We start from the raw sequence: 252,331 nt of genomic DNA, 5'->3' as shown, positions 1-252,331 counted from the left end.
AAGATGAAAAGAAAAGGGTCAAGTTCATGCATGGTGGACGGAGAGGACGTGCCACCTGCACCCTAGAAGAGGACACGAACCCTTGTCTTCCGGCCATAGAAAAGCTTGGCGTTCCCAAGCAAGTCCATCGTCTAGCTCCGGACGCCGCGCATAGAGAAGTGAGCAAAAAACACCCTAAAAACCTCGCATAGGATCCTCTCCCTCCAGGACGAATTGTTAACAAGAGCTCTCTCTCTCTCTCTCTCTCTCTCTCTCTCTCTCTCTCTCACAGACGCCAGGCCAGTACAGAAAAACTAATGCTTTTTTCCCTCTCTCTTTATGGGGGAAGGAGAAGTAGAGGTTAAGATAGGGCGCGTGTGTTTTTATCTTGGTAATTGCACCGCTTGCCTCCCTTCCCCCCGCCTAAAACTTTGACCGTCAAAGCTAGCGAGCTCTCGCTGGAGGCGGGTTCAAACTGGCGAGGATCTTTAGTTACCGGCCTATTCATACTACTTACCGGGTGAAGGCTGGTTAATTACTGACTGATGTGTGCGGCTTTTTAACTGGAGAGTTCAGTTAATTAACCTTGATCTATCTTTCGATAGTATGAGAATGTCGATCTGTATTTACAGGTTGGGACTTGGGACTACTTTTGATGATTTTTATTTGTTTCTAAAATAGACTAGCTTGCATTGATGAAATACTGATACATATAATGTTGCTAGTTCAGATAAAATGTAATTCATGTATTCTAGGTGGTAGTGAAGATATTTGTTCCATTGTTTCTAGTGGTGGTAGAGGGTTTTGAATTTTAGTCTAGATTCCAAAGGGGTCGGGTTCTAGTCTTATACAATTTTGAGGTAAAAATATATTAGGATCAAATTGGATTGTGAAAAGAGCATTAGAGCCATGATCCGTTTCCAGCCTATTTGTTCCATTGTGCTAGTAGTCTCGATTCCATTACGTGGTTTAATTTTGTAACAGGTTTGACTATTTTGTTTTTTTAAAACGACAGGTTTGACTATTTTGCAGTCCTAGCCAGTACCTTGCAAATTAACCACAGGCTAGCTAGGGCCGAAAATTTATATTTTGAATTTGCCGTAGGTAGTAGTATTCGAGTTTATTTCAACTATATATGCATGTGAGACACGCCGTATATAGTGGGCACGTTGATGTACGTACATCGTATAGATGGGTATATGTACTTGTAAGCATATACCTATGTATGTACGTATATAAATACGATGACAGTGTCTCGATCGTGTGTGATTCGTTGTTCAGTTTTTTGCAAACCGGCCGGCCGGCCTAACACACAACACATGACATGGTACTCTATATAGAAGTCGAGATTTTATCGCTTCTCACGTGCACACACTGATCACAGTCCACCTTCGCTGTCCAATCTTCTCTTGGAACGATAAAGCGCATGTGCGCGTCCACTGGCATGTGCGTGCATGCTTTGCTTCTACTCAAGTCGATCCATGTCGATCGATCGCTGGCTAGCTAGTATGGACACTCACACGTGTGGGTCTCCTTGGTTGCAACGCAGCAGATGGTAGATGAGTCTCTCTTCCATGAGTCCTCGCACAGCCCACGTGATCACCACTTTGCTGGATCTCTCCGATCCTCTACTTGCTTGGCTTGCTGCTAGTGTGCCATATGAACGTAACTTCCACGTACTAGAAACCAACACAAAAGGTGAACAATAAAATGGAGGGATGAGAGTTTTAAAAAGTTCTTGTGCCCATATATCCAACAAGAATCTTCTTCAGGTGGAGTATACATGGCTGTGAACTGCAGTTCGATCTCACTCTTGATGGGGCAGGGGTAAAGGGAATCAGCGTTTCACAGTCACTACTAGCTAGAAGAACTGAACAAAACTGAAGAATGCACGCAATTAGTATTCCTTCATCACAAGACTTTTTTTATATATAAAAAAAAAGATGGTGTGTTGCTACATTCATTCAAGAACCAAGAACATGTGTACTCCAGCTTGGCAGCTTATACGACCGTATCGTAGACTCAAGTAATGGACAGGTGCAAGGGTTACGTGCATACTACTACATGCTACTTGGAGTGTTGAAGCATCCACAAACAAAATGCCTTCATTGGACCCTGAGTTAACAATGCAAAGTAGTACCACTTCCAAGTTGGCTTGGATAGTTTGAGATGCAAACCAAAGTTTAGTTAGTAACTACTGTCTAGCGGAGGCCGATCGACCTGCATGGATGGCGGAGGTGATTAAGATTAACAATTGGTAAAGGCCTGCGTGCATGCATGGCGTGGTCGCGTGGATCGCCGTTCAAACCCTAGCCGCTAGCGAGCACCACGCACTGGCCTAGGAGAAATCAACGGGGAGAGCATGCAGCGCCCGTGCGGGCCTCCTCGTAAACACTGTAAAGATAACCGGCCGTGTGTTACAATACTAGCCCTCCATAATTACTCTAGCTTTGCATTGCTCAGCACGAGAGGGAGAGGGAGAGAGAGAGACTGTGTGGGGGGCAATCCCACTGAAAACACTTGCATTGATTTGGGCAGCTTTTCTGGGAGTAGGGCTCCGTCCGTTTGAAGAAGAGACTAGGTCCGATCGACTGGATCACATACAATACTGTGCCTCTCAGGCTAGTTCCTCGGTGTAGTCTGTATGCAGCAGCTAGCAGAGCAGGAGTAGCTTCAGTTCGTAGCTAGCTCTGTCACAGTCCAAGTCTACGCATTGCCTATATTGGGGGCTACGGCCGCATTTCCTGATGAGTGACCGTACGCGTGCTACTCGACCTCTCCTTTCTGACACAGCCCCTGGTTAGTTGCATGCAAGCGCAATGCAGGCAGGCAGGCAGGCATGGAATCGTATCTGAGCATGCAGAGAGCTCTAGCATGCCATGTCTTGTGCAGATCCGAGTTCTATATGTTTCTCTCTACAATTAAGTTGTTGTATAGCATGCATGCTTTGTTAAAGATCGAATAAGAGCGGGTATTATGACAAGGTAAAACGCCCGAACAAGTCAGCTTCATCTGACGTGGACTTTCCATGGAGGCAGAGAGAGAACGGAGCCGGCGACCGAACAAGCGCCTGCCTGTATCATTTTCTTCGAGGAGAAAAAGCCCGCTCCCAGCCAGCTGCGGGCGCGAGACCGGCGCCTCTTCTTCCTCCCTGATCCCGTACTCCATCACTGATTCCCACCCAAATCAGCCCTTCTCCTCCCGCCAAATCGATTCCCCGCGCACCAAATCGGCTCCTCGCGTGCCAAATCGAAGCATAATGGCCCCAATCGTGCTAAATCGTCCCCAATCCCCACCCTCCCAAACCCTAGCACGCAGCAATCAGAAGATCTTCGTGAGATGAACCGGCAGTCCAAGAGGACCTCGGCGCCACCACCTCCGGCCGTTCCTCCTGTCGGAGGTCAGGCAGGTCAGCCCCCTGCCATCCCTTCCATGGTTAGTCCAGGAGCTTGGTGCCCGCCATGTCCACTACCACAGCCCATGGTATTTTCCGTTGGGTTAAACTTGCACAACGGATTGCAACAACCAGGCATGGTAGGCTCAACAACGACTCAAAGCCCTTGGTGGGCACCTACCGGTGTTGGAGCCCCAGTTGCCGAGGATCTAAACGTGCAATCATGGTATATAACCTGCCCCTACCTTCTGTATTTCATTGTTGTTATCCTTGAATTAGTAGATCAATTGAACGGCAATATCTTATAAGGGGGGTGGATTCGCATCCACCAGGTGGTTTTGTTAATTTTTTGAAGCAAAATGCATCAAGCACTGCACAATACATGAGCAAGGCAAGTTCATCACAGCCAATCGATGTCGTTGATGACACAAATTGCGGTAGTAGGACTGAGAAGCGCTTGAGATGGACAAAAGAGGAAGATCTTGTACTGGTAATGTATTTTTGCTTGTGTAATAAATTTCATGTTTAACATATATAGCACTATTCTTATCCCTGTATTGGTACTTATTTAGATTGGTGCATGGTTCAATAATTCAAAAGATCCAATCCAGTCAAATTACAAGAAGAATGATCAATATTGGAAGAGTGTTACCGCTGCATACAACAGTGCAGGTCCTAAAAGCAGGGCAAGGCAACTCAAGCAAGTCAAGGATCGTTTTGGGAGAATTAAGAAAAGAGTTGCATAGTTTTGTGCTAGCTGGAAGGAAGCTAATGCCATGTGGACTAGTGGTGAATTTAATGTGAACTTAATGGACAGGGCAGTAAAACTCTATGAAGATGAACGCAAAAATGATGGTCCATTTATGTTTAAACACTGCTGGGAGGTTCTGTGCAAGGAGCCGAAATGAGATGCCTATATAGAACGTCTTGAAGATTTAGAGCTAGATAAGAGAAAATTTCAGGAGGACTTTCAAGAGCATTTCTCTCTGAATAATGTTGTTGATGAACGGCCAATTGGTGGCAAGAAAGCTAAGGAGCAGCAGAAACGAAAAAGAAAGGATCAAGCTTGTATAATAGATATTGAAGATGAACTTCATGCTTTTGTAGAGGCACAGAATAAAGCAAATGAAGACCGTAAAGAGATGTTAGAGGCACAAAAACGTGTGTCCAGTGACAACCTTGAAGCTAGAAAGCTCGCATATCTTGCTGCAAAGGAGAATACGGAGTCGGGCATGCTAGAAACATAACGAGAGTTGCTGAAACAAGATGCAACTGGGATGCCTGAAGATGTGAGAGCTGAACATGTTTTAGCATTGAAGTGTCTACGGGAGAAGCTATTTGGAAACTAAGATACTGCACTGCTCAAATAGAATTTTATTGGAAAATTCTACAGTGCAATTAATTTAGTCTTTGCTAAAATTGTGCGTTGCAAAATTCTGTGTTGCAGTTAATTTAGTCTTTGCCAAAATTGATCATTGGGAAATTCTATGGTGCAATTAATTTAGTCTTTGCTGAAATTATTCATTGGAAAATTCTATGGTGCAATTAATTTAGTCTTTACTGAAATTGTGCATTGCAAAATTCTGTGCTAGTGTTTGCTGATTTTGTGAATTGTTAATTTAGTCTATGCTGATTCAGTCAAGTTATTACATTTATCTAGAATAATAATTGACTTACGTCTCATCTATAAAACATCTTCCTTCTCATCTTCCTACTTAAACCAAAACACTCTTTCTCCTTCCCAGCAATCTCATCTTCCTTCTCAACTTGTCAACCATGTCGAATTCATCCACATACTCATATGAATCCGATGAACCAGCCCCTTCCAAGATCCTTGAACAGTATGCTACTGAGTAGCGCTGCTTAGACTCCTTTGCTAGTAGGTTGTCAATGAAGATCAAGAGTTCCCTCTCAGCCCAGACGTCGAAGCGACATTTTGGTCCAAGAAAGAGCATCCGAAGGGATCATGCTGCTGCTCATCAGCGCCTTGTGGAGGACTAATTCGCTGAAGAGCCACTCTACCCTGAGAGTATGTTCCGTACGAGATTTCGTATGAACAAAAGGCTCTTCAATCGTATTGTTGATGCTCTTGGTCAGTGGTCTTCTTTTTTCACTCTTAGGGAAGATTGTGTTGGTCGAATAGGTCTTTCACCACTTCAAAAGTGTACAGCAGCCATGCGCATGTTAGCATATGGCACCCCTGCAGATGCCCTTGATGAGTACTTGAAGATTGGGAAGAGTACTACATTGGAGTGTTTGGACAAGTTTGCACAAGGGATTATTGAGGTGTTTGGGGGGAAGTACATGCGACGCCCCACACGAGAGGATCTTGAGTATATACTTCAAGTCAATGAGGCGCGTGGCTTCCCTGGAATGCTTGGGTCAATCGATTGTATGTATTAGCGATTGGAGAAGTACCCCTTATTATGGAGGGGGCAGTTCACTAGAGGTGACTATGGAGTACCAACTACGATCTTAGAAGGTGTTGCTTCCAAGGATCTCCATATTTGGCATGCTTTCTTTGGAATTGCTGGGTCAAACAATGACCTCAACGTGCTGAACCAGTCCCCACTTTTTTTTTGATGCTTTGAAAGGGGAAGCTCCTCAAGTTCAGTTTTCTATCAATAGGAATTGGTATAGCGCATGTTACTACCTTGCTGATGGTGTATACCCAAAATGGGCTGCATTCATGAAGACTATACCACTTCCACAATCAGATAAGCACAAGTTGTTTGCCAAGTTCTAAGAAGGAGTAAGGAAAGATGTGGAACGTGCTTTTGGGGTATTGCAGTCCCTTTTTCCATTGTTCGTCGTCCTGCGTGTCTATGGAAGCGAAAGAGTATCGCTAGGATCATGCTAGCATGTGTGATTCTCCATAATATGATAGTTGAAGATGAGAAGGATGATGACACCATTCATATTAACCTGAATCAAATTCGAGGGACAATATCTATTCTACCTCCTGAAGTTAATGTCAGTGGTCTTCTTTTTTCACTCTTAGAGAAGATTGTGTTGGTCGAATAGGTCTTTCACCACTTCAAAAGTGTACAGCAGTCATACGCATGTTAGCATATGGCACCCCTGCAGATGCCCTTGATGAGTACTTGAAGATTGGGAAGAGTACTACATTGGAGTGTTTGGACAAGTTTGCACAAGGGATTATTGAGGTGTTTGGGGGGAAGTACATGCGACGCCCCACACGAGAGGATCTTGAGTATATACTTCAAGTCAACGAGGCGCGTGGCTTCCCTGGAATGCTTGGGTCAATTGATTGTATGTATTAGCGATTGGAGAAGTGCCCCTTATTATGGAGGAGGCAGTTCACTAGAGGTGACTATGGAGTACCAACTACGATCTTAGAAGGTGTTGCTTCCAAGGATCTCCATATTTGGCATGCTTTCTTTGGAATTGCTGGGTCAAACAATGACCTCAACGTGCTGAACCAGTCCCCACTTTTTTTTTGATGCTTTGAAAGGGAAAGCTCCTCAGGTTCAGTTTTCTATCAATAGGAATTGGTATAGCGCATGTTACTACCTTGCTGATGGTGTATACCCAGAATGGGCTGTATTCATGAAGACTATACCACTTCCATAATCAGATAAGCACAAGTTGTTTGCCAAGTTCTAAGAAGGAGCAAGGAAAGATGTGGAACGTGCTTTTGAGGTATTGCAGTCCCTTTTTCCATTGTTCGTCGTCCTGCGTGTCTATGGAAGCGAAAGAGTATCGCTAGGATCATGCTAGCATGTGTGATTCTCCATAATATGATAGTTGAAGATGAGAAGGATGATGACACCGTTCATATTAACCTGAATCAAATTTCAGGGACAATATTTATTCTACCTCCTGAAGTTAATGTTGGTGGTAATGTATGTTTTGCTGATGTGCTGCGCAGAAAAGCTGCTATCCGTGCTCGTCCACAACATACCCAGCTCAAAAATGATTTGATTGAACATATTTATGATAAGTTTAAACATATCCTTCGAAATTAACCATGGTATACTACTACTGCATGTGTGTTTCTATTCTTTTTTTTATCAACGTGATATCTAATACATGTATTTTTATTTCAGGTCCTTTCCATGATGTGGACTCTGCTAGTGGTACTTCTTGCTGAAGATCAGAAGCTACATATTTAGAGTGCACCTCTTGTCATTTAGATCATTATGTAGTAACTTATTTGCTTGAGAACCGATTTGGCAGTACCTAATCCAATTTCTATTTCATAAAACTTATGTAGTGCTTAGTTGTGTGTCATGGTACGTGTCATTTGGTTATGTGAGCAATATTGCTTCAACATAACCTGCTACCTAGTACTCTATAAAATAATTATGCTGCAGAATTTCATCTATTTTGGTTGTATTTTAGAAGTTGGATGAGTATGTGTCTTTCATACTACTATGTTTGTTTGATGGATGGCCACAAGGATATGCTGCGCAATGGATCTAAATACAATACAAATATTAAGTTCTTGTTTATTTAATTTATAGTCTTTTGATAGTCAGTCCATTGTATGAGAAGGTTTAACTGCTGGCTGGAAGTGATATGGAAGGAACTTGCAGCCAGCAGCCGGCTGCATCATAGTACTTGCTCTAACAATGCTCCATTGAGCCGGAGAGAGAGGGAGAGAGAACCGAACCTTTTCTTAGCTTCTCTCTGCCTAAAAGAGAGTGATTAGGGTCTTAGTACGTATGTGCCGATGCAGCGTTTGACCATGGGCGTCGCGTGGTGCAGCTTTGCCGGAGCTTGCTAGCGCCTCTCTCAAAGTGAAACCAGTGACCTCACGTGACCTTGGCCTCTTGCTCCTGCGTGCTTCCTCCTCCGATTGTTTGTTTCCCTTGACACGGATGGGATGAGGACAAAATGGGGGTGGTCACTTCGTGGTCAAATGAGATAGGGATAAAGCTCAGATTCGCCGCTCATGTGGTCCTACACACCTACTCCTTTTCTGTCACTTACCAGTGTGAGAGACTCGTTTGGGCTTTGTCCATGCGCGGAATACGCGGTGCACTACTGTCTGCCTCCTCGTGGTCCCAGGTGGGCTGGAATACGCTCAGGCCCAAAGAGTCGTGGGGAGCGGTGATGTACAGCCCAGGGACCGACTCCGCGAGACCCCTTAATTGGGCCATCTGGCGCGCCGGGCTTGTACATCACCACGTCAAACACGACGTCTCCCTTAGTTGGGCCACGACTCTTGGGCCAACTCGGCAAATTAAGCCAGGGACCGGCGCCGGCCTCAAAAAAAAAAACCTTGTTGCCAAGCCCGCAACCATTTAAAGCCCCCCTTGTAATCTCAAAAAAAAAAGCCCCTTTGTCAGAGGGAGAACCTTTCAAAACACGACAAAGAAAAATATTCCAATTAACAAAAAAGCTATTTTATTTCGACACAAAGCAAGTTTCCCAACATAGCGCACTTGATCCCACCAGGATTTGAAGTCTTGTTTTGGAGCTTACACCATGTGACCGATCTCCGAATAAATGGAGAAATTTGCAGCAAATCGCAGCTGGACTGCATCATCACAATGCAATCTCTAGAAGACACAGAGGCCTGGCGACTTCAGCAAACAAGATCACATGATCACAACCAAGCATGTTGCCAGCTGCAGGGAACACAATCAATCATCTCAGGAGGTGCTCTGACGGGGGATGGGTTAGTGGAAGCCGCCATTGGCCGCTAGCAGGCCGGTCTGCAGTGGTAGAACACTTGCGAACAGTTGAACGTTAGCAAGAGGGGAAGAGACAGGTCCCTTCACATGGATCAGTGTCCTCTCAAATCGTACTGTGCACGGGTGTCGATCGGCTAGGCCATGCTTTCAAACTGCTTGCTACATTGTCCATTTTTTTTCTAGCTTGCCGTCAAATAAAGGTACTGAGCTGTCAACTCGAGATCTGTGTCTGCGATACGATGTTAAGCTAGCTACTTATACATCCGCTTAGGTATAGTTAATTTCAAATGGTTAACCTGATGAGGATAAGTGAACCATATGTACTTCGACACAGGGTATGAAATTAGAGGAGAATCATCATTATATTAAACATGCTTGAAGAGTAGTAATGAAAAGTCATATGTACTATAGTGAACCGTAAGAGGTCGGTCCTGGTTATAAATAGGTAGTGCCAGGAAGGCCTCTTTCTCATCACCAGCTCGTAAGCATTTCATCTCACTCTCTGTTGCATCCCTTAGCCAGCTGCAGTCTGCAGATATTGAGCGGGTGCCTATGGAGCATTTCAGAGGAGGAGTGGAGTTTGGAATGGCCTCCTTTCAGATACGCCGCCATTCCCTGTCGTCATACCAAACGGTGACGACGCCATCCTCTATATATTTGCCTCAATTCAACATACTTTATATATACCATATGCAGCTTCATAAAAAAAATAAACTAAGTTGCCACAATGTCAGCTAGGATTCTGTAGTATAAGTTTCACCACTTTTTAATATTTCACACATTTTTTTTGTTGTTTTCGCACAATTAATTGCTTTCTATTTGCACCATGCCACTTTTTTACAATTTTACCTTCAGATTTGCTGCTTTACTTTTCCCCCTTATTTCACAGAAGAACATGCAGGAGAGCTAGCTACCTAATGTTAAGATGAATGTTTAAACAGGAACAGATCAGGCCGATAGATGCGCAGAAGGCGGCTAGACGTTGCAGAGAGAAATCACGGCGGCGTTCTACTACCAGCATCTGCCACCCGGCCGCGGAGATGGCGGCCATGCCTGAGCAGGCCATGGAGTTCCTTTCTCGCACGTGGAACCCCGCCTCCTCGGATACTCTCGCCGGCCTGCAGCGTATGTTTGGCATACACGGCTTTTTCCAACGGATATTTCATTATTATTAGCTTCAATTTACAATGAAAGTTAAGATCGTTCTGGCTTGCTTTGCTTCTAACATCTGCCACAAATATTTTTTCTGCTGACGACAAGACCCAGCTGGGATCATCAGCTCCTGAAGACCGTCTTCAGCCAGCAGATCACGAGGTGACCGAAGGTGAGCCAGAAGACGAGCATCTCGACGCCGCCCGTCCCATGGCTGGAATTGGCCAATTGTTTGATGACGAGACATGGGATGGAACTGTGGTGGCCCGAGGGACGCCTCGCTCCACCGTGCGGCGCAGGAACAAGCTGCTACCCCAGCAACCTGCCTGGGTACGCATGCACGCTCTCTGATGATAAGAAACAGTAGAGAAAACATCATGGCATACTGTGACAAGTGGCATGCATGCTACGAAACAAAAAAAAATTAAAGAAAAAATTAAACACACAGTAACTTGAAAACAAGGCACATTAATTAGTAGCTGTCACTTACAAACAGTATTATATTAGAACACGCTGTGCATATATCTATAACTGCAGTAACACAACAGCACCACTGGGCACTGGCTGCTTACAGTGAGTGTCTTGTCGTAACCGATCGGTACAGTGTGATCGTTTCTTTGTTGTTTTTCAATCCGGATGGACAAAAAACTCAGCGGCTCAACGCCGGGCACATGAGGGCGGTCCTGCGAGGGTTCCTCTTGAGCGCCGTGTCGCTCACCGGGAGCCAGCGGAGGAGGAAGGACGAGCTGCGGCTGCACTCGGCGCAGGCCCACGCGGCCGTGTCCGTCGCGCAGCTCGCCGCGGCGGTCGCGGGCATGGTGTCAGTGTGCGAGCTGAGCCAGCCGGCAGCGAGGGACGGCGGCGGCGACAGAAGGATCGATGGGCGCGGTGCTCGCGTCCGCCGCCGCGCTGGTGGCCACCGTCTGCGCCGAGGCCGCGGAGACCGGCGGCGCCAACCGGGCACGCGTCGCGTCCGCCGTGAGAGCCGGCCGCGAGAGCCGCTCCCCGGCGGAGCTGCTCGCACTCACTGACACCGCTGCCACATGTATGTAACCATAGCGCTATACGTAGCATATTAACGAAAACAACTTGATAGAATAATTCACCGGTGTTAATTATATTGATCATCATCATCCACCAGTTCTTGTTTGTTTGGCCTTTTCTCTCAGCTCTGAGGGGTGCTGCGGCGTTGAGGATCAGGGCAGCCGACGTCAGAGGAATCGGCGGCGATGGCAACTCCATCAGCATCCGAGCTAGCATCCAGAAAGGCACAACTCTCAGGGTCTGCCTGCCTTGTGGTAATATAAGACATCAACGACTCAGTATTGCATGCTGTGTTGCTCGCGTTTGCTCTCTGCACGACCAGAGATCTCAGAAACTAAGATGGCTGATCCCTAAGATTTCTGCATGGGGGGAGGGAGAGTGTATCGATCAATGTCCAATGGTGTTTGGGTGTTACATACGCAGGAAGGGTGCGGGTGAGGACGGCCGCCATCTTCCTGCAGGGCGGCACGGTGGTGCTGAGGCCGGGAAAGAAGCTCCTGCGGGGCATATTTGCCACCCACAAGGACTGTACGTAAGAGATCCAAGCAATTACGTACTACTCTTAATTACATTGGAGCATCTAGGTCTAGACTCTAGAGTGGAGGAAACATGCATCTACGTACAGTCTGAACTGTGCTCATCGATCACTTCATCAGCATCATGGCACCGTGGGATACACGGCAGATAATTAGCCCCGTCAGGTTTTGCTGTGGTCTGCGCTAAGCACCAAAATCATGGGGCGCTATCAGATCGACCTTGCAGCTATTCATCATGTGCAATATACCATGCGTGAATCAGATGAGGTCTTGGTGGTTTCGAGCGGCGGCGGCGGCGAGGCAGTGGTGGACGGCCGGCGGCTCTTCCCGCTGGCGCTGAGCACGCCGGGAGGGGCGACGGTGCAGCTGCTGTTCGAGCACCAGGCGCACGGCAAGGCATGGACGGCTTCCGTCGAGGGGATGCTGCCCCAACAAAAGCTCAAGCACCCCACAAACTGATGATAAAAATCGCACGAATACACTACACATGCATGTACCGGTCGTCCTCCTACTTGGAGTACATCCATGTACGTGTGGAGTAGAGGGTTTTAAGTTCATCGATCGTACATGTGTGTACGGTCTTTTTTTTTTGGGGGGGGGGGGCTAAAAAATCTCAAAGTATGTACGGGTTTAGACGCACGCACGCATGTTTGTAAGATAATACTCCATTAAATAAGATTTTTGACAAAGGTTTGTATGGCTTAAGCTTACGTTTGACCTCGTCAAGGTTTAATTTAGCACAAACGGGAACCGGAGGACGGGAAAAGAAAAAGGCGCACTTGGGCCGGACGCACATTATAGCGCCCGGATTGAGCCCAAACATAGACATACGTATTATGGGCCTCGGTGAACATCAAGCAGCGTACCAGGCCTGGGCCTGTGTTTATATGCAACCAGGCGGGCGGGATTAAGAATTTTCTTAGAAAAAGATTAAAAAAATTAAATTCGAAAAGAGGTGCCGATTGGCAAAATTTCAGAAAATGGTACCTTCCGACCGAGCAACGGGCGGGAGGCGTGGGGCCGGGGACCTCCCGCCCATCCAACGGGCGGGAGGTTCCAAAACTATTTCCAGACCCCTCCCGAAGGCCTCTTCGCGAATAAGAAACTTTTCTTATTTGCGAAGAGACCCCTGACGCGGCCGCGAAGGCCTCCCGCCCGCCCAACGGGCGGGAGGTAGAAGGGCATCCCGCCCGTTGGGCGGGCGGGAGGTACCCCCCTTATATAAGCACCCCACCTGCCCCTAAATTCCTATTTTATTCAGCAAAACTAGGAAAAAAGAAAGGGAGGAGAGGAAGTGAGAAGAGGAAGCGGCGAAGCCCTGTTCATACGTCGGTTTGGAGGTATATTCTCATTCTAGTCGTATAATTACTTGAAAATAACTATAATCTAGGAAATATTTCTTAGGGTAGTTATATTTTGAGTAGTTTTTAGTATTTTCAATTATTTTTACTATAATTTATATTCTGAATAGTTTAGAATCTGGAAAATATAATCTAGGAATCGCTGAAACTTAGGGTCGTTGTGTATTAATATGTAGTATAACTAGTTTATTAATGATTGACAGATATATCTTTCGAGAAGGGTATTTTCAGTATATATTACAGAGAAAGAAATGTGATTTATGGGCCGAATGGGGTAGATTTAAATGAATTGAAATGTGCGGTCAGAGGAATTACCAGACCGCATGAGAGGACATTTGAATCCCTGTGAAACTGGTTAATGAGCGGATTAAGGATTAATCAGGAGACACACACTGTGAGTGTTCAGTGCGTCATGAATCGTACCACTCACGCTTTGATCTGGGAGCTGATGCCACTTGCAAGCAACGAGGACTGGTTAACTTATCGGCAAAATGCAAGTCATTGGCAATGGCCACTGGTACTCCTTGTCAGTGTGCACCAGAATCCTCTGATGAACTGATCGAGAAGAAAAGAAGTGAGGGCAGCTTTGTGTCCTTTGCCAACAGATACTGCACGTACTCGCAGAAGGTCTGGGTCAGCGGTGAAAATATTTTCTGAATGGATTGAGAATGAACCGAAAGAGAAGTGTTGCTTTACGATACCGATGGTGCAAGGTAGGGCATAATGACCACCAACTTTGCCGAGGTTTACAATTGGATGATACGAGGTGTTTGTGGGCTTCCATTGATTGCAATTGTGGAATTCATCGTCCACGGGTATACCGATTACTTCGGTTCACTAAAAATCAAGCATATATGGAAGATCCTGACAGATATTTTGGGAGAATGATGATAGATTATATGACCAAGAAGGCAGCTAGCGCCCAGCTACACCACTTACGGCAATGTGGTACACTGGAACTCAAATTTGAGGTAGCTCCCAAAGAAAGAGCACGACGTGGCATGAGACGTCAAACTCCTGTAAAGGAGTGCATTCTCAGGTTTGATGGAACTTGTTGTTGCTCATGCATGAGGCCAAAGTTGCTGCACATACCTTGTTCTCATGTAATGGCTGCTTGTGCGGATATTGGACATCCTGTCGATATATATGTTTCCCATTACTTCATAAAGGAGATAATTACCAGCACCTAGCAGTATGAGATCTATGGGTTCCGTATGGTTGGATCGTTTACTGAGGCAGCGAATCCTGTGATATATATTCCAGACCCAAGAACAGCTCGGGTTAAGAGAGGGCGCCGTCAGACACGGCGTATTCGTAATGATATGGATGAGTCAGAACTCCGTACGAGAATACAGCGCTGCAGTGCATGTAACTAGAGTGGACAGACGTATAAACGTTGTCCGAACAATGATGCTGGGCATAGTTCTGCTGAAGCTAGCCCTACAGGTGATGCTACAGATGGAAGACCTCTAGTTGCATCAAGGAGTGGGAGACGTCGCGCGATCGAGTGCTACTACGACATCAGGCATTGTTTAGTTATAATTTTATTTGAACGTTGTTTGCTCATGTGTAATATTTGCCGCGTTGAGTTTGTATCATACCTGGATGTGTATTTGTAATTTTAACAGACCATTATATGTATTTGTATCGTACTATCGTAATATTTGGATTCTACGTTGCAAAACGTTATCGTTTAACCATCTTCATACGAATTTTAGATAAAGTAATCTTCTTCGTAAAATTGAACTAAATTTATACAAAAGAGTATGGTGAATAAATTTTGTATTTGAAAAAAGTATGAATTTTAAATAGTTCGTAAAATATAAATTTCAACAAAAAATAATAAAAAATAAGTAGGTGGGGACCTCCCGCCCGTTGGTAGGCGGGATGCCTCGGGGGCCTCTTCGCGAATAAGAGAAGTTTATTATTCGCGAAGAGGCTCTCGGGAGGGGTCTGGAAATAGGTTTGGAACCTCCTGCCCGTTGGATGGGCGGGAGGTCCCCGGCCCCACGCCTCCCGCCCGTTGATCGGATGTGTGGTACCCATTTTTCGAAGTTTTGCCAATCGGCACCCCTTTATCGTATTTATTTTTTTAACCTTTTTCAAAAAAAATTCGTGGGATTAACAGGTGACAGCTGTCGGCTGTGTTCGCCAAGTGGGAGTGGACCCTCCGCGTTGACCACGGCGACCTTCCGCGATGACCCGATTTAAAAACCTCGTTCTAGAAATGAACCACGTCATCATCATTAAAAAAAGTAGCTACGCGACAACCACTAACTCCAACCGAAATACCCGGGCCCACACATAAAGGCATCCAGATGACGTGTGGGGCCCGGGGCGGACCAGTCCCGTTCTGGCCCACACAGGTCGCACCGGATTCCAGCGAACTTTCTTCTAACCTGGAAAGGAGACGCAGCGATGAGTGCAGACCAAGGCTTTCGTGCGACTGTTGCCATCAGTAGCTGACCAGTGGGCCAAACAATTATCTGGATCCATCCCGGGCCCACCGGTCAGTGATGTAGCACGAGAATCGCGTCGAAGCAATTTGCTTTCGTCTTCGTACGCGGGCCAGCTTCTCCGTAAGAAAGCGCGCAGCAAAACCGAGCAGCTCAACTACCGACCAAATGGCGGTACAGCCCGCGCTGTCACTGACGCCGGGCCCAGCCTCTCCCCACTCATAAGAAACCCAGGCAGTGTCCATGCCCAGCCAGTGCTGGCCTCGTGCGCCTCCACTCCACCTCGTCGCCTCCGCCGCCGCCGCCGCCGAGCCGAGGCGGAACCCGCATGGCCGCCGGCGTGCTGTCCACAGTCCGGTGGGCCACCGCCTGCGCGGCGCTGCTCAACGCCGCCGCCGCCTCCGCGGGCGCCGCCGTCGCGGCCGTCGCGCTGCGCCGCTGCGGCGGGGGTGGCGCCCTCGGCCCGGCCGCCGCCGTCGCGTCCGCGGCGTCGGCGGCGAGGCTCCTCGCTTCTGCGGTCGCGGGGTTCGCGCAGGGCGCCGCCGCCTCAGCTATTGCCGCCGGTGCCATCGGGGCCCATGTCGACAGCGAGCGCGACCTCCGCCAACTCTCAAGGGTATGCTCCAAGCTCATAGCTTAATGCAGCCTAGTGTTCTATTTAATCCGCTGTAAATTGCAGGTTAATACTAGTAATTCCTAAAATGCAATGAAATTAATCGTTCAAAAAGCATGTGGTGTGGTAGTTCAAGCTGCTAATGGTCTATGACCCGAACCAAAACCGCACCAAACCAATTATCAGTATGCTCATCGATCGAACCGCACCATACTAACCTGCTTGCTTCAGAAACCGAACCATGTGGTGTGGTAGTGTTCTATTTAATCCACCGTAAATTGCAGATTTATACTAGTTCCTAAAATGCAATGTAATTAATCGTTCAAAAAGCATGTGGTGTGGTAATGTTATCTGAACTGAACCCTTGCCGAATATGAGCAAGTCCGTGCTCCAAAGAGCAACCTTTTATTCCCATGTAGACAAGACAAGTTATCGACCTTGTAAATTGGGTTTCCAGGCCTGGTGGGAGGCAGTGATCATGTGGTGCGCTTGGTGGTTTCAGACATCGGGCCCCGAGATATTCGTGGAGATGACATTGTGAGACTTGAACCTTTACTTCATTCGGTAGACTGGTGGGGGAGCCCTGACCCCAGAGCATGCTGGCTGCTCATTCATGTGCACTTCCTCTGCACCTTGCAGCATTAACATAGCTGAAACTTTGACATCTCTGTCTCCATCATGGTTCACGAGAGAAGATCATTATTTGTTGAGAAATGAGAGATATGTGTTAACTGAATTATTCCTTTTTGGTTTTTGAATGCAAGTGTTCTGAACTTGCCATAAAACCACGCTGATGATTTTCCTCCGGTTCTTTTTCTCTTTTTTTGGGTAATTTTCCCTTCGACACCATGGGATGGTCACAATTACTTCATCCAAGAGAGAGCTTGATTAGCAATAGTTTGTCCTTGTATTGTTATTTTTCTAAACTAATTTCATTGTAGCGTTTTAAGTGTTAACAGAATGCATATCTGACTTAGAATTAGATTCCCTGTAGTAGTATCTGAAGTTTATTCTTTTTGTGAACAGCTACGGTACAAGAGATGGCTTTGGTGGACACGATTTGGAATGGTCATCACGATGCTGCAATTTGTGTCGGCAATTTATTTGATGTGTATCATCATGAAGGATATCTTAGCTGGAGGGTCTTTAAAACAGTGCTTTTCAGGTTCATGCACAATGTCATAATTAAGATTCTTTTTGTTGAAACAAATTCTGATATATATTCCTTTAGATCCTGCAATTATTTTTGACATAGCGTGTATGACTTGAAGACTCTATGTGCCATATAAGGATCGGCAGCTTTTAATGCTAATTACTGAGTAATGTTATCTGAATTTTGTCAGGACAAAATCAGGGAAACAATGACTGGAAGCGTATCTTGATAATAACTTTTCTTGTCAGTATGTGGGTGGCAATTATAGTTCAATGCGCTACTGGTTCTGATGTACTAAGGTGGAGATCATTTTATGCATCCCATGATATTGCGTGGAGGGCACACTACCGGGAGGTGTTTGATCATGGAATCCGTGAAGTTTTGTGCTGTCTAGGGCGGGTTAAGTATTCGTATGTTCCCCTCTGGTCCACGTTCTTATGTCCTAATATCATTAATGTTTGAACAATCTCGGTGACTTTGCTCTTAACCTTGCTAGGAGTGTGTTGGAAGATGATGATATATGTGTCGTGGCAAAGTTATTGGGTGATCTTATGGCTTATCGTGCATCTGGAACTGGTCATCTTGAGCTCGTAGCAGGTTAGTTGTTTACGTTGCAATCCAAAACTCACTTCTGTTCAGTCTTGGTGATATATACATGATTTATCTTTGCCTAATGGATAAAATCACAAGCATCGGTCCTCTCAAAAAAAAATCACAAGCATCACTGTTACTAAGATCGAGCTACATTAGACAAGTAGTCGGCTAAAATGATCTAGAAGCTGTTGTTTCTGCATCATGAACCTTTTAAAGGCCAAAAGTAGTTTAAGGAACTATATTGGGACTTTGATTATTTGCCTTCGCTAATAAAATAAGGTGAAATTTCTTTTAAAACGAAGCCTGATGATGTGGTTTCATGATATTACTGTTCACCACAGTCATCTGTATCCCAAATGATTTTCCTTCAGGGCTTTCGCTACTGCAGAAATCTAAGTTGTCCACAGTTATTTCGAAAGAACTAGTGGAGGCTCCTCAAGATCTCATCCAAGAGGCTGTTCTCTTTCATCCATTTGCTGAAGCTGCCTATACAGTTATTCCCTACATCCTTGCTCTGTCTCCTTTCCAGTTCTTGCCAGACACATTGAAGGTATTCTCTTTTCAGGGTCCACTGCTTGATTTTGGAAGGAATCCAGTTATGTTTCCCTGTGTGTGGCTAAATCGGCAAGGTGTTTTAACTCCATGGACTCGTCTTAGGTAAATATTGTGTGCCTTTTCAAAATACTTTTCTGGCATCGATTAGATTATGTTGTGTCAACTGTAGAGATCGGTATGTTTTCTTGTTGCCTGATAATCTCTGCAAAATTTGATAATACATGCTTTTGCAGTGCTGTGAACTTATGATTGGCAATGGCATAGGAGCTGTCCTTACCTTTCCATTGCATTCAAAAGTAAAATGGATTCTTTACACAAGAAAGAAAGAAAATTTGCATCCAAGCCAACAAGTTGTGGCTCCAAAAGATGTTTCATTTGTTGAATGCTGCGTAATCATGCCTGTAGAACTTTATTTCTGCAGACGACCAATACTTGAAGGTGATAACTGCTGGAGAGGGCATGCAGCTGCTTTCCTAAAATATGCCAATGTGGCCCCCGAAGTCCTTCGAAAAGGTCGTGTTAGCCAGGTAAATCAGAACTTCCTGTACATCAAATTATAGTTACATTTTTGTTGTGATCAGTTTCTTTTCCTTTCTTTAGATGAGCTCTCTTCTTTTCTGCTTGCAGACAAAACGCGAGGCTGCCTATTTTGTGGTTGTCTTGCATGATTTGAGTACAGTAGTCATTGCTATCCGTGGAACTGAGACACCAGAAGATGTTATAACCGATGGCTTGTGTAAGGAATGTAACCTTACAATGGATGACTTGGATGGGTTGATCAAGTACTCACTGTAACTTTGCCTGATTTGTTGTACTGTAACTTATTTAGGTTAACTCTGGATTTCGATTTTTGCAAAAAATGTATAAAGAGGAATGAGTAAATGACCTTTGCATTTATGTTCTGAAAGGAGGGTGACCGAACATATATATAGGTTGACGATTTTTTAGACCGTATTATCCCTACTAGTTTGCTGAATGAACCTGCCAAAATGTTCTAGAAAATTGATCTAAGTCGCTATGTCCTTGATGTTACCTCTGAACTCAGTTATGAATTCAACTCTTCTTTTGCCTGATGAGATGATTTGTTCTATTGCAGTTCTGATCAATTGTCCCCTCAACTGAAGAATACCGTCCTGTCATCTTTTCCACACTATGGACATGCAGGAATTGTTGAATCAGCTCGAGAGCTGTACGCAGTACTTGAGGGACAGCCCATACACCAAGGTCAACAAGACAGCATGCATTATTTATCTTTTACGTGCAGAGCATGTTAGATTATCTTTATATGCTTCGTTTCCCTTTTTTCCCTTCTTAATTAAAAGTATTATTAGGTCAGGACCTAGTATTGCATTAACTACAAGCAAGAACTCCTCATTTGCTACAATGGATAATTTTTTAACAGTATATTTTTACTCTATCGCCTTATTCTTTGAGGTGCCGTATCATTAACAGCTGCTATGGAACTGCCTGCAGATAAGTCAGACACAGTGACGGCTGGATTCTTATCTTCTCTTCTTGGGGATGGTTGTGAGTGCAATGGGTACAATATTGAAATTGTTGGACATTCTTTAGGAGGTTCTGTAGCTGCCCTTCTTGGTATCAAGGTAAGTTGTTAGAATCCTAGTCCTTCTCCTGTACAGATCACATCTAGGAAGTTAAACTCATTATATTAGCCAAATAAACTTTCGTAAACTCATTATATTAGCCGAGCGAACCACCCTCTAGCTGACTTGGTTAGAGGGCTCAAGTAGCACCTCCTCAGATCCTGAGTTCGACTCCCCGTGGGAGCGGATTTCAGCCTGGGGTTAAAAAAATCCCCTCGCCTGCCACCATACCAAAGCACGAAAGGAAGGTCCCGGCCCGCCCTCACATGGGTAACGGCGCCCCCGTGTAAGGGTGGGGAGGGGGTTCGGGGTTTTTCTCGGTCTGCGTGAGAGACCTTCTCTTATACAATGTTCGGGGGGCAGCTTGCCCCTCGCAGATCGAGTTTTATTATATTAGCCAAAATAAACTTTCTTATCTGAACAGACAATCCCTTGCTTTGCAATGCGAGTTAAAAATATGCAAAAATGCTCGGTAATTGGGTGATAAATGAAGCAAGAAATGCTTAAGGTTTTTCTAGAATGCAAAGCTTAGTTATTGTATTGTTTAATGTAATGTTTATTTTCATGCAATTGAGGTATTTTTGTATCACAAAACACAGCTATACAGGCGATTCCCGAAATTACATGTGTATGCATATGGAGCCGCACCATGTGTGGATTATGTGATAGCAGATGCCTGCTCACAATTTGTTACAAGGTGAAACTTAAAATCTTTTACAAGCGGACTTTACCAGATAGTTATTTATTTGCCAATGTTGGCAGCAACATATGATTTCTGATATACTGTCCATCACTCACAGCATAGTCCACAATGATGAATTCTCTGCACGATTATCCATGAACTCGGTGATTAGATTGCGCAGTTTGGCTGTGAAGGCTCTCTCAAAGACTTCGCCCAATTCTGCTAAAGTGGGTAAACTAGTTGGTGGAATCATGAATGCCAGAACAGATGAGGAAAATGCAATAGAGCACTGTGCTTCAATTGGTGCTCTGCAGACAGCCAGTGAGCCTAAGCTAAGTAATGATCAAATGCGAGGAAGGAATCCAATGCATACAATCAGAGGTGGCTTATTTCTCTTTGGCAAAGCAATATCTTGCTTGGTAAATACCCCAAAATATCGAATTAGCTCCACAGCAGCAATTAATTATGAGTTGGGCAGATCTAGAATGACTACTGCCAGTGATGGAGGGAAATGCATTGTTGTTTCCCGTGGTTTTTCGGATGTTTCACACTGTGGAGAAGCTAGTAGTGCACACAGAGAGAATGGGATTCGAGAAGGTGACTTTTATGAACGCGGTGAAGGGTACAGACTGCCTCGTTTCAATAATGGTACTGAACTCACATCTGCTTCAAATGACCACATCAGTACAATAAGCTCATCTGAAGGACAGTCGCCAGAGGTTTATCTTCCTGGCCTTGTTGTTCATGTTGTTCCAGTAAAGGAGAGTACCTCTCCATTGCAGAAGACAACTGTGACTCGTCGCAAGAACAAGAGCTACAAAGCATTTATCGCTAATCGGAAAGATTTTATCGACCTTGTTGTGACGCCTCGCATGTTCCTTGATCACCTCCCTTGGAGGTATGTCCTCAAAAACCCTTCTCATGGAAGTTCTATTTGTGTAAGGGATATATTTCTGTGCTATTCCAAATGAAAAATTAGTATGAATTTCAGACCATCCTATATTAGCAGTGTTGAAATTACACCGTTTCAGTTAGCCCTTCAATCAATCTAAGTAACATAAATTGTGCATATTTTGATGGAGCAGCATATGGGCACTTATTTGGACCTTGGATTACATATTGCAGGGTTTGGCAAGAATAATTGTACAACTTAGCTAGCTAGTGAATAGCAATGATGTGCATTCACGTATCCTTATATATGCGAAATCAATTATTTAACTGTACAGAAAAAGTGCAAAGAATGTCTGATTTATTTTCCGAACTAACAGAAAATGACCTTTATGGTTTGTAGGTGTCAGTATGCCATGCAAAAGGTTATAGAAACACGGAAACGGGAGCAGCTCACGCATGATATGTCAGCTGCAGAGGATGCTGTATAAATCTATTGGCTGGCGCTTGCCTTCTTTGTTGTACATACTTTAGGATCACATGCATGCTCTATGTGCAATATTGGTTGCTGGTTACATTGTTGTCTGCAAGTAGAAGAGTTTAGGGCCGAAACATGCCATCTGCATACCATTCTGGTGAGGATTACTTGGAAGATCTCAGCATTGTTGTACACAGCCTGCTCTGAGATCAAACGAGACCCGCTTTGTTATTTATGAAACCAGTGTAGTAGATTATAACCACCGGCGTAGTAGATTAGATTAGAATTAGAACCTATTCATAGCATCAAAATTTGTTATTACACAGCCTTGGATAGGCTTGCTCTGAGATCAACCAGTATAGTAGATTATAAGCATCAGTGCAGTAGATTCTAGCCTATTAGCATCAAAATTCTGCTTCAAACGGTGGTGTAACTTTGATACCTTTGTATGGTCATGTATGTAGCTATGATCAAATGTACAATATGAAAGCATCACCAGGCTGTACAACATCTGCTTACTGAATTAAAAAAATATGGCTGCTGGATGAAGTTTCCTCCACATTACGTTTTACTTTGTGCTGGCCGGAAGTCTGAAAGAATTCCAGCCTTCCTGTTCCGTCCGACCAAAGGTCATGTAACTAGAGCATTTGCATTAAGTTACGAGGAGCATTTTTGACTCGGTTGCCGCAGGCATGACTTGTGAAGCTGCAGGTCTACATGATTGAAGGTGAGTTTTACTCGCAAGTGCAAAAGGACAACTCCTCCCATTCGGTCAAAAAGGTAACTTGGAAGTTACAAGCGCAAGACTTCCATGCCATTGACTTGCTGTCAGGATCACTTTTAAATCACACCGGTTATTAATCTCGCAAAAACAAAGTATTCGTTCTAAGATTCAGAGATCTCCCGTACGTAGAGACAATGAGGTACACTTGCATTGCCCAAAAAAAAAGAAGAAGCAAGGTATGTTGTATTGTATGCACCGCTGGTGTGTGCCAACCAGGAGGTGATGAGGATACAGACAGCCACCGTACCCTCCATATCGTTGTGACTTGAATGGAGATGGACGAGAGAGGAGGATTACAACTGCGTGTATCCGGATCGCCTCAGCGACCTCATCTCCCATGCGGCGAGCACGACGCTGAAGCGCTGCGTGCAAATGCCAGCAGCCGGAAAGCGCGCGAGCGGGTGAACGAAGCTGCCGTGGCCCTTTCCTTCCGCGCCAGGGACCCACGCCACGGGATGCCCTGACAAACCTGTCGAGATCGCTCGCTCGCTCGCCGTCGTCATCTGATCATCTCCTGGGGAAAAGGGTGCGGAGATGAGAGATGATTCGGCCCTGCAGAAAGGTTGTGCGTGGCATCATCTCCGTCAGATTGGATTGGATTGGAGAGAACCCTAGGAGGAATATCATCGTGGTACGTGATGACGCCCGCCGCCAAGGAGGGTGATGATCAGGCCGGTCCAGGCATCCATGCATCCCTGGATAAAATTAAACAGTTTTTTCTCTGAACTCAACTACTACTTGTTCGCTAGGAGTATGCTTCTTGGATGAGCACAAACCAAAAGGCAAGTGCGTCGACCGGTAGAGATGATAAATTCGATGCGGTCGATCGATCGATCACCATGACATGTCATTTGCGAGTGCTCATCCAAATTGCTGATCGAACTGATAGTATGCAGCTAGCTAGCGATTGCTTGCTCATTTAGTAAGGCCGGAATCTGATGTGCCAATGCGATCCAGCCATTTTCTTTCTCCCTTTCCCCCCCCCCCCCCCCCCCTTTTTCCAATCGATCTGACGTAGCAAAGTGAGACACCTGCACGTCTGTACGCACGCATTGCTCGTTCCTTCTCTCGTCTCCGCGGGTACGGTCAGGCCCCGTCCCGTCCCGTTCCGTTCAAAATTTCTGCACCGCCGGGGCGCCACGAAGCTTCAGAGGTTAGCTCCCCGTACCCAACACCGCCGCCGCGTGCATCCCGGAATCGAAACGAAATCCACCGCCACGGTCACGGTTCCGCACCTTTCTTTCCCCTGAGAGGAGAAAAATCTTGGCGTCAGGTTTTCCTCGGGCTTTCTTTCCGGCTGGCAATGTGTTGTGGTCTCACTGACCGGGGAGGCAAGTAAGGAAAGGCGGGGACGATGGAGCACCGCCACACCGGCCGGAGACGCGCGGTGGACGTTTGATCGCCTCGTCGCCGCCGGTGGATCGGATACAAATAAATGTGACATGATGCATCAGTGGTGGATCTTCCTCGGCCGGCCGGCCGACGGAGCCGGAAATTCCACGCCAGGCGCGCCGGAGGACGGCGGTGCTGCTGGCGTGCCGCACTCGCACCGCACGCTGGCGTGCGAGCAGCAGCTGGGCCGTACCCAGGTAGGTAGGCGGACAGCGGCCAGGTGTCAGGAGGAGGCGCGAAGTCAGCATGCGTGCCGGTCAGAGCGGAGAGAGAGGGGTCGCGCACGCCGTCGCCGTTCAGACACGCATCGTCAACCGGCCGGGCGCCGCCCAGGACAGGACAGTCCTGCTACTGCCAGTAGTAGCAACAAGATCGCGTGCGCGTAAACGCGAGGCGGCGGCCGCGGCCGGCGAACGTGCCACAAGTACTCCATGACCACGACGGCGAGGTTGGAGGGCAATCATCTGTGCACAAATTCACACGTACAGGACAAGCAAGAGAAGTAGCACGCGGTGTACACCAATGCCCTTATTGTCGTGCTGGCATTATTGGGTACATGTATACTGCCAATAACATTCGAACTATATCTAGGCGGAGTAGTGTAGTAGTGGTTCGCCGCCCTGACCCGGCCGGCCCGACTGACCAAAGTCTCTGCGGTGGCCCCCGAGTCCTTCACCGCATTCTTCCGAATTTCCGATGCGGTGCATGCATCCACTCCAAAGTCCAAACCCAACCCAAGACGGAGTGGTAGAGTAGCTTGCAGCTGCTTCTCGCTCGCTCGCTCGCTCGCTGGCTCGAGAAGATGACTTGCTTGTGCAGCTGCCGCGGGAACGCACGCAGGCAGGCATTGAGGCACCCCGAACTGGATCGCCAAGTGTCACCGGCGACGGTTTCGTGTACGGAACGTGCACACTTGGCGTGTACATGTAGCCCGGCCGTCGACCAGACAGAGGATCTCGGTCGTCCCGTGGGCTTTAACGGCTGGCTAGCCAGCTACGCTTACGTACGGGCGTATCAGACATCAGTGTCCAGCATAGCATGCATGCATGGCGATAAGGCAATCGACCAAACAATAATGGTGCGGCCATGCCACGTACGCATCCGTACGCACGCACGTAAAGAAGGCCGCCACGTACGCCTGCCTTCCAAGTTCCCAGGATGCGGCGCGCGCGCCCATGTACGGGCCCGCCTCGCGCACCGCCGCGAAGCACACACAAAGCGACCGAGGCGTGCGCGCACCGAGCTGGCTCGTGCGCGCGCCACTTGTGCGGCGGCGGCGTCCGGCCGCCGCGCTGACTCGTGCCGCAGGACCACCAGCCGGCCGGCCGCCCGGGCTACACGACGACACCGGTCGCCGGCTGCGGTTAGCGGCCGAGTCCAAAAGCGCGCGTCAAGTTGCATGATCCGGACGCATGCCGCTCACCACGCCACAAGGAGGCATGCGCACAGGACCGGACGATGGATGGTGCATGCATTTGCATGGATGGAGCATTGCTTAGCTTTACCAGGGGACGCCTGGCCACGTTACATTGAACCCGGTCCCGTCAACCGGCCGGGTCCAAAGGCGGTCGTCGTCGTCCAACGCCACGGAATCCATCCATGACCGGCCGGACATGCACAGCATGAGTGCACATCTCATTGGTGCCGCCAATGAACGAAGAATGTTCGTTCGCACAGCTGCACGCGTGTGCGTTGCGCCAACCTTCGACCGGCCGGAGACCATCGTCGTCGTCGCCGTCGACGACGACCTCGATCGTTCGATCTGCCGGCCGGGGGCGCGCGCCCGCCGCCGGTGGTCAATGAAACGCCTCTGTCCGCCGCGCCTAATTATATGCTTTCGAAGAAAAAAAATTAACCGCGCACGCACGCACGCACACGCACGCACGTCGCCGTCGATGATGGTAACCGCCGCGCCGGAGCACCGAAATTATTCCGGTCTGCCTTAGCGCAGCGGCGGTCTGTGTACGGCGGACAATGCAATACAGCGGTCTGTTGAGGACGGCGGTCGAGAAGGATGGATCGGCCGCCGGCGGTCGCTGTCGGTTGACGCCGCCGGGGAGTTAATGAGAGCGAGCGAGCGAGCGCGAGAGACGCAGAGCTCTCCTCCTGCTGGGCTTTTATATATATATATATATAATTCCTGCTGGGCTCGATCAGTGGCTGGTCAGCAGCACGCCATGTCGACGGGTCTGTAGAGCTGCGCGTCAGCCTCGTTCCGCGGAGTCAGCCATGTTCACTCTCACACCCCTCCTTAATGTCCTGCCCCTGCACGCTGAGCACGACGTCCCGACCTCGCTCATCATCCCAGCATTGCCCGTCGACCTCGCTCATTAATCCCAGCATCCCCGGTCTTCACACATGCAACGCGAGCTCCGGTGGCGATCGCGTAAAGCATAGCTGCAGCTAGGCAGGTAGGAGGAGTACCAACTATGATAGCAAGGACATGCAGTACAGCAGTAAGATAGCAACGGTCTACAAGGTTCTGCCACGTCACCTGGAGACTACAATAGAGATACCTAGTTGGCATTGACTTTGTGACGCTGTGGACAGTTAGCTGCTATCGTTAACATATTTATCTCACAGCGTAGTACGTTGCAGTAACTTGCAAGCATGCTGCCTGTAGTAAAGTATGCCTGTGGTGCATGTACATTCAACGAGCAGTACCACAGTGGTCAAGCAAGCATACATAATCTCTGATTAGTTACTTACTTTTCAGTTAATTAAGGTGCGTGCTACAGCCAGTTTCTTGCTAGAACGAATGTGTCTCCTTTTCTTGCTGGTTTGGCGAGTCAAGCAACCGGCAGGAAAGTGAAGGAATAATCCGGATCCTCCAAGAAGAAGCTGGCCGCCGGAGACAAGAGGACCGACTGGACAAGCAAAGGGCCGCAGAGGTAGCTAGCACAGTGGGCAACAGATGACGCTTGCTCAATTAGTGATGTTCCCATGGCAACAGACGAGGGCCACAGAAGTGGCTTCCTCCTAAACGGAGCTCCACGTCACCCTGCTCGTGCTCCTCCCCCAGGTCAACACTTGAGCTGCATGCCTCCGCTTCTTTATTACTCCCTGTCGCGAGCCCGGTCAACCGTCTCAGTCGACCGGTTACCGCTAATTATCCGCGGGATTGCCTCTGATAAAAACACACACACACACACACACACACATCAGTGTATCGCTCTATGTAGGTTTCAAATTCATCCAAATTTTCAAACATTAGAAATTCGTGTCCTGATTTGTCTTTCAATTTTTGCTAGATTTTTTGCTAGATTTCTAAGTTATTTATAATTAGAATATCTATTTAGAAGGCATTTTACCGGCTCCCAATTCACCTGGGAATCTTCACTGCCCTGATGGCATTGGCTTGTTGGATCCAGGCACCGCCCAATTTAATGGCCGAAAAACAAAAACACTGTGCCCAGCGACAGACGGGCCGTTGACCCTCCCTCCCTCCCCGGATTGTAAAGCGACGGCGGCATCAATGGCGCTAAACGTCTCCGTGTCCGTCCGACCCCGCGGCGCCATCGCTCATAATTGCGGGCGCCTGGGCCTGAGCTTTTCCCACGTCACCCTCTGAGACCAGCCACCCCCCCTCGTGATGAAGTCCCCAAAAGGGAGGGCTCGCGCGCGGCGTGGGGCGGCCACGTCGCCTCCCGGCGGCCGCGTCGTGGGCGGCGCGGCCCGGGTTCGGCCACGTCGGCGCCGGCGGGGGGATGGACGGACGGCCGAGGCCGGCCTGCTTCCCCAACCAGCCCCCTTAATTGCCCGCTGATCGACGTCAGATTGGCTCAACTTTTCGGCATAAGTATCTATCTGCTCCTAACGAGTAGTAGCGGTATTGATGCTGTACGTATGGGCCGATGTTGTACGTATGGGCCGATGGTACACTACCCTTCTTCTGAAGGTACCAATCTCTTTCAAGGCGTCCATACTGTGCCGGCCTGCCAGGAACCAATGCTATAGAGCAGGCAGTTCTTCTTCTTCTGCAGATTAAAAAAAAAAACAGCTCTTTCTTTCTCGATAATGAGGTGCTGAAAGTCCGTGGTATACTGACCTTTTGGCATCTGGGATCCAATCTGAACGAAGTACTGCCATGGTTCTATTCTATTCTTGATGGTGAGTGGCGGTTGTGGTCTTTTTCAGCTGAGTGCGTTGGGACAACCCGTCTGTGTTACTGTCAAGCTCTCTGAAACCGAGGGGTTGCTGTTATTTCTCACTTGTAAACCCGACCGATCTTTGTCTGACCGCGTCCAAACTCCAACCTGCAGTAGTCTTTTATCAGGACCTGCCGCTACAGACCCGGCAGGCAGGCAGGTCGTAGCACTGGCGAATCCCATACAGTTTCAGAATGCTCATCCAAACGAAGCATCACCTGTTCATTGTACGGCCATGATCCAGAACAGAACAAAAATAAAGGGCTGCCTTTTGGCATTGGAAATTGATCTGTCTTCTTGCAGAATTCCTTTTATTTCCTCGGAGCTGTAATGCTGCAGGAAGGGGAACGAATCGGTGGCTCAGCTCAGTCAGAGTAGCAGTCTAGCAGACAGCAGAGGTCTGCAGAGCTATCCCTGCTCTGCTCCCCTTCCGGTTATCAGCAGGACAGGATCCAGCAATCCTGAGATTCCATCCCCCCTGGTCTGACCCTAGTCGTGACCTCTGACTCTGACCATCCCCGGCCACGACGAAGAATCCAGCACAATCTCGCCTCACGACCAAATCCAACCAAACCCCCCAAAAAGAGCTCAGGAATTCAGGCCGCGCAATTCATCCATCCATGCATCCGTCTCCCGGTCAATCACTTGCCAAACCTGTTTCTTCACCCTGCTTTTCTTCCCCCCCCCCCCCAACCTTTTCCGCACTTTCCGGCCTCTCCAGCAATCGAAATCCCAGTGGATTACTCCTCCTAATCACGGATCACCGGTCCTTGTTTTGCATATCCAGTCGCCATTATGTCAGAGGGGGGCAGCTTGGCGAGGGCAGGTCGCCGTGCTGCCGCTGCCCCCCAGCACCAGCAGCGGCAAGTTATTGCCAAAAGCGCGCGCGCGGGGGCGGCCGGCCGCAGCTTCCATCCAGGTCCGCAGCTCGGCTCGGCTCACCTTCCCCTGTAGCAGCGACACTCTGGCGGGAGGCGGATTGGGACATGCGTGCAAGCCACCGCAAGTGAAATTCGCGCGCTCTTTATAAGCCCCGCCCCCGCGCGCCACCATGCAGCACTCCTCCATCATTTTCTCCTCATCGCCGTCCATCTATGGTCTTCGCGTTCCCACCGCCTGCTCACAGCGCGTAGGTTGCTAGCTCATGGCCTTGGCAGCAGCCGCGACCACCACCAGAGCAGCAGCAATGGCGGCGGCGGCGGTCCATCGGCAATGCGGCGGCGCGACGGTCACGCGCGCGCAGCAGCGGGTGGTCCGGTGCCGCGCGGCGGGTGGCAGCGTCGCCGCGGCGACGGCGCCGGCGTGCGCGCCGGTGGAGGCAGGGGCGCGGCGGGGCCCGGCGCGGAGGAGCGCGGCGACCGTGGCGGGCATGTGGCGGCAGGTGCAGGGGTGCGACGACTGGGAAGGCCTGCTGGAGCCCGGCGTGCACCCGGTGCTGCGGGCCGAGTTGGCGCGCTACAGCGAGCTGGTGGACGCGTGCTACAAGGCGTTCGACCTCGACCCGGCGTCGCGGCGGTACCTCAACTGCAAGTACGGCCGGGAGCGGATGCTGGAGGAGGTGGGCATGCCCGGCGCCGGGTACGAGATCACGCGCTACGTCTACGCGGCGCCCGACGTCACCGTGCCGACCATGGAGCCGTCCACCAGCGGCCGCGGCCGGTGGATAGGGTACGTCGCCGTGTCCACAGACGAGATGACCCGGCGGCTGGGGCGGCGGGACGTGCTGGTCTCGTTCCGCGGCACGGTCACCCCCGCCGAGTGGATGGCCAACCTCATGAGCTCGCTGGAGCCAGCGCGCCTCGACCCCTGCGACCCGCGCCCGGACGTGAAGGTCGAGTCGGGCTTCCTCAGCCTCTACACCTCGGCGGACAAGACGTGCCGCTTCGGCGGAGCGGGGAGCTGCCGGGAGCAGCTCCTCCGCGAGGTGTCCCGCCTCATCGACTCGTGCGCCAAGGACCGGCCCGGCGAGGACGTCAGCGTCACCCTGGCGGGCCACAGCATGGGCAGCGCGCTGGCGCTGCTCTTCGCGTATGACCTCGCCGAGCTGGGCCTCAACCGCGGCGCCCCCGTTACGGTGTTCTCCTTCGGCGGGCCGAGGGTCGGGAACGCCGCCTTCAAGGCCCGGTGCGACGAGCTGGGCGTCAAGGCGCTGCGCGTGGCGAACGTCCACGACCCCATCACCAAGCTCCCGGGCATCTTCCTGAACGAGGCCACCACGGGGGTGCTCCGCCCGTGGCGCGCCTCCTGCTACACCCACGTCGGCGTGGAGCTCCCGCTCAACTTCGTCAAGGTCGGCGACCTCGCCAGCGTCCACGACCTCAGCACCTACGTCGCATTGCTCAAGAGCGGCGGCGACAAGCAGGCCGCCGCGCCCAGGTCGGCACCCGACGGCGGCGTGCTGGCCAGGGTGATGGAGTTCGTGGGGCGGCAGCGCGCGGGCGCCGTGCCGTGGCAGGACGCCGCCCTGCAGATGGGCGGCCTGGTGCAGACCCTGGGGCTGATCTGAGGTGACGGACCGGCCGGCCGGCCGTCAGGATTAACCAACCGGCCAGCGATACTCTTAATAGACAATTTAATTTCTGGAGGATTTCAGGTGCTTTTTTAGCCGATTTCTTCTGTATAGATCGATCGATTAACGTAACCCGATCGTCGTAGAAGCACGATCAAAAGGCAATTCTTTGTTCATTTCGTTTTTTGTTGGCACAGACACCGTGTACAGCTAGGCAGCTAGTGACCATGTATGTAAAGCAAGGCTTGCTCAAAACAGAGTGGACAACCACACAACAGAACCCATCTGATCTGTTCAATTACTCATCCAGGAGAGCAAGCCTCTCCTCATGCTTCTTGCTCTGTCGTCGCTGGTCGATCTCCAGCTTGTTCATCACACAGGCATCTCAAGAGAGAAAAAAAGAACTTTGTTGGATCTGAATCGGGCAGCCGCCGTCGATCCGGCGATTGGCCGATCACCACCACCCAAGTGTCCTGGGCTCTCCTTAGCTCGGGAGAGGGAGACGTTCGGTTGCGATGCTAAAAGTAGGATGCTGTGACATGTCCCAAGTGCGTCACCGTATATTTTGTTGCTTGGGAACGTAGGACTTCGAGGATCCGGCACGGCTCATGGAGCTCTTGCTTCTTTTCGTTCTTCATTTTTTATGGTTTCTTTTCCAGGAAAAGGACACCCAACCCGCAACGAAAAATGCTCCCAGTGCATTACTGTTCCGTCCGGAAAATCGATTCAAAATACCAGAAAATCTGATGTCAGACCTAATGCAAAGATCGGACCCGGCCGGGCCCCTCGAGATCGAAGCTGTGCTTTTCAGGATCCTTGGCATGCTTAGCTGCAACCTCGATCAGGAACCACCTATCGTTTCCACTTGCAGTTTACTTCAAATATTCTATTTAATCTTCATCAGTTGCTTGCTCAATGATCTGAGAGAGAGAGATTCCTGCCGATCCAATCCCGGAGTTCCCAGTTGCTTTCCACCGGGATTTGTTCGTCCTGCTCTCGCAAACTGCCTGGCCTTTTCCGTTTCTTTAGATGCATTCGTTGGGAATAAAATCATAGGAAATGCAGCTCATGAGTCTGCATGGGCAGCCAAAACATACGCGGATCTCGCGGCTTATTTGGTCAATCGCTCGATCTCATCTGCCTTCACCAAACATGCACGCGGCCGCATTCCGGCTTGTATTCCCATTTCATAGGAGGATCTCTGCCCCGCGTCAGTACGCTTCCAGGTCCAAACTTCTGTGACTTCAGAAATGGTAGCCCAAGTCGTCGAAAAAAGATAACGTAGCTCGTGCAACTTCTCATGTTACAAGGTGTGGTTCTATGTAAACAGTTGGAGGAGCTTTGGTGGAAAGTATTGGTCTTCTACTATTCTCTAATTCATACGAAAATCATATGAAATATAACCCAATACATAGGATCTTAAGTATCTTTATAAGAAATGCGGAATTTTATTTGTTTCTTAAGAATACAAGCACCACTGTAAACCTATAGTGTTACATTAATATTTCAACTATTTTCTTCGGTTATGAATGGCAGAGCTCTGCACCGTTTCTGTAAAAAAAAATGCACACTAGCATTTATGTAGGATATTCGTTGCCCTGCTTCAGAGGAGTCCACCAGTTGAGTACCCTCTCCTTCCTAAAAAAGAAGAGACTGAGTCTTAGCTCTTAATATTTACCATAAAATCAGTGGTAAAATATATCTGCAAAAACAGATAGAAGACGCATTTATTCCAAGTAATTTTCTTAACAATGTGCTATGGTTAATGTGATAGATTAATGAAAAAATCAATTCGAATAGCATTAGCAACAGAGTACCCTGCATTAACATCAGCCCCTGGCAGCCACTTAGGTTCCTTTCTGTCGTGAATCGTGATCGACGTGGTATTGACATGACAAATAGCTATGTGACACAAGAACGAACGACCTGTCCGCTCCAAACCGAGCTCAACATATTTACTAGCAAAGGACAAACAAAGGTGTCAGTATTTAACTGGGCACCTATCAACAGATCCTAGTGTCATGTCAGACTATTTCGACATTTCGTTTTAACCTGATATATCTTGCATAAATATCACAACTACTCTCCTTTTATAGGAGTAGAAACACCATAACTTACGAACGTATGACCCCGTAAAAATCATGATATTTTTTTTCTGTGTTCCGCCAAAAGTCTTCAAAATACAACTTCGAGAGGCCATTTAGCTCCATAACCGCAAGAGTGACATTTATCTTGGACTGTGATCCTGAGTCCTGACGGCTTTCATCTTAACGATGCCACTGGAGTTCTAGCAGTTAGCAGCGTGAGGAAGAAGATCATTCCAATCCGGACCGACAGTTCATACACGCAGGCGTGGACAGGACGTTAGCGTATCCAACTGAACACAAAATCCGACCTGAACCGGATCACGCGACCAGCGGAAACCGCATCCCCTTCGATGCTCGGGATCTCGGAGTCGGAGGCATCCGCGCCACGCTCCTGGCGTGGCATGCTTGATTGAGCAGGGCAAAAATCTTGCGATCCCAGCTAGCTCTGCAGGAAAAGCCTAGTAAACAATGCGATAATCTGATCTCCTCTGCTCATCACACCACCCGGGATTCAGTTCAGCAACTTTGCGGTACCCCCCGTCGATCAGCACTCTCCATAACCTTTGTGCTATCCAAGTCACATCGCCATGGCAAATCTTTTTAAAAATCTGAGATAATTTTGGAGTTGATATCAATATCAGCAAAGTCTTCACCGATTCCCGATGCGTTTCTGAACTACTACTATTAGCTAGCAGGGGACAGCTCGGGGCATGGGGCATTCTTTGTTTTGCTATGTTGCAGGTGAGCTTTTCAGCTTGCAATGCAATCCAGCTGCACATACAGTTGTCCGCAGTGGGCGCTGCTCCCGCATTCAAGTTCAACAACCACTACTCGATCGGGCTACAAGCTGATGAAAAGAAAAAGGGCCGCCCATAATTCCATACGCAGCAATGGCAGTCAAGGGATGGACGATGCGGAAGAGAGGGGGAAAAAAAAGAGCCAGGCATTCAGCTGGACAACACCACGGTGTGTATTTTGGTGTTCCGGACACTGGACTGGTCATGGCAGCGTCGGTTCCAGTTCGATCTCTGCCAGCCGGGATCAACGACGCACGCCGGACGAACAAACCGCGGTGGACCGCGAACACCAGCGCGCGCCAGCCAGGCGGCGATGCGCGGATCGCCGTCGCCGGTGGCAATTGGCATGTCCCTGTTGCGAAAGGTTACGGCGGCCGCGGTCGGTTTTCGGCGAGCCAAGCCAACCAAAGCTAGCCCCTGCGTATGATTGCGCCGGTCGGCGTCGTCGTCGTCATCATCAGCCAATCAGTCCCGGCCCACACACGGAGATCGGATTCGAGGCCGACGGATGCTCGTCAATCAATGGAGGGGGGGGGGGGGGGGATCCTTTTCGGGGCGCGCCTGTCGCCGGGACAGGACGCGACGGGGTCTCGGCGATCTGGACGGCCAATAGCAGGCCAGGTCGGCCCGGGAGCCGTCAGCTGCGTAGGTAGCTCCGTCGACGGGGACGGGCCCTGACAGCTCGGTGCGGCAACTGTTCACTCTCGCTCTCACTCGATCGACTCATCCTGCCGTCTCCCTCAGGTCTCAGGCCTCGGCGCCCCCCCGCGGTCGCCACTGGCCACTCCAATTAGGGCGGGAGGGCGAGGTACAGGGACCCGGCTGGCCGTTCCTTTCGCCTCAGGTCGTCCACGGAGAGCTGGTAGCTCTGTAGCTCCGATCCATCGGCCGGCGATGGCAGATTGATTTCTGGCCTCTCCATTGAGATGCCAAATTATTATCGTTGTGTTACTGTGTGTGATGCGGCCAAACTCGATCGTTTGAGCCAGCCAAATAGGCAATGCTAGCCCGCAGCTTCTGGAATACACATGCAGAGACTGTTGCCCAACCAGGCCGAGATCGATCGAGCATGACTGGTTTCTAATTTTACTGTTGCCAGTAGCAGTAATGGTGATCAGGAACCAGCGAGCCATGTTTACCACGGAATGCTCGCGAGGACGAGCAGCGCATGCATTGGCAGTTCGTCATGCGTGTTCGCCGCTTATTTGGATGTGAGAGGTGAAGTCGTACGTGGCGGCCTGCGCCGCGCCGAAAGGAAAAACAGCGGCTGAAGCTGCAAGATCCAATGCGTGCGGAGGGATGAATGTACGTAGGTAGTATGGCCCGGTGTCCTTTTCGCTCCACTTTTCGCGAGCAAATGAAGCTCCCATCGATCATCAGCAACCAACCCCCCAACCCAATCATCAAAGCCCAAAAGCTCAAAAGGAAGAGCCCAAGGCCACGTACCTACGTAAGACGACGGTGGCCGCACCATATATCCGCATCAACAAATACATCGAGCATCTCAAAAATAAAAATAAATACATCGTCGACTCGTCGTTATGGGCCGTGTAACCCGGCCGGGGTCGTGGCCGCTGTTCGTGCACGTAGGTAGAGGACAAGCAGCAGCAGGGTCATGGGCTCGACGGGATCGTTCATCCATCGTCTTTGAAGACGATGCCGTGCCGTGGATTGATTGATTGCCCCGTTGGCGCGCGTAGGAAACCATCTCCATCGGCTACTTGAATACGCTTGCTTCACTTCAATTCCGTCGTCGTGCGTGTGCTCCTCAAACTTTTCACACTAAGAGCCCGGGCGGCAGGCCCATGCACAGGGCCCATTGATTTAGTACGCCCTCCTTTTTGCGTCGACAGGTGGGCCCGAGATCTTCTTCTTCTTCTTGGGACGAAAAGGCGATTCGGAGCAGAGTGTGTTTCCATCATACTCTTTCTTCTTTCAAAAAGGAAAGGTTACAATAATACGTACGGTGGCACAAAAATAGGACTTGGATATTTGGCCTGAAACAACTTGTATAGTATAGCACATACGCCTGAAAGACGTTTGATTTTTGCGCCGCAGTAGGAACACGTGGATGCATATAGATGTGCAAAGTTTCAGACACCCCCCCCCCCCAAAAAAAATAAAAAAAATCTATGTACGTATTATTTTGATAAATTTGTAGAATTTTGAATATTTATGGTGTTTCCACCATACCCAGTATGCACCCGAGGGGAGGTGCATGGAAAAGGAGAAAGAAAGGAGCGCGTTGAGGATGACCAAGGGAGTCCACGGCGCGCAATCACAACTGTTGTTGTGGCCTCGATGTCCAACATCCTGCCTCATGCCCTATTCCTCATTTTCCTCTCTGTATTCTTTCAACTCCCACTGTCATTCTCCATCTCATTCTCAATGAGTTAATGCCAAATGCCCAAATTTTCAAGCTTGAAGGTTAAACCGTCCCCTGCATATGCTGTACCTTGGACCCTTTACTGTAGGCATCCTCTGTTGTAGCGCCTCCACTAGCCTACAACCACTACTAACATATTTTAAGGTGTGCTTTGTTGGGTTGATATAAAGCCGTCCAATATTACCCTCAAGCTATATGCATCCTTAGCACGCCTTAATTTCTATGTTGACACGTAGGCTCAAGATCCATTTCACAGAGAGAGAAAAATTCATATAATATTTAAATGTGATTTAACAATAATTTTCTTTGTGCGTGCAAATTATACATTATGTGAGATACCAATAAAAGTCTAATTTTAAAGACTTGGATACAATGAAATAAGCCTTGTATCTTGAGTATATTAGTGTAATGTAAAGGAGAGCTAGATACATTAAGACGGCATGGCCTGTTTGTTTGTAGAGAAGTTGAACTAAATATCTAAATCCCATTTACAGGAGATGCTAGCCAACTAAATAATTTTGCCTCTTTTGAGGTTTGGCTTTAGTATAGTTTAAAATTTTAATTTAGACATGTGCTAGACGTACCTACAAGGGCACACAAGTGTGCTTGTGTACGTCCAGCTTGTACTCGAAAAATGGATGCTACTATGATAGAGGTGCACGCGCACTACCTTCTTATCATAAGATTAGTTTTATTTGTTACACATGGCTAAATTTGGAAGTAAAATGTGAATAATGTACCATGGATGATTGAAGGTGAGAGGGATGATGTATATAAACGTGGCAGTGGATTTGCTCGTGTTAATTAAATTATACCATTATTTTATTTTATATTTTTTTTAAAATCCACTAATAAATTTCTAATTGTGGAAAATTTGTGTCGTCCAGATAAACATTAATAAGTTTCTAGTTGCGGAAATTTTGTCAAAATTCTTAGCGGAAAGTTTGCGAATCCGATTATTGAGTTGAAATTAAAGTTGAAGGTTAAATCCTTTCAAGTTTACAAAAGTCGTTGTTTATTATACTATATTGAAAAAGAACTACATTGGTTCCTGTTGCTGTCCACGATCTTTTCTAGATCTATATTGCTCTCCATAGTTTGGCAACGAAATGAGGTATGCTGGGACGTCATCCACCTGCGCAGGCGCGTACCAGCCAGCTCTGGCCCCTCTCAACTGTCATGGTTGGTTGCTGCCATTCTTCCTCTCGACGTGGCTCAACGAGGAGAAGGCACACATGCCCATGCTCAATTCAAAACGGCTATAAATATGTGCGCGCCCGAACTCCCGGTCCAGTGCCAATCCCGTGCAGGAACAAATGGCCTCCACCTCCACGATCCAGCCGCGATGCAGCCTTCACCACGCCACGAGCTCACGGCGTCCCAAACCGTGCCGCGCGCGCGTCGCGGTCGTGGCTGCCGCCACGGTTAGGGCGGCGGCGACGGCGGTGGCGACGGCCGCCGCCGAGAGGGCGTGCGCGCCGGCCGCCTCGGTGGCGAGAGCGAGCACGGGGAGGACGGCGTCGATCGCAAGCATGTGGAGGCAGGTCCAGGGTTCGCACGACTGGGACGGCCTTCTCCAGCCGCTGCACCCCGTGGTGCGCGACGAGGTGGCGCGGTACGGCGAGCTCGTCGGCGCCTGCTACAAGGTGCTGGACATGGACCCGTCGTCGGCGCGGCACATGTGCTGCAAGTACGGCAAGGAGAGCGTGCTCGAGGAGGCCGGCGTGGCCGGGGCGGGGTACGAGGTGACGCGGTACATCTACGCCACGCCCGACGTGGCCGGGCCGCCGTCCACCAGCGGCCGCTCCAGCTGGGTCGGGTACGTCGCCGTGTCCACCGACGAGATGACCCGGCGGCTCGGCCGGCGCGACGTGCTCGTCTCCCTGCGCGGCACGGTGACGCAGGCGGAGTGGGCGGCCAACCTCATGAGCGCGCTCGAGCCGGCGCGCCTCGACGCGCGCGGCGCGCACCCGGACGTCAAGGTCGAGTCGGGCTTCCTGAACCTCTACACCTCCTCCGCCGAATCCGCCGGCGGCATGGGGAGCTGCCGGCACCAGCTCCTCCGCGAGGTGTCCCGCCTCGTCACGTCTCTCTCCAGGGACCACCCCCGCGAGGACATGAGCGTCACGCTGGCCGGGCACAGCATGGGCAGCGCCCTCGCTACGCTGCTCGGCTACGACCTCGCGGAGCTCGGCCTCAACCGCGACGCGTCCGGGCGCCGCGTGCCCGTCACCGTGTTCTCCTTCGGCGGGCCGAGGGTCGGCAACGCGGCCTTCAAGGACCGCTGCGACGAGCTCGGCGTGAAGGTGCTGCGTGTGGCCAACGTCCGCGACCCGGTCACCATGCTCCCGGGCGCCCTCCTCAACGAGGGCACGAGGGGGCTCCTCGCCGCCTGGGGGGGCGACCGGTACACGCACGTCGGCGTGGAGCTGGCCCTCGACTTCCTCAGGCTCCGCGACCCGGGGAGCGTGCATGACCTCGGCACGTACGTGTCGTCGATCAAGGCCGAAACCTGCGGCAAGGCGCCGAATGCGGCGGCGGACGGCCGCGGCGGCGTTCTCGCCAAGGCGGTGGAGTTCGTCGAGGGCCAGCGCGCCGCCGCGTCCGCGTGGAAGGAGGCAGCCCTGCAGATGGGCGGCCTGGTGCAGACTCTCGGCTTGATCTGACGGCTAGGAGCTTCTCGTTTTGCTGGCCAATGATTGCTGACCCTCTTCTCAATCGTTTTTGGAGGGCTAACCATCAGTTAGTCACGGTCACGTCCCTTTTTGCTGTTTTGTCTAGGCTGTAGTATTGGTGAGAACCAGAGTGTCTCCCTTTTTGTTGGAAAAGACATGCTTCTCCCATGTAAATACTACACAAGAGGCAAGACGGATTCGCATGTCCGATTCATACAGTGGCGGAGCTAGCCGATAAAATCTTGAAAATCCAGTGGAAATCTAATGGAGAAGACCCCGACGGTTAGCTGGGCTGGCTTCGCCCCTGGATTCATAGATCATCGAGTGTGTTCTCTTTTTTCCGGAAAAAGCTATCTTTTTTTTTAAAAAGAAAAGGAAATAAGCGAGATGACCATTGGATCCCTGTCTAACGGCCACCAAATTCGCATTGGACGCCCAAACATAGCTAGGCTCGCTGCAGTTGCCATATCCTGCTTCAGTTGCTTCAATTACACGCAACTTGTTTGGGATTGAGTTGAGTTGGCGTGGTACAACGCGTTGATGTTCCAATCTAACCGGCCGGTGTTGTTTTCTCGTTGTTTGCCAATCTGGGCTTATTCTTCTTTTTAATATAATTGACAGCTCTCCTACATGGTTCGTTTCAAATTACACCACAACTGCGACCAAACAGTGTCCACAAACTGATCGAGCATGCGTGTTTCATATTCAGGGCATTCTGAATCTAATCAAGTTCTTCGTCCATCTACATAGATAGTGGTAGCATTGTGCTCTTATAAAATCTGTGCACCTCATTAGCCGTAGTATGAAACAATCGTTTTAACTGTCAAATTCAGTTCAAAAATTGATTGATTGTTATAACTTCGGCTATATTCAACCAAGGTCAAACAAAAGATCCTATCAGTAACAAATTCGGTGGAAAAAAAAACAAATTTGCATGGCACTCTTACCGGTGATTTGAAAACATACAGTGTTACATAAATATCCTCAGGCCTGGTACATGAAAATGACATAGAGCAACCAAAATCATTTCAACATAGCCAAACAGCCCAAACATAGAGCATCCAGATCTTTTTCCCCAGTTGCAAGACCTACATTTCCCAGCCAACTTCCCATTGTATGTGGCCTTCTTAGCTTATCTGGGATGAAGGGTAATCCAGGTTGGCAGCTTTCGGCTAACTGCAAAACCATAGCAAGTGAGCACCGGATCCACGCGCCCAGCCCACATCACACCGATCAACATCACCTGCCCCGAACCTGCCACCGATATTTATCGGCCATGGAACGGGCTGCTGATGGCGGCGTTGTTTCAGGGTTCAGTTAGGCCCGGAGGAACCCGTGATGAAATCAGCCGTCCGGCAATGCACCCGCCATGCCGGTTTCGCTTGCCGTCAGTGGGAAAGAGTGTGTGGTTTTGAGCTTCCTGTTGCGTAAGATCAAGTTCGTTATTCAGTGGAGTGCTCAGAGCAGGTCCCAGCAGGTGCTCCCGTTGCTCAGTGATGTGCTGTTCGTCAGTGTCAGTCTCGCACCATCTGCGCTTTCGCATGGCCACAAGACAGAGCCCCCCAAAATCGGCCTGCCTGATGGAGATGCCAGGTCGTTGGAGGAGCCTTCTTGTAGACGCACACGTCATGCGGCGTCCTCGGCAGGAATAGTTTCAGCCACTAATCAGCGCGCGGGGCAGTACTGACTCCCTCCATTACAAAATATAGGTCGAGTAATCGGCCTCTGATCTTGCCCGGAACGCGGTACGACACGGCGTCATCCGCTGAGAGGCCCCGGTTTGGGTACCCTTAGCTGGAGATGCCAGGAACGCTTTTGCCAGGAACGGCAACCCGCAACGGAAAGGGTGGACGGGCGCGGTTCAGGTTCAGCAGCGCGCGGCGTCGCTGTCGGGAGCTGCGTGGCCGCCGGAGGCCGTGTCTGTTTCAGGTGCGCGTCTAGCCCGATCGGCCGAGGATGACCGGCGACGTGCGTGCTCCGATCCATCCTCGCGCCGTGGCGGTGTTCGCTGTATGCCTGTATGCTCCGAACTGAACTGAACTGGAGCTCCAAGAAGGTTACGTGTTACAATGACTCGCCGCGACAGGGAAACGGCGAAAGGCGGCGGTTCACTTGCCGCCGCCGCTGGTGGTGCTCGCCGCCGAACATCTGGCACTGGCAGGCAGGAACGGCAGGCGAGCCCTGCTTCGGTCATAGTACTCTGTTTCTACTGCCTACATGTACATTGCACACAGTGTGGTTGGCACGTACCCTTGGGCTAACCAGCCGGCCGAGCCCAACCCAGGCAAGATTTTTGAGCTCCATGGCCGGCCGAAACTACGGCCCAGTGTGGAGTAGAAAGATTTTTGCCTGCAGCTAACAACAGCGAAGACTTCATGGGCCTCCATGGCCTAGAGTCTTGGGCTTTGAATCTTTATCGGGCACAGCCCAAAGTAAAAGAAAAGATCAACTCCACCAAGTCGGCACGGAAGTGTACTCCACCAGATTGATCACGACCTAGCTGAGGCTCAGCTGACTTTCTTTCTTTCTATTAGCAAAAGAAAAGAGAAACTGAGCTGACTTTCAGGTCTGAACAAAAGGCAATCAATTGTCAACTTGGGGAGCCGACCACCGCATAAAAACGACTGGGAACTACAGTACCTACGTCCTTTGATCTCGAGCAAGATAGTTGACTTTGAACAGCAAACACTTTCCTTTTCTAATGCAAGGAGAAGACGACTTTTGAGCGAAGTAAACGCCTCTGCAAACTTTTGCGAGCTTTGATTTGAACTCGATAAACCCCATGCTGCAGCCGGCCATCTATCTATCTATCAACCTAAACCTAAGCCCGGCCGTACACCTTTTCGTGGCCCTGGTGTCGCCTACGTGGCCGGCGGCGCGCCATGATCAGCCTGACCAGCTAAACTCTGAACCGCCACCGATAATTGCTTGGCGCCACGCCACTTGCTCGCGCACCCCGCGCCCCGTGGCGCAGGTGCCAGGGTGCCGATGCGCCGAGCTCCCCGGCCGCCGGATTCGATGCCGCCCGCCGCGCCACATGCGCCGCGCCCGCCCGCCCGCCCGCCCGGCCATCCAGGCAGGCAGGCAGCGCTCGAGCAACTTGGCCGCGCAAAGCCGAGAGAGCGACCACCGCGCCGGGCGCCTCGAAGGTTGAGGACGGAGGAGGAGCTCAACTGACCGATCAACTTGCCTGTCTATTAGCGTAGCAGCCTAGCCCTGCGTGCACGTCGTACAGATCGATCTGGCGAGCTCATTTTTAAGACTGCAAAAGGGGCCCTCCCATGCATCTGCAGCTGGTCTCCGTGCCAATTTGGGGGCATCTGAGCCAGTTTTAAACGCGGCGAGCATCACGATCAAGGGCTTTGTTTAGTGTTACGATGCCGGTTTAATCCAGTTCCATCTCCACCACTTGGCTGCCGCTCGCAGCGCAAGTTGCGAAAGGATGGCGCCCGGCAGCCGCGCACCAGTTTGGCGGCAGCTTCACTCGCCTCGACCCACGTATAGAAACTTGGGCAGCCACGTGCGTGCACACCGCAGCTAGCTCTCTCCCCCCGAGCCGTCACGTTCACGTACCCTTTGAAGACAATGGCATGGCTACTTTGACTGTTCGCTAGGCCCTTTGGCACAGATTTATGGAGTACAAATTAGTGATCCTTTGATGCATCTTCAATCCTCCTTAGTTTAAATATTTATGCTAATTTTGTAAATAAGAAGTAGTATAAAATTTTGAACTAAAAGAGTTGGAGGTGCACATAAAGAGCCACCAATTTACACCTCTAGATGGCTTCACGGAGAGCTTCACTTGAAGCTGTGCCAGTTTTATCCACGAAGCACCAGGTAAAACTATTTCCAGCTTCTGGGAGGAGAATCTAGAAATCGTGACTCCAACCAGCTTTGATTAGAATAAGCAATTTCGTCAAAGGATTTTCAAAACAGCTTCACCAGACTATAAAAATTAGACTATCACTGGTTTTGCTAATTTTTGTGGGTGCATTGGCACCCCTTAAAACTAATGTAGCTTCACCTCTACCACCCACAAATCAAAATTTGTGCTGGCGGGTGCATGACCATCGACACAAATAAAATGAAAAAAATATTTTAGTAGGCATATGCACCCAACTATCTATCATTTGGCACAAGTTTCATATTTTTTCGATATTTTCCGAGCATATGCGCGGTGGACGTGCTTCAAACCGGAGACCTCTTGTTTCGTGCCTTCCCTCCTTACCATCTCATCTACATATTAATTCTTTTCTTTCCAAGGTATATTATTTCTTTTAATATCACTTTTTCTAATCTTATATTATATCTTTGACATTCTAAATGATTCTAAATAAAAAATTTGCCAACTATAAATATTTAGGTCTCGTGGAGCACTACAACTTTGGTATAAAGTTCATCTTCATTATTTAAAAAATTAGAAAATTCAAATTTTTGTTTTTAAAATTAGATTTTAGAAATGGTAATGAATATTTGACCTAGTAAATATAATATTGATTGAAAATTTTATCAACTACAATGTGTTAGATCTCGTCGAACTCTATAATTTGAATATAAGATTTTTTTCATCTTATATTGTCTATGATTTGGATATAAGGTTTATAGTTTGATTTTAAAAACGGTAATCAATATTTGCCGAGTAAATGGTTTTGTACGGAAATGTTGTCAAGTATAAAATTTTAGACCTCGTCGAGCTCTATAACTTTCATATAAAATTTATCTTCATCCGACTTCATATCGAATAATTATTTAATTATTTTTAAGGAAAAATGGTTTGTACTGTCGGTCGACATAAGCATCTGCCAGCACAAATGTCCTATATTTATGCTGGTGGTCGCTTAAGCTAACCACCCGTATAAATTGATTTATAGAGTATTTATGGTGACAGACGGTAATAATGACCGCTAGCACAAAAAATTTAAAGTGCCATCACAAATGCTTTCTTTCCCAGCGACGAATGCACACTTTTCGTGACGCTGTGAGCAGACCCGGGGGGGAGGGGGGTGTTGTCGTCAAATGAAGGATTCGACATTGTAGTCTGTCGCCAGTTCAGCAGGCACTAGAAAAGCTATTTTCTAGAAAAAGGAATAGTTCACTGTAGTAGTATATTATCTGATCCACATGAGATGAGCCGACAGCAGCTCGCCATTCCGGCCATTACCTAACCGGCTAACCCTATCCCTATCGCGCGTGATGCCATGGGCGGCGGACGCACGAGAACTAAACAACTGGTAAACCGTTGCCTGTGCTGAAAGATGACCGGTACATGCATGCATCTAATATCCTGTCGTCACCGACCGTCAGCATTCTTCTCCGTTCCGAGGTGAAGGTCTCCCGCCTGTAGCTAGCTAGTCGCCTAGTCCTCCACTCTTCTAGCCTAGATCGTCCCGACCGATGAAGGAACGTTGGCCCGACGGTGTTCTTCCATGACCGCAGCGGCAGAAAGTTCGCATCGCCCGTGGCCTGGGTGTAAACCCGTGATCGCATCTGCTTCCGGCGGCCATGAATCCTGGGAGGCATGCCGTCTCAACAGCGACCGGGAAGAAGAATCCGGTCTGATCCTTTTCCCTCGAAGAAAAAAAACAGAGTCCGGTCTGATCCTATCCGAGCGCCCCGACCCACGGGCCACGGCGGAGGAGGGGAAAGGCGAGAAAGGGACAGGGCGGACGGGCCTTGACCCAGGCCCGGAGGCCCAACAGAGTGGGTAGGCTGGTCGCGGGCCGGCCAGTCAGCGTTTGTGAACGCGCACATGTCGGCTCGCGCCGACGCGCACATGGCCCCCGCCCTGACTTGGCGCCCCGGTCTCGGTCCACCTGTACAGCCCCCTCCTTCCTGTCGTCCTTCCCCCGGGTGGTCCCACCCACCCCCGCCGCGGTGCGTGCACCCGCCCACCATCGATCCCCCCTGGCACCGAAGCCCCGCCCCCAGCCGGCTCAAAAGCAGCAGCGGCCACCGCGCCCGCACCTCCTCGCACCTGGCACCACCACCAGCAAGCAAATTCACGCGCTCCGCCGACCGCGCGCGCGCACAAGCGGTAGCAGCAGCTCGAGAGCGGCGATGAACCGCCTGACGCCGGCGCACCACGGGGCGATGCCGCCGCCGGGCCCGGGGCAGCTGGCGCGGTACGGCTCCGCGCCGGGCTCGCTCCTGGCGTCTATCGCGGAATCCGTCACCCGCGGCGGGGACCACGCCCCGCCGCCCGTCAGCCGGTTCTACTCCGCCGAGTCCTCCGGCCTCACCTCCTGCGAGTCCAGCTGCCGCACGGACGGCGGCGGCGGCCGGCCGCGCGCGCTCGAGCGGGCCTACGGCGGCTCCGGCGAGATCCGCGTGCCACCGCCGCCGCAGCCGCAGCAGCACCAGTCGCTCGCGCCCCCGGGGCCGCCGCACGGGCTGCTCCGCCACAGCAGCTCCCCCGCCGGGCTGCTCTCCCGCCTCATGGCCGACCCGCACGGTACGTCTCGCCCTCCCCTGCCCTGCCCTGCCTCGCCGTCCGCCTCGATCGCCGTCCTCGCGTGAACCCGACCAGCGGCGTGGTTGCGTCGCCGCCCCGGTTCGCCGGTTCCCCCGCGCGTGGTCCACGGACGGCACGCGGGAGCATGACTCCCGTGCTCCAGCTTGTGCTTCCTGGCGCACGTCTGGCTCATCGTTTTCTGCTTAATCACCCCACACCTACTGGTACAACTAGTACTCCACTTTACTACAGCTGAATCCGAGGTAGCAGTAATAACTGGTTTGAGCGAGCTAATTAATGATGCTTATCGGGTGGTTGCCATGTTGGCATGATGTGCCAGGGGAGGGGTACTTCTCTTATCCCAATTCCTAATCTTTTCCCCCCAAGTTAGTTACTCCTGTACGTTGAGCCCCGAGCACATCGACCTGCCACTGCCCATTGACTCATTATTCTACGCGCGCCTCCCCCGGCACACGTGCGCGGCAGCATGCTCCAAACACACGGTATATATAATGTCTTTACTGTTACTAATCCCAGCTTTAACGATGGTGCCTCGCTAGTGACAGTGCAATGCACCTGCGCTGTTCCCGCTCCGAACAAATACCCGGGCCCCACCCCCATCCCCACCACAATGCATGGGCGTACGTGTGGTGCCCACGCATCCTTGACGCCGCCGCCCCCAATCATCGTGCGCGCCTCATGCGCGTCGCCCTTCTCACGTCATTGGAGGAATAAATCTTTTTACCGCCCGGAGCATATTTTTTTTAAAAAAAAGATCAGGTGTGGAAAAAGTTACTGTAGTGAAGTGATGGATAAAAACTGTCACGAACCGCTGCGCAAAAAGAAAGTTAATCTTAGGTTGAATTTGCACCCAATAAGATCCGAACGGCCGTTCAGCGTCGATCAAGCTCCCTCTTTCGAAGACGACAAGTCCGCGACATGGGTGAAAGCGAGGCCGGCGGGAAACGCCACGAATTAACGGTCACCGGAATGTGGGCGCGAGTCGGCTACACCGGCCTGTCGTGTTGGTTAAGCACTCATGCGTGAACCGTAGGTTCCTGGTCCGGTCGTCGGAACCAACGGTTTCCACATGCAGAACTGATGCGTGCTGTACTGCTGTGTATGCACGCAGGCATGGCTCCGGCGAGAGGGATGGGCAGCTACTCGCAGGCGGGCACCGACGCCGCGATGGCCCACGGCCACAGGCAGCTCAGCTCCCAGTGGAGCTTCTCCAGGCAGGACCTGCCGCAGATCTCGGAGATGGGGATGATCCCCGACATCGGGGAGAGCATCGTCGCCGGCGGGTGCAACAGCTCCAGCGACGGCGGAGGCGCCGCGCAGTCCTCCTCCTACCTCTCCAGGAACTTCTCCGTCAGCTCCTGGGACGACACCAACTCCATCATGTTCTCGTCCCCGACCAAGAAGCACAAGCTCGACGCGGCGGACGACATGGTCACCAGCTTCAGCAACATCGACTCCCAGGTCGGGACACATCCTTTGGCTCCTTGCTGCGCCCCGGTTCAGTTTTTGTGCTCATCTTTTTTTTTGAAAGACCAGTTTTGGTGCTGATTGAAGCCTTCTATTGTTCTCGATGTACAGTTTGGGTTGTCAAAGTCGTCGTTGGAGATGCCCGGCATGGATGACTACCTGCAGCTGCAGCAGGACTCCATCGCTTGCAGAGTTCGTGCAAAGAGAGGCTGCGCGACCCACCCGCGAAGCATCGCTGAGAGGGTTAGTTCGGTTCCCACCTCACCTGCTGAATCTCCAGTACGATGCTGATATTCTTGCGCGGTGTGCCATCTTGATGCTGGGTACTGATAAGCAGAGCAACTGCCTTGTTGACGTTTAATTAGGAAAGAAGAACAAGGATCAGCAAGAGGCTGAAGAAGCTGCAGGATCTTGTGCCCAACATGGACAAGGTAAATTAAGCTGAACCTTTTTCGCTTCTATCAGTACATTTTGGAGAGGAATTACTGAAAATCAGGATTCACTAAACAACTGAACCTAGCAGCTACCCTTAGGGGCAATCCATTCCATCAGTAATTCAGTGTGCATTGTTCGCTATGTGCGCAGCGTTTGGGCGATAATTTCCTGAATCATCCCATGGCTATTCTTCCATTTCATTACAAAATGCAAATGAAGTCTGTGTAACAACAATAAGATCCTGCTATGCTGAATTGGCTTTGTACAACTGTTCCTACATAAAAGTGATGTGGTATGCTTATTAGTTTTTTCTCCTGAATATGCAGCAAACAAATACGTCAGACATGTTGGATCTTGCTGTAGAGTACATCAAAGAGCTGAAGGGCCAAGTTGAGGTATGCATCACTTGCTGCAATGCCATGCGCATGTCAGAAGTCTTTGTCTGAATAAATTAAGACGCAGTTTTAGATTTCCACATGTGCACACAGCCAGACCCCAATTGGTTTGGACATTTGTACCTTAGGCAGTTACTATAATAATTTTGGAACTAACTATTTGTGATTAGCGTTTTTGTCTCAACGTACTACGAACAAAACATATCTCTTACTATGCTAAAAATGGATCCTTGCAGAAGCTAAAACACGACCAAGCAAACTGCTTTTGCTCAGGCACTCAGAACAGCTGACAGTGGAGAAGCAGATGGACAAGGTCTTATGTGGCACCGATACGATTGTTGAGCCCCAGTTTTTTGCTTCAGAATAACTGGCTGCAGCAATGCTTAACATGTCAAGTCGCTTCCATGACTCAGCTTTCCCTTTCATGGTTGTACCACGGATACCGTCAATGCCTTCAAGACTAGAAGATGACACTTAGGTTATCATAATTTACCTCCTGTGAAGCGGTGTCTTATGTGTAAAAAATCCTCCATTTCAGCACGAATGGGATTGCTGTTGGCAAAATTATTGTAGGAATATCTCGTGTGCTCTTTTGTCATTGAGCTCAATTTTGCACATTACTAACTTGGCACTAATATTAATGAGTACTAGGCATGCATACCAAGGAGAATTCCAAAAGAAAACTTGAGAATTCAGCTTTTCTATGCAGGCTTCGCCGAGAAAATTTATGTCAAACGAACAAGAGAATATTCTACTCGTACTCGTATATCAACTCTCTAGAGGCATTCTGTTGTGTAAAATGATGGAATAATTTCTACTTAAGCACTGTAAGCTAAAAATGGTATAAGGCCATTCCATTAATTTTCTTACTGCGTCTGAAGTTTATTTATACATCAATCCTTGAAGAAAAGGAAAGGCCAGAGCAGCCAATCGAGGCTGAATTTCATATGTGCGCTACTGCATATGTTTGTCAATCCGGGCAAAACCACGTCGGTGAATCTTGAGCTGCTGCCACTTATGCAGCTGTCCTATAGAAGAAGCTCAGATAACGCAATCTCCGGTTATCTACACACCTCTCCTGAAAGAATTTCACAGGGGAGAATTGGTTCCTCAGAGAGATAAGAGTAAGATACTGAAGCCAAAATAGAAACGAAGTTGTGCAAGGTCTGCTTATTGTCGGATTTTGAACAGAACTCTACTTACTGTCTTGATTGTGTTCTTACAAGAGATGGCTGAAGAGCGTCGTAGTGCCCATAGCCGTCATAGAGAACGCGGACTGGATTGTCCTTGCCATATTCCTGGCCATATTCCGCTATGATCCTGGGGCTATCGGAGCTGCTTGTATACATGTAAACCGTGATGGGCATCCTGCAACGCAGCTTTTCTCACTAACAATAGGAGGCCAAACTTACCATGTGAGGTGGCGGCCTACCTGAGAACATGGGAGCACATGAGCAGTTCAGGTTCTCCTCCCCAAGCATGCGGTTTTCTCATCTTTCGCACGTAGCTCTCGAAATCTCCTTCAAGGAACCTGACATTGAAAAAGTTAACACGACAGCGATCATCTTTGTACATTTGAAACAGAAATATAATGGTTAACATAGAATTTTATGGATGGGACTATTTTGGAAGGTAAACTTGTTACATTTATGATTTATCATAAAAGGTGTAAAACTGTAAACTTGCTGCACCAGAATAGTTTGTACGCAGAAACTGATAACTACACTAGTCTGTCCATTTTAACCATATTATTTTCCTGTTTACTCCTATTGCAGAAAAATTGTAGACGGACTTTAACGTATCATCATCAGAATAGTAATAACGGGAAAAGGATGAAACCATTCAGTGTCTCCTCTTCTCTTGACAAACTCATCAGCCACCTGGAACAGGCCAACAGCAGGTTAACAATCACACGTATACGAGAAATATTACAGAATTCTGTCGAAAATACATCAAACAGAACTGAATGAACAGAAGCTCTGTTGATGATGGACACTCACTTTCGCTCGAAGCTCGTCAGCCAGTTCCTTCTGCGCGCTGTCGCTGGGTGACTGCTTTCCTCTCCTCAAGCATGCGCCGTAAGCAACGGACCTGAACAGGCATCGGCCGTCCCCTGTGATTCCTGAAATGTGAAGGCGGCATCACTGTAATCCATACAGAAATACAGAACGTTCTGCAGTCCAGAGCACCAATCGGTGATTGAAACTCAATCGGAGTCAGCAGATGGAATCGCCCGCACATAAACCAAACAAGTAGTATTGCTTTAGGATTTAGATTAGCGAGAGGTATTTTCAGAAGTAGGTTATCTGTGATTCTGTTCCATCAATCCGTTTTCTGATTTCTGAATTTGCCAAAGGGAATACCCACTTCTCAGAAGATGCATCTGAAACCTCTATCATACACAAGCATAAAGATAGTGGAAAAGAGAATACAGGAATAGAAGAAAAAAAAGGAAGCATCTGACTGCTAGCCTACTACCACTACAATTCCATTGATTGTGATGATTACAGTTTTTGTATTCTTAATCAACAATGATCTAGCCACTTTATTCTTCGACCGCGTCCAGAACCTAAGATCTCCGATAAACAAGCATGAAGAAACTGCTGCCAAAAGGAGTAAAGAATCCGTCCTTTCTTGAACACCGATCCCCAACAAAAGAAAGAAGCCTTTTTTTTAGTGCTTAAAACTATAGGCCAAGAAACACGATAGGCCGATAGAAAGAAGAGGAGGAATCAGCAATCATTATGAATGAATGAACCAACGAAATGGGGCGCGCGGGGACATACTGATCGCGCGCAGCGGGCGGAGCTCCCGATCCGACATCCGCCGGGCGGCGATGTAGGGCGGTCCTCCGATCCCCTGCCCGGCCTTCTCGGTCGGCTCGGCTCCTCCCGCCGCTGCCGGGCCCGGAGGGGAAGCAGGCGGGCGGAAGGAACGCGCGAGGAGCTGGAAATGGGATGGGATGGAGGAATGGAACAAAGGGAGCCGGGGGGAGAGGGTGACGGGGGTGTTGGAATTGGAATTGGATTCTCGCGCGCACGCCTTTTTCGCTGGCCTTTCGCTATTCCAGCCTCTTTCTACCGCTCGCGGGGTGGAGTGGAGGCCTCGCCTGCCGCGGAGCCGTTGCCGATGCGCTGCCCTGCCCCGCGCTCTCCTTTGATTTCCCGCCACAAATCGTTGCCGAGCCGTGGCTTTCGAATTAACCTCGCTGGTGGACGGAGATTAAAGCAGAGAGCAGCTGATGGGTGCGGGTCCCACAAAGTAGCATTGTTTGGATCTCACGAAGAAGCAAAATGGAAAAGGCTGTTGCCTGATGGGCTGAATGATGATTACAGGAACAGAACAGGTAACCAGTCCAATGGCTGAGAGGCCAGCAAAATTCACGGATCGCATTTCGCGTCCGTGCCAAATGCACATCTCGGGTAGGAACCCGTGATGTCGGGCCGAAACGTCAACAGAAGAAACATGGAGTCAAGTCAATTCCATGCGAGCCGAGTCACTAGGCTCATCATCCTCTGTCGGCAGGATGCGTCAATGCCATCATCCACCACCAGGTGTCATTATCTCTCACCAGGCTTATTTGCTGTCAGTCTTACCCTACTTACCGACGCTGTAGTAGCGTCTAGCGAAGAGCCTTTTGGCGCATCAGCTGTCAACAACAGTGTCTCTTGGCCTCAGGAAACGAGCTATGCATCTTCGGTTGCTTGCAAAGGATGCTGGAATGACAGAGAAGCAGCATCTGATCTTATAGAGAAGAAACAACTGTACACATCTCTTGACATAGGTAGAACTGTAGACGTGGAAAATGCCCTACATCACCCCACCGAGCAGGGGGGGAAGAACATCAAGGTCTTTGCTTTACCCGTAGAAAACGGCACCGCCAAAAAAAAAGAGAGGAAATGATCAGGAGGGAAACAGGGCAGAAAGGAGATGTACATATCCACTGATCAACCCAACCCTACTCTAGCATCCTAGCACTGGTAGAGCGAGAAGCCCCTGTTCTTCCACAGCGAGCTCAGCGTCCGCCCCAGCTTCCGCGATTTGGACTTGCACAGTGGCTTCGACTCCCGGTGGCACACGATGGCACCACCATTCCCGGCCTCTGTTAACTGGCTCTGCTGCTGCTGGGGCTGCTGGGGCGGTGGTGCGTCCCGCTGCCTCTGCTCCCGGAACAGCTTCAGGAGCTTCTGGGCCTTCTCCCTGCCCCTCCCAGTACCAGCCGCCGAGATGGAGACCAGGGACGGGACCACTCCTTCCTGGAGCACTGGCGCTATGCACTTGTCATCGGCCGTGCACATCACCAGGAGGCACGACACGGCCTGCTCCTGCTCCGTCGGCTCACCCGTGTCGAGCAGCGTTGCTAATGTGCTGACCAAACCCGGGGTGGACATGATGTCCTTCCTGCCAGCCTGGGTTGCTGCGAGGCTGATGAGCACAGCGAGCGCCTTCTCTGTCCAACCGAGGCCCTCCGTTGCTGGAGACTCGGTGAGGAGACAGTGGAGAGCATCCACAATGCCTGCAGTAAGGAGCGCTGGGACGCTGGCCTGGTGGTTCGAGAGGTTGTACAACGTGTACAGGGCGTCATGCTTGCAGGAGCTGCTTTTCGTGTCGCCGGCCTCTTGGCTGTACAGACGGTCGACTAGGAATGACACAGCCTGGCTCGAACCGATGACGGCCTTCGCATCAGGTAGGCAGGAAAGGTTAAGGTACAGTGCCGTGGCTGGACCAAATAGGCGTGGATTTGATATCATCTGCTCGAGTAGGTCGACAACTCCAGCAGATAACAGGAGTCCCTTGTTTCTGAAATAAAAAAAAGGTATTGATAAGCAAAGATGCTAGGAAAAAAACAGTTTCACTAATTTTGAGTTAATATACACCCTAGATATTTTCAACTGGCAATAATTGGTGAGGATGACTAGGAAGTAGTACCTGTTATTGTTCACTGCGAGGTTGAAAAGAGCCATGGCACCAACTTCCTGTGCCTTCTCATTTCCATCACTCACAGCATTTCTCAAGAACTCAACCAGCGCCTCAGCAAACCCGTTTGAGCCCAGCTGGATCCTTGCTTCCTTGTCGTCTTTCAAAAGAAACCTTATCTGCTCCACCAACCTACACTGCTTGTTCATGTTGCTTCTTTCATGAAGTAAGAGCAGCAAGTTCCCATAGCCCTCATTCAAATCAAAATCGTTACAAGAGCTGTCATCCAGCGTTCCTGATTCACTGTTTGCCGGCTCCTCCTTTCTCATATTCTCCATCGGGACAACCTTGTCACTCTTCACATTGGTAGAATCAAAACTTTCAACAGGCACACAACCTGTAGCCTCAGTGTCTGAGAAAGCAAGTCTCCAATTTACATCAAAAGATCCTGGTGGACCATCAGGAACTGGAAAATCATTCTGCTCACACCAGCTGGCGATCAGGGCCTTCACACAATAGTTTGGAGTCAATGACAGGTGGGCAAGTTGCTGCTGAGTTTTAGGACATGTGCTGTGACCATCGTTGAACCACTTCTCAATGCAAACACGCTCATAAGTCTGTCCAGATGAAATGATGACTGGGTCATACATGAGCTGTAAGGAAATAGGGCACCTAAGTTCTTCAGGAGGCATTGACATATTTTCAGACCTTGGACCACCACCACGCCTGCAATTGAATGATCCGAGCCTAGAATTGAAAGATCCAAACCTCGAATTGAACGATTGAATGCTCGAAAGCTGTCTACTGAATGCTCGGCCATTGCCGTAGGGTCCGTACATGTCATCCATGCCTAATACTGTAGGCGAGCAGGGAGATGATCCTTGAGAATCTGTATCATCACCAGCCTCACTTCTGAAGAATTTTGAGTATTTCCTCATGAGATTGTACAAGTACGACACAACAAGCTCCTTCCTCTTGTCATCATCAGAACGAGCCTTCTCGATTAGCTTCTTGAGGGCTCTTCTCTCAGTAAGTGCTGCCCTAGAAGATGTAATTCCCAATTTCAGAGCAGCCATGTGGAAGACCTCAAGCTCCCCACTATCACTGGAACCATTTGTTTTATTGTTCCTCTGGAGCAAATTGATCACATCGTCACCAGCTTCCTTCTCTGATCGATCCAATGTAAAGACAATCTCCTCCAACTCGCTAACAATCTCTGTAATCTGTACAGAAACAAGTTCAGGGTGTCAGTAAGTACTGCACATTCAAATATACTGCAAAACCATAAAGTGACAAAGGCAAAAGGTCAGAGAACCGTGATCCAAAGATATTGACTAGATGTGTTTCTTTGCACAATATACCTTACAGCTGATATCTTCTGTTACTATGCTTTCAACACGCCTTAGACTTTCCTGAAGCTGGCTTCTAGATTTTTCAAACTTCAAAAGCACAGTTTCCGAGGTGATGGCCTAGAAGTAAAATAAAATCACTGTTAAGAAAACTGTTCCAATTGCACAACTGTCCAAAAGAAATTGTGGTTCTATCCAGTGTGTTGTACTAGGGCAGAGGGAAGCATGAAATTACCAAGTAGAGCCTGCTGCTGTCAGCACAATGTTGAAGAAGCCCTTTGGCTTTATCTAGAGCGACATGTAGTGAACACAATGCCTGTATACCAGACTTGCTTCTTGGTCTTGATGCTTCGATGAAAGGGAAAATGGTGGAAAGCTTAGATACAGCAGGAAGAAATGCTCTACAAATTCCTGCATGCAACTGCATAAACAAAGTAAAAAAATTATTCAGATTTTGTAGTGAGATTAAGCAAATCCCAAAGAGAGATGGTATATGTTCCAGTAACTTATTGTAAGTCTATTATTTGCTCCATATCGTACAAAGACCCCTGTTGAGTAGCAGTTTTTTTTAAGAAAAAAGAACCTTTTAGAAATCAAAGCATTGTGATTGTACTAACCATTGAAAATGTTACTCCTTAAAAGAGTATGGAAAAGAAAAGTAACCCTCATTGATCCAACAAACATAGAAAGCTTTTAGGATGTACTTACAAAAGATAGACAGCACAAGATTAACAGGAAGTGATGATACCTTGGCATCGTTAGCCAGAAAAGGACCTTCTTCGGCCTCTATCGCATCCATTGTTGACTGCTACCTGAGCTCCAACATCTGATTACAGGACTCACAAGAACAACGAATAACATTAGCATTTCACTCTAAACATTCTCAAGTTTCTGATAAAATTAGATAGGCTTTTCCTTAGGACAAAAGGAGATAACAGGTTTGGACATTGGAGAATGGGACGAAGCAAATATCCAGCCATTACGAGTAGAAATGGAAGAGATAGGAATGGCTGAAATCTACTGGCAAGCCCACAGTCCACTGTCCTCCAAGAATCAACTATGGCTTTCAGAAACAGACCACTGAAAAGGACGTTACTTCTATAAAATTTGTGATTTCCAGTTCCTGGAGCCCAAGACATTTTTTTATCTACCAAATTCGCCTGTTTTGAAAAAAATCTAAAGCTCCAATATAACCAGCGTTCCGCATTTGACTCTTCTCATCATGTCAAAAAATAAAGGAAGAAGGAAAAAGAAAACAGATGTCGGCAGCTTCAGCCTTCAGGGGTGGAGAGAGAGAGCGTTGGGGCATCAGATGAAACGACATTTTCATTTTCCAAAATATAAAGATCAATCTTGCGCGCTGAGGAAGAGCGTGGCGCCACGCAGAACGCAAATCCACACCTCAACGGTGGATTTGATTGGTCATGCCTACAGGCTACAGTTAAGGAATGGAACTCTCGGAGCATCCATCCAAACAAGCTAGGATTACTCACCAAGGAAAGAAGGAATTACTCCTCGGCAGGACGGATCTCCACCCCCCGCCACTCCACCGGACCGAGGGAGGAGTTCCGCGCCGGCGGTGGCAGTGGACCGAGGATCCGGCTGAGGGAGGGAGTGACAGTGCAGCGGCGGCACAAAAGGCTGGCGGTGGCGAGCTGGGAGCCTAGGCTGGGCCTCCAGAGCCAGCCTTGCAGGAAGGCTGCGGGCGCTCGTGGATGAGGAGCAGGAGGCCGAATGCAGCCACGCCTTGGCGGGCACACTCACCACGCTCAAGCTTTGATCTCTACCTGCGCTGACGGCAAACGAATCTCACCGGAGAGGTCTCCACGTGGCTCCGGAGGTCGCCGGCGACGGCGGCGGCCGAGGAGGAGGAGCGTGGGGCGGTGGGGAAGGAGAGAGAGAGGAGAGAGGAAGGGAGGAATAATGGAGAGTGGGGGGGACGTTAGAGTTGAGAGTGGATTTTATTCAGATTTCAGGGCCTGGGCCCGGGAAAGTGAAATAAATGCCTTTTCTTTTTTTCCCTGTGGGGTTTTAGTTTCTTTAAAAGGTTTCTTAAGAATGGTTCATGCTCCCTTCTCTGTTTCTTTTTATTTATTCTTTGTTGCATCATTGCTTGTGGTGGAGTTTGGATAAGCTTTTTAGTTTCTTGGAAATGATTTGTCAGTTGGACAATGTGAGATGTGGGCTTGCAGCATGGTTGGTTTGTAAGCATGTGTGTTTGAATGAAATTCTACAAAATTCACACTCAAACATAGGACGTATGGTTTTGGGTTTTGTTTATCTGTTCAGTTTTCTATTTTCTTTGCTTCAACCATGTATTTCCTCTACTAGTTCTTATTTAGTAATGGAAGAAACATTATAGATAGCGAGTTGTGGCTGTCTTTTAGAAACATTATAGATAGCGATACAAGGATTGACTGTTGAAAATTCTAGACACCATAGAGTGGTCTGGTGTGCATCATACTCGACATTTATGTGGAGAAAAAACGTTTTAGGCTTTCTTAGAAATTGTTTAGATTATAGTTGTGGATAAGTACTAGCTAGGAAATTTGGTAAGCCGCCGTTTGTCTTTCGTTTGAGTAAAAGTAGGAGAAATGTCACTGTTCATGAAGGGTTCATTCGATCCGTGTATGAGTTCTCATAGTTACATACTTACATACATCCAAGGAGGCATGTCAAATACAAGTGTAGGAAGGGATCCCAATCAAAGCAAGATAACCTAGATGGCAAGTCGTGATGTTCCGTTCTGTTCCTCTCACAGTCTCACTCCCTCTCCACGATGATATTGATGTCCAAACTACTTGGTCAAAATTTTCAAAATGTCTATGTCTTCTTGTTTTTCAATTCACTTTGCAACGAAGAAAAGCATCTCATCAGCGTATCTGAACTAGTGATATGTATACGAAATAACTCATCAAACGGAAAGTTACCTTTTTTTCCTAAAATAATCATGGGGAAAATGAATACAATTGATTTTTTTGGGTGTCTCTCTCACACAAGTCACAAGTACCTTGTAGTACTTAGCCGAGAACAGTGCTGTGATGTCACGCAAATCGCTGCATCTTCTGCAGCCAGCAAATGATTGATGTTTCTGCCACACACTTCTCCAAACTAAAGCCAACTTGCATAAGCCTGTGGCCAAACATTGCCACTCCCAAGCACACTCTTTCTTTCTCTAAACACTGAACCCACCGATGAATGTGCAAATGGCACCAAAATCAGATCCCAAACTTAACAACTGGATCGAAGCTCTAGTGCTAGCAGCCCCCCTCCATCCAAGTGGGGGGCTTTTCTATTCCCTTTGCTGCAAGGGATCTCTGATTCCATCCATCCATCAGATGCCGCAACCAAACCACAGCCCTGAGACAGGAGGCGGTATAAACAAACAAATCTTGACATCCCAACAAGATTGTTTATGCGCCAGTACTACCCAGCCGATTAGTTAAGAGAAAAGTACGCATAAATATGTCTGAATGGCCCCTCCACTGGCAGATGATTCCATGCGTCTCCCTTTTTTTTTACGATTTAAAACTTGTCAGAGTTAGATCAAGCCTTGCTTTCCAGTGGATCCTCAGAGAGACCAAATCATGCGTCACCGGGTAGGTTTAGGTGTATTCTAATCCGGTCGTCAGAGAGCTAGCTAGTTTAAGAGGAGACGGCAAGTGCTGGCTAGCTTTGAGGCGATGCCATGGGGCTTTAGGCGACAGGCACACTTGGGACGGAGCCATGGATGATAGGGCAGGCCTGTACGTGTCAAGGAATTATTAGCAGCGTCTTTAGGGGCAGGGAATAAGGGAAAAGATCTTGCTGTTGGGTGGACGAGTTCGCCAAGCTTGGTGACGGATTAAAGAAAGGGGAGGGGGAGAATTGACCACTAATTCTTCCACGGTCTGGGATTATTGCGAGCTCGCTCCTTTTGAAGCGCTCGTCTTTCTTTTGGCGCCCTTTCTAACCTTTTCAGAGTGCTGGATGCATGTTTCTGCACCAACAATCCTGAACGAGCAATGCTGACCACTAGTTATTTACTAGTTAATAATCCTTGTTTTTAGAATGGAGAAATAAAGTGTGCAAGCATCCTCATCTCCGAAACAAAAGCAACTTAACTAATGGAGAGAAGAATGCAGCCTAATAATCCTGAAAAAGATGCAAATCGTTCAGTAAAGAGCACTCACTCATTTTGAGAAAAAGAGAATCCCAGGGAGCCATGGGCGGTCCTCTCTAAGCGAGTATGGTGGTCAGTTGGCAAGCTCGCGGTTATGGGAGGCTGCAGGTACAAGCAGGCAGCCCTACACCGAATTAACGCTCCTCGCACGGAGACCAGAAGTTAGTAGCAGTAGTACGCTACACATCAAGACCAGAGCGGATCGGAACCTCCAAGATCCAAATCATTTGTGAACGAAGAGAGCTAGCTACCAGAGGGTCATGTGAATGTGTGGCCAAAAGATTGGAGGATACCAAAAGGAAGGTTTATTTAGGCTTAATCAATTTACACGGTATTCTGCAGTTGTAGGCAGCATTTGTATCCTCCAATCTCCACACGAATCCATAATCGGCTGGATTCTTAATTCTAGAAGCCATCTAATTTTTGTATTTTTCAAAATCGAGCATTTAAAATCGGCGGAGGCCGGAACAAACAAACGGAGCCGAATACTGCCGCTACTGCTGCTACGTGCACAGTAGCCCACGGGAGCAATTCACCATCCACGGCAACAGTGGCACGTAGCACACTGCAAAAACGACCCGTCACCCATCACTGTACTGTTGGCCCTGTACAGAACTCTGACTTCGTCCATCAACCACACCCTCCATCCACGCATGTTACTGCATCTCGGACGGCGAATCAGGGCGCCGCTAAGCCGGTGTCGCCGGCGGTGTAATCTTGGTTAAGCTTCTTCGTCAACCACGTGGCGGCATTGATCGCCGGGCAGGCCATCGGTTTATATTAACCTAGGATGCACAAATGCCCAAGTGACCTGGCGTCAACCACAATTTTGTACTAATTGCAAGCATGTAGAGTGTACTACTGCGCACGTACCGTACGCACAGCTGTAGATGGGCGGCTGTGTTTGCATCTGTCTGGTGATGAATCGGAGGGAAAAGAAAAATCTCGCGATGATTGGAGATTCGGAGGCGCCACGGACAGGTGGGGGGTGGGGGAGAGGAGAGAATGGGATGGGAGACGGGCGGCCGCCGGAGCCGGAAAGGCCAGCGGCACATGCGGCCGGCCGGCCGGCCAGGCAGCGGTAGTAATTGGGCGGCTCGGCGATAGCTCGCCTGCCCTGTCCCGGCTCGCCGCCGGCCGGGCGGCCGCGACGACGACCCAGAGCCCGGAGACCAGAGAGAGGACGGGGGGGTGCCGCGCGCGGCAGGCGGCACGGCCGCTGTACCGGGGGCCCCACACATTGAAGCCGGGATCGAACGGCCGCTGTTGCCGTCGCACACGTGGACGGACGGCGGCGCCCTGGGCCAGCGGGATCGTGCGTACGATACGAGCCAGCCGATGACGGGGGTCGGGGCGATGCCGCCGCGCGTCCCGACGCCGGCGGCGGGGCCCGGCTGACGGTGCGGGGGGCACCACGGTGGCAGCCGGCAGCCCTGCCGTGGCCGGCTGTCACGTCGGCGCTGTGTGCTGGCAGGGCTGCAGCCACCGATGGCCCGGCTTTCCACGCGGCGCGGCCTCCTCGTGCTTTGGAGCCGACGTGGTCCGTACCACGTGCCACCGTGCGCGTACAGCTAGCTAGCTGTATGTACACGTGCCAAGTGAGATCTCCGATTTATTTACTTCTACGAGCAGTAATAACATAACAAAATTAGCAGTGCATGGGAGAGGTACGGTGATTTAATACTAAAAAAACGAGCATTTTGCAGCTGAAATTCCTGTGGAGCAGAAGCCAAGCTGCACACACGGAGAGAGGACCGGAGCACGTTACGGCACGTGCATCCGCAGCTACGATCCCGTCGAGATGCATCGCCCATGCACGCAGGCAGGCATTGTTTGGTGAGCTCCATCCATCCAACCAACCAAAGCCCGGAAGCCCCGCGGGCACGCACCGCCAGTCCGCCACCGCCGTGCCCTGCCCTGCATCTGCTTGGATCCGTGTTGGATGCGATGCGACTGGCCGTCTCCGATCCCTTCAGGTTCACTTCAGAACACGTACCTGAGGGCCGGCGGCTGACGCACACCAGCCATCAAGGCTTGTCCCGGCGTGCACGCATGGGCATCGCTCGATCGGCCCGTCCGTTCGTACGAGTCCCTGGTCGACACTGATTTTGGGCATGCACAGGGCGTTGGATCATGCACCGTCCACTTGGCAAAGTTTTAATTAAGCTACTGCTTACTGCTCTAGTAGCTAGTTCTGTTTCTGAATCTCTGAAAATCTGAATGGGTGGGTTTTCGTAGGATCTGCTAGCCGCTCGTCGTTCCTAATTGGAATGAACCGAATAGGAAAGGTTGCTTTTTGTCGCACTACTTCTACTTACGCCGGAGCGCGCGCGTTAATTTCGATTTGATTCGTGGTCGGCATCGACCACATGCCAGATTCCTGCTGGGCTTCTGCAGGTGGCCTGGCCGCCTCGAGCTCGCTCTCTCCTCTAGCCCTCCACCCAAGTGATCGATCGGGCAGAGTTCAAGGGCATCCCATCGTCGCCAGTGATCGCAGGGGCACCCCCCATCTGCATCCATGGGCCCGGCCGGTCACCGACACCCATTTCTGGGGCTAATTCGTCGGCAGCTGCTTGTTTTTTTTTCTTCTTCTAATTAAGAGAGATGCGTGCGTGTATTTTTCACAGTATCACCAGGGGGAAAAGGTGTACATGGAAAACTGCTTCCAGATTGATCTGCTGGTAGACTCTGCATGCGCGCCATACGGCAGCAGAGGCGCCCAAGAGAAAGAGAAGGGCTCGAGGGCAGAAGGTTGTTGCTCGATCGCATCAGGAGCCGCGAGCCGCGAGCTCCCTCTCGATCCGTGCCCCAGCAGCAAGCATGATGATGCATGCCAACCCAAGGCAGCTCTTGGGAGACAAGGCTATGGGGATGACACCACACGCCAATGGATGGTCGGCGCAGGTCATCACACGAGAGAGAAAATGCAATAACAATGCTAGCTGTTGCTGGGTTAGCAACGCAAGCTCGAGCCGTCGCCCCTGCCGGCGGCACCAATGATTGGGCGCGGCCGGCGCCTGCCCTCCCTGCAACCTCTGCGATCGTCCCGGCTCCATCCTCTTGCTCATCGGTCGAGTTGTTCGTCGTCGCTCTCCCCAGGCCAAGTGAATGAACGAAGCCGCCGGCGGCAGCATGCAAAAATACCACAAAAACTGAACAGTACTAGTGCCGGTACACTCAGATCACGTCACACTAACCCTATCATATCATATTCATGTCGAGTGGCCCAGCCCAGCCCAAACACAAAGCTTCAGAGCTTGGAGAAATTAATATAATGGCGTGGTTGCATGCATGCTGTGCCGCCTACTAGCTGCAGATATATACAGCTCTCCGCCGGCAGCTCGCCGTGGGCTCACTCATCAACCCGCCGCCAGCGGGCACCGGCCGGCTCAATGCAACTTCCTCGTACGATCGACAGTGCCGTCCCTATCCATCTCCTGGCATGCTGTCTACGCCGCGTACGTGCTGCTCGCGTTGTCACTATGATCCGGTCGCTGCGTTGCTCTGCTCTTCGACTCATCCGACAACTCGGTGTAATTTTCTTGCTAGCTAACTGAAACTGCTTGCATCTGCCTTTGGCGCCGCTACTGAACTTGCATTGCAGCCACGTACATCTTGTGGCTCCGATCGATCGATCTTGTCATCACATGGATAGCTCTTAGCAGCACACTAAGGGTTTATTTGGAGGAGGTAAAGTTAAGCGCTAAACTTTAGCACATATTAGCAATCATACACATGCTAAAATTTTTAAGTTTTAATTAACTTCTGTTTGGATACACTAGTACTAAAATTTAACGCTTTCACCGTTTAGCACCTGCATCCAGAACTGTTTGGCCCCGACAGAGTTAGCTGGAGGATGGACGGGGACACGCTGAAAGGGTCGTGCTCATAAACACCCCCCAAAAGGCGCCTTCATCACGAGTAGAAGTTTAGTGTGTGGACGATAGGTAGGGGCTAGAGACCGGTCGTCGTCCCGTCACCCATTTGCAAATTCATAGTAGTCGGCACTAGCTAGCTCATCATTAGTCCGATCAAAATCAGATCAAGTGGCAGCCGAGCTAGCTGCGAGCGTGTATATATGTGGATGTGGGTAGCTTTGCTAGTCAAGCGGCCCGATTCCCGGCCGGTCTTAATACCGAAAGGCGACCTGCAAGAGGAGACTGGCCAATCATGAATTCCTAGTCCGTGCGTGTATCAGCATTTTTATCTTGCCTTTGGTCATGGACCGGCACAAGTTTTGCTTAATGAGTTACTATAAAATGGTATGGCACGTAACTAATATGGAAAAGAGAAATAAAGTAAAATACCACGCAATTAGTATGTGAGTAATAAATAGGACCAAAAAACTAATGGTTGCATATGGAATTGATGTTTATCCTTTTCTCGAAATAGATAAATACTAGTTTTTTTCCCTTAATTTATTTGGCCAATTTTAGGTATATGGGCCCAGGGATGACTATCGAGGTCAAGGTTCCTGCTAACGCGGAGGGAGCATATGATATGATGCCTTTCTTCCCAGGAGTCAGCAAACAGCTGAATTATCGGCACATACACTGCACCGGCCGAATTTTTGCGGTTGTTTTTCTCTCTACTTTCCTTTTGGTCTGACACCGCAGCAAGATGTTTTCTTTTCCCTCCAGTAAATTCTTCACCCCTCTCGGTCTCAATGCATGATGCTGAATGGAATGGAGATGGCTGGCTCATAGTGAAAGCAGTTCTCACCTGAAAATTGGTCAGTGCCACCGCTTAACTACCTCAACAACGGCAGGCACCAACCGTCACTAATAGAAACGGTCATGATCAATGCGCCAGTGATGGCCACGTTGGTACGCCCGCCCGATCGATGCTATGTACACAGTAGCAGTATCAACAGAAAGCGCCGAGCGATGAATTCACATGTGCACGCATATGCCCTACTAGATCGGCCTACCAGACTCTCGCTCCTTTCTTTCTTCCTCCTTTGCCACCACCAACAGAAGCAGCAAGCCTACCTGTTAGCTACAGCCTGAATGCCCTTGCAGATATAATTGCAAACTTTGGCCTCTCTAGTACATTACAATTTAGCGATGGTAGTATGCACACGCACGCACCCCAAAGCAAGCAAGAAAACCTAACGAGGTGCAGGATAGAACTCGTCGAGATGGCGTCATCATCGTATGGCATGGTTCGTTCCCTCTGGTCAAGAGACCTTCTCTGGCCTCTAACGAGCATGTGAGCCGCACATGACGGTGTTCCCCCTACCTCCCTCGCTCTCCGGCCTCGCGTCGCAGGATCGACCGGGCTCGGCCACACGGCCACTTCACTTCTTAATGGGAGGCGACGGACACGGACGGCTCCCGGGTGCAGCGCATGTGGCGCAACGGACAGCGGCCGCCGGGGCAGCAGCGCCGTCGGATTGCGTCGGGTCGCCGCTCCCCCCACCTCCCGGCGTCGCGTTTGAGGCGGGGAGGGTGGGGGGTGAGCGGGCGGGGGGCGGCTACGGAGCACAAGGGCCAGCCAGGTATATGAACGAACAGCCACGGCGACGCCGACGTGAGCTTCGTACTTGCCGTGTCCGTGCGCTGCTGTGTGCCCTTGCCGCCACGCGTCGAGGCTGCGTTGACGAGCCCTCACCGATTTCTCACTTTCTCACTATGGTAAAACTTTAAAAAGTACTTGCGTTGCGTGTGGTTAGTTCTTGTTTTCCTTTCCTCCTCTCTTCTAGAGTGTCGCTTAAAGAGGAATGGAGCGTTCCATACTCCACGGATCACGATTTTTTGCCTCTTGACGAAAGGATCCGATAAGCTAAGCCTAAGATGGCTTCCCTTAGGTAGCGTTTGGTTCCAGAGCCAGGTGGGACGGAGCGGCTCCATCCCAGATTCTGGAACGGAGCCGCTCCGTCCCGTGTTTGGTAAACTGGAACCGAGCCGCTCCGTTTTTTGTTTGGTTGCAGAGTAACTGGAATGGAGCCGTTCCGTTTTTTGTTTGGTTGCAGAGTGACTGAAATGGAGCGGCTCCATCCAGTGTTTGGTTCAGGAGTCAAGTCAAGTAAAAAATAGTAACGTTTTTATGTCTTAGCTCAATAATTCATACAAAAATAATAAGAACCATCACATGAAACAAATATTACAACTATTGGAGATCCATCATCCAAATTTATGACAACGTACATAGAGAATAACCATGAGAATAATCCAAGTTCATGACAACATACATAGAGAATAACCATGAGATTCATCCAAGTTCATCACGACATACATAAGAATAAACATAAAGATTCATCTAGGTTCATGGCATATATACGACCATGACATACAAGTTCATGTCACATAAAACAAGCATAGAGAATAATCCATAGTGCCTTGTTCATGGATACAACCAAAAGCCAAGTGCGATTGCTAACTAGCAAGCCTACATATTAGAATTAACAAACTTGGTAACCATAGAGAGCTTGTACAACAGCGGCGCATCCATGAAGCCATGTGCAATATTAGGATTGTTCAACAAATAAGAGTAGTACTCCGCCTTGTGCTCAAGCTCAAAACCAGGAAGGCTATCCACAGCTTCAAACAAACCCGGTGGCAAAGCTTTCTTTGATGCTGCATCACGTATGGCATTAGCTATGGTTTCAGTACCACGATCAAGGGCTTCAATCAAAGGATCAGCTCCATTGTCATCCCTTTTGGTTCTCTTGGATGGCCTATTTCCTGAAGCCGCTGTGTCTTCTTGGGCAAGAGTACCATTAGAGGTTGTCCCAACATTCATCTCCTCTTTGTTTGCTTCCTCATCAGCATCTACCCCAAGAGGTTCACTTGACATCTTTGCAAATTGTCCCGTTGCAACACTGTCACCAAATATGGTAGCTAGATTGGCATAGTACGGGAGCGGCTTGTTTATGTACTCGTCATCACCCTTGTTTCTATCCTTTCCCTCTTCATCCTAATATTGAACAAGACAATTAGTATACATAAGGCAACACGAATAACAAAATAAGTTATAAAGCGCAACAATGTAGTTACCTTGAAATGACTAGTATACATCTCATGATCCCAACGAATGATAAAATTTTCATCATCCCAACAAGAAGCACTCTTGTTCTTAAGTATGTTGATCCTAGCATACTTTTTCTTCAATGTTTTCAAATGATTGGCAATCTGTTCACCGCTTCTATTAATCTTGAAATGCTCATTCAACGCCTTAGCACAAGCGTTGAGATGAACTTTCTTATAACCCGTAGAGGTTTTGGTTCCATCAACAACAAGGTTAGCAAGAAAAGTTTGAACAAAACTGGATTGACTTGCTGTCCAAACAGTGCCACCCTTGACCTCTCCCTCCAATAGCATGAAGAACTTTGTTGAAGTACCGGCTAACGGTTTCTCCAGACCTACCAAAATTAGTAGCAACTACCCTATTCCGTTGATTGTGTCCAATGGTGTGCAAAAACATCGCTAATTGCTGCTCAATACACATGTGTATAGTGTCTTCTAATAGCCCACGATCTCTAAAGAGTTTACAAAAGCGGAAGAATGATGCTCTGTTAAGCCTAAGCATATTGACACACGTCGTATCATTCTTCCAAATTTTATCATTGAGATAATCTAATCTTTTCTTATCTCTTTCATCAATTGGACCATAGCTAATTTGTCCTACGGGAGCATGATTATGACGTTTTCTCTTCCTAGTTTTAATTATCATTGCCATCATCGAAAGCCACATATAAGCAACAGCGGCATACATAAGAATCTGATCCTCCTCATCCATCTATAGACAACGTAAATGAAATTACTATTTGCATAGGATCGAAATAATATTACCAATTATCAATGTAAAGCGGCGTTTGATCAATATACCTTGAGCTGCAGTGCACTTTGTTGTAAAATTTCGTGCTGCCGGAAAGTTCACGGGCTCCTGCAAAATGGAAAGAGATACGTTGGTCACTGTAAAATTTACACAAGACAGAGAGGGTGAGACAGGAGGCGGCGGAGGCAGGGGGCCGGGGGCGCGCGTGGGCAGGGCATGGCCGTGGACGCGCGGCGCGGGGGGCGGGCGCGGCCGTGGGCAGCGCACGGCCATGGGCAGGGGGCAGAGGCAGGGGCGCGCTCGGCCGTGGGACGGAGCGGAGGCAGGGGCAGGGGCACGCGCGCGGCCACGGGCAGGGCGCGCTCGGCCGTGGGCAGGGGCGCGCGCGCGGCCAGGGACGGGGCGCGCTCGGCCGTAGCGGAGGCAGGGGCAGGGGCGTGCGCGCGGCCAGGGGCGCGCGGGGCCGGGCGCGGCCGCCGGGCGCGGAGGGCGGCGGGTCCGGGCGCGGCGGCCGGGGGCGGGGGCGGCCGCAGCCGCCGGGGGGGGGGGCGGGGGGCGGCGGGGCCGGGCGCGGCGGCCGGGGGCGGGGGCGGCCGCGGCCGCCGGGGGGGCGGGGGGCGGCGGGGCCGGGCGCGGCGGCCGGGGGCGGGGGCGGGGGCGCCAGCGCCGGGGGGCGCGCGGCCGGGGGCGGGGCCGGCGGCGCCGGGCGCGGCCGCCGTGGGCGGGGGGCGGGGGCGACGGGAGGACCGCCGGGGGCGGGGGCGGCGGCGGGGAGCAGGGGACGGGGGCGGGGATGGGGGAGGCGTACCTGATCCGTTCGAACGAGAGCGGGGGTGGGGAGCGCGTGGCTCGCGAGCGGCTCCGTCCGCCAGAAAAATTGGAGCCTCCCCATCCCGAATCTGAGGGGAATATTCCCTAGGTGGGATGGCTCCGTTCCACTGATTCGCGAACCAAACACCCCCAAAACGTGAATGGAATGGCTCCGTTCCACTTCGCTCTTGAACCAAACGCTACCTTAAAGGAGATATTTATTTAGGTCTTCCGGAATGAAGTGGCGAGTGGCAGTTAAGAGCTCTAGTTGCGCAGTTGGATAATGCACATGGCGCCCAACAGAAAGCATTGTCACTGTCACCTTAACGAAGGGCACTCCCATCCCATACAAATTATTGCTGTTGACTTGCCCAAGAGTACGTCCGGCAGACAGCTACTCGCCGAAAGATCTATAACCATCGCTTGAGGCAGTACCTCCTCTTTTGACCTTCGGATTGGATAAAATGGTAAAGGCGGGAAAGAAACAAACAGTACTGCAGGAAAGAAATCATTTCGTGCATCAATCGGCACCTGAAAGGATGCAACTTTCCTGATCTCGGGAAAAGGAAAAGGAAAAGGAAAAGGATGCCACTTTCCTTATTTCGGATGAACATGTCATGGCTAATACCATTCGTCCATGAAAATATGCCTGTAGAAAGTGTCCCAATTGGACACTACGGTAATAGGCATGTCAATGAATCAGATCAACGAACAATGATCAGCCCAGGTCACGCCGGGTCTTCCAGCAACAGGCAAGAAGATACACCTCAGGCTTTGTATTCCCATAGGCATCATCCAAAAACTAGCTAGTCAAAAACAAAAAGACACCAGGCAAGCACGAGCGGAGGAAGCCCAATACAAATTCTAGCAGCACTCGATTAAGAATGCTTCTGAATTAGACCTCAAGGTATGCAGCATATATACACGACTACATCACTACATCTCACCGGTCCTCACCATTCACCAATGTTTAAATAGCCACAGTACCTCGCCCTCACACCCTGGCACCCACCTTGACAACCTTCCTCTGGCACCAGCTAGCTTAGCATGATTTCACAGAGTGAATTCTCTTCAAGTTACACTATACTGCAAGCACAGTAGCAACTGAAGGCTGTTGTAATGAGATCATCATGGCGCTGCATGCTGGTGGCTTCATGACCCAAAATATTGTTTAAGTGGAACAATTGCTTCATAAGTTATGTTCCAACTTGCCAGTAGATCAGATAACTAGTTAAGCTTCTACTACAGCTGCTAGATCCTCTTCTGACAATGTTTCAGGTGCGACAATCTCTTCAGAAAAATCACTCAGGGAACCGTCTTCAGCCTCCTGCTCTTTAGGTGCTTCAGTTTCCAACAATTTCCTTAGTTTCATCTCAAGATCTTTAGCAACACACTCGTTTTCAGTAAGGTAAGACTTAAGGTTATCTTTACCACGGAAACTCATATCGTTATAAGTATACATTGCACCAGCCTTTTGGACAAGCTTGCGCTTCAATCCGAGTTCAACAAGCTCAGAACTGCGGCATATCCCCTTTCCAAATTCAATCTCAAAGTGTGCAGTCTTGAATGGTGGGGCATGCTTGTTTTTCACAATCTTCACAGCAACTTGACTACCTATTGTCTGCAAATAGAAGAAATCATCATTCAGAAGCAACATAAAGTCAGGGAGCACTAAATCTCACTACATGCAACAAAACTAATATATAGTCAGTTATTCTGATTCACTAAAACAAAACAGCTTACATTTATGCTTGTAGAGTGACAGCACATGTATGTGCCTATAAGTTGCCTATTCTATGTGTCTAGTAGTGGTTCAGATAAATAGGCCTCATGCAGACATGGACATCTCTGTTTCGACAGTCATGCTGTGAATATATTGTCTTTTACATGTTAAAGTATTGGTTAATAATAGAAGACAGGCAAAATGAAATGCTAAAGATATGGCTTAGTTAAATACCTCTTCGCCTTTCTTTACCAAACCAATACGCTTGATGTTCAAGCGAACAGAAGCATAAAACTTCAAGGCGTTGCCACCAGAAGTGACCTCAGTTGGCCCCCCAAATCCAAATGTGGCTACCTTGGCCCTGGTCTACAATGGGGATGAAGAGACTAAGTTGGTATTAAAACTACAGAGGTCATTTTAAGGAAAAGAATGTATACAACTTCATTAAAAAAAGATTAATTGCATGTAGAAATGTTAAGATTGCACAAGAAGAATCTGTGACCCCTCAAAAAATGGACAGAACTGTTAGCTAATGTTTCCTGATCAACAGCGTGGCATTCCTTTTTAGCTTTTACGAGCATGTAATTATGGAACTTGAAAGAAAAAATGTACAATTATATTACACCCTTAATTATAAAGTGAACATGTTCTGACTTGTTTATGTGTTGCTTCGCTTCAATGAGGCACATAAAGAAATCAATGCTACATAAATTACTTTAACCAAAGCCGAGAAAATTATGTATGCCTAATACCTGATTAATAAATAACAGAATTGTCTGGGAAAGTGAAAGGGAGTGGCTCAGCTTGCGAAGAGCTTGGCTCATCAATCTAGCCTGAAGAGCAACATGTGCGTCACCCATCTCCCCATCAAGCTCAGTCTTTGGGACAAGAGCTGCTACCTGCATCATAAAATAAGATAATATGAACTGTACAGCTAAAGCTGAAAGAAAGGGATTCTTCCAGGTTATTAAGATTGAGCTGCATGCTTGAACTGCTAATTGGAAAATGATTTCCAAAACTAAAATGGAACTGCATCATTGCACAAATAGAAAGCAACTCCGCTCAAAAAGAGAGAACCAGACTGGTCAAGCAGCAAGATGGAGAAAAATCTTACACTGTCTACTACTACAACATCAACAGATCCACTTCGAATCAATGTGTCCACAAGACTGAGTGCCTGCTCAGCACAGTCTGGCTGAGAAAGGAGTAAATTGTTAGTGTCAACGCCAATTGACTCCGCAAGAGCTGGATCCAAAGCGTGCTCTGCATCTACAAAGGCACAATAACCTAGAAAATGGCAAAAATATAAATTCATTAAGAATGTTTTAATAAAAGCTGAAAACCACAAGCTTAAGCATAGAAATTCTTTTGCTCTTAAACTAAGATTTAAACTACTCAAATGATCAAGACAGGGAAAGATGATAAAGGATTAGTAGACAAAGTAAGTTCAAACTAGAGAAATGTGGCGTTCACAGCCAACATCTTTTCATGTTTAAGGTAAGACAGCTTTTCATTTGCACTTCAGGTATTGTAACTCCAATTCTTCAAACAGCTTCTGTTCAATAGGCAGGCTAGTAATATTTTAAGGAAACCGGCATCTGTGAATGGAACTGAAAAACTACATATGTTCATGACTTAATTAAAGAAGAACACTTAAAGAATTCTGATTTCAAGGTAGAGGGAGCGCTGGGGGGCTCAATAGGACAGCACATCCTTTAGTGGTGAATGCGAAGAAAAAACAGCTGAACATTAAATTCACAACATCATGCGCATGCTATAAAATCCCAAACTTCATAGTTTTGGTTATCCTAGTTATTAATGCACTTTCCTCTTTTTCTATATCCTAAGTAACAACTTGCTTGAGCAAGGAAATCATATTATTCCAAGAGGGGTGGAAAGTTCTGAGCTTACCCCCATTCTTTTGTGCTTGTGCAATGACATGTAGAGCAAGAGTTGTCTTGCCTGAAGCCTCTGGGCCGTAAACCTCTATGACACGCCCCTACAAAATAAAATACATCAATGAAGAACACCAGAAACTGGACAAACTTGATTTTCCAATCTGAAAATAATATAATGCAATGATAAACTGAAAAGAAGCTCTACTTAAATCATTTATACGCAATCCATACCTTTGGAAGCCCACCAGTTCCTAGAGCCATATCCAAAGCGAAAGACCCAGTAGATACTACAGGTACATCTCTATGGCCTTGTGAACGGCCAAGCCACATTATTGCCCCCTTCCCAAATGCAGATGTTATTTGATCGATAGCCTGGTGTAATGCCAAGTCTTTCTTCGACATATTCTCCTCACCAGAGTCAGTTCCACTTGACTTCGACTTCTTTTTGGCTACATAGGCGAAAGAAACAGTAACTGATCCAGTAGGTAGTAGCAGATAAGTATAACAGAAAGAAAGGAAGAAATCATACAGTAGTATAATCAAGTTACTATGAAGGTAACAATACGATTAAGACAACAAAACTATATGGATAGTATGAGCGGAACTACAGATGCCAATACTCAGTATATATAATATAAAAGCAGGTGCAAAGAGCATATGGGGATTAGTCTACAACCTTTAGATGAGAACTCTCTGTAATGAAACGTGGAGCCACATATCCCTTGAGTATAGCTCTGCGCAAGTATTAAAGCATCAGAAACATAGTAAATCACTAGGAAGAGTCTTTTCTAATTCTAGTGCATGTATCATATTGCATCCAATATTATTACTATTTTTAATTCTAGCCATCTAGAGCTGCAGCGCATACTACAGACAAATATTGAGTCAGTCAATTGGATTACCATTGGCCATCCAGTTAGCATAGCATGAGACTGATTGTAACCTCGGTTAAGGCAGTGGTGCCTATCTACTAATCTGACACAGACGATTTAAGAATGCCATCAGAGTCAAAGCAATAAAATATTAATAGCAATCGGGAATGCTTATGACTACGTATCATGATAAGGTTAACAAATTTACCACCCAGTATGAGGAAACGGCATTTCCCACGGAAGCGTGATATTTGGGCGGCGCTCCATAAAGCAGGGAGAAGTAAGCAAGTGGTCAACGTGTATCAATTTAGTGAGATAAAGTAAGTCAGACACGGAACTAACGGGTTTGCTCAGTCGCCAACTGAGATTGGAATGGAGGAATCAGCCCCAAAAAACCGCATACGAACGATCAGACCCCGCGACCGAACTAGGGTCCTCACTCCCAATCAGCGGTAGAAACACTACACGAAACATATCGATCATTCCATCGGGAACCCACCACTCGCCAACCTATCCCAGCCCAAAATTACAAAACCGATTAAATACAGCGGAGAGAACGGAGGGTTGGACCTCAGGGTGAGAAGAGGAGGCCGCGGCGGCGGCGAAGGCGCGCCGCAGCGACACGCGCTTGAGGAGGGTCGCCATGGCCGCGTCTTCGTCTCCAACCGCTGGAAGCCGCGGCGGCGAGAAGGGCGGTGGGCGGAGGAAGGGGGCTAGGGTTTAGGGGTTTTGCGGTGCTCGGGGTTTGGCTTCCGGCTCCGTCCCCTTTTGAGTCCTGACTCCACCTCTCCGGGCTCCCACTCCGGATGTCGGGAAGAGCGCCCCACTGGCCGGCGGTCGCGGGACACCGCAATGGACCGCCCGTGGACCCAACTCAGCGCGGAGCCCGCTTGTCAGAATCACCGGATGACTCAACCGTGGACGTGGTCCACAGTGGTTTCTTCGTGTTGACTGAAAGTGGTGGGTCCACTGAAAATCGTCTGATGGGCTCACACAGAGGCCTCACTTGGCCCATCAATGGACGAATACGGCTAGGCCCATCTGGCACCGTCGTCTTCTTTCCCCTGCACAACTTGCTTTGCAGTTCGCGTGAGGTCGTCGTCTTCCTCCGGATGACTGGAATCTCGCCCAAAACCCAAACAAAGCTACTGCTTGGGGGGCTTCCCTTGGGTGAGATTAAATCCTTTGGGGCGCCATTTCCGCCTGCCGCCTGCGTTCTCTGCTAGGAGAGGTGCGTTCTTTCCATAGCCATTTCCGCTCTTCTCGTCAGGCTCACTCCGTCGCTGGCTTCTCCTGATCCCGCGACGTTGCTGCTTCGGGGGCTGGCCACTTCATCTCCATCGTGTATTGCCCCCTCCGCTCCTCGGATGCGGCGACCCAGGGTCAGGCAAATCGTGCAGAGAAAGCGGCACAGCGGGGCGTCGTTGTGGTAGTGTGGTGGCGCTGCTAGCGACCTTGGGGGAATTTCGTACCGCGTAACGGCCCCTGCCGCCGGTTGCCGTACAGCGGCCTCCGCCGAAGCATCCGCCGCTCCCGCGGGTGCCCACCGACGGCAGCCTCGAGCCGACAAGATCGCCGTCCACAACAGTAACCTGCCGACACTTTTTGCAAATCAGCCCTTCATTTGCATCCGAATATTTTCACAATGCCCCCTTATTTGGATCGCGATTAATAATCGCGATCCTAATATTTGTACAAACACCCCCGATTTGGATCGCGATTAGTAATCGCGATCCCACTATTTTCAGAAAACCCCCTTATTATTTTCACAGAACCCCCTGCTTTGGTAAATCAGTCCCTCGTGTTCGCCGGCTGCGGCGGCATGGATTTGCCGGCAAGCCGCGGCCCATGCGGAGCGCTCGTTCAGACCTCCCGCTCCTCGTGGTCATCGTGGTGCTTCTCCTCCCGGCCTCCCTTCTCGTCTTCCCGCCGCTTCTCCACGTGATATTCGCGTGAATTCATCGTCTTCTCCGGCCTCAATCTCGCAACAAAATCATCAAATCCAGCTGCTGGTTTGGGGGAGGGCCTCCTTTGAGTGAGATCCAATCTCTAGGCGCCATTTTCTTCCAGCGTTCCCTACAGGAAAAGTCAGGGTTCTCCCCATGCCCGTCTTTACTCTTCTTGCCCCGCTCGCTCCGGCACCGGTTGTTGTTGCTCCCGCGGCATCACGTGTAGGGATGGCAATGGGTCGGGTTCGGGTCGGGTGGAGCTAAAACCCGACCCATGAGAAAATGATATCGGGTCGAAAACTAAACCCACACCCGCACCCATGGGTGGAATTTTGCACCCACGCCCGAACCCGTCGGGTTTCGGGTCGGGTGCGGGTGCCCGTCGGGTTTTGCAATTAAATATGTGATGAAGCAAAAATCAAAGACTATTCCATAACATAAATCCACAACAAGCACTATTCCAACATAAATCCATACAGCCACATAAATCCATAACATAAATAACTATTCCAACAAGCACTTGACCATAAATCATTAAATCCATAACATAAATGTTGTAACGAATCAGAAATAACAGGATTACAGGAACAAACAAATATAAGTGCTAGTTACAAAACGTGGTCCAGCACTCCATCAGAATTCAGAACCAACAAGGCATGAAGGCAACCGGCAACCACCAAATCAACAGCCACCGATCAGATTCAATGTCACTCAATCATACATGAATCAGGACCATCCTTGCAATAGAAAGGGTGAAAGTAGATCAGATTCAATGTCACTCAATAATATACAGCAAAAGATTACTATAAATTTATATGTAAATATTTATATGTGAATACTAAAAGAGTGAGTTCTTACCATTTCTTCCTCCCTATCATCTAGATCAGTCAATAACTCTTTGATGAAACCGGACTGCTCGCCTAACATATCAGCTCGAGCCCAAGCTTGCATGCACATCAAACTTTCAACAGTTTTCGGAGCAAGCCTACTACGGTGTGGACTAATTATCCTTCCCCCAGTACTAAAGACTGACTCAGATGCTACCGTTGTAACAGGGATAGCCATAATATCCCGAGCAATCCTTCTCAAAGTTGGATATTGAACCCCTGCATATTGCCACCAATGAATAATGTCAATCTCTTGAGTTCTTGGCAATGTTGGCTCCTCCAAATATAAATCCAACTCAGTACGCAGATAAGTGGGGCATTGTTCTGGTTCCTCTGACAAGAACTTGTCAAATATGTCAAAGACAAGATCATCTCCTTCGTTGTTGACAATATTCTTATTGGCTGTCCTTACACCATCAGTTGTAGCCATCCCTTCCATAGATCCTTGATATTCCAACACAAGTTCATACAACAAATTTTTGACTCTACAAACTTCATTATCTGCATATGAGCTTTGTTCACCATAAATAGTTCTATAAAAGGCCCCCATGAATTTCAGTTTGTACCTTGGATCTAAAACAGTAGCTACTTCCATAAGACCATGCACATCTTTCCAATACTTCTTAAATTTCTCTTTCATCAAGTTTGACATCTCTTCTACCTTAGGAATAGAACTAGTTCTCCATTTCTCAATAGCCAAATAAATGCCACAAATTTTGGGGAAGAAAAGGTTTGCTGTGACATAATTAGTGCCCGACAATAGCTCAGTTGCATCATAAAATATCTTTAACCTAGCACAAAGCTCCCTAGCAAAGTCCCAATCATCTTTACTTGGTTGAAAAGGAGCACAAAGCTTTTCTTTGCTAGCAAGCCGATCAAAAACAGCTTCATACTCTAATGCAGTGCTAAGCATGAGATAAGTTGAATTCCATCTTGTCTTACAATCTAAAGCTATTCTTTTCTCATATTTGATATTCATTTGTGCTGCTGTCCGTTCAAAACGTTCATGTCTCTTTGGTGTGGCACTCCAAAAACCAACACTATCACGTACCCTTTCAATACCCTTCTCCATAACAGCTATTCCATCTTTCACAATTAAATTTATGATATGTGCAGCACAACGCATATGTAACAATTTACCATGTAGCATGAGAAAGGTGAGGGGAAGCTTATCTTGCATGGCACCCATCAAGCTGTCATTGGTTGTGCAATTGTCAAGGGTCACTGTGGACACTTTCTTATCGATCTGCCAATCTTGTAGTACTTCATGAAGGACATCACTAATAACTTCACCTGTATGTGGAGCTGGCACATAAATAAACCTGTAGAGAAAACACACTTGTTACCTTAAAAGAAAACAAACTTATCACATGAACAAAAAGAAAATGAGTTCAGTTATTCAATTACTACCTCAAAAGAAAGCTTTTCAGTTTCCAATCACCATCAATAAAATGTACTGTAACAGACATGTATCCTTTTCTTTGATGATTTGCTGTCCACATATCCGTAGTTACTGCAATTCTAGATTCACATTGCTGCAAATAATTCACCAATGATTTCCTTTGCATCTCATACATATCCAATATATCCTTTTTCATGGTATTTCTGGATATTACTTTAAAGAGAGGTTGCAGTGCTGCACAAAATCTCCTAAATCCAATATGATCAACCATAGATAATGGGTACTCATGAATACATATCATCAATGAAAGTTCTTTCCTAGCTACTTGCTGATCAAAAGCATACTTCTCCACTACAACAGAGCCATGCTCATTTTTGCCCAACTTTAAAGTTGTTTGCTGCAGACCTTTTCTAACTTGACGAGATGCACAAATATTAAGATGGCCACGCAAATGAGTAGTACCAGATTTACCATCAGCAACAAGATATTTTTTACACCAATGACATTGTGCTTTTTGTCTGCCCCCTATTGTAACTTCATCAAAATCTAACCAAACATCGGATTTACGCTTTCTCTTGCACCCTACCACCTGATCATCTTCACATATAACCACATATTCCGTACCTCCCGAAGGTTGAGCGTTTGATGAAGGAGTACTTGAGGAGGGAGCACCATTGGTCGGCGTTGGGGATGGAGACGGAGTAGCAGAATCTGTACGAGCAGCAGCAGCACTTGAAGCAGTTTGCGGCCTTGATTGATTCGATTGTGTCCTCGAAGCAGGATGTGGTGGACGACTTCGGTCTGTGGCTGCTGATTCACCCTGCCGGACCATGGGGCGCGTCGGGGTCGGGGCCGGAGCACGGATTGCCTGCAGCTGCAGGAAAGATTTCCATCAGCACTGACATCGACATCTAAGAAATTCTGGCTAGCTCGCTAGCTGGGCTTGCTTGATTTGCGTTGCCCAAGTGCGCGCGACTCACCGCGTCAAGGGGGCCGGACACAGGGGCGCACGGGGCCGGAGCAGGGCTGCAGGGGGCGCAGCCGCGCAGGGGGCCGGTCGGCCGGAGCAGGGGGCGCAGGGGGCCGGACGCAGCGGGCGCAGGGGGCCGGAGCAGGGCTGCAGGGGGCGCAGCCGCGCAGGGGGCCGGTCGGCCGGAGCAGGGGGCGCAGGGGGCCGGACGCAGGGGGCGCAGGGGGCCGGAGCAGGGGGCCGGACGCCGGGCGCCGGAGCAGGAGGCCGGACGCAGGGGGCCAGACGTCGGGCGCCGGCCGCCGGAGCAAGGGCCTGACGCGGGGGGCCGGACGGAGGGGGCCGGAGCAGGGGGCCGGACGCCGGGCGCCGGCCGCCGGAGCAGGGGCCTGACGCGGGGGGCCGGACGGAGGGGGCCGGAGCCGGGGGCGGACGCAGGGGGCCGGCCGGCCGGAGACGCAGGGGGCCGGACGCAGGGGGCACAGCCGCGCAGGGGGCCGGAGCAGGGCGCCGAACGCCGGGCGCCGGAGCTGGTGCGCGCGGCGCGCCTGGGCGGTGGCCGCGTGACTGCGTGAGGGACTGAGGCCGGGAGAGGGATGCTGGCTGGGGCTGGCGGCTGCTGCCTGTGCCTGCTGGTGCTGGGATGGGGAAATTGGGGGAAGGGGCGAAGGGCAGAACCGCAGAAGGGGGTAGGGTTTCTTGTTGGGCTGGGCTAAAATTGCTAAAAGGCTTCTTTTCGGGCGCCCGATGGGCATCCACGGGTCCATTTTAAAACCCGAACCCACGCCCGAAATTAGACGGGTCGGGTTCGGGCGGACCCATGGGTGCAAAACAGCACCCAAACCCACCCCCGTCGGGTCTGAAACCCGACGGGCGCCCGAACCCGCGGACCCGATTGCCATCCCTAATCACGTGCTCGCCAAAACGGAACCACACGGCGGCATTTCGTCGGTACGCCGGCTTTGTTTCTCATTGGTTATGTGATCTTTCTGTGCTTTTGGTTATGGGACAGAATGGCCTTTGCGGCTCATGGCTGTGGTCTGAGAATTCTCATGGATCACCTATTGGGCATTTTGTAGATATAAACTGGTGGTGCAAAACGTGGAATTATTTGTGTGCCCGGAATTTAGCATTCTTTTGAGGGCTGAGGCTTTGGATTGGTACTGATCCAAATTTTAACCTGTTAATGGAGTGTCTTGATTTGATTTCTGGGGCTTTAAACTGTATTAGTACCTGTATTCATCACATCTCTATTTGGCTTTGCAAGTTTGATCCATGTGAAAAATCGGGCATTGGCTTAAGTGAAGTTAGTTCACAGTGCAGCCTCATGTTGGATACAGTGTCATTAATAAAAATTATGAAAATTTTAAATACAATCGCATATACTGCAGGAATGACTAATGCATGTATGTTTTGCTATTGCTTTCAGTTAAAACAAAACTAGTCATGGATGGCAAGAATTTCGGCCTTAGTTGTTCCTTGGGTATGGAGGATGACAGTCTAAACTTGTCACGGTTTCTGGACAAACTTTTCAGAGAGGTCTGTAGTTTTGACACCCAAAACCTGAGGCACTTCACTTTTGCATTTTGATGATGATTTGAGTTGCAGTGGGAGGATCGCAAGGCAAGGGGATTGTTTCACCATGACATCAGCTGCTGTGAGACTAAGGTTTTCATTTCATTTCCATTCTCTCTGAATAACTGCCCAAGTTTGTTCTGGAGATTTTAGTTTTCTATCTTTTTTACAATCATGTGATGATAGGTATTACCTGGAGAACGCAACTTTGTGGCAACATTAATAGAAGGGCGTGATCAAAAGAAAAGGCCAACTGAGTTTGGAATGAACCAAGTCCTCCAGCCATTTGATAGTGGGAAGTTCAATTTCACAAAAGTTAGGCCAGAGGAAGTGATCTTCAGATTCTGTGAAACTGATAAAGACTCTGCCCAGTATTTTGGTGGTGCTCCTGATACTATTTCAGCTTCTTCTAGCGCCATTTTGATTAATGTCAGTGTGTTCCCCTCTCAAAAATTTACTTACACTTTAGAGATAGAATCAAGATGTGATTGATTGTTTGTCATTTCCACATCACAGGTGAGTCCAATCGGTTACTGTCACGTGCTTTTGACCCCCAAAATCCAAGATTGTTTGCCACAAAGGATTGATGAAGAGAGCTTCTTAATAGCCATGTATATTGCAAGGGAGACAAGAAATCCCTTCTTCAGAGTTGGTTATAACAGTCTGGGTGGATTTGCAACCATCAACCACCTTCACTTCCAGGTTAGTCGGCATCATATATTTGTAAATTAATCTACGGAAATTGTCCTTATTTTACAGTACCTCTCAACAAGTCCTGTACTGATATTTTGTTCATTAGGCTTACTACTTAAAAGTACCATATCCAGTTGAAAAGGCAACCACGGAGAAGCTCACAACCCTAGTCAATGGTGTGAGCATTTCTCAGCTGGTGGATTATCCAGTAAGTGGTTTTGTGTTCGAAGGTGGGGCAAGTCTCGAGGATTTGTCAGATGTGGTTGCGAAAGTCTGCATCTTCTTGCAAGAGAACAACAGACCTTTCAATGTCCTTATCTCTGAATCCGGCAACAGTGTTTTCCTCCTACCACAGGTATTGGCATGTAACCTCAGTTGTTAAAGTCCTGAATTTTGAAACAATGTTCTTAGTTCATACTTAAGCATCGTGTTGACGTTTATCTCCTGCCAAATCGGTCGACCAGTGCTACGCGGAGAAGCAGCGCCTCGGAAAGGCGAGCCAGGAGTTCCTCGACATGAGAATCAATCCGGCAATCTGGGAGCTCAGTGGCCATTTGGTACTGAAGCGGAAGAAGGACTACGACGAAGCCTCTGAGCCAAACATATGCAGATTTTTGGTTGAAGCAGCTCTTTCTGAAACAGAATTCCAAGAGCTGAAGCGTTGTGTGCTGGACTTCCTGACTGTCTCTGATGCTTGTAATTTAGATATAGATTCCTAAAGAGTGATGACTGTTTTGAGTACTGCATTCGTAACTGTTATGATGGTGTATCATGCGTTTGTGATTTTATTGTTCATCTTTGCAATGAGAATCACCTGTCTTCTCCCATAATTTCACAACAAAACCACCGGATAGTGGTGCTCAGTGGCGAATCGCAGCAAAGTGAAGAGGGGGTTTATCTCCCTTCTCTTCTTCTTCCTCCCCTCTTTTCCTCATTCTTTGTTCCTAAAAATGGAGAGTCGCTCAGGGGGGTATCCATTGATCTTAGAGCTTTAGGAAGGTAGGGGGGCTCGATCCCTCCTAGCCCCCCTTAGATCCGCCCCCGGTGGTGCCTAGAAAGTGATTTTGTATTTGAAAGTAGCGTGAGGCTCTGAGATTCAGCTTCCTTATATCTGATTCTGGCAAGAGAGTTTTCCTCCTATAACATTACTTATTGTCATGAGACATCAGCTGTAAAAGTTCTGAAATTTGAACTTAGTCGTTCTTCAAATTCTAGGAGTGGGTTAATAACATTTGCTTCCCTCAGTCGATCAGTGCTATGAGATGAAGGAACACCTTGGTCCGGCGAGCCAAGAGTTCCTCGACACAAATCCAGCGACCGAGGAGTTTAGTGGCCATTTTGGTACCGATCGACAGGGAGGAAGGATTAGATTACAGATTATTAGAGTGAAGCCAGTGAGAGAAACATGCTGATTTCTGACTGAACTCCAGGAATCCTGACCGAGGCTGCTGGATGCAGCTCTGTCATAAGTTTGTTGAGAATGCTGACTAAACTAAACGAATTTGTGTTAGTACCAGTTGAATAATTATATAGCTGTAGTTGGACTAAATTGTACTAAAACTGTTCCTATGAGATATTTATGATGTGATTTAGTCATTGATCATGTCAATGAGAATGTCCATTGCCAGTTTTATAGGCTCGACAAATTTGATATTTTACACGCCAATGGCAGACGGCCTATTAGCTCAGCTGGTTAGAGCGTCGTGCTAATAACGCGAAGGTCGCAGGTTCGAGACCTGCATGGGCCATTGTTTTTATTTTTTCTACTCTTTTTTTTCTTCTTTGGGCCCGCAACCCTGTTCCTCTTTTTTTAATTTATACTTATACTAGTATTTATTTTTAGTGTATTCACGTGGACGGTGACATGGTTGCAGACGGCGTGCTCCACGAGCGTAGATATATCGTCAGATCCAATCCAAGGTATCTCTGTACGGGTCGATCGCTGCATCTGCAAGTTGATGATCGTATGTTAACCGTGCAACTATTTTGATTTATCTGCTGCCGACGTGAGCGCATTTGACACTGACACCGACAGCGATAGTGACGTGAAAGTTGAACCCATCCAGAGTCTACCACGCCGAAACCTCCGCGTCACCGCAGCACCGATAACTTAAATACACATAGAACCGGCACTTATTCTGAACCACTACTAATCAGAAGGTTTGCAATGGGCTGCAGGCAGGCACGCACGCACGCACGCACGCGCTCGCACGAGCCCATTGACTCGAGACTATTCCGTGCTGCTCGCCTGCGCCCATGAGCTGATCAAGATCAAGATCGATCCTCGACGGATGCTCCCCAAGTGGCACCAAGTACCTAACCGCGCGTGACGATTAGCGAATAGCCATTCTACGTGGAGTGAATGCACGTGGCATTTCAGTTTTTGTTTCTGACCTGTTAAAAAAAAAACTACCTGTTCTAGAAATCACAAAAAGCCGCCCTTGGGTCTGCGTTGGATTACTATTCCATTATTAGAATAGAAAAAATAATAAAATATGTAAGGCCCATCTGGGCTAACGGGCGAGGACACAGATTTAGCCCAGGCAGCCAGGCCGGCCCCACCGCATCTACTGCGACCTGTGGCGAGCGTCTCCCGGGTCAGGACTGTACTCGGCCACGTCTCCTACCTCCGTCCGTCCAGCCCACGACTCCCAACTCACCCCTTCCCTTCCCCGGCCGCTACCAACTGCCCAGCGCTGCGCCTGCGCAAATCCTCAGCGCCTCTCTCGCGTCCGCCGCGCCCCACTCCGCGATGCCCGAGCAGCGCCCGCCCGCGGGGACCGACCCGCGCAGCGGCTTCTGCGCCGCGACGCGGACCTTCCACAGCCTGCGCTCGTCCGCCACGCTCCCGCCGGACTCGCTCCCGGCCACCGCCGCCGCCTACGCCTTCTCCCTCCTCTCCTCGCCGCTCCCCGGCCGCCCCGCGCTCGTCGACGCCGCCACCGGCATTGCCGTCTCCTACCCCTCCTTCCTCGCCGCCGTCCGCTCCCTCGCGGGGGGGCTCTGGTCCGCCCTCGGCGTCCGCCCGGGCGACGTCGCGCTCGTCGTCTCCCCGTCCCGCCTCGAGGTCCCCGTGCTGGACTTCGCGCTCATGTCCATCGGCGCCGCCGTCTCGCCCGCGAACCCGGCGTCCACCGCCGACGAGTTCGCGCACATGGTCGCGCTCTCCAGGCCGGCCGTCGCGTTCGCGGTCCCCGAGGTGGCTGCTAAGCTGCCGAGGAGCCTCAGGTGCGTTGTCATCGGGTCGGACGAGTATACGAGGCTGTCGTCCGCCGGCGGTGCGTCGCCGCCGCCGCCGGTGGCGGTGAAGCAGTCCGACACGGCGGCCGTGCTGTACTCGTCGGGCACCACGGGGCGGGTGAAAGCCGTCGCGGTCGCGCACCGCAACCTCATCGCGCTGATCTGCGCGCATAGGGAAAACCGGGAGAAGATGGCGAAGGAGGCTGCCGAGGCCGGCGAGCAGCCGCTCCCACCCACGGTGACGCTGTTCCCCCTTCCGCTCTTCCACGTGTTCGGGTTCATGATGCTGCTCCGGTCCGTGGCCATGGGGGAGACCGCCGTCCTCATGGAGCGCTTCGACTTCGGCGCCGCGCTGCGCGCCATCGAGCGGTACCGTGTCACGCTGCTGCCCGCGGCGCCCCCGGTGCTGGTGGCCATGATCAAGTCCGAGGAGGCGCGCCGCCGTGACCTCTCCTCCCTCCTCGTCATCGGCATCGGCGGCGCTCCACTCGGTCGCGAAGTCGCCGAGCGCTTCGCCGCCGTCTTCCCCAACATAGAACTCGTTCAGGTTCCATGCACCCTGGAGTACAGGGCTCTTGAACGCACTGCAGGTTCCATTCTGAATCTACGCTTCTGAATCCAGGGCTACGGTCTGACGGAGTCGTCTGGCTCGGTGGCTTCGACGGTGGGGCCGGAGGAGACAAAGGCGTACGGTTCGGTCGGGAAGTTGGCATCGCACATGGAGGCGAAGATCGTCGACCCCGCCACCGGCGAGGCGCTCGGGCCGGGGCAGCGCGGGGAGCTCTGGGTCCGTGGACCAGTCATCATGAAAGGCAAGTAGAATAACTACTTCTTTGGACTATGCAGTGGTTTGACGGTCATTGTTACTGCAGATGATAGCTTTTTTTTTATTGGCAGAACGATCCAAGACTTTCAGTAATATAATCACACAGTTGAAATGTATGGTTTGTTTTTTGTCTGAGCCAGGAAGCTATGCACTCCTGTCATCAGGCCAGCTCTTCTAATTTGCAAGCAGCATGGTTTGCCTGCATGTGTTTCGTTGGGAGATTTTATTTGTCATGTTGCTTAAATATCTGTCCATCCAAATACAGGTGGTCAGTGCAGTACCTTTAGGGATCAGTTATAACTACAGATCTGAATCACTGGCAATGCGTTGCTGCCTGTTATGCTACTTTATTTCTAATGAATTACTAATGCCATCCTGACACTGATATGCAGTTTTGTGTCCATCGAAATTGAATATTACCAGAGAACCATGCGGGACCGCATGGTGTTTTATATCTGATGAAACCAGAATATTGCACTTTTTACGCTTTCATGCTTGATTCTAGCAACTGTTTTAGTATGTTAGCTTGTCTGGAACGTCAATGAACAGACTTTATCAGATTATTTCAAGGTTTACTATAGTACTGTAGCAGGATGCAGCTCTAAAACATCTGGTTACTACCTGTGTAATCTTTCTTGTTCACACTTCACAGATTATAATGAATTGTCATGTTTTATTTTTTTAAAGGCAATACATTCCCAGGGAATTTTGGTGTTTTATATATTTCCCTTGAATCTTGGAAAATGTTCTTTTGTGGGCTACTACACGAGTCATATGATGATTTTTTTTCAGGCTATGTGGGAGATGACGAGGCGACTGCAGCAACAATGGATTCAGAAGGCTGGTTGAAAACTGGTGACCTATGCTACTTCAATGAAGATGGTTTCCTCTACATTGTTGACCGATTAAAGGAGCTGATAAAATACAAGGGATATCAGGTGCTGCACATTATCGCAGCTAGTTCAAAACTGCATTAACATTACCATTTGAGAATTTTTATCTCACAAATTTCGTTTGTGTTTTCGTGGTACTGATATAAATCTTGCTCCAGGTACCTCCAGCTGAACTTGAGCATATCCTGAATTCTCATCCTGATATCTTGGATGCTGCTGTTATCCCGTAAGTACCCTGCGATGAACCTGGGAAAATTCTGAAGGACCGTAGATCAAACTAATGCTGCTGTAAGATTTCTTCATCATGTGACAATATGTGAGATGTCCCTTCTGTATGAACTATGCAGATATCCAGATGAAGATGTCGGGCAACTACCAATGGCGTTCATAGTGAGGAAACCAGGTTCAAAGCTCACCGAGCAACAAGTCAAGGATCACGTGGCTAAACTAGTATGCGTCTCCTTTGGGTTACATTATGCTCCATGTAGTTTCATATTGAACTATAGGTGTCCGGTCATAATCAAACTCTGTTCTACCTTTTTCTTTTCCTAAACATATTGGGCAAGTCGCCACGTTGAGTAGAAATTCCTGCTATTTTAGTATTGTTAGTTCACACTTTTGTCTGCTGTTAAGGATAACATTTTTTGCCCTGATGCAAAAGGCAACACCAAAATGGCATACTGTTGCATATAGCTGTGGATAGTAACCTAACTTTCCAGTAGCCACTCCAGAAAGGGATCACGCTGCCACTGATCCTTTCTTTATGCAAGATATTCTGAGAACCTTTGCTGGGATAACTTGATAATCTCTTACGCTTCAGGCAGTAGGATAGAATGACTCCGACCTAATTTTTTTTCCTTTTATGGCAGGTGGCACCGTACAAGAAAGTCCGCCGAGTGGCCTTTGTCTCTGCAATACCAAAATCACCTGCTGGGAAGATCTTGCGGCGGGAGCTTATACAGCAGGCCGTGTCCATGGGTGCCTCCAAGCTTTGAGGTTTATGCTGACTTGGAAATATAGGAGGAAAGTTCTTTGCGTAGTACCAGACTCAGGATTTGTACATGCTGCTACGGTTTTCAGGCTGACTCGGGTATTCTTAGCCGAACGGTAGTACCTCTGAATTTTGCTCATGCTTCTTTCATGCTACAAACGGAATGTCGCGGAAGAAATTTGTGGGGGATCGGCTGTCCACTTTCTTCTGTTCGTTGCCTGGTTCTCTAAAAAACCTTATTCTTCGTCTGAACTACTGTCTTGTTGTCCCCAGACCCATCGAAGTCTGGGCGTCCATCGTGTCAGAGTTTCATATAAATCTTGCTCAGTGCGTCTATGGATTCACGGAACAGTCGAACTTGTATTCGATCCAGCTCTTTGTTTTAGAAAATGACCTAGCATAATCCAAGCGAAGCTTTTCTACACGAGCGACTCTGTTTACACATTTTTTTTCCTAAACTAGAAGAATGTTCTGACTCAGGAAAAGGTTGTACCGACTGAAATTGAAGCTATCAGGGAAAAATTGTGCCGACTGAAATTCAAGCTGCATCAGGAAAAAAACCCATCGAAAAAAAGAAAAAAAAAGCTGCTGATCTTAGCTCCGTGTCTGTCAAGTGTCATTTGCGATCAGATCAAAGGACATCTTTTGAAGTTTGTTCACGGGTGCCGCCCTACTGTGCAGTCGTGTCCACCTTCTAAACCCATAATTCCATAAACCCCTCTAGCAGGTAAGTAGTCAAGTAGCCCATTCACCCGCCGCGGCGCCAGTGCGCCACCGACGCCGAAGGCCCAACCGACCGCTTCGATGCCGTCAATCGCCGGCGGCGGGCGCGGGCGCCTCTTCGCCGCGCACCGGGGCGCGATCTGGTGGCTCCGCCGCCGTCAGCACCGACCCTTCTCGTCCCTCGCCGGCGGGGGACGCCGAGGCGACGCGCCGCATCTGCCGGTCCTCATCGTCGGAGCTGGGCCCGTCGGGCTCTACCTCTCGTTCCTCCTCACCAAATTCGGTAAGAGCCTCGTGCCCCTCGCGCATCACCGGTTCCGAATCGTGCTTCTAAAGTAGTAGGCGGCAGCGTTGAGCTGTGCTTGCTTGGATGACTGCTTAGTGGTTCAATGAGCTTAGCTGCTTAGGTTATGGGAGGAGTCGTGGAAATTCTTGTGAAGACCGGCAGCCTTTGATGCAGTTACTCGTTTTATTCAAATCCTGCAGGGATCAAATGCGCGGTGATAGAGAAGAATGTGGAGTTCACTCGGCACCCCCGAGCGCACTTCATCAACAACCGCACAATGGAGGTGTGTATGCTTACTAACGCACCCCAACGTTGCTACTTAAGCTTTATGTGTGTTGTTTTGGGTGGTGATTTCACGGGTGGCTGTCATTTTCAGATCTTCCGCAAGTTGGATGGCTTGGCTGGGGACATCGAGAGGTCCCAGCCACCAGTTGATTTGTGGAGGAAGTTCGTCTACTGTACTTCACTCTCCGGTTCCGTTCTCGGATCGGTTGATCACATGAAGCAGGAAGGCCAGTTCAGTTCTTCTGATGTCGAGCATTTGATGTCTTGCACCTCTCTGCATATGTCGTCTGACGACTACTTTTGGCAGATTTTGACAAGGTCATTAGTCCTATATCGGTTGCACACTTCTCGCAGTACAAATTAGTTGATTTGTTACTCAAGAAGCTGGAAGGTATTGGTTTCCAGACATGCTTTCCCAGTGAGATTGGTAATTCAACACAGGATGTGGGGCTGGAAAGCAAGATATTGATGGGGCATGAGTGCACATCCCTTCAGCAGACTGATGAGGGCATTTTGATTGGAACATCAGTTAACAATGGGGGGAGGATACTAGAGAGAAAGCTACACTGTGGTATGCTACTAGGGACAGATGGTGCAAGAAGCACAGTGCGTGAATTGGCAGGCATTTCTATGGAGGGTGAAAGGGACTTGCAGAAACTGGTCAGTGTACATTTTCTTAGCAGAGATCTAGGTAGATATTTATCCAGTCAGAGGCCTGGGATGCTATTCTTTGTTTTCAATCCGGGCGCAATTGGTGTGCTGGTTGCACATGACCTGGAGCATGGGGAATTTGTATTGCAGGTATGTGAACCTTTATCGTGTTGGAATTAAGACGATCCACGTGCAATTTATATAATCCTCATATGTGCACTAATTCTACCCTATATTTTGTTCTCAGATTCCATTTTATCCTCCTCAGCAGATGTTTGAAGAATTCAGCGCTAAGGTGATCTCATTCTATCCTTGATTCTAGTACTCGTGCTGTAGTGTTCTTGAAACAACTTATTCCTACACTTGAACACTTGAATATGCTATGCATAGATGAATTTACAGAGTAAATTTGATGGGTATACATGCATCCCGGCTTCATTTTATCATTTAATGTTTACTTGTCCTTCTAGGTATGTGAGCAAATTATTGTCAAATTAGTTGGATGGGAGCCAGCAGATGTTCAGGTTTTAGATATAAAGCCATGGGCGATGCATGCTGAAGTTGCAGAAAAGTACATCAGCTGCAACAATCGTGTAGTCCTTGTTGGTGATGCTGCTCACCGTTTTCCTCCTGCCGGTGGTTTTGGTTAGTGGGATACTTTGAACTTTGATACTGAAATATTTGCCATGTTAATTTGCCTTACTATGCATATGAAGTCCAACATTCAGAAACGTGCATATGCTGATTTCTTTATAGGAATGAACACTGGTGTTCAGGATGCACATAATTTGGCATGGAAATTGGGCTTAATGCTGAACGGTGTTGCTTCACCATCAATACTGCAAACTTATGAATCGGAGCGTCGACCTGTTAGACCCTTCTCACAGGCTTTCTATTCATTCCATGTCAGTGTCTCCAATATAGCATTAATTTAGTGACATATACTTCCATGCTTATTGCAGGTTGCAATTTTCAATACTGAACTAAGTGTGGATAACTTCAAAGCAGCAATGTCTATTCCTGCAAGCCTTGGTCTTGATCCAACTGTTGCAAACTCAGGTACAATGTCCTGTGCCTGAATGACAGCAGTGGCCATTTTATCTTTATTTATTTATTTTCAAACACAAATATTGACAGCATATGCAACTATTTATGTACATTGCTATCTGCCCCTTCTCATCTCATATATGTATTCTCTGCACGCATTTGTCAGTGCATCAAGTTATCAACAGAAGCCTAGGATCAATCATTCCGAGAAATGTACAGAAGGCAGTGTTGGAAGGGTTGTTTTCCATTGGTCGGGCACAAGTATCAGATTATATTCTGAATGAGAAAAATCCCCTTGGGTCCTTGAGATTAGCAAGACTGAGAAGTATTCTTGATGAAGGAAAAAGTCTGCAGCTGCAGTTCCCTGCAGAGGATCTTGGCTTCTGGTTAGTCCCGTTACAACCGATCACTTCAAAAGGATCTGTTTTTCTTTTCTTTCACTTTAGTTACTGGGACAACAAAGCAGGGCAGGAATATTCTCAGATCATGGAGATATGCAAATTTTCTTGAGATGATCTTATTTGTGTGCCTTCAGCTATGAAGAAGGAGCACTAGTTGCTGAACATTGCAGTCAGAAGACTCGGAAAGGAGTAAAACTAAAGCATTCTAAGAGGGCATCAAGAGAGTACATCCCATCCGCTAAGGTTGGTTCGCGGCTACCCCACATGCTTGTAAGAGCACTGCCTGCTTCGAGTGAGGTCTGTGAGTTTGTCCCTCGCACCTAACAGATACACCCATACACTTCTTTTTTTTGGCTGTTCCTCTACTGTTTTTTACATTCTCAAGTCTCGACTGTGATCGGTTCTTGCAGGGTGTGCTCTCAACACTGGACCTGGTAAGTATGGATAAACTTGAGTTTGTTCTCATCATCGCACCACTGAAAGAGTCATATGAGGTCGCCCGTGCTACCCTCAAGGTAGCAGATGAGTTCAAGCTGTCAGTCAAAGTATGTGTCATGTGGCCTCAAGGCTCTGCTGATGTGGAAGTGGAGGAGAGCAGATCTGAGCTAGCTCCCTGGACGACCTATGTCAATGTCGAGGAATTGCCTAGGGTATCTGGTAATTCATGGTGGGAGATGTGTCGGATTAGCAGGAAAAATATCATTCTGGTTAGGCCTGATGAGCACATAGCATGGAGAACGGAATGGGACATGGTGAGAGACGCTGATTCAGAGGTTAGGGGAGTCTTTTCTCAAATTCTGTGCCTAAATTGTCACCAGGTGTAGGGACTTTCATTCACTGTCTGACTTGAGTTTTACGGTGTCACTTAATTAGTATAGCAAAGAACCTGTTGTTGTGATTATAACCAATAGGGAATTGCATTCAAGTAATTGTTGGCATGCACCTGGGACTGGGATGATGGTGAACACATTTGATCCCTATGCAGGTTGTTTTTGGTGGAGTTAACATATCTGTGCTTTTTTTTTTCTTTGAGCTTTTGAGAACTTGAGCTCAAGTTCTCAAACTCAGCTTTTGGGATTACGAGGCGGAGAGGCCTCGGAAGTCTATTTGCTCGCAGGCTCGCCTGGAGAGACGGCAGCTACCTTCACGCGGGGCACCTTCCTCTGAGAACAGGTACGAATACGACATTGGGTCCTCACGTCCTACCCTACCCGTACCCGGACGGAGAAGAGGACCAGATCGAGAAGAAGTTCATCTGCCCCATCGCGGCGTGCCGGGGCAAGTTCTACTTCAACGCTAGGGCAACCGAGCTGCGGGTGCTCGACTTCAGCAGCCATGACGGTTGACGACGCGGTGGCGGCCGACGGCAGCTACGGGTACGACGAGGAGCGCGCCTTGATTTTCCTTGTCGAATCCGGCGGCGAGCTCTACATGGTCCGTCTGCTCTTCGTCTCGGCGTACGAGGGCGGGGATGAGATCGGTAAGGTAGGCGTTCACCGGATGGATTTCGCAACGTGCGTGACCTTGGCGGCCGTGCGTTTCCTCTGCCCCGGTTCTATTTCGGCGCGTCGTGCTCGGGTGACGACCATGGGCTGCTTCTGGATCGCGTCTACTTCGTCTGTCCTCGGACCAACACCCTGCAGGTGTTTGATGTGCACAAACTCTACGAAGCTCCCGTGGTAGACAAAGCATTCTGGCTGCTTGCTAGCGATCCAAATGGGGATTAGTATTTAGCTAGGGGCGTGCTGTTATCTGTTACTACAATTTTTTTTTTGACCAATTGACGTTCCGATTCATGCTGATGAGTGAAGAGTGTGTTTTTGGTTGCTCTGGTAATGGCCATCCTGTACTAGTAGATACGAAGAAGAGTTTTTAGTTACCTTCGTGGGCGGAGACGGTGGTCAAGTGGATATGCCCAAAATTAATCAACTTCCCCACTCATGCAGGCCCCACATCTGCTACGGGCCCAATCAGTAGTCTCAACTGGCAAGTGGCAAGGTCCATGCATACGCTCTAGATCGTAAATCCTAAATCAAACACCTTTATAGAAATAAATAATAAATAAAAAGAACTCAAAGGAGAAAAAGAATAATAGAAAGAACTCAAAAGAGAGAGAATCGATGGCTTCTCAGCTACGATCTCATCTGACCTATTTAGTAGAATACTGTAGATCCCAAACCCAAGCCCAGGCAATTGAGAGATCCAAATCTTCCTAGCACATAGAAGCAGCTGCTGACGCCGAGGCTGGACCTGCCCTGCATTGTCTTCCACGACTACGACAGCCGCTCCACGATGCTGTTCAGCCTGTCCGAGCATAAGCGCGTCGCCGGCGGCGACACGGATGAGGTTCTGCGGAACAAGATCGTCACTCCGACCGCACGAGGCCTGCTGCTAGTTGACACCATGGCCACCTTCCTCTACAACCCTGCGAGCAGCGACATTGGGTCACGCGTCCTACCCTACCCGGACGTACGGGGAAGAAGACCAGATCGAGAAGGACGTCATCTGCTCCATCGCAGCTATCCGCGGCAAGTTCTACTTCGGCTGCAGCGCGAAAGAGAAGCGCGTCATCGACTTCAGCAGCCATGATTATCCGGTGCTCACTGCCATCACCATTGACGACACGGTCACGCCCGACGGCAGCTACGGGTACAGCGAGCAGCATCCGTGCCGGATATTCCTTGTGGAATCCGACGGCGAGCTCTACATGGTTCGCCTGCTCTTCGTCTCGCCCTACGAGGGCGGGGACGAGATGGATAGAGTTGGCGTTCACAAGATGGATTTCTCGAGACGGCGGTGGTGCAGGCGTCTCCGATCTTGGCGGCCGTGCGTTTCTTCTGTCCCAGTTCTACTTCGGTGCATCATGTTCTGCCAGCGAGTGTGGGCTGCTGCCGAACCGGGTGTACTTCATGTTCGATCGCAACAATTCCCTGCAAGTGTTTGATGTGAAGGATGGGAGTTATGAACTGCAAAAACTTGATGAAGCTCCAAAGGGGGACAAAGCATTCTGGTTACTTCCGAGTTCCAACTAATCCATAGGGGGTTGCCTAGTTATTAGAGTACAAAGAACTTATCATACCCTTAATGACGTCTTCCTGCTGTAATTGTCTCCCTGTGAACTCTTATTGTTTATCCCTTTTCTCACCTTAACATAAATCGTGATCTCAAGGGAAAAACAGAGAAAGATCCCATCTTATATTGTGACTATGCTACTGGCAATCTGGCATGATCACATCGTTTGATCAAATGCTTGCATGGTCCCGGAGTACAGGTGATTCCAAATTCAAATACTGAAGAACAAATTAGCTCCCTGTGGGAGCCGATGAATTGATGAAACAGAAAATTAGTGGTCACAAATCATCGCCGAAATAATCACATTTAGATTTCACAATAACCATGAAGTTATCGAACAAGTGTTCTGTACAACAACCCTGCGAACATCACCTTGGCATACAATCATGTGCCACCAAAGCTTCAACCTTCAACAACACTAAAGCACGGATTTGCAAATCTTACCAATACCTAAAGTAGCAGAGCACTAGAGAAACTTCTTCTCAAGTCCCTGCAAATGCTACAACAGTTCTGCTGCACCTTCAAAATTCAAATGAATAATTGTCCTGCTGTGGCTATTGCACACCCAAGCAACGCGCCAGCAACCACCTGGGAGCAATTTAACACTCAAGAAGTCAGCAACATATTAAAAAAAAAGGTAGTTCATGAATGCATGCCACAAGAACATAGTGGTGCTGACGAAGCTGCATGATGTTGCTAGCAGATTGCCAAGTAAAATGGGGGTATCGTGACGTGGGAACGGCCACTTTGAGGTTCACTTGGCATCCACGTAAACACAGTGCCAATAAGCCATCACTTTCATTTTGCCGAAGAACAATAAGATGCACAAGAAAAGGACATCTGAACAAACCTGGGTCGGTGTATGGCCTAAAAGTTCTCGCAGTGGTCTTGTTTCAGACAAGGGATGTTCAGAAGGAAGTTCACAAACTATTTGATTCAATACCTGACAATTTGAGAAAACAGAAGTCCAACATAAGCACAGAGCTTAACACTAATCTTATCATAATACATACAGATCTAGCACAGGGTTGTAACGATGTATGTTAATAATATAGAAAAGCTACTGAACCAACAGTAGAGATGACTCGCAAAGAGTTATTGCATACCTCTGCTTGCTTTCCAGCATGCAATCTGATACCAGAAGCATCATACATCACCTGCCAAGTCACAGAATGGAAATTTCTGAGACCCCAACATTTGGAATGAACTGAAAGGAAGTCAGCATAAATTTGTGCGCAATGCCCGCACTCAACACCATAACATCTGACTCAAAAATGGAAATCGCTTCCAAGCAACAACAATATAAATGCTCATTTTCTTCTATCGTGAAGGAAGCAAAACATCTACAGAAGAAAAGGGGTTGGGATGGATAACTGATAACCTACCACACTTGCAAATATAGCTGCTGTTGCAAAGAGGGAGCAACTAAAACCATCTTGGAATCCAATCGCTACTGCTAGTGCTGTAACCGTGGCAGAATGTGATGATGGCATACCGCCGGAGCCAATAAGCTGCTTAGGATCCCATCTGTTTTCCTTGTACCTTTGTTCAAAACAAGGATAAATAAAACTTACTGCAGCATGGGAGACTGTATAAACACATTCAGACTTGAAACGGCAAGATTCATTGCTGATCTTACACAAGGCTTATCTATCAATATAAAAAAACTATGGGGCAAATATGAGAAGAAAAGAAATGGCCCTTTATACAAAAGCATTCTTTTGCCAAACTAAACGTTAAAATAGGTCATGCCACACATCTCTAAGACAAACCAAATAGGACATTCTTGTGTGCAAGCATAAAAAGAACTCTGTGTGACTGTCCCTGCTGTGGCTGTACCGTTGAAAGAACATCACTCAGGACTCAGGAGCTCCTTGACCATGTAATTGGAAATCAGAGATCAGAATCAAGGTCCAGAGCCAATGTGGAGAATTTAAATTTCTTTTTTTTGAAAAAAAATTGTCGCCCTGCTTCGTCCTGTTATCCTGTATATATTTCTGGTGAAATGATCAAGGATCTCTGAATTAAACATGCCATTCAAAATGCGACAGTACCATATGTGAATTCCACAACGGCAGGTCCTACTTCTACCAGTACAGACTCAAATGTACAAGGGTGTACACAGACAGCAGACTGCACTCTATCGATGCATTCTAAACGAACAATCCAAAGGGCACCCCGGAATAAACAGAGACCCACCAATTCTCCTTGATTTTTATTTTTTTCAAATGCAATTTTCCCTGATTTTGACCAGATCAAGGCGAATTCCTCTTGCTTCCAGCTTACTTCACCAAAACCATCCAAAATTCAAGGAAATCCATCATGTAGGAGGCCATTACATTTCCAATCTACCATTCCTCTAGCTCTAGGCAGAGATTTTTTTTTTTTGGAGGAATGGAACGGTTACGCTCGGCTCTCCAGTAAACGGAACATGCGAACAATGCCAAGAGGCGGCAGCTTTGACCATCGGAACTGCTCGCGGATCCGATGACGCCAGCGCCCGATTCCGCGGCCAGACACCCGCCGGGCGTTCCAAGGTAAGGCAAGGAGGAGAAGAGACGCCATGGGACGTACCACGTGACGAAGAACTTGATGGACTGCGCGATGGCGAATCCGAGCAGGGCGGCGACGAGGGGGTAGTTGTGGAAGACGGCGAGGTAGGAGAATCCCGCGGCCGCCGGCGGGGAGGAGCCGTCGTCGGCAGCACCCCCGTCCCCCATGGCCGAAGTCCCTGGCTCCTGGATGGACGGCGCGGCCCTGCCTAATCCTGCCCAGGCCCCCCTCCCTGCGGCGCGTTACCGGACCGGAGCGCGCGCCCCTTTCGCTATATATACAGCCCGTCCCCGCGCTCCTCGCTCGCTAAAAATTCCTCCTTGCGTCGCACGGCCGTGCACCGCACCAATGGCGACGGCGATCCGCCGCTGCTCTGCTCCTATTGCTGGATTTGCGCTTGCTTGCTGCTCTGCTCGGCGGAAGACTGGAGGGAGCGAACACCCCTCCGATAGACGGACGAACTCCCTCTCTTTATTGGACGTGGGCTCTGAAATTTTCTCTCTGATTGGAGAAGGGAGGAGGCATCAAACGGGAAGCCTCCGGCTCCGGGCGAATATGCCAATGAGCAAGGTGCTGTAGCTAGCAAGCTCCGGCTGCTGGTCCAGAATTTTATTTGGCGACCCGGTGGATCCGGCCGGGCGTATTAGGCTGTCACGTCCCTCCCCTTGCGTGATCGCGAAAGCAACAAGAAACAACGGCAGGTTACGGTGCCAAGGCTACAAAATATAGCAAGTTTCACCGTCCCAGTCTGGGCGTTGCAGCGATGATGGCTCGGCTGCAAGAACAAGCCCAAGATGCTCTGCTGGACCACAGCAAGGATGGTGAATCATGCACTGGATCAGCTCATCAGCAACACAACTGTCAATCTAACATGCTGATGGGTACAGTCGCTGCAACTGGGAGGGAAAGAAAGGGTCGTGGTGCTTGCGGCCAATCTTTGCTGCAAAACATTTGCAGCCACGCAACGGTCGTAACACTTGCACGAAAGCTTCACGCATAAACCAGACGGTTTGATTATCCTAATCGCGACGTGGGAACGCAGAGCTGCTCGTCCGCTGCTGATCAAGTCGCCCAACCACAACCAGAGTGGGGATCATCAGCTCGAGCGCATGGTCAGGTCAACAAAGAGAATGCTAGACGTGGTTATGGTCTCTGTATTCAACACGCGCCGATAGATTCAGTCCAACCAACCATCAGGTTATTTAGTCCTAAACATAACTCAAGTTGGAAACCATCCCGAAATCATTCAGCTAGGTTTCTTTGCACTTAGACAAGTTGACTGAAACCTTGCTTTAAATTTCTACCAGTGGAGATTGTCATTAATCAGAAGAAGATGGCCAAAAAAATTGTCAATTCACAACTTCAACCGTTGACCAGGCAAACAAGCATGATCTCCAGCTTCTACTATTATTAGAGTGCTATAGCTGCAGCCAGGGCTGAGCCAAGGAAGCCTGCAGCCTAATTTCTTACTATTTCAAAGCAGGCACAAAGCTATATCAAATATTCACATCTCTTGCACTAAATCTAAGCTGTGGCACGCCTAACCTTTCATTTCGTGATGTAAAACCGGTTATGCGGGGCGCGAGGATCGGTCATCTTCTTCAAGTCCAGGTCCATCCCGTCGTCGTACTCCTCTTCCTCCTCTTGTGGCTCCGATGCTTTTCTCTGCCTTTCCCTTGCTTCAGCTGCTTCCAACCACAGCTTCTTGCGGATGTAGTCATCGTACGACATCTCGCACCATTTCTTTGCGTCTCCAACAACCTGTTGGTTGTGACGCTCCACGTCCCGCTCCAGCCTGGTCTTCTCGGTGTTCTTGGGCTCTCCCCAGTAGTCATAGCGGTACATTGGCTTCTCTGGGTCATAGTAATCCTTCCCATAGACCTCTGCCTCGTCTACATCATATCGCCCAGGTTCCTCAATAGGAAGACCAAGGGCTTTCCGACTGCCAATTTAGGAGTTAGCACCAATGCACTAGGTGTGATCAAACTTGTACAGGTAGTAGTAGACTTACCAACAGATGTCTCTGATAAGGGCTTCCCTTTCTTCAAATGAACGCCGCCATTGCATCAGATCATACTCATCCATTTCTCTGTTGCGTCGGAGCTTCCCAACTTTGTACTGCTCTCCTCTTTCCTCTGCTTCCTTTTTAAGTCTTTTTATCAGCTGCACTGATCAAGGTCAGCGTTGAAATTAACGAGTGGTGAATCATTAAAGAAATTTGGTTGGGTTATGGAAAAAGAGGTACCTGGCGCTCAGCACGAGCAGCATCAAGATCAAGTTCTTTGATGTTTACATTCTAACATAAGAGGTCAGAACAGGATGTCATTCGGGGATCATTTTACTTACAGCTAAATAATCATGCAACTGCAATGATCCAAAGATGGTAACTGGGAGCTACACATGATTACATACCACAACTTTCTTTTTTAGCCGTGTTTCTTTAAAATATCCTTCAGTGTATTCAACTCTGTTTTCTTCATCGAATGAGGATGCATCAACTGTGGACTCATATGTTGTATCCTTGAATTTATCTGGATTTTGCTCCTCGTAGTCTAAAATCATCTGCTCTGCATTATGCCATTCCCAAAGCTGAAAAAAAGGAAGAATGTGATGAAACTATTTGATGGCAATAAAAGAAAACAAGCCAGGAACGCTATAAAATGGTGTAAAACACTAGCCATGCAGTCAGAGGCATATGGTTGGGATTCTTGTAAATTACCGTATCAACAAAAGGATGATCTGATACCAAAGGTTCCTTTTCCATATCCTTTAAAGGTTTTTTCCTAGGAATGGGTGGCCGTCCACCTTCACGCTGTCAGTAAATAAAAAGGTTAGATGCACACACATTATTAAACCTAACAAAATAGCAGAAAACTGAATAACAAAAGTAGAAGTTAATTCTCACCCACAACTGCTCTGGGTTAGTATCCTCCTTGCGGTGAAATATTGGTGGAAAGTCAAATCTATTGAATCTGTAGCCAGAAAGAAAATAGGACAATAGGAATCAGTCAAGTGGAAATAAACTGAAGCATGAGTAACGGCGAATGGCATAAAAAATTCATACTGCCAGGACCAAATAAGCGATGCCCAAAACAATTGGGATTGTAGTGGTACTCACATTAGGTGATCAATGTTGGGATATACAAATCGCATTTCAAGTGGAAAGCGGAAACGGTAGGGATCTCGTTTGGCCTGCACAGTAATAGGTAGGTGTTACCAAGAGGCATAAACTTCCAGAACATAAGTGGCACAGATTGCTCTAAGCAGGAAAGAGAATAAAAAAGAAAATAGAAAACAAAATATAACTTTTTGGGGGAAGAAAGGACAATGCCAAAACGCTCTTTGGTAGATGAAAAGGTGCAACTGAGATATCCTCTCTTTTTTTGGCAACAAGACTAGAGTATCCCTATTCCTTTACCCTAAACAGTGCAAGCAGGTATCTTTGAAATATTACTCGAAGCACGAAGATCATTTACCAGAATCTCCACATATACTTTCATGCCAGGCTTGATGTGATGCCGAATCCAATACCAGTCATTTCCTTTTATCGACACCCACCTGAACACATTATGAGTTGTAAATGCCACACATGATAAGAAAACCAGATTATACGGTTTACCAGTGGCTCTAAAAAGAAAGAAATCTAGGCTTTGAAACAGAAGACTGTTTCAAAAAAGTAAAGAGAAGCATGTGGCTGTGTGGCTGTGTGTGTGTGTGGGGGGGGGGGGGGGGTTCACTCATCAGTCATCACTGATCAGTGGAGAGTGCTGATATCATGTATTGATGTTTTGATGCAGTTCACAGATCACAACTACAGGCATGATAGCAAGAAAACATGACAACAAATTTTTTGAACACATGAATGAGCAGGTAGCCATCTCATGCTACACCAAAAGTATAGTGGTTTTGCATTAGCATAGAAGAAAGGATAATCCCTTACATTCTGTTTTTCATTAAAGCAGGTACACCAAGTTAATAGTTATACAGGACTCAAAGTACATACCCATCATGGACACAGCCGATGTCCACAAAGGCTCCCTGATAGAGGTGAACGGTCGTCACTTGCCCATAACAAATCTGCAGGAGGTGCATCAAGCCATTCATAAAATGGTTAGAACGAGTCTAAACCTGCTGAAAAGAAAAACTACAGTAGAAATGATCGAACATAACCTGTCCAGGATAGTAGAATGGAAGTTCATGCTGCATGAGGGCAAACAATAAATCAACAACATAACTAAACAAATTGAGAAATGTATGCACAGAACATTCAAGAGCTAATGAACATACCATATCTTCTCTGTAGTCCTTACCTCTTTTTCTTCTGCCAGGGTAGTAATCCTGGTCGTACTGGCACAATGGAAATAAACAAGGTATAAGGTTATGAGGTGACATGACATGTTCAACTTAATTCTAATCCAATTGCGTACACAAATAACAACCAAAACTAGCTTAATGGTTTGAAGGATCATTATAAAAAGCAAGTCCTAGGTAGAACGAAGCACAAGATTCTGCAATGTCATCAATGAAACTGCACGATTATACCTGGTAGGATTCCTGCTCCAACCTATCCCGGTTTGCCTCCACCCATTCCTTATACTGCTTCAGAAACATTTTGTATCTATCTAGCGCCAGATCCTTCGGCGCGTCCTCCAGCTTCTCCACGTTCGTCACCCCGGCCGCGGCCGCCGCCTCCATGTCCAGCCTCTCCGACGCCTCCCTGTGCGCTTCCCTTATAAACTCCAGCTCGTCCGGGTCCACCTCCCAGCCGGGCGGAGGCCAGTCCCGCGGCGGCACGAGCCGCAGCGGGAGCCTGCCGGCCCACGTCGTCTCAAGGGGCTCGGGCGTGTCGCGTGTCGCGAAGAGGCGCTCGATGTACCCCGCCTCAGCCTCCACCTTCTTCCGGTAGGCCGGCGTAAGCATGCGGAAGGCCTCGAGGGACTCCGGCGACTGGAGCGGCACCTCCTCGCCCTCGTTGAGGCTGTGGCGCGCGAAGGCGACCTCCGGGGTCATGACCTCCTCCCAGGGCGCCCAGCCGTGCTCAACCCAGCTGCGGCGGCGGGCAACCTCTTCGGGTTCGGTGTTTTCAATGCTGATCGATGGGATGACCGGCGGGTCGGCGGCGGGGGTCTCATCGGGAGGCGAGGGGCTGATGGATGCGGCGAGGCGGCGGAGGCGGGTTCTGAGCAGGGTCTTGGGGCGGAGGCTGGGAAGGGGAAGGTGGTGGTGGAGGAAGGTAGCGGCGGCCGGCGGGGTGGTCGCCATTTTTGGTTGGGTTTTGGGAGCACGGAACGGTCGCCGTGTCGTCACGGGGTTTAAGGGAGACGAGGGCGAGGGGAGGATAAGGTGCGGATGGTGACCCACATGTCGGTGCCGTGCGTAAATCTTGTCGTTGGAATTGTTAAAATTCTCCGGAACGAAAATTCGTGAAATCGATTGAATTGGATCGAGAGTGCGTGATAAAAGACTATAGTAGTCCTGGGTTCTTCACACATGCACCTCTGCCAATCCAATTCAATTCATCGTCGAAATGAAGGAATGTGTACACTCCAATTTAGTAATTTTAATGCCCTAAAAAAAGTAGTAATGCTGAGCTCAGGTCCATTGATAGGAGCAAAGTACTCGGTGGCAAGCATTGTAGTACAGTGGAACAAAATCTAGATCCAAGGCAAGAAAAGTGGAACAAAATGATGTAGGATTGTAGGAAGTTAATCCAAAACTATCCTTTTATATCCCTACAAATAACTACTATGAGTAACTTTTCATTTAAAGGTTGGACGATATAAATATGGATTAACTCAACTTTGTTATGGTGCTTAAAAAAATTATAACCTATTTGATACAGTAATCATCGTATTTGTATTGATACACTATTCAAAACTGTTTGTACTGAGAAAAAATATTGCTTAAAGAAAATAATACTGCCTACGTGATACTTCCTCAATCCCAGAACTACTTTTAAACTTTTTAAGTGAAACCTCTTAAACTTTAACTATAGATGGTATTGATAACACAAAAATAATATTAGTTTATTAATAACGAAACCAACTATCATAACGTGTGATATTTTGTATTTAAAAATAACTATTTTCAGATATTATAAATCAAAGATGAAAATACTTGACTTTGACTAAATCTAAAAGTTGCTCTATTTTAAGAGAGGGTAGCAGTTAGAAGCACCCTACTTACCTCTTCCCGATTAGTTCATTCAACATTAATATTGTTATTTTCGGTTATTTTTTTAGTGATGCTTTGAATTAAGAAGGAAGGAGGATTCAAATCCGGGTCTTCTAGCTAAGAGAGAACTTCTCGAGCCAGCAGCCCGCGAAAGCACCTCTTGCGTGACTTTATAATTTTGTAAATTTTAAGAACTGCCAATCCAGTCTCTTGAGTTTTGAAGGCAGATTCACGAGGTGAATGCGCTGCATATGAAAGCTGCCAAAAGTTCCCTCCAAATCCAGCCGTCCACGCGGAAACCACCGGCCAGATCTTGCATATCTTCGTGACCTCCGCTCGCTGGCTCAGCCGCTGCTACCGTTTGCTTGTCTCCCTCGCCGCCCAGCCACTCCGCCGCACGAAAACCTCTTTCCCCCTCTCCTCTTCGTCGCCTGCCCCTTTTCTGGAACCTTCTAGAAGCCCTCAGGGCTCCGCCATGGAGCCCAGGAGGCGGGAGCGCAAGTTCATCGCCGTCGCAGGCGCGGCGGCGCTAGTCGCCGTCGGCCTAAACATCGCCTTCTCCGCCGTAGCCGCCCACCGCCGGAGGAAGCGACAAGGTGAGCACCCGCAAAACCCCCGGCCCCACCCTTCGCTTGTGAACTCAAAGCCCATTCGATGCTCTGGAATTGAGCAACCTGCACAGGTCTTTACTGCTTTGCTTCAATATCGTACCAATGTAGCACATGTTGATGGTTTTTTGCCTTAACACGACACGATTACTTTGCCCTTTGATTATAGAATTGCCTCGTGAAATGTAGAACAGTATAAGTATGCGGTTAATGTTACAATTGAAGCGAAACTTTAACTCTTAGGCGAACCTTAAAAAAATATTGATCTGTTTTTCAATTGAGTGGTTAATGTTCTGATTGGTTGCAGAGCTTCCAGGGTTTACTGCTCAACTCAACTTGTCAGCAGCTGAGATTAAAAGATTAGCTGACCGCATCATCGCTAAGGCGAAGGAAACATATGATTCAGTGGCTGCAGTGCCCCTAGATAAAGTATGTTTGCAACTTGTTATGCCACTGCATTTTACTCACGGCGCTGTTTTGTGGAATGTAGCTTTTATATGGAAGCTTATTTGTGGCATTGGGCTTGTGATTTGACCAGTATAAAAATATAGTTCTAATGTTCAGACAACCATATAGTGGTAGGGAAGTATATATTTATTTATTTATATATATATATATGTTTATGTTTGTAGCTTGCTGTCCTTAGAAAAAATACAATGTCCAATGAGCACATACAGCCCTCAAATCTTGAGAATTATCTAACAGTTACACGTTGTATTTGCAGGTCAGTTTTGCAAATGTTGTTGCACCACTGGCAGAGTTAGATGCGCTGCAATTTCCTCTGGTTCAAGCTTGTGTTCTCCCAAGGATGGTATCAACATCTGAGGATGTTCGGAAAGCCAGTGCTGAGGCAGAGAAACGATTGGATTCTCACTTTGTGCTGTGCAGGTGCAATGTTATTACTTACTATTTCCTATTCATTCACTTGGATGTAAATGTGGCGTAGGGACGCATGTTCCCTAACTGACATTAGTGTAACATTAGGTACCATTGTCAAATAACATCAAGTAGTAACACAAATTCATGCGCATAGCTTGTAACTTGGTAGCTGTGCTACTCATACTACTTGCTCGGTCTAGTGAGCATCTGTGGCATAGTTTCAGTGACCCAGCAGATTGGGTTTGTTTCGTAAAGTTTATGAAGTAATGCATGTTTATGAAGTTTAAGAAGTAATGCAGCATATATTTTCTCGAGTGTAATGCAGCATATATTAAGACTAACAATACTAATAGGGTGTGAAGTTCCCTTCTACCTGAGCCAATGCACTGGTAATATAAGAGTCTTGCTATTTCCTGCAAGGTGATCAGGCAGCGTGAGGATGTTTATCGTGTAATAAAAGCATTCGCAGTGAAAGGTGAAAGAATAGGTCCTGAAGCAACAAGATTTCTCCAGTGCTTGGTACATAATTTTTTTGCTACATGTAAAATTGATATCATGTTCTGACTGACAACTGATTGTTTGTACATGAACTGGTGTCAATACCTTAACCCTGAATATCATTTTGCTATAATTGTCGTGTCCTTATTTATATTGCTTATGAACATAGATCATGTAGGTATAATCTAGCTAGTGACTGCTCTCGTTAGAACATGCTTATTTGTTGCATATTCTCTTGCCCTCACGTGTCTTTGCATCTACAGTACCCTTTCTTCTTGAATTTGAATTTCTGAAATGATTTATTATCATAAAATGTTAATGTCTTTTTTTATTAAAAAAGGTGTATCAAAGCTGTAAGCAAACCATAGAATTAGTGAATTATAAATTTACTGAAGGATATGTGATGTGTCTTGCTATTATACTATTTGCAATTCACACAAAGAAGATTTTCCAAATTGCTTTGACTAATTAGTATCATTTTGCTGGTTCTTATATTTATGGTTGACAGGTGAAAGAGTTTGAGCGCAACGGAGTAAAACTATCACCGAGCAAGAGAAAAGAAATGGAGAAATTGAAATGCCATATAGATGAATTAAACTTAAACTATCTCCAAAATCTGAATGATTTCACCAAATTCCTCCTTTTAAACGAGGATGAGCTAGCTGGAATGCCCTTTGAGTTCCTAAAGGTAAGCTAGAGAATAAGCTTGAATCAAGCATACCTTCAAAAAGTACAATAAGCAATCCTTGGAAGGTTCAAATAATCTTTGCTTATTGTATGCTTGAACTGAAGTTTGAATGAATGAATGAAAAAGATGATGATATTATACTTTCCTATCCTGGTTTACTCAAACTCTTCAACTCAGGATCTGGAAAAGGCTGAAGGGAAGCTGAAGGTTCCGTTAACTAGTTACCATGTTACTCCAATTCTCGAGCACTGCAAGGTCAGTTCCCTCTCTTGTGCTTTATCACACAACTGGACATTCCTTACATATGGTTAATGATCAGTTGGCTGTTTTATAAGCTATGACCATTGATTTGACTTAAAGGGTAGAACTAGTAATATTTTATGCTGTGGAGGTTTTTGTTTATGCTAGGAAGTGTACTGTTCGCCAGTTGTTCAATTCATATTTTTGCAATCAATTTATATATGACTGGGTGCTAACTAGGCGCATCCTTTTCAAGGTTGGCTCTACCAGGAAGCAGATTGCTGTTGCTTATGGACAGAAAGGTGGGAAGGATAATCTAGGCATCCTAGAAAATTTGGTAACCACAAGTGCCCATCTGCATCTGTAACTTCATAGTACATGGCCATTTAATCGCTGATTTCACCTTATCTTATAGCATCTATGGCATTTTGTTATTTTCATTAGTTTCAGTGCAGACAGAGCACTGGAACTGACATGTTGCAGTTTCATTTTCTGTGTATATTCAGGTTCAGCTAAGACACAAGTTTGCTAGATTGCTGGGGTATGCCAACTATGCTGATTTTGCTATTGAGCCCAGAATGCCAAGGACATCAAGGAAGGTTTGTGCTTGTCTGCAAGGGAAATCTGCTTGATTCTTTCTTTTTAGCTAAATCTGACTGGTTAAACACATCCTCCAATATCAAACTCGGTATAATTTTTTAATCCTGATCTAGTCAGCTTGCTGATGAATATTGTTTCATGCTCAGTTTCACATGACACTAGGAAAACGACAGATGTCAAAGTGTTTGCTTTTGCAGGTCTTAGAGTTTTTGGAAGAGATATCAGAACAGTTAAGTGATGTAGCTAATAGAGAGCTCAGCATACTCAAAGACCTTAAGGTTTTAAGAAGCGCCTTTTCTATCTTCTAATTTCTCTATCGACCAAACTCTTTTCATTAATAAATCGAATGGTGGCTACTGATTTTCTGATTTCAGATGAAGGAGGAAGGAAATGCTCAGGTCGGCATGGAAGATTTGTTGTACTACATCAAAAGAGCTGAAGAATTCAAGGTTGATCTTGACATTGGTGAAATTAAACAATACTTTCCTGTTAGCCTGGTCATATCTGGAATGTTGAAGATGTTTCAGGATCTATTCGGTAAAATGCTAGCCATTAACTAATTCACTACCAACCTCTATTTTTCATAGGAATGAGCACATATATATTTTTCTCTAATTTTTTTCTCTCTCTCATGAAGCACTACGATTTGATGAAAGTAAGGATGCTGAGGTTTGGCATGATACAGTTCGTGTGTTTTCTGTCTGGGATGCAAGTTCAAGTGATCTCTTGGGTTATTTTTTTCTCGACATCTTTGCCAGGTTTGTTCGAATGCATGCTAGCGAAGCTTTAATGATTTTCAAGGTTTCATGACAATATGACATGACATGCATATTTGATTAGATATAAATGCTGAAAGTATATCCATTTTTATACAAGAAATGCAGTGCAAGTTGCTGTAGCTTCTTTCTCTTTTGCCCTGTTCATCATAACTGACGAAACGTATATTAGGGAATCCAATACTCCTGGGGCTCACACTAACATTTTCGATGGAGAAAATAGCCTCACTGAATGCAGATGCAAAAGCCATTAAGGAACACAACATAAGACACAAATACATAAAGAGGGTAATTCTAATCAGCTACCCTCTTTTGCTTCACAGGGAAGGAAAGTATGCCCACACTTGTGTTGTGACACTTCAAAATGGATGCTTGTGTTCTGATGGTACACGTAAGGTAACTCGGAAAATCTCATGTATATTATAGTGCATCCAGAGTATGAATTTCTTGCTATAATCACTGTTTTTTTTGCTAGAATCACTGTCATCCGAAGGATTTTCTTATTAACTTCTCTTGTAACCTTTAAGGTTTCATATTAAAGCAAATTTAACATAAGATCTAATACAGTCAAATTGTTAACAGCTCAAAAGTAATTGTTCTATCACAAACTCAAAATATCTATAATCTGTGGGAAGTACTTCTGTAGCTACTCATGTGGTTAATTATTTCATACTTGTTATTATTGGGCTGTTGGTGACAGGTTCCGGCTGCTGTGCTATTATCTCAATGTCCAAAAGAGTTTGATGGGAATTCAGCATTGCTGCGGTTCCCTGAAGTTGTCAGGCTATTCCATGAATTTAGCCATGTGGTATTGATATCAACTTTCTCAAATGTATTTTGTTTCAAAAATGTTATAGAACTTTGACGCATTAGTTGCCTATTGAGTTTTAAGGTTTTTAACAAAATATTCTCCCTCAAAGCTAAAGTTTTTGACCAAAATATTGCCACACTGGAAAGTTCTTGTAATAATTTTTCACAGTGAAATGACTTCTTTTGGTGGGTTTCCTCAGAGAAGGAATAGGATTCTGTTATAAATATCTTGACATCTGTTGACACTAAATGAATAGACACACTGATCTCAATATCCCACAGGTCCATCACATATCCAACAGAGCCACCTTTTCAAGATTTTCAGCTCTCCGACTGGAGGGTGACTTCGCTGAAATTCCAAGCCTGCTACTCGAGAACTGGTAGGCATAGCTCTTTTTCTTCGGTTACATGCAAAAACTTGTGTTTAATCTATTTGAGTCTGATATTTTTTATATGTAATGCGACCTTTTCATCTCAGGTGCTATGAGAGCATTTCTCTGAAAATGATGTCCGGCTTCCATCAGGTTGTGCAATTAAATTAGCATACGTTGTTAATGTGTTGGAATTATTATCATGCCTTGCATATTTTCAAAAAAAAAAATAAAGATGTAAGAACACTGGTAAATAATATCCGGTCATTTCAGAAGATTGAAACAACTCCATGGATAAAAGCAATATTTCCGACCTTGCATGCGTGAAGAATTCTTAGTTATACTAAGTAAGCATTATATGATAATGCTGCATTGTGATAGTTATTTGATCCTTTGATAAGTCCTTGCGAATCTGTCAGGACTTGTCTAAATTAGCACTAAAAATTATTCTCTGTTTTTATCATTGTAGGACATTACGAAATCCATAACTAGTGAAGCTTGCCAATCTCTGAAAAGGAGGCGTGATTTATTTGCTGGCCTGAAAATGAAACAGGAGATCCTTTTGTGTGAGTCATTTAGCTATCTACCAAATCAAATGGAGTGATTGTATTGTGTCTTAAATGTTGTCTAGCTCTAAGCAATGAGGTTGAGGTCCTAAAACAGTCTGACTGACACATCCCACCTTAATTTGGCTGGCTTTTCATGTCAACATCAGTCCGTTCTCTTACTTCAGTTAACAGCATGGACCATTAATTATCTGCCCACTCACCATTCTGCTACACAGATTACTTTCCTTTTGTTCCCACCTATGCTCTGAAATAAGTTCTAGCTGATAAGTTGTTAACTTGTCCGGCAAAAAAAAAACCTAATTAATACTTCTTGTCAATTATAGACAGTTTGATTTGTATCCTATTGTTAGCTCATGTTTGTTAATTAGTAAGAAATTTGTATTCAACGAAGTAGCTTACATATTGTTTTCACTTTACTAGGCCTTGTTGATCAGATAATACATTCAAGTGAGAATGTGGATATTGATGACTTAATCAAGGAGCTTCATCCCAAGGTACGTAAAATGATTTCTTCACTGTTTATAGTCCTAATTATGATCAATTATGGCAAATGCTACTTTCCAGGTAATGTTGGGTATACCTTTATTGGAAGGGACCAGTCCAGCTTCATGCTTTCCTCGTATTGCTATTGGCTATGATGCTGTGTGCTACAGTTACATATGGAGTGAGGTTCGTGCAATACAAATCCTAAGGCATAATGCTTCTGTCATATTTGGAAATCTTAGATAAACACATCTATCTGAACTATGCAGGTTTTTGCTGCTGACCTCTTTGTATCAAAATTTAAAGATGACTTGCTCAATCAGCATGCAGGATTGCGATTCAGAAATAAGGTAATGACTAATGCCCTCCTATTCGTTCTGTACTGAATTCATTGCATGCGCATGTGAGTTGTTATAAACCGCTCACATCACTGCAGGTGTTGGCTCCAGGAGGCTCAAAAGATTCACTGGAGATAATAACCGACTACCTAGGAAGAGAACCATCACTCCAACCTTTTATTCGGAGCAGAACAAGGAACAGTTTGTGAGAGATCATGTATATGTAACCATTAGAGTTTTTTTTATTACTGTAACCATTGAAGATCAGATGACTGATGAGTTCTTTTTTGCGTGACAGACTGACAATTATGATCTGTGTGCAATTCTGATACCCGACATCATTCATTGACCCTTTAGTTATGCAGGAATACAAAAATGCTGTGCCTAGATTCTGCTTAGACCATCATTTCCTAACCTTAACATACTTTCAAGCATTCATCTCAAGTCTGTTGATTTAAGCACGAAGCATGCCTTTTTAACAGGTCTTGCTTCAAAGCTTTACAAAATCAAAGCTGATAACTGGATAACTTGGCATGCACATAAAATTTCACTTGAACGTTTCTGAAGCTTGCAAAAGAAAGTCTTCAAATAATATCAGAATTGCGTGCACACTGGTACATAAATAATACAGAAGCCTCACAGAAATGCAAAATATTACATTTAACAAAAGGCTGCAGTTTGATGTATGCTACACGGAACAATATGATGATTGGAGTACGCGTGTCATTGTGTGGAGCTGAATGCTTCACAACTAGACAACTTAGAATGATATATCTTTTCTCAAGAAATGGTAACTTTAAGAACCAGTAGTTCCATAATACACGAAGGGTACAAAAGCAATGAAAGAATTGAGCTCTACAAGGGGAAGAGCATCGTTTTGAGTACAGCCTACAACTTTGCACACTACATTCTTTCACAAAAATCACCAAAGGACTCGGTACTCACAATAAGCTAACTGGTTACTTGACTATAATCCAGCATCCTTCTCACCACCAGTTGAAAAAGAACAAATTGATGCTTCCCCGTAAAAAAGTCTATTTCACAATGCGTGATCTTTGCTACAACTAATACGAGAACTCATGCCCTCGGAGGGATATGTATTTCTTCATCCATATGGCAATGTCCTCAGCACAGGCCTGGGCTTGTGGAGTCTTTAGGAAAACATCCAGGGTTGCAAACTCGTGAACTGTATCCTTGTAGTCGAGAACCGGTGAGTCGACATTAACCTTGCGGAGTTCCTCAGAGTAAGCAATCGCTCGATCTCTCATCCAGTCATGCTCAGCAATGACTGTCAAGGTCGGAGGCATGCACTTCAGTGGGGGGCCTCCTCTGCCAGGAGCCAGAGGATTGGCCGCAGGGTGGTCTAGGTTGAATTCTTTCTCTGACAAAAATAATCTCCAAGCAAGTATACATGTGGACTTGTCATAGAAGTACGAGTTAGCAAGCCTTATTTCTGAGTGAGTCGGAACACTCCCTATGAAGAAGGGGTACATCAGAACTTGTGCGACAACCTTAATCGGGTCGAATGGCTTGCTACCTTCGACCACCTTCCGAGTTACATAATCTGCAATATTGGCACCACAACTTGCACCAAGTAGAACACATCTGCACCAAGAATAAGATACACTATCAGGTGAAAACTTCAGTAGTAGCAACAAACACACAATTAGCACAAAAGGAACTACAACAGCTGACTAGACAAAATAGCTAGCATGACATAAAAGTAATCAGGCCTGTGCAATGAATTTGTCCAGGGTCTACTCTCAGGTATGTGAGATGAAGACTGTACATTAACATGAACAACCATTTACGAGATGACAGGCAAACAGTAGAAACTGAAAAACCGAATTCTAACTCAGTGAACAGAGGGAGCAAACGGGGATATGCTTGAGTCAAGCAAAGCTCCCTATAGATAGGGTGTAATGGAAACAGATCTATCATATTAGAGCCAGAAATACATCTTAACTACAGTAATTCAGTGGACTCCTATTCCATGATGAACCCTAAACATGATGTGAATGTTCTTTTACCAATCCTGATTACTTAACTAGCGTTCAAAGTTTCCAAGATCATGTTACTACCATTAGCAGTCATGCACTCAATATGTAACTTTAAAACAAATGTAACTTTTCCCAACAGATGCTCACAAGACAACTTTATAAGAGAAGGCCTTCTCACATGCCAAGTAAGACGTAAAATGGCATTAACCTCAATACCTCATACATGCTATGTCAGTGCTGTGCTAAAAAGATGGCACGGTTATCTGATATTTGCAAATTCTGGAGGTGCCTACTTTTTTTTTATTGTGAGGAACTCCATTCTCATGATCTTGTCCGAACCTACCCCCATCAGCACACACAAACAGCTAAAGATCATGCAGATGGTATGATATAAAAAACTAACTAGATACAACACTTGGTCAAGCTTAACTGTCAACTAACAGACATTAAATTTTTCTCAAGGAAGAGACTTCCCTTGTAGCATGTTTGTTGAACTGGTAAATGAGGTAGATTACACAGAAACTACATAACGTTCAAGTAATCAAATTTAAAAAGTCTTACACAAATTTCTTGGACTCTCCCACTTATAGTCAATTTGGCATTGCAATTTCATGTTCACTTTGCTTACCCTATGTAGATGGAGAGTGTAGCACAGCTTTAAACATAGGTATTAGTAAGTTTTACCTTGCTGGATCACCATGTGCAGCAATCCACGGCTCAACAGTGGACGCACCGAACGTGTCCACACCACCCCCAACCTTGCTCATCATTGCCAGATTGGCCTGCTTGGCGATCCACTTAAGAACCTTGACCCCGTCCTCAAACGCGGCAGGGTACCGGCTCTCCGGTGCGAGCCTGTATCCCACCGCCACGACGATGGCGTCGCAGAGCTTGGCCACCCTCCTGCAGAAGGCGTCGTTGGCGGTGGCGCTGCTGCTCCCGGTGGCGAACCCGCCGCCGTGGAACTGCACGACGATGGGCAGCCTCCGGCGCGCCGACGCCGGCGCGCGCGGCGAGGAGACGGCGTGCGGGAGGTACCCGCGGTACGGCGCGGCGCCGTTGGACGCGGGGGCCGGGGTGGGGTCGCTGGCGCGGCGCGAGTGGGCGAGGAGGTGCGCGTGGGGCGGCGGCGTGGGGAGGAAGATGCGGACGGAGAGCGAGGAGTTGGGGTCGATGTGGAGGTCCTTGGAGGCGACCCCGTCGGCGGCGGAGAAGGCCGGGTTGGCGGGCGCGGTGGCCTCGTCGGGGCGGCAGGAGACCCCGAAGGCGGCCGCGGCGGGGTCGGGGCCGCCCCCGGCGGCGGCAAGCGACTGGAGGCGGTGGCGGAGCCAGAGCTTGAAGAAGACGCTGTAGATCTTCACGCCGACGCTCGGCATGGCTCGCCGTCAGCCGGATCCGCGCATCACACGGGCCGATCCTCGGGTGGGATCCGGAGCGAGCCCTCCCTGCCGCGGGCGCCGCCGCCCGATTCCGTCGGTTTGCGGGGGATAGGATCGGATTGGGTCGGGTGACGCGGGGCGGGGTGAGTTGTTGGGGATGGAAAAGCGAAGCAGGCTAAGCGGAATGGGGATTGGCGGGGTGACCGCCCCGGATGACGGTGGCGGGCGGCAGCGTGGGGGCGGAGAGGGAGGAGGGAAGAGGCTGGCGAGGCAAGCAAGGAAGGAACTAACGAACAATCGAGACGAAGCGGTGGTGGTGGTGGGTGGGGAGGATGGGTTGTTGATGTTCGCTTTGGATGATGGAACCTACCTGGAGGCTGGAGGCTGGAGGCCGCGTCCCTCCCTCCCAAGGTGAGCCGTGACGGTGCCGCGTACTCGCGCTGAACAATTCAAACCCCCCGCTCCGCTCCCTGATTTTCAGTCTTTTAACTGCAGTATTGTTCTTTCTGTTTTGGGTCTCGTGATTCAAAATGAATGGATATGGCCCCACTTGCTTCAGCTTCTGGATGATTTTGGAGGTTCCATTTTGAAAAATTCAAAAGTTCAGATGACTTCCTATTCTCGATTCTAGAGTCATCTGATTTTTAGATTTTCCAATCGAACCTTTAAAATCGGCCATAAGCTAAACAGAGCCTATGTATTTAAAGATTGTGAGAACTGAGGATACGTGAGGATACGTGAGAACGCCTTCTCGTGAATGGCTCTGTTTTCACCATTTTACCTTGCTGTTGGAAGTTTTGAATGTTTTGTAAGGAGATCTTTCCGGGTATTCATTATTTTCATGATTGTATTTCCTCTTATTCTCGTTATGGACATGATTATGTCACGGGCTGAGTCCTCGCCACTCCATGCACCATAGGTCCTAATTTTATCGATATGCAAGGGGACAAGGATGTCACAAGTTGATAGGAATCATTGTGATGAGGACTAACATGGGTAATATTTGAAGTTTAAAGTGTTTGGAATTTTTACTAGTGTAATAAGGATTTCTCTTAAAAAGTTTTGAAACGAAAGGGAAAAAATGGAACAAGAGTGAATTGTCAGCTTCAAACTCATAATAATCTGCACCAAATATCTCGGCGGAAAGGTTGAAAGCTCCGCGGAGAGCGATGGCCAAGACAAGATTCCATCGCCGAGACCAAATTTGCTGACTGTATCCTTTTTCTAGAACAAACAATTAGCTTTATTTTGCAGCTCGCAAGCAACAACGTGGCTGACCAATAAGCAGAACGGTCGTCTCTCAATATCTCATGTGCAAGCTGTTGGGCTCAGTCTCCGGTTTCCGTTCCCAAAACACGCTGCTGGATCCTTGCCCCCATCCAGCCAGTTGAAAAGCGTTTTCTGCAGCGACCTCCCCGGAAAGCAGCCGTCAAAAGGCTGTACCCGTCACGCAAAGGAGGCTCACCCTTTACCGCCCGAGGACGCCGAAATCGACCGAGACGATCTCGTTCGTTCGTGTAGCTGGTAGAACGGGGCTGGACATGCTGGATACCATAGGTTATAGATTGTTTGATCCAAGTGCTAATATTCTAAAGTGCTAAATTTTAGTATTAGCCTATCTAAATATAAGCGCTAATGGTGTGGGTTAAATTTTTGTCAAGACTTAATATTTTTAGCAAGTATATGAGTGAGTGCTAATAGATGCTAAAATTTAATACTCAACTTTAATCGATCCAAATAGGATCATGTGCAAATGGTGGGCGGCCGTTGGGCATGGGCATATTATCCGAGGGCGAATATGCAGGAGAGCTGCACATTGGGACACCCCTCCAATGTGCAACATAGACCAGAGAGTGTGGAAGAGGCATTTAGTCCATTGACATTATATTTTCCAATTGAATCAACTATGCAAGACCATCCACGGGAAAAGGGCATTGGTGACACAAAGTACCAGTGATACTGATCGATCGACCACATTGTACAAAGCCCATTTCTTGAACCGTGAAAAGCTTGTTCGAAAACAAATTTGAACAGCATGCAGATACATATCGCGAATACGTCTATAGGCCGGCCGGGAGGAGCAAACACAGATGAAACCCAGTGGAAAAGGAGGTTCAATATTATATACTGTACGAGTGTCAGAAACAAGACAACTGCCAAGCTTGGCCCGACGAAACACTCCAAAGACTGCCACAGAAACATTCTTTCGTTCCCAGATTAGATTACACAGTCCACAATGCAAGCCGTGCATCGGGCGTCTCTGCCGGTCATAGTATGGGGGATTAACAAGGGGCCCAAGCAATGTAAGTGCCCACAGCGTATTATGAGATATCAGCAGGCATCTAGGCAATGTAAGTATGTACAGGGATTGTATGCGAGATCAACAGGCATCCTGGCAATGCAAGTACATGCACAGGCACAGTACCATAGCTAGGCCAACAAGTACCCAAGTCTTTGAGCCAAGTACTGCTACCAGAAGCGCGTGATCCATCGAAGTGAACTGTCTCATGTACCAAGCACCCGAACCCCTTCGATCAACCAACGTGAAGGAGCACAGCAACAATAATAGACAATAGCCGGGCAAAGGTAGTCACGTCGTCACTGAGTGTGATAGGCTCAAAGTCTTCTGGACCTTCTCTTATGGCACGACAGTGCGTTCTCCAGCTGTGGAGCCTTTTTGAGAACTCCAACACGATCTGTGTATCTATCCGTTAATTTCATCACAAACACTAAGAAGCACCGTAACTTTTGGGAACCGGATGGCTTCTGGAAACACCACGCACACCTTGGAAAGCGCCTCCTGGAGTTCATCAACGCCACCGGGGTTATCTGGGTACGCACCCAAAACCTTGTAGATTCCTGGGATAGCGTGTCTTTGCCTTGGTGGGTGGTGGAGCTATAGCACGGTGTGCTGGCCTCTTGGGTCGGGGACGAGCTGCCGTAATGTTGTGATCCCAACGGAGGAAGAAGACTACATTGCAAAGGAAGGTCCTCGTGGCTACTGGATAGTCCGGTACCCGGCCGGCCAGCCCATGGCAAACGACGCGAATGCCATGGCGTGCCCTCGAGGGCCTGGCCGCGGCGCCGTTGCCCGCGTGTGTGTCCACCGAGAGGCGAGAGCGCCTGGCTCCACGAGAACCCAAGCCCCGTTTTCCTGGCGGTGTTCATGGTCTCTGCCCGTTGTATCAGGCTGGACCTCGAACACATGGTGGACGACACGGGAAGCTGGTCCGGTGATGATGACATAGTCTTGTATGCATAGTGACGACCAGCCGGCGGTGGCGACAGGGCACATAAAGCACGAACGGCACGCCGGAACGCATGGGCACCGCCGCCCCGAGAGAGCAAGTGCGGAAGAGGTTCGCGCCGGCGCGCATGGGCACCGCCGTCTCGAGAGAGTAGACGCGGAAGAGGTTTGGATGGGGAAGCATGCATTGTTTTGTTCCAAATGTGATCGCCAGATTGATGAGAGAGGGAGAGTAGAAGTGCACCTACCTCGTCGGTAACGCCATACCACCAGAGCTGCGGCGTCTCAGATTGGAATCATCTGTACGCCGACGTCGATGTGGGGAGGTGCCCGCAGCGTGTTTTTGCTGAGTCCGGCGAGAGAACGAAAGGGATGGCCGTGGCCAGTGGGAGGGTTTCGTCGTGTTCCTTGGATGGTTTTCCATTAAAACCCTCGGATTTTTGTATATTATTATTGTGTCTCCGTTGCTCCGTTATCTTTTCTTTCCTATGCTTTCTTTGGTTTGGTTTTCACCTTTACATAACAATGTTGCACACAACACCTAGCTGATATATGTTGCTCGCATTCGTACCTCTTTATCAAGAACAGGCTTTAATGCTGGCAAACTATTGCCAAAACATTGTCCTGTGCCTGGACAATGATGATCCAACATGACAAAAATCACTTTGTGCTACCAACCTCAGGGTGTGATTTGCATACATTTGATAACTGTGGTGGTATTGTAATGGGTTCTTAGTATAAGAATAACAATTAGACCGCAGGGGCAAGCGCAAGCGTCTAGATCCTAAGTTGCCATCCCTATGCGGGCGAAGGCAGTTTCTATTAGTTTGGATAATTTGTTTGTTCATTGGAAAGTAGGTTTGGATATTATATGGTTCTAACTTACAAGAACAGAAATGATCAGCCGATTCTAGGCCTATACATCTTCACAGATGAAACTTAATTTGCATCTCAATTGAAAATGGGGTTGGAACGATAACATAGCTATCAACTTAGAATACATCAATAAATATCAACTTAGAATGCAGAGATCTGAACAAACATACTATCGGTACTAATAGCAGCACAGAAAATACATAGGAAAGACCATGGATATTCTGATATCAAGCATATAAATATGTGAATTTGTAGAATCATCCTCGTTTCAATAACAACGTCGACCAAGTAACTTTGATTTGCAGCTTGTAGACACCACAAGTGATCTCCAGCTTGTCTGAGCCTTTCATTAATGGAGTGAAGTCACAGATGTAATGGTTGATATTAGCATTCTGGTCACTGTTGCGGGCATAGATATGGAATATCAACATCTGATCTACTGAGATTGCTACCACACGACGCGATAGTTGAATAGCCCTAAAGGAACAGTTAATGACAGTTTCCCACCTAGTCTAATTTTCACCAAGAGTATCTGAATTACCCACAAAATAACCAAGTGCTAACCTAGCGATCCGATCGCATTTGAGATTTGGGTCTTCGTATATGAATGAAGTTCAGGAATAGAGGGATTACTCTCTTCATCAATGTCAAGTCGACAAACCAAACTCGAGTGTAGTAGCCCGATCTCATCTCGGGGTCGTACTCGTAAAGCTTTTTCACCATGGCCAAATTCAGCTCTCTCGTCGCCTTTTCCTCCGGCGTCTCGTCCTCCCACGGCAGCTTCGCCCGCAGTTTCTGGCTCTGCTGCCGGCGCTTCTGCTTCTCCGCAGCTGCCTCCTCCTCGTCATCCTCGATGTACATGGGCAGCCCGTCGCAGTCGTCAGCCTCCATGGGTCCTGAATGGGAGGGCGAAAGCGCGAAAGCCGTCGCGGCCTCCAAACCCTAGACCATGAAACAATAGGGAGGCAAGACGAGTACTAAGGAAACGTGAAACGAATCACCTGCCAGACCACGAGTGATTGAGGAGAAGGAAGCACTAACCTCACCTGTAGCCGCCGCCGCCGCCGCCGCCCGTACGGTTTAGGGGTTCGACGGCGAGGGTGGGGGCGCTACCGCTACGACAAGACACGCGGCCGGACCGGACCAGCCTAATCGCCCACGTCCGGGACTAGGCCTCAAATAGCCACGGCCCATAGAAGAAGGAAAGCACCATGATGCTTGACGCGCGAGGCCCATCATTCCACGAGGACGACGGCTCTATGTTGAGTTTTTTTTCCCTTTTTTTTGAAAAAATGTGTTTTTCGTTTTTGGTTTTTTAAGTTTCTTTAAGAAATGGCAGATAGGAATTTATAGGGTGCATCGGTTGCAAACAGCATCATGGTTTAAACCTTTTCAAACTTGCATATGGTTTGGGAAAATTTTTTTTCCTTTCAGCATTGTTGAAGCAAAGCGCATGATGCAAACATCCAAAAAAATATTTGAAAAACGCAAACATTTCAAATTGCTATAGAAGGGAGCGCTGCATAAAATCCAGTCCAGTCATTGGTTCGAAATAAGCCATGCGTGCTAGCAGCAAAAGATGTCTAGCCGACGGTGGATAGTTTTCCCGGAAGAAAATTCTCTGCAGTTTTTCTTCCAAAAAAAAGAAAATTCTCCCAGTTTCCCCTTCCCAGTTCGGCAGTTCCCATGCACCAAGACTGATGAAGGAAACTAGGATGTCCACGGCCACCCTGAAAACCCTGAAATTCCGTGAACCCAACGCATGACAGCGCACTGGCACGGCCACCCCTCGACCACTCGTTGGCCGGCAGTCGCCGCCCTCGAAGTGCGACGACCACCGTACCGGTCCATCGAACCCCGCAGAACTGCCGGTGAGCCGAGCGCACGGAGCACCGCGCGGAACGCCATGGACTGCGAGTACAGTGTGAGGTCCGCCACCCGCCCATCCGGCCGCGGGGACGACCGGACGAGGCTGGGTTTGGCAGATCTTCCGCAGCTGATGTGTTGCTGAATTCATTAGAAGCTCCGCCAAATAATTTTTTAGATAGAAATAATTTTCTCTGATTCTGTGAAGTAATTGTTGAAACAAATTAAGAGATTGGGAGTTGAAAAAAATATTTTTTCTGTAATTTCCATTCTAATTTTAAAAATTTATACTAGAGAATAAAATAAAATTATTTTCAACCACAAAATCACTTCTCTCGTAAAAGAATCAGTTTTGAGAGAATCAGAGTCCGGTAAAGCTTTACGAAACACGCCCTAAAGAGCCAGTCAGCCATAGAACTCGTAATGCAGCGTCAGTGAGACGTCCCGGCGGTGGCGGTGGCAGAAGGCGAGGCGAGCCTGGATGAGCCGATGAGTGATGAGCACGTAGGCCAGAGCAATTTCCCATCTATAAAATCCAGGCGACAAGCTCGAGCCCGTCGTCCACCATCACTCGCCGCCATTGACGACGGAGGGTAGAGATTCACGAGTCAAAGGACATCTGTGGTGAATCAAATATATATCTTACCAATGAACATATGAAAACTAATCACCACAAGCCAGTATGAGATGTAAATATGCACATTCATTCATTCAATGAATTTGGATTGGTCGCCACAGCACAGCAACACCGAACAAACATGTGGCCTTGTTCAATACAATCTGGAACAAAACTGAAAGGCAATGAAGAAAACGGAACCATCTATCATGTTGATCCACCTATGAGTTGTTGAGTTGCAAGGGGACAGACTGACTATATGTACATTATATGTATGGACACTAAAACAAATGTCAGGTTGCCTATGTGAGCTCCCGTCGGTAATTCCCTCAATGACAGTAATTAGTCATACATCAGGCCATGCTCATAGGCCGCGACAATTGTAGAAGTTCAGCATACTGGCCTTGTCTTTCTTCTGCCAATGCCAGGAAAACCAGCGGAACAAATAATTCCGATAAAGCCGCCTCACCAGCAGCACAAGGTCACCACTTTATTTACCTCGCAGTTCCATCCATCAGCGATGGCCAACCGCAGTTTATTGCACTTTCATCAACAAAATTTTACTGGTTAAGGAGGGGAAAACATCCAATACAGTGTATACAAGAAGCCGGCTTCTGATCCACTGGCCTGCTACAACACAGGACCAGCAAGCTTCACCTTCTCAGCCACATATGCTTTTATATCCCTACAAGGATTACAAAACATTTGCGGGTAAGCTAATGGGTGAAAGTGGGATCTATCGAGCAATGCAGATGCATTTCAAGAGAGAGGAGCTGAATAATTCAGAGGACCCATGGCTTTACCTGCATCTGGGAACCTTACAGTCTTCGTCATTGCAATGTTTTGAGTGGTATAGCAGAAGTTTCCACATGAAGACACACTTATTGCAACCTCCCTGATTGCGGGCGCGGATATCACATCGTACACCATGGAAGAACAATTTCTTCAAGGTTAAACAAACTTGAAGAGTGCAGTTACAAGGATCGAAGCATCTCGATGCATGCACGAGGCATTTGATGTAGTCCTGCTTTGGAAATATGCACAAGGTTCATAAAAACAGAAGAGCAACTATCATGTACAAATCTGAAAGCCAAGCAACTGAGGAACAGATAGCAATTAACGCAAGTAATGGATGCAGCTTAACACCTTAACACTCTAAAATACGCGACAGCAAATTTCACATGAAAACTTTTTAAGTTACAGTCTAAGAAATAAAGGACTAATCCACCTGAGATCTGCCACATATGCCCAAGATCATCTTGTAAGAACACCAAAAGAAAAGAACGCCAGATAAGGTTGCAAAGCTTTAAACTTTGTTGACTCGGGAACACAACATAAGATACCTAGAAGTTCTGGTTACTAATGTAAGAGGGATACCTGTATAGTATTCTTCTGCATTGTTTTGCTAGTGTCAATCTGTCTTAATTCATGAATATGCAAATTTTCACCATTTTGTTTGTAGCATGGATCACAAAAGGTGCAGCCTAGGCACTCTAGGCACCGCCACACCAAGCATTGATCCACAGCACGATGGCAAGCAGAACAAGTTGAATTATGTAGATAATAAAGAATCATCATTGTAGAATGTTTTGCCCGCCGGAGGGTATCAAATTGGAATTGATTATCTTGACAGTGCTTCAAGAAATCTATTCTGCTGTCAAAATACTTGCTTTCCATTGTTGGATCTCCATCGTCAGTCTCCGGAAGAGGTTCTACCTCTATCTGTGGGAAAGTAATCTATGGTAGTTAGTATACAAAATCCACCATGCATCTATTAAATAAAAGCATGTTGCTGTCTTAATTGATTGAAAAGATTGAGCCCAGAAATGAAGTTTGCATACGTACCCTTTGAAACGCATGCTTCTGTTTTGTTGTGGCTGGATGCCTGTCCTTCTGTGCTGTATTCTGCTCCTCTGCATGACACCTAAGAAAACCAACACATCATCAATAACAAAAAAAAAATCCAATGCTCGTGCAAGACCCAACTTCTACCAGATGCTTACTTGTCACAAAGATGGAAATTTTTACAGCTGGTGCAAACCCAACTTCTGCCAGATACAATAGGTTGGTGACAGTGTTTGCAAAACTGCTGCAGACAAAGCATAATGAAGTCTTCTTTCATGGTGCGCATCCTTTCTCCAAGCTAGCAACAATGAAAATTAAGATGTTAGGTACCCACAGGCCACAAAATGCTGGAAGGGCAAGAAGATCATAAATAAAATAAAATAAAATAACCTTGTGCACAAGTAATATATCCTCAAGGTTTCCTTTTCTTTCGTCACGTTTGGCAACACGTAAGAGCCTTCCTACTTGTGTCTCTTTCTTCTGTGAGGTTTTATCATTTTTCTTCTCAAGGAGCCTCTCTGCTTCTCCAGGCCAGAAGTCATTCTCACAGTATGGCAAGCATGCTGCTGAGATATTGGCCTTGCATTCATTGGTAGGCTGAAGGAAAAAGTCAGAGAGTGTATTGCGCTCCACAACTACACCCTCCTTAACAGCCTTCTTGATCAAGTTTTGATACCTAAAATTATCAATAATATAGACGAATGAGGAGTCATAAAATATATTAGATCTAATTCATTGATATCATGTTTGGAGGACAAACCAGCTTCGAAGCTTGTCCGACTTGGGCATCTTTTGTACTGTTGGATGACAATATAAAACATAATCATCACGCTTCGTAGATGGGCAAGTCCATATGGAACAACTTACGAATCCTCGTTTCTTACAGTAGTCCAGATAACCAATCTACGATAAACAGTAGAATGATCAGACTGTAGAAACATAATATAATTGCAAGAAGAGAAATATTTGTCCGGTGATATGCAATTCTCATACCAAAATTTCATGATACACAAAGGTACGGAGAGCTTCCCCACTTGCAGATTTGATTTCAGGCCTGAAGTACTTGACAGAATCAATATATGCAAGATAAACATGCCTTTGATTTGGTGATGGGCAATCTGAACCGTACTCCTGTACATACATGGCGAACAGGCAAACATCCACACCTTCAATCTTTTGAAACAAGAGAATTGCCTATACAGAAGACATAAGTCAGTCAAGATAGCTACAATTATCCGTTAGACAGATAAAAAAATCTATACTGGTCAAGTAATCAACAATCCTGTACCTTTGATTTGTATGGAAATTCCCCAGGATACTCTTCTTGTTTAAAAAATTCATGAAAACGTGGTTGGACTTGCAGTACTCTGTCAGCTGAAGATACTACTCTAACTGTAAGACCTTCAACTCGTGGTACCTAATAGCACAAAGGACAAAAGTTAAATAAACCTTACGCACAGCTGACATCATTTTGCTATACAATTCCTAGAGGCTAAAGCAAATAAAAATACAGCCAACATAGATGGTCTGATTATTCTAAGAAAGCATGTGTAGTCCGATGTGAATAAGCATCAATGATCACAATCTTCTCCAAAATTCTAAAACCTCCGAAGTTTCAGATAGGATTGTATTATGACCTGGATAGCATCAAACTAACGGGTGAGAAAAAACATATGTTGTGAACTCTTATGTGTGCTGACCATCTTTCATGGTCAATGAAATGCAAACACAACAGTCTCAATAATACTGATAGTAAAAAAGAAAAAAAATGAAAAGAAGCCTATTAGTTGTATATATTATAAAAATTCAATACAGTTATCATGCTTCATCAAACCAATTAAGTGTGCATTGCCAATGAAATACAAGGATGAGGACTAACAACAAACAGTGTGATTATAATAGGAACAAAAACATAAATGCATTACAAGTGCAGACAAATTTTCAGTGCTGAATTACGTAAACGTTGAAAATTATAGAAGGACTAACACTTGTATCTCAACAAGGACAAGAAAGACCCAGAACACAAACATATACCGAGAATTGAACTAGAAATAAGATTTAAACAGGGGTTTAATATAACTAGAAGTGAAATCCATAAGTATACACTCAATAATAGCGAGTATGAACCAGCCCTAGTTTCTTATGTCATTGGAAGTTTCAGATATTTACCTCTTCAGCACCTTTTCCTGAGGCCCTTGCCCTCTGTTGCCTGTCCTGCTCAAGTCTCTCAGAAAGCCTTTGCTCAATATGATCACTTAGTTTAGTCCTTGGTAACTCCCGTGCTCCGAGAACAGTAGATGACTCCAGTGCATGAATGTCTCCACTATCTTTTTCCTTCAAAAAACATTTTGCACAAGTATATTCATCCTTCGCCCCTTCACATTTTCTGTTAAAAAGAGCACAGATTTCATGCTGCCAAGCTTTGCACTTGTCACACTGGACCCACTGAAATGACACAGGTGAACAAAAAATGAGTAATTAATTAATACATAAGGATAACTTGAGAGATGAAAAGCACAGTACCCATTCAGCCTCAGCATCTGTTTCAGCATAATTGTATTTCTTCACATATTTAGCTCTGGAACTGCTTAGATGGTGGCATTTGCTACAAATAGAAGTTTTATCCTTTTCATTTTCAACTTCAGCATAATAGCACCCTGTAGAATTTATTATTTTGAAACAGAGAGCGCAAAATCTTGGAGGTGGTTCAAAAAGAAGCCTCTCCATCCCACACAAACTGCATGTATTCTGATCAGGCAAGCCTTCAATTACTTGGATTTCTTGAGATGTCACCTTGCTCTGAAAAAAGCAAGGAAAATCATGATCAGGGATGTGAACTACAGTTCTAAATAAATAGAAAAAAAATCCTGAATGATAGAATAGACCCCATCTGAATGAAAAAAAAAACTATTTATTTACATCACGTGCAGGATTCTTGTTTTATCATGTAGCATCAACATACTATGTCGCCAAGCAATCAGATAGTTATATCATTATGCGCAAGATAATATATAACTATGATTGCTTGGTGACATCATATGTTGATACAACAGGATTAAACAAGAATCAAGTCTAATCGCAGTTGCAGAAAACACAGGAGATCGATATAGTTATTCACTCACCAGACAAGTATGCTGGTTTATTAGACTACTCATGTGATCTCTAAGCTCCTCAGCAGTTAATGCATAAAGTATAGAAGCCCCTCGTTTTCTCCTCGAAGTTACATTGACCCCACTCACTGTCTGATCCAATGCAACAGTCTTAGATTCTTTCATCTCAATGTCACCCTTTACACAGTACAATCCTTCTTCTGCAACAATCTCCATGTTATGTACATCTTCACTAACCTGCTCTAGCGTATTATCAGTGTCGGTATTAATGTCACCCAAGGAACTGTGAGGTGACTTGTTTGGTAATTCAGTGATTTCTGATTGTACTGTTTCACCACATCCATGATTCTCCTTCACAACAGGCTTTTGCTCCTTTGCGGTCTCTGCTTGATTCTCATTGGCAAGACTGGGGACATCAGCCTTCAGGCGTTTTGCTGGACGCTTGCCATAAGATTCATCTGAAACAGTAGAAGTTGGCTTTGATATTGTGCTATTTGATGTCTGCTCAGATCTCTCAACTCTTTCTCTCTCAGGGTCACAAGGATCACATTCTGTCATGAAACACTGGTGCTGGGCACAGGGGCTGCTTAAATTTGAGTATTTGTCCCTGCACAAATCCTCACAGTCCGACGCGCGCCAATATTTTTCTTCCATTTCCATGCATCTGTCAAGATGGCATTCTTCTTTGAGATATATTTCATGTCTTTCGGTTGTGTTATTTGATGGGATTGACTGCTCTACTGGCAGGCTCCATGCACCATCTAACTCTTTCTCATATTCTCTGTATTGTTGAAATGATTGTCCTTCATTGGTGGAATATACATCAGAACCTGCAGAAAGTTTTTGTCCGGTTGATTTAGAGACAGAGTCAACTGACGGTCTTATCATTGCACTGGAACTTGTGGTTGGATCAAACACGGCTGATAAAGGGCTGGAACTCCCAGACATAGATGATATTGGACTATCATCAGGATGAGCATCACCTGGCAAAATTCGCTCATATCATTTATGATGTGATGGCCAAACCAAATATGGGAAGTGCAAATGGTCATTTACAATCGAATCAAATATGTAAGACAACAGATGCAAACAATTTACCTGGACAATGGTCCTTTACATGGCCATTTGGCAATCCAGCACTGGCAATCTCACCAAGGCCTGAACTACATTTTGGAAGTGCTGGCACACATGGAGCAACTATGGTGCTCCTAAAGCTTTCAAGCTGAGGAAAATTAGCAGCTGCCACATTGCAATTATGTGGTACATATCCTGCCAAAATATAATCAATAATGAATTGAAGATTTAAAGGCATGTTGTGAGATAAAATAGAACCCATCATCCCAACTTACTCTGAGAAGTAAATATAGTATGTGTAGGCACATCTCTTGCACATGCAGGCAAATTAGCAAATGCAGGGGCAACTATATCATGATATACACTAGAGTCTGCCATCTGTATTCCAGGCAGCTGCTGTAAATTCTTTGTCGATGAAGCTGCTGAAGATATCCCCGAACCTCTGCGGTTTCTATTCGATACAGAACTGAGCAAAGAATTCACCCTAACTTCTAGAGTGTTGAGATCCATGTAATTAACCTATAATAGAAAAGGGCTAGGTGTTAGCAAGAGCAAGAATCAGTTGGCCTCAGTCAAACATGTAGCTGTTTTATACGAGGATGTAATTGAAGAGCAAGAATCAGACCTATATCTTTAGCATGCTATATAATTTACTGTAGTTGCTGGCAGCATTAAGGAACACTAACCTTTGGAGCACTTCTGTAGAGTACTTCGTCAATATTTCTTGAAACTTTCAGAAGGTAATCTGGACTGACTTTAGCAAATTGTTCCCTCTTTTTCAGGCTAGTTGCACTGGATAGATGAAAAGAAGCATCAGAAGATACTGCGTGAAAAAAGAGATATGCCGGCAAAAGGAAAGGGATGGAAAAAAAATGAACCCAGTATATCTTTTCAAACCATTCTCTAGAATTCCTGAAGAAATTTTAAAGTACTGAATTATGCAGGAAAAGATGTACACCAAAATAGATAAAAATGAACCAAAGTATCTCTGTTGCAACCAACTTCTAGTACTATGCCAAAGTACTAATTGAAAAGTACTAATTGAAGAAAATTTAGACTACTGAATTATGCAGGAAAAGATGTACACCGAAGAAGATAAAAATGAACCAAAGCATCTCTGTTTCAACCACCCTCCTCTAGTACTACCAATGGGAATTAACTAAAACAATTGTTTATCTCTACTGGAGTATTCCGAAGTATAAGTGTAACAGTAATATAGCGAAGTATAAGATTAACCATGCTATATCAGAAAAATTCCTCAGCCTTGTATCAATTCAATATGAAAGCATGATAGACTGGAAACAGTATCAGTTGCCACTATCAAACATTTGCACACAAAAATTCCACTAAAAATTGACAGCTTATAATGCTTTTTATAATCATCTGGAGCTACCGAAAGAATGGATGATTCTGAAGTACCAAATTTCAAGCATATGGCCAACATACTTTGGATGTCAAGAAATGAACTCACTGCATTTATGTCCACAGAACCACAGAAACATGCGTGCTCACATAGACAAATATGAACATATATCATGTTCGAGAAAAAAATATGAATATATCATGTTTGAATTGCTAGAATGTACCAGTATTGACATGATCACTTGTTCACAACAAACACAAGCATTTAGTAATTTACAAGTCAAAACTACTATGGATGTTGGTGGTTTCCAAACTTACATTTTTTGAATGATAATGCTGCGAATCGGAGAGGTAGACTGATCCATGTTATCCGGCTGAAGCATTTCAAAATCACTCGGTGACATCTGTTGCCGAATAGAAAAGCTGCCCGGCATATTGGAGGCCATAACTTTCCCTTGCAGGGTCTGAGTCATCATGCTGGTAGTGTTCACCTGAAGTGCAGAAATTCATCATATCATCAAAGAGATCAATCAGCAGCTGCAAGCACCCACATAGTGAGGACAAGCGACAGATCAATAACGCAAAGCAAAGCAGCACACAATAAGTCATACTAGAAACAAAATATGCAGTCATTGGTCTGAAGCAAATTGCCTAAAAGAAAAGGTAAAGAATTTACACATAAGAGCACAAGGACCATACTCTGACCATATACTGATGCGCACATTGAGTCTCCTACACCACAGGTACTACACATTGCCACAAACTGGCTGACAAGGAAGCCGCAGCAAGCTTTACTGCATGAAAACTAAAGCTACAACGTAAGGATTTCAGCATGCATCGACAGCTCAACAACTATCGGCATCATTTTTTATTTTCTTTTTTCTGATCATCAAACGATATTATAAATAATTAATTATAAAAGACTCTAATACAAGATCAGACAAACCACATATGGCAAGGGCACAAGGCAGACATCGCAAGCTGACGCCAAACAAAAATAAACAAGAACCCAAGAAAAGCCTAACTTGAGCCAAGCACCGCCAGGACTCCTGCACATAGTCACAGAATTCGGGGTCGATGCCTCGTCCCACGACCCGGGAATGCCATCCTGATTCGAGGGTCGGGGTCGAACGGGTCAGTGTCCCGTTCAAGGTTGGGTCGCGTCCCGGCTTGAGAGGGGTCGTAGCCCTATAGCTAGCGGATTCAATTGGGATAAGGAGGTTAAGGACAGTGGATTGGTGTGACTTTTGTTAGATAATGGGCTGAGTACGTGTGGCATGGTCTAAATGTACTCTTTTATACTTTTCTTATATGTTTGTACAGATTAGTTTTTTCATTAATAGCACATATATATAGTTTTTGCCTTTATAAAGACGCATCGACCCGAAGACATCGACCTGGATGAATCAGGATCGTAATAATTTATCGTTCCAAAGAGGTATACCCCTTTCGTACCACAATTTTATGAAGTGTCGCCCCTCGACCCTCGACCCCGTTCCTCAACCCGGTCAACCCAGGAACTTTGTGACTATGCTCTGCAGCGAGAGGTGTCGGATCAGACTGGAGCAAGCTTGGCATGGGGGGCAGGGGGCGGGCCATAGCTACCAAGTTCCTGGATCAATGGGATCGACGAAATGTGGACCAAGGAACGTGGTACATACTTATGGAAGGTTTTTACACTGCAGGAACGTAATTGTTCCCAGGATGAAGAATATGGCATCGTTCCACGTTCCCAGCTGCTTAGGGCCAGGAGCGGGGGCATTACCTAGCTTTCCCCTGCAATGATATGGCAGTGCGGATGGCAGGCAGGATCCTAGCACTCCAGCCTCACCAGTGGCGGAGCTAGGGTTAGGTTGAGGAGATGGCATAGGTGGAGAGGAGGTGGTCAAAGTCAGGCAGGGGCGACGAGGAGGGAGAAAACAGAAATAAGTCAAGGTGGACTCGAGACCGATACCAGACTCGGACCTCAAGTAGTTGCTTTGTTGGGCTAGGGAGGTTTTCGGCTTGTTTGGCATTGTGTTTTTTTAAGAGTAACGAGTAGTTGGTTTGTTTGGGATACATTTTAGGCGGGTGGGGTGACGAACTGGATTGGGGCGGATTATTTCCTCTCTTTTTTCTAGAGCTGGGGGAGGATAATATTTGGCTGGGTGGAGGAGATGGCCGAGATGGTGAGCTGTGTAGCGGCAGGATACAGGCCAGTGCAAAAGGCTGTGACCCGAGAGCGGATTGATCAGAGCTCAAGATTATCCTGACGAACTTGAGACGATAGGCACCGTCAGAGTGCTTTCGGCTTCAACGGGCCGGGTGGCTCAAGTAGTCAGATGTGCTGACATCCTGGATTTGGGCCTGGGAATGATTACCTTTTGGCGCACCAATCCGACCAAACATATCTTGCGCAGGCATAACAGAAGACACTCACTACCTAACAACCAGCTAATTTTCTATTAATGAATCAGTTAGTTTTTTCTCCAATCAAAATGCCACACGTCACAAGGAATAAGATATACCATACCAAATCAATGATGGCACAGCTTACACAAACAGCCCAGGCAAAATTCACAATTCTGAATAGCATAAGGAATAAGACATACCAAATCAATGATGGCACAACTTACATAAATATCCCAGGCAAAATAGTATGGAAAGTTTTTGTTCAATAGTAACAATGACAGAAATTAAAACCTTAAGAGGCATCATTTTGATTTTACAATCATTACCTTTAAATCACTTCCTCGAAAGAGTATGTTCTCATATATCTTGCCACTGAGAGGAATCTGTTGGCCATCCTTCTTACGACCTTCAGTTCCAAATGAGCGAACTGTAACAAAAAAAGTGACCTGTTAATACAATCAGAATTGACCAGAAGAAAGAGAAAGAACGAAGAAAACTTTTCTGAGCTAAAAGAACATACAACTTAGCTCCACGTAAATTATTTTAATGAAAGCTGCAGGAGAAAAATATTAAAAGGTTTCAGACTTGGGGAAATATGAAAGTCAATAAGTGTCTCATACAAGAAAATTTTTTGGTGTCTTCAAGGTAATAACAAAACAAATGTAAGTTGATGTACACTCTTTTGAAATGCCTAGGCTCGGGAATCGAGACATATATCATGTTTAAAACCTAATTGGGTTCAGGCAGCCATCTAGGCAGGCCAGACAGCAACATTGTATAAATTGAAAAGGTTAAGGTTAAAAAAGGATATTACTCAAATATGCTAAATTAGATAAGGATATTACTCATATTTAAAAAGGCTTGGATAGATTGGTACTAAATAAATATAGGACCCAAACTTAGTACCTGTCCAAATGCTATTAACAGCATTAAGTTTATTATTTGCTCTCCAGAAAACAATGAAGGTATACTGCGTGCGGCTTTGTAATTCCCATGGATTTGACTATACTTAAGACTGGTAAAATACACATATCCCAAATATATTAAGTATCTGGAAGACAACTCATGCCTAGAAGACAACTTTGCTCGCTTGCCAATACCAAAAAAGCAAGTCGGTTGACAGCTTGCCACAGACGGTTAGCTGTGCGACAAAACATGCAATCCCACCGTTGCAAATACAACAAATAAGCACACAAGGCACATGACATTAAGTGGAAGCAACATCTCCAACAAAGAATATAATTTGGAACTGAAGTGTGTGGGCCTAAAAATAAAACATCTGCCTATTTTGTCAACACTTAAATAGGTGCATGGCAAATCACAGTTTGGCAACTAAATATAATGGGACTCTGGAACGCATATCATTCTCGATTTTGGTGTAACAGACATTTCCAAAGATGGCAGAAGTTCCTAGACCTTTCAGCTTACAGTTTGAAGCACACATGAGTTCGAAGACAAGGTGTGTAATGCCAATGTAATACTTCAGCAAGTGGAGCAGGATTACTCCGAATGGGCAAAACCAAAAGGCTTCCCATTATAACTAGCTAATGTTTAACCTAGCTCCTAAAGTCATTAGGACATGTATAACCTGCTCAACTACTGCGATGTTCACTGTGATAAAGGCATATGGCCTAGCTCATCGTGCTATTATACTGTGCAAGGTAACAGGATGTGAACAAGTCAAAACCCCGTAGACCGTAGTAGAAGCTCTAGCCAACAACGAAACTTAACTCGTACATTCCTGCAACATTCAGTACACATAAGCATTAAGTACTCGTACAGCCTAGTTTACAAAAGAATAGAAATTACAAGGGAATGGAAAGACTGAAACCCTAACAGAAATCGAGCTCGCGCAAAGGAAAATTCCAAAAACCTAACACGAACGAAAAAAACGGGGGTGAATCCGTAACCCTGACTCGTCGTCGCACACCTGTCCGGCTGCCCCAACAGAGTACCCCCAGCCCATCTAGGAAGAGGAGGGAGGGAGAGCGGAGAGGGACGCGGGCATCCTACCGTTGGTTCCTGAGACCGATGCTGGACTCCTCGCTGTTGATGGTGCAGAGGGCGCCCTCTCACCGGATCTCGCTCTCAGACATGAGGCAGGCTCCCGATGTACGGACTCCGGCGCCGCCGACGACCGCGCCTAGGGTTTCGATCCCGAGCTCCCTCTTCGCTGTTTTTTTTCCTCTCACACCCTAACTATTTTCCCCTTTTTGCAAAATAGCCCTTCTCTCTAGTCGCTCCTCGGCGTCGTCTCCCACAAGTCCAGAACGCCGCGCCGCGGTGGGACGGCGCCCTCCTCCGTATCGGATCAGCCTGGAGTACGTAGAAATCGCACGGCCCAAAACTTCGAAACATCACATGTATAGCCCATGATAGATGGATTGCTCCACGTGAGGGCCCATCATCTGCGCCAGCCCTGCGGCCCAGAACGGTTCTGATTGCGCACCCTGCATCCATCCATCCAGTCACAGGCCCGAAATAGGCCGTGCGTACCAGCAGGAACAGGATGACTAGAGTAGCGAGACCAGCAGGTAGGGGAAAAGCCGACGCACCCTCGAGTTTTTTTGTCTGGATCCCTCTCACCGGCGGCCGGCGGGCACGACATGACGCGTTCCCGAAAGCCCAAATTATTGCTCGCCGTCTCTCCCAATTCCAATGCACCATGATTGATCCCCATGAAAGAAAAACTAGGATATCCACGGCCGTCGACGTCCCATCTCGGCCTGCAGCTGCAGCACCCCTGGAATTCCGTGAACCCAACGCATGGTCTCGCCGGCGATCGCACGCGAACATCCACCGGCCTTCGGGCTCCAGGCAGGCAGCGAGGTGACTCCTTGACCACCGCGCACGTGGTTCGCGCGGCCGCGGAACCACAGTTTTGTGCGGTAGCGGGCACCTGATCACGGCTGGCTCACCACCTCCTTCCTCTTCCTGTCCCCGCAGCGCTCAGAGCCTGTACGGCGGACGGTGGCGCCGTCCGGCCGCCGGTGGCCCGGCGCAAGCTCACTTTTTTCCGGCGGACACGGTGCGTCGTCCCTGGTGAAATTGGAACGTAGTAGAGCGAGAATCTAGTCGGCACATTGTTCGGAGAGGAAGAAGGAGAAGAAGAAAGAATCTCGTGGGCACCCAAGGCAAGGATTACACGACAGCAGTCTAGTAGCATCAGATAACGAGCACTCGTCAACGTCGCCTGTCGCCAGAGCTTGGGCACGAGCCCATCCAAAGCCTGCAGAGCAGTGGCCGTGGCCGAACCTAAATCCAGACCAGTGGATGGATCACGCATTTGGCCTGACTAAAAATACGGGAGCATCGCTCTCACGTGGGCCTCCGCGTCTGGCGACTCCCAAGAACGCGCACGAGCAGCATAGAGCATTTCCGAATTCAATTCGTCGAGTTGTCGCTGCACATCCTGCTACCATCGTTCGTGCCGGTGCCGGCCGTGTCTGTCTGATCGGCTCGCAGTCACTCACCACTGAAGGCACGGCGTTCTCTGACGCTGAAGTGGAAGCAATCAGATCACGCACTGGCTGGCTGCACGTATCAGCTAGCCTTTTTCCAACAGGTTACGGTGCCAGCCGACTGCCATTATAACCCTGCTAGTCCTCTCTGTTCTGCAGCCCGTGTTCCAGTCACCATTGCACTTGCACCAGTCTCGGTCTCACTCTCAAGTTGCTTCGCGCCTCCAGCCACCAGTCATTTCTTCGTCGCCTGCGGAGCCAAAAAAGAAATTCTGGATAAGAACCGCGAGGCTGAAATATCAAGAACGTAGGGTGAGGCTGGAGACAGGCGCATTCTCGATCACCCCGACGCACAGGTCTGTTTTCTGAACCGTTGACGTCAGGTTCTACGTGCGTGCGTGCGTGCGTGCGTGTGTAATCGACAGCAAAAGTCTCTGTGGTTTTTATTTTTATGCGATTGATTGATAAAAAAAAGTTTAATTTGGAGCATATTCATTGATTCCTAGGCTCTTCAACTTTTGATGTTGCTGTTTCTGAATTTCCTTCCTGAAATGGTTTGGTTTTCTGAATTTGCACCAGTGGGAAGATCTACTGAGCTGCTGAAACCATGGAGATGGAGGCCGTGGAATCCAACACCTTGCCCGGCGCCGCCGGTCGCCGGACATCCAAGAGGGATCGCCGGGTTTTCTTGGCCTGCGTCTTCATCCTCGGTAACATTTGTGCACCTGATCTTTCTGTTTTTTCCCCCTCCTGGCATGCATCTGTTTATTTCTCAACCTTTTGGCGTTGTTGAACTATGTGATCATGGTTGATCACCAGCGAATAACTGCTTCCAGTACACCGCCTTCTTCGCGGTGTCGACGAACCTGGTGAACTACCTCAAGGACCAGCTGCACGTGGGCAGCAAGGCCGCCGCCAACGGCGTCACCAACTGGCTCGGCACCAGCTCCATCACGCCGCTCGTCGCCGCCTTCCTCGCCGACGCCTTCCTCGGCCGATACTGGACCATCGCGCTCTTCCTGCTCATCTCCGTCGTGGTACGCCCACCATCACGATATACAAAACGCACTCGATCGACGGCGCTAGAGCTCACCTTTCTTGTCTCGCCGTCTCTTGCACGTTTTCCTCCGCGCGCAGGCCTACGTGGTGCTCACGGTGAGCGCGGCGGCGGCGCTGGAGAGCGCGGCGTTCTACGCGGGGCTGTACCTGCTGGCGCTGGGCGGCGCGCTGCAGCCGGTGCTCATATCGTTCGGGGCGGACCAGTTCGACGAGGCCGACGAGGCGGAGCGCGGCCGGCAGAGCTCCTTCTTCAACTGGTTCTACCTGTCCATCAACGTGGGCTCGCTGATCGGCGGCACCGTGCTGGTGTGGGTGCAGTCCAGCGTCAGCTGGGGGCTCGGGTACGGCATCCCGGCGCTGCTCAGCGTGGTCACCGTCGCGGTGTTCCTCGCCGGCACCGCCGCGTACCAGCGCCACCAGCCTCCGGGCGGCAGCCCGCTCACCAGGGTCGCGCAGGTGGTCGTCGCCGCGGCCAGGAAGTGCCGCGTGGAGGCGCCGGAGGACGCGTCGGAGCTGCACGAGTGCGAGGCCGACGACGGCATGTCGGCGATACAGGGGAGCCGCCGGCTCGCGCACACCGACCAGTTCAGGTCAGTCGTTGTTGCACTAGCACGTCGTAGGCTTGCATGTTGGGAACGTTACCAACTGAATTTCTTGTGATTGTGATATTATACAAATTTTGATTTGCCAACTCTAGATCTTCATGCGAAACATGAACAAATAAGAATCAATATCCAGCTAGCGCAGTTTGTATTCTTTATTTATCGTACAATATCCAGCAAGGGATTTTTTTTAAAAAAAAGTCCGATCTGCAATATTTTGCTTAAACTAAATCTGACTTAGTTCGGACAAACAAACTCAGATCCCAAACTTTGATTGCACCATATTTACTCACAAATTTTAAAAGTGACTGTAATTCCTACGTAAAGTACGTAAAGTAATTGGGAAATTTGAATTTGCTCACTAGTAGGAGTTGGCGTCACTCGCTTACCTTCATCGAAAGCTTGATGGTCTACGCCTAACTTGACACTGTACTTTGTGACATCAGCCACAGTACGTGCTAGCCGTGTGCGACATCAGAGTAAATGTTATTACATCAGATCAGAGTAACGGTATGGCGCGTCTTAGTTTTCTGACACTAAAAAGATACTCTAGCTCGTCGGCGGCAGATACTTTGTGCACCGGTCATGTTCCAGCACGGCCTTCCGGTCAAGGTGCAGCTCGATCGTTCGGACCCAATTGTTTATCGTTGCAGCACGGCAGATTTGTCGTGTGCATGCCAAGCTGACGCGCAGTCCACGCAAGATATGATGTCCGTTTCATATCGCTTTCTTGCCCATACTTATTTCTCTTTTTTTTTTCAGTGCTTTGTATAGTAAGTAGAGCAGCAGCGCTGGTCATTATCAGACCGACCCGAGACGCTGGCCAATGATACGTCCGCACGTCGGCAGCCGGCTACAGAAATTAGAGTCTAGTGTTTTGAACGCTAGCTTGCATTAGTCGTGGCATCTTTTACTGAGATCAAGGGTCAAATGATGTGGCTAGATAATCTGTGAATCCATCGCGATCATGCAACTATAACTAACTAACTAACTGTTCTGGGTTACTAATTAGGTTCCTGGACAAGGCGGCGGTGGAGACAGCGGCGGACAAGGCGCGGCCGAGCCCGTGGCGGCTGTGCACGGTGACGCAGGTGGAGGAGCTCAAGTGCGTGCTCCGCCTGCTGCCGGTGTGGGCAAGCGGCATCATCTTCGCGGCGGCCTACACGCAGATGACCACCACCTTCATCCTCCAGGGCGACACGCTGGACCCCTACGTCGGCGGCTTCCGCGTGCCGGCCGCCGTGCTCTCCGTCTTCGACACCCTCAGCGTCATGCTCTGGGTGCCCCTCTACGACCGCGTCATCGTCCCGCTCGCGCGCCGCGCCACGGGCCGCGACCGCGGGTTCTCGCAGCTGGCGCGCATGGGCGTCGGCCTCATCGTGCTCACCGCCGCGATGCTCGCCGCGGGGACGCTCGAGGTGCAGCGCCGCCGCGTCGTCGCGCGGCACGGCATGTACGACACCAACACGGGCGCGGACGGGAGGTACCTGCCCATGTCCATCTTCTGGCAGGTGCCGCAGTACGTGGTGGTGGGCGCGTCGGAGGTGTTCACGTTCATCGGCCAGATGGAGTTCTTCTACGACCAGGCGCCCGACGCGATGCGCAGCCTCTGCTCGGGCCTCTCCATGACGTCGTTCGCGCTGGGGAACTACGTGAGCTCGGCGCTCGTGACGGTGGTGGCGCGCGCGACGGCGCGGGGCGGGCGGGACGGGTGGATCCCCGACGACATCAACCGGGGGCACCTCGACAACTTCTTCTGGCTGCTCGCCATGCTCTGCATCGGCAACTTCGGCGTCTACCTGCTCATCGCGAGGTGGTACACCTACAAGAAGACCGTGGATTAGAGATCGCCGCCAATGAATCTTACGATGTATGTCCGCATGGATTATTATGGAATAAAGTCTATTTCAAAAGGTATTTAGGGTCCATCTACTTAATCCCTCAGAGGCCGGAACATCTCCCTTTTCTAAAAAAAAAATACTTAATCCCAAACGTATAAAATCAGGCATTCAGCTCCTCACAGTACTGTAGGTACAAAATGGACTCTGAAACCTTAGAATAACATCTTCCATGCAACTCAGCCTCATATTTTTTCCTATCCCTCTTGTGTTCTTCATATATATGTAGCGTGGATCACTCATTGACTCACTTGGCATCTTGGTCCTCTGGACCCGAGCCTCCCAACTCGGCCTTGACCTCTCATGATTGACTATCATATTGACGTACACATACAGAGACAACAGACAAGAGGCATGTTATGAATTCTCCACTCTAACTCAACACCTTCGTCACCTACAACTAGTCTCAATTTATAAAAAAAAACAAGTACGTGAACACATGCTCCTTGCAATCTTGAAATCGCACAAACTAATTCGATCATAATTTGTCAATCAATCACCACACAAACGCAAGGACGGGGGTGGGTCGCTGACCCGAGCTTTTGCCGAGCGTTTCCTTGAGGTGGGTGACCGTGATTACATCGTTAGTTCGTTACTAATTTGTTTAAGAGAAATTGATGTTCTTGCTTCTACTTTGTAGCGCAATTATAATTTCACCCTCGTTTTCTTTGACTTTGTGATCCTGCTTTTACAATTCACAAGTCAACACAATTTTGCCCTTGTGAATACTGAATAGTAAGGGCAAAATCACACGATTAAACAAATGAGGGCAAAACCGCAATCGCGCTACGGAGTAGAGACAAGGATACAAATATCCCACTATGTTGAACCGCAAATCTTGTAGTGAAAGGCCTTCACTGCTTCAAGAAAAGGGTCCAAACACACTAGAAAACAGCGTCCCGCGGGTCTGGCCCTAGCCAGAATCTTTGGCGAACAGTGTAGATCAGGCACCCATGCGATTCTTCAGGGTCTCAACAATCGTTATGACTAAATTTTCCGGGAGCAGCAAATACATGATATCAGGGTAACTGTAAACGCACTCTCTCCGAGTCACCGTACACGTCACTTGTGCCGGCTCTTTTCTGTCACTGGTGAAGGCGTCATTCACAAATTACACCAAAGTGGAACGTACCTACTATAGATATACTACACCAGGGCTGTCGTTAGTCCCGGCCGTTCATCAGTCAGCAGTCTCTCAAGTTGCTTCATACAGTAAGCAGGAGAGACCAAAGAGGCGCGATTTTCGATCAGACCGAGGCAGAAGGTCAGTTCTCTCGAACTGTTTACGCCATGTTTTTCTTAATATGATCGACAATCAAAGTTTGGACATGCGCATCGATTCAATTTCTCTGTCATTCTCACCTTGCCTAAATGGTTTCAGAATTCCCAACGGTCGGAGTCATCTCCTGAACCGCGAAAATCATGGAGGTGGAGGCCGTGGAATCAAACGCCTCGCGCGGCGGCGCCGATCACCGGCCGTCGTCCAAGAAGGATCGCCGGGTTTTCTGGGCCTGCGTCTTCATCTTCGGTAGCAAAGCATACTAGCTCTTGATGATTGACCCAGCGTTTTGGCTTATATACCAATGCACGCGTGGCGATGCAGTGAACAGCTGCTTCCAGTGCACCGCCTACTTCGGCGTCTCGACGAACCTGGTGAACTACCTCAAGGACCGGCTGCACCAGGACAGCAAGGCCGCCGCCAACAGCGTCACCAACTGGCAGGGCACCAGCTCCATCATGGCGCTCGTCGCCGCCTTCCTCGCCGACGCCTTCCTCGGCAGATACTGGACCATCGCGATCTTCATGCTCATCTCCGTCGTGGTGCGTATCTCATTAGCTACTTCGTACACGCCGGACGTCGTCGTGCATCGGCGGAGCTTGCTCACCCTGCCTCGCCGTGCCTTGTTTTGCGAAATTCATGCTTCACCCAGGCCTACGCCGTGCTGACGGTGAGCGCGGCGGCGGCGCTGCCGGGAGCGGCATTGTTCTACGCGGGGCTGTACCTGCTGGCGCTGGGCGGCGCGCTGCAGCCGGTGCTGACGTCGTTCGGGGCGGACCAGTTCGACGAGTCCGACGAGGAGGAGCGCCGCCGGCAGAGCTCCTTCTTCAACTGGTTCTACCAGACCCTCAACGTGGGCTCGCTCGTCGGCGGCACCGTGCTGGTGTGGGTGCAGTCCAGCGTAGGCTGGGGGCTCGGGTACGGCATCCCGGCGCTGTTCAGCGTGCTGGCCGTCGCGGTGTTCCTCGCCGGAACCGGCGCGTACCGGCGGCACCAGCCGCCGGGCGGCAGCCCGCTCACCAGGGTCGCGCAGGTGGTCGTCGCCGCAGTCAGGAAGTACGGCGTCGAGGTGCCGGCAGACGCGTCGGTGCTGTACGAGTGCGAGACCGACGACGGCATGTCCGCGATACAGGGGAGCCGTCGGCTCGCGCACACCGACCAGTTCAGGTAAGTACTAGCATGCAGCACGTTCAGTCGCGTTTGCATGTAGTCTGATCTGATGGAGAAATGAAATTTCTCCTCTGCGTTCAGTGAACAACGAAATGCGAAGTCCTTTATGTGCGTTTTTGCCGATAGGGAGGAGCACGGGAATTAGTGGTTGGATCGGAGTTGGTGGAGGAAATTCTCCTGTCAGTTTGAGGATTTTTAGTCCCATTTCTTTATTCAGCTTTTGAAGAGAATTAAGGTGTTTTGTGTGTGGGTTTAAAAGTGAAAAATTGTATCTAAGCCATGATGAACGGTGCTTATGCATCCATCTCTCACTCAAGGCCCAATTATCACCGCTCCCTACAAAGTGATCGGTAGAAGTTGGCCGTTAAAACTCTTGTTCCTTATTCTACCAAAACTTCTATTTCCACTTAACAAACAAGAGCTTTTCAACCTCCAACCAAATATACTGTCAGTGGTTGAGAGTCTTGTCAGCTGCCATGGCTCGCTAGGTTTGTAATGTTATGAACCTAAATTCATGTCCCGGGCTTAGGGTGGATACTTGTAGTTTCATGAATTTAGTAAAAAGGAGATTGTAGATATAGTACATGTGAATGTGCTCAGTAGTCACCTTAGGTTATGTTTCCAGTCTTTGTCAGATGCCTACCAAACCCACGTAGATGTATCCAGGCGTAGGTACGTATGGTCGTATGGTATGCTTACGAGTTACGAGAGCGTGTATACGTCTGCATTGTATAAAATAAGTTGTCCGTTTACCTTACTAGTAGCCAACTAGGATATATGGTATATAGACTACGTTTTCGTGAGATCAGCCACAGTGACGTGTTTTCTTGGAACAGCATGATCGTACGTCTTTGTTTTCTGACATTCATAAGAATGCTCATCTACCCAAGTCGGCGACAAGTATTATTCATCCAAACTATCCACCATGTCTTGCCATCCCATTGACCTCGTTAAGTCGGAGCCGTTTACGTATTGTTTGGTATTGTAAATGTTAATATATATATATAAATTTATCAAAGATAAAAAAATTAATTTAAGATGAAATTAAAAACAAACTACAATTTTTTTGGAACAAAACAAACTACTACCTCTGTCCTAGAATATAACTATTTTTAAATTTTTTTCAAAGTCAAACCTTTTAAATTTTGACCGTAAATTGCAAAAAAAATATAAAGATTGGCAACATAAAAATGATATTAGTTTATTTATAATGAAACCAACTGTCATAGTATTACCATAGTATGTAACTCTATTTAAGAGTAATTATTTTTGGAGATATTATTGAGCAAAGATGAAAATATTTTACTTTGGTCAAGTTAAAAAGTTATTATATTTTGGGACGGAGGTAGTAAGGAATTATATAGTCACGATATGTTTTTACTGAAATCAAGGTTCATGTACGGAGTATAGCCCAGAAAATTAAGCAGAACGTGTAACGCGTCAAATGTTTTCGAAAAAATTCTTGCCGGCCCATTGTTACCACTGGATAGTTGAGTGTAACGTAGCTAGTTTATTTGCAAATGGTGGCTTAGGTTCTTGGACAAGGCAGCGGTGGAGACAGCGGGCGACAAGACGCGGCCGAGCCCGTGGCGACTGTGCACGGTGACGCAGGTGGAGGAGCTCAAGTGCGTGCTCCGGCTGCTGCCAGTGTTGGCGAGCGGCATCGTCTTCGCGGCTGCGTACGCGCAGATGTCCAGCACGTTCATCCTCCAGGGCGACACGCTGGACCCCTACGTCGGCGGCTTCCGCGTGCCGGCCGCCGTGCTCTCCGTCTCTGAAACCCTCAGCGTCATGCTCTGGGTGCCCCTCTACGACCGCGTCATCGTCCCTCTCGCGCGCCGCGCCACGGGCCGCGACCGCGGGTTCTCGCAGCTGGCGCGCATGGGCGTCGGCCTCGTCGTGCTGACCGCCGCGATGCTCGCCGCGGGGACGCTCGAGGTGCAGCGCCGCCGCGTCGTCGCGCGGCACGGCATGTACGACACCAACACGGGCGCGGACGGGAGGTACCTGCCCATGTCCATCTTCTGGCAGGTGCCGCAGTACGTGGTGGTGGGCGCGTCGGAGGTGTTCACGTTCATCGGCCAGATGGAGTTCTTCTACGACCAGGCGCCCGACGCTATGCGCAGCCTCTGCTCGGGCCTCTCCATGACGTCGTTCGCGCTGGGGAACTACGTGAGCTCGGCGCTCGTGACGGTGGTGGCGCGCGCGACGGCGCGGGGCGGGCGGGACGGGTGGATCCCCGACGACATCAACCGGGGGCACCTCGACAACTTCTTCTGGCTGCTCGCCATGCTCTGCATCGGCAACTTCGGCGTCTACCTGCTCATCGCGAGGTGGTACACCTACAAGAAGACCGTGGATTAGAGATCGCCGCCAGATCATCTCTGTTGGGTTCATATGGAAGTATGGATTAGCGCGACCTGCTAGTGCTCCAACGGTTTGAATCAATTGAAGAGGTTTCCCACTGGAAATGGTGATGAAGCCGACCATTTGTGCAGTTGTGCCATGGTTGGGCCTGGCCCAGGATAATAAAAGCTTCTTCACTGACTGGGCCCATGGTATCGAACATTTCCTTTTTGTCAGGAAGAACGCGGGAAGGTCAGGTTGCCGCTGGCCTCCGCCTCAGCAGATCGTATCGTAGATCGAAGTGCTCGCGACCCTCGCATCGTGCCGTATCGAACTTCGGGCATCGGTGGCGACGGCAGGCCAGGCCAGGGGTTGCCGGTCGACGGATTGCCAACCGATGGCTCGATCCTTTCGCCCCGCGGAACGCCGACAGTGCACCGGGCGTCACTGGTGACGCCCTCGAACCTGTTTCTACTCCACTTCGTATACCATGCATATCGATCAGTCGCGATCGCAGCATCGCCACAACACAATGCGCGGAGTTTTTTGTTTGTTTCCGAATTCTCTGCCGCGAGAGCGACTGACTGCGACGGCGACGGCGACGTGCGTGTTTGCTTCCGCGGATGCCACACAGAACAAGGGCAGAGAAATAGATTATTTATATACAGGAAACCCTAACGCCATTTTCGATATGGCTAGGGCGAAAGGGGAGTCGGGAGAAGGCAAGATGTGTAGGATATCGACGAGGCGTGTGCCGATTGCGCGTGCTGACAGCAATACTGTACGGCGTCGACAGTTTTGGAAAAGGATTGTGAATATTATCCTGCTAGGTCCTCCATCACGTCCCTTTCGGAAAACGTCAATGTCCTGATTTGCTTTTCTTTATCCCCTCTGCAACTGAAAGGTAAATTAGTCCCGGACATATACGGGTCTCGATCTTCGTGCAAAAAAATGCTAGTTATTAGGTGTTTTCCTTTGAGTTAGATTTTTCGTAATGGCAAATGTGAGTAGTCAAGAAGCAAGTGCTTGTGGTATCGTGGGTTATTTTTTTGTTGTCGCAGCAAATAAAGTTGGCATTTAGAAGCAAGTACTATAGACATTTTGTTTTTGTTTTTTTGTAACGACAAAGGTGGATAATTTAGAAATGAATTATATCTAGTAGCTATCATTGTTATTGATGATATGGTTAGGTGTTTTTTATTGAGGATTTTACGATTTATCTATTTTTCTAGCGTGTATCATTTGATAAGTAATGTGGGGACTCTCCAACTAGCTAGATTCTCCAATGAAGCTCATTTGAGCTACTGATTAGAAGTCGCAACAATGTGTTAATCTAACATAAGAGGAGCACTTTGGATTGGATTAGTACCAGGAGGCCAGCATGCATAGAGCCGAACGATTATGATCCTAGGCATCACATTCAAACATAGCTCGCGATTTCTTTTCTCGCAAAGCCTCGAAGGATGGCAACAATGCGGGTGGCCAAAGTAGGACCAATTTGGCATATTCTGTTGACATGGCTCGAACTGGGAAAAAGAAACAGAATATGACAACCGTGATGAGTGACCAATTCTCGCACGCTTGGAATACGTTGAGTTGTAACGGTACGGCGGCTTTGCTAGCCTAGCTAAGAGCAAACTAGCAAAGACACACACACATCTCGACGACCAAATCTTCATGCATATTTACAAGGACAGATAGATTGCAGCAATCTCATTCTCTAGTATATGTGTACAACCACCACGAGCTCGTGAGGGTTCCCCCCCTAGAAACACAACAGTATAGATGGTGGCACCTGCCACCGCAACCACGTACACACTCACGCTAGTGTCTTCCCTACCGACTACATTCTCCTCCTCTCTTACTGATCCAATCCCTGGCTCCTGCCATCCCGAGTCCCTTTCCGAGGCAATGCATGAGGATCATCTGATTCAGATTTTCATTTTGTGCTGCTAGCTGCATTCCGAAGCTCTGCCCTCGGAATCAAATAAACCAACAATAATCGCCCAACTTGCTGAATCTTCAGGTATCTAAGATTACTATCAACAACTCTCACCCTGTCACCCATTTCCCAGCTGCCGGACACATAGAACTACTCGAAGCAGGCAGGCACGGACACTGCACCCGTCCGTCTCCTCTCCAACCTGACAGAAATGCATGCACCACCACCAGGCACCAGTTCACTCGCTCACCAACCGCCAGCACTGGCGCGCATCGTCGATGGAGCTAGCAGAATTAACACGCAAACTAATCGTCTTCCAGCTTCCCAGCATCGTCGGTGTCGTCGGGTTCTTTACCAGGCCTTCTCGGTTGGAGGCGGCCGCGATCGCGGCCGCGCCCGGTGGGGACGACGAAGATGGCGTCGTCGCTGACGCCTTCGCTGAAAGGGTCCCAATATCCCCCACTATTTTTCTGCGAGACCGAGCGATGAGGCAGCCCACGGCTAGCTGTTCTGGCCACTGCCTTGGTGTGAAAAGATCTTGCGTGCCTGATTACGTGCAGCTGGATGGACACCAACATTGTTTCTCTTCTTGCAGGCGATCAGGTCGCGGCCGGCGACAGAGCTTGACCCTCAAGAATATCTTCGTTTGTTAACTCATGCCGAGATCAATCGATCCATGTGCTTCGATCAATTGATCCAGCATCTGTGATCTTCAGACATGTGTTTGGCCTCACCAGATTCCTGTAGGCTTTGGGTTGTTGTGTTGCGTTTGGTCGGCAATTTTTTTTTTACTGCTGCCCAGTTTGACAATTACCGCCACAATCAGCTAGCTGCTTATTGAACAGAAACCTACCGTTTGGTTCTCTTTCAAACCAGAGAAGAAAACAGTCGATCGGACGCCATCACTGATGGACGCAGAAAAGTTAACTAGAGGGCAAAAACTTTGATCCTAACGAAGAGACTAATTCGCCTGTCCCCTCTTAGCATTGAACTAACTTAGCATTGCTACTAACTGTAGTAAGATTCCATAATTAATGTGAATTGCTGCTGCATCTTTCTTCAGCAGCCAGCAGCTAGCTTCCCGCCATCTGTTTTAGAGCTTGCTTTCCAGCCAAGCAGAACCGGACCAAAAGCCTCTTCATCTTGGAACACCTTCCGTGCTGCAAACGCGATCCTCCACACATATCTGTCGCCACCCAGTCTGGACAGTGAAAAATACATTTTACACAGATGAAGAATCTGTGTGCACGGTTTTGTATGTTAGTTCATCAAAACATCAAACGCCACTGACGGAATTAACGGTGCTGAAAATGTTCTGAAATCTGAATAATTGTCTCTTTCAGCAAGACGATTGTGAATTTTTGCGCCATAGTTCAGACATCATATGTAGACTTCTTTTACAGTATATGAGCCTAGTGCCAAGTCTTTCAGTACTTTAACAAAAAAGAGACAGGCAAACCTGAGTTGTATCATGTAGCCTTTCTTAAGCTAAAAGAAAAGAAAGAAAAATGGAGGAGAAACCAGGTCGTCTCCTACCTCTCGCTTGTATGCCCTATAAATACCAGGTTGGTTCGACCACGTAACAAAGTTAACTAGGCCATTTGCCTTTGCAACAAGGGCACAAGGCCTGACTAACTAACGAGGACAGCATAAACACAGACATGGGCATGTCCGAACAGCCATGCAGGAGCACGCCCAGTTCGTTCACCACCTCCTACGGCTCCTCCCAGCAGATCCATCACCTACCGCAGCACGACGCTGTGCTCTGCACTGAACGAGGACTGGGCTTCCCCTACTACTATGGCACTGATCAGCAGGACGCGGCGTTCGACGGCGACGAGGTAGAGCTCGGCTTCCGCGCTTCCAAGGTCACCAAGGTTGACTACTACAGCTCCCCTTACCAGCCGTCATGGCCGCTGGCTCGTGCCGATGTCGCTGCGGTGGCGGCTGAGTCGTCGCGCGTCCGGAAGCAGAGGTTCCGGGACGTTCTTGAGAGCTGCAAACAGAAGGTTGAGGCCATGGAGGCCATGGAGTCTCCTGTGGCGTTCCAGGAAGGTGAGGACGGGGGTGTCGCGGGGGATGGTGGCGGTGCCGCCGGCGGTGGCGGCGGCGGAAGTGGAGGTGGTGGTGGCGGCGCTGATGGCATGCGCCTGGTGCAGCTGCTTGTCGCCTGCGCCGAGGCCGTGGCGTGCCGCGACCGCGCGCAGGCGGCGGCGCTGCTGCGGGAGCTGCAGGTCGGCGCGCCCGTGCACGGCACGGCGTTCCAGCGCGTGGCGTCGTGCTTCGTGCAGGGCCTCGCGGACCGGCTGGCGCTGGCGCACCCGCCGGCGCTGGGGCCGGCCAGCATGGCGTTCTGCATCCCGCCGTCGTGCACGGGGCGCGACGGCGCTCGCGGCGAGGCGCTGGCGCTGGCGTACGAGCTGTGCCCATACCTGCGGTTCGCGCACTTCGTGGCGAACGCCTCCATCTTGGAAGCCTTTGAGGGAGAGAGTAACGTCCACGTGGTGGACCTGGGCATGACGCTGGGCCTGGACCGCGGCCACCAGTGGCGCGGCCTCCTCGACGGTCTCGCCGCCCGCGCCGGCGCCAAGCCGAAGCGCGTGTGCATCACGGGCGTCGGCGCCCCCGTCGACACCATGAGAGCCGTCGGCCGCGAGCTCGAGGCGTACGCGGAGGGGCTCGGGATGTACCTCGAGTTCAGGGCCGTGGACCGCAGCCTGGAGAGCCTGCACATCGACGACCTCGGCATTGGCGCCGACGAGGCCGTGGCCATCAACAGCATCCTGGAGCTCCACTGCGTGGTGAAGGAGAGCCGCGGGGCGCTCAACTCGGTGCTCCAGACCATCCGCAAGCTGTCGCCCAAGGCGTTCGTGCTCGTGGAGCAGGACGCCGGCCACAACGGGCCCTTCTTCCTGGGCCGGTTCATGGAGGCGCTCCACTACTACGCGGCGGTGTTCGACGCGCTGGACGCGGCGCTGCCGCGCTACGACGCGCGGCGCGCGCGCGTGGAGCAGTTCCACTTCGGCGCGGAGATCCGGAACGTGGTCGGGTGCGAGGGCGCCGCGCGCGTGGAGCGGCACGAGCGCGCCGACCAGTGGCGGCGCCGCATGAGCCGCGCGGGTTTCCAGTCCATGCCCATCAGGATGGCGGCCAGGGCGCGGGAGTGGCTGGAGGAGAACGCCGGCGGCGGAGGGTACACGGTGGCCGAGGAGAAGGGCTGCCTCGTCCTCGGCTGGAAAGGCAAGCCCGTCATCGCGGCCTCCTGCTGGAAGTGTTAGCCGTAGGCGGTCGCTCGCCGCGCCGTGCCGGCAGCCGGAGAGGTATACCAATTGCCACCCATCACCGTGTCTGCGCCATGCGTGCGTATAGAGTTCTACTACTGCATGGTGGCCATAGCTGCACACACGGTGGATGGACCTGCTGCGGTGAGGGTAGATAAATAAAGAGCTCAAGCTTAGAGGTATACCCATGGCAGATGAGCTCACAGATATTATGGCTGTTCGAGCTATAATATGTGCTTGAACACACTTGTATAATAAGGCCTTCACATAGTGTTTTGTTGAGTTATTTGGCAAATTTTGTGTAGGACTGTTAACCAATCTAGTAACTTCGATTTCTTGTTGTAACTTACTAACTTCCCCCCTAAGTCCTTTTGTCATGGGGAATTAATGTAATCTTACTATGGAGGAAAAGAAACTGAGGTTCTTTATCCGTGGGAGTGGGACTGAACATCGATAAGCAGAGACCTGGGAGGTGATCGAATGCACTGCTTTACAGAGTACAGTGGAAACAGTAGGTTTGAAATGTTATTTTGTGGATCAAACAGGCAAAACTCTCCTCGATCTGATCGACTCCCTGTAAAGTTAGCAGTAAGTTTACGGTGACTAAGTCAGGGAGCTCGTCTTTTGTGCGCGGAGAAGTTGGGCAAGTCTGCCCAAGCACGGATCCACGTCCAATGTGACAAATCAAAGTAAAAGAGTATTTTGAGCATATAGCGATGATTGTGTGCATGTCAGCTTCCAATATACCCCTAGCTATATAATCCAAATAAAAAATGAAGAACCGGAACCAAGAAGGTTTCTCGTCTAAATGCCAAAAACAAACATTTTGGTAAAGGAATGAGCAAAATCATCGAGTCAAATAACACGCACCCAAAGTAAATGAATGTGTACAAATGTACTGTGAAGTGAAATCGAGGGCTCGAGCTCTTGGATACTGCCAGTTCATTACAGAATGTTTCGTATACGATGTTCATTGATGGTCGCTATCTCTACTTCACCAAAATAGTCGCCTGAGAAAACTTCTCTTTTGCTTTGGTTTTGAAGCTGCACCAACATGGTAAAGTTCAAATTAGTCTCTCTTTCAATCAGGACGCACAGGAGCCGAATGTCTTTACTGCATAGAAACGCAGAGTGGCGTGGAACATGATAAAGGCCGAATAGATAAAGAAATCATGCGGATCACAACACCATTACCTCTTAGCCTCCCAGCTTTTAACAATGCTTCCTCAGCAATTGGTCGCCATTGCTGAGCGCACGAGAAAGTAAGCCCCATCCCTACAGTCAGCCCTCGCAAAAGCTGTATTGTTCGAAGCACTGAAAATAGCTCTTCCGGGAAGCTCTTCAAATAGGAAAGAAATAGAAACAAGTCATTTTAGGAAGCAAAAATGCACACAAATACATAGATAAATCACGTATGTGTGTGAATAATGCAAACAAATGGGTGAATAAGAATATAGGATTGGTTACAAAAATACAGGATATTTGTTTACAGGTTTGGACCTTTAAGGTGTGACCATACCTCCACTCCAATTTTAGTAAGTGAAGAATCATCGGCAAAAGGTGACATAACAGTTACACCAGGTGGTAATCTTGTATCAAACATTCGAAGTGATAATTGAAACAATTCTTCTAGCTTGTTATCAGCTATGGTCCTTGTTTTGATACCGAGCTCCCTGAAATATTTTTGTAGTCCATGAGCAAAACAGGTAATATATCAACATTCAAGAACTATTCACCAACACTCAGCACCCATCTTGTCCTTAACGAGATTCTTTCATTTTAAACAGGAATCCATATTTCATATCTTCGTTAGTTCTAGCTCAGATTGCTTTGTTACAGTACATAAATATTCCATTTTACTACTTCGCAATGATTCAACTGTTTAAATAGATGTACACAGTAGAATATAACATGGCTTGCAATTGAGCATACCTGAAACCTTCTTCGGCCCTCAAAAGATCATCATCAGCCATTGCAACTACAAGATTTGCATAAGCAAGTCGTAAATCCTCTGGCATTTCTTTCACTTGTCCATAATCAAGTAAAGCCACCTAAATAAAAACACAAGAATAACATTTAATCAGAAGCTGTCATTTGCCTGTAAGAGGAGATGGAAGAGTTTAAAAAGGTCTCTTGCCTCTGTGTCCTTACAGATAAGGATGTTTCCTGGATGTGGATCGGCATGGAAAAAGCCATCCTTCAAGATCATTTGACCATATGCAAGAGTAAGATCTGACAAAATCTTCCTGCAATAGAAAAAAAAGGGTGCTTTTGAAATCACCTAAGCATTAAAAATTAAAGACAATGGAAGGAAATGCTATAAACAAAATAAAATTTCAAAATAGTGATTGTTCCTAATTATTTTTAAGGTCTACCAATCGTGACTAATTGAGTACAATTTTATTCTATTCATCCTAATAGCACTGACCCGACATAGGATCTGAAAACTATTATATGGTTTTGTAAACTAAGCAAATGAAAATCATACTCTTTTTAAGATGAAGGGCCTTACTGCTTTGCCATTGCTGCAATCTTACCACCAGGATCTATGCCCCTTTTAGCCATTTCATTGCCAAGATTCATTATTGGGGTCCCTTTGATGAATTCCATTACCAGAACCTCCCTAACAAAAGATATAAATAATAACATTCAATTCATAATACGACAGAATAACCTCATTATTGATTGGTCCAAAAAACTTCTCATATTGATTATGCGAAGAAACACAAGAGTAGTAGGCTCAGTAAAAATTAAGCCACTACATGCACTAGAGTTTAAGTGCTTTTTTCTATCTAACAGCAATACAGTAAATCAAAATCACAATGTTTCCTACATTTGAAGCACAAGAAGAAAAATGGCACATAAAATGAGCAGCCCAATTCCAGATATCATGAAATGGCAGCAAAAAAACTTGTGATAAATATTTCTTTGTTTATTAGCTCTAAGATTCCAAACAAGCCAGCACATGACAACGTTAACCCCTGGAAGGCCAGATACAGAGCCCAGAGGGTCAGGAAGATCCAATAGCACGATGGTCCAATGCAAATATTAACTTTACTTAAAGAAGCATCTCGTGAAGGAAAAATCTTTCTTGAGTAAAAAAGAAACCATCTCATTTAATTCAAGCATCCTGGTATCAGTAAGTGGCTAATCTATAACTGCTTTCACGAGACCAACAAGTTAGGGACAGACCTTGTATCCACCTGAATATATGGTGCAGAACTAGGATTCAATTAAATAACCTGAAATACACTTTGACTAAGTGAGCAGTTATGATACTATACCTGCTAACCATTCCAGGAATCACACGAGGCACCATAACCGGAGGTTTCTTATTGGTGACACGCAGGAATTCTCGTATCCTTTCCATTGCCCTTGCTTCGCGCACAAAGTCAAACTCATAGCATATCTTCAGAAGCAAACATCAATACAAAAAATTATATCAATACTTTAACACTACACAAGGTGCATACTGGTGTAAAATAGAAGTATTGACAAAGAATGAGAACACAATGATATATTCTCTGCAGCTTAGAGAGTAATCTGTATCAAAACAAAAATGAAGTTAACACAGCATATTATCGTATCTGCGCTATTTCACGAGCTTCATCAGTAATTTGACACACGGCAGTTTGACTTAGTTTACGTCAAGTAATGAAGATTGCATGTGGAAGAGTTATATAGGATTACTGGAACAAGTGACTAAGTAGGATGATTTCAGGGTGGGGGAGAAAACCTGCTTTTCCATCTCTTTGGTGGCAGAGAATAGATCAAAGTTGATGTCATACTTCTGCAAAAACAAGGACATTGCTTGCATGTTCCGGATATCAACCATCATCAGATGTTCAGCTCCTGGATGTTGAACCTGGTCAATTCCTAATTCATTATGACACATACAAACAAATCTGACATTTCAAACGGCTGTTTACGGAACAAATAAGTGCATTACTAACCTTGACAGCAACATCTGTCTTTGATAATTTAAGCCTTGCCCGATGCACCTAATAACAAATATGAAGCAAAGTATTTTCAAAATAAATGATCTGTTCCAGTCAAGTATGCAATGTTATGCTAAAAAGCAGAAACTAACATATGCACAGGCCTAAGATCGCTAGGAATGGTAGAAAGCACAGATGCAATGAACACCCACATTTCACAGATGAAGAGAAGTACCTAAGCACGAACCTGTGCAATAGAAGCAGATCCAACAGGCTCGACATCGAAGAATTCGAATATGTCATCGAAGTTCTTTCCGAACTGTTTCTCAACAACATCTCTAACCACATCATACGGTGTGGCTGGGGCCCTATCGCAGAGCGTGACGAGTCTCTTCACCCAAGCCATTGGGGCCAAATCGGGTTTTCCCAGAATTTGAGCAGCCTGTTCAAAATTCACGAATCCAATGTCACAGAGCACTCTAATCAAGGAAGAGACGGTAATCCTATGTCACAGAGCACTCTAATCAAGGAAGAGACAGTAACCCGATGATACAAAAGCACCCCAAGCACAATCACTGTTATCAGCACAATCGAATTTGCAGCTTCTGTCAATCACAATGATTTCCCCCCAGATAATTGATCGGGGCTGGAGACAATCGGAGAAACTAAAAACGAAAAACAGGGGAAACGAAGCACACCAACCTTGAGGAAGAGTCCGCCGAGCTCAGAGCAGAGGGAGTACATCTTCTGCGCGCCGAGCTCGTGCTGCTGCTCCCACATGGCCTCCCGCTCCTCCTCATCCTTGACGAACCCCGTCCGCAGCTGACACACCTGCACCGACCAAAGCGCTCGGCGATTAAACCCCCCCGCACCTCACCACAGGGGCATATCGACGAGCACATCAGAGGCACACCACCAACGGACCAGCGGCTAGCTCGCCTACCTTGTAGCTGGTGTAGATGTCCGCGGCGCGGACCCAGAACTGCGCGGAGCGGCTCCACGGGCGGAGGCGGTCGGAGATGCGCTCCCGCAGGTCCTGCAGCTGCGCGAGCGCCAGCGGCATTGCGTGCGCGGCCGGGCGGGCGGACTAGGCGAGGCGGCTGCGGCCGCGAACCCGTGGGAGGGGGAGACGGGTATGTGCTCTGCGCGTAAGCTACTGCGGAGTTGCGGCCGCCGGGGTGGCTGCGCCGTCCCGTTCCTTTCGCGCCCCGGTGGTCCGCGTGGTGTGTGGCTGACTGGCTATCGGTGCACGGCGAGGTCGGGCCCACCACGAATCTAGCGAGGGGCTTTTCCGTCCTGGATGCAAAAATGTACTAGAAGGGAAGGCGTGCGGGCTTGTGCTTGTCCCGTTTGTGCCGCGCCACGTGGTAGGCGCGCTCGATGGAGGCCGGCCGCCGGCGACGGTGCTCTGGACGGTTCTGGTCAGCTGCGAGGTCGCTTTGAGATCCGTGCGTGTGTATCCGGGCAGCCTCTGCCGCACTCTCTCGAGCGGGCCTGCCCGCCTCATCGAATGCAAAGCCCAGTAAGCCTCAGGCCCTCGGCTACCGAATCGGGCCGCCGGAAGCAGCTAGTATCTTCCATCGTGGTCGCAGCGGCGGCGGCCCGTAGCGGCTTCCTCCTCCCTCCGGCGCGGGCGCAGGTGCGCAACGCAAAAGCACCCCCGAGCTGGGGAGAAGCCGCCCCGCCGGCTCGCCCTTCGCCTAATCGTCTATGGCGGCGGCGGTGGGCGCCGTGGTCCGGCGGCTGCACGCGGCGGCGGTGCAGCCCCCGCGCCTGACGAAGCTCGCGCTGCATGCGCCCAAATCCGTGAGTCTCCTCTTCCCAGATGACCATCATCTCCTCCGCTCCTTAGATCCTATTGACATTAACTGATTCCTGCGACTTCAACTGCTCGCGAACGGCCCCCTCGGCTGAAAGGCCAAACTCACAACAGCGCTCCGGGCCACCGTGTTGTCCTGTCTGACTTCACCTCATGTTTGTCACAGCTGCTCAAATGTTGTGTGCAGATTTGTTCTTCGGTTGACATGCGTGCAAGCAAAACGAAATGTTCCTTATTGTCGACCCGTGAGTGCTCGATAGCGAAATATTAGCAAGGTGCTATTATAGTATTCTGGACATGTAACCACATACCCCTACTTGTGCTCAAACCTGTGTGAGGCCATGTTGTGTGGTCAAGGCAGAGCTCCCAGTCAATGTCAGGGAAACAGATCTCTTGGCGTCCTTGTTGAAGTTCTGGTCTTATTTCGTTGTCTTAGTATTTCCAAATCTGACCTTATCACACCCATGTTTTAGGACCATATGCATCTTATCTCAAGAAACGGGCCCTGTACACCTTAGTTGGCATGCATATATGTCTTAAAATTACACAGGTCCTTTTCTCTGATTGGTCAGTTTTGCAAGCTTCTGCTGAAGTTACACTGGCATTGGTGGAATGGTGCTTACTTTGGGGTATGGGTCGTGTATCTGTTTGGGATTAAACTATTTTCTGGTTCATCCCAGGTTGAGGTTGAATTCGCAGATGGTAGCTCATTTCATTTGTCAGCAGAGTTTCTCAGAGTATACAGCCCAGCAGCTGATAGCAAAATCAGATCAGTGCGCGGTGAAAAGGTAATTTCTAGTATACCTGTCATAGTTAGTCTTCTTGAGCCTTTTGGTTAGTGCAAACGACAGCTGTGCTATTAACTCATAGTCATTGCTATAGGAAAAGAAAATCGCTACTGTCTTTTCTGTGAATGAGTCTGCAAATTTGCATTCACCTTCAATTTATGAACACAAATCACTCATATAAAAATCTTCAATGATGTCTTTGGAGGTTGCTTAATATCTTGTGCTGGATCTGCACACCCCCCCCCACCCCCCCCCCCCCCAAAAAAAAAATCTGTTTTTACAGTGGAGATCATGTCCGATCAGGTTATATTCGGGCGACGGCATGTTGGAATCATGTCAGCTGAATCCGTAGGGAACTATGGAGTCCGGTGAGGGTCATATTATCTAATTGCATATTTTTCTCATGTCATATTGCAGAAGTCAGTTGTGACGTCTTTATCACTTAGAACCAAAAAGTTTTTGTTTTTATTTGCAAATCTCATCCATGACCCACTGTTGTTTGCATGTAGGATACTCTTCGATGATTTGCACAAGACAGGGATCTTCACATGGGATTACTTGCATCATCTGGGTTCTAATAAGTTCAGTTTGATGCGAAGTTACATCAGAACTTTGAGAAAGCACGGACTCAGTCGGGATCCCCAAAGAAGGAAATGAACTATAGTCTCTACTCTCTAGACAACCTCACCTTGTGCTGCATGGATTGCTCTGTCAGGCTTCGCCAGCCATGTATCAGAAGAGTTGCTCAATTGAGCGTTTTAGATGTAAACACATAACATAAGGAAATGCTGAGTGACAGTAAGGCGTTAAGGATGGAAAGGAGTGTGCTGGAGTTGACTGACTTGTTGGAATTGGACAGACACATCCAGTTTTCACATAATTTATGCAGTTTTCTTATCCTCTCCCTCTCAGAAGGGACAGTTGTTGTATTTGAGTCCAAATGCTTGTGCAACTACGCAGATGTATCACTGTTTGCTTTATTTCGACGAGTTATACAACAATTTTGCTAGTTAATAAGATTTTTGCGATGCCCCATTTGATCGCAGGACACTTTTTTGTGCAGCACATTTGACAAGGGCACCTCGGCAAGCTTCTGTTGTTCCCGGCAAGGCAACACGAGGTTTCATGACGGAGGGAGGACAGGATGGTGCCAGGAGGATAAATTTAAATCTCAACGTAGAAGGCCAAAAATCATAAACCAGTAATAGATGGCACTCGCACTTTATGTTAACAATCTGGTGCAATCTAAACTTGTGGAGTTTTGGGACAAGCGAAAGCATAGGCGTCTAAGGTCCTTGAGTGACCTGTTCAGCACTTGCTTTGCAATAACAGCAGTAGCAGGCTAGCAGCTAGCAACACTTTCACCGTTGTGTATCATTGTTGCAAACGAAGCAAGAGAGCCAACAGTCGGGATGCAAGTGGGTCACAATTGGTTGACCAAAATTGTGACCCAGCCTACCCAGTTAATCATTTTTGGGTTTTGGGTTAACCCAAAGTATAATAAACTTTGGGTTTTGGGTTTTAGGGTCTGTTTGGATCTACCCCAAATAGCAAAAGGGTAAATGGTAAAATTTTTGCTCCTGTCACATCAGATGTTTGGACGCTAATTAGAAGTATTAAATATAGTTTAATTAAAAAACTAATTACATAGATGAGGACTAAATGACCAGACGAATCTATTAAGCCTAATTAATCCATAATTAGCAAAATTACGGTAGCATTTGCCCTTTTGCACTTTGGGGTGTTTGGATCCAAAAGTGCAAAAAAAGTGCAAAAGAGCAAAAATTTTGCACTTTCTTTTTCTGTTTCCGTTGGATCCAAACGGGCCCTTACATTGACAAAAAAACACCATCTCGTCCGACAATAGGCGACGCTCCAGCACCACGTTCCTGGTGGTGGCGGAGGCGCGGAGACACTGAGGACCTTATCCCCGTTCTCGAGTGCTCCTGCTCGACCTCGTTGCTGGCATCGAGCGGGCCGGCCGCGTCAAGGTCGGCCGTTCGGCCTCTCGACGGGATGAAGCAGGCCTGAAGGCGTCGCTGCCTGATACACATCCAGAAAACAAAGAGTATAGAAATCTGTATCTCGTGAACAAAAAGCCGCATTGTCTCATCGAAATCCAAGATGCATTGACAATCATGGCAATTTGAGGAACAAAGGGACAGCAAATTGACCGATGAAACCATCAGCAAGTTGTGGCCGGGCAACAAGAAGCAAATAGGGCCACATTGGTGGGTTGTGTGCAAGCAATGTGATGCATACAATAGTACTGACTGATGGTTTGAGAATACGAAGTTTGTGGTAATCAGAATGACAATAATAATGGTGGCCAAAATGTGGTCCAACGGGGTGATGAATATGGAATAGAATTAACAGACCATGCAATATTATGTTTAGCGATAGCAAAATAAATTTTATACAGTGGAAAATATAGTAAGGCGGTTGAGAAAAGAAATTACCATTCTGCGAACCCCTCTTCACTAACTACAAATTTTGTTGACATGTCCATATCTTGTGAGCGATAAGATGGTTTAGACCAAACAATTGCCTTAGTTGTCCAATGAAGATTTCAAGGGTCTCCATAAGTTCCTGTTTGATATAGGTATTTCAACAAATAATGCTATTGCAAAGAAGGTATTCAGGACTCACAAGGGTGATCTTTGCACATGAAAACGCCAAGATATCCAAGAGACCAAGAGGCAAGAAAATGATTCAATTACACACACCTGAGATGACATTTTCTTCAGGGTACCGTGAGTTTTCCTGGAACCAGGTGAACAGTCCGGTGGGTTCCAGATAAGAACACCTCCCCACATCTATGAAACAGGATAATGCTGTTAAGTAAATAGCGAGATGGGTACCAGAAAGAAGGTAGCATTACTCCTTTTTAACAGCTAGGTATAGCAGTACTTACAGGGGATATAAATGCATTAGTTTTTGAAATCCCACCGTCAGGAAGCTGTAAGTACAATGGGCATTCCTTTGCAGATGGAACGAATCTGATGATTATTGACTAAACGGTTTAGATGAGCATCCAGAGTTCCAGACATATTTGTACAACTAATAGCAAACTTGATCGATGAAAAAATAACCTGATATACTTGTGCACACTTGACACATGAAAAAACAGAAAATCTAGGTGAAAACATGGCATTTTTAATAATAGTTGGGTTTTTGGGCTTTCATCAAACTTTGAAAGAAAAAACAAACAGAATGGATACACTATACTAAAATTGAAGTTTGATAAGGAAAAAGGAGAGGTGGCGTTTGGATGAGGCTTGGGTTTGGTAATACTTCCTGGGGAGAACAAATTACATTACATCATGGTTCTGAGAGACTGAGTAAAGTTTGATACTATACAACAACAACAAAAATAGAGATTAATAAGCAAGTTTGATCCAGGGAACATACACCACAAAATGAAAGAACTTTCGATCACCAAGCAAGTTTGATCCAGTGCCCGAGTGGAGCAATTCATCAAACACCTCGTCACCAAGCACCAGTCCCGCAGTAGTCACAACACCGCATTGCCAACGCGAACCAACGCTGCTGCTGCTGGAGCAGCCACCAACCGACTCGACGGTGACTGATAACGAGACATTACCGCTCGCTCGAGGTGACTGGCGAGGGAGGCATCGGAGGGGCCGGAACCGGACCGGATGGGAGGAAGACCGCGTGGAGGCCACAGGGAAAGGATGGCGGATTGGACTGAAGGTAGTGGGCGAGGGCGGTGATTGCGTCGGATGGCAGCGGCGAGCGGTGGATCTTCTCGGTGGATTTCAGCAGGTGGGGCAGTCCTACAGAGAGACATACAGAGATGGAGGCTAACCGCGGGAGCCAGGGGAGGTAGCGGGTAGTACCGAGGAGGAAGGAGAGGAGAACGGAGGCGCTTCACGCCGGGCTTCGTCGTGCGCGATGGCGGGTTGCTGCTGCGACCGGCGGTGCCGGTGGCGGCGGGTCCGAACCCAGGGTGCTTTCTGTAAATATACGTTGGAGGATTTTACAGAGGGACCCCTAATTTGGATCGCGATCCATAATCGCGATCCAAACCAGGGGGTTTAGTGAAAATATCTGACCCCAAAATTACAAATGGACCCCTGATTTGGATCGCGACTATCAATCGCGATCCAAACCAGGGGGCGTTATGCAAAGTGCGACGCAAGCGCTGGAGCGGGCAACGAGAGCTCGCGCTGCCGCCGGTGATCTCCGCTCGCACCGTAGCAACGGATCCATCTCTATCCTCTGAATCTCACCCGTCCAGCCGCTACCTCCAGCCCCCTTGCGCTCCTCTCAGGCTCCTACATCCTCCGGCGATTTGGCCGCCGCGGCGGTGCCTGCGCGTCACCAGCGCCTCGAGCTGAGACGGTGCCTTCTTGCCGTGAGCCGTCGTCCCTCGGTGCCGGCTCGAGATGCTCCGCCAGGCGCGCCCCCTCGGCGGTGACGGTGGTGCGTTGGGGCGCGCCGCGAGCCCCGCCCGTGTCAATGTCATCGTCTGCGGTGTCGCGGCGGCGCTTCTGGTGACGCCGTGACGATCGCGTCTTCATCGCCGCCGCGGCGGTGGCGACGAGATGCTGGGACTCGGCGGAGACGAGTTCGAGGATGCGTTCAACTTTGATCTCTGGGCAGTCGCCGGTGAGGAAGGCGTCGATGCCCTGGGGATCGAGGCCAGGACTGTCCACAGGGGGACCACGTAGCCGACGACGGTGTCGTCGTGGTCGAGGAGAAGGCGCTCGGCCTGCTGGGCTTCGATGTCGTCGTCCATGTCGCAGAGATCGACGCTCCCTTGGACCTCATGTGTTGTGGCTTTCTAACGCTATCATTTCGGTAATTTACAATTTTTGTGAAACTGTTGGCCCAACAGTTTCACGAGGCGACAGCAAACCTTTTGTTGAATACTCCAGTAATATTATTTTATTTCCTCTCCTTTATAAAAATCTGGTGCCGCCTAAACCTGTGTGATTCACTAATTCCGGCCGGTCATCAAAAGCAAAACTTAAGGAAAATCTAACTAAGGATAATTAATTCCTTTCATCTTTACACTTTGCAGCAGCAGCGGCATCTGGCCTTGCGTCTGCAGTCGTCGTCGTCCTCTTCTTGGCGCAGCCTTCCGTTGACGTAGACCATCAGGCTCTTGAGAAAGAGCTCCAGCGGAAAGGCGAGCCCATCCGGCGTGCCGAACCGCTGCCGCAGCGCCGGCCACGTCGCCCTCCCTCAAGCGCACCACGTGCACCATGCAGCAGACGGCGAGGCAGTAGCCGTGGACGAGCCCCGACGAGCCCACCTCGGCGTAGCCCGCGGAGGCGCCCTGGGACGCGAAGCTGTAGGAGAGCCACGACTCCTCCTTGATCACCGGCGGGCTGCGCCGCTGGTCGACCAGGCCGAAGTCGATGTGGGCGCGGACGGCGCCGCCGTCGCTGCCGTCCTTGTCCTCCGGGCTTGCCGGATCAGGAGCGTGACGAACACCGAGACGTGGTCGGCGCTCTCGTTGACGCCGTGGCCATCTGGGTAGAACACGACGGCCCAGTCGTGACCGGCGACGGTGAACGCGCTTGACTGAAGGCAGTGGCCGACGCCCATGCCTTGGGTCAGCGAGTAGCCTGCGATTTTGAAGATGTGCGAACCGCTGGACGCCTCGACGTGGCACGTCGAGGCTGGAGGCCATCTCCTCGGGTACAAGTGCAACATCCATGGCTTGGCTTCTATGGTGGAGGCAGGGCAAAGAGGTTGGAACTTGGAAGAGGACAAGTAGTTAGGGCACATCAAAATTTACCAGAGAAGGCAACACCGAAGAGCCTGATCAAGCCTTTTATACACGGAAAGGAACGGTTAAAGATCAATAGATTACTGGGGAATATTCGCACCGCTGCCGTCCAACTGCTGATGCAGAACCACGTCACAGCCCTTGCTCTCAGTCGTCGGATCGCGCGAGGATGCGATCGACGCAATTCTCACATTGTAACGTAGTCGCAATATATCAGAACAAAAAGAACGGGAACAAAGCATGAAGAAAAGATAAGCCATGATAACAGATGGTCCCTACATTACATGCTACGCAAATTATGCCAATATATAGGTGTTCAATCTTCAAAACAAAATTATTCAACCGCTAATTACACATTACGGCAGATCAGAGTACATACGAGGTCATAAACGTAACGGCACGGGGTTACAGTTATAGCGCCTAATTTGATGCCATGGCCTGACAAGCGAGGAGCTTGACTGCTTGAGACATTTTGCGTCCACAGCACCAAGCACTAGCATCCCGTAAGTTCGGGTGCAGCAAACCATCTGGCAATCAAGAAGCAAATGTGGGGTTCAGCTTTCATGAAATCATTCTCCCGGCAGAATTAGCAGAGTAGATTATATAGTTACAATAACTTATGCGTAAATAACAGCTTTGGAATTGTAAGCCAAGTCTCAGGATCAGAACATACCTACAGAAGGAAGCATGGTGTATAAACTGGTCATCTCTGTTTCGAAGGCACTGTTCGCGTCACAGTGGACACACCATCAACAAATTTTGTCCGGAATATTACGTTGGCGTTGTTGAACATACCCTCTTTAAGTGAGACAACTATGAACTGCAAATACATTAGTTCGAACTTTCAGAATTTAAGCCTTAGAAGTGTCAGAATGCAAACGAGGGAGCATCTGAATTGGCAGCACACAAGCAAGCAACAGTTCACCAGATCAGTAGCGGTAAGCAGCTCATTACCCTGTAGACCTGCCTTTTTAAGCAAAGTTTACCTACTACAATTTAAATATAATACCCTCCTCCTGACTAAACAGGATTATAAAATACTATAGCTGCATTTAGATTACCTGTGAGTGTGGAAAATGAGCCTTGATCATTCTACCAATGTTTTGGGTATGGCTCAGATCAAGGGCAGCATCAACCTACAGCGCATGAACATAATGTTAGTTGGAAATGGTCAATCTGCACAACGACCCGCAAACTAGAACACTCAAGATATCAGACATACAAGACTATACAAAGTATCATTATAAAGACACCTTGCCCAATCGATGGATTTATAACTACATTACCATGAAATGAACAACTGAACAGGGCTCAGATTATAAGTTTTCTAAATACCAAGTACTGCTCAGCATCACTTTCCAGCTGCTTCAGTTTTAAACATACCTTCTAGACCAGAGCTAAGTTATCCAACAACTGAGACCTACCACGAGAACAATTTGCAACAGTAAAACATCATCGTAGGTATGGTGGTCTACCTATTCTTAGTCTTCACCAATCACCACTGTTTATAAAATAGAGCAAGGTAAAGGTCTGCCTAGGTGAGATGAACTCATGCTCTGAACAGCTGCTTTAGTCTAACTTATCACAGCCGACGACTAACCAGTTCCAGCTTTCAAAAAAATTTTCAGCAACTGATCTTAAGGGAAAACATCGAAGCTGAATTTGCTCAAGTTTCAATAAATCTGCTTCTGAGAAATTGCCTATCGTATTTATTTGCCATACCGCTTCTTTCTTGTTAATACAGCAAAGTTATGCTAGCTCAAGAACAGTAGATTGAGCTGATAAGAAATTTGACTAGTAAATCATATTCAGATATACCTCATCCAATATGTAAAGTGGTGCAGGTTTGAAAAGCAGCAGTGCCAGGATAAGACTAAGAGCGAGAAGGGACCGTTGCCCTCCACTAAGTTCAGATAGAGACTGCTTCCAAACTGTCCCAAATGCTACACGAACTTCAAGACCATCCAAGAAAGTACCACCTTCTGGAGGATCAAGTTTTGCCATTGTACCAGGTAGAAGAGTACTGAATATAGATCCAAAATCCCTATAGAAACAGAATGGAGATGTTAGACAACAATTTGCATATTTATGACTAAAGGAATATCGCGCTAAGACTAGGCAATATTTAATGGGTCAGTGCATCAGCTCGGATATATAATAAGTCATTAAAGGATTCATATACTGACTTGTTTACTTTGAGCCATGTGACTTTCAAGGTTTCCTTCTTCTTCTCATCCAACTCTTCTATCACTTTCTTGATTTTTGCCTTGTCATTCTGCAGATGATAAATGTTATGTGTGCAGTTATCAAAAGAATTCTCAGGCTATCAAGAAAATTATACATGAATAGGCCCCACCTCGATGATGTTTTTCTTTGACATCAAATCGTTGTACTCATCCTCTGCCTTCTCAAACATAGCCATAACTTTCTTATTGACCCTTTTCTCAAGACTGCATTTGGCAGGTATTGATGATTAGTGCATATATTGCAAATTACAGAATTAAACAGTTGCTTTGGGTACAGCTATTCAGGAGCACTAGCATCAACATCTGATGATTCATAGTGAAATGGAGCCAATAGAATATCAGATGTACCTGGATTGTTGAGCTTGAAGATTTTCTAATTCCTCTCGGGCTTTATGGGGTTCACAAGATTCAAAATCATAATCTGTACCACTTTTTCCAAACAACTGTTTCTCAGTTGAAATCCAACTATACTTCTCCACTAGCTTATCAACTATTGAAGAGCAATCCTTCTGCTCTATCTCCATCCTCTTAGCCTAATATGTTATATTCAGATATTAAAGCATGACAAGAAATCAATTATAAAGCAGAAAAACTACAGCAGAGATTACAACCTCATTTTCCATTTTCTTCCTTTCAACATTTGAATCACTTAATTGTTGTTGAAGTTTCTGCTGTTCCTTGGCCATGTGGTTTATCTGCGAGTCACATTCCTTCAGTTTCGAACGCCCAACATTGAGCTCACCTTCAGCTTGATCGTAATCTTGCTTTATGGAAGTAACCTATGATCCACAAGTGCAACAGCATATTTAACTAAATAAAACCAAAGCTCAGCAATAACACCAGGCACAATGTAATATAACATATCATCTTGCACTACCTTGTCCTTTTGTTTTTCCAAGGTTTCAGACAGAGAAGCAATTTGAGCTTTTGAAGTTGATAACTGCTCTTCTAGATTAGCAAGCTCATTAGCAACTGCATCTTTCTCCATGATCAGCCTCTCCCTCTCACTTTCATGAGCCTATTTCAGATACGCAATAAGAAAAGATATGTGATGTGTTCAATATTGAATTGCCAGGATGACTGTTCAAGGTTAAAAAGTAAATTATGGCCATTATCTGAGTAACTATTGTAAAAATGTCTAGCCTCTTCATCAAAGCTAACCGGATAGTTACCTTGTCAGAAAGAGCTTGTAACTAACTTAAGGTAATCAATGAAATTCAAAATTTTTAGCTACATACAGCTTTAAGAAAATATCATACCTATCTTCATCTAACCAAAAGTATATAATACTGTATATCTAGTAACTATTGTAGAACTACATGCCATGGACCTCACATGCAAGCAAGGGCACAAGACTAAGACACCAGGAGCACCTGCCCAGGAGAATGCAGTAGCAACAGCAGAGATTTAGAGACAAACCTCAGAGATATGATATGGATCAATTAGGTGTTTGTTAGTGCCAGACTAGCTCTAAATAGAGGGGATCAATCTAATCATGGCTCGCCAGTGCGGCAGCCGGTCATGGTTCCTAAGCCACGCCGACGTGGTCCTGAGTCACATACAGAATTCTCCCACAACTGCCCCCACTTGAAAATGGCTCAGAGATTAAGTGATAAACCAGTTGTGGTGACAATGAGAAAGTAAGCAACCTTTAATTGCTTTGACATAGTCTGCATCTCCGATTTCAATGATTTGATCCTTTTTTCCAGTGCTTTGAGTCTGCCTTCACGCTCAGTGCCATAAGTCTTGATCGTTTGTTCTAACTCCAAAACCGTTGATACACATTTTTCATACTGCACTTGCTTTTCTGTCAACTCTTGTTTTGATTCTTGAAGCTCTTGTTCAATTTTCTTTACGAGTTCACCTAACTGAAGTCCAAATACAAAAACTGTTAACTTTGCTTGAAGTTGGAAACTGGTAAGGCAACCATATTGATGGTGTAAGCTAATACCTTGTGATGTTCATTTTGCTCAACTCTTTTATGAAATAACGAGAGATCATATGACTTGAGTTCAAACTGAGATTTCAACTCAGTGTACCTTTTCTGCAATGGTAGAAGGGCTCCAATCTGGGGGTGAAAAAAGAAGAGAGGGGGGAGATCAGAATTTCTATCAAACAAAATTTAGCATACTTTACATAACAAAGCTGTTGCTACAGAAGCAATGAAGAGCGATAATTGATAGAGACCAGCACAATAAATCCCTCAATTAACCAGAGGTGACTTTTTTTCTATAATTGTGCATACATGCTAATTGTACCAAAGAATACATACCATTACAAGAATTACTATGCAAGTGAAATATTTTACAATTTAATAATTAAATTCGCGTTCATGTTTCATGGTATTCTTTCTTACAACATAAATATTAGATGAATTTACAAGCATTCAAATAACATATTAGAAAAGCACTTTAAGGGCAAAAGGTGGTCAGTAGGACATGTAAATTTTTTATCCTGCAAATAAACTCATGCAAATTCACAAGGAAACAGTAAGAAGAATAAAATTCACATAAGGGCATTGTGCATTCAGTCAATACCTGTTGTTCAATGACAGAGAGCCTTTTCTCATGATTGGATAGATCAACCTCAGCTTTAGCCAATTCGTCGAGTTTCCGTAGTAAATTCCCTCTACCTCTGCATTATTATGGTAGACATTACCAAGGAAAATGATGAATATGTTTATCTGGCCACAGTGACAGTATAGCCATTTTACTATCTGGCAACCATAGTAATCACCAGCAAGAACAATGGCAAGGGAAAAACAGGCATCTATAGTGCAAATTTAATCAATTACAAACCAAACCAAAATGATCAGAGCATCTAATGTGTAGTTTCCTCCTACAAATAGTTAAAAGAATCTGGAAAACCCATTATCCTTCACAGAAAAATATTTGCGTAATTCAACAAGAATACCAAAGGAACATCAATTCCAAATTCCACAAGGAAAATGGTCTAGGCAAAACACTAGCATTCTAAGTAAAATAGTGACAACTCACCCTTTACTGCCTCCGGTCAAAAGGCCACTAGGCTGATAAGTGTCACCGTCGAGAGTCACACTAGTACTGCCAACTTCCCTATTAAATGCAACCTGTGTAAAGAAGAGAATTAACAGGAACACTATCAACAGCCATTTGTATTATACTTGGATATATGTTAAACTAAATTAAAGTATACCAAAATTATTCCTGAAGAAAACAGCATTACCTCTTTTGCTGCCTCCGAATCACGACACACGAATGTTGAGCCAAATACATAAGACACAGCATTCTGCAACAAGAAATCTATTAAACAGACAACCAGAAGCATGCAATCTTTATTTTTGAAACACAACAAATTATGAATGACCGCATGCAATACAGAATGTTTTTCGAGCACTAATAAGTTTGAGGAAAACAACAAAACACTAGACATCAGGGATGTATACGAAATTACGAATCTACAAGAATAAAGCATACAGTGAAGATTTCTCAAAAATTAACTAAAAAGACGTGAAACCAACCTTTACTTCCTCGCCATATCCAACCAATTCTAGAGCTAATGTTACATTGTCAGGACCAACCTACAAAGCAAATCAGTATATACTTCTCATTTAGACAAGTCATCACAAACCAAAAGGTTACATAAACCAGTACAACCAAAGAGGTAAGGAGGAAAAGCATTAACCAGTCTACGAGCCGCCTGCTGAACTCTATCAGGTATTGTGTATGTTTGGATTTTGTTCAAAGGTATGATGGTTACTCTACTTTGGAGATCCCCATTTTTCAGTAATTTCTTCCCAGTGTCCTCTGTGTCAACAACCACATTGAATAGCCTTCCACCTGCAGCAACCTGCAATATTTGACAAATAATTGAATTAGGATGGCTAGACCAACTCCTTCGGTGCAAAAATTAATCCAAACCTGCAGAGAGAACTTTTGCTGATACAAACCTCCAGTGCTGTTGCTGCTGAGCTATCCTTTATTCTAATAAGACGTGCAACAACCCCTTTGACTTTTGATCTGTCAAAATTCCTTTCAGGGTCTCGATAAGTGAAGTGAACATTAGCAAGTTCACCCGAAAGCTTACGAACACGGTCTTTCAAATTCTGAACCATTTCCAACTCTGTAGACCGGTCCTGTGAATGATCATGACACAGAAAAGAATAATTGTCAACAATCAGAAGCATAGACTTCTTCTTGGCACCTATTATGCCACATAACACTTATATACCAGTGCGTACCTTTTGCAAAGCTTCCATCTGGCCCTCATCATAATTGATAGATCCCATGGATGTCTTGATAGCTTCCAAGTCTTTTGTCCTTGCTTTCAGTTCATTCTCAGCAGCAGTAGCCTCATCACGCTTGGATACTAAAAGAGCTTTTTTCTCCTTAAGCTCCTTCTCAGAATGACTTATTTTTGTATTCAGCTGCTTTAATCCAGATTCTGCCTCTCCAACTGCAGCTTTAGCATCCCTAAGTTGATCTTCGAGGCATTTCTTCTCATTTACGTTACTTTTTCCTGCTAGCACACCCTGGGTAGAAAAGAATTTTAGTATTCCAAGAGTACAAAGCCAAGAGGCTATATGTTAATACATTCTATTTAAAGATGTATCGCGTTTACATACCTGATATTCTTTCTCATTCTCGTCTAACTTCTTTGTCAGATCCTCTGCTTTCCTTTTCATGTCAGACGCCCCATCCTCTAAGTCTTTTACAGCAGCATCTCTCTCGATCATAGATCTTTTTATGTCTTCGATGTTTTTGAGAATCTACATGCGAAATATATAATGGTAGACCTTGTAAGTTACTCGAAACAAAATTTAGCACGTCTGACATCAGTGCAGCATTACCTTCTCAGCTCCCTTTTCCTCGGACTTCAGGGTTTCCTCTTGATTATTCATCACAGAAGTTTCCTTAATAAGTGCATGTGATAGTTTATCCACTTTCTCTGACAAAGCCTTCATCTCACCACCAAGTTTAGCTTCCTTTTCAGCAGCCAAGGTAGAAATGTTCTTGTCCATTTCCTGTATATCTGCTTTTAGCTTTTCTGTATTTTCATCCAGCTCAAGAATCTTTGCCCTGATTTTTTTGACGTCATTGAGTGCGCCATCTCGCACTCTCTCCGCCTGAACAAACTCATAGGCGATACAGAACCTTTTGAGCCGATCCAGTTCAGCATTGCCATTAGCCCATTTCATGTACTGGCACCGCTCTTTCCTAAGCTTCTCTAGTGCAGGAAGGATTTCAACATCAAGAAGTTTATTAATCTCATCAACTTTGTTCTGTTTCTTCTCAAGTGTCTTAAGAGCAGATTCTTTCTTCATTTCATACATTCGTGTGCCTGCTGCCTCTTCTAACATGGACAAAATTTCTGGAGGCTTCATGTTGAGAACTTTTGTTATGCGCCCTTGCATAATTAGAAAATGAGGATTGTTTACATTAAGCTGCACTGAGTGGAAAAGAGTCTGCACCCGGGAAGGTTGGGCAACATGGCCATTGATAAGGTATTTGTTCCGTCCACCAACTACAATCTACAAATATAGGACAAAAGTTAACTGATATCCAGTAAGCTTGGGACAAATTTGATCCACAAGAAACAACACAAAACTTTTAAAAAAGGAGTGAGTTGTGAAAGAACACTTGATTAAAGCAGATAATATTAGCCATTTGACGAATTAATCAAGCAGATGTGATGAAACAACCAACATATGCACTGCATGTGCTAAATACATATCTAAACAAATTAAAAACTACAAATATACTGTCCACACACCAATAATAGACTAAGTGTTCGAGTCAACAAAAGTGTCTGCTACAACACCCTAAAATAAATTGTAAAATACAGCTCCATGCATAGCGACCCTAACTCCTTGCATTCTAAAACTAACAAAATCAACAACTCTAAGCCTCAATTGACATAGATTTTAGGAAAGATGACACTTAAACCCTTTCAAACAACCAACTCTACAATCGTCACCTCTGATTCTTTCAGTGGCAACCATCCATGTCTGCTTTTGAATGACGAAAACCTCAACAGCATGCAATCACCCGATTCCCTGGTATCAAAGAATTGTATGATTCCAAGCCTTCAGAGCAAAATAAAAAATGAACTCCAAGATATCCTTAAATGCCCAGCCCCCACACCCCGCATCAACCTAAATAGCATCATTCCAATTGGACTCCTAGGCCTAAAACAATTTCAAAATTCCAGCTGCAAATATTGTAATCATGAACCAACTGAGCACAGAACATCCACATCACCGAAAATGAAGTATTTAACTAAAAGATGTGTCCGCTAGATTACGCATCAACAAAATCAGAACAAATCCAGTCCCATTCATTGCAAATTTGCTAGCCCTGATCCTCATAAGGAAAACAAGTCAGCAAGAACACACACCAACTAAGTGTTAGGCTGAACAATGAGCGAGCTAAGCACAAATTAACAGAAAATCAGCATCAAAAGCAATCCTGGATTCCTTGCGTTTCATGAAACTACCCATATCAGCTCTGGAATCTAGTCAAGCACTTGGATCAACAAATTTAACAGCCAAAGACACAATTAGGTAGATTTTTTTAGCAAAGTAATAAAATGTGGTTCAAAATTCCTACTCCACATTCGCCGCCTCCCACCCTTCAGTGTCCACATCATATAAATCTGCTCCCAGTTCACAGAACTCCTAAAATGCCATCAAAATTCCAGCTGCAGACATCACAAATCACCATCTCCTTATGCCCCTAAACCAACTCAATCAGCAGTTCATCTTTGGAGAGCAACCCACTTTGATTCATCAGTTCCAATTTCGAGAAAATGCGGAGCAAAATTGTGGCGTTGGCCCAAATCACATATAGAGAAGAAAAAAAGGCCCCACGGAACACAAACACGAACGGGCAAGGGAACGCTTCAGAAGGCGGTATGGGATAATGAAGATGGCGGCAAGGGATGTGTAACCTGGCGCGTGACGGTGATCTCGGGCGAGTCCTCGTAACCGAGCGGGGAGCGGGAGCGGTCGGAGTTGTCGAAGACGATGGAGACGGTGGCCTTGGTGACCCCGGCCTGACCCTGCTTATAGACGAGCTCCTGGAGCGAGGCGGCGCGGACCTGGCGGAGGTCGGTGATGCCGAGCACGAAGCAGATGGAGTCGAGGATGTTGGACTTGCCGGAGCCGTTGAGCCCGGTGATGGCGTTGAACAGTGGGTCGAACCCCGACACCACCGTCCGCCCCGCGTACGACTTGAACCCCTCGAGGGTTACCTCCTTGATGTGCATCTCGCCGGCCGCCGGGGAGGCGTCGCCGGCCGGAGATGGGACTAGGGTTTGGAGGCTCCGGGCGGGAAAACTTTCGAGGCGTGGGGGTTTTCGCCCTTTCGGGGGGTTGGGGTTGGGGATTTCGAAATGTTCGGAAGTGAGAGCGGCCGCGCGTCACCCCCGTGCGAAGAAGAAAGTGAGAGCGGCCGTGTGGGGAGACAGTGATGGTGACGAGGCGGGGGGCCGAATGGGACCTTACCAGTGGGCTGAGATAGCAAGTTGGTTTTTTGATAGGCTGAGATGGCGCCCCACTTGGTCCAAAGGCTTATGCGCGCGCGCGCCCTCTAGGTCAAACCATTTTCTCATGTGGTTCATAGGTCAAACATGATTTGTTCAATTATTCATGCACGAATATGAACATCGACTGATCAAACACAAAAGGATCTGGCCTCCCGCACGTCTCTCTCGTCTCGGAAAGTCCCTGCCTCTGGAGTCTCCTAGATCCAACGCCGCCGGCCCCCTCCTTTCCTGTCTCCGGTGTTCTCGCCGGCGACCGGAAGGAGAGGAGCCACCCGTATGTCCCCATATGCTGTATATTAGTTTTTCTAGTTTGCCTGGATGGTTGTTCGGGAGGAGCTTTTGTTTCTCCCTCGCTCCCTCGTCTTCCTTGCTGTTGTTGCCGTCGGTGAGCTTGCTCTGGCTGCTGTCGTTGAGCTCCCCGTCGCTGCTGCTTGCTGGAGGTCTGAGGTGAGTGCTAATAAAATCTCCTTTTCACCATCAGACCGGATCTGTTCATCGTCGCCCCCGCCAAATGATTGTCATGTATGACTTAATCATGAGTCGTGTTTTGATGAGGGCACGAGGCGATTGGTCTCTCTGCTGGGTTCAGTTCAGATAATCAGACTGTTGTACGAATTTAAAGGCAATCAGATTTTAGCAAACATTATATCAACCTTCTTAGAACTTAACACGTGTCTTGCCAGAACATGGAAATCCTTTAAGCATCAAAGGAAAAAAAAAGTACTAAAACATAGCCATGAGTTTCGAACAGAAGAATAGATCATTGTATTTGTATCCGTATGCTCAGATAATTAATCACATGTTCTACAAATTGACAGTTTCTGACAAGGGGAACTGATAAAGGAAAGAAACAACATATGTGACTTTACACCATAGTAAACAAACCTATTGAATCAAATACAACAGCAGTAGTACCAAAACCTGCCAGTAACTCGAAGAAAGCTGAAAAGAAGAAAAGAGGACTTTGAAGGTCCAAGACCTCTGGCTGCTTCTGATAACTCAAACAGATGATGTTAGCTTCTAGAGTCCCAGGACTGTACCCTTCTTATGTATAATGTTCACAAAGGAATAACGTAATGAAAAATTGTCCATCCTGTAGTCAGAAATGGTGTCCTTAGAGAATAGGAATACTCAGACATGGGCCTTCAGACTTCTAGAAACCCTAGATCTGGAGACGCTTCTCCTTCGATCAGTGAAAAACATGGAGATTACTAATAAGAACACTACAATCGATACTGCCCAGACAGCAATTATCCACATTCTGGAAGATCTGGCCAGTCTCCTTGATCTATGCACAGGTGGTATGGTGGCTGCAGCCCTTTCAACCGTCTTTTCCCTTGCCACGTCCATGGACTCAAATTTTCCTCTATTTCTATTTCTGGATGACTCATGTGCAATTCTCGCAATTTTGTTAGAAGATGTGCTATGGATGGTGCCTATTCGGGGGCAGTTTCGGCGCTTATGGTGCAGGTATAGGGCTTTATTCAAAGCCCTGGCACATTCAATGCTCAGGAGATCCCTTTCTCGTGCATCTAGACCTTCTTGCATGATGGTATCTGGATCAGGTGGTTCAGGAAACTTGGCCCAGCATGTATTTACCACATCAGCATTTCTCCAATCAGCCTTGTCAAAGCTCCAATTACCAACTCCAAATCTCAACCCATAATGGAAAACCTTATATTTAGCTCCAGGTAGTGGAACATAACCTGGATATATCATTATGTCCCTCCTAATGATGTGGCGCAGGTTAATCTGCAAATAAATAATGAATAGGTCACCCCACAAGATAGACAATGAGTAGTGAACGGATGAAATTAAACTTCTATTTTCTTGAAACAAGACAAGTTCGTGCTAAGTGATGCCACCCACACTAATCCTTTTCTAGAATTATTCAAAGCAACTGTTCATACTATCTTTCTAGGAGTGTCTGAGTGGAGCTTGTGATCCTTGGATCAACATATTAAAAAAGTATATAAAAATAAAACTGCACATACCTCAGCTGCTGCAAATGAGTAGCCATACATCTCACTAATCCAGCCAGATGCATATATGTCACCAGTAATGTTTGTTGCATAATGAGCTTTGTCAGCACGAACCTCCTCTGATTTGTGCAGCCAAAGTATAGCAAAACGGCGAAGATCATCTATATGCATGATAATGACACCACCAACCTTGTCACATGCAGAGGGATTGCGAGTGTGTATCTTTGCAAGTATGTTATCACACCCAATGAGGTATCTGATACACATCAAAGGGTAACATTACTACATGGACAAAAAAAATGCTTTAAGTCAACCATAGAAAAAAAAATACAGCATGGCCAAGCACAGGCTACTTTCATGGCACAATAAAGTCTTACTCATAGGGAGTAGAAACAGGATGTCCGAGTTTTGCACCATATTCCCATGGGGTAATGGGGCCTCTCATGATCATGTCAGCATCTAAGATAACAATGAACTCAGCATCAGTCTGCACATGGTTGAGCCAATGGAGAACTGCTGCAGGTTTGTTAATTGCAGGGTACCTAGCAAAAAAACTATGTGAGCAGGTTCTCTTGAACAATTCAGACACTAAGTTAAACTCAGAGGCTATACCAGTCCCCTGTCAATGGATGTCGGCTCATAGATGGAACATAATGTGTTGGAGCAAGGTCATGGCCTTTATAGTTCTTCAAGTCCTCATCCGTACAGCTCAATAAGCGCGTAATGTTACCAGGCTGTCCGCTTAAACGAAAGCTGTGCATGAGCCCAACAGTTTGCCAGTCAAAATATGATGAACATTCGGTGGAGAAAAGGGTGTGTATTTTTGGATATTCACTGTTTGCCTTGGATAATGCAACATGTTGCGTAGTAATTGTGCTGTCAACCTTTTGGCCTTTCCAATACTTTGGCTTTGTAAGCTCTGAAAACCTTCTGCTTTTAAGGAAACTTAGGTATTTTGACCACTGTGCTTTCGGGCACCCAACAGATGCATGATGCAACAAGAGCCCTTCATTCAAGGTATTAATGCACTCTATGCTTAAAAATAAGCCCCGTTTTACATTTGGGTCGGATTCCATCATTTCAACCTATAAATTTTAGCAACACTAATAAATCTTTACCGTACATCTAGCTATAAATGAGCAGGGCCTAAAAATAATCAGAAAGATTGTTTACCTCTCTAGGAAAAGGAGGTGGAGGGAATAAGCGGTTGCAATCATAAACTATTCCATCCTCGTGGTGTTCTAATTTACTGAATGACCAGTTTCCAACTTTAAATGGCAAACCATAATGCAAGATAAGTGGCTCAATGCCAGGTCTTGGAATATAACCTGGGTAGATCATTATATCATCATTTATCTTGTGCCGTAGACCTACCTGTTCATGAGGACCAGATAATGAAGCTATACGGAAGTTTGCAATCCATAGTGTGAAAAATTTTACTCTGTCAAAGACGCATAGTTACAAGACTGGATTCAACTTACTTCTGCAGCACCAAATGCATACCCATACATCTCACTGATCCAACCCATGCCATATATATCCCCAGTAATATTGGTTGACCAATGGGACTTATCCTGCCTCACTTCTTCAGTTTTTGAAAGCCATAGAGGTGCTAGAGCTCTTAAGTCATCAATATGCATGGCGAGAATTCCCCCAACTTTATCACAAAATTCTGGATGCGCAGTATGAAGCTGTGCTAGGATGTTATCACAGCCCTTCAAATATCTAGATAAGAGAAATATAGATTCAAACCAGTTAGAAGCTCAGTATAAATCAGACATTATAATAGTGTACCGAGCCTAAGACTGACAACCAACAGGTAGTGTTGGGACATAAAATGCATATCTAATTGTATTTCTCTGATTAGAAATGTGAAGCAGCACACAGACTTCCTCCTTGACATACTACAACCTTATACAGTGAATTTTCCTCATGTTCTAGTGGGAAAGTGGAATGTGAGTTAGCAAGTTACTATTCCAAACATAAGTAAGACCTTAGTGGAAGGATGAGTGTTAAATGTCTAGAATATTGACACAAAAGAATAATTAGGTGATTTATTGAAGTTCCATCCTTTCCAATTAATTAAGACCATATCAGCACAGAAAGGAGAAAGACAGAATTAAAAGCCAAGCGAGTGAAAACCGTACCCATAATAAGCAGCAAACGGCTTGCCTTTCTCAGCCCCAAGTTCCCAGGGAACAATGGGTCCTCGAATAATCTGGTCAGCATCCAAGATTACAACCCAATCAACATTGTCTGCCTCTGGACTATGCTTTAACCAATGCACCACCCCTGCGGGCTTATTGATGGCCGGGTACCTTCACATGAAAAATGGCAGGATGCCCAATGAGCTCGTTTTCATTTCAAACAAGGAATCTAACTTGAAAAATAGCGATCCCAACCTCTTCAATAGGTGTATCTTTGGGATCTCTCGTTCCAGTTGACTTCTCAGCATTTTATTCTATGACTATCAGTCTATCTCAAACTCCTACCAAATATACTGCTGCAGCCCAAACCTATGAACTTGACTCCCCGTACTTTTACATAATGCTGGAGTTTCACAGATCATTTGGCAATCCATCCAGCAGACTATACCATAAATCAGGGATACGTTCTCAGAAATGCTTCCAAGCAGCCACACTGAAATGGCCATTCCACTTCGAAGCACTACAACTAACTACTCGAGCAGAAATGCCTCTCCAACTTGCGAAAGAGGCAATCTTTATAACCAGTTCTATTTAGCTCTTACAGTTTGGTCGAAGGAAAAAAAATTCCTATAATAGTAAGTGGAGCGAGGAGAAAGGTAATGGTTGTGTATGTGACGGCGAGCGTTACCAGTCGCCGGTGCGTGGGTGGCGGCTGAAGGAGGGGACCTGAAGGGTGTGGCCAATGCGGAGGCCGCGGTAGGAGGGGAGCTGGTCCTCCGCGCAGCTGAGGAGGCGGGTGACGCCTCCGGGCTGCCCCGCCTTGCGGAGGCTGTGGAGGAGCCCCACCGCCTGCCAGTCGAAGTAGTCGCCGCATTCCACCGAGAACAGCGTGTGCAGGCGCCGCCCCTCCCCCACCGCCGCCGCCGCCGATGCCCAGGCCGGGCACAGCAGCAGGAGCGCGGCCGCCACCGCGCCGGAGATCGCCGCCGCCATTGATGGTGGCGTGGCGGATCTCGCGCCCTCGCCACCCGGACGGATCCCGCCTTTGGGCTGACCCCCGGTCTCTCCCATGTGCTTGGCTTGTTGTCCGTTTGTGCGCCCCCGTGTCATCGAGAGTGAGGGCTCCATGAAGTACGCCAAGTCGTCTTGTTGGCGTAAAACTTCTAGCCGTACTGTTATACGCCAACAAGCCATAAGCTCGGAAACATGTAACTAATGCTTTACTTCATGCAAACGGGTTTGCCTTCTCAGCACCTGTCCGAGCTTAGGTAACTATAATCTCAAGTTAAGCCTGCTAGTTGTAAAAATTTCTGTAAATCATGTAGACTGTATAGTTTGCATCTCGTTACTAGGCGATGCAAGAATCAAAGAACTGAAGAAACAGATAATTCAACTCCAGAAATTGCAGTTCGTCATAGCTATCATGTGCTAAGCGTCATGAGAGGCAACGTTCTCCTTCGGCATCACAGACCACAAAAAGGAAACAAGAATTCAGATCATGACCATAAACGCAGAACGTTGACCGATCACGCTTAGCAACCAGTCCTCAGATTGAGCTAAGCCTTCAACATCTTATCGACCCTATCAAGCTAAGCAAGTCTTCAGATTGAGCTAAATCTTCGACATCATATCAACGTAGCATGGCATAGATTGTTTTTTGTAGAAGATAGCCTTTTAATGTTTAGGAGACATTGAAAAGAATGAGATCTGGTATTGACCGTCAGAGTTATTGAGCAAATTACTGAAAGAGTCCACAAGCTAAGGATTTATGCAAAGCAGTCAGCTTCATGCATTTTAAGGTGGTAATTCCAAGATTAACTATTAAATAGGATATACTGAATTTTTCAGACCTATCGCTTTATGTGATCCAGATATATCACATTTCCACTGTGAAAGCAGTTAGATTTTTAGAATCATGATAACCGATGTCAGTAGCTTTGGCGGTGATATCCTGCGTTACAACTGATATCAGCAATCTTCCACTTTTTCATGGTTTCCATGACATTCAACGTTCATCGGAAGTATAGATTTCCGTCCAGCCCGAGGCCTATGGGCCGGCCTACGGCCTCTTTTTTTGGCCCAGCACGGGCACGGCCCAACACGAAGTTAATCGGGCCCGAGCCAACCCAGCATGGGGCTCATGCTGTGCTTGGGCCGACTCCTCGGCACGTGGGCCGGCCCGGCCCAACACGTTTAAGTCGCGGCCCGATCAGGCATATGGGCCAGCCCGGGCACGGGAGGCCTGCTAAGGCCCAAGGAGCCCGAGCGGCTCGGCGTATATAACGCCCGAGCGCCGGCCGGGCCCCGAAACCCTAGCGCCCCGCCCTCCATTCCTTCCTCGCCCTCGCCCGCGGCCTCTTCACCTCCCTCGCGCTTGCGCCCTCGTCTTGCCGCCCGGCCGCCGTCGCTGGTGTAGATCCGCAGCTGCCCTCGCCTCCTCCGCCTCTTATCGCCTAGAACCGATGTTCCCCTCCCTTCTTCTCCCCCTCTGCTCACCTGATCTAGCTCCTCGATGGTCCCTCCTCGCCTCACACGCCGCCTCCCGAGGCCCAAGCCGCGCTCCAAAACCCTAGCGCCCCCGCCCCACCGCCCCGCCCCCCGTTCCTTCCTCGCCCGCGGCCTCTTTGCCTCCCTCGCGCCCTCGCCCGCTGGCCGCGGCCTCTTTGCCTCCCTCGTATCGCCGCCGTCGCCGGTGTAGATCCGCCGCTGCCCTCGCCTCCTCTGCCTCTCCTCGCCTAGATCCGGTGTTCCCCTCCCTTCTCCTCCTCCTCTACTCGCCGGATCTAGCTCCTCAATGGTCCTCCTCGCCTCCCACGCCGCCTCCCGAGCCGCGGTCGGCCAAATCCAACGCTCCTCGACGCTGCCTGATCCAACGCCGGCAATCCTTCTCCTCCCTCTCCTGTGGCTGGTGAAAGGGATTGAAAAAGGGGAAGGCGGGGAAGGCCGAGAGGCGGCGAGCCTCGTGTCGCCTCCTCGTCTCCTCTGCTCAGTGTCAAATCATCTCCCCCTCTCTTGTTTTGTTGCTTCTTGCCCTTCTTCGCCTTCCTCTTCTCCAGTCCCCATCTCCCTCTCCTAGTCTCCGGTGAGGTCGTCGATGGCAACTCCGGTGCTCCAACCACAGGTAACTCCGGTTCTCTTCTCTTTTTTTTTCCTTTCATGTTTCATTTGTAACTGACTTCTTTCCCTGCTCTGCCTCTGTCGCTCTTTCTTCTTGCGCAGGCCATCGAGGGATCGGAGGTCGGCGATGGCCAATAATGACCCGTCGTCCCACAACTATGAGTTGCGGGCGATGGGTCTTCACGGAGACGATGAGGACGACCTAGCTGCAGATGTAGAGGAGTTGTTTAGCAGCAACACCGGACGATGACCATCGACCTAGATGCAGACATCCTGGGACTTCCTCACGGGCCATTTGCGCAGCCGGCCGGCTCTGAGAGCGTGAGCACCGGCGCTGCCAGTGGCAGTGGCGGCTCCGAGAAGAGGAGGTCGTCCACATCTAAGGTGTGGAAGGACTTCGAGGAGATCTATGAGGTAATCGACGGTAAGGAACGCCAAACTGGTGCTAAATGTAGACATTGTAAGAAAGATTTCACTGGTAAATTCACCTATGGTACTGGCCACTTGCTTAGGGTGTGTTTGGTTCAGCTGTGAATTTCTGAAAATCTGATTTCTGGAATCAGCTGTGGGAAAGCTGCTGTGAGCTGACAGCTGTGGGAAAGCTGAAAGCTGTTTGGCTGAAACAACTATCAGCTGTGGATTTCTGTAAGAAATGTCTGTTATGCCCCTGATATCCCATAAGGCTATTTATATGCTAATTAATCACATGGATATGTAGATGACCGTTTTGGAAAGGAAATATTCATATTTGTTAATATTTGACATATATAATAGTTCATGTTTGCTAATTAATTGCGAATGTCTCATAACCCGACATGTCCAGGCACTCAAACTCCTCTAGGCAATCAAGAAACATTATTATCGCAGAGGTAGACATATCTGAACTTGGTATCGGGCTTCTTTAGCTGAGGAAGAGAGTTACAGCTTAGCAATAGATTGATGTATCAACATAGCAATATCTCATAAAGATACTTGTGTGGTACATCAATTTTATTCTAAATAGGCATAATAAAATTTAGAATATCTGGACAGAATTGATTTTGGAGTTCCTTTTGTCAATGGTCCGCATATGGTATTCGCATGTAAATCTCTTAGAACAGACGTCTTCGAGCTCATGTATGACATTCATCTTGGTATATACAGCAATAAAGAAGTTGATATAGAGATAGCTTAGCTAAGGTCTTAGTATTTATCAGTTGTACAGTTTGGTCAAAATGGAGAAGAAAAAAGATCCATGAGCTCCCAATAATTTATGCTAACTTGATTCTACCTCAACCTTCCTCTCAAATCTTATTGGAATAGCAGGGAGAACAGACAGGTGATGAACTCAATGCTGAGATCCCATTGGAAGAACCGCTCTGCCCCCGTCGCCTGCCGCCGCCACGCTCGCGCTCGCGCCGCGCCGAGCCGCCTCCGCGTCACGCTCGCCCGCGCCGCGCCGAGCCGCCTCCGCGTCACGCTCGCCCGCGCCGCGCCCACGCCCACGCCCGCGCGCGCCCGCGCGCTCGCCAGGCCAGGGCCGGCGCGGGGGCCAACCAGGCTAGGGGCGCCGCTCGGGGAAACGAAGCCGGGGGCACGGGGAAGAACCGGTCCCGGGGCGCCGCCGCAGGGATCATCGCCGGCCGGAAGCGCCTGGCCGCCGGAGTTGGGCCTGGATGGGGTGGCCGAAGGAGGGAGGCGCCGTGGTGGGGGAGGCTGAGAGAGCGCCACGGTGGGGGAGGCCGGAGAGGGCGCCACCGGAGATTGGTGCCGGCAGCCGAAGTGCCCCTGGCCGTGATGGTGGTGGGCGACGGCTGCAGGTCGAACTTCGATGGGAGCGTCGGTGGGGAAGAAAGGGAGCGGAGAAAATAGAAAAGCGAACTGGTACGCTCCTTAACGAGTGGCAGGCGGGTAAATAGCAGCTGGAATCGGCTGAAATCTGGGGGTCACGCCGATTTTGCGTTGCACTACGGGAATCGGCTGATTCCTGGGAATCGCTTTGTCCGTTTCCGCCCTTTGGTTGCGATCACCGATTCCTCAACGCGAATCTGGATGCCGAAGCCAAACCAAACGGACCCTTAGGCACATTCTTATATGCCCTATTTTAAAAGGTCATTCTGCCATGGCTCAATCTCAGCTTAAGTTTAATCCTGATGGCTCTGTTCGCACTTGGGAGTATAATCCTGATGTTGCTCGTACTCAGTTGTGTAGGTTGATTGCACGCTTTGACCTGCTTTATGCATTGGTGAAACTGATGCTTTCGAAGAGTACATAATCCTAGATTTTGCCGTACAACCACTGGAGATTTTGCTAAGTACTTTAATGATCATCGTGCACACAGCTTGTTGAGAGTTTGAAATCGGTATCCTCTGTTGCTTTTACTTCTGAAATCTGGTCTGGCAATGCTAAGAAGTATTATCTTAGTGTGGTTGCTCACTATGTGAATATTGATCGGCAATTAGAGAAAAGGGTTATAGGTCTTAGGCTGATTGATGTGTCTCACAATGCTGAGAATATTGCTCAGCGTATTACTTCTATTTTTGCTGATTTTGGATTAACTAATAAAATATTCTCTCTGTTACATTAGACAACGTTGCTGCTAACACTAGCCTTATTAATCAACTAAATCCTATCTTGTCTGATTATGTTGATAGCTTGTTTGTGCATCAGAGATGTGCTTGTCATATCATCAATCTTATTGTTAAGGCTAACCTTGATGTGTTTAGGCCTACGTTGTCTGCATTTAGAACTGCTATATCATTTTTAAATTCATCTAACCAATGCATTGCTGCATATAAATCATATTGTATTGCTGTTAATGCAAGATCTTAGAAGTTTGGCTTAGATATGGATATGAGATGGAATTCCACTTATCTCATGCTAAAACATGTCTTGCCCCATAAGAACTTATTCTCTATTTTTATCATTACTAATCATCCTTTGATTGATGGCTAGCCACTCTTAACAGAACAACATTGGTACGTGGCTAAAAATATATTTGAAATTCTTGAATAGTTCTGTGATTCCATTGTTGTTCTCTCTAGTGTTTATTATCCCATATCTCCATTAATATTTCATCATGTTCTTGAGATAGCTAGCCATCTGAATAATTATGAAAATGATAGAGATTTAAAAAATGTTGTTACTCCCATGAAAGATAAGTTTTTACAATATTGGTGTGATATTTCTATGCTTTATGCATTTGTATTTATATTGGATCCTAGAACTAAGATGAAAGGTTTTAGCAATATTTTTAGACTTTTGTCTCAGCTTAATGGTAATGATTACTCCTGCTACTTAACTGAGGTAAGGGCTAAACTATCTGTTGTTTTTGGTGAGTATGATGAAAAATTTGGTGATGTAAGGTTGTAAAGGGCTGCACAACCAAACCCTACAGGTAAGAAAAGGACCGCTTGGAGTAAGATCTTTGGGGGTGATATTTCTGGCTCTAGTTCTGCTAGTGCTAGTGCTAATGCTGCTGGTCTTGGTGATGGTCTTGGTGGTCCTTCCTCCTTGCATTGGAGATCATCTGCTAGTGCTTTGCTGCAGGCTGCTACTTCTGTTGTGTAACCCCCGCGTTTTTATCTTATTTAAATTGTATTACCAATCACTCGCTTAAAAATCTTTTAAACCTTTTCCGCCGCTCGAGCTCCCGAAGCCCGCCTCTCGATTTTCCGCCATCCCGACATCGCGCAGTCTCTTCCTCTTTTTCCGCGGAGCCGCCCGTCCCTTTTCCTTTTCCACCGGCCCCGCCGTCCCGTCGCATCACCATCGTTTCGCGGTCGGCCGCGTGCGCCTGCCCGGCCGCGATCGTCAGTGCCGCGCGCGTGTCCCCTCTTTGCTTTTCTCATATTTTATTCAAATCCATTTTATTTCTCTCTTCTAATTCTACCGCTTGCTTATTTAAATTGTTGAGCTACTGTGTGAAAATTTAAAATAATTTTTTTTCTTTTTTCTTATTTAAATGAGCACATGCGTGCTGCCTCCTCGAGCTCCTTGCGCGCACGCGCGGGCCAGCGCACGACTCGCAACTGCCCTGTTGTTGGCTGTGCACACGCGCTCGCATCGCGCCGCCCACGTCACGCCACGGCCGCTGCTGCTCACTGTGCCGTTGCGTGCTTGCTACCCGTGCACGCCAAGCCGGCGTGCGATCCACTGCTGCGCCGACCCGTCTCCGTCCCGTCCCCCTCGCAGCTTGCACCTTATCCCCGAGCGTCCCGGCCGCTATTAATGGTGAGGTTCCTGTACTGCCTGTGACCCTCCCATGCCGGCCATCTCCCCTCTCCCTCTCGGCCTATAAATCAGCCCCCGAGCCGCCCCTCACTCCGCCCACGCCGCCCCAGCACCTTCCCTCCTCTACCTTGCGCTGCAGCTCGCCGCCGCCGCTCACCATTGCCGGCCACCACCCATCTCCGTAGATAGCCCTCCGTAGACCGTCTCCGCACGAGGTGAGGGCCGGAATCGGACCGCCTCGGCCTCCTCTCCATTTTCCCCTCCTCCCCGGGCGTCGCCATGCACCTGGGGGCCGGCGCCCATGGCCTGGCCGCCCCCCCCCCCATCCTACCGTTCCCCTCCCCCTCCCGTTCTGTCTCAAGGAAGAAGAAAGGCAGACTTGTGCATAACCCCCTACACTTTTCCTTCTTATGCAGTCCGCAGCTCTCTACCTCCCTCTCTCAAATATTTAATTAGAACTCCTTCTATCTCTTTATTTCATTACAAATAGGTCCTCATCCTTTTAAACTACTCCCTAAATGACCTTTTAACTCATCAGTTCATGCGACATTTTGTTCCGAATTGATTTCAAACTCCACCACGCATCATCTCCAAATATTTTCTTCAAGTCTCAGGATCCACATCCAACAAATATAATAGTCTTCTCTATTTTTTTTAATCGAAGCTCTCTATTTTCCTCTTTTTTTAAGCTCGTCGGTGAACTTTGTTTTTATTGTGTGATTGTTTGTGTGTCGTAGCCGACAGTGTGACTGAGGAGGAGCAGTATCGCGAGCCGGAGCCCGAAGACCCGTACCTCGAGGAGGAGCTTCCGGAAGGCTTTGAGGATGGCAAGTCCAATCCCATCCTTTGATGCATATTTATCCTAGTTTTATAAACACAACCTATTGGCTTATTGTGTGGGCAACGGCTTAGCTTAAACCCCAGTAGTTGTTCTGCTAGCCAAAAGGAGAGCTGGTGAACAACGGGAGATAATGGAGAGGGAATACGATTTGTGTGAGTTACGTCCCAGTTATGACTTTGTTGATAGGTCATTAACCCCATGGTTGCTTCCGTGTTGGCTAGTTAGATTCAGCTAAGGTGGGTAACAGCTTTGTTAGGATCCGCAGCGACAGTAAGGTGTTCGTAGTGCGGTACCCAACTTGTGGGTAAAATGTACAACCTCTGTAGAGTGTAAAATCTATTCGAATAGCCGTGTCCACGGTATTGGACGAGTTACCGCATGATCACTTCAATAGACATTTTGGGATGGTTGGTTTTGTGGCGTGAGTTGTTTTGAAAGTGTCCGGCAGTTGTGCCGTGAGCTACTGTGGATGTGGAGTCCGGTAGCATTAAAACTTGGATCCTTTGTGTAGGATCAACCCCACTTATTATTCAATTACTGCAGAAATGTTTTGAGAAAACTCTTTTATTAAATGAACCCTTGCATGTGTAAAACTTTGCTTTATCGCAAATGAACCCTAGCCTTATCCTTGATATATCCTGTGCATGATCTTTATTATCCTCTCTCCGTGGGTGTAGTTGGACTTGTTGAGTACGTATGTACTCATTCTTGCCTAGTTTTTACAGAGGAGGATCCGAACTTCGTTCCTGAAGATGTCGAGTAGGTCGCCGTCCTGTACCCAACCTTGTCTGTGGTTCAGGGTCTCCACAGGAAGCTTACCATGGCGCAAGACTCTGATATTAGCTTAGATTTTGTTGGTACTTTAGTTTGGCTTTTAGTCCTTATGTTGTCCCTCTTGATAGTGGCGCTTCAGTGCCCGCTACCTCGACGGTTTGTACGATAATGAACCATCTGATGTAATAAATGTGTTATCAGCCTCTTGGGACTGATATTTGTATCACATTTGGTCACCTCTGATGAGGGGACGCTTCATGGTGCTTTTCTAACTTCTGCTTCTGAACTTTCTGCCTACCTAGATAGTGATACTATTAACCAGTACGATGATGAATTCAACCTTTTGAACTGGTGGTATGAGCATAAATTATCATATCCTATTCTTTCAATCCTAACTAGAGATGTTATGACTGTGCCTGTTTCTACAATATCATCAGAATGTGCTTTTGGTACTACTGGCAGAATCATCGAGGAGCGGTGATGGCGTCTGGGCTCTGAGATGGTGGAGATGGTGGCTCTTGTGAAGGATTTGGATTTGGAGCTAGAATATGCAAGACTTCAGCATGCTGTGGAGGATCAAGAACTTGAAGAATCTTTTTAGAACTTGTTTCTTGATGAAGAATCTATCTAGTGTGGTGGTGTAATGGTGTGGACATGTGGTCCAGAACTTGAACTTAAACTTGAACCGATGTTGATTTACTTGAACAATTTAGAGTTGGCTATACTCTTTTTTTCTTTGTAGAGTTTTATCCTTACAAGGTGTGAGGTTTTACCTACAAAGATTTTTAATGGGCAGCAAATAAAATAGCTCAAGTTAATATTTGTTGTCCTTTTCATATTTGTGAATGTGTATGTTTGAATGCTTAATGCTTTGATATTTGGATGTCTATGTGCATATGTATGTTTGAATATGTATGTGTCAATGAAAGTTTTTGAATTTGAGAATGTGTTGATATTTCAATAAATTTCTAGTCAAAATTTAAATTTTCATGGATTGAAGGGTTCATGTCTATATGGCCTCACGTGCTGGCACGGCCCGCACAGCCCGTATAGACAATCGGCCCGGCCCGGCATGGATAATAGGCCTGCGTGCCATACCTGGGCCGAGGCCTCGGCACGTGGGCCAGCCCTGCCTAGCACGATTAAATAGTCGGGCCAATCATGCCGGGCCGAGTTGGGCCCGGACCGTGCCGTGCCGGGCGGCCTGAATGGCTAACTATAATCGGAAGCAACCGGTCCTGTTGATGCAGCAGTAACCCAGTACCAGTGATGGCCCAGTTTAAGTTGAAGAACTAGTCTCTAGGCAAGCTAGTCCGCATATAAATTCTGCATACAACTGTATCACTATCACCTTCACCTATGTAATTCTTTCATGTTAGATTGGCAAATAACTTTACAATCTGCAGCCTGTGCAGAATTCTCTTCACTTATACAAATAGTTTCCTGTGAATATCATAAGCCTAACATATTGTATGCAATGCAGCATCAGGGTTAGACCGTCAGTTGTGCAAGGCAAAGATTTGACAATCTTCATATATAGTTTCGAAGATCATCGTAAAGGGTATATAGTATAATCACTGTGCCATGACACAATCTATAATACAGACAATTACCAAAAGTGGAGAGACTACAAATTAAATCCTTCCACCACAGGATCAAGTTAGATCACTATAGCCCTACAGGAGGCGCTACACGGGAACATACCAAAGAACATCATCCTTCCTCACAGAAAGACATGGTCGAAAGATGGGAGCAGCTGTGGCATTTATGCAAATAGGCATCCGTCTAGCAACGGGAACTCCATTATTTCACTACTAAGCTCTGGATCATCGTACCAGTTATTCTGCAGTCCATGTAGCATCATTGCATCATTACACTGAAATAAATCAATGCCATTGAGTCCAAGTTGATAGCCGGAAAGGTCATCAGGTAGACAAGCCAAATCGGTACCGCATATGGTACTCGCCTCTTCAGAAGTAAGCAAAGGGGCTTGGTTCCTTGCCTGGTCAAAATGACAATCTTTACCACTGGACAACCCCTCCACACTGGAAAACTTTTGGTCAATGTTAGTTGAAGTAACAACACTGTCACTAAGTTGAGCAGAAACTGAATCAACTGTACACGTCAATGCAGGTGATAAGGACTTCATACAGCCAAGAAGATCTGGTTTTACATCTGAGAAGTCTCTGACATCCCCCTCCATACTGCAACTCATCGATACCAACGGTGGTGGGGCATATAGATGACCAGGGGTGATTGGGTGCTCTAAGTCTGGTTTGGGCAGGCAAGAATAGTCTCCTAGCAGGTCGCATCGCTCATGGTTATGTTTTGGGTACTGCATGAACTGCTTTGGTGGCACACTTCCACTCCAGGACTGACATTCCAAGATCATGGTTTCTGATGGCTTCCTGTCTTGATTCAGTGGCATTCTTTCAAAAGATAGCACCCCACCTAAAGGTGAAGCGCTGGTGACATTCTGAGGGTCAATAACATCACTTACTGGGGTTCTATTTTTATCTGGCACCTTCAAGGGCACCACAATCTTCGTGTCCTCCAAATGAGGATCGAGCATGTTGCTCTGAGCTTGGATCTTCTGAGAACTATGCTGAAATCCATTGGCACCATTGCCAGGTTGCTCTTGGAAGGAGTTTCGAAGGTTAAGGTTATCTGATGGTCCCTTGTGACTGAAATCTTGCCTAGCAGCACCCATTATCCTTTCCTCATTCTGCTTTTGCAACCTACTCAAGTAGAGCCGATATTTCTGCATATAAAAATAAATCAACTTAGGACACTCGACAGTGCAAGCATCAGACGAGGTTAATACTGGAAAACATCTATAAATTCTAGGGCTTATAAGGATGTAAAACTTGAATTCTAAGTATTGAATTACATGGTCTATTTCAAACTTTGTTTGGCCTTTAAACAAAATCTCGAAAGTCTTTATATTTCAGGCTTCAAGGATGAACTTTTATTTTTGAAAGAGAACTGGCAGGAGTTCTGTCGTTCATGTATTAATAAAGCAGAGGATGAACGTACAAAATGTTTGGAATAAAAGGCTTCATTGATTTCATTGTACGTTGGGGATGCAAGTAATGTTGCAAAGAAGTTTTCAGAGGAAGCTGCTAGATTACTAAGTTACAAGAGTTAGCCCAATGAATCACACAATCGGAGCTTTTCGATGAAGATGAGTAGGCTAAGAGTATGCCATGTCAGAGCTCATCAGCAACCAGCATAGGATCCAGTTTTCTAGGGAATAGAACATTAAAAAAATGTTACTGTTTGAATATGATATCTGTCGTACCTGAAGATGGCTGGCTACATTCTCCCTTGTCAGGCCAGGAACATTCATTAGGTCCAGTATTTTCTTTGGCCCAACTTCTGCAAGACAACAATAATTGCAATTGCGAATTGGCATCATGCAAAATTTATAAATTCAGGAAGGAAGGTGCAATTATCATTATTTTTAGAGGACTCACTGTCAAATCCAATTTGGTTCACCGCATTTACGAATTTCTGATGAAGGTCAACAGACCAGACAACTCTAGCCTTCTTAACAGTAGCACCATCACTCGAGTCCTGATCTGTGTTGTCCTTATCGACATCTTTTCTCTTCCTCATGGTATCAGAGTCAGCTCTCATAAATAGGCCCCTCTCTTCCAATCCTTCACAACCATTTCTGAATATTTGGAGATCGTCACAGAAGTCATTACCTTCGATCTCTTTCACCTCATGCATTTTCTTCCTATACACGTGTTGCCAGATGTTCCTAAGTTCCTTCATTCGAACAGGCTTGAGGAGATAGTCACAAGCACCGTGCTGGACACCTTTCATCACCCTACTTGTTTCTCCATCGATGGACATCACTGTGAAAACAGATTGGAGCAATTTGGTATTTTGAGAATAGATATTCAAACAAGTAGAACATTTTGTGATATTCACATGTTCTCTGAAACTTGCAGGAAGACAGATTTTGGTGTTGAATACTAACTTATAACAGGAAGATCCATCTCGAGTCCAATGTGCTCGAGGAGCTTGAAACCATCCATGTCAGGCATGTTGACATCACTTATTACGATGTCAAACTTGTTTCTCCTCTCCCGGAGAATTTGGAGAGCAACACTGGCTAAACCGCATGTGGTGACTGCAGGGAAATAACTACTTTAGTCTCAGTACAGGATGATTCTTGATTATAAATCATAAATATGGATGCATGCATGCACCATGATTTTGGTTGAAAGTGAGATGGATACCATTCGATTATTAATAGCAATAAAACTTGTAAAAAAACAGACCATTCAATAGTAGTGATAACCGATAATAGGTCTGCCAAACAGACTAAAAATCTTGTCCAAATGAAATAAAATTGTCTGTGAAAGCCAAATATGATACGCTTGTTGGGTAAGTTATCGAAAATATACTTCTTCCAAAGCCAGTTACGGTGCCATAAAAATATAGCAAATAAACAGTCTGTACCCTGCAGCACTGTAAAGTAAGAAGATAAGGCACGAAATAGAATATATTTCTAAACTCTGGTGCTTAAATTACACACAGGTGGAACTAAGTGCTTTACAGATACACAAGTCATCGATCTAAAACAGTGACGAAATGAAGATAACTTGATAGTGAAGCAGGTTTAAAATGCCTCTGTTGCTCCATGTTTCACCATACGAAAGGAGGAATCTAATGGATTAGGCCGATACTCATAAAGTTGGTGCCACACGATTTGAGAAACTATATCCAAGGCAGAAATACCTCCTGTGTGAGCAATCACGATTACTTCACGTGTACTAGCATACAAGCAAAAACAAGACGATAAAAGAAACCCAAAAGTGGGAAAACTGATGTGTCATATATCTGTATAAGGAAACTCCCCGAAGAACCTAAGCAGCCAATCACCTTAATCAAGAACCTTTATCCCCACCTGAACCTGAACCAACAAGGGCTTGGCGAAAGGAGACTACTACTTATCAGAACGTACTCGCAACACAGGCACGGGATGTCACAGATCATCCACTACGTAATTGCAACGAACACTAGGCGTGGGTGCGTGAGCGGAGCACGCGATCTCCCACCCTTCCTGTTCCCAATCCGATTTATCCATCAAACTGAAGAACCAGGGAGCTAGTAAAGCAGAGATTCCAACCTTCGTAGGAACACTTCCTGAGCATCTTCTCGAGGATCTTGAGCCAGGTCGGGTCGTCGTCCACGACGAGGACGCGCAGCCCGTAGGGGAACGCGGTGGCGTCGGCCAGGGCCATGCCGCCGCCTACGCCTAGGCCACCCCACCTCCGCCTCCGGCCGCCTGCTCTCGCGGCAGTGGGGGGGTGAAGTGGGGAGTGGGGGAGCAAGAAGGCAGGGGAGCCCGGGGGGGAGCTTTAAAAAGCGGTTAAAAAGGGCGCAGCGGGGAAGTGGAGGCGGAGGAGGCCGCCGATAAATATTGGCGCCCGTTGGTTAACTAACTTTATTCCCTTCCTCCACTGTGCCCGCCGAGACGACGGTACGCGTCCCTGTCTCCCTCCCTCGCGTCGTCGCGGGGCAAATGGTGTTGCTTTGGAATAACAGCTCGGCTCCGCGAGCGGAAGTGAGTCGCCACCGGTCTTGATCGAGTGGAATATGAACTAGCAAGTGCCAGGCTTCACTCCCTTTTTCTGGTTGGGAAAAATGGTTACTTATGCATAATGCATGTAGCTCAGTAGCTGTGTATTCCTTGTTTTTTTTCTTTCGCAAAAGAAGAACAGAGAGAAGCTATTCCTTGTTTTGATTTTTTTCCCCTTTCCACTCAATAAGGCAGAGAGAGTTCAAGAAAAATACTTATGTTTGCAATGGTTAATTAGAAGATTCGCCTCTCATATAATTGGGCAAGCAATAACGATCTTTCACCCGCCGAGACTAGTCGTGATTCATGTAGCAAACACTGACGAAAAGATACTCTCTAGTGGCGTGAAACTTTGAGATTTTCAGGTCAAAGCTTGCACCTTTGAGCAAAGCACAGGTGCCATTCCGTTTGTTTTCATCTCTCCCTCCCCCCTCGACCTCGATGCGTCCATGTCCATCATCCTTCCCCCTGGCCCTGGTGGTGCCTGCCAGTCTTGTCAGGGCGAGATGAGAATTTCCCCCGACAAGCGAAACCTGTCGGTCGGATCGTGGCCACCAGCGGGAAGCCGGCACCACCACGCGCGTCCCGAATCAAGCCTCCATTTGGTAACCTGGAAAGGCCGCGCCGCTCACATCCGACGAGCATGAACTGCTATGCTAGTCCATACCCGGCCGCTGATCGCGTCGTGTGGCCAGCGGCCCCCGGCGCGGCGGAAAAGCGCCGCCCGGCCGACGACGCCCTGGCTGTCAGGCTGTCACCGGCCGGCGCGTGCGCGCGACCGAGGATTCCAAGCCCGACGTGGAGCCGTACCCGCCGGAGCCACAGGAATCCGGAACTTGCAGTGGTCTCGTAGGCGCGGACCACTCACGTGTAGACACCGCGCGCCCGGCGACGTCGCTGTTCATCAGTTCCCTCCGCCGGGTCGGCCAGCCACCACACACTAGCGCGCGCGTCGTCGCACCTCCATGTCAAAGCCCCCGCGCGCGTTTACCAGAGCGCGGAACGCGACGGCCGGGGGCCCCCGGCCCCCACGCGGCCACGCCATTCGGGGAAAGGCGACGGGATCGGAGCACCGCGGCCGGCCGCCGGTACGAACGAACCAGCGAGCCCCACGCTTCCGCATGCACCCGATGCGCGCGGCGCGTACCAATACAGGCGCCCGCAGCCATAGCCGGGGTCGCGCGGCGCGCGGCGAGTGGTGGAGCGGCGGCTTTGCGCCAGATGCCCCCGCGCCGCGCCGCACGAGTAAAAGGCGGTGCGCGCTTGCAACGCACGGGCCAATGCACAAGAGACAGGGCGGTGATCCCCCGCCCGCGGCGCGCGCATCCGCCGCACACGTGCCGCGCCGACCCCTGGCTGTGGTGGTGGTGGGGAGGGCGCTCGGCGATGCTGCCAGCCGCAGACGCGAGGCCCCGCGCGCGGCCGGGCCGGGGTGGGGGAGGAATTGGAATGTGCTCCTTCTCGTGGGCGCGGGGCCCCGGGGCAGCCGAGCACGAACCAAAAGCTAGGCCGGTGCGCGCCCAACGTGGAAAGGAAGCACCGGGCGCCTAAAATATGTGCGCGGGTGGCCAGTGGGCGAGCCATGCGAATGTTCCTTCGTTCCCGCGAGCACTCGCGTCGTCGCCGGAGCCCAAAGCCACCACCACCCCTCCCTGCCCGTGCTCGCAGCAGCTAGCGGCAGCGACGAGTCATCGGGAGAGGCGCGAATCCCACCGCGGCCGGAGCGGGTGGATTCCCTCAGAATTCCGGTGGCAATAATGCGCCCGGATGGTTGTACTTGGGGGCGTGATTAGCATCGGCGTCTGATGAGTGTCGCCGGAAAGCTTGAGGGCTTTAAGGCCCCCCCCTTTTCCGGTGGGTTGTAACGCAGCGCACGGGCGGGCGGGCAGGACAAGCTTACTAGTGGGGGACGCCGCCAATGGCCGCCGGGATTAGTGGAGCGGAGAGGCCACGCAGCGGCGCGGCCCTACAGCCAACACCCGCCCGCTTTGCCTTGCTTTGCTTCGTGGCCAATGGGCTCCGGCGCTCGTCAGATTCCTCTCTATCTCATGGCTTGTTCCTGCACCCGAACCTTTTTTCTATCCTGTGACGCTGCTGCTGCTGCTGCTGCTGCGAGTCTGCGACTGCCTGTGCAGGGGCGCATCCGTCCACCTGAGTTTTGCTGTTTTGCTCGCCGTTAGTTAGAGAAAGAAAGATGATAATTGGTTAGTGGATTCAGATGGTGGATTGATTAGATCTGGCAATCTTTTTTCCCCCATGATGATAAAATAAAATAGTAACTAATCCGACTGAGATGGATGTCCTTGAGGGGTACAAATGGTGCACTTGGTGGTGGCTGCCTTTGCAGCTAGATGAGCCCTGCTGAAATCTATCTGCCATCTTTTTTCCAAAGGGGAAATCTATCTGCTATCAAGTGATTGGTGTGCACCTGTTTCTTGGTAAGTTTGGGATCAGAGGGATCCATCCTATCTTTGCCTGCTGTTACAGTGAGGTCCAGTGCCTCCGCACCTGCCTCCAATCATAAGGTTGCTTCAGTGACAATTATCTCGTTATTATTCCTTCACTGCTCAAAGCAACAGATGAACAGATTCTGCAGTTACCGACAGAGTTGACCCTTCCAGTGAAAGTGTGTCCGTAACTGAAAGGCGGTAACTGCAATAAAGTAGCAGCAAGTGTACGTTTGGTTGGATGGTCTCAGGAGCAGCTCAGCAGGACAAAGTTTCACTGTTTTTTATGCTGGTAGAGTAGTGACTCAAAAGACTCTGAACTCGATGCTATGCTAGATTGCCCTGTCAGTAGTACATACATACATGAACAAAAGGAAGGAAGCTGGCCCCAAAATGTGAGGCCAATGAGGAGCTTAATCATTGGAGGTTTCTGTTCAGATATGCCAAATGAGAGTTCTCGTGACAGGAGGGAACAGTATCTGATATTCCTTTTTTCTTGATGTGGGACTATGAAAAAAGCAGTCCAATACCACCCCGTTTACAAATGCCCTTAGGCCTGACTAGCATTCTGTAAAGCAGATCTACTATGGCTAGATGGAAAAATTTGTGTTTGTGTTTGTGTGTGTCTTATCTGAAAGGCATTTTCTCACCACCAATAGCTGCATTTTTGTTTTTAAAAAATAGGAACAAGAATACTTGTTGGGGCCTTCACTTTCACATGGGCTGCATTCTCTCTCTGCCTTTTGAAGTGGCGCTGAAATGATTGTTTAAATTATGCAACACTTTAAGCCCTTTTTTGGGTAGTCCTAGTAGGGTAGGCAACTGTGTGTCGCAGTCTGGTGTAGCCCTGAAGGAAGAAATTTTAAAGAAATATATCCTGCTCCAGAATTTGCCAGATTGGTCTAGCCATTTGACTCCTTAGTGCTTGTAGGGCTTACTTCTCTGCGATCTAAAGGTCAAGCAATGGGGCAAGCAGTCAGGACTGCGGACTGCATGCCCAAAAATGAGCAGTCAATGGTGCTTGTCTTGCCACACTTATGTTGTTTTGGAAAAAAGAAGAAATTGGGTGCTCCTATCTTGCCTTTGCAAACTGCAAGCACTGAACTGCAGGATAATGTTTCAGATAGTTCCTTTCTCATCCAGCTTGGTTGCCTTTTGCAGCAGATTGGCCTCTGAAATTTTTTAATGGACCATGCATTCCACTAAAACCTTGCAGCGGCTAGCTAGTGACTATCGTCACTGCCCAAATTTTCTCGAACACATCGCTCCAAATTTGCAGTAACAAGGTATTAAAATAAGGGATGCCCAGCAGAGTAAAATGTATTCTTTTTTTTTTAAAAAAAAGAGAAATGCTTCCAGGCGTACAGAGCTAGAAAAGACACATACTAGATTCTAGAACTTAGCAAGTTATTACCAACATACAGTTAGGCACAAAGCAACCCTTTTGTCACTTTTGTGATTGGTGCAGGCATTTCCTCATAGAAAAGGCACATAAGCACTTGCTGATATTTGCTCATCGATCCAATGTCACGATGATTAAGCGAGCAAGCACCAAGCCGGCCGGTGGTGTTGGTGCAAAGCCCTACCTAACCTGCATTTCTTTCAGCAGATGGATGCTAGTGAAAAAAATATAAATAAAAAAAGGATAGGCTTCACTGTCATGCAATTGCTGTCTCCAACAACAGTGCAAGAACGTCCGACAGGTCGTGCAGGACTCTACGTGGAAAAGGCCCGCCGTCGTAGCGTTCGTGCCCTCGCTCGCTCGATCAAAGCGTACGTGATAATGCTCGGAGAAAGCAGGCAAAGCTTGGTGACAGCGAGTGCATGCCCTCTCGCCTTTACCACCCGCCGTGACAAGGCCGAAGGCCCCATCGCCTGATCCCCATGCTGCTGATGCTGAAGGAAGAATCGCAGCTAGCTTGAGTTCCCTCTTCTCCTTCGAAAACTCATGGCCGCCTATGCCCATGCATGTCAACAAAGAATGAGCTTTCCTTTCAAGGAGAAATAAAGAAACACAACAAAGAATGAGCTGCCGAGTCTTTCCATTTGAAGAGGTTTTCGTGCTACCTAACGGAGGCCATCATCATGCCGTGACCACCACCCTCGCGGCCGCTGCAAAAGCCTAGGGGTGCCGAGGATATCCATCCATCCATCCGGAAGCTAGCAGTCGAGAGCACAGAGTGCGTAGGGGGGACAGCACAGTCGTCTCGCGCGGGCCGGGGCGACTCGTCAGCTCGATCACCATGTGGTCGCCACGAGCATCATGGATCGATCGCGATCGGTGGCGGGCCTGGCGGCTAGTAGTGCAGCTAGCTAGATCACGCAGGCATTACTAGATAAGCACTGCCCCGGCCGGCCTGGCCCCGAGACGGCTGTATGTGGCCTGTGGGGATGTCTGCCGACTCTCGTACGTGCTCATCGCCTCAAGTCCCTCCGTTCTGAACCCTAGAGGGTACTGACCTCTCTTTGTACTAAAAGGTGAGAGAATATGCTTCGTGCCTAAGTCTCCAAAAGGAAGCTAGTGCTGCATTTCACACTGCCCAGTGCCCAGTGCCCAAAATCTACACACGTTTTCTGAACTGTCGATCATGCATGTACGGAGCATGGTATGGTTGGATACTTGATGCATGGCAGGGTTTGGACGACAGAGGTCAATGGATCGGAGCACACAATGCATTTGCTGAATTCTTTACGGTGGGAGGGCCTCGAGTCTTGTTGCTTTTCTTCTTCATTATTCCTTCTTTGGTCCATTACCCATTCCTCAGATGTTCCTCTATGGGGGCAGGCAAGCACTGACAGATCAATATTCCTACATGGGCATTGTATGTACCTTTATTCCGTCTTGGAGAGAATGTTAATTATATATACCTAGGCTCAGACACGCTGTAACTTTACTTATTCTCCTGGGGAGCATGAACTGGAAAAAAACACACGAGGCAATGCATGGTCAACATGGAGGTTGGAGCTAGCAGTTTTTGTCGATCACAACGGACGTGAAAAACCAGGTCCTCGCCTCGCCATCAGCTGCCTGGAACCAGCAGCTAAGTGTCCAGGAATATATCGCCCCATCGTGCAGTGCAAACTCGTGACAAAACATGAAGCTACCTGCTAGCTTCTTTCCAGCCATCGGAAGCAGCCTCCGCTTCATTTCCAACTCTCCAATTGCTCGCGGATTATTCCCGTGGCCAGAATTTCCTGCAGCCCGCGCGACGCGTCAGCTAGAAGGCAGAGCTCGCGGGAATCTGAATGTTTTTATGCAGTTCTGAACTGGTGCGAGATGCCTTTGTGCACTGCGTAGAAATTCCTCCTGGCGAATGCCAGTTGTTGCTCGTTGCAGGCATCAAAAATAGGCAGAAAATTGGCGAGCACCAGCAACGGTGTGTGCAGCCCAGCACGCAAGTATCTTTTAGTCATGATGGACCGGGAAAATGTCAGACCTAACTAGCAAGATTTATAGACACGTGGTGTTTTACACGACCGATTAAGCAAGAAGTTAGCTGCAAAGATCTTTCATTATCTACCTAAAGAAAGCTGCGAGGATCATCTGAATCAGTGGCCACCAGGAGCGAGGGGTTTCTATACGGGCAATGGCGGACAGCTAACGCATCTGAGACGAGCTCCGATTGAGCACGTGGAGTGTACGTCCTGGTTAGTTCGAAAGCCAGTAGCTCAATGATACGCAGGATGTGGACACCACACACACAGACAGACAGAGCACCTCAACTCGTGAGAACCAGATGTCTCAGGTTCTCATCGACGCTTGTCCTTTCTGAAAGAACAGAACAGGTCTCTGTTCACACCTGAACGAAGCATCATCTTCAGATCGCGGTGTCCTTCCAGGATCCTCCCGCCATGATATTTTAATCCGTCAGAAGAAGGCCGGCCGGCGGACGAAGCACTGCGCTCGCCTGTAGAATCCGCGCTCGCAGCTAAACTTTTTCTACGTGAATTCGAAGCGTGCGGCGCATCGAATGGGTATCAAATCCCTCTTTTTCCTCTACAGCACTCGAGAGAGGGAATGAAATCTCCACCCAAGATTGCTCTCGCCGGTTTTTCTTCTTCTCTCATGTCTCCGCCGGTGCCAATGGACGAGGCTCCCTTTGGCGCGCGCCCCTTTATGCCGTAATGGCCGACGGGCGAAGCTACTCGTATCTTGCGAGATAAGCTTAGTTAATTCGGAGATGTCCGGGTAATTATGATGCAATCTAGGGTTCAGATGCTGAGCAGAAAACCATACCTGACCTTGATAAGCTTAGTGCAAAGAGTTTCTTTTTTTAGGGAAGAAGAAAAGACGGAGGAAGCAAAGAATTTTCGGAGATGATCCAGTGACAGAGTAGGTAAATTGCCGAGGCCTAGAGCCCAGAAGTTAAATCCAGCGTAGGCTAGCATTGGGCCGTTTTTTGGTAGCATAAAGACCTGTGGGGTCTTTTGGCCCGTTAATATTACGCCATCAGCCCAAGGGCCGTGCGCGAAAGTCCGCCCAGGGACGAGCGAGGCCCACCCAGGCTGTGCGGTTGTCAAACTCTCTGCAACGAACTACAGCCCATGGCGCTTTGGCGAGGTCCGTCCGGGGCCGGCGGGCCGCGCACGCCGAAGTCGGAACTCCACGCTAAGAAGAGTGGTCGCGCGCGCGGGTGGATCCTGCGCGTCGCACAAGCACCTCAGCAGCCCACCGGTCCAAATCGCGCATGCACACGGTGCATGAAAGGATGCAACATTATTGATGGTTTCTTCTTTTATTTTTATTTATTCATTCGTGGTGGAATATTTTTTTATTATATTGGAATAATTATTTCAGAAGGCGGAATTTTTTTATTATGTTGGAACAATTATTTCAGCTTAAAAAAATTATTCCGCATTTAAAAGATGTTCCACCAAAAAATCATCCAAATGTATTCAAAGCGAGATTGTATTTTGAAGATTTCATCGCAAGAAACACAGTAGTGCAGTCGGATTTTGATTTGGATATACGATTTAAGAAATATAATTTTCTTATTGTTTAGTTTCTTCTTAGATCGTATGCCCCACCTTATTATTACTTATGTGATACCTTAACTTCACATATAACAACTAACACCCCTGAACTCCGGCGACTCTGGCCGGCGACTCGTAGCTGGCTCTCCTTCAGACAGAATAGCTTTTCGAATTCACCGGCAGTACACCGGATGCGGCGAGCGAAGTTTCGCGGTCGAGAGTGTGGTTTCTTTCCTCTCCGATCTTATTCCTACGATCCCACCATTGCCACCTGCTTGCTCCATGCATTGCATCGATGATCACTATGTAACTTGTAATTATCATCCTGTTGGCTCCACCAAAATTTACAGATCATTGTGTTTAACTCATCATAGAAGGCTTTACAGTTAAGTAAAAGCATGACATGGCCCTGTTTCCTTAAAAAAAGAAGCATGACATGGCATGACCTCCTTCCCAGCCTTAGATAGGGCCGATGCTATAGGCCTAGTCGAGAAGACCGTGGGCCCTCCTGGGAAGGTTTCTCGGGCCGGCGGCCTAGCGACCAGAAACGAAACTGTGGGCTGTGGCTGCAGGCGTCCGGTTTCGCGGTCGCGCCAAGCGGGTCCTGCTCCCTGCAGCCAGTCGGACACGAACGAGCGAAGCAATGGCGTCAACGGGGAGTCAAGACTCGACATGCTCCCTGTGGAGCCGAGACGACCTCAATCAAAAGCACTAGCGGAATACTCCGTGGAACTTGCAGGCTCTAATCCGCAGGCATTTCCTCTTCAGAATGAGCTGTTCTTTTAGATGGCATCGGCCGATTTCACTCTCCACTCTCTGACGCCAAGTGCGGAGTTGACAAACGAAACCCAAATCAGCGTCAACATGGGGTCAAGAACTCAAGATCGATGGAGCTAGAACTTCACCCCCGCGTGGAGTCGACATCAAACGCGCACGGATCCGCGTGAAGCTCCAGGGTCCAGACACCGGCACACCGCCAAGCAACTCTGGCATCTTAGCTCAGCTCAGAAAGAAGAACCTTCCTCTTCAGATCGATCGTTTCTTCTTTCACATAGCGTCGAGTTCCGAGTCCACTCTGCGACGCCCTCTCGAGCCTCTAGATCTGAGCTATTAGGCCCAGCACTCGGGACCACGAGACAGGCACCAGCATGGGCGCCGCGGTGGCGAAGGCGCTCGAAGTCATCGCCGACGCGCCGGGGACGCTAGCGGAGGCTCGGCTCGCCGTCGCCGCGCACGCCGTGCTCCGCTCCCCCGGCGCCGACGCCGACATATGGGACGCGGAGGCGACCTGCGTCAACAGAAGCCTCCTCTCGGCGGTCGACGAGATCCTCCAACTCAAGGAGACCCACGCGTTCCCCACGGCCTCCCCGGCTCGCCGCCGCATGGACGGCGCCCTCGGCGTCGCCATGTCGCGCCTCATAGACGAGTTCCTCCTCCTCAGGGTCTGGGACGCTTCCCAGCTGGAGGGCAAGGACGGCCTCCGCGTCGCCGTCGAGAAGCTCTCAGTATCGTTGGCTCCAGGTGGTAGCGGCGTGTGGCCCGCCTTCCCCACCGGCGGCACCACCAGCACCGGTGAGCTCAGCGTGACCACCACCGACGAGCTCCGCGCGTCCGGCAGGAGCCTCTCGAGCTGGCCTGACAACGCGCTGACCACCTCCGTGGATGGCACCTTCTCGGATGACCTCCATCTGATCTGCCCGGCAAGCTTGCCTGTCCTCCATGAGATCGCGACGCGGGTCATTCGTGCCGGGTACACAAAAGAGTTGCTCCAAACATTCACCAATGCCCCCTGCCATGTTTTAGACAGGTGCCAATCTTCTTCCTAGATGCACGTAACAAGTATCTGAATTGCAATTTGTCGATTCTAATTTCATCCAAATTAGTAATGCCTTCCTCGAGAGCTGACGAACATGTGCAATGCAACGACCATGGAGCAGGTTCTTGTCAATCCTTCAGCTGGACCGGCCTTTCTTGGCGGCCAACAGAATCAACTTCGAGGACGCCGAGTGGTGGACAGCGGAGGACATGGTAAAGCGGTGGATCTTGGCGACCAAGCTCGTCGGGAAGGCCCTCGCCGTTATGCAAAGGCAGCTCATGGCGCAGAAATGCGGAGCCTTCGATAGGTTCAAGGACGACTACTTCATGGCCATCGCGAAGCAGAGCATCCTCGTCTTGCTCAAGTTCGCGGACGGGTTCACCAGCACCAGATCACCGGAGAAGCTCATCTATGTACTGGAATTGTACGGGGCACTAGGCAGCTCTGCTCCTGGCCTCCTGCCCCTTTTTACCGGGAAGCACGGCGAGCTCATCACCCGGCAGGTGCCCGTCGTTCTCGCCAAGCTGGAGCGCGCGCTGAGGGCCGCGATCGGCGGCCTCATCGCCAAGATCCGAACAGACTCTTCTCGGGCAGAAGGCGTCGGCGTTCATCCGCTGGCGCGGTACGCCATGACCAGCGTCGAGCTGCTGGCGCCGCACCGCGTGGCGCTGGACCTGATCCTCGCGAACGCCGGCGAAGATGAACGCGGACCTGATCCTGCCGGCGGAGCCGAGGGCGCGACGTCGTTTCGCAGCCTCGTGTCGGAGCTGATCTTCGGCATGGAACGCAACCTCGAGGGGAAATCCGCGCTCGCCTGCGCGGGCGGCTCGCCGTCGCACCACCTCTTCCTGGCCAACAACACAGGGTTCGTGCTGACCCGCGCCGCGGACGCCGGCGTCGCGTCTCTGCTCGGGGACGAGTGGGCCGCGCGGCGTCGGGGCCGACTCGAGCAGCACGCGGCTAGCTACCTCGAGGCCTCCTGGGGCCCGGTCGTCGCGCGCCTAGAGGCGGCCGTGGGTGGCGGCGGCAAGCCGGGGAGAGCGCTCGCGAAATTCAACGCCGCGTTCGAGGAGGCGCACGGCAGCCAGGCGTGCCGTGAGGTCCCGGATCCTGCGCTCCGGGCGGCCATGCGGAAGGCCGTGTCGGAGATGGTGGTTCCTGCTTACAGCGCGTTCCTGCAGAAGCACCCCAAGCTTGGAAAATCCGCCAGGTACACGGCTGACGATGTGGCCGAATCGCTATCGGAATTGTTCGAAGGAGATGCTGCGGATGGCCGAAAATCGTAGCCCAAATAGGTCGTGCCGGTAAGATTGACACCATGTACGAGCTCATGTACATTTCACCCTGAAGCCTGAATGCATGCGTTGTCACACAGAGTTATCGTCGAGATCGAGCTGCTTTGATACTGGTGTGCTGCATGAATCTGTCAGATAAATTTTATCCCTCTCGAGATCTGCATGAACCTTCCTTTTCTTCGTTGATGATATTGCACAGTGTAGTGTGTACAGTGTACAGTGTGTAGAAAGTACCAGGTAGCAAAACCTCTCTAACAGGATATTACTCATTTCTCTCCCTAATACTAAAAAACTGTTCTTTTGGTGATGAAAGGTGCTCCAGAAGATTACCAATTCCATCGCCAATAATAAAAAATAATTGGTGGTTTGCCAAAACATATCTCCCTTTACTCAGAAGATTACTAGTCAGCTATGTCGCTCATTATCAAAAATACAAAAAACGCTATTGGCAATGGAGAAAAAAAATATATAGAATATTGAAGATGAGTAATTTGCGGGAGATAGTCTAACCATGGGTGTGAACAAGACTAATCTACCGACAACTTGTCAACAGAAGAGATGCAGCCAGCCATGCAGGCACACCGAGGCTGAAAGCAACGTGTATCAGGAGGCGTATCAGGAAAAGTGATTTTTCTCTTGGCGTTAACGAACGTGTGTCATGGTCCACGTCATCAGGCCAGAAACTAAAGCGAGTATTGGACTACTGGGCCAGCTCCATTGGCCCACTCGCGAAGACCGTGGGCCCACCTGGGAAGATTTTTTGGGGCTAGGTTGCATAGATCAGCGGCTAGCCGGCGCCAATCCTATAGATCTTCTGAAATTTCTTTTTATCCACCTTTCAATGTTTGAGATTCGTGCGGCTCCATCCTTCTTCTTCCTCGCTCATGTTGGCCGCTGCTTCGTCTCGCACCGCCGCTCGTGCACACCAGCCTCTGCAAGCTAGGGAAGGAGGGAGGGGTGGAACGGCCGCCGGCGAGAGGTGGAAGGTGGGGGGAGCGGCCACCGCCAGGCGGAACGGTGGTTGAGGTGGCGGAATTAGTGTTTCGGATTGCCGGACTTCCAATGGCTGATGGCTCTAGAGAAAAGGTCGGTAGCGGCGACGGTGGGCCGACGATGATGGTGGTTTGGTCGACGGCGGAGGTGAGGCGGCGAGAGCCGCTGGCCGGGGTGGAGGGCCGGAGGAAGAAGATGACGGGAAGAAGAAGATGTGCCTAGATAGACCGTGCGATGGATGGTTTACCGCTAGCCAGGGTTTCAAACAGCTCAAGGCGCACTGCTACAACCTACAAACAAACTTGTCGAACGCGCACGTGCGCACCGCGGCGCGGCGACGGTGACCAATTTGACAGCAGGGTCGCCGCCTCGCCGGCGACCTGGCGTGGAGGCTGGCTGCCGGGTGTCTGTCTAGTGCAGGTCCCTAGTCTAGTGTTTGGGTTCGGGTTCGGCCCATTCCATTCAGCCCAACGCGGAAGGGAGGCTGCAGAAACAAGTGCGGAGTTGACAAACTGAGCTAATTAAGCTCCGCGTCAACGGGTAGTCAAGGTAGACGGAGCTAAAGAAGTACGTACTCGCCTCCGCCGCGTGCCGTCGACCACAATCCCACAGCGATGCGCGTGAAGCGACCTCAATCCCACAGCGATGCGCGTGAAGCCCAAACAAGATTCCCCGACCAGCAATCCTGCCCGTCTCACGACCTCGGGACGCGTAGGTCTTGGTCCAGATCTTCTCTTCGGATAGTATATCGCGCCCTCGCTTGAGCCAGCTCCACTCACCCCGCCCCCACTCGAGTTACGTCCAGCATGGGCGCCGCCGTCGGGAAGCCGGCGTTCGGCGTCACGGTCGCGCCGAGGACGCACGCGGAGGAACGGCTCGCCGTCGCGGAGCACGCCCTGCTCCAGTGGACCCGCTCCCCCGGCGCCGACTCCGGCGTCTGGGACGCGGACGCGAGCTACACCAACAGGGGCCTCCTCGCCGCGGTCGACGACGTGCTGCTCCTGGCGGAGGAGGACCCATTCCCGCTCCCCGGGGCCTCGTCCGCGCGCCGCCGCCTGGACAGCGCCGTCGGCGCCGCCGCGTTGCGCATGGTGGAGGAGTTCCTGCGCGTCAGGGTCTGGGACGCCTCCCCGCTGCGAGTCGCCGTCGACGGGCTCACGCTGGCGTCCAGCGGCATGTCGCTGCTGGTCTTCCCCAGCGCCGGCGACAGGACCAGCGAGGCGAGCTCCGGCGGGGAGGTCGACGCGTCCTACGGGACCCGGTCGAGGGCCAGCTCCGGCGTGCCTGACGAGGTCGCGGCCCTGTTGGAAGGCGAGGTCTGGGATGAGCTCGATCTCGTCCGCCCTGCGGGCGTGTCCGTCCTCCACGAGATCGCCCTTCGGATGGTCCGCGCTGGCTGCACCAAGGAGCTCTTCCGGGCGTTCGCGAACGCTCCCTGCGATGTGCTAGACAGGTGAAGTTTCTGGTTTCTGCTGGTCAATGGATTTGCAGTTTCATTGGCCATGCTTGCATGACGGATGGATCATGATCATGATGTGGATCAGGTTCTTGTCAATTCTTCGGGTGGAGTGCTCGCAGCGGACGACGGAGGCCGTGATCAAGCGGTGGACGACGGTGACGAAGATCATCGGGAAGGCCATAGTCGCCATGCGGAGGCAGCTGTACGAGCAGAGTCCAGGCGCCTTCGACAGTTTCAGGGATGAATACTTGCTGGCCATCGCAGAGAACCGCATCCTGATCCTGCTCGAGTTCGCCAACGGGTTCACCTCCATCACATCGCACGAGAAGCTCGTATACATGCTCGGCATGTACGAGGCTCTCAGCGACGCCGCGCCCAGCCTCCTGCTCTTGTTCAACGGGGCGCGCAAGGAGCTCGTCGCTGAGCGGACACAGGATATCCTCACCAAATTGGCCGACGCGATGAAGCTTATGGTCAGCGGCGTCGTGGCCAAGGTCCAAGGCGACTGCCCGCGCACGCCGAGTGCGGCGGGCGGCGTCCACCCGCTGGCACGCGAAGCCATGAGCTGCGTGGAGCTGCTGGCGAGGCACCGCACCACGCTGGAGTTGATCCTCGCGGACGGCGGCGAACGCGACGCCCCCGCGGGCTCCCTCGCCGCCGGCCTCGTCGCGGAGCTGATCGCAGGCCTGGAACGCAACCTGCAGCGGAAACTCGCGGTCGCCTGCGCGGACGCGGGAGGCTCGCGGCACCTCTTCCTGGCAAACAACATCAGCTTCATACTGAGCCGCGCCGCCGACGCCGGCGGCGTGGCGTCCCTGCTCGGGGATGCGTGGGCCGCGCGGCGCCGGGGCCGGCTCGCGCAGCACGTAGCGAGCTACGTCGAGTCGTCGTGGGGGCCGGCCGTCGCTCTCCTGGAGACGCCCGTGTGTGGCAGGGGCAAGCCGGCGAAAATTCTGGCGGAGTTCAACGCCGCGTTTACCAGAGCGCGCGACAGCGAGGTGTGCCGCCAGGTTCCGGATCCCACGCTCCGAGCGGCCCTGCGGAATGCCGTGTCGGAGATGGTGGTTCCTGCATACTGCGCGTTTCTGCAGAAGCACCCCAAGGTTGGGACATCCGTCAGGTACACGGCTGATGATGTGACCGAATCCTTGTCGGAATTGTTCGAAGGAGAAGCCGCGGATGGCAGGAAATCCTAGAGTTTTTAAGCATGTACAGTATATAAGTACATCTTCAGAGTGTACTGAACTGTCAAAAAGCCTTACCTTCTGTGCCAGTTTTGCCAGTTAGTTATGTCACTCAGTGGCGGCACACTGGTTCCTTGTCATCTAGGAATAATCTGAACATGGAAAATATGGACGAGAAATAGTAGCATTTTCATGTTAACAGAAGTCTACTACTTGTTACATGATTAGGGCAAGAACTACTAATGGAATGCTTCTTGGGCATGAAATGTGACTGATATGATCAACTTGCTGGGTAACAATGGCTACTGCAAATTGGGCACGCGCACTTGGAATGACAGTTCAGAGTTGCCGCCGAGCTCGAACTCGCAGGTGTCTCCTTCCTGAAGGTTGTTCTCCCTGCAGATGTCAACCCATCCAGTGATGAAGCCACTGAACCTTGGGGTGCATTGGTACAGCACGGGCCAGAGTCTCATGCATGGGTCCTTGAGTATCACAACCTTCCTTCCCTGTTTCTTGGTTCTTGGTATAACCGGTAGTCGAGTGGGAAGCTCCTGTACGAAGATCTTTCAGAGCTGTAGTACTGAATGGTAAGCTCAGATCAGTCAAAGAAATGGTCAGGGCTACTTACAAGCCATGTTTGATCAGGTGCAGGCACAGCAATGCAAAACTTGCTGCTGCTTGCTGCAAGTGCAAGAACACCACCTGATTCGGAGGTTCCACTGCGGATGCCATCGGAGTTATTTTCTGCACATTGGATCAAAATTCATGACATAAATTGTATGTCAATTAAAAACAAGAAGTGGAAGCATTCTGTAATACCAGTTTGATGAAGATTTTGACAGACATGAGGATGTTCATGAAGCTTTGTGCTACTTGATATGACTTCAGCAGTATTCTGCCCTGTGCTATCCTGCTCATTACCTTGACCATCTTGCTGTTTATCATGCTTCACTGCAGAGTGTGCTAGAACAAATCCGTAAGCATTGTTGTCGCTCAGTAAGTCCAAATAAAAAAACATGCAAATACAAAGGAAAATATCGTGCACCTAGTTCAGAACAAAAGATTGGAAAAATAATAACCTTCTTTGTGTTCAGCTTGGCTGTCCTTGCAAGAGAGCAAATCATTGTCTTTGTTGCAACCACTTAATACGCATTCACTGGAATGCACTTCAGGATCAGCTGGAGGAGAAGAGTTCTCCTTTGCAAATGATGACGGCTCATTAGCAGGCAACGTGCTGATATCTATGTCATGCACTGCAACACAAGCATATCCTGTTCCTGTTACTAGTGCATCAGTCATCTGTTTATTTTCTGTACATGATTGTGTCTCTGGCATCACAAAACGCTGATCATCTCCAATAGAAGAAAAGTGATTTTGTTGGGTATCCTCAAGGCAACTGAAACCTGAATTTTTGGCAGTAGTAATAGGCCCTTCCTTATTCAGATCAACAGAAAATGCTTCTGGATTACACATATCAGTTTCAAATTCATATATATCAGCTGACAAAAATATATCATCTATATTCACTTCATTAAGATCCATCAGAGCAAGAGGTCCAATAGCATCAGTGTTTGTCGGCAAATTCAAGCCGTCGCCATGTTCAATTTCGGTAGCATCAGAAACCAGGTGCTGTATAATTCTAGCATTGCATTCGCTTTCTTTTTCTTCAAAGACTCTGCAGTCGTCTGCTATTTCTGCCTCTCCATCTAACACCACCTGAGCTTTACAGTCATGTCCTGTAGGTGCCTCAGAATCTTCTTGTGGTTCTGCGACTCCTACCTCTGGCACTCCCCCTGATGTTTCTGAATATTTTAGTTCAGATGCAGATTTGGGAACATCAGAATCGTCAAAGCAAACATGATCTGGCATCTGATCATTGTGGTGACCGGTACGTTGTTTCTTCTTGCAGTTCCTGCTTATCTTCACGGTTTGACTACTCGGACAGCTAGTTTTCTGCCTGGGCTTCCTCTTCCGGCTCTGCCTTTTGTTCGCCTCGCAGAGAAACAGCCTTTCAACAGCTGATGGGGCAAACATCTGCACAGTGAAGACCGACCTGGCAATCTGCCTGAACACCAGGAACTCGCCGCAGCTGACGGCATGGTCCAGCACGAAGTTCTTCCATCCATGCCCGAACGACATGACGCCGTCGCGCAAGCACAGCCGCACGCGCCACCGGAGGCCGAATGCGTCTTCGAGATAAATGTTGGAGCCTGCCAGGTCCAAGATTGTCCTGGCAAATGGGGGTGGTACATCCTGCATGTGTAAAGAACACATGGTCCAGATAAATTCTGTTATCAGGTGAAATGCTTGGGGGATCGTCGTTCTAAAAAAAAATGCTTGGGGGATCTTTCAGAACCCTTGCATACTCTACGCAGGCTGCAGGCAAGCAGTGATTGCCTAACAAAAATGCAGACTCCTTCGGAAAAAAAAAATGCAGACACGCAGTGAGATCGACCAAGTTGCCAAAAACCCATACCATGTGCTCGGAGAAGTAGCCCATCATGACCTTGAAGAAGGACGGCACTGCCGGGATCGGCCGGGCCTTGCTGGAAGACGGCGACGGGCAGGACGAAGCAGCTCGGCCATGAATCCGGGCACACCTCTTCTTGCAATCCACGCATGCCCGGTTCTGGTGCGGATCGCATGCCTTCTTCCTCCTCCTCCTCTTCTTCACCACCTTCTCGGCTTCCTCCCCTTTGCTGTCTATTTCGACCACGGTCTCTTCCGGCTCTTTCTTCAAGGCTCCTCCGATCAGCTCCACCATGCTCGCTACCCCAGAATGAAGATCACAGAACAAGAAGGCCTGCTCTGATCACTCCCTGAGCTACCTAGCAACACCCAGCTCCGTGTTCAGACATGCAAACACCTCACATGGGCAAATCAAGGAACGGGATCAAGTCATTGCCAGATAACTCTATGACGGAACCGGCAGGGTGGAGGAGAAACCAATCATGCATGCCTCGCTGCTTGTGCTCGGTGCTCCTTTGTCCTCGTTTCCCTAAAGAAAGAACCCTGCACTCTACTACGGGTGCTCCCTGTGCTGTGCAGCAGCAGTAATTTCCCGGTGCTCCCTTGATTCGGACCTGTAGCAGTGACTGACAGTGGGACCCGCGCGGCGGCCAGTGTCAGGGGTTCGACATTCGAGACGAGGCAACGGGTCCCCCGTGCGGTGAGCGGCGCAGCTGGACGTGTCTGAACGTGGGTCCCAGGTGGCAGAGAGGTGTGAGGTAGGTTCTCCTCTCAGACTGCCTTGCTATCAGTGCCTGACTGACGGGCACTTGCTGGCTTTGGAGTAGTGTACGGAGTAGACTGTAGCGTCGTGTCGTCGTAGCTCTGTTGGAGACACTGACTCTCTGCGGTTGTAATAGCCGCTGTACCGGCTCGTACTTGCTCTGAACGCGGACGGGAACGGGAGAACGGCGACAGGGCGACACCCAGCTTTACACGGATACGTACTTTCACTGGGGGGTGGGGTCAGTGAATTATCCAGTTAGTCACCGCGGCAAATGGAGCGCACTGAGCCGAAGCGCATCGATGATGCTACATGGCGGCCCAGCCGGAGAGCAGGGGATCATGCTTGGACGGGAGGGCGCCCGGCAAGCTCAGCATATGGGCTTATGGGCCGCCAAAAAATTGCAGTGGTACCAGGATCTGCTGAAGTGATTTTTTTGTAGGGAATCTGCTTTTCTTTAATAAGAACAAGAGGTGGAATAATTTTCTTTTGAAAATAAGAGATGAAATAATTTGTGGCTCTACTTTCCCAGAGTCCCAACTAGAATCCTCATCCTGTTATGCGTCGAAGTCTTCAACTGTCACTCTGCCAGAATGATGATATTCCTGTCGTAGAAGAGCTGTTTCAGATAGCAGTTCAGCTCTCTTTGCTCCCTGCACTGCGTATCTTGAAACGTACAGGTCCCGGACGTTCTTCATTCTTGCATGATATAATTTGGTCGATTTTCACCATCGTAACCTTGAAAAGAAAGTGTTAATAACTATCCTTTTTCTCCTTTTCTGGAACCTTGCTACTAGCTGTTGTGGAACGGCAAGACTTATACAAGTTTGTGTGGAAATGGACGGGACATTCCTTGCCAGGGCAAAGGATTTTCTATGCATCCTCTACTCTAAACACCACTCGATTTTCGAAAAACAGTAAGACACACACAAATTGGCAATCTGCGGCATGCACGTGGTTTATTCCGATCTTTAATCAGCTCAGAAAAGAAGGAAAACAAGAGCTGCTCGAAACAAAGCTATGGCCTACGAGGCTACGACAGGGCAGCACCCAGTCAGAAGAGAATACTCCTCGGAAGTCGGAACTGAATCAACTGATCGTCTTCCTCATTGCGCACTTGGGCGTTGGGCACCAATCGACGTGCGCATCCGTTTGGGTCATGTCGAATTCAATTCCTGCAGTTGGGGTCTGGCAGGGCCGGGGCTGGGGATCCCCCAATGCCGGGGCTCGCCAGCGGCGAGGGAAACGGGGACCCTCCTCCTCGATAGACATTGACGGAGGATGTGGCGGCGAGGAAGAGTGGAGCCACCGTAAAGCGCTCTCTTGGAATGGGACCCCTCCCTTCCGCCGCGCCGTTTCTCTTCTCCATCAGGTGGTAGGAGACCGAGGACTGTCCACGACGAACAGGCAGCCGTCGCCGGACGGGAGGGGAAGAGCCATCAGCGACCGGGAAGAACGCGGAGGATGCCAGCCGCAAAGGAGGGCTATTTTGTCAACTATCAGATCAGGGTAGGGGGGTTTGTGAAAATATATGGATCGAGATTATTCCATATACCCCCCTGATTCGGATCTTGATTTGTTATTTGAAACTTTTGTATAGGTATTTTTATAGAAAAAACCCTAGTTTGGAAGGGATTTAATGAAACAATGCCACGACCTCCCCCGGCCGGCTCCGGCCGCCGCGGACCCCTGCCGGCTGCCGGCGTGGGTCGAGCCCGAGCAAGTCCCCGCGTAAGCCTCCTCCACAGTCGCTCTCCTCCTCCTCCCATCCCTCGTCCGTGCGTCCTCCCCGGCGCAGCAGCCCAGTTGGCCCGGCGTGGAGGTCGAGGACGGCGACGACGTCTTCAGCAGCTCCTGGTCTGAGGCCGTTGTCATCGACTTCGTGCTCGCGCGCGGTGGAGGTTCGTGGGCCGTTCTGGGCCGGTCAGGTATATACGCTGGGCTGCTGTTGGATCTAACATCTACAAGAGACCTTTTCAAAAAAAAAATCTACAAGAGACGAGCCTGGCTAAGCATCCTCCTCAAAAAAAGAAAAAAGGATAGTAGCGTTGCTTTGCTGCTCCATTGCGAAACACTTCACGACCAGAGAGTGGAAAGCCACAAGTTACAGCTAACACGAGCATACGTGGTTCCAAAATTTCGGCCGGTGGCCGGCCTTCCGGACGAGTCCAAAGCATAAGCGTAGGGGGTGGTGTTGGTAAAGGTTGCCGCCGCAGGAACAGCGACAACGCCGCTCGTCTTCTTTCTCCAACATCTTTTGGACCCAAACGGAAAAAAGAAGCTAACGAGGAACACAGCATTAGTCTAAGCTGGTGATTAGTTGGACCCGCGCGCGCCTTTTTTTTTAATACTACCCGGACCTCCTTTTCCCCTCACCCCGTGCGACTGTGCTAGACGACGTCAGATCGGCCGGCCTCCTGCTCCATCCACAACTTGTAGCGCGCCTGCTCCGGCCGACCACGCCGCCGCTCGCGAGGGTCTTGCGGCGCCGGGCCCCGCCGGCGGCGCCCCGGCCTCGTCTCCGGCATGCCGACGCGCGCAGCCATCATGCGCGCACTGGAGGGTGTGGTGGGCTGCTGGTAGTGGTGGTGGCGGTGGTGCCGCGCCTTTTGCCCCAGCGCGTCCGGTCAATCGCGCAACCAGCACATCTCCGAAAGGCTGAAGAAAGCACAACCGATCACATCTTCCTTTTTACAAATTGTCAAGCACGCTTTACCACAGCCACTAGCCCACTACTACCAGTTACCCAGACCCATCTGGCCAATGATTGGTATCGGTAATCCCCGTGGGGATTTGTTTTCGTCACAGGACAAGAGAAACTGCTTGTCGACACAGCAAGAAAATAGCCTTTCTCCGGATGCAACAGTCGACGTCGGCTGAAATTTCCGTTGCCAAAACTCATTGAAACCATCGTAGCATTCTAGCAAATCTCCCGGCAACGCCAATTGATGGACAGGCACCTGACGGGCGCATCCACCAGTTGTTCTTGTCAGGTCTCCTCATACATGTACGGTACTGATGAGCGTTTCACCTACCCCAATGGCCATGATCCGTCGCCCAAAGTCACACGGCTCCGTTCAGCAAAGTTGATTCGGCTGTCATCTGAAGAGAAAAGCAGACAAGTTTGTTCCATGGCGGATGTCGTAGCCATGCCATTGCCATGGTCCTCCTCCTCCCTAGCTAATGAGCACATGATAAAAGAGAGAGAGAGAGAGAGAGAAACGGCCGAGGACGAAACGACGCCGCGACGGCGATGAGCGGAGCCCGGCCGTCACCTCGGCCGTTTCGTCAGCGCGGATTCTTTCCGACAGTTTGCACGGCGAACTCGTCAACAAAATCACAGATTCCCTTCCCGGTTACGCGAGAATGACGAACCTCTCTCCCTCTTTGCTTTTGAACGGTGATGGCCGGAAGCCTTTTTTTTTGTTAGCTGGCACGTCCGCTTCGGCCATTGACTTGCGGATCCCGGCGAGGCGGCGAGTGGCTTGTGGATAGCTGAAATGATTGGCCCGGCTTGGGAGTTAAACAAAACGCAGGCAGCCCGCCGTTGCCGCTCAACCAACGACTGAAAACCGCAAGCAACGGACGATCCCGGATTCACAAAATTCAGAACGTACGTGTCTGCTCCATCCAAGAAACCGTCAGGCTTTGACACACGATTTCTTTCTAGTTCATTTTTGTTTCTTCTTTGGCGGCAGCAGCAGCATTGAACCCGTTACCCGTGCGGTGCGGGCGCCAGTCCGCCAGAGATGCGACGCGGCGTACGTCTGTATCGATGGATGGAACGGATGGACAGGGGGACGCCACACAGGCCGATCAGGGTGCAATTAATCCGGTGATGATCCTGTTGGGTGGGAGTTCAGCGAGCAGAGCATGGCGAGAATTCAGAGGAACAGGTGGAGGTACAGGCGCCTCCTGAGTCCTGACGCTTCCACCCCAAGCATGGCCGCACGGCGAGCTCCCACTCCACAAGGCATGGGGGAGTCGCACGTGTCACGCTTCGATAGCAGCCATGGGGTGGGGCCTCGCCGACCTTTGCCTGGCCTAGCACTCCACTCGTGACCATCGGTGTCCCAACGGAAACGTTACGACGGCGACCGTGATCCGATCATCAGGCGCAAGAAAAAGTCCATCATGGACCATCAGGACGAAATTAAAGAAAGTTGATCATGCGAAACCCTAATGAAAGGCTGGGTGCCCGTCCAGCGCATCGTCCACTTGTTAACGCCGCCGGGAGCTGCTTCTCGCAGGAGGAGGAGGAAGAAGAATACCTCTGGACAGGCGTGTTCAGTACCCAATCGGCACTGGCTGATCTAGAAGCATGGAGCACCGGCTCCTGTTAATTTCTCCGAGAAGGAAGAATCGTGGAGCAGTGATAGCCATGGCTGGCGATTAGCAGCAGGAGCTGTGACGGGGAGCGGCGGATGGGATCCATCGAGGGCCGTGTTTGACCGATCGCCGGAGCACGGCGCTGCTCGAATCATGCGATCGTACTGTACCCCAGCTTTGACCGTGGGCCACCCGCTAATCTTCTTCAGACCAGAAGCAAGGCAGCGGCGGCCGCCCGTGAGGTACTGGTGGCTTGTGTGGCATGCATGACTCGGGCCTGACGCGGCTCTCCTTCCGCAATCGAGACGTGTCGTGTTCCCAACTCGCGATCCGTATCGGCCACCTGTTCGGAGATTAGGGTCCTGCCGGATCGATCGACGATCGGTCGACGGAGCTCGCGCGGAAACTTCCAGAACTGCGGGCGGCGCCGTTCTTATCCACGCCCGAGCTGATTAATCGCCAAAAATTCCTAAACAAATTAAAATAAGGAGTGCAGAATATTTTTTTATATTTTCGCGGCTGAACGGGCCAATTCAAGTGACGGGAATCTCTATGAACTTGGCACCAATTATTTAATCTAAATAATATAGTACTAAATAAACCCTAGAAATGAATCTAGAGGTCGGAACAGCTGTTCTCAGCTCTCTGCAGAAAGTTTGCGCTAGAATACTCGTCCTAAGCAGCTCCTTTCGGCATAGCATGTCTGGTGGATCGTGGAAGCCTAAGAAACATCGTCGGCAAGGAATGGAGTACTTGCATCCTAGGCCAAAAAGATCGAGATCCTCCAAGGGAGGAAACAGCTAGCTGCGAGTTTGTTTCCTGAGCACGTCACGCGTGTCCCAAGATAACCTGGTCGTACAAGACCCTACTCCTTTGCATTCCAATTCCAATCTCAACCACCCCTCCCATTATTATGTAATTTGTGCAGCTAATGATCTGATGTCAACGAGGATTAGCAGCGGTGTCGATACGTCTACACGTTCACACATTCTAAAGGGCCGGTCTTTCGAAGAAACACATTCAAAAGGGCTCAAAATTCCAACTGAAACATGGTGCCGGCCGTCCGTTCCAGTCGCCGCCGAAGACTGATGCAAGATGGTCTTCGTCGGTGGAATTCTCCAGCCGGGTGGCGGAATGCAACCGTCTAATCCTAATCTAGGATAAGTTTAGGAGCAGCTAAGGAATGCTAGATCAAGAGATGTATGAACTCGGAAAGTGCATAAGGGATCTAGAGTGGTTCAGGCCGCCGGAGCGTAAAACCCTACGTCCACTGTGTGTTGTATTACTTATGAGTCTGAGTGTCTCTGGAATTTTGGAAAGTTTATGTGTGCTTGTGGAAGCTTAAGTGAGCCTTAGAGTGCCCTTATGAACCTTGTGTTCTAGGGTGAGCACTCTTCCTTTTATAAGCTCAAGGGGAGCGCGTACACTGAGCGGCGTCCCGACAGGTGGACCTGGCGATATATTAAATAATATACATATTGGAGCCTGAAATGCTATAGATTCGGAAATTTTCCTCTTCGACTCTCGTGCATATCCTCCGTCTGAATTTGGTCTTGTGCCATCTCGCCTGCACAGGGTCTGCTGCCAGTGACATGCACAGTGGTAGACGTGCTGACACTGTTGGGTCACAGTTCCCGCTGACAGGCGAAGGGGTTATGTTGACCTGCTGTGCTGTAGCCTACGCGCGCACTGTAGCAGCGTACGCCGCGGCCCTCCTGCAGCAGATCATAATTACCTTTTGCTCACGCGCGCGGCGCTATGATGTGACTATACGCCGCCCGCCTGCGTACATAGTGTGGTGATGTGACACGCCGCCTCGATAATTGGCGGGCTTACCGTGACGTCGGCCATACCTGCCCGCCGCGTCAAAAGTCCGGGCCCCCTGGCAGGTCCAGGCGATCAGACCCCTAGGGGTCCGGTCTTGTGACAGCCGTTCCTGAGTACCTTGTCCATACGGGCACGCGGAGGCACCGGACCTGCCAGGGCGTGGAGGGAGGTCCGGAGACCGTGCCCCCAGCCATCAGGTTCGGGCCATGCACCTTGTTGCCCAGAAGCTTAGCGCGCGGTTACGGATAACCTCGCATTCCTCGAGCTGGACACACTAGTAGAAGGTACCTCTGTTTGTACGTACATACAGTCTTATTCCCTCCCTGATCTCCCTGTGATCATACGTTCAAACCCCCGCTAGTTTCTTCTGACCTGTTCCAACGGCCGTGGACGCCAGCACAGAGGTGAGTGAGATCATAGCTTGCCTCACCCAAAGTATTTTCTTTCCCCTTCTATTCTTTCTTCCGTTTCAAGCCACAGCCTGAACATCATCAGTCGCCAGAATAACTGAAGCAGAGACAGAACGTGACGTCTCCATTTCTTCTCGCTCAAAGAATTTGCCAACAAGATCTATTTCTCTATATAAAGAAGTGATGCCGTGAAAGCCCACAAACTCAGAATATCTGTTCTAGCATTGTTGAGCAGTGCTATCGATTTCTCAAGGACAGGAGCCGGAAATCTAGGGCAAACTCAGAAGGGACCTGCAATGATAGAGGTGGGTCTGTGTCAGAATGGTGAAGCAATGCCCTCAGCCTCAGGCTCAGCTGACCTGCCCCCCTTTTCCTGTAGCCTAGCAGTGCCCATCAGATATTTGATGCTGGTCGCTGGACAGATCAGAGATACAGTGGATTCCCGCTTTCTCTGTAGTGGGAATCCAGGGGCCGCGGACGGCCGTAACCAATGGACACTCATGAGCCAATTTGCCGTGCAGGAGCACGGATCAAACGGGGTTGCCATTGTTTGCATCGTAGATGCAGGCGAAAGCAATTGATCACTTTTTATCGGAGCTGCTCAAAGTGAAACTGCCTAAACATGGTACACTAACAGACAAACAGTGACAAAAATATCTACTCCTAATGATGGTGTCAGTAAATCGAGCCATAAAGAAATCATCGATGATAATTAACCAAAGTAAATACAGTGACCAAAACTTCAGATCTTAAAGAAGGGAGGTTAAATTAGCTAAATGTAAGAAACGGCAGTCTCCTAAATGGCGAAACCTTCTACGTTTTTCTGAAAGTATATACTCGTACTCTCATGGTAAAGCAGAAGGCACGACCCTTGCAAAAAAGGAAAACGTTTTTCATTTCATTTACAGGGATAACTCCAGCATGCAAATTGTACTGTACCCATCAAGGGACTACAATTTCCACGTCACATAATGGATATCTCATTCCATGGCCTCAATGAATCACAAGGGAAATGACAGCGGGTCCCACAAAAGCCGGCGCCGGGTCCCACTAGCTGGTAGTGGATAGGGCCAGGCAGCCACCTCCCCACCGAGGCCCTTCTTTCTGTGTATCATCTGCGCCCTCCCTGCAGGGGCCTCGTTATCAACCATCCATCATCAATCTATCCACTCCACTATTTATTCCCACCTCTGACCTCTCTCCTCCTCATTTTTCTTTTCTTTTTGGGCCTTTAACCCGGAGATACGAACATTTTTATCTGTAAAAAAATTAGGATTCAACTCTCAAGAGTTCAATCAAATTCCATAGAGGAATCACTGAAGGATTCTTCAGCTTGCATTTCAAAGAAAAATAAAATCCACTGCTAGGTATTTTCATATTTTGTAAAAAAATAATTGAAAATTTGGACAAGAGTGGAAATTGAGAGACATCAGAATAGCACCATAACCGCTCCTAATCCCAGCACCATGAATGCCCTATTTTTGTAGGCTTTTCCTCTCCCTTTGTCTCCTTCCCTCCTCTACTTTATTCCAAAGCTCTTGCACTTCTTCTCAAGCAAACAACTCCGCAACTTGCCGAGACATCTCCTGCTCCCTTGTTTATAAAACCAAGGGGACCGTGGGCGCAGGACCGGACAAAAGCCTCCCTTCACAACTTCCCTCCCCCTCCCTTCCCAAAGCTACTTTCCCACAAACCCAAACCAAAACAGCTTGCGTCCTCCATTTCTTTTCTTGTTGGCCTTCTTCTTGCTTGCTTACTCGTTCGTTGCTTCTTGAGCCCCTCCGCGCCTTGCCCAAGCCTCTGTGTGTTTTATAGGCTTGGGAGGGAGCTCGTGATAGGGGGTGGAGGAGACGCAGGAGGAGTCTGCTTCGTCTTCCTTGAGGAGCCATGTTCCATGGCGGCAGGCCGTTGTCCCTCAGGGGGTCTCTCAAGGCCCTTGAAGCTGATATCCACCATGCCAACACCCTGTAATTTTCTACACCCTTTTCACTCTCTTTCTGTTCTTTCTTGATTCTCGGTGCTCTCCTTTGCACTTGATTTTACAGGAAAAAGTGTAGAGTAGGGAAAGTGTGCCTTTTTCTTCTTCTGATTTTATTCGGTTCGTGTTCTACGCATTTACTGATGGATATGTGAATCCTCATCCTTTCCTTTTTCAGAGCGCATGCTATACACAGGGCGTATGGGGGTGCCTGCGTGCAGATGAGGTTGTCCTACAGCTCCATGGCTCCAATCATCCTCAACCTTATCCAGTGGATGGATTGCAGCTGCTCCTTGTCATACACTCTCCCTAGTTACCTTGGCCTGCTCGAGGTTCTTGTCTACAAGGTACTGAATTGCCCCTGCTAAAGAGAGCTCTTGAACTCACGAATTGGTCATTTTCACGGATGTTGAATGTTGACGTGGTCTTGATTGAACATACAGGTTTATGTTGATGAAGATGCCTCTATATCCACCATAGAAAGGCGAGCAAGCCTGAAGGAATTCTATGGTATGCTTACCACATAGGAGTAGTAATCAACACGCTGTTCACTTGAAGATTTTCCTGTTGTGCTGGTATAATCTAATTCTGGGACCATGGAATGCAGCTATCATATACCCGTTCTTACAACAGCTTGAGGGCAACTTGATGGACAAGGACTGCAAGGAGAAAGGGTGGTGCACGGAGTCCGGCGGCGGCCGGAAGCTTGTTGCCGATGATGACAGGGAGGATGAGTGTGGCATTTGCTTGGAGACCTGCACCAAGATGGTCCTTCCAAATTGCAACCATGCCATGTGCATCAACTGTTACCGAGACTGGTATTGCTCCCTGTTGCTCTTGCCTATCCGTTTGAGGTGTATTATTTAATACTACTTTACTAGCATGATGTATGCGCCAGGATCATTATCAATAAGGCTAGGCCCCATGTCACGCTACCTTAAAAAATTGCCAGCGGTTTGAATAGCTTGAAGGTGATATGGATTTGGGAGATAAGGTTTCAGGCATAGCGTAAGCATTGACGCAGTCTTGATGGCAAGGGTAGTTCAATATTTTTCTCAATCTTGTGCTCTAGTTTGCGGGCTACTTCTCCTCACTCATTGTTGGTGGGGGGTGGGGATGGGGTAGTTCAACAACCCAGCATAGTTGTAATACACAGTTTTTTTGGGGGGGCATATTCATTACCTCCAGCCTTCCTTTAATCAAATTCTGAAGCTACATTCTCTTGAGTGTTTGAAAATTCTACATTGTTCTTCACAGTAGTTCTGCAATGCAACTTATCCTCGTCACCTCATGTGCTGCTCAGTTGGCTTTCATTTGTTTTGTGCCACCATGGTGGCTTTGGAGCTTTCTGTTTTTCTTATTCTAAGTTTTTCAGACTTCTGTTTGTCAACTAGGAGGGATTTGATGTGATCCAAGGTATCATGTGCCCCGTTAGAAGATTTATTCTCTTGATTCCTTCAGTCAATGCTGCATTTGCCAGACCTTAGTGGACAAATTATGGTACTTCGGACCATTGTTAAGAGCCCCACGTTTCATCACACTAAAACAATTAGCAATTGTGCATTAATGGAATTGAAAGCAGCCAGCTAGGAGTGCTGTAGCCTCTAATAAAATCATTAATGCCGGCCAACAGCCCGAGTTTACAAACCAAAATTAGAGGGATTGCCATGTGGCATTCTAAAATCCCAAATGATGTTCTCTTAGCTGGCAAATCATGCTTGGTTGCTTGTGTACCAAGGATGTCATCTGCCAGTCATTATGCATGGAACATAAGTATGTGTCAGGTTGTTATAAGGATACTCAAGCAATCGGATGTGTCATTAGAAATTTGGCAAAAGTCAATAGCTTCTCCAATAACTTTGCTTCAGATGAGATTGTGGATATACTCAACAGAATTGGTTATAGCAGATTAGCAGTAGATGCTTCTGTGACCACTTGCCTATCTATTAGTGGCAGGTACTGAAAATCCTAGCAATCGGAAATCGAGTAAGGCTAGCTTGGGCTTTTCCAGTTGCCAAAAATCCTAAAAGGCAGATATATTAAAGTGGTGCCTTGCTTCACCCGTTTAGAGCGCACGAATTTTAGGCACAAACCAATGGTTGATTCTAGCTAATTACCCATGTAGTGCTTCAGGTATCTGTAACTCCTACTGAAAGGATAAACCGTCTTGTCTTGATTTCCACTGGAATATGAAGAGATTTCCTAGTTGGTTTTGGTGCTTGGATTTGGTTTTTACCGGCGAATGTTACTATTTATAAGGGTCGGCATTATATTCCAGTAGATTTTAGTCCTGAACTCTCTCTGGACCAGTCAGACACATCTTCCTTTGTGTGTTATCCCATTTTAACTCTGAAACCTATCGTGGCTGCAGGTACACAAGATCCCAGTCATGCCCATTCTGCCGTGGAAGCCTCAAGAGAGTTCAGTCCCGAGACCTCTGGGTGCTCACCGGCGACGATGATGTGATCGACACGGTGACCTTGGAGAAGGAGAACGTGAAGCACTTCCTCAGCTTCATCGATAGCCTGCCTCTAATAGTCCCTGACAACATGTTATTGGTCTACTACGACTACCTAGTCTAACAAAGCTCCCCTCTGAAACTCTGGAAGAGGAGAGAGATCTGGGTAGAAGCGGTGTACAAGCAGGCAAGGGTTTCCGGCAGCCGACCATCCTCTGCGGATCGAGTTGGCAAGCGAAGCCGTTGCTGAAGAAACTCTCCGTGGTGTGCCACGCCGGTCCACTGGCCTTGCGTGATGGCATTGTTCGTTGTAATAATTGTAAAGAAGAAAAATGTCTCGATTTTTACTAGCTTGACATTTCTCCTCCGGCAAATTGCCGGATCATTCAGAATGAAGAGAATGGGGCCTGGATGTTTCATGAGCCAACTGTCTCTGTTCAGATAAGTGTTCTTAGACCTCCACAAATATGCTGGGATGGACAATGCGATACAGTCTGGATAGGGAAATAGAATCGACATAAGAACACCACCATTCAGTTTGAAGTCTGAACAAATGGACGGAGTATAAGAAGATGAAGGACCATACCGGAGCGACGTAGCTGGGATCCGGGTCGATTTGGCGTCGGAGACATTGAACACTTCTACTGAAATTCTGCTCGGTTGACATGAACCTGACCGCGACCTGCTCATTTTGTATTGTGCGCCCGAGCCGCGAGGACGAGACGACTTGGCTGTACCTGACAGCGACCTTCCCTCAGTTCCTGAAACGAACTGGAATTCCTCCAGCCACACGCTCCGCTTCCAAACACCAATTCAGGACGGAAATATACCTGCATCGATCGCCTCACATTCAGTTCCTGAAATGAAACGGAAATGCTTGCAGCCGCACAGTTCCAAATGCCGTCCTGATCCCAGCAAGAAAAGACACGGGAAGCATACGTGCCTTTTTTTTTTTTTGATAATAAGCATATGTGCCTCTGGTGAAACGTACACATGGACGGTGACGCCCAACCTTAGTCACCCATGCTATGGCCTGCTACCAGTCTGAAATTGATTTCGCTGCAGCCTGGAAAGAGCTAGTGCGCGGGTGATGCTGTGAGGCAGCGATCAGGCCACGAATCAAATTAAGAGCAACCGAAGGACCTTCAACCTAACCAAAACTGTCCTGAATCCAACAAAGAAAAGGAGTAACACGGAAAGAAAAGAAGCAGAATACAGATACCCGTGACGGTAGCAGCTCATCTTACAAAGTAGATCCAACAAAGGGAACCAGCCGGTGAACCGGACCCTGGGCATATATTCAGAAAATAAAACTTATCATAAAAAGAAAACAAACTTATGCCTACCAGAAGTGTACCAAGACGCATACCTAACATCGCATCTACTCAATTTGCTCACGAGAAGATCGACTTGCCCAGGATAGTAAAAGTTGTTCACCATAATAAAAGCAGAGGATCTCGAATTGCAAAAAGTGTGGGCGAAAAATAAAAGGCAGGTCCTGCAATCCATCACAACAGAGACAATTCAGAGCAAAACGCTAGCACCCCAGCCAACTCAGCATATAGAATGGTTTTGCCGATATACGACCAGCATTACATCGAAGATAAACAAAATGTGGCTGCACGATTCTCCATCGGCAGGACCAAATTACACGAGATTAACACCAAAGAGACTAGTTAATATACGAAAAATATGAAGATAACGAACCATCATCCACAAAAGGGAAGCATAAGTTCAGGCTTTTTTGGACGTCCGGATATAGGGCTAAGGAGCAAACGACACTCAGCAACCTAAATGCTCGTAGGCAGACAGGTCAAACACGGGTACGCAACGAGAGGCATATCAGTACTTGTAGTCCTTCACGTGGAGGCTCTCAGAGACACCCTCACCGACAGCAGCATCACCCTTGTATGTGCCTAGGGTAGCCTCGGAGTTGGCCTTGCACCTGGCGAGGAAGGCCGCCCTAGCCTTCTCCACGTTCTCCTCCTTGCCAGCCCATGCCTTGAGTGTGCTCGCCTGGAGGGCACGGCCGAAGGAGAAGGACAGGGACCACGGCTTCTTGGTGTTGAGCTTGTTCATGGCGTTCAGGTTCAAGGTGGCCTCCTCCTCGCTCTGCCCACCAGAGAGGAAGACAATGGCAGGCACAGCAGCAGGAACGGTCCTCTGGAGGGTGCGGACGGTGTACTCAGCAATGACCTCAGGAGTCACCTTCTTGGAGTCGGAGCCAGGGGTCACCATGTTGGGCTTCAGGAGGGTACCCTCGAGGAGGACATGGTGCTCGTTGAGAGCCTTGTAGCAGGCAGCAAGGACCACCTCGGTGACATAAGCGCAGCGCTCAATGTCATGAGGGCCATCGACAAGGATCTCAGGCTCCACAATCGGCACCAGACCGTTCTCCTGGCAGATGATAGCATAGCGAGCAAGACCCTGAGCATTCAGGTCAATGGCAAGCTGCGATGGCTCGTTGGGGCCAATCTTGAGGACAGCACGCCACTTGGCAAAGCGGGCACCGGCCTCGTAGTACTTGGCGCAGCGCTTGCCAAGGTCATCATGGCCCTGGGTGGTGGTCTCCTTGTCAGTGCCAGCAACCTCAATGGTGCCCTTGTCGACCTTGATGCCAGGGAGAACGCCTCCTTCCTTGAGGACATCGACGAAGGGCTTGCCATCCTTGGTCTTCTGGTACAGGGTCTCCTCGAAGAGGATCACACCACTTATGTACTGGAGGGCACCAGGGCAGCAGAACAGGAGCTCACGGAGGGCACGGCGGTTCTCCTCGACATTCTCGACATTGATGCTGGAAAGACGCTTGCCAATGGTGCCAGTGGACTCATCAGCTGCAAGGATACCCTTGCCGGGGGTGCCAATGTAGGCAGCGTTCTTGATGAGCTCATCTGTAAAATAACAAGCACAGGTGTTTAGCTAAAAAGTAGTGCTGCACATAGTGAAAACTATACCACAATCACTAGACATGCTCAAACAAGAACGAATCCACCAAAAACTGTATCCATATGAAACAGAATGTCATAAAAACATCATGATGACCAGGAAATAAAAATTGATTTGATGAGCATGGTATGAAATCAGCGAGCATAGATGAAACTCTATCTCAAATCCAGAAGACAGCCATAATACAACAGAAAAGCATCTAGATTCAATAACATGTAACATAGTAACCTGAAAACTGCACTACAACACATCCCAGGAGGCTACCAGTGCATGCGAGAAAAATAAATGAATCTAGATTTAACCAAGTAATATTATCATTTGAAACCAGCACCTGGAGGCCTACAACCCATCCCAGGAGGGTAGCAGTGCATGCTAGCAAGGTAAATGCATCTAGATTAACCTGAAAACATCGCTTTAAACCAGCACAGGAAGCCACTACCCGAGGGCGGTAAAAGCTAGCGAGATAAACTAAAAGGCTATTATCTGATCCGACTACCGAATTCTTCTGGAAACAAGATAACCCCCAAAAGTAAGCAGACAGGTGCCACCAAGCATCAGATACCATGGATCTAAAAATTTAGCAGATCCTAAACGAATTTTACCGATCACAAAGGCTCGACTCCCTAAACCCTTTTGACAACCACCAAACCCCTAAAAGCTAAAAGCAGAGCATACCGTGTACGGATCTAAAGAAATTTGCAGGAAACCTACACGAAAAAGTTCTAACAAATCATCAGCACGTTCACATATTTCATCTAACACGGCCAGATCTGGTAACAACATCGAGCAGCTAATGGATCTACGCTACAGACGATCGAAAAACATCACACGCCGATCAACACAGAACGATGAAACGAGGAAGAAGAGGGGCGCGGGGAGACGACGGATCATACCCTTGTACTTTCCGCAGTAGGCCGACATGGTCGATGCTCGCGGGGAGGCTTCGGTGAATGCGAGGGTGATTGGGGGGGAATGGTTTGGCAGGAGCAGGCGGATGGAGGCGATGGGCCGAGCGGTGGCCGGGTATTTAAAAGGGGTCCAGGCTTGGTCGAGGGGAAAGAAACCTGAGACGGGATGCGATCTGGGTGCGCCGGGGCGGCGGATCGAACCATGTGCGGCGCGGTTCGGTGCTGCCGCCTGGGCCCCGGTTTTCGTGTGTATTTTTTCGTTCGAGCCCTCGGGGAACCCTTTTTTTGGTTCTTTCTGCGAGGTGTGTCCAGCCGTACTGCATCGACTGTACTTTTTTTTTTGTTTCCAGCTGTGAGCTACTGCATACAGGTGTCAGCAGCCGTATTTTGGCTTGTTGCAAGGCTTGTGTCAAATTGCAGCGTGGCCATCTAAGTTTTTGAGCATTTTGGTGGCCATCTAGACGCCCACCAAGAAAACCACCATTCCCACTTCTGACCGCGGCCCGGACGAAAAATTGCTCCCGGGCTCGAACCGATCGCTCCTAGCCCCCCGCCCGGTTCGCTCCGCCCAACCGCGCCACCCACCCCCGGGTCCCCAGCCGGTCCGTAGCACCCACCCCGCCCCGAAGACCCAAACGCGACGCACCAGGCGGGGCCGAAGCACCATGCCTACGCCGCCGCGCGGCCCCCGCGGGGCCACAACCCCTGCATGCAGCGCACCCTGAGGCTGCCTTTGGACGGGCGGTTTCGTCGCCTCGCCGGCCGCACCGCGCGGGATGGGGGGCGGCTGCGGCGCGCGGAACCGGCGGTGGCGGGGTCGTTTCCGGAGGCGCCGGGGCCTGCCTAAATCTGGCGGCCAGCCCAAGTTTCGTTCGGCTGCGTGCGCCCCGGTTTCGCCCACGGCTCCGTCCAGCTCCCCCGGTCCAAACTGCGTTTTCTCTTCCCCTGTCGTGCTCACCGCGTCGTTGTCTCCCCGTCTCACCGCGCTCACGGTCACGGTCACGTGCCCGTTCCCTCGCGAGCCCGGCTCGTTCTCGGCTTCTCGAGTCTCGCCGGGTTACGGCCGTACCACGACGTCGGCTCGCCCAGAGCTTCCCGGTCGTCTCTGGCGGCATCTTTGGGCGGTAGCGCAAGACGCAAGTTGTGGCGGCATCGCTGTGCCGGACAGGACCGGGACCGGGACCGTCTCGCAGGCGCGACACGGCATCCGGTTCTCCGGTCATCACCGCTCGGCTTCACGTGGCGTGACACATACCGGCATTCGGCTCACCGGTCGCCGTCGCGGCCGCCTTTTTCCGAGGAAAAGAAAGCCATGGCAGCTTCCACTTCCAGAGTTGTGGTGGCCAGTATTCAAACCCAAGCGTGCGATGGCTGCGCGATGCGTGACCCGGAAAGGCGAGGAGCAGCGGGATTTTTACGAGACGGCCGCCAGAGGTGACTGGCCGACTGGTACGGTATATTTTCCGGTCTTCCACGAGTCACATCGATGCCACGGGGGGTCGTGAAACGGGTGCCGGAAAGTGGTCGGAGAGACGAGCTTGACATATCAGGTCGACAGAGACTTCCCAGTTGAAAATGCCATCGATGATGGGGCAGTAGATGTTTCCAAAATGAGAAGAGAATTGGACGGCATGAGCAATTGCTCCTTTGCCTTCGTCCCTCATCATTTTCTTAATAGCAGCAGCAAAACTGGAATCTTGCAACATCAAGGCATGCAGTTCGCATGATACAATAGTGAGTAGATGTCAACTTGAACAGTTGTTCAGTGACTATTTCCCAGATTAAATACTCCCAGGCATGTAAGATGGGAGTCGAATTGGATGTCAACTGGCTGCAAAGGAAAGTTTGCAGCTAACTCTTCATGTTGTTATATGCAATTCAAGCAAATTGAATATTGACCAATAATGATTGTATGCTGTTGTCAGGCTTCAAGTACCTGACCTCGCAAAAGAAGTATCACATTGCAATAATACAATTATTATAGCGATAAATTAATCGCGTCTACGGTCTACCCATACTAGCAAATAGAAGTAGCTTTATTCGTCAAACATCCCTGTCCTCCGTTTTTACTAAGAAAAATAGGAACCAGGAAGGCAGGAACGAACCAAGAGACCATCTGACCAATATGGCACATATTTCACTTCTTCAATCAGGCTGTTACATATCCTATAATGTTACAAGAACTATGAGGTGCAAACCTTTCAAGTGGCGCTGCTTGAACACCACAAAATTTAATATGAATGAACCTAATAATCAATAAACAAACAAAGAAGTAGGGGGAGAGGGAGAGAAAGATGAAACAAGAGGAGTGTACAACAAGAGGCCCCATCAAATTGAGGGCTGAATTCCTGGTTGGCTTTCCTACACATCATATTTCTTCGGCTGATGCCACTGTGCTAAAGTTCTTGACAGGTAACCAAGCAATGATTTATTAGGGGGGTATGTCCTCTTGCCATATAGATGCTTCCCTCCAAGATCAGTATACTTTGAACTGTTCTCTCTTTCGATCTGCAAAACCATTGAAATGAGATGTAAAGGGATACTGAAACATCAAGAATCATTTTGCATGGTGAATTTTCTCAAAACATCGCAAAAGTAAATGACAAAAAGGAAAAACTAACATAATGTGTTGCATGTACCTTGCTTATTTTCCCATCTCTCAAGTAGTATCTGATACCAGACCAATTAATTGACTGAGAGAAATGTGATCGGAATGCAGATATCGGATAGAGGAAATTGTCTACCAATACAGCAATGAACACCTGAAATCGACGTCCAACAAAAATAAGGTTACTGAAAATGTTATCACAGAGAGAAATCTCAGGGTCCTAAAATTATTTGGTGTGTTGAAGGTGACACTCACAAGCCCCCAGTTGTATGAATCAAGAGATACTTTTGGTCCTTCGGGAGACAACATATTGCATAGTTGAATTTCCACCTTTGTCAAATTCCACATTGAAACAAGCTCTATGAGAGTGCATATGAACAAGAGGCCCACTAGATATAAACCTGAAATAGCATGCCACAAGATGACAAAAGTGGGATGATGAGACATTTTGACAACAATAGAGTTTGGGAATTGGAAGGGAAGGTGCGAGGAACTGACCCCAAGATGAATCAGATGCTTCCTTTACTATTTTGCTATACGGTGCTCGCAGAGTGGTCAAAACATGCACCAGAGCCATAATATAGGGCCAAACAAATCCCCATGACAAATAGCAATGTGATGTAAATAATGCACGGTTCATCATCCAGTTGACCTTTGATACATAAGACTCGAGGACAAAAGTTTGTTTCCTGAGGTAATTCCAGTATCTGCATGAAAAACAGACATGTATATGCAGAATGCGATATTAGTCAAGATGCATATGCTGGTTTAGCACAAGCACTTGCAGAGTAAATTAAAGAAACCCAAGTGTTGTGGCACAAGTAGTAGGAGTCCATAGTATATTAGTATGTGGAAGCATAACTCCCCACAGGGTATTTTGGCCTAGAGCCCTAGACACTGCACAAAGACCACAGGTAAATCAAGAGCCCCCCTGCCATTGGAACACCTACACATCTCCTAGATGCTGCAATCACTGTTGCACGCCAGAAGCCAGAACAGTGCCGCCACTCTACCTAATATTATGTGTCACTCACATAGGGTGAAAGAAGATCTTAGTCCAAGTATTTTTAAATGGCTTTACGTTAAAAAAGTATATTTAAATGGCTAGAGCATATTAATTTGATTATTTGCTTATTTTCATTGAACCATGTACATATCCAATTATCCATCTTGTTTTTCGATAGAAAATATGCTGTGTGGGACTTTCCAACAGTTCTGTGTAAAAAATAATGTCATATGCTCTTGTAGCTCCCATTTCTAGCTTACCCAAACTTGCTTCCCACATAAAAATTTTGTTGTGGCACAATGTATGGGACTTTGTAATTTACTTCTTTTACTGAGCACAAATAGGATGCACATCTTTCCCATGCAAATTTGCAGTACCTGGAGAAGCTAAGATCACTGGCAAGAGGGTGTGGAAACACAGCAACAGGAGGTGAAGATATGAGCCTTTTGTGCTGTCCTGTGAAAGATACATGCAAACAGTGGTCAAAAGGCATATATTGAGAACACAAAAATTGATGTGAATAAAGTTAAAATTCCCAAATTGAAAAAGGACTGAAACATCATTAGCAGCTCGTGGCCTTTAAGCACAGAATACTAATTACTGGATTGTATTTCATTTTCATCCTTAATACTAAATTTCGGTTTTTGTTAACAAAAGAGCCATAACTTCTTGAAAAAAAGAATTACCTGCTATTGCAGCCAGTGTCATATCATCTGAGTAACCACCATCTCTTAATCCACTGACAACACCATATCGGTCTTCCCTAAAATCATCAGCATGCATCTAAAATAAAGTCATATTAGAAACACTACAGACAATTAAAGTTTATACAGAGCAAATATAGGGAGAAGCTTCTTGTTATGAAATAGATTATACCATCATACAGCCACCCCACAAGAAGAAAGTCTTCCCACCAGTAGCAAATCCCATTGAGCAAGGCTGCAGTATGGTTATTGTCACTAAATTACAAGGATGATCAATGGTAAAAAGATGTGGTGAATATAACACAGAAAGAACTACATAACTAGCTAGCAAAAAAAGTTTGGAATGACAGGGTAAGATATACTAACGAGATGTGGGGCAGCCAAAATAAATATCACTGTTGTTATGCAAACCGTTTATAAACAATCACATAGTTAAACCAAAGAGAAGCCCAACTCAGGAGAAGGGGCAGATACTATTTCATTATAGAACAATGACGAAAATTCTCAAAAGTTGGCATTTTCCAACATTTATGTTGCTTAGAAATTGGTGGAATAATAAGTATTGTGCTTAGCAGATAACATGATTAGATCGATAACGTGAGGCACTGGCAGAACGTAATGGAGGCGAAGTGAAAACTTTCCCTTGCATGGCTCCATGCATGCATGCATACATGCAAATGTGCTCTCTACTCTTAGCAGCCATTTTAAATTGGCCCCCCCCTTGAATTCAGCTCACGTTCCGCCACTGACGTGAGGGAACTTTTTTAACGAAGGAAAGATTTGTTTAAATGAAAAATACAAAAGAAGAAGATCGAATATCTCAGTGTATCAGTCGAAGCAAATAGATGTGAATTAGAAACTTTTTCCAGAAAGTAGAAAAGGTTAATAACAAAATTATTTTGCACATTGTTTCAAAAAAAATATTTTGCACGAGGTAGTGCCTTAGCAAATCCGAATAAACAGCTTAATCTATAGAATAACTGTGAAGGACCCAGGATGTGAATTTTACTTTATCTTTCTTGTACTTGATGAAAGCATAGGCAGGTACCCGCAATGTATGGTCCTAATTGCTAATCGAATAACTTTGCAGGATATGAATTTTTAATGAGAAGCAAACGTACCATGTGATATTCATATATACAATAGCTGCCCAAACTGCCAGAAGGTAAGTCAAGGGGATATCCAGTTTGTATAAATATCTGCCAGCCACAAAAAGCATACAATATTAACACAGAGGGGGCCATAGAAGAAGGAAGGAGCGTTCAAGGAAAAGCAGACCTCAGGATTCTTCTCCATTTCTTTGGTGAGGGCTCCAATTGTCCCAGGATGCAGCCTCACATCATCGTCAAGAAACAAGACATACTTGGTATTCTTATGCATCTTTTCAACACCGACCTGTTTCAGTTTGATAAACATGAGTAAGAATCCACTACCCAGTTAAGTAAAAAGAAAGCAAGGCTAACAGATGAACATATAGTAAAAACAATGACGGTTAAAATGTTTGGGATTTGTCCTCATACTTGCAAGGTGCTATATCTTATGCAGCTTACCGTCTTTCAAGACTCTTTAGATGATGAAAAAGGTGAAGATGAATGATATGTAAAAGGCAGAAAAGCATATCATAACAAAAGAGCAACATAGCAGAATGAACTGTTCACATGAATGCACATTTAACAAGTCTATTCAACACGCTAGGCACATCTACAAGCAGGAGCTAAAATGAACATTTAGTGTTGTCTATCGTGAAAAGACAATGGACTGAACAACGAGGATGAAAACAAAGTCCTTTACATACCAGTTGGTTGTGAATTTTCTGGCTACAAGTTGTTGAGAACCCAGCCACAATCACTTTTGCCTCCAGATTGTCCTGAAAATTATATCTGATAAGGTTACAATTTATGAAGAGGGTTTGGAGAATACCATGACCATTAGTCTTATGAGGTAATCCACCTACCTTGTACTCTGCGATCAAACGGGAAACAGCATGATAAGCCGGGTCGTCTTTGCTCTCTACTACAAAGAGGAATTCCAGTGGCCCCCCATAAAGTGATGTAATCTGTGCTTCAATGGGTTGTGTAAGGGCACATAACAATTAAAAACATAAACAACAACCATTGTACATATTTTGCAGTCTGATCATACCTGAGTTCGCCAATTTTGCAAATTATGTTCGCCAAATCCCTTTAAAGGCATAATTACAGAGACTCTAGGTAAACTCTCCTGAACAGAGTGCTCAAGCTCATCTATGTCATCACAAAGAAATGCAAAACTATTTCCATCAACTTGTTTGCGCCTCATGTTCACTATAGCCCTTTTTCTGTTAAGAGAGGATTGATTGTAAAGAAGCCATCAGCTGCTACATTGTTTCCAGCCTCGTCAAGTACAACATTAAATCACAAAATTCCGTTGTTTACCTGACAATTGAAGCAGCTGCCCATCCGAGAGCAAGTACTAAACAGATAGCACACCCCTACATAAACGGGATAACAAGAATATAAACAAGAAGTAAGCTACAGTAAGAAAAGTGCCAGTAACTAGAAAGCACCAAAAGGATATATGATGTCAAGCACTCAGAATTGGAACTAAAAACAAATCTGAACTTTAAACGAGTCTAAAGACTATTACATGCATATACTCGTGGACATTTCAAAATGGACTAGAAAGGTCAAATTGCCTACAATTGGTAGGACATAGCGCATATAAAAGGAGTGAGACAAGCTGAGATCGACAAGCTTGTCGGAAGTGAAACCGACAAATCACTCCAAGCATACGCTTCAATAGCCAATATGTAACGTGTGTGGAAACATTTGCCGGCTTTTCAGACGTAGTAATCAAACTAGTCCGTCACCCCACCTCCCAATTACAACAATCCAAAAGGACAGTTAACTGGTTTCCCATTGTGAAGCCTTCCAGCATCCAGAACACAGTTGCGCCGTTACAAGACTCACTGATAATTTTCCTATTGGTGGGAGAACAAAACTGAAAAATTCTCCGCCGGCCAAAATTGTCCCTCCAAAGGTACATAGAGACAGAACAAAACAATTCCGCGCCGCCGCCAACAATCCAACCACAATGCGGAGCGCAGGGGGGAGGGGGCTCACCTGGATCTGTATGGCGATAGCGAAAGCGCTGGAGAAGGCGCGGCTCGCGGCGGCGAGCATAGCGTCGGCGGCGGCCTCCATCGCCGCCATTGCCCACGGGCGTCGCCTCCCCTCCTTCGAGCCGCGGCGGGTTCCCTTCCCGAAGCTTCTAGACGCTTCTGGAGAGGGGAGGAGGAGCGAGAGGCCGCGCTCTCTCGCTGGATCTCTCTCCCCGCCGGGCCTGGCCTAGCCTGTCTGAGCGGTGAGAAAGAGGAGGAAGAAGAAATCGAAGCTAGGGTCTCGTGGGAAATTTGTACGTGCTGTCGATGTGGTCTGTGTGTGGGAAGAGGGAGGGGAGGGTTGAGTTGGGCTGCCTGGGTGGCCTTTGTGATTAGGCCCCGCGGCCCTGATTCCCAAAATGCTTCTGGCCACCCCCTGCTCCACATTTTTGAATTGGAGCTGCTACGCGTACCAAGCTGTAAATGTTGAATACATGTTGTCATGTTAAACTTATGCTTCAAGAATTATCGTGCTCTGACGAAAATTTTTACGTTTTCTTGCTATAGAGGAGTAATTTGTAATGATTTTCTCTAGCTATAGCATGCTATCTTTTTTCCGCAACCGAGCTATGACGTACTATCATTTCATATTTTACTGAGGTATATGGTATATTCTAGCATCAACAAGGCAACTAATTCAATGACGAGCGGAGCGGATCATTCCCGAATATAGAGTACAGTAGGATATTAAAAAGAGCATAATAACACCAGGCAAAACCTTGGATAAAGCTATGCTAGGCTAGGAAAGTCGGGACCAAAGCTACGGATGCATCCAAACACAACACAATAGTAAAAGCACGATCTTTGCACAAAAGAGGTGGAACATATCTAGGTGACTCAACAGAGTTAAGATCATAGCGTAATACCAACTAAGCCATTGTTCACAGTTCTACGTATTGAGTACAAATTCAAACATCATTGAGATTGACCGGTAACAATCAACCAACGAAGGAAAAAAACCTAGACAAACACTTTGATTTGATTAAAACTATAACATAACAAAATTGCATATGATTATTTTAGTTTGACTATAGCATGCATATCGGAGCGTGTTAGTATAGTAACGTGTAATTTTATTAAATTATACCATTAATGCAGAATGTGTCAACACTATTGTAACAGGGATGATAACCAGATGATCACAGTTCGCACCTGCATGTGCAACATTTTACCATAACAACTGGTATTGCACCAAGGTTGTGTTCTGGTGTGTGCGTAGCGGAAACAGCTGTTTGAGCAAAGAAAACAATCTACCCTGGCTGGGACAGGGAGATGCCAGTGTATGGATGCGCATCTGTTCCACATTTCGCGTTGGCCAGCCAATCCCATCCCTTTCCTCCCGAAACGGCCAAACCCCGTCAGGAAATCGTTTAATCTTTGATTTCAATTTCATTGTCACTACAGCCTGTTCTGACGCTGCATTTGCCTGTTACGCCCCCCAGCCGGACCCAGCTCCTCCTCCTCTCGGAAAGAAACGCTCGAGTGTTCATCATATCGCTCGCTCACCTCACCTGGAACGACAGCTAAATCCCAGAGGCCACTTTGGTGAAATTAAGGCTCCAAAGGATTTTTCTTCCTCAAAAATTTAAGTACTTTTTGAATGAAGTTTCGGATTAAAAGATGTGTCGAAAATTCGGAGGGAAATGATTAGATGAACATCGTGAAAGCACTAGCATTGGAATCTCCAGCGCTGAACATAGGACATCGCCCAAATGGAGGCTTCTCCAACATGGACAGTGGAGTCTGTCAGGTGTTTTTTCTTTGTCCCATCCGAATGCTACGGCATTGCCAACGGATTCGTCAATTTTTTTTCGCTTATTTTTTTCGTGCTTGATGAACTGAAATCACGAGCAGAATGTGGACAAAAAGTCTGAATAAGCAGCTCAGAAGACCTGGAAATGAGCTCTGCATACCACATCAGAGGAAGAAAACTTTCTTCAGAAACTAAGCTGATACTCCCAAAAAGTCAAACACCACTGAACACGAGTACAGTGGTAAAGTTTGCGGGGAAAAGGACAAGTGAGTCCAAGTCCTTTTTCAGGATCAAGATTGCAGCAAGCAAATCCGGGCAAGCCAATAGATTAATCTCAGATCGGAGTAGCAAGCAACAGAGTGAGAGGCAGGGCCTATGGACCAAATGATTAACTGGGGAGAAATGGACGGGCAGCGCAGCAGGGCACGTGCGACGTGGCCATTGAAAATTGGCAGCAGCAGGTTAAGGTATCGTAGGGGAGGGACTCTGCAAGCCTGCATCCCAGAAAACAACATGGCAGGGGGGCATGCCAGCGCTGCCTTGAATCACGCTGCCATGACTATCGTTCTGCAGCTTGATCCGAATCCTTTCTCCACGCTCTAGTTTGATTGATCCAGAGTTCCAGACTTAAAACTGAGACTAAGCTGATAGACTCCATCTTTTCCAGAAAATTAACAGTTCGTTCAGTTGCAAGGTGTGGTTTTATATCAAAACCAGATGATATAAATTTAAAATAAAAATTGATGGTAAGTGGTTATGTAACTGATCTTCTTAGTGCAAATGAGAACTATAAAACAACTAGAGACGCTCTTAAACCTGCACCGTTAGCTCCGTTCGATCTCGTGCGAGCTACTACTGTCTGGAGTCAGATCCGTATCGCTGTCACGTTCTGCATTTGGAGAGACCGCAAGGACCCACGCGCCGAGGAGCAGTAAACCATCCTGTCCGCCCGCCCCGGTTCGTGAACCCGAGGAGGGGTCAGGAGGAGCTCGGCCATTCCTGCCTCCGCGCACACATGCGCATGTGAGGCCTGCGTTGGCACCGCGCAAGTGGCGGCAGCCTTGCCGAAAACGAACCACACAGCCCCCTCATCGCCGGTCGCTCTCACCATCCGCCACGCCCACGGCGGCTTTGCTTTGCTGACAAAAGAGGAAGCATTTTTATACTCGACAGAACCGGGTTCAGCAGGAAAGAAGCTTTGGCAAGGCTGCATCTGCATCCATCCAAGGCCTGCAAGATCCTTTCCATGGCTGAAGATGAACTGCTTTCTGAAGGTTTCCCAAGGCTCCAAGCAGGCAAGCAGCAGCCTGCAGGTGTTGCAGATAGAAGCAAGTGGTTTTGATTGCTTCGCAAGGTAGCAAACGACCTTGATTGCTTGGCTTGGACGCTTGGATCCTGTTTGGTTTTTTAATCTAAATTTTAGCCCTATCATATTAAAGAGAATTTTATCATTTAGAAATATTAAATAAAATATATTTACAAAATATTTTCACAGATGGATGCTAATTCGTGAGATGATTTTAATAAGTCTAATTAATCCATAATTTGCTACATTGATGCTACAGTAACCATCCGCTAACCACGGAATAATGTATATTACTAGATTCGTCTCGCGAATTAGCCTATAGATTCTGCAATTAGTTTTATAATTAGACTTTATTTAATACTTATTCTGGGCTAAAATTTAGATCTTCGGAATCAAATATCTCCCTTGTAGGTAGAGAGCCGAAGGAGAAGGATCTGGACTCTTGGTACAGATCCGGTCTGGGTGACACGTTACGCTGGGTGTATAGGCGGGGGAGACGGGATAAAGGGTGGATAAGCTGATCTGTAAATATGTGTGATGCGCGACTGATGCTTACATGCAAATAAATTGGCATCGAACGTGTCGTGCCATCGTGTGTTGTTTGAATCCAGCTTGCAGGTTCGTGCCAGATCGATGCCGATGACGCAGAGTGAAGCAGGAAAGTCTCCAATGATCGATTGTGTAGGGAATATTCTTTAAGTCGGGCACATATGCCGTTCTTAGATGCTATGAGCTTGTCAGGTGCGGTACTGAATGGCCAATAAGGTTTAGGGTACCGTACAGAAATTGAGAGAATTCGCCATATAGCACCGGAAAAAAACATAGTTTCTGTATAGCACTAGAAAACTTTATCTTCTCTAACTGACACTGAATTTTTTATGTGGTTACTTTCTTACCACTTCTGTTAACTGGGCTGTTAAATCCAATCTGAAAAGACATTTTTACCCCTCATTTTATCTAATGAAATATTATTAGATCCCATGGAGCATAAATATTCAATGGAAAAAAAATGAAGATTATTGTCTACTGAAATATTACTTTATGTTCAAACATGAACGGATCTTTAATGGCAAAAAATTGAAGATTATTGTCCTCCCATCTAATAATCCAGTAGATCCAAGTTTAGACAATCGATAATCATGATGTCCTCTGACATGACAGTGTGTATGATAGGTTCAAGGGTTTCAAATCGTTCCCTTGGAGGCATGCTGCAGACAATGTTTTCTTGCTTCGTCGTCGTTCCCCTCTGTCGCTACACCCTCCAAAGGCTTCCCCTGCGCCCTTGGCCAAGCCTGCCCTCGCGCTTTGCCTGCTGCTGAAGCCAATAGGGCCATGCCCACCACCGTAGACCCTCGCGGCCTGCCCGCCGCTGCAGCCCCCCACGGCCTACCGCCGCCGCAGCCACCCGCGGCTTGCTTGTTGCCGTCACCGCGGCCGTCACCTGCAGCCTACTCGCGGCCGCAGCTGCGGGTCCCCATGTCGACGTCCGGCAAAATGGGTCGCCTCCCATACCTAGTTCAAGCCTATCCCGTCTGGGGGGCCCTGCTTCCTACCAGCCACCGCCACCGCTGTAGATCTAGGATTGGGGAGAGAACGAGAGGAAGGGGAAGCGCTTTCACGGGAGGGAGGGCTCGGTCAGGGTTGCTGTAGATCTAGGATTGGGGAGAGAACGAGAGGAAGGGGAAGCGCTTTCACGGGAGGGAGGGCTCGGTCAGGGTTGCAAGGCTATCTCCAACCGTCGTTCTCTGTATTCTTCATTTACAGAATTCTCTACAAGATTCTCTCATCTATATCTCATTTCTCTCTAACAACATTTTTTAAATCTCGTTCTATATACATTAAACCCTATATTAGAAACGTATTTTGTTCCAAATTTTTGTATGTACGTATTTATCATACCTCAAATGCTATAGATATATTTTATTTTTATTTAATCCAGTGTTTAAAACGTAAATAAAAAATAGAGAAGAGAAGAGAGAATCTCTAGATTCAGAGGAAACCTGTAGCGTTCTCTATTTTAGAGAACTATTTAGAGAACACTGCTGGAGCAATACAGAACGGAATCTTCTCTATATACAGGTAGAGAACGGTTTAGAGAACGTTTTAGAGGGCACCGTTGGAGACAGCCTAAGGGACGGAGGGGTTGGTCAACCAGGAGTCCCTCTAATTTTGTTAGAGGTAGTTTCATCCGTAGATCAAATTCCAAATACGTTTTTAACAGAACTAGGTGAGTGCCCGTGCGTTGCTACAGGCAGCAAAATAATTTCACAGTAATAAATATTTATTAGAAATACATAATATTTTAATCTCTATTAATATCCACATGCAATTATATAAACAATAATTTTTCGTGCTAGCATGCATCGCTGCCTCCTGCCGCCGACTCGTTAGGCTCGAAGAATATTACCATGGCACAACAAAATTTGGATGTCGGAGCAGGCCAAAACACCTAGGTCTTAATTGGTTTGCTTTCCCCTAAAAATATTTCAGCTTGTTATTAGCTTCAAGTACTATTTACAGATTGTGGTTCCTAATAAGCTAAGGTAAAAATATATATAGAATCGCACCATGGCAAATCATATATTATTCTAAATAGTAGCCATAGTGATGGGAGAACTCTTAAAGCAAACATTCATCGTATCAAAGGACGACGTATGTTTTTTCTAGCAAGCAAATGCTACTTACGCAAAACATCATTACAGGAACACCTTATTACCTAATCCTTTTGAAAACACAAAATGAAGAAATGCATGTAAACTTAACAAGAGGTAACTGAAGATCACTAACGTTTCACGATACAAAAAAGAAATGAACCCAACTATACTCTGCCATATTACTGCTGCACTATGCACATCCTTTCCAATCTTTTGCCCTTATTCCCAGAGTCTTACTGCTATCAGAATTGGATTTCTTGGAGACACCATAGCACAACTTGATTGTCAAAAATTATGGCCAATCTCATGGGTGAATTAAAACCTAGGAAGGCTAGTGAAGTAAAACCTAGCTTATTAGTGTACCTTGGTGAACTAAACCTGGGATGGCTGGTGATCCATTCCTACCTACTGTCCTTTAATTTAGGATTTGTTACTGCCACAGCTTTGTATGTGTCGTGCCTCCAAATTGATCAATCATACGTCTGTGCCTTCATGTATACAAGAATCAGAAATCAGTCTCAAAGTCACAAAGGTATGTGAAAAAGGAGACAATAGCTATACCATCAGGACCACTACACTACACGAATGTGAACCTGGAAAGCAACAATATACTATTGAGTATTGAATCAGTTTTCCATTGGAAAGAACTCTGAATTCAATAGCCCTTTTCATGATATAAGATGGGTATAATAATGGCTTTGAATCATCACCCTGATATGTCAAGAATGCTATAGGTCTTGAGGATACTAAATCCAAGAATTGTATGCTAACCTATGGTTAGCGCTACTTAGCTAGTAAATTTCCCAACATTGTCGCTAATTCAGAGCTGCACGGATTCAGAGCATCTGGGTGGGAAATAAAGTGCTACAAGATTAAGGCCAGTTACAAGCATGCTGTAGTATCTGCAGGTACTACTCCAAAGCCAGCGACATAGACCACGCGCCATGCACGATGGCGGCGTGTGCAGAGGCTCGACAGAATATAGTACGTGGTACGGTTTTATACAGTAATTGGCTAAACTAACATAGACAACAACAAACTCATCTTCGGTTTGACCAGTCACCAGAGATGGTGAGAGGCAGAGGGGTGGCTGGTGCTAGGGTTGTTCACATGGATCAGGGGAGAGTGCGTTGGGGAAGGATGTGTGGCTACAGATTCGATGTCCTGACTTCTGAATAAAACTCGATCTAAAATATACAAAACTGGAAGTGAGATGACTGAATATTCAGTGCCACGATGCATTATCAGTAAATAGAATGCAGAAAATAGAATAACTGAAACAAAATGCTGAAGAAATTCATTAGTTTTTTGTATACAGCTCAAGTCAGTAATTGAACAGCAGACAGTATGCGCATTCCCATTTGTTTGAACCTAGCAATATATGATCAGTGTGTTTACTTCCGATCCAGAGTTGCACCAAGACTATAAACGTAGTGCCTACACTTAACTACTTGGGAACTACCCGCAAAAAAATTAACTACTTGGGAACAACCTGAGAAAGATGTAAGAGGAATCAAGATAATAATATAGACATGCAAAGTGTACACATATAAACAATGACAAACTGAGAAAGTTCAGTGGATAGGAGTATGTTTGTAGAGCTAATGGCAAGTCTTCTCAGAAGGCAAATAGAAAAGCAAGATGGGGATGAATGCACACTTGCTACCACACATACAAAAGTGCATATATGGCTCGGATAGATGGGAAGGGGAAGGGGGCAAGGGGCAGATTGGTGGGATCAGAATATGAGAAATCGGCGTGACTCACCTGCATTGTGTTTGGGGATGGATCAGCTGCCGCTGTGGACTCGGCAATTGCGATGCCGTCCTTTCGCGACTCTGTGGCTTTGATGCCCTAGGGCGATGGGTGAATGAAGCATCTGATCGGAGAGGAAGTTGCAGAGCGAGATCTTCGGTGGCAGGCCAGGGCACACTGTGATTCATCTTTCAACAAACACGAAACAAACTACAGCAAGCCACATCATTTACATATTATGGACAGCATTAAAATAGCAAGTAGAAGCTGAATGATAGGGACTTAGGGGAATAAAAGTAGATCAGCCAGCAAATAATATCAAGTTTTTGTCAGCATCCAGAGAAAAACAGTAGCTAGAACAAGACCCTGCAACAGATAATATTGCACAAAAATAAGGGATGTAATAAGAGATGTGTGCATAAGGTACTGTAACAATGGATTGCCTAGGTGGTTCAACAATTGAGTGCGTTTAGATAACCAGAATATTTCTCTTATAGGAAAAGTTTTCAAACTGCGGGTGTGCAACAGAGCAGAGGTATCTTACAGCTTCTTCTGATTACGCTTGATCCCTTTCCCATTCTGCAAGCAAAGGCCTAGGTTGTATTGAGCACAAGCATTGCCTGCTGATGCAGATGGATAAAACCATCGGATGGCTTGCTCAGCCTTAGGTGGATCAGCTGCAGAAATATTTGGCAGCAATATCTGGTGCAATTCCTTGGAACAAACAAGACAATTGGTTGCTAACAAAGGAATAACAAGCTTGAGTAAGCTGATCAAGTATTGGTTGGTTCTTTATTACTATGCAAAGTTTAGAGTTGGGCCTAAACAATGAATCGCAAGAGATAAATGCGACAGAGCACAGACAAAGCTTCATTCCCCTAAAATATTGAATGATTCCAACTGCTCTGGGAACAAAACTGATAATGCCCATTGAATATAAGACAATTGTGAACAAGCCATATCCGCCCTGAATTCCAAATCTTTCTACAACCACCGAGAACGAGTCTCCAAGAGAAAGCTAATTCCACTGAGCCAAATCCATGGTACCTTCAAGGTATGAGACCCCAAGGTTGCACATTCCGACAGGGTGCCCAGGCTCTGCCGCGATCCGGTAGTACTCCACGGCTCCTCCCACTACCCCTCCTCCCAGCACAGCATCCTGGCGTCCACCATCGCCGCCGCGGAGCCCAGCCTCGCCGCCTGCCAGAACAGTTCCAGCGCGCGATGCCTCTCCGTCTCGATACGCCCTCCGCCCCGCCCCCGCGAGTGGCGGCACCCGCCACGGGGCCGCGCTTGACTCGACGGCCGTACGCGTGCAGCGCCGCGGCCTCGCGGAGCGGCCGCAGCGCGTCCCGCCACGCGCGGCTGCCCACCGTGACGTCGGAGGTGCACGAGGCCGCGAGCGCCCGGTGCACGAGCTCCGGCGGTAGCGTGGAGAAAACTCCGACCCGGCACCTTCAGGATCGGTGCGTGATGCAGCGTTGATCCGCGAGGCATCGTGGCCCGGCGGCGGCCGTTCCGCATCCCGCGCTGCGGGGACGGGCCGGCCGGCGCGCGGCACCACGCGACAGCGACGGCCCGGGTGCCGCTCCGCTCGTCGTTGACCCGAAGCACGCTGGGCGGCGCTCAGGGCGCGCGCCGAGGAGACTGGTGTGGGGGAGGCGACCGCGCGCACCGGGGATCCCGGAGTCAGACGTGGTATCGCAGCTGCTCTGCTGCGCGGCGGCTGGGGTTAGGGTTTCGGGAACCAGAGAGCACGCCTCCAAACCCGCCGCCGTGTGAAGGTCCCCGTCCGCCCGCGCGAGGAGGCGGCGGCGGGATTGCGGGACGGCAGCGCGACAGGGTGGGGAGGGCGTCGGGGCGGAGCGAAGGGGAAGGCGGCGGGCTGTAGCGATGGAGAGGGAGGCGTGCGGGGTGGGAGGCGGGTCGGGGGGGAGATCTGGAGGGGTCAGATCGCACGGGAAGAGGATCGGGCGATCTGCGACCGTGCGAGGCTGGACGAAAACGGGGGACGACGGGGTGGCACCAGGGTGTTGAGGAAAAAAAAAGTCACCTTTAGCCTCTTTAGATACGCTAACAGATGTAACGGAAGCGCTAAAAAGAGAACGAGATAAATTTTTTGATATCAGTTAGGGAAGACAAAGTTTTCTAGTGCTATACAGGAAACTATGTTTTTTTCCAGTACTATATAGGGAATTCTCTCACAGAAATTGGCTAGCACAAGAATTCAGGTTGGTATCTTTTCTTTTTCTTGCCAACGTTTGTCTAGATATTACTTTTTTTGAAAAGGTTGTCTAAATATTCTTTAGTGAATTGGAGAGGAGTTTCGAGATCTAAAGTTGCCAATATTATTCGTGTGAATATTAGGAAGAAAAAGAAAATAAATCGCACTGTTGCGCAAAGAAGAGTTGTAACGTGGCCCACATGACTTGCAGTGCATCCCGGATAACAGCCCAAGCCCAAGCCCTCTGAGCCGTGTGGAAGCGCTTGTTGATAAACGACACAGCCTTCACTCTCGCAAAAAAGGAAAAAGAAAAAAAAAGGAGAGAGAGAGAGAGAGAGAGAGAGAGAGAGAGAGAGATAAGCGATTACAGGTTCACATGAATTTTGAATCTAAATCAGAAAAAAGATCTTATCTCATGGCTTAAACTATCTCAAATCTCTTTGATACAACTGAGCTACTCGTTCTCCGCAGAATGGGATACTTCTGTCAAAATGGTTGTTATACAGTTTACACTGAAAGTTAACAGTAGAGGTGTACACAATGTGGAAAGAATGTCCTATATCTATGTGCACTGCAAGAGGGTCGCAAACTATGAACACAACCACGAGCAAAATTTTACGCGTTGAAGAGTTTGCGGAACGGCCCGTCCTTCCGATCTTTGGCCGCCTCGGTCAATGCAAGGAACCTCTTGAACCCCGTGGTCGCTGCTCCCCGCCCAAGGGCCGCTGCTCGGGCGAGCACATCCTCTCGGTTCGCCAGAGCTCCCGTCAAGGAAGCCATGCTTGGTGTAATAGAAACGGCTGGAGTTGCCACAGACGGTGCCATCTGGATGGATGCGGTGGCGACCGGTGGTGCGACAGTCGGTGCCACGGCTGGGTGTTTGATGGCGGGGGCAGGGGCAGGGGCGTGCTTGTTGAAGTCTTCCAGAATGGCTTGCTGATCTGCTTTCTTCAAGCCCTGTGACAGAATGCGAACAACAGCAGAAACAATCAATTGTCAGATTATCCCGAGTGATGGAAGGTTGTTGGCATCCAAAATAATCCAGATTTTTAAGCATAAAACCTTGAGGTCAAGTATCCGCTGAAACTCAAGAGGCGTGCCCTCGGGAAGGAGGGCACGGTATGTGTTCGCAACAGAATCAACCGGTGACAAAATAACCTGCATAAAGTTATGTCATCAGCTTGATATTACATGGTGCAAATCATTCAGCAAAGTGCCTCTTCAGCGATACTGATGTAAACAACCAACACTCAAGACATCATTTTCTCCAATTTACCTTAAGTAGTGCTTCAGCTTTACTCATTTCTCGGCTTACAAACTTTGAGTAGCTAGCTGCACCTGTACTCTGTTACAAACAATGCAAAGAAGCCACATTTAAATCTGTAACATAACTAAGAAATCAATCTTCTCATAATTATGACTGTGATCCGTTATAAACTATAAATCTGCCACATTTGAAGCTTATGTACATAAGAAAGATCATTTTAGCAGAGCACTAGTACTTCCAGTACCAAAATTAATTCCAAAGACTCAAGTATACTTGAAACAGAAGAATTTACTCCTTTAGGCAGGTTCCTAAACCTGCCACTAGATAATATAAAGCATATACACCACGTATTATGTTGATGATTGTGCTGATTAGAGGGTTACCTGTTTTCCAAGAGCTGGGATATCTAGAAGAATAGTCTTAACTGCTTGAGTGTCCAAGAGCATCTTGAGAGAAAAAAAAATGCAAAGCAATGAGAAACATCCTAAATGCTGAATAAAATCAAAATAGCTTCATATAGTGTTAATATGTACCTGCTGTGCACCAGTTTCTGATATATGCTTGCACTTGTATATGTTGAGATAAAACCGAGGACCCAGAGAGGCTGCAAGCTGCATCAGAACAAACAAACAAGTATAACAGATGACGCATAGAGCCAATGTGTAGTTTATGACAAAAAGATGAAAGACCTGAAAGGTTTTAGCTATTACAAAGATGAATACTGAACTTACTTTGTCCAGGAAATACTGGAAGTAGGTAGGTGAAAGCAAGCTACCAAGCACGGGAATACTACTGGACAGAATAGAGCTGATACCATTCACATATCTGGCATGGAAGAGTGAATCGTATCAGTAGATATTTAAATATGTTTAGCAGATCTGAAAATGTTGCAACACAAAGAATGCTTATAAAGCAACCAGATATTACTTTTTTTTTCAAAGTTAAGAAAAGCATGGCAACAGTAGCAGAAAATCTCAAAGATCCCATAAAAAAAAACTCAAACACCTGTTTAATTTGCAACACCATTTCTAGGGGTCATATGCTATAAATGTCATTTCGATGGACTATAACCCCACAACTCCAACCTAAGCCCACCTAAAATTATTCAGTCCAGCGATCCACCATTGGTATAAGATAGTTCCTAGTTAGCAGTTCCAAGTCAATTGAATCCTAACTTCTTTCCAGTTGAACAATATTGAGGCCCTGTTTGGCAAGGATTCTCGATTTTGCTTCTTGCAAGAAACTGGAGAAACCCTGCCAAATGAATAATTTGGTTTCTCATTCTTGCAAGAAACAGGGATAAATATTTCAATTTTTTTTGTAGTTATTAGAGGAGAATCACCCAAAATGATGGTTCTCATGAGAATCACCTCCCTCCTCTTACGAACAATCTTCAAGAATCTGAAACCACTATACTAGCCAAACAATCGCACAAACTGATTCTGGTTAATCAGAGAAGCTTTTGCAGGGAGAAACAGATTTCGAAACAGAATTCAATATCCTACCAAACGGGGGCTAATTACACCCGCAGCAAAAATAAGTGACATCATTGCATATTGCTACATTATGACCTATGACAGACTCCCATATTTCCAAATTTCTCATCAAGGATTTGGAGCAAAGCTTATGGCCAGTATTCCTTTTGAGATTTAAAGAACACAGAATGAATATAAGGAAAGGATGTAACATAAAATGGCATATAAGGATCCAGCAAAATCCTACTCTGATTGATCACCAACGCTCTCAAGGGTAGCCCATGGAACACGAGTCATTGCAACCATTTCAGCATCAAATTTGGTTTCAAGCCCATGCACAAGAGTCATTAATGCTTTTGTGATCACAGCCGAAAACTCATCCTGCAAGTATTGAAGCATTGAGGCCTTCTCTCTAACAATAATATCAACAACATACTGACATAGGTGGGGATAGGAACAACAAAAGATAATGATCAGTCACCTGAACTTCAGACATGTCCACCTTGTCAGCAAACTGAGGGTTAATCATCTTAGCAACATTCTCAGCTAGCTCACCAGACTGTAAAATTTATGGAGAAAGTTAATAGTTAGTTTGAGAGAAACTCTATCATGCACACATGCATGTCACCAACAAGGAAAAATAGGCTAAATAGCTACATGCTGCAACCAACGAACTTAAGCACTAGATGCCACAAACTATTGTGCTGCCCATCTCCAGTGCCACCCATTCCCAACACCAGCTTCCGATGGAATGGCACTAATAAGGAGATCTTACAATGACGAACTAGGTAGTGGTACCATGGAACACTGTGGACTAGTAACATAAATCTGGGTACTTCATTATAGAGAAGGGCAGGCCAGGATGCAAGAGTTTTGAAAATATACAAGAACTGTTTTTATATTATTGAATTCCTATTATTATTTTGAAGCCAAAAGTGGCACTTTGCAAGTGGAGTATGGAGATAACAAAGAAGTTGTGGCACGCCTAACCTTAGGCGTGGCAACCCTAGGTACGGAACCAAACAGGCCCTAAGTCCGCAAGTATCCAGTGAAGACCAGGAATTTCTGGATATTTTATTTCTGTCTAGCATGTCGGAAGTTATTAACAATACCGTAATTTCGTCATGTTTATTTCTACACCAGGCTACCATAATATTTGAAGGAAAAGTTGACTTACTGTCTGGTGACAATATTCTGCAGTGTTGACAATGTAGCAGATCATTCTCTCGTCCCTGTCCGAGGTCTGCAGTGATGGCAACAGGACCATAAATTGCTGCTAACACATGAGGAAGAAAGCAAGAGGGAAGGGTAGCAATTCACTGGTGACTATCATACCCTGATCTGCCCATCGGTGCCAGTGGCAGCTGCAACAATACCAGTTCCACCTTTTGGTAACCTGGCATATAACTTAGCCGCATAGGCCTTGAGTATTCTTTGAAATACCTAGCAATAATAGAGGGGGGAACAGTTATGAGCCCATTCAAACACGAAACTTTATCGGCTGACAAAAATAGTTAAGCTTAAAAAAATATTAGTGCTTAGCACATTGAAGGTCACACTTCATTGGCTTTGATATCCATATAAATCTAAACATCAACAATAATAATCAATATGTGCTTAAACAGTTCATCTAGTATCCCAGTCCACACAACATAGATTCCAACACACTTCATATGGACGGCAAATTTCATTTCATATGATAGCAGTGCAAGGCATGATCCTGGTGCATTTTTCCTTCTAGGTATGATTACTGCCCTGTAGCTGCTCAACAGTGCATGTCTAGGCAATAGAAGAGGTACTACAAAATAGTAAAACGCCCTTCATGTAGTTTAGGCAATAGAATCACGATACCACTTAACATTATGCCCAAAATAAATTTTAGAGTCTCAGGAAAGTAAATTATTGGATTTATCAGATTGGATCTGTTCAAAAAGATTTAATATCACAGTATCAGTCAGGCTCAGTAAAAGTAATACTCCACCATAGACAAACTGCTCAAGAAGCATATAAGAAGTAAGTGCATTAAAATAGAAGGCACTGACAGCAGCATAAACAGCACGCACCACGGAACCACTTATGAGTTTTTCTTGTTGTTATACAGTTTACATGCTTTTTAATGATCTGAGACATTTGTAAGCATATTTGCATTCGTTTCGTGTCCATTCCATAATGGTATTCGATGTAAGGTGTTCCTATATGTTTCCAATATCTAAGGGAAAATCTGAAAGCAATCATTGTAGCACGAATGGAGCAAATAAAGTACTGTACATAAAAAGAAAAAGGAAAACTGTTAACTGAAACTGAAAAGGAATGCCTACCTGAAATAAGTTGAACAACGTTTGATTCTTTGTTAATGCACTGCACCTCTTTAAGCTTTTTCTAATCACCAAGAAAACCTGCACAGGTGAAATAGTAAACCAGATTAAGATAGTATTTTGGTAAAAAAATGCTGAGCACAGGTGTATGATGCAAAATCTGCAAGAAGGCCAGCTTTGGAAGTCTAGACCTAACTTGGCAATTTCTATCATTATACTCAAAGTTGATACATTCTCCAGCACAAACCGGAGGGAGGGAGGGAACTAGCCACTTTTTGACCAATCCCACAGGACAAAAAAAATGGAATTTTGGTGAAGTTTGACTGAGCCTGGAAACTTCTATCAGCCAGCAGGGGCAAAACTTCTAGAAATAATTTTGTAAAGCATTGTATTATCTACCTGCATGCTGCTTGATAGAATGTTTGTCTGACTTCCTTCCTCTGTTTCCCATCTTTCTTCCTGCCAGAATAGAAGAGTGAGCTAATGGCACACAGACCTCAAATACCATGGTTCCAATTATATTCGTGTTGTGTATACCTGGACAAGTTTTTCTAATTGATCCACTAAAGATTTCTCTTCAAGTTCTATGTACACAGTCATATATGGTTCAAAACAAGAAGATATGATCCCATGGAAGTTAAACTGCAAGAACAATTGGCCAAAGTATGAGATATGAAAATACAAAATGAATCATCATATACAACTTGTGGAAACAGTACTATGCATCGCATAATAGCTGATAGAATACTAACCCCAGCACCAGGAACTGACAAATCCTTCTGCTTGTCTTTGTCCTGCCAGTAAACAGATGCTAGAAGAGTTGGAAACAATAGATAATAAAAGGGGGAAAAGAAAGGTTGAGATTAAATAGCAGATACTTGTTCAGCTTCATGATTAGGAGCTGCCAGTTTTTTCTCGTATTTCTTCCGTATGTCTGAAACAATTTTATTGTGTTCCCCACCCTCCTCTTCATCGTCACTTGCTGACTCTTTATTTCTAGCAGTCCCAGTTCCACCACTGAACTTCTCTGCCAATTCTTCTTCAAATTCAATGGTTCTCTGGAACGCCTGCATTGTGAGAATCTCAAAAAGTTCACTACATATGTTCCATATGGCAAATGAACCAGTTCACGTGCTCAATCCGCACAACCAAACATTACACAGATATCTCTACCACTTCATGACTTGTAATGCAACAACATTTTGAAGTACATAAATTCTGTATGTTTTCTTGGCCATTTTTTTACTTTGCAGGAAACAGAAGATCTGATAAGAAAAGGCCTTGAACCAAGAATACTATAAATCACCTAACAACCTATAACACATAATAGAAAGAAGGGCATCTATCACTGGCACAGCACTGTAAGGTAAATGGCACATAGACATCTCCATTTGTTATCCATGATTCCAAGATCCTCTTTAATGAAATGAAATGATACACAGCTCTCCTGCGCATTCGGAAAAAAAAAACATGATTCAAAAAATCATAAGGGGAATTACCAATAACAAAGTTGCAACATCTGGCTTTTCTTTCATATTATTAAGGATATCAACAAGCTGGGCCCTGAAAAGAAGAGTTTTCACCAATATATTGATTTGTAAGATGGAACATAAGGATTGATCATAATGTTATAGGAGAAACTTGGCTGAGGAGACAGAACAGATATAATATAATGCAGCAAACAAGAAGTAAAATCAAGTGAAGTTGCTGTTTCAGTTCTATGTAATCTTAATTTGGGGGTAAGATCTTTAACTGCAAAAATAGATGAGTGAAATCAGACCTTGTAATCTTACAGAACTGGATACACAGCAGATAGTCAACATGCCAGGAAGGTGGAAATATTTTCCAGGTATCTTCATTTGACCGCAGTCGGCGTTTAATCCATGCATATCTTCTTTCAGTCTTGTCTAACTTGGCAAGTTCTGATTTTTGCAAGAGGTACCAAAATAAGTGAGTAAATTTATAGCAACATTATAAATTCATAGAAAAATTACAAACAGACTGATAAATGTAGCATATGCAAGGTTTTGACCTGCTCCTTCAAAGATCTGCCTATATGAGGTGAGTTCCTTGCTACAAAAGTTCTTCACTAGTTCTTCCCTTACAGATGGTTCCAATGCATCAACCACAAAGCAAGCATCGGACAGCTGCTGCAACAGCATGGGATCTTCTGTTTCCTTCCCAGTTCCTAAGCTGGAAAGGTACCGATTAGTGGCTCTATTTCACTGTAGGAAATAATAGACATAAAGAAAGCAGAACAGCTGCCAACTGAATGAAATATTGAATCGCTTCATTGCCTTACAATTTACCAAGCACAAAACATGCTAAAAACAGGCCTGCCAGCCAATCTACAAGGTCCATATAGAAGGAACTGGTGCCCCTGCCTGTTAACTGTTACCATATGATCACCGGTTATGCCCTGAAATCAGGCCGGCATGGTCATACAATCATTCCTACATGTGTGACCGTACAGATTGATGCCATCTATTTTGGAATATCAACTACTTCCTCCAGAGTATTGAGTAACATTACTTGAAAATGTAAAACATACGCAAAGGTTGCCATTTCGCAAGTTAGGTCATCTATTTCGAGCTGACACATGGACTTACATCATCCTTTTCCTGTTTACTGCTCTGGAATTAGCCAGAAACTGGAATTTGCCACTAACTGGTACTGGCCTCGCACCTTTTTCACAACAACAAAAAAGTTCAATTGCTATGTACCTTGAGAAATCAGAAAATACATGAGATTTGAGGATTTTCTTGATGTTCTTGAATTTCTCTCTCAGCTCTGTTATCTTAGGCACATCTCTGTAGGCTTCAAAATGACTGCACAACTGGTTTACTGCCTGAAAATAGAATTAGAAATCTTGTTGGAAATCTCATGCGCATAATCATAAGCATAAGTATGCCCATCATGCAAAATGATCAGTGGTAGAATCAAATATTTCAGCCATTGAGATCAATTCTAGCTTGTTTACAGGTGTAACAGCTAACTAAATCATTCTTACCTCCAGCTGTGCAGCTGCTTCTTTATACTGTCGTTTTGATGCCATAACCTGAAGTTGCTCAACAGCGGAAACTGTACATTTGCACAGAGCAACATGATTTAGCTGAGGTTGATGTCCTTTGCTGGAGAGATGGAGGGAGGGAGGGAGTAAGAGAAACTGACCAAGCATAGTAAGACGGTGAAGAGCGGTTATTGTAGTTGTTATGTGCCTCTTGGCACAATCCAACTTTTTGATGTCGCGGCATATTTCTTGAACCATTGTTTCACTTTGTTCAGCCTTTGTTTTTATCTCATGTATCTTGTGCATTAATTCCTGTTAGTGGGAACAGAGTTAAAATCCAAGCAAGCCATTAAGTGTTCGCTCCAGTTATCTGACCGGGCACGCTGCTTCATCAATTGATTCTGCAGCTTCATAGAGGGAGAATTTAATAGAGCGTACAAACTGGAAATTTGACCTGAACAGCATTTGTTGCTGCCGCAAGTTCTTCCTTGGCCTTGGTACCGGAGTTGCTCTGTGGAGTAAACCAGCTTTCCATTATCCAATACAGTATAATATAACCAAGAGCAAAAGCGTGTAGAAAACACTTAGTCCTATGATTCTAGCAGCACGATTTCATTAATAGCAAATCTTAAGCAAATTGATTAGAACTGCATCATACGAACTTGATTACAATTGCATCGGCATTGCACTGATCAAATTATGAGACACGTAAGTTTGGTCAACTCAGTTTAACCACTCAAGAACAAAGAGTGTCAACATTACAAACAGCAGCACTGCATGACCAGGATGTGAGACCACAAGACCGAACCTGCTGTCGGACGGCGGCGAGGATGCTGGCGTCCACTCGGCGAATCTCACTCTGTATCTTCTGCATCAGCGGCTCGACGCCCGACAATGACGCCTCTGCAGGTGACAACAAAATCAAACGCAAACTGTTAGCGCAGGAGTTCCGGCCAACAGCACAGCTTAAACCAGCGCATTGCCGCCGCCGCAACAGCAGCTTCACGAGCGTGAGAGCGAGGAATCATCGATTCGATTCGAGCGGAGGAGATCGTACCCGTGGGGAACATCTGGTTGATGTACTCGAGAGCGCTGGCCTTATCCATTTCTCCTGCGAGATCTCTGCCCCGCGCGCCCGCGCTCGGAGGATCTGGAGAGGCCTAGAAGGATCTGGAAGGGGAGGGCGGCGAGGAGGACCCGATCTGGCAGGGCACGGGCAGCAGGCTGCCACTCGCGCGCGCGAGGGGATGAGGTGGCGGGAGAGGTGGAATCGCCGGCGGGTACTCGCCGTCGTCGGCAGCTCGGCCGTTCAACGGGTGGCGCCCAGACCCAGTTGATGGTTTATGAGTCGGTTGCTGCCCGCAAGAGTCCAATAGCCCGCGCTTCCGAGATGTAAAGATCAACTATTATTCTCTGGTTAACCACAAGTACTGAATACTGTTTTTTTCAAGACTTCTGAGTTGCAAAAGTTAAAATTTCTAAGTCGAACACTCAAAATTCTATGTTGATAGTTTAGATTTTTCACAAGTCTCCGACCTAGTTGTACAATTCTATGTTGATAGTTTACATTCCCACAAGTCTTCAACCTAGTTGCCGTGAACAACTCTTGCCTAAACCTCCAATTATTAATTCTCACCGGATCTTGTACAAGTTATTTTCACAGTATTGAACGATTGTTTGGAATTTATTTTGAATGTGAAACTCTCAAAAATTGAAGAGGCATATGGAAATCGTCATAATTTTGAAAATGCTTAGGACAATGTGTTTATATTTGTCTACTTAAAGATGAGGAATACCGCTACATCGTTAAGCGCTTATGAGAAGTTAATACGTGTTTAAATGAACTTAACTACCTCTCTAACACACTTAAGCATCAAGAGCGAAATTAAACATTTTACTCTATTCACAAGCATCTGGTACAAAAATGGCACAGTTCAAGAACTGTATTTTTTTCACCAAGCACCTCCTCTAAGCACCAATTTGAAGACTTGTCCAACGCAAAATTGGTGGCTATGGATTTGACTTTTCAAATGTGTAGCGAGAGTATGGTTTTTGTCTAGGGTTTAGGTTTTTCATTGTTATCAAGTTAATTTCATAAAAGTGCAACTATTTTCACCAAACTACCTATGTCACTATACTATGTACGAACTACAATGAGTTTTACGATGTAAGACGTTCTGATGAGACCCACCCAACAACATGTCATATTGTCATCAGTTTCACAAACCTATAAAAACCTGACATTCGTGCATTAGGACGCCTGTTCAATCCCAAAATTGCACCCAGTGAGGCAGTGAGCCTGTTTCACGCGCAGAACCAAAGGTTGCTACTGGAACAATGGGTCTTACTTCTTTATCATGCATGCTCAACTTACTCGGAGTTATATACAGCGGCAGTGGGATCGTTCACATACATGAAATTTTACTACACACAAACTTCAAAATCTGGGCCCTTCCTGGACTGATGCTATTCTAATACATCCAGCAACTTTGAGCCAGTGGCCCTATGCACCTCTTGATTGGCACACTAAGGGCAGCACCTCGGTCAAACGAATGGCAGTCTTGGAGGGTACACTTCTGAAATTTTCCTGGACTGTTAGCAATCCAGAGCCACCAGGTACCATATCTGAGTTGGCCCTTGAGACACTTCAGATTTGATGACTGCGTTTCCTTGTTTCTGAATTCTGAAGCTCCAGTGGAAGATCATTTTTCTGTCATCTCTTGTTCTACTGTTTCTTAGACAACGCAAGGACTTTCAACAGGTTTGATTTGGCTGCATCAAGCAGGGGATCAGATTGCAGAGCTTTCTCAAAACAGCTTCTAGCATCCTCCCAACGGCCCTCCGCGACAAATACAAGCCCCAGGTTATTGTTGGCTGGTGCATATCCAGGACACAGTTCCAATGACCTTAATAACATCTTTCTTGCAAATTCATAGTTCCTATGCTGGCGATAAAGAATTCCAAGATTAGAGAAGATTGCATGCAGCTGCTGAGTTGGCGATAGTACCATTGCCCGCTTATATACAGTTTCAGAGGATGGATCATCTGAGAGCTGCAATGCAATACCTGTGAAAACAGGAAGTTATTCTCGGATTCTGATCATACAGTACGCAAGAGTCAAGTACACAAAACTAAACAAGAGATTCCACCAAACTAATTGTATGGTTATGTAACTAGTTTCTTCGTTCAGATGAAAGGTTTGGGTGATTCCTGTAACGAATTAGATGAATGCTAATTAGAAGATTACTGGGACTGAACAAGACTAACATATTAAAAAGTCACTTTTAGACATTCCACGTTGGCAAAACAAAACATATAACCACTCTCCTAGCAAACAAAAGGAACCATATGTACAGAAATAGTTGACATATTGATATTTTAATAATAATCAAACCCTTGTGCAAGAAAAAAGGCCAAAAAAAGTTTTGTGTGCCCTCAAGGGCCTTGGCATCACACTGTTTAAGTTTACTAATTATTGAATCTAGGAAAAAGAAGGACTAAACTGAGCCCATACTTACCAAGATTGGACCAAGCATAACTGCAATCTGGGGAACGAGCTAAGGCAGCTTTAAGAAAATTTACAGATCTGCTAAACCGGGTCATGCAAATATTGTACAAGCCAAGTTGATGCCATTGAACAGCATCATCTGGGTCCTCTTGGATTGCCTGTAATAGGATTTCGGAATAATTACTTTTATTTCATTACTTCCCAAGTTTTGCCAATTAAGATTGAAGAAAAGACTTCAGTTCTGACAAAAAAATTGCAAATACATCACCTGTTTAAGTGTATAGAGAGCTCGCTCTTCTGTGTCGTTAGGATTAATGTGCTCAGTATCGTAAGCGGCTGCAATTTCATGCTGTGCCCTGTGAGCCATTGCCAACCCAGCCCATGCAATTGGGGCATCAACTGCTGAAGGGTCACCTTCTTTCAGAACTGTTGCCATTTCATTTGCAGCCCAGAGAAGTTGATCATCAGAACACTGTGACCTTACAGCATCTCTGATACGGTGGACTGCAATAGCATACCGAGCAGGCATATGATTGGGTTCCAATTTTGCTGCCTGCGAAGCATAGCGCATACAGAAAGAAATGAGAAAAGTTTCACAGATTTACTTTTCCCTCTATGCCTATGGCCTTCATCACCTGCCTTACAGTGAATACAAAATTGTTGGGCAGATTTATCAGTACAAATGGAAAGTAATGAGCAGCACTATATATAGTCAGTTATGGCCAGTGGTGAGGCTGAAACTTATAAGAATATAGTTGTGGCACTACAAAGACACCCAGACTGGTTTAACCTGGAATAAACAGTTGTGTGGGGGCAAGTACCAAATATAGCAAATAATTTTACTACAACAAGTCTAGACCATCAAGGCTTCCCATGGTAGCATGCAGACCAGCTCCCTCGATAGGCTACAGTTCCTATGGCCACATTGGCTACAGATTTTGACTGAATTAACTCACTCTACTGAATAGTAGCTTTTGCTGTGCTGAGTTTGTTAAATAGCTTAGTACTACAATATGGATAGTGGGCAGACACAAATACAGAACCTTATAACATGGTATTAACTATTGTCAAATATATTCAGTTTATATAGTTCTAAAAATAAATGAAAATACATTTCCTAAAGACCCATTTTGTGAACTAGCAAAAGAGAGGTCTGCCAGGTTAAGTACCAAAGAAGTCTGGTGACTGCGCCATTGGAATATTTGTTTTAAATCCTCCAAACCATCATGGAATATAAGTTCCTCATAGCCTAAACATTTTTGAACTAAATACCAATCACCAGTGAAGCAGTGGGCTGACCACAAGTGTCATTGGGTCACTGATCAGCTTTTGAAAAATATGCATAAACTTTCTGTTAGTAGCACAATCTTTAAAATGCCAGCATTTGGGTAGAACTAAAAGTCTAAAACTATGAATTAGAGGGTGCTTCTCCAAACGAATTAAAAGTGGGACACAGCAAAGAATGCTCATTAATCAGTTATAGATCAGAAAGTTAGATAACTTATTGTGTTCTCATCAGAGAAATTTCTTCAGCAGTCAACAAAATAAATTAATATTATCAAATTTTGTGACAGCTAAGTTAGCAATACATGTCTGGACAACAATGCAAATAAGAGGAGAATTGAAATAACAGTTATTACCTGCTCCAAGCACCTCTTAGAATTTCTATGCTCACCAGCCATATAATATGCATTTGCAAGATTAACCCAAACTGATGCAGCTTTAGGATCAGCCTTCACTGCTGCAAGTAAGCACTCTTTTGCAACAGCTAAGGCTTCTTTCTGATGCAGGTAAGGACCTGCGGTGACATTACCCCCAGCCCCTGAATTGTAAAAGTGCATGAGACAGGAGCCAAAAGGAACTACTGCTCATGAAATACCTGTGATTTTTAAACTTTATTTTGGAGGACAAAACAATTTTCTTGACTTATATTTAATGTAAATAAAAAACATCAAATTGATTGATATAATGTCTCCAACCATAAGGTATGTGTACCTAATTGTCTGGTATCATCATTTTGAATAGAGCAACACAACATAGGGATAATCATACATTTATGATATGGCAGGAAAAAACAGGTATAGAAGAGTACGGCAAACAAGTGTTCATGTACCTGCAGACAAAGATCCATATTTACAGAGAAGAAGAGCTGCATAATTCACCAGAGCAGCTGGGTGGTTTTGATCTTTTAGAAGAAGCTCTTGAAAGCACTTTGCAGACAGCTCTAGATCCCCACTGGAAGTTGATAAAGATATTACAGTCTGAAGGAAGGAAATGACAACTGAAATGGTAGTTCGAACCTTTGAATGTACGCAACACCAAGATTCGCAAGGGAATCCAGGTAGTCTGGAGCGGCAGCCGTGAGAGAAGATAGAACTGAGATAGCACTCTGGACAAGGCGCAAAACATCAGCAATTAGTTCTTCAATGACATAGTCATTTTAGCCGCAGACACTTCTGCATGATCAATGGAGAGAAAGGTAACAAGTTCAGCGCTCATACCTGTATTTGACCACCTCGAAGAAGAACTAAACCTAGGATATTCCAAACAGCTGCTTGCCTGTGATCTGACTCAACTGAACTCTTCAACTTAACAAGGATCTCATCTACCTCACTAGTTTCAAGCTCTTCATCGAAACTATCGCCCATGCTTGCTTGCAAAATGCACTGCATGAGGTACACAGTGAGTCAAGAGGGAATAGAACCGTTTTATTAGATAGGCACCTCAAAAGAAGAGCTGAAAACTGCATAAAAAAAGTAAAACTAGAGAAAATGCAGATTTCGTTTATTAAGCTGATGAACCTGTGCATGGTGTATCCTCACTGACGAGAGTAAATCAGGCCTCCGCACTTCTTCTTCATCTTGTAACAATATTTCAGTCGACTTTTCATATGATGCTATTGCCTGAAAGGTTTCTGCAGCTGCTTGAGCTTTATGCAAATCCTAAACAACTTCAATTTTTTAAGAGAAATTTACCTTCTGTGCCTGACCAAGCCTTTGATACATCAACCCCAACATAAAATGGGCATGCGCATTCTTAGGCATTTTCCGGGCCACATGAACCAAAGCCTGAACAAAGGAAGGTTAGGCTCCCAACCACATTTCCATTGAACATACCAGTACCACAAATCAAGATAAGGCGACATGACATCACAGTTCATACAGCATGAAATGGTATTCGATTACAATGCCATTTAGCTATAGCATGCAAGACTCATTATCCGGAACAGCATCAAAACCACGAACTCACAGCTTTCAGGTTGCTAACTTTCTCCTCACGTGGAGCAGAAACCCCTTGGCAGTGTTGATCTGCATCTGTTCATGAAGAGCTGTAAGTAATCAATTCACAGCAGGAAATCATCCTTGCACTGCATTGGATGTTGACTATCATGTCACCTTCACATTCAACAGTATCAGAATCCTTTGTTGCAGTCACATTTTTTGCCAAACCACCCTCTTCATTGCCACTCCTGAAAGTATGATCACCAGCTGTCATTGTCTAAGAACTCAACAGAGAACTGCTGGCATGTAAATTCGTAAATTTAAAACGATTTGGATACTAAGCCCCCTTATCCAAACAGAAACTTTACATGTTACCTCCCATTCAAATAAGTGCCGACTATAAGACTACTAAGCAAAGTTCAAAAATCATTAGATGAACATATGCACGAAATTCTAGAACCATGTGGATAGCATATTGTTGAATTCATAACAATTGACCCCGAAAGTTTTTAGTTGTTGCATAAATTTTTACCCCCACTAAAGGAAAAAAAAATAACTCCATCAAGTTAGGGTTACGGCTCCTCCACGAGCATAAGCCCGCGGGCCGCGAGGACTAACGCCCAATTCCAAGTCATCGCAGTGCGTGCAGCTGGTCAACTGCACAGGTAGCAGGAAGTCCCGCACGTTCAGATCGAAGAGCATCTTGGTAACCTTACCTCGTGGAGGAGTCGGCGGCGACCGCCGGAGCAGGGGCAACGGGCACGGCTATGGCGGCGGCGCGGTTGGGTCTGGGGGTCGGCGGGCGGTCCTCGCCGTCGCTCTCCGCCGGCTCGAAGTTGAGGTCGGCGAGCATCACCGGCCTCGGCGGCGGCGTGTGGGTCTCCGGCATCGTCTCCGTCCGGTCTCCGGTGGCTGGGTGATCTCTGTAACTGTGAGCTCCGGATGCGGGTTCAGGGCACTGGACTAGTCCTTGACTACCTGCCGAAACGCGGACCAAGGAACACGAGAGCTCTGCTGCGAGTTGGGCCGGATCACACCCGCAGCGCATCCGTTTCAATCGGGCCATATTGGATTAGGCCCACGGTAGTATGCAGGATGGAGCCCAACTGCTTCGTGAGATTGGGCCCACTCGGCAGCGTTGTGGCCAAGTGGGCTGCAGGGCTGGTGGCAACTCGGCAGAGATAGCTTTAAGAGGCCACGCAGAGCACACACAAAACTCCTAAAAAGGGGCTTCTATTTATCGCTCTTTGCAATTCGTGGCAGAGGCATCGCAGAAGCCTCCTCGTCCTCCGCCCCCGCCTCCTACGGCTCCGACTCCACCGCCTCCGCCTCCGCCTCCGCCGCTGCCACCAACCAGTCTCGCCGCCGCGCCACCCGCCCACCGTCGCCGCCTTCTCCTCGCCCCGTCGCTGCCCACCGATTGTCCGGCCCCGACCGGCCGGCGGCGCTCCCACGCCGTCTCGCATCCGCCACTGACCGAACCGCCACTGCCCCCAGGCCACGCCCCCTCCTCTAGGTCTGGTGGCCATCGAGCCGCCCCACCCAGCAACCCCGGAACCCTAAGGTCCGCCGCCTCGACCACAACCCCGGGTGCCGGCGACCTCGCCGGTGGCCGCTCCCCCCACCTCCCACCCCTTGCCAGCGGCCACCCCACCTCCCTCCTCCCCTAGCTCGCCAACGGCCGCTCCCTCCTCCACTGGCTCGGGTAAGAAGATGAACACGAGCGGGGGCGCCTTCTACTACACTATTCATCGCACCAGCACGTGACGAATAGCCGCAGCACTCAAAAAGATCTCGAAAACTAAGGCGTCGTTCGGTTTTCTCGGAACGGGCTATTTCGGGGGGCTGTTCCAGACTTCCAAGTGGAACAGAGCAAGCTATTTTGAAAACTAGAGTGTTCTAGCCACGATCGAAACTTGGTCTGGCCGCCGTTTCGAGAAATCCAAACGGCGCCCTAGGTTGTGTTGCAATCAGATCGGAAGGGCCAACGTTGCCCAGTAATAGTAGGCCGACGGGAAAGGTGCGGTCCGCCACAAAATCCCGGCCCAGGCCCAGTAGTATCAAGCCAGCCTTTGTACGTGTCATGCATTTTATTTACAGTAGTATCAACCAACTAATACTAACAAAAAGTATCTTGGATTGCATTAGTATACACAATTCAAAACCAAACGGAGTGTACCAGCAACCAAAATAATACTCCCTCCGTATCAAAATATTTGTCGCCGTTGACTTTATTTTATAACTTTAACCATTCGTCTTATTCAAAAAATTATGTAAATACCATCTACTTTGTTTGTGATATGCTTTACAATTATAGGCATTTTAAGCATGACTTGATTTTTTTTATGTTTGCAATAAATTTTTGAATAAGACGAATGGTCAAAATTGTAACAAAAAGTCAAGGCGACATATACTTTCGTCAATATCACCGCTACCTTACACAAGAACTAATACTAACAAAAAGTTCTCGCTTTTACTTATCAAGTGTTTACTCTTTAACATCAAATGTGACATTCTGCGAGAGTATGGGGTGAATGCATGTTCTTGCAATCTCCATAGCTTTCTCGATGGGTGGTTCGCCACCTCCGAACCAAGAGTTACAAGAGTTACAAGGTGAGTTACAAGGTGGGTATTTGCCTATTTCTACTAAAAGGACCTCAAGTGCAGGCGCATTTTCAATAAGATGTAAAAGAAATTCAAGTTGCCCTTTTGCCGCTCTGAATCGTGTGATCCATATATGCTTCAAGTGGACATATTTATACTTTCTAAGGTCTCTCCTGCTTGGACCCGCTTCTGCCAACCACGAAGAACAGCGAATACCGAACTGCAGGAGTAAACAAAGAGTGTTATCATCCCGTTATAATATTTACCATATGATGTAATATGGACAAAAAAATTACTGCCTTTTTTTTTGAAAAAAAACTGGAAACCAACTTTTAGGTTAAGGATAGTCCGGCCTCAATCATTCATGAATGGATGTTTACAGCCACATACTGGAAACCAATTGAAAAATAGCTAGAATAAGGAGGATATTGTAGCATAGAAACCAATTGAAAAATGTAACATTACTTACATGGACCTCTAATTTTTCAATAAGTGGCGTCGCTCTCAGAAATGAAAGTGAATAAAGAATCTTGTCAACATCTTCAGATAATATTAACATTAAGAATTGTAAGTGCTTAAGATTGGTAAACTTTAATGGGTTTTCCCAAAACCATTGCCTCTGAAAGAGAAAACACAACATATAGGTCATTGTGTTGAAACGAATATGTTAGATAACTAGATAAGTCAAACGTTAGGGGTCTACCTCTATACGTTGAGACCTAACATTCAAAGTGAGGCTCTGTACACTTGGAAGACCATTGAGAAGGGATATGAGCATGCGATGCTGAAAAATTGCATTTCTGAAGAACTCAATATTTGCACTTTGCAGCTTGAAAGATTGGACAAGATCAATAGGTATGAAGGGTCCTTGATACTCAAAGGTAGCAAGATTCACAGCATTGAATCTTATCTTGGTCAAGCAGAATTCAACTCTCAAGTAGAGTAGACGGGGTAGTGGACTATCCACTGTCAGTTCATCATCGAGACGGCATCTGTCTAGGCAAAGCCACTCAAGTATGCAGCAATTAGACAAGACATCCTCAAGATCCTTCCTGTTGACTTGCACTGTCTGCAGATGAAGCTTTCTTAGATTTGGGAAGCCTTTGAACTGTGAAGGTGGATCCAAAGATACGAAGCTGAGCTGCATGTGCTGTAGACGTGATATGCTTTCCCGGTCGAAAAGTTGGAAAGGAAACAAGTATCGATAATCGTGTTCCAAAAACCTTACGGGCTTTAGATCCAAAACGAGGTTCTTTGTCCTTGAAATGGCGGCGAAACCTACCCAAGTGT

The 252,331-nt window shown here is 47.5% G+C and overlaps 32 protein-coding genes, 3 long non-coding RNA genes, 1 other non-coding gene and 1 pseudogene across 53 annotated transcripts; 17 read left to right on the top strand and 20 right to left on the bottom strand.

The window, feature by feature from the left end:
- Nucleotides 1–10,076: 10,076 nt before the first annotated feature.
- LOC112891384 lies at nucleotides 10,077–12,227 on the top strand (annotated as a pseudogene).
- Nucleotides 12,228–15,729: 3,502 nt separating this feature from the next.
- Nucleotides 15,730–22,716, top strand: LOC112895945. 3 transcript variants are annotated; one of them, XM_025963958.1, is made up of 14 exons: nucleotides 15,730–16,201; nucleotides 16,656–16,735; nucleotides 17,225–17,363; nucleotides 17,542–17,761; nucleotides 17,848–17,948; nucleotides 18,317–18,438; nucleotides 18,511–18,602; nucleotides 18,922–19,027; nucleotides 19,128–19,282; nucleotides 19,597–19,724; nucleotides 19,974–20,104; nucleotides 20,704–20,801; nucleotides 20,905–21,684; nucleotides 22,078–22,716. In XM_025963958.1, the coding sequence occupies exons 1-14, from the start codon at nucleotides 15,829–15,831 to the stop codon at nucleotides 22,163–22,165; spliced, it is 2,613 nt and encodes an 870-aa protein (XP_025819743.1). In that variant the 5' UTR covers nucleotides 15,730–15,828; the 3' UTR covers nucleotides 22,166–22,716. The 3 variants fall into 3 exon arrangements, with proteins under 3 accessions (XP_025819743.1, XP_025819742.1, XP_025819744.1); XM_025963957.1 differs by having other exon boundaries at nucleotides 18,317–18,602; XM_025963959.1 differs by lacking the exon at nucleotides 16,656–16,735 and having other exon boundaries at nucleotides 15,798–16,201; nucleotides 18,317–18,602.
- Nucleotides 22,717–29,662: 6,946 nt separating this feature from the next.
- Nucleotides 29,663–31,223, top strand: LOC112891381 (phospholipase A1 EG1, chloroplastic/mitochondrial-like). Its single transcript, XM_025958223.1, has one exon. The coding sequence runs from the start codon at nucleotides 29,663–29,665 to the stop codon at nucleotides 30,980–30,982; it is 1,320 nt and encodes a 439-aa protein (XP_025814008.1). The 3' UTR covers nucleotides 30,983–31,223.
- Nucleotides 31,224–37,571: 6,348 nt separating this feature from the next.
- Nucleotides 37,572–38,921, top strand: LOC112891377 (phospholipase A1 EG1, chloroplastic/mitochondrial-like). Its single transcript, XM_025958219.1, has one exon. The coding sequence runs from the start codon at nucleotides 37,572–37,574 to the stop codon at nucleotides 38,919–38,921; it is 1,350 nt and encodes a 449-aa protein (XP_025814004.1).
- A 5,918-nt stretch (nucleotides 38,922–44,839) lies between these two features.
- LOC112891829 (transcription factor bHLH128-like) lies at nucleotides 44,840–48,363 on the top strand. Its single transcript, XM_025958808.1, has 6 exons — nucleotides 44,840–45,381; nucleotides 46,514–46,863; nucleotides 46,981–47,112; nucleotides 47,235–47,300; nucleotides 47,631–47,699; nucleotides 47,936–48,363. Exons 1-6 carry the CDS (start codon nucleotides 44,988–44,990, stop codon nucleotides 47,987–47,989), a joined length of 1,065 nt encoding a protein of 354 aa, XP_025814593.1. The 5' UTR covers nucleotides 44,840–44,987; the 3' UTR covers nucleotides 47,990–48,363.
- A 164-nt stretch (nucleotides 48,364–48,527) lies between these two features.
- Nucleotides 48,528–50,720, bottom strand: LOC112891830 (OTU domain-containing protein At3g57810-like). Its single transcript, XM_025958809.1, has 6 exons — nucleotides 50,486–50,720; nucleotides 49,700–49,821; nucleotides 49,539–49,579; nucleotides 49,132–49,230; nucleotides 48,903–49,067; nucleotides 48,528–48,777 (listed from the first exon to the last, which is right to left on the bottom strand). Exons 1-6 carry the CDS (start codon nucleotides 50,520–50,522, stop codon nucleotides 48,765–48,767), a joined length of 477 nt encoding a protein of 158 aa, XP_025814594.1. The 5' UTR covers nucleotides 50,523–50,720; the 3' UTR covers nucleotides 48,528–48,764.
- A 679-nt stretch (nucleotides 50,721–51,399) lies between these two features.
- Nucleotides 51,400–55,890, bottom strand: LOC112891828 (U-box domain-containing protein 45-like). Of its 2 annotated transcripts, XM_025958806.1 has the most exons (6): nucleotides 55,459–55,890; nucleotides 54,714–54,791; nucleotides 54,201–54,386; nucleotides 53,978–54,085; nucleotides 52,629–53,839; nucleotides 51,400–52,499 (listed from the first exon to the last, which is right to left on the bottom strand). In XM_025958806.1, exons 2-6 carry the CDS (start codon nucleotides 54,762–54,764, stop codon nucleotides 51,671–51,673), a joined length of 2,385 nt encoding a protein of 794 aa, XP_025814591.1. In that variant the 5' UTR covers nucleotides 54,765–54,791; nucleotides 55,459–55,890; the 3' UTR covers nucleotides 51,400–51,670. The 2 variants fall into 2 exon arrangements, with proteins under 2 accessions (XP_025814591.1, XP_025814592.1); XM_025958807.1 differs by lacking the exon at nucleotides 55,459–55,890 and having other exon boundaries at nucleotides 54,714–55,445.
- Nucleotides 55,891–64,431: 8,541 nt separating this feature from the next.
- LOC112895619 lies at nucleotides 64,432–65,425 on the bottom strand. Its single transcript, XM_025963592.1, has 2 exons — nucleotides 65,126–65,425; nucleotides 64,432–65,045 (listed from the first exon to the last, which is right to left on the bottom strand). The coding sequence occupies exons 1-2, from the start codon at nucleotides 65,144–65,146 to the stop codon at nucleotides 64,518–64,520; spliced, it is 549 nt and encodes a 182-aa protein (XP_025819377.1). The 5' UTR covers nucleotides 65,147–65,425; the 3' UTR covers nucleotides 64,432–64,517.
- Nucleotides 65,426–65,484: 59 nt separating this feature from the next.
- LOC112891428 lies at nucleotides 65,485–66,843 on the bottom strand. The gene is made up of 3 exons (XR_003228553.1): nucleotides 66,715–66,843; nucleotides 65,957–66,014; nucleotides 65,485–65,867 (listed from the first exon to the last, which is right to left on the bottom strand). It is a non-coding gene; the product is annotated as an uncharacterized LOC112891428 (long non-coding RNA).
- A 525-nt stretch (nucleotides 66,844–67,368) lies between these two features.
- LOC112895330 (DNA repair protein recA homolog 3, mitochondrial-like) lies at nucleotides 67,369–72,004 on the bottom strand. Its single transcript, XM_025963278.1, has 8 exons — nucleotides 71,780–72,004; nucleotides 71,014–71,071; nucleotides 70,569–70,786; nucleotides 70,351–70,438; nucleotides 69,554–69,726; nucleotides 69,192–69,338; nucleotides 68,674–68,805; nucleotides 67,369–68,337 (listed from the first exon to the last, which is right to left on the bottom strand). The coding sequence occupies exons 1-8, from the start codon at nucleotides 71,852–71,854 to the stop codon at nucleotides 67,948–67,950; spliced, it is 1,281 nt and encodes a 426-aa protein (XP_025819063.1). The 5' UTR covers nucleotides 71,855–72,004; the 3' UTR covers nucleotides 67,369–67,947.
- Nucleotides 72,005–72,270: 266 nt separating this feature from the next.
- Nucleotides 72,271–79,515, top strand: LOC112895978 (GDP-L-galactose phosphorylase 1-like). Of its 2 annotated transcripts, XM_025964001.1 has the most exons (8): nucleotides 72,477–73,373; nucleotides 77,325–77,368; nucleotides 77,847–77,956; nucleotides 78,026–78,085; nucleotides 78,179–78,421; nucleotides 78,509–78,694; nucleotides 78,792–79,040; nucleotides 79,150–79,515. In XM_025964001.1, the coding sequence occupies exons 1-8, from the start codon at nucleotides 73,312–73,314 to the stop codon at nucleotides 79,402–79,404; spliced, it is 1,209 nt and encodes a 402-aa protein (XP_025819786.1). In that variant the 5' UTR covers nucleotides 72,477–73,311; the 3' UTR covers nucleotides 79,405–79,515. The 2 variants fall into 2 exon arrangements, with proteins under 2 accessions (XP_025819787.1, XP_025819786.1); XM_025964002.1 differs by lacking the exons at nucleotides 72,477–73,373; nucleotides 77,325–77,368 and adding an exon at nucleotides 72,271–72,440.
- An 844-nt stretch (nucleotides 79,516–80,359) lies between these two features.
- Nucleotides 80,360–80,433, top strand: TRNAI-AAU. Its single transcript has one exon. It is a non-coding gene; the product is annotated as a tRNA-Ile (tRNA).
- An 896-nt stretch (nucleotides 80,434–81,329) lies between these two features.
- Nucleotides 81,330–84,969, top strand: LOC112893059 (4-coumarate--CoA ligase-like 5). 2 transcript variants are annotated; one of them, XM_025960215.1, is made up of 6 exons: nucleotides 81,330–82,472; nucleotides 82,548–82,737; nucleotides 83,544–83,689; nucleotides 83,803–83,870; nucleotides 83,992–84,047; nucleotides 84,514–84,931. In XM_025960215.1, exons 1-6 carry the CDS (start codon nucleotides 81,438–81,440, stop codon nucleotides 84,753–84,755), a joined length of 1,737 nt encoding a protein of 578 aa, XP_025816000.1. In that variant the 5' UTR covers nucleotides 81,330–81,437; the 3' UTR covers nucleotides 84,756–84,931. The 2 variants fall into 2 exon arrangements, with proteins under 2 accessions (XP_025816000.1, XP_025816001.1); XM_025960216.1 differs by having other exon boundaries at nucleotides 81,334–82,472; nucleotides 83,992–84,094; nucleotides 84,514–84,969.
- Nucleotides 84,970–85,193: 224 nt separating this feature from the next.
- Nucleotides 85,194–89,033, top strand: LOC112893058 (2,4-dichlorophenol 6-monooxygenase). The gene is made up of 11 exons (XM_025960214.1): nucleotides 85,194–85,641; nucleotides 85,845–85,927; nucleotides 86,021–86,156; nucleotides 86,237–86,730; nucleotides 86,828–86,875; nucleotides 87,051–87,225; nucleotides 87,337–87,449; nucleotides 87,543–87,639; nucleotides 87,794–88,013; nucleotides 88,163–88,325; nucleotides 88,439–89,033. The coding sequence occupies exons 1-11, from the start codon at nucleotides 85,440–85,442 to the stop codon at nucleotides 88,850–88,852; spliced, it is 2,145 nt and encodes a 714-aa protein (XP_025815999.1). The 5' UTR covers nucleotides 85,194–85,439; the 3' UTR covers nucleotides 88,853–89,033.
- Nucleotides 89,034–91,388: 2,355 nt separating this feature from the next.
- LOC112893506 (uncharacterized membrane protein YuiD-like) lies at nucleotides 91,389–94,420 on the bottom strand. Its single transcript, XM_025960873.1, has 5 exons — nucleotides 93,675–94,420; nucleotides 92,486–92,642; nucleotides 92,207–92,257; nucleotides 91,951–92,043; nucleotides 91,389–91,688 (listed from the first exon to the last, which is right to left on the bottom strand). The coding sequence occupies exons 1-5, from the start codon at nucleotides 93,818–93,820 to the stop codon at nucleotides 91,629–91,631; spliced, it is 507 nt and encodes a 168-aa protein (XP_025816658.1). The 5' UTR covers nucleotides 93,821–94,420; the 3' UTR covers nucleotides 91,389–91,628.
- On the bottom strand, nucleotides 92,508–98,961 carry LOC112893505 (protein PLASTID TRANSCRIPTIONALLY ACTIVE 10). Of its 3 annotated transcripts, XM_025960870.1 has the most exons (13): nucleotides 98,196–98,957; nucleotides 97,941–98,000; nucleotides 97,824–97,853; nucleotides 97,657–97,730; nucleotides 97,130–97,211; nucleotides 96,772–96,845; nucleotides 96,559–96,625; nucleotides 96,373–96,465; nucleotides 96,066–96,242; nucleotides 95,899–95,949; nucleotides 95,665–95,816; nucleotides 95,199–95,595; nucleotides 92,508–92,642 (listed from the first exon to the last, which is right to left on the bottom strand). In XM_025960870.1, the coding sequence occupies exons 1-12, from the start codon at nucleotides 98,913–98,915 to the stop codon at nucleotides 95,202–95,204; spliced, it is 1,974 nt and encodes a 657-aa protein (XP_025816655.1). In that variant the 5' UTR covers nucleotides 98,916–98,957; the 3' UTR covers nucleotides 92,508–92,642; nucleotides 95,199–95,201. The 3 variants fall into 3 exon arrangements, with proteins under 3 accessions (XP_025816655.1, XP_025816656.1, XP_025816657.1); XM_025960871.1 differs by lacking the exon at nucleotides 92,508–92,642 and having other exon boundaries at nucleotides 94,945–95,595; XM_025960872.1 differs by lacking the exons at nucleotides 92,508–92,642; nucleotides 95,199–95,595 and having other exon boundaries at nucleotides 95,681–95,821; nucleotides 98,196–98,961.
- A 1,229-nt stretch (nucleotides 98,962–100,190) lies between these two features.
- Nucleotides 100,191–107,028, top strand: LOC112891681 (probable thimet oligopeptidase). Its single transcript, XM_025958603.1, has 20 exons — nucleotides 100,191–100,423; nucleotides 100,743–100,864; nucleotides 101,160–101,323; nucleotides 101,743–101,833; nucleotides 102,321–102,500; nucleotides 102,678–102,755; nucleotides 102,997–103,077; nucleotides 103,247–103,339; nucleotides 103,538–103,618; nucleotides 103,715–103,877; nucleotides 103,978–104,098; nucleotides 104,440–104,512; nucleotides 104,817–104,924; nucleotides 105,209–105,306; nucleotides 105,405–105,450; nucleotides 105,767–105,863; nucleotides 106,287–106,360; nucleotides 106,431–106,535; nucleotides 106,619–106,699; nucleotides 106,786–107,028. The coding sequence occupies exons 1-20, from the start codon at nucleotides 100,303–100,305 to the stop codon at nucleotides 106,894–106,896; spliced, it is 2,088 nt and encodes a 695-aa protein (XP_025814388.1). The 5' UTR covers nucleotides 100,191–100,302; the 3' UTR covers nucleotides 106,897–107,028.
- Nucleotides 107,029–107,393: 365 nt separating this feature from the next.
- Nucleotides 107,394–110,416, bottom strand: LOC112895143 (probable carboxylesterase 16). Its single transcript, XM_025963020.1, has 2 exons — nucleotides 109,372–110,416; nucleotides 107,394–108,292 (listed from the first exon to the last, which is right to left on the bottom strand). Exons 1-2 carry the CDS (start codon nucleotides 110,061–110,063, stop codon nucleotides 107,752–107,754), a joined length of 1,233 nt encoding a protein of 410 aa, XP_025818805.1. The 5' UTR covers nucleotides 110,064–110,416; the 3' UTR covers nucleotides 107,394–107,751.
- Nucleotides 110,417–114,390: 3,974 nt separating this feature from the next.
- On the bottom strand, nucleotides 114,391–115,332 carry LOC112894921. Its single transcript, XR_003229087.1, has 2 exons — nucleotides 115,231–115,332; nucleotides 114,391–115,131 (listed from the first exon to the last, which is right to left on the bottom strand). It is a non-coding gene; the product is annotated as an uncharacterized LOC112894921 (long non-coding RNA).
- A 1,406-nt stretch (nucleotides 115,333–116,738) lies between these two features.
- Nucleotides 116,739–128,704, bottom strand: LOC112892572 (probable histone acetyltransferase HAC-like 3). Of its 4 annotated transcripts, XM_025959708.1 has the most exons (20): nucleotides 128,467–128,479; nucleotides 128,191–128,194; nucleotides 126,974–127,006; nucleotides 126,780–126,880; nucleotides 124,381–124,553; nucleotides 123,387–123,492; nucleotides 122,976–123,219; nucleotides 122,725–122,895; nucleotides 121,639–122,609; nucleotides 121,040–121,315; nucleotides 120,686–120,961; nucleotides 119,805–119,933; nucleotides 119,510–119,710; nucleotides 119,277–119,419; nucleotides 118,907–119,192; nucleotides 118,675–118,814; nucleotides 118,517–118,595; nucleotides 118,049–118,393; nucleotides 117,475–117,698; nucleotides 116,739–117,356 (listed from the first exon to the last, which is right to left on the bottom strand). In XM_025959708.1, exons 5-20 carry the CDS (start codon nucleotides 124,536–124,538, stop codon nucleotides 117,302–117,304), a joined length of 3,804 nt encoding a protein of 1,267 aa, XP_025815493.1. In that variant the 5' UTR covers nucleotides 124,539–124,553; nucleotides 126,780–126,880; nucleotides 126,974–127,006; nucleotides 128,191–128,194; nucleotides 128,467–128,479; the 3' UTR covers nucleotides 116,739–117,301. The 4 variants fall into 4 exon arrangements, with proteins under 4 accessions (XP_025815493.1, XP_025815490.1, XP_025815492.1 ...); XM_025959705.1 differs by lacking the exons at nucleotides 126,974–127,006; nucleotides 128,191–128,194 and having other exon boundaries at nucleotides 128,467–128,704; XM_025959707.1 differs by lacking the exons at nucleotides 126,974–127,006; nucleotides 128,191–128,194 and having other exon boundaries at nucleotides 117,475–117,695; nucleotides 128,467–128,703.
- A 1,142-nt stretch (nucleotides 128,705–129,846) lies between these two features.
- On the top strand, nucleotides 129,847–133,503 carry LOC112895050 (protein NRT1/ PTR FAMILY 8.1-like). Of its 4 annotated transcripts, none has more exons than XM_025962919.1 (5): nucleotides 129,847–130,270; nucleotides 130,494–130,624; nucleotides 130,734–130,951; nucleotides 131,052–131,563; nucleotides 132,588–133,503. In XM_025962919.1, exons 2-5 carry the CDS (start codon nucleotides 130,522–130,524, stop codon nucleotides 133,417–133,419), a joined length of 1,665 nt encoding a protein of 554 aa, XP_025818704.1. In that variant the 5' UTR covers nucleotides 129,847–130,270; nucleotides 130,494–130,521; the 3' UTR covers nucleotides 133,420–133,503. The 4 variants fall into 4 exon arrangements, with proteins under 4 accessions (XP_025818704.1, XP_025818702.1, XP_025818701.1 ...); XM_025962917.1 differs by lacking the exon at nucleotides 129,847–130,270 and adding an exon at nucleotides 130,299–130,344 and having other exon boundaries at nucleotides 130,751–130,951; XM_025962916.1 differs by lacking the exon at nucleotides 129,847–130,270 and having other exon boundaries at nucleotides 130,311–130,624; nucleotides 130,751–130,951.
- A 1,392-nt stretch (nucleotides 133,504–134,895) lies between these two features.
- LOC112895051 (protein NRT1/ PTR FAMILY 8.1-like) lies at nucleotides 134,896–138,403 on the top strand. Its single transcript, XM_025962920.1, has 4 exons — nucleotides 134,896–135,001; nucleotides 135,077–135,294; nucleotides 135,405–135,919; nucleotides 137,455–138,403. Exons 1-4 carry the CDS (start codon nucleotides 134,896–134,898, stop codon nucleotides 138,284–138,286), a joined length of 1,671 nt encoding a protein of 556 aa, XP_025818705.1. The 3' UTR covers nucleotides 138,287–138,403.
- Nucleotides 138,404–141,634: 3,231 nt separating this feature from the next.
- Nucleotides 141,635–143,636, top strand: LOC112891419 (DELLA protein RGL1-like). Its single transcript, XM_025958267.1, has one exon. It carries the CDS (start codon nucleotides 141,872–141,874, stop codon nucleotides 143,486–143,488), a length of 1,617 nt encoding a protein of 538 aa, XP_025814052.1. The 5' UTR covers nucleotides 141,635–141,871; the 3' UTR covers nucleotides 143,489–143,636.
- Nucleotides 143,637–144,300: 664 nt separating this feature from the next.
- On the bottom strand, nucleotides 144,301–148,694 carry LOC112894219 (uncharacterized protein slr0889-like). Its single transcript, XM_025961855.1, has 12 exons — nucleotides 148,373–148,694; nucleotides 148,132–148,260; nucleotides 147,677–147,871; nucleotides 147,445–147,492; nucleotides 147,228–147,356; nucleotides 146,776–146,900; nucleotides 146,004–146,114; nucleotides 145,629–145,737; nucleotides 145,424–145,542; nucleotides 145,011–145,164; nucleotides 144,686–144,830; nucleotides 144,301–144,535 (listed from the first exon to the last, which is right to left on the bottom strand). The coding sequence occupies exons 1-12, from the start codon at nucleotides 148,490–148,492 to the stop codon at nucleotides 144,486–144,488; spliced, it is 1,434 nt and encodes a 477-aa protein (XP_025817640.1). The 5' UTR covers nucleotides 148,493–148,694; the 3' UTR covers nucleotides 144,301–144,485.
- Nucleotides 148,695–148,969: 275 nt separating this feature from the next.
- On the top strand, nucleotides 148,970–151,016 carry LOC112894220. 2 transcript variants are annotated; one of them, XM_025961856.1, is made up of 4 exons: nucleotides 148,970–149,235; nucleotides 149,929–150,036; nucleotides 150,298–150,404; nucleotides 150,546–151,016. In XM_025961856.1, exons 1-4 carry the CDS (start codon nucleotides 149,140–149,142, stop codon nucleotides 150,691–150,693), a joined length of 459 nt encoding a protein of 152 aa, XP_025817641.1. In that variant the 5' UTR covers nucleotides 148,970–149,139; the 3' UTR covers nucleotides 150,694–151,016. The 2 variants fall into 2 exon arrangements, with proteins under 2 accessions (XP_025817641.1, XP_025817642.1); XM_025961857.1 differs by having other exon boundaries at nucleotides 148,975–149,235; nucleotides 150,340–150,404.
- A 5,022-nt stretch (nucleotides 151,017–156,038) lies between these two features.
- Nucleotides 156,039–165,423, bottom strand: LOC112895686 (structural maintenance of chromosomes protein 2-1-like). Of its 2 annotated transcripts, XM_025963673.1 has the most exons (22): nucleotides 164,971–165,069; nucleotides 163,999–164,077; nucleotides 162,872–163,552; nucleotides 162,647–162,790; nucleotides 162,263–162,553; nucleotides 161,972–162,157; nucleotides 161,707–161,871; nucleotides 161,543–161,602; nucleotides 161,248–161,310; nucleotides 161,040–161,131; nucleotides 160,581–160,677; nucleotides 159,995–160,111; nucleotides 159,693–159,911; nucleotides 158,921–159,061; nucleotides 158,655–158,822; nucleotides 158,392–158,576; nucleotides 158,154–158,247; nucleotides 157,984–158,072; nucleotides 157,616–157,841; nucleotides 156,859–156,933; nucleotides 156,471–156,617; nucleotides 156,039–156,324 (listed from the first exon to the last, which is right to left on the bottom strand). In XM_025963673.1, the coding sequence occupies exons 2-21, from the start codon at nucleotides 164,059–164,061 to the stop codon at nucleotides 156,501–156,503; spliced, it is 3,273 nt and encodes a 1,090-aa protein (XP_025819458.1). In that variant the 5' UTR covers nucleotides 164,062–164,077; nucleotides 164,971–165,069; the 3' UTR covers nucleotides 156,039–156,324; nucleotides 156,471–156,500. The 2 variants fall into 2 exon arrangements, with proteins under 2 accessions (XP_025819458.1, XP_025819457.1); XM_025963672.1 differs by lacking the exon at nucleotides 163,999–164,077 and having other exon boundaries at nucleotides 164,971–165,423.
- Nucleotides 165,424–166,308: 885 nt separating this feature from the next.
- On the bottom strand, nucleotides 166,309–170,762 carry LOC112891844 (peptidyl serine alpha-galactosyltransferase). Of its 2 annotated transcripts, none has more exons than XM_025958828.1 (8): nucleotides 170,385–170,762; nucleotides 169,697–169,867; nucleotides 169,031–169,274; nucleotides 168,723–168,923; nucleotides 168,162–168,634; nucleotides 167,927–168,091; nucleotides 167,562–167,805; nucleotides 166,309–167,319 (listed from the first exon to the last, which is right to left on the bottom strand). In XM_025958828.1, the coding sequence occupies exons 1-8, from the start codon at nucleotides 170,687–170,689 to the stop codon at nucleotides 166,699–166,701; spliced, it is 2,424 nt and encodes an 807-aa protein (XP_025814613.1). In that variant the 5' UTR covers nucleotides 170,690–170,762; the 3' UTR covers nucleotides 166,309–166,698. The 2 variants fall into 2 exon arrangements, with proteins under 2 accessions (XP_025814613.1, XP_025814615.1); XM_025958830.1 differs by lacking the exon at nucleotides 170,385–170,762 and adding an exon at nucleotides 169,952–170,332.
- A 9,643-nt stretch (nucleotides 170,763–180,405) lies between these two features.
- LOC112894296 (two-component response regulator ORR26) lies at nucleotides 180,406–184,168 on the bottom strand. Its single transcript, XM_025961953.1, has 5 exons — nucleotides 183,784–184,168; nucleotides 182,629–182,781; nucleotides 182,117–182,503; nucleotides 181,942–182,018; nucleotides 180,406–181,401 (listed from the first exon to the last, which is right to left on the bottom strand). Exons 1-5 carry the CDS (start codon nucleotides 183,896–183,898, stop codon nucleotides 180,406–180,408), a joined length of 1,728 nt encoding a protein of 575 aa, XP_025817738.1. The 5' UTR covers nucleotides 183,899–184,168.
- A 7,846-nt stretch (nucleotides 184,169–192,014) lies between these two features.
- LOC112892931 (exocyst complex component EXO70A1-like) lies at nucleotides 192,015–194,935 on the top strand. The gene is made up of 2 exons (XM_025960040.1): nucleotides 192,015–193,464; nucleotides 193,595–194,935. The coding sequence occupies exons 1-2, from the start codon at nucleotides 192,806–192,808 to the stop codon at nucleotides 194,757–194,759; spliced, it is 1,824 nt and encodes a 607-aa protein (XP_025815825.1). The 5' UTR covers nucleotides 192,015–192,805; the 3' UTR covers nucleotides 194,760–194,935.
- A 1,198-nt stretch (nucleotides 194,936–196,133) lies between these two features.
- On the top strand, nucleotides 196,134–198,591 carry LOC112892932 (exocyst complex component EXO70A1-like). Its single transcript, XM_025960041.1, has 2 exons — nucleotides 196,134–197,214; nucleotides 197,306–198,591. The coding sequence occupies exons 1-2, from the start codon at nucleotides 196,568–196,570 to the stop codon at nucleotides 198,414–198,416; spliced, it is 1,758 nt and encodes a 585-aa protein (XP_025815826.1). The 5' UTR covers nucleotides 196,134–196,567; the 3' UTR covers nucleotides 198,417–198,591.
- A 77-nt stretch (nucleotides 198,592–198,668) lies between these two features.
- On the bottom strand, nucleotides 198,669–200,699 carry LOC112892936 (B3 domain-containing protein Os01g0905400-like). The gene is made up of 4 exons (XM_025960047.1): nucleotides 199,484–200,699; nucleotides 199,224–199,355; nucleotides 199,033–199,148; nucleotides 198,669–198,955 (listed from the first exon to the last, which is right to left on the bottom strand). The coding sequence occupies exons 1-4, from the start codon at nucleotides 200,661–200,663 to the stop codon at nucleotides 198,707–198,709; spliced, it is 1,677 nt and encodes a 558-aa protein (XP_025815832.1). The 5' UTR covers nucleotides 200,664–200,699; the 3' UTR covers nucleotides 198,669–198,706.
- A 9,390-nt stretch (nucleotides 200,700–210,089) lies between these two features.
- Nucleotides 210,090–213,060, top strand: LOC112892935 (E3 ubiquitin-protein ligase AIRP2-like). The gene is made up of 5 exons (XM_025960044.1): nucleotides 210,090–210,169; nucleotides 210,359–210,527; nucleotides 210,624–210,690; nucleotides 210,788–210,998; nucleotides 212,552–213,060. The coding sequence occupies exons 1-5, from the start codon at nucleotides 210,090–210,092 to the stop codon at nucleotides 212,760–212,762; spliced, it is 738 nt and encodes a 245-aa protein (XP_025815829.1). The 3' UTR covers nucleotides 212,763–213,060.
- Nucleotides 213,061–214,161: 1,101 nt separating this feature from the next.
- On the bottom strand, nucleotides 214,162–216,635 carry LOC112892934 (fructose-bisphosphate aldolase, cytoplasmic isozyme). The gene is made up of 2 exons (XM_025960043.1): nucleotides 216,478–216,635; nucleotides 214,162–215,529 (listed from the first exon to the last, which is right to left on the bottom strand). Exons 1-2 carry the CDS (start codon nucleotides 216,503–216,505, stop codon nucleotides 214,481–214,483), a joined length of 1,077 nt encoding a protein of 358 aa, XP_025815828.1. The 5' UTR covers nucleotides 216,506–216,635; the 3' UTR covers nucleotides 214,162–214,480.
- A 1,972-nt stretch (nucleotides 216,636–218,607) lies between these two features.
- LOC112892933 lies at nucleotides 218,608–224,263 on the bottom strand. Its single transcript, XM_025960042.1, has 14 exons — nucleotides 223,912–224,263; nucleotides 223,225–223,280; nucleotides 222,953–223,127; nucleotides 222,765–222,866; nucleotides 222,606–222,677; nucleotides 222,089–222,205; nucleotides 221,932–222,009; nucleotides 220,983–221,045; nucleotides 220,793–220,889; nucleotides 220,484–220,562; nucleotides 219,599–219,807; nucleotides 219,356–219,501; nucleotides 219,132–219,254; nucleotides 218,608–219,000 (listed from the first exon to the last, which is right to left on the bottom strand). The coding sequence occupies exons 1-14, from the start codon at nucleotides 223,999–224,001 to the stop codon at nucleotides 218,854–218,856; spliced, it is 1,554 nt and encodes a 517-aa protein (XP_025815827.1). The 5' UTR covers nucleotides 224,002–224,263; the 3' UTR covers nucleotides 218,608–218,853.
- A 5,358-nt stretch (nucleotides 224,264–229,621) lies between these two features.
- On the bottom strand, nucleotides 229,622–233,375 carry LOC112895695. The gene is made up of 3 exons (XR_003229245.1): nucleotides 231,962–233,375; nucleotides 231,430–231,627; nucleotides 229,622–230,150 (listed from the first exon to the last, which is right to left on the bottom strand). It is a non-coding gene; the product is annotated as an uncharacterized LOC112895695 (long non-coding RNA).
- A 656-nt stretch (nucleotides 233,376–234,031) lies between these two features.
- LOC112894668 (vacuolar protein sorting-associated protein 53 A) lies at nucleotides 234,032–243,074 on the bottom strand. The gene is made up of 24 exons (XM_025962443.1): nucleotides 242,766–243,074; nucleotides 242,517–242,611; nucleotides 242,163–242,219; nucleotides 241,870–242,020; nucleotides 241,709–241,779; nucleotides 241,422–241,546; nucleotides 240,731–240,891; nucleotides 240,479–240,620; nucleotides 240,198–240,261; nucleotides 239,577–239,765; nucleotides 239,451–239,492; nucleotides 239,236–239,340; nucleotides 239,098–239,157; nucleotides 238,702–238,779; nucleotides 237,719–237,826; nucleotides 237,561–237,626; nucleotides 236,865–236,942; nucleotides 236,631–236,764; nucleotides 235,640–235,733; nucleotides 235,442–235,519; nucleotides 235,292–235,354; nucleotides 234,918–234,986; nucleotides 234,704–234,799; nucleotides 234,032–234,598 (listed from the first exon to the last, which is right to left on the bottom strand). Exons 1-24 carry the CDS (start codon nucleotides 242,812–242,814, stop codon nucleotides 234,257–234,259), a joined length of 2,517 nt encoding a protein of 838 aa, XP_025818228.1. The 5' UTR covers nucleotides 242,815–243,074; the 3' UTR covers nucleotides 234,032–234,256.
- Nucleotides 243,075–244,031: 957 nt separating this feature from the next.
- On the bottom strand, nucleotides 244,032–249,390 carry LOC112895200 (probable UDP-N-acetylglucosamine--peptide N-acetylglucosaminyltransferase SPINDLY). 2 transcript variants are annotated; one of them, XM_025963119.1, is made up of 12 exons: nucleotides 249,154–249,390; nucleotides 248,612–248,685; nucleotides 248,466–248,530; nucleotides 248,192–248,284; nucleotides 248,018–248,119; nucleotides 247,718–247,882; nucleotides 247,517–247,605; nucleotides 247,330–247,451; nucleotides 246,857–247,038; nucleotides 245,485–245,769; nucleotides 245,227–245,374; nucleotides 244,032–244,774 (listed from the first exon to the last, which is right to left on the bottom strand). In XM_025963119.1, exons 1-12 carry the CDS (start codon nucleotides 249,324–249,326, stop codon nucleotides 244,434–244,436), a joined length of 1,839 nt encoding a protein of 612 aa, XP_025818904.1. In that variant the 5' UTR covers nucleotides 249,327–249,390; the 3' UTR covers nucleotides 244,032–244,433. The 2 variants fall into 2 exon arrangements, with proteins under 2 accessions (XP_025818904.1, XP_025818905.1); XM_025963120.1 differs by having other exon boundaries at nucleotides 248,466–248,524.
- Nucleotides 249,391–252,331: the final 2,941 nt, after the last annotated feature.

Source organism: Panicum hallii, chromosome 5, assembly GCF_002211085.1.
Source record: "Panicum hallii strain FIL2 chromosome 5, PHallii_v3.1, whole genome shotgun sequence".
NCBI lineage: Eukaryota > Viridiplantae > Streptophyta > Magnoliopsida > Poales > Poaceae > Panicum > Panicum hallii.
This window is presented reverse-complemented; position numbering and strand designations above follow the sequence as displayed.

Excerpts from the sequence above, each read along its gene's own strand:
- LOC112895945 (XM_025963957.1), top strand. The coding sequence starts at position 15,829 with ATGCCCAGCCAGTGCTGGCCTCGTGCGCCTCCACTCCACCTCGTCGCC. Across the intron at positions 16,202-16,655 it reads ACCTCCGCCAACTCTCAAGG|GCCTGGTGGGAGGCAGTGAT; the intron begins GTATGCTCCAAG and ends TTGGGTTTCCAG. Across the intron at positions 19,283-19,596 it reads GACTTGGATGGGTTGATCAA|TTCTGATCAATTGTCCCCTC; the intron begins GTACTCACTGTA and ends GTTCTATTGCAG.
- LOC112891381 (XM_025958223.1), top strand. The coding sequence starts at position 29,663 with ATGGCGGCGGCGGCGGTCCATCGGCAATGCGGCGGCGCGACGGTCACG.
- LOC112891377 (XM_025958219.1), top strand. The coding sequence starts at position 37,572 with ATGGCCTCCACCTCCACGATCCAGCCGCGATGCAGCCTTCACCACGCC.
- LOC112891829 (XM_025958808.1), top strand. The coding sequence starts at position 44,988 with ATGAACCGCCTGACGCCGGCGCACCACGGGGCGATGCCGCCGCCGGGC. Across the intron at positions 46,864-46,980 it reads TCAGCAACATCGACTCCCAG|TTTGGGTTGTCAAAGTCGTC; the intron begins GTCGGGACACAT and ends CTCGATGTACAG. Across the intron at positions 47,700-47,935 it reads AGCTGAAGGGCCAAGTTGAG|AAGCTAAAACACGACCAAGC; the intron begins GTATGCATCACT and ends GGATCCTTGCAG.
- LOC112891830 (XM_025958809.1), bottom strand. The coding sequence starts at position 50,522 with ATGTCGGATCGGGAGCTCCGCCCGCTGCGCGCGATCA. Across the intron at positions 49,580-49,699 it reads CTGACGAGCTTCGAGCGAAA|GTGGCTGATGAGTTTGTCAA; the intron begins GTGAGTGTCCAT and ends GGCCTGTTCCAG. Across the intron at positions 49,068-49,131 it reads ATGTGCTCCCATGTTCTCAG|GATGCCCATCACGGTTTACA; the intron begins GTAGGCCGCCAC and ends GCTGCGTTGCAG.
- LOC112891828 (XM_025958806.1), bottom strand. The coding sequence starts at position 54,764 with ATGGATGCGATAGAGGCCGAAGAAGGTCCTTTTCTGGCTAACGATGCC. Across the intron at positions 54,387-54,713 it reads TTCTGGCTAACGATGCCAAG|TTGCATGCAGGAATTTGTAG; the intron begins GTATCATCACTT and ends TTGTTTATGCAG. Across the intron at positions 54,086-54,200 it reads ACAGCAGCAGGCTCTACTTG|GCCATCACCTCGGAAACTGT; the intron begins GTAATTTCATGC and ends TTTTACTTCTAG.
- LOC112895619 (XM_025963592.1), bottom strand. The coding sequence starts at position 65,146 with ATGTATACTAGTCATTTCAAG. Across the intron at positions 65,046-65,125 it reads TGTATACTAGTCATTTCAAG|GATGAAGAGGGAAAGGATAG; the intron begins GTAACTACATTG and ends GTTCAATATTAG.
- LOC112895330 (XM_025963278.1), bottom strand. The coding sequence starts at position 71,854 with ATGGCGACCCTCCTCAAGCGCGTGTCGCTGCGGCGCGCCTTCGCCGCC. Across the intron at positions 70,439-70,568 it reads GAACTGGTGGGCTTCCAAAG|GGGCGTGTCATAGAGGTTTA; the intron begins GTATGGATTGCG and ends TTTATTTTGTAG. Across the intron at positions 68,806-69,191 it reads TTCTGTTATTTATTAATCAG|ACCAGGGCCAAGGTAGCCAC; the intron begins GTATTAGGCATA and ends TCCCCATTGTAG.
- LOC112895978 (XM_025964001.1), top strand. The coding sequence starts at position 73,312 with ATGCCCGTCTTTACTCTTCTTGCCCCGCTCGCTCCGGCACCGGTTGTT. Across the intron at positions 73,374-77,324 it reads GTTGTTGTTGCTCCCGCGGC|ATCACGTGCTCGCCAAAACG; the intron begins ATCACGTGTAGG and ends TTGCCATCCCTA. Across the intron at positions 78,086-78,178 it reads TCAGCTGCTGTGAGACTAAG|GTATTACCTGGAGAACGCAA; the intron begins GTTTTCATTTCA and ends ATGTGATGATAG.
- LOC112893059 (XM_025960215.1), top strand. The coding sequence starts at position 81,438 with ATGCCCGAGCAGCGCCCGCCCGCGGGGACCGACCCGCGCAGCGGCTTC. Across the intron at positions 82,738-83,543 it reads TGGACCAGTCATCATGAAAG|GCTATGTGGGAGATGACGAG; the intron begins GCAAGTAGAATA and ends ATTTTTTTTCAG. Across the intron at positions 83,690-83,802 it reads TAAAATACAAGGGATATCAG|GTACCTCCAGCTGAACTTGA; the intron begins GTGCTGCACATT and ends ATCTTGCTCCAG.
- LOC112893058 (XM_025960214.1), top strand. The coding sequence starts at position 85,440 with ATGCCGTCAATCGCCGGCGGCGGGCGCGGGCGCCTCTTCGCCGCGCAC. Across the intron at positions 85,928-86,020 it reads TCAACAACCGCACAATGGAG|ATCTTCCGCAAGTTGGATGG; the intron begins GTGTGTATGCTT and ends TGTCATTTTCAG. Across the intron at positions 87,640-87,793 it reads TCCAACTGTTGCAAACTCAG|TGCATCAAGTTATCAACAGA; the intron begins GTACAATGTCCT and ends CGCATTTGTCAG.
- LOC112893506 (XM_025960873.1), bottom strand. The coding sequence starts at position 93,820 with ATGGGGGACGGGGGTGCTGCCGACGACGGCTCCTCCCCGCCGGCGGCC. Across the intron at positions 92,258-92,485 it reads CAGCTATATTTGCAAGTGTG|GTGATGTATGATGCTTCTGG; the intron begins GTAGGTTATCAG and ends GTGACTTGGCAG. Across the intron at positions 91,689-91,950 it reads TAGGCCATACACCGACCCAG|GTGGTTGCTGGCGCGTTGCT; the intron begins GTTTGTTCAGAT and ends AATTGCTCCCAG.
- LOC112893505 (XM_025960870.1), bottom strand. The coding sequence starts at position 98,915 with ATGGCGACCACCCCGCCGGCCGCCGCTACCTTCCTCCACCACCACCTT. Across the intron at positions 97,731-97,823 it reads CATTCTACTATCCTGGACAG|ATTTGTTATGGGCAAGTGAC; the intron begins GTTATGTTCGAT and ends CACCTCCTGCAG. Across the intron at positions 95,950-96,065 it reads GGCTAAAAAAGAAAGTTGTG|AATGTAAACATCAAAGAACT; the intron begins GTATGTAATCAT and ends CTCTTATGTTAG.
- LOC112891681 (XM_025958603.1), top strand. The coding sequence starts at position 100,303 with ATGGAGCCCAGGAGGCGGGAGCGCAAGTTCATCGCCGTCGCAGGCGCG. Across the intron at positions 100,865-101,159 it reads CTGCAGTGCCCCTAGATAAA|GTCAGTTTTGCAAATGTTGT; the intron begins GTATGTTTGCAA and ends TTGTATTTGCAG. Across the intron at positions 105,864-106,286 it reads GAAACAGGAGATCCTTTTGT|GCCTTGTTGATCAGATAATA; the intron begins GTGAGTCATTTA and ends TCACTTTACTAG.
- LOC112895143 (XM_025963020.1), bottom strand. The coding sequence starts at position 110,063 with ATGCCGAGCGTCGGCGTGAAGATCTACAGCGTCTTCTTCAAGCTCTGG. Across the intron at positions 108,293-109,371 it reads GCACATGGTGATCCAGCAAG|ATGTGTTCTACTTGGTGCAA; the intron begins GTAAAACTTACT and ends TTCTTGGTGCAG.
- LOC112892572 (XM_025959705.1), bottom strand. The coding sequence starts at position 124,538 with ATGATGACTCAGACCCTGCAAGGGAAAGTTATGGCCTCCAATATGCCG. Across the intron at positions 121,316-121,638 it reads TAAACCAGCATACTTGTCTG|AGCAAGGTGACATCTCAAGA; the intron begins GTGAGTGAATAA and ends TGCTTTTTTCAG. Across the intron at positions 119,934-120,685 it reads CAGGAAAAGGTGCTGAAGAG|GTACCACGAGTTGAAGGTCT; the intron begins GTAAATATCTGA and ends TTGTGCTATTAG.
- LOC112895050 (XM_025962916.1), top strand. The coding sequence starts at position 130,436 with ATGTTGCTGTTTCTGAATTTCCTTCCTGAAATGGTTTGGTTTTCTGAA. Across the intron at positions 130,952-131,051 it reads TCCTGCTCATCTCCGTCGTG|GCCTACGTGGTGCTCACGGT; the intron begins GTACGCCCACCA and ends CTCCGCGCGCAG. Across the intron at positions 131,564-132,587 it reads GCGCACACCGACCAGTTCAG|GTTCCTGGACAAGGCGGCGG; the intron begins GTCAGTCGTTGT and ends GTTACTAATTAG.
- LOC112895051 (XM_025962920.1), top strand. The coding sequence starts at position 134,896 with ATGGAGGTGGAGGCCGTGGAATCAAACGCCTCGCGCGGCGGCGCCGAT. Across the intron at positions 135,295-135,404 it reads TCATGCTCATCTCCGTCGTG|GCCTACGCCGTGCTGACGGT; the intron begins GTGCGTATCTCA and ends TGCTTCACCCAG. Across the intron at positions 135,920-137,454 it reads GCGCACACCGACCAGTTCAG|GTTCTTGGACAAGGCAGCGG; the intron begins GTAAGTACTAGC and ends ATGGTGGCTTAG.
- LOC112891419 (XM_025958267.1), top strand. The coding sequence starts at position 141,872 with ATGGGCATGTCCGAACAGCCATGCAGGAGCACGCCCAGTTCGTTCACC.
- LOC112894219 (XM_025961855.1), bottom strand. The coding sequence starts at position 148,492 with ATGCCGCTGGCGCTCGCGCAGCTGCAGGACCTGCGGGAGCGCATCTCC. Across the intron at positions 145,543-145,628 it reads TTATCTGTAAGGACACAGAG|GTGGCTTTACTTGATTATGG; the intron begins GCAAGAGACCTT and ends GTTTTTATTTAG. Across the intron at positions 144,536-144,685 it reads AAAAGCTGGGAGGCTAAGAG|CTTCAAAACCAAAGCAAAAG; the intron begins GTAATGGTGTTG and ends ATGTTGGTGCAG.
- LOC112894220 (XM_025961856.1), top strand. The coding sequence starts at position 149,140 with ATGGCGGCGGCGGTGGGCGCCGTGGTCCGGCGGCTGCACGCGGCGGCG. Across the intron at positions 150,037-150,297 it reads GATCAGTGCGCGGTGAAAAG|AAAAAAAAATCTGTTTTTAC; the intron begins GTAATTTCTAGT and ends CCCCCCCCCCCA. Across the intron at positions 150,405-150,545 it reads GTAGGGAACTATGGAGTCCG|GATACTCTTCGATGATTTGC; the intron begins GTGAGGGTCATA and ends GTTTGCATGTAG.
- LOC112895686 (XM_025963672.1), bottom strand. The coding sequence starts at position 165,288 with ATGCACATCAAGGAGGTAACCCTCGAGGGGTTCAAGTCGTACGCGGGG. Across the intron at positions 160,112-160,580 it reads TCTCTGTCATTGAACAACAG|ATTGGAGCCCTTCTACCATT; the intron begins GTATTGACTGAA and ends TTTCACCCCCAG. Across the intron at positions 156,618-156,858 it reads CTCATTTTCCACACTCACAG|TTCATAGTTGTCTCACTTAA; the intron begins GTAATCTAAATG and ends ATGTATTTGCAG.
- LOC112891844 (XM_025958828.1), bottom strand. The coding sequence starts at position 170,689 with ATGGCGGCGGCGATCTCCGGCGCGGTGGCGGCCGCGCTCCTGCTGCTG. Across the intron at positions 167,806-167,926 it reads CCTGTTTCTACTCCCTATGA|ATACCTCATTGGGTGTGATA; the intron begins GTAAGACTTTAT and ends GATGTGTATCAG. Across the intron at positions 167,320-167,561 it reads ACTCATTTGCAGCAGCTGAG|ATTAACCTGCGCCACATCAT; the intron begins GTATGTGCAGTT and ends ATTTATTTGCAG.
- LOC112894296 (XM_025961953.1), bottom strand. The coding sequence starts at position 183,898 with ATGGCCCTGGCCGACGCCACCGCGTTCCCCTACGGGCTGCGCGTCCTC. Across the intron at positions 182,504-182,628 it reads GATGGATCTTCCTGTTATAA|TGATGTCCATCGATGGAGAA; the intron begins GTTAGTATTCAA and ends CTGTTTTCACAG. Across the intron at positions 181,402-181,941 it reads ATGTAGCCAGCCATCTTCAG|AAATATCGGCTCTACTTGAG; the intron begins GTACGACAGATA and ends TTTTATATGCAG.
- LOC112892931 (XM_025960040.1), top strand. The coding sequence starts at position 192,806 with ATGGGCGCCGCGGTGGCGAAGGCGCTCGAAGTCATCGCCGACGCGCCG. Across the intron at positions 193,465-193,594 it reads CCCTGCCATGTTTTAGACAG|GTTCTTGTCAATCCTTCAGC; the intron begins GTGCCAATCTTC and ends ACCATGGAGCAG.
- LOC112892932 (XM_025960041.1), top strand. The coding sequence starts at position 196,568 with ATGGGCGCCGCCGTCGGGAAGCCGGCGTTCGGCGTCACGGTCGCGCCG. Across the intron at positions 197,215-197,305 it reads CCCTGCGATGTGCTAGACAG|GTTCTTGTCAATTCTTCGGG; the intron begins GTGAAGTTTCTG and ends GATGTGGATCAG.
- LOC112892936 (XM_025960047.1), bottom strand. The coding sequence starts at position 200,663 with ATGCAGGATGTACCACCCCCATTTGCCAGGACAATCTTGGACCTGGCA. Across the intron at positions 199,356-199,483 it reads CCAAGCTGAACACAAAGAAG|TGAAGCATGATAAACAGCAA; the intron begins GTTATTATTTTT and ends CACACTCTGCAG. Across the intron at positions 198,956-199,032 it reads CACCTGATCAAACATGGCTT|GAGCTTCCCACTCGACTACC; the intron begins GTAAGTAGCCCT and ends ATCTTCGTACAG.
- LOC112892935 (XM_025960044.1), top strand. The coding sequence starts at position 210,090 with ATGTTCCATGGCGGCAGGCCGTTGTCCCTCAGGGGGTCTCTCAAGGCC. Across the intron at positions 210,170-210,358 it reads ATCCACCATGCCAACACCCT|AGCGCATGCTATACACAGGG; the intron begins GTAATTTTCTAC and ends TTCCTTTTTCAG. Across the intron at positions 210,691-210,787 it reads AAGCCTGAAGGAATTCTATG|CTATCATATACCCGTTCTTA; the intron begins GTATGCTTACCA and ends CATGGAATGCAG.
- LOC112892934 (XM_025960043.1), bottom strand. The coding sequence starts at position 216,505 with ATGTCGGCCTACTGCGGAAAGTACAAGG. Across the intron at positions 215,530-216,477 it reads CTACTGCGGAAAGTACAAGG|ATGAGCTCATCAAGAACGCT; the intron begins GTATGATCCGTC and ends GTTATTTTACAG.
- LOC112892933 (XM_025960042.1), bottom strand. The coding sequence starts at position 224,001 with ATGGCGGCGATGGAGGCCGCCGCCGACGCTATGCTCGCCGCCGCGAGC. Across the intron at positions 223,128-223,224 it reads GCAGCTGCTTCAATTGTCAG|AAAAAGGGCTATAGTGAACA; the intron begins GTAAACAACGGA and ends CTCTCTTAACAG. Across the intron at positions 221,046-221,931 it reads GTATATATGAATATCACATG|CCTTGCTCAATGGGATTTGC; the intron begins GTACGTTTGCTT and ends ACCATACTGCAG.
- LOC112894668 (XM_025962443.1), bottom strand. The coding sequence starts at position 242,814 with ATGGATAAGGCCAGCGCTCTCGAGTACATCAACCAGATGTTCCCCACG. Across the intron at positions 238,780-239,097 it reads TTCTATCAAGCAGCATGCAG|GTTTTCTTGGTGATTAGAAA; the intron begins GTAGATAATACA and ends TCACCTGTGCAG. Across the intron at positions 235,520-235,639 it reads TCCAGTATTTCCTGGACAAA|CTTGCAGCCTCTCTGGGTCC; the intron begins GTAAGTTCAGTA and ends GTTCTGATGCAG.
- LOC112895200 (XM_025963119.1), bottom strand. The coding sequence starts at position 249,326 with ATGCCGGAGACCCACACGCCGCCGCCGAGGCCGGTGATGCTCGCCGAC. Across the intron at positions 248,531-248,611 it reads TGATACTGTTGAATGTGAAG|ATGCAGATCAACACTGCCAA; the intron begins GTGACATGATAG and ends CTTCATGAACAG. Across the intron at positions 247,883-248,017 it reads TGAGGATACACCATGCACAG|TGCATTTTGCAAGCAAGCAT; the intron begins GTTCATCAGCTT and ends TACCTCATGCAG.